We start from the raw sequence: 288,358 nt of genomic DNA, 5'->3' as shown, positions 1-288,358 counted from the left end.
TAAAGGAGTAAAGGAATGGATGGCATTTTCAAGAATGCTGTCAGGCAGGTGAAAAGTTAAAGACGCCATGACTACTGGTGACGATATATACCGTGAACTCTTATTCCACACATCATTAGAGGCTTCCAGCCATTTTCGCAGCCAACATTATATGGCAGCAAAGAACAAGAACAGCTGCATTTTAAACATTCACACTTCTGCTTCTATGATTCCTTTCTCTTGCCCCATCGACCTGGCACGCTGATTGTCAGGAGATGAAGAGCCTTGCGCACAGCAAGACTTGAAGAAAATAACAAAGTCGGTGTGATTTGAAAGTCTAATTCAGCTGCATGTACTCAATGGACACACTATAGTGAGTGAATGGAACTGACTTCTCAAATATGATACTGCACTTATTTCTACAAAGGCTCGGGAAAAGATATTCTTTATCCTTCTCTTACCTTTTCACACAACATCACAAATACTTTTTCTTCCTTTCTTGTTTTTTTTTTTTTTTTTTGAGTGACAGCTTTTTCATACCAACATTCACTGCTAGTTAAAGACTATGTGAACTTCTCATCTGAGATAATTTCCCTTGCATATCAAATTAGAAAAACATGACATTGCGATGAGATAAACAAATCTCAACACTGAAGGCAACAGAAACCAGCTGGGCAACTATGGTGACAGAATTGCTATTTCAGTCTCAGCTCTCAACAAAGTGATTGCTCACATCCATTTCCTCCAAAAGCAAACAAAATAAATGGGATGGCTGACTGGCTGGCCGGTCGGTCGGATAGAAGATGGACTGAGGATGGAACGACGGACAGATGGATGGAAGATGTGGCCAGACTGTTGTATGTACTGGATTAACCACACAGGATGGCTGTGGAAATCGTTGTTGGCAGGCCTGTAAATAGCTGTTTTCCTGCTTGACAAAAGTGTTGGAAAGAAAACACACCTCTACCAAAGCAGATAAGCTGCCTGACAGGGCACGAGTGCTTGTGCGAGGGGCTATCTCTAAGCTATTGAAAGACAACTTAATTGTGACATCTGGGAGAGGGTCTGCTGTCTGTCATATGCACGATGAGTCCAGTGACAAGTCTTGGGTAACCGTTAGCCATTAGACAGTTATCAGTTATCTTTCAGTTATATTCCAAGCTGATCCGTTTTTTTGCCAGTGAGCAATAATGTCAAACTTGCCCATATTTAAGTGTTGATAATAAAAGGAATCATGAAGCTAGAATAAAACATTTTATTTATTTTTTTTAAAGCAGAGGGTCTGTTTATATATATATATAGCCTCACATATAGCCACACACACACATATGTGTGTGTGTGTGTGTACGGCGTTTTCAGATATTCGTACAACAAAATATTCTGGCGGCCATGATATTTTTGTAAAAATGATCAAAAACGCTGGAGGTGGCTGGCCACTTTTTTACAAAACGCTGGTGGGGAAAGAGTTAACAGATCTCCCCCTATATTCATCCTGTACAAAAACACATAAAATTACACTTAATGTCAACATTTACTCTCCTTATACAGTCTGACACAAAGCATGATCAGAACTAGAAACATTCACTTCTCCCCCTCGCAATGACATATCTTCTCTGATGACAAGTGCACTGGCACAATAATCCTCTCAGCAACCCGTCACTCGCATGAAATTGCAGCAATTAAGAACAATGATCCAAAAAGCAAATCAATTCCCAATGGACAAAATCAAGTCCCGTCTAGTCACAAAATGAAAAAGAAAAGATTATCTCAACTTCCGTTTAATGCTAATATTTCTTGAGAACTATTTGATCAAAAACAATGCCGAACTCTTAGAAATAAAGAAGTCAAAATGAATAGAAAGAAGAAAAAAAGAGTACTTCCAAGAAAAGATTAATGAAACAAAAAATGATGGTAAAAAACTATGGAACACTTTAAATCAAATAATGGGCAGGAGTAAGTACAGAGTAAAGATAATGAGTGAGAAGAGCCATTCTGACACTTTCTCATTTAGTCAAGTTGACAGAGGTTCTGTTGAAAAAAATCTTGAAGCTCTTCCTGATGGAAAGTCAACAGGCATGGACCATTTGGACTAAAGGCTTATCAGGGTGGCAGCCAGTGATGCGCGGGTCAATGTATAAACAAACCGCAACCGACCGACGTTTTCAACTACCAAAAAAAAGTAAAAAAATATTGTACCCGACCCGCTTCCTGACCGCATTTTTTTTAAAGTAGTAAATGCTCATCGGAGCGTTATTGGGCCATAGACGTGTAACAACACAGCATCGCAAGAAGACGTAGGCCTACACATAACAAAGGCAAAGCCAGCACTTTGGTCATCATATTTCATTATTTCAGCAAATGTCTCCCACACTTTTACTCTTTCTATTTGTGTATTTGCGGAGCTTCCACTCCCAAGTCTTCACCTTTTCTCTTGCCTTTTCTCTTTCTCCATCTATCTGCAGACTGTAGTGATCAGAGACATGGCCGGTTCGTGAACGAATCGTTCTTTTGAACCGGTTCTTTTTAGTGAACCGGTCGAACCTACACTAAATCGAACTGAATCGTTCGAAACAGTTCGCGTCTTGCGTCAGTGCTGATCCACAAGTTAGTTATTTACTTTCAGACATGCCTGACAGTCGCCTCCGAATCGAAATAAATCAGTATCCTGAATTCTATTTTACTCCAGTAACTCCAACAGTTCACTGAACCGAGACATGTTGGTGCCACTGTTGAGAGAAGTGATGAGCACGAGCAGCTGATACTGCGTACTACCGAACGGTGGCAGCTGAAGCTCTGTCTGTTCCTATTGCTCATTTGGTCAATTTAAGTTTGTTGCGGAGCATATTTCCAGAGAAATGGAAGGAGGCTAAAATCATACCTCTGCCTAAAAATAAAAGAGCCACATTTACAGGACAGAACAGGCGGCCTATCAGTCTATTACCTTTACCCAGCAAAGTTATGGAAAAGATTGCTTTTGAGCAAGTTTATGAATATATTTATTTTAAATGCGCTGATCACCAAGTACCAGCATGCATATCGAAAAGGTCACTCCACATGTACTGCTTTAACTCATATGACCGATAACTGGTTAGAAGAAATCGATGCAAACAGATTAGGAGCAGTGATGTTGGATTTCAGTGCATCAGTGCTCATCTTGTAAACATATTATTGAATAATGTGCTAGAGGGGCATAAAGTGGTTTGCAGCATGGGATTATAATTGTCCCCAAATCCTTGTTAATGTAGTCCTACATAAAGACTCGTGTAAGATTGCATATTTGAACATTAGAAAGAGTGCTAATAATAGTATGTTACAGATTACATATAGGCTATACAGTTCAACAACTAACATCACATTAGAAAATTAAACAAAACAACATGTAATTTACTTGAGGTTCTACTATAAATTAGTCTATTCCATTTATGTATTTATTATTTTAAATTTAAATTATATTAATTATATTAGGCTTAAAAAGATTTTAAAAAATGCCACATGGGTACACTTGAGACAAAAATCACCGTCTTGTTATAAGCTAATTGTGGAAAATATAAACTAGGTATTATTGATTGATAATATCGTCTACGAGCTAATGAAATGCCATGTGGAACTTCACTTTCAGTTTCTATTTTTGTGTGAAAAATCTTAAAAAGTGTCTCAACTGTGCAGCCTACCTTACAATTTAATAACATTGTTTTATTTCCAGAGTTGACAGCTCTGTAAAATAGCCTAGTACGTTCTGTAGTTTTGTGCTAGTAGTGTTACTTAACAGCGATTTTTTTTATAATTCTCTGGTAAATGTTTTATCAACCATATCAATTTAGCCTTATCAGGCAAAACATTGATGTTATATTTTACATGCACTTTTACAAAAAAAAAAAAAAATGCTATTGTAAATCATAGTTGTAATTAAAACAGTACATTTTCTCTCTAACATATAGGCTTTTTTGCTATGCAATCATGTGCAGTAATAGGCAGACACAAAATATGTTTTTGAACTGTTATAATAGCCTAAGAAAATGTTGTATCCTTCAAAAATTTGTCTATTTCTAATTTGTCTCTTTATATTTGTGGTGATATGGTAGTGAGAAGTTAAGTGAATAAAGTTCAGCAGACTTTTTTAGAGAAAATGAAGAAAAATTATGTAGAATATTGTGCTTTTCCGAAATAGCCGTTATAGCATGCCAGGTTTGTCAATATATTTAGCCTCTGCTATATTTAACTTTAATAATACACCACACATAACTTTCTAAATCAGCCATTGCAATAATCAACACAACGTGTTACACGTGTCTTCACATGTAAACAACACGTTGGGAAGGATTTTATGAAAATAATCAATAATTTGTATTTTGGCTCGTTGTTTATACAGTATGTGGCAGACATGAAAATCAACGAGCATCAATTGAGTTTTAATAAAAATAAATTATAATAACAGCATATTTTGATTTGAAGTGTACAAGTTTTTGCATTATTATCATTACAGTCCAACCTGAATACAGAGAAAGCATTTTGTTAACATTAAAATTCAATAAAGCATTTACAAAAATAAACAGCAAATCTTTTATCACACCTTAATCCATCTGGATCTGATCTCATTTCAACCTCTTATTTCAGTCTTCTGACTCAAATATGCAGTGTGGCAATAGCCAGTATATATATATAAGACTATTGAATGTCTGTATATAAGCTAGCCTACAGTATTTCTGCTCTTTGAAATGCTAATCTGCTAATTCCAAGACCCTGACATCATGTCAGATCGTCACGTGGGTCAACCCGCTTGGTAAGACCCTCAAAAGTACAACACGTCCGGATCAGTGATGCGCGGGTCAATGTATAAACAACCCATATCCGACCGACGTTTTCAACTAACCCGCCCGCAACTCGGACCGCAAAAAAAGTACGAAAATATTGTACCCGACCCGCTTGCTGACCGCATTTTTTAAAAGTAGTAAATGCTTATCGTAGCGTCAATGGGCCATAGACGTGTAACAACACAGCATCTCAAGAAGACGTACACATAACTAAGCCAGCACTTTGGTCATCATCTTTCATTTTTTCGGCAAATGTCTCCCACACGTTTACTCTTTCTATTTGTGTATTTCTCCCCAGTCTTCACCTTTTCTCTTGCCGCCTCCATCTCTCTGCAGACTGTAGTGATCATAGACATGGCCGGTTCGTGAACGAATCTTTCTTTTGAACCGGTTCTTTTTAGCGAACCGTTCGAACCAGTAAACTAAATCGAACTGAATCGTTCGAAACAGTTTGCGTCTTGCATCAGTGTTGATCCACAAATTACTTCTGTACGTTACTCACTTTCAGAGACGCCTGACAGTCCCTCCGAATCGAAATAAACCAATATCCCGAATTATATTTGACTTCAGTAAACTGCTGCTGAGAGAAGTGATGAGCACGAGCAGCTGATACTGCGCATCCGCGTACTACCGAACGCACAGGTACAGCGGTTCTCGGATCACCAGTACAGAACCAAGAACTGTTCAGACTGAGCTTGTGTGTCATTTTGTGACAGTTATTCAGCCAATAAAGTGTAGACCTATACATTTCATAGAAAATTGTGTCTAGTACAATATAAATGCAAAGGTTTAATTGGCTTCTTTTTTTTAAACGACCCGACCGACCGCAACCCGAATATCATTACAAATATTTTTGGATGACTCGTAATTGCGGGTAACCGCTCATTTCGGATCAAACCGCGCATCACTGGTCCGGATAGACGTTCGGTTTGTCGGTCATTTGAATGTTTGATTTTGGCACGGAATATGTGCCATACCCCGTGTGATTTGCGTTATGTCTGCATCTTAAGTTATATCCTGCAGGAAATATATCACACTGTGGAAGTGATTTTTGGATATTTCATTACAAAATTCTTACTATTGCACCTTTAATGATGCTTTTATAAAGTTTGGAGGAACACTTTGCCTTACCAATCAGCAAGAGATAAGGTATTTACATAGCCGACTCACCTATGTTCCCCGACAGTTTTCTGCATCCCACCACCATCCCACCTCCTCGCACTCACCTGGTTACTACCCTAAACAGAGATAAGGGGGGAGTACTCTGGGTTTGAATCAAAATTCAGAGCTTGAAGCCCTCCCCTCGGACGGCACGCCAATTATTCATTTGTTTTCTTCAATCTGTGAACTCGTAATTTGGGGGTGGGGGTGGGGAATTGTCACCATCTATATCTATAGTGATTACGGCCCTGGTATACAGAGGAAGTGCTGAGCCAGTGTGTGTCGCCTGCAAGAGCACTAATACATATAGAAGCACTCTACAAACATGCATCCATACTGTGCACCCACACACATACAGTAAAAAACACATATTTTGCAGCCTACACGATGATTAGATTGGATGAATCCATCCACCCACTGTAACTGACGGAAAGCAGACAAGTATAGACAAATGTACACACACACGCGCGCACATACACTGTCTCTCTATCTCTCTCAGCCAGGTAAAGCTTTCTTCACTCCTGGTTGTTTCTTTCCTCTCATTGCAGCAAGTCTCTGCAGGGAAGAAAGTGTGTGGGAGTGCTTTCAACGAGCTCTCCACGCTTTCGCAGTGAAACGAGCACAACCTGCCCTTCTTCTCACTTGCTCAGTTCACCCTCACGCTCTTTTAGAGCCTTCTGTTGTCTCTGCCACACCTACGTTCCCATTCATCGAACCCAGAGCAGGATATCTAAGCTTGACATTTGGCCCTGTCTGACATGTTTCAAGTGACAGGATGGACAGAATGCTGAGAGACTAAAACATCACTGTAACCTCTAACCTACCACTACTCAAAGCACCAGCAGATAAGCTGTTGGCACTGGATCCAGGCTGCCGATGAGCGGAGACAGAAACAGTGAGCTCACTGTGGTTGTGCAATTATCTCTTATTAAACTCTTACATCAAAGAGATGCTGTGGCCCCGTGGTGACTGTCACCCGCTTGTTCGGTAGAATTACATGCATTTTTAGTGCAAAGTGACATATTTCACCCATATGTAGTTTTAACACTTACTTGTACACATACTGGTATGCATGTGAGACCATGTGTATGTGCACATTTCATAGATTTACATTTACATTTATTCATTTAGCTGACGCTTTTATCCAGAGCGACTTACAATATGTCAGAGGTCACACGCCTCTGGAGCAACGAGGGGTAAAGTGTCTTGCTCAGCAGCCCATTCTCACCCCCAAGGCGTCACTTAACTGACGCCTTGGGAAGCATTTGGACATGCTTCAATATCTGACGTTTTAGGCGCCCTTTAGCGTCAGTTAGATGACGCCCTAGGATCGCGTGTACCCTACCCCCACCCCACACCTAAACCTAACCGCGTCCTCTAACTGACGCTTTCCTTTAGCGTCAGTTAGATGACGCCGTAGGATCGCGTCATGTAAGTGACGCTAAAGGGCGCCTGATATTGAAGCATGGTCAAAGTTGACGCCTTGGGGTGAGAATGCACAACGCGTTCTCATCCTTTAACGTCATATAGAACGCTATATGACAAAACGGCGCCTACGCACATGGCAGACGTTATCGTTAATATAACACGCGCTGTGAGGGCTAAGTTTAGGTGTGGGGTAGGGTGTGCGTGTCATATTCACGCTAAAGGATATATGACGTCTTGGGTTTGCGTTGTTATATTAACGATAAAGGGTGCCATGTGCGTAGTATAGCGCCGTTTTTGCATATAGCGTTCTATATGACGTTAAAGGATGAGAACGGGCTGGAATGCATTGTGCTCAGGGATTAGAGTCTCACAGTGAATTCGAACCTGGGTCTCTCACACCAAAGGCATGTGTCTTATCCACTGCGCCATCACGACCCCAGATCATAGATCATACGAACTCCTTGGCAAAAAAAAAAAAAAAAAAAAAAGACTAAACAATAAGCTTTTAATTGTGTTATCAAATTACTGGTCAGGAAATTAGCTAAATTCAAGCAAATGCAGGAGTTGCATAGTGATGCTCCAGAGTGGTGTCTTCAAAAATCTCAAATATATAATTACAAATGCATCTCTATCTCTACTGAAGCATAGAGGAAGAGGTGTCATTGTGTGGGGAACCTTTTTAGCTGCTACTATTGGTGAGCTACTTCACTGTGAAAAGTCATTTGTAGAATATATATTACAAAAATGAAATTTATTTTGGTAGCTAACATGTTTGAAGGTTAAAGTGTTGTGCCCCCTTTTTTGAATAAACATGAAAATGCACAATCTGAAATTAAATGGTTGTAATTCAAGAATGCTTTGGAAAATAGATGTTGGTCTTGTTTTATATGATTGGATGTATAACAAATGTAAAATTTATATAGATGATGTACACATAACTCTCTTGTGTCTCTGTGAGGTTCAGAGTATATGATCACAGGCTAGAGTCCAAGCATGGGGGGAGGCTTCATGCACACAGCTGAAAGTGAGGTAACACTTTATTTCGATGGTCCACTTTAGATATTCTACTAACTATAAGTAACTTTTCAACTACATGTTAACTAATTGTCATTATAGTATTAGTAGACTGCCAGCTTCATATCTCCTAACACTTTATTTTGTTGGTCCCCCAACAGACATTCAACTGACTATAAGTAACTTGTCGACTACAAGTAAACTTATTCTCCTTACCCAATGCCTAACCCCTAACCATAACCTGACAGTCTACTGACAGTCTACTACAAAATACTAATACTCTAATGAGAGTTACTTGACATGTAGTTGAAAAGTTACTTATAATTAGTAGAACGTCTAAAGTGACTATCGAAATAAAGTGTAACCGAAAGGGACCCAGGGGATGGAGGGCCGGGTTATTGGGAGGAACAGAAGGATGAGAGTCCTGCACACGGAATGGATGCCTGACCTTTTAGATGGCAGTCAGATGCATCGCCTGACGAAGGAGAATACAAAGACAGGAAACCAGATCACAGATTAGCACATAGGTGGATCAGATGTTTTTAGGTGCACTGGAGGAAACTGACAGTAAATTAATGCTTGTGAAATAAAATAACACAAAAATGAAGTGTAAATGCAAAATATGCAATTCAGTCATAACATTGCCATTAACAGATGATTGCACTGATTTATATATTTCTCCTCCTCGGGCCTGTAGAGATGACAGATTATTTGTGATTATTTTCCTATTAGGCCTCTGCTCTACTCTGCCACTGCTTGAGAGATAATCAGTCAACAGCAGCAGCGCATGTCAATACAGCTGTAAGTTGATGGACTACAGACAAATATCAATCAATCTGCTGAAGAGTATTTTGGACCTACAGACAGAGTCATTTCTAAAAATATATCAGTGTAGAGTCACTTTGAAAAGCTTTATGGAGTTGGCTGAATGTTTTTAAAACTGCATAACTGTCTGCATGTATTAACAATTTATACAGTATCTCGGGCAAAATTAGAGCAGGATTGGACAAAATTCATAATTTAACAATGGTCTCCCTTTCAGCGCATGGGTGAGAATCTGAACTGAAATGGCGTCACTCCGTAGGAAGTTGAAGTGGAATTTGAATTAGAATAACTGGAAGTGAAATTCAACAGGCACGGCATTTTGTCACATGAAGTGTTCTCCACCAGGCTCATAAATCTGTCATAAAACCATCAAGACCATGCAGTCATTTTCAAACAAGGGTGTCAAGTCAACATTCAAAGTTTGTATTGTTAAAAATTACTCTTATTGAATATTGAATCAACATTAATTTAAACACATTCTGTCTCAAAATCAATTCCAACTCTTCAAAAGCATTCCCAATTCGAATCTTAATGATGCTCAATCCTGAAAGTAACATTAGCGATGGTAGCCAAAAGCATTCAATATACAATTTGTGTATTCTCTATTCAGATTATGAGAACGTTTACAGTTCAAACTGTAAAAAAAAAAAAAAAATGCATCAGTGTTCTTTGAATTTTATATTTTCTATGCAATTTCCTGTTTTAAAGAGCCTACAATTATGAGTTTAAATTAACCAAATACATGTGCCTTATTTATTCGCTTATTCAAATTATTTTGTGTAGATCCATTCTGAGAATTGCAGATTTTAGGAAAAAATAATAATTAAGAAAACAGGACTCAAAACAGCACTCTTTCAGCAGGAAGATTGTCTTTCACAGCTTGATGACTAATCTTGATGATTAAAACTAATAAATTGGAACATACCAAAAGGACGGAGATTCACAGCATCGTAGAGCAGCATCTAAGTCCAAAAAAAAAGGTAAGAGAGAGGTGATGAGAGAGATCATAAGATGCCTGACATTATTAAGCAGGTCTGCTTAAAATCTTAGTCTGCATCAACAACAGCAATAATTTAGTTTTAGATTTGATTTAGGCCATGTCCACACTAATACGTTTTCGTTTGAAAACGTATATTTTTCTATCCGTTTTGGCCTTCCGTCCACACTGAGACGGCGTTTTAAGTCAACAAAAATGTATCGTTTGGAAAACGCTCTCCAAAGTGGATAAATTTGAAAACCCCGTTTTCGCGTTGTAGTGTGGACAGTGAAACCGGAGGTCTTTCAAAACGATGACGTAAGTTTAGTCATGTGATCCATGTATTACCAATAGATATTCACGTTAATCGGTATTGTGCCGGTTGTGTTATTCATTTTTACACTATCGATAAAATATGTTACTTTCTATGTTACTTAATATGTGCTATTCTTCATAGCACAGTACTGCAAAGATGACAGATAATGTACTCACATTTGCTGTTCTGCGGCAAAACAGGAGAGCAGTTGCGTTTTAGACCAAACATATGGTGACTGAATGTGACCTGGACGCAACAGTGATGGTGAGATATTTTGCTAAATAAAATTATCTTGTTATTGTGCAATAACATTATTATTTATTTTCCCATCTGTATCATCTTAGTGAGCTTTTGTGAAGTTTCACGCATGCGCAGTAAAGTGAATTCAGAAACTTCTCATCCACACTGAAACGTCATAAAACGCCTGAAAACGCTAGTGTGGACGGAGAGCGTTTTTAAACGAAAACTCCGTTTTCAAATGTATTCGGATTAATGTGGACGTAGCCTTAGGCCCCGTCCACACTGCATTTTCGTTTAAAAACGGAGAATTAAAACGAATATGATCTCCGTCCACACCAGTGTTTTATCTGCGTGTTAGAAATGATCTCTGTCCACATTAAAACGACTGAAAACATGGATCACGTGACCATTCACCAACACTGGGCATGCGCGTGCCGGTGTAAACAGTGGTTGACGAACCGGGGAAGGGTACGTCTTGACTGATAACACCCATTCATAGAGCAAGAGCGTGAGCCTCTGCGTCAGCATTTTCTGAAGTCCTCCGTTTTGTCTCGTCCACACTAAAACGCCCTCCGCAGATTCAAAACGCAAAACGGAGCTGCAGCGTTTCTAAACTCCTCCGTTTTAGGTCTTCGTTTTTTCTGTTTTAGTCTGGACGGGAGGTGCAAACGTAGCAAAAGGTCTCCGTTTTTAAACGAAAACGCAGTAGTGTGTACGGGGTTCTTTAGTTCTCCTCTCTCTTACCCATTTTTGGCCCATTAATTACCAACACATCTTTAAGTGTTAATATTGTCAGCTCTAACAAATTTGCAGAACAAAACCTTTATTAAAAAAAAGTACTGCATGTACCATAGTGGCAGTACAGTGATGGATTTAGATCGTAAAAGCATTGTTGTATGCACCAAAAAACAGAATTCCTGTACCAAGGTATTCATATAGTACTCCAATCTACTTCATTAGAACACATCCAATTAAACAACATGACTTTTTTCTAGTAAAAAGTTTGAAGTGTAAGTTCTACACAAGCAAGAATGCTGAAGAGTAGATATTAATTGCAGGAGCGTTGAACATTCTTCAAAAATTGTCATTTAGTGTTCCATGAAAAAAATAAAAAATATATAATAACTGATTTGAAACAACATGTGGGTCATTAACAGATCATCCGAGTTTTGGGACAATTTTTGGTATTTAACTTTTTTTTTTCTTGAAACAAAACAGGGAAAATGTATATATATTTTTTGTTTTATTATTTATTTATTTATTTTTGTATAAGACAAAGCCCAATGTCTTTGTAATGAAAGATGTGTTTCTAAGCAAAACTAAGGTTAACTTCAGGCTACACTACAATCACAAATTGTGTTGAACCAACACAGGAGCAGAGAAGCCCAACCAAAGATGTTAGAAACAAGTTAAGCATTTGACAGGTTTCATGCTATTGCGATTAAAGCTAGTCAAGCATGTGCCACCGCTTGCCATCACCTTATTGATTCCATTAGCTCTTTGAAGATGCCATGTTGGCATACTAATGGCTGTATCAGAGTGCCTGTGTGCTTGTAAAACCCGATCACAGCTATGATTATGTACTGAATTGACAGTCGAGGCATGATATATTCCTACTGTCCCATTCCCTAAATGCTCATCAAAATATTATGGCCAAATACACTAGGACTGTTCTAAACAAGTAGATCACAAGCCCCACTAACTTAACACTCTTTCCTTACCTCTATTAGTGGTGGGAGCACAGCTGTGTCACACAATTGGCTTCATGTGCTAATTTTTCCATGTTTATGTGAGACTTCTATATTTAGAGAATCAAGACGAAGGTCAACCAGTTATATATGATTAAATATTGGTCCTATCTGGAGAGGGACTAGGTTTAATAAAAAATAAAAAAAGCATTTTAATCTTTCATAGTTCTTTAAAAAATCTCTCTTCAAAAGAAAAAAAAAAACATCCCTGTATATTCTCAACGCTGATATTCTCCGTAGCCTGAAAGGAGCCATTATTACGTTGTTTTTGAATCTTGAGTAAATGTGGGGGACAGACAGTTGAAAGGAGGAGAACTGAAGAGAGGGAATAAAGGTTTAGATCTGAAATATGCCCTTGTCTGTTCAGACCACTTCAGTTCACAAAAGCATAACCTGATTCTTCTATGAGCTAGAATGTGTACTTAGCTATCATAAAAAGATACTAACTGTTCCCACAGTTCACCTGACAAGTGAATGACTACTCTGATAAGAACAGAAAAGACTTAACAGTACCATCTCATTTAAAGGGATAGCCCCCCCCCCCCCCCCCCAAAAAAAAAAAAAAATCTTTCATGTTTCGTTTATCTTGTTAATCTAAATAATGTTGTGTCCATTTATTGAAAGTTCATGCAACCAAACTTTTTTTTTTTTTTTGCATTAAAAAGTGCAATGAGACATCATGAAGTTTGAATTAAACTGTTTCTGAAAAGACACGATTGCTTTCTATCCTGAACAGAATGTAATCTGTTTAAACATGCACACATTGCATTAAATATGGTATGGGTGGGGGGTTTGAATCTTGTCTTAAATACATAAATATTTCATAACATTTGGTAAACATAGAACCGTACTTGCTTGATGTGTGAGAACAATCCTCACTGGTTGTTGTAGAAGCTCGAACGTGCTTTCATGACATGAGAACAAACCTTATCAGTTCTTGCGTGTCAATCAAGCACAACTGAGCTTCCATTTACCATATTTGACATGTGTGTGTTGCTCAATGTCTGAATAAAAGCCTAAATGAAATCGGTTATCATATAAAACAATCTTGTCTCTTTAGAAGACTTTGATTAAACTCCTCAATTCATATGGATTACCTGTACAATGTCTTTATAACTTTTCAAAGCATTCCATTTTGGTTGCTTTGACTTTCAATGATAAATCTCTCAGGTTCCATTAAAAACATCTTACAGTAATTTGTGTATCAAAGATGAGCAAAACCGACATTGGTGCTGATGCCGGGCTTGTGAGGATGGCATGACGTGGCTTGGAGACAGCCGTAACGTGTTTGCCCTTGGACTAAATGACATCTGCCTGCTGACTGCTACTGTCTGTCACTGCTGACTGAGTCCTCTTGAAATGTGGATCTGGGTATAGTGTGTGTGTGTGTGTGTGTGTGTGTGAGAGAGAGAGAGAGAGAGAGAGAGAGAGAGAGAGAGAGAGAGAGAGAGAGAGAGAGAGAGAGAGAGAGAGAGAGAGAGAGAGAGAGAGAGAGAGAGAGAGAGAGAGAGAGAGAGAGAGAGAGAGAGAGAGAGAATGAATGAATGAATGAATGAATGAAAATGTGGGGAGAAATGCAGGTTGCTGCCCAACTGTGCAAGAATATCCCTTGTTCTATGTGTTGCGGTTGTCTGTGTGTTTGTGTGTGTACGTTGATCTTCATTTGAGCTTGCGTGATGTTATTCCTCACAAGCGGTATAACATATTCACAGACTCTAGATAAACAACTAATGAAATCCCTCTCTACCTCCTAATCTAAATACCAGAGAGCACCTTGGGCACTTCACCAGACGCCTGGCAGGAAACCAACCTGCTGCTCTGCCTTGGCCTACACGGGCAATGCAGAGATCCTCGAAACGTACTCCAAAACAACAGTGTTTTATGGGTGCTGTGCTACACACAGTGACAAATGTAAAATAAGCACCTGAAAAGACTTATGGCCGTTCTTCTGCGGAGGCCGTAAAAAAGCTGTAATTTTTGCCTGAGTGACAGGTAACATGGCTCTAAATCATTCGTTCTCCTTCTCTCTCACTCCAGTTGTCTCGTTTCTCCACCCCTGCAGTCTCCGGTCAAGCCCGAACCCGGTCCTGCTCTCAGAGCACTGGAATTACTATTGGCAAATCGAGCCAGGCAGGATTAATTGTAATTCAAGGTCTATTACTGCAGCACTTGCTTGCTTTTGCTGGATTGCCGGTTGGGCACAGAAAGAATGACTGTTCTGAGAACTGCCCCGCTCTAAGATTGTTGATTAGCCTTTTGATGGAATTGGTAAAGCAGTGGAGCTTGACTCACTGTGCCCTCTCACAAAAGAAGAAGAAAAAAGATTTTAGAAGAGTATAGAGAGAAGATGCAGAAAGAAAAGAAAATAAGAATGAAGTATATCTGTGTGTGGGGGGCGAGAGGATTATCAGATTCCATCAAATGTGGAGATGTGCTGCCCCCCTGAGGAAAGATGAAAATAAAGGGATCGAAGAGAGGGAGACACTCAGACAGAAGGAAGAGCAAAAGAGAGGGGGAGATAGAGAGAGAGAGTAAATATCAGTGTTGTTATTAGGTTTTGCATGCCGGCACTGATTTCCAGCTGTCTCGCAGCCGGGGCTCTTGTGACTCTCTCAGCACTCGTAAATGTCACAGCTCGTACATGCCAGTGTGCTTCAACACAGCCTATATTTACCTCCCATAATGGCAACGTACATCACCACTGCAAAGGCTGACGAACCTTATGAGAAAGGATTTGGACGTTAAGCCTAGTTTTGAAAGAGGAGGACACCATCCCATGTCTCCACCTGCCAAACATTGAAATGCATTATGCAGATCTTGAGGTCACAGGAAGTGTCTCTACAGGAAGGAAACCAGGCTAGAGCTGTTAGTCAAGGCTTTTATACAGAGTATAGGAGAACATTAGAGAGAGGAAAACAAGCATGGTTATGTGGAGTGCATTACTGAGGAACAAAGGAAAGGATTGGTTCAAAGGATTCTTGTATTAAGAAATAAGGAACCGCATCAGGAATCTTTTTCTGCATCAGTTGTATTTACAACAAATAACAAACAAGTATTGCTTTACACTGTACATTTATGTGTTCATGTATTTTGTATGTGCACATCTCATGTCTTGAATGAGTCTTCATAAAAACATAGCCTTAAAATTAAAATTGATTCAATTATTTAAAATTATTTAAAAAGGAATTTAAATTAAAATAGTATAATTTACTATATTATATATTTAAATTATACATAATAAATTATTACATTTGTTTAATAATATGATAAGTTTGTAATGTTAAAATATATTTGGTTATATTATAAACCTATTAAAATCGGGTATATTCAACACATTCTCATCCTTTAACGTCATATAAAACGCTATATGACAAAACGGCGCTATACTACGCACATGGCACCCGTTATCGTTAATATAACACGTGCTGTGAGGGCTAAGTTTAGGTGTGGGGTAGGGTGTGCATGTCATATTCAAGCTAAAGGATTTATAACGTCTTGGGTTCGCGTGTTATATTAACGATAAAGGGTGCCATGTGCGTAGTATAGCGCCATTTTTGCATATAGCGTATATGACGTTAAAGGATGAGAACGGGCTGGTATATTAGGATAATGTACATCTACAAGAATCACAGAAATCTGAAACAAACGGTTAAAAGTAGACAAATGAGGAAAGATTTACAACTAAATCCATCAGAATGATGTGTAAGGATTATTTGAAAAGCAACCTCTGGTCTGTTCATCGGGGGGGGGGGGGGGGGGCCACTGAACATACTTTACCATCTCACAAAACATCCTGGTGTCGTGTCAGGACCATTTGAAAAGAGAATCATGGCCTGTTGGTTGGCTGTCTTTGACAAATATTGAAGCAGATCTCTAGGGAGAAGCGCTTAATCATCTGGCTGGCACATAAAGTCTAATGGCATCTGCACACATCGGCACAGGTGATACAGTAGGTCCACTCCACACACCATCATATATGTGGCGATACAGCCTTGAAGCCTTATGTCTCTCCAGGGAACACAGGCACAACGCTCGTTACACTTGGCTGCACTGACTGTGATTATTTATTTATCTCTCGCTGAATTTATTCCCTGTGCAGCATTCTGCCTATCCACTCCACTCTCTTCGTTCAAGTTCTGGCTTTCTCCTGTCCTTCATCTGGCTCTTTGGTGGAAGCAGAGGGCGCTGTGGTTGAGGGAGCTCAGTGGAACCGACTCAGTCGAGTAGGTAAACAAGTCAGACCTTAATCAGAGAGAAGACTCAGAAAATGGTCCCGCTGTGTGAGTTGGGCCCCAGACTGAGGGCCCTCCCTCTCAGGGACAGCTTGAGCGCAGCAGGGGGCAGCCTTTCAACAGGAACTTTGATAAGTACCGAAGGGACACTTTCATGAGGAGGATCCCACACAGCTTCCACTGGGTCTGCGACAGATATCACACCGTATCAACAACTCATCTGTCAAGATGGGTAGACAACAGGAGGATTCATTAGTGCCCAACTAAATAAAGAGCCATGTGTTTTGGTGCAAAATTAGCATCCAAGCATTGCAACACACAGCACATTATATTAAATTATTGAATGCAGTCTCGTTGCTTTACCAATCTCATCTCATTCGTACAATGAGATGTTTCCTCATTTCTCCTCTGCGTCTAGGGCAGTGTTTTTTATGCAAGGACAACAACATCTCTAATTGAAAAATCAAGCCTTTTTAGGCATAGGCATATCGTTGATTATGAATCGTGTTCAAACATTCTGGTTGATGAGGAAATTGGAAAGGATACATAGTAGAAAAATCTATTTTTTAAAATAATCTTCTCATTGATCTTTCTTTCACAAACCAGATACTGTATTTCATCCCTTTGCATCACCCAAGTGAAGTCTCCATTTTTTCTCCCTCTAGCCTCACAAGTAATTTAATTTTAAATTATTCCAACTTTGAATTGAAATCGATCTACAAATGAAAGGCAATTAAAAACCACCGAGCTTTTTTTAGTAAGCCTCGCTCACATTGTATTATTGATAACTGAGTAAATTTAGACAAATTAGAGAGGTGACTGAGATTTAGACTGGTATGTTGAGGAGGAAACTGCACGTTTGTTTTTCCTGTTGAGGCCCCCTGTGTGTGATGTTGGTTGAACAGAATCTGTTATCACGAAACTCTGGAGGAACAGACATCAGAGCGATCAACAGGAGGCCCGGCTCCTCTCTTCCTCTTTGGACTGTGAAACCTCTGATTATTAGCGAAATCAATAGCTAATGATGCACAATTAAAAGGAATAGTTCACCCAAAAAAAAAAAAATCGTGCCATAATTTAGTAGATGCACAACATCATGTTATGCCGCATACATGAGAACCAATGTTGTTTGGCATCAATGTGCTATTTTTAGTTTGACTTCATTTGAAAAAGAAATAATTACCATTGAACAAATAACTTGTTGGTCTGTTTCCCCACATAAAGTTTTTGGTGCCCTCAGAACATAGAATACAGTACACACGTCATACAGACTATTTTATGAAGGCGCGTTTTGTAGTTTAACAGCTTCAGTCCCCTATCACATGCATTCGATTTAAAAAATAGCCTGGATATTATATCAGGTAAGAAAGAAAAAAAAATAATAAACACTTACTTTATGGTAATAAACTTCTTACAAATCATTTGCAAACTATTAGTTATAGTAAATATATTGTAGTCTCTATATTGTTAATATATTAAACTATAGGGCTATACAAATAGTGAGTTCTTCATTCATTATCACAGTAAAAAACCAAATTATTATTGTTTAAATACCCCATTTTCTGTGTCCGAATTAAATATTTATGTGTGTAGTAAATGGTGTCTATGGGATGCGGAGGTGCACGCGCGACAAAAATGACATGATGGGCTATATGCACACATAAATTCCGCATTTGACGCAAGGATGCTCGTCCAATTCCGGTTGTGGAGATTAAAGCGGAGGAAAACGGGATTATGGCAGAGTCTTCGAAATTTACTGTCCTCCAGTCTTTGAAATGAAACGTACATACGTTTAGATGTAATTTTATATATAGTTATATTTATTTAATATAATTTTAAAAAGAAGCATAAACACAACGAGGGGTGTCTGTTTTATCTGTTTTTGTGACTAACGTTTCTTTAGTATAACCATGGAGTATAAAATTCAATATAAATACTCGGTATTGCATTTGACTCTACGATCGGCGGAAGTTATCGAGCATCCCTAATGCTTCACTGGAAATACCGCCGTGCATAGAGCCCATTGTAACAGCGCGCACACCTCGGACCTTTGGACTCATGCCGACGCGTTGAGTATAAACAAGGCTTTACGCTTTACCCAGCTCAGCCACAGTAACAGCTCATATTAGCCAGCTAAACTATTACTACCCTGCTAGAAAAAAAATATATAGTTTCATGCATAGTTTCATGTGGTTCTTCTCCCTCGCTGTATAATGGGTTTGCTATGTGGGGAGAAAAAGTGCTACTGGTTACGTTTGTGAGACAATCAGCTGATTACTATTATTATATTAAATTATATATTAAAACCCTTGATCCTCACCTGACTATGGCTTTGTAAACTGTATCCATGATGTGGTTTATAATGGACTGTGATACAGAAACAGTGACAATGTTACACACTCTTGGCTTACTCTGGCTATTCTCTGCTGTCTCAGCCAACGAGATGTTTGTCCCGTTTTAGTAACCATAGCTTCTTTGAAAGGGAGGGGTAAGCAGTGGGCTGAGCCCTTAGTGCAAACCTGGTGCAAACTCGCAACCGAACCGCTAGATGTCACTAAAAATCCCCACACTGCACCTTTAATGAGAAAACAAGGTCAAACATTATGATGTAAATGATAACAGAGTTTTCATTTTCAGGTGAACTTTCCCCTTTAAGAAGCTGGAGCTGGTCATCTCTTATGGTGAGTGAAGATTGTCCAAGGTGAAATGTGCTACTTTGAATTTACAAGACCTTGTTCTAGGCTCATCTCCTTGAACGCTGCGTGACACTGTGAGGTCCAGGCCCATTGTGGAGAGCTTAGCTTAATTGTATTTTAATCCAAGTTCTCCTCAACAGGTCATAGTTTCTCGCAATTCACTTCTCCTGGCATAGTCAAATCATTAACCCTCATTAAAATTAAGAGCTGAGGGGGTGGAAAGGCTAACTGTTTTGTTCCAGAGCTCTTAAAAAAAAACAGGCTGCTGATCTTTTGCATTCACACGAAAAGGGTACAATCTAACAATTAAAGGTCATATAATGGTACGTGCACTTTTTTTCAAGTTGATTGTTCTGAAATGTGTGTTGGCAGTGTCAGTAGACAACCATCATATAATGATAAAAATCCATCTAGTGTTTTTTTTTTTTTATCTCCTTACTGTATATGTTTTCCCGTGTCAAATCGAGCTGCTCAACCATGTGACGTCACACAGTTGGACGCCCCTCCAACGATTGTTGATTGACAGCAGCGCTTCAGTACAGCTGTTATCATAGTGCGTCATTGTTGATTCTCTGGAGAAGAATGGCTTCTACGTGATTGTGGTGTTCTGTTCTTGGATGTAAGGATACAGAAGTCATTTTGATGTTCTCAATCTGAACCACTGAACTGATGAGTTTTGTTTTCGAAGGGAGTATTCCCCACGATCAATGTCAATGCTTTCATATTTGCGCAAATCATTTCACCAGACTGCTTTGTAAACGAGGATCAGTATAAAGCTGTTTTGCTAAGAAGCTGCTCCTGAAAAAAGAATCGGTACCAACTTGTCATGCTCCTGCTGCACCTCCAGAAGAAGTGAGTGTATTAAAGTGTCACACATATAACACTGTCCATCAATAAAAGGGTTAAAGAAATACTGACGAGGTCCTGATATTGACGAGGGGGTGGAGAATTCGCATCAGCTGTGTGTGTGCTTGGCCATCAAGTGGTATTTCAGACTGGCCATGCTGCGTTGATAGCTCAGTTCACAATGACAAAACACACAGATCACTTTGGTCTTGTCAATGGGACCATTTGGCAACTTTTTTAATTAAGAATCTTATCTTATTGACATCCATTTCGGCGTCTCGTGCTCATCATCCACTCAAAACGCAAGGTTAACCTACTATTTGGCTGGCTTGCAACAAGTGTATTTCCAACAAGCAACAAGCAACAAGGAGTCGATCAAGAAATTCATCAACCCTTGGCATTGGATATGCATCGAACTTCAAAACAGCATTCACGCTCCGATAATCCACACAGAACCGGACTGAGCCATCGGTTTTAGGCACTAAAACTATCGGGCTCGCCCAGTCACTGTTTGATTCTTCTATTACCCCCATGTCCCGCATAGCCTCTAATTCGTCCTGAACTATTTTCTTTTTATGTTCAGGTAAACTATATGGACGGCTATGCCCGATTCGGTCTCAACGTGGTACTGGATGAGGTTTATCCGACCAGATAGGGGCGAGAACACATCAGCAAACTCTGCTTGTAACTTACGAATATGAACAATCTGGGATCTTGAGAGGTGGTCTCTTCCAATGGCCAGAGAGATTGAGAGATTGAGACTTTAGATTTGCCTCTGGTCCGAGATCCTCCTCGCTCACTACAGTCGCCAGCATCGCTGACTCCGCCTAATTTCATTTTTTAAGGAAATTGAGGTGGTAGATCTGGTGTGCTCCATCCCTATCTGATCGAAGAACCTCATAGTTAAGATCTCCAATTCACAGTGTGACCACAAACGGCCCTGGCCACTTGGCGAGTAATTTAGATCTGGAAGTAGGAAGCAATACAAACCCGTTATCTCTCAGTGCAAATTTGCGTTTTATCTTGCTTTTTCTGGGTGTCTTGGGTCACCCGATACAACTTATCTTTTATAATAGCAAAATAAGGATATGAGAGTTTCGAGATACACGAGATACAAATTCGTTTTTGAGCGTCTCATCTCGGGTCTGTTCCAGAGGAAAATCATCACGCCTAAAGAATTATTCTTTCTGTCATGCTCCGTTCCTCTGAGACAGGCGCCGAGGGTCCCGGCACAGCTTCCCCAACCTGAACAACCGCTCTCTTCCCCTGCTTCCTTTTTGTCCCAGAAGCACCCGATGGATGGATGGAGGTCTCGTTACAACCTGAATCAGGCGGACCTCTCCCGCTACATTTCACTGAACCACACCCCCCTCGCCACAATGACAATTAAAGTAACATCAATCTGTCAATGAATTAACGTATACATCAGTAAACACATATCATTCATATCGCACTACTCTACCCTGTCAGTACAAAGATCAAAGTGACATTACGTTAACCAATCATTCAGAAACATCCTTTTCAAGCCTTAAAGTGTACATATCATGCTTTTAAATCATTCATTTTTACATATAAATAATACCGTTGTGGTCTATATAAAACATAACTGCAATGCTTGGGTCTGAATTCCTCATTATTATAGCTCCACAAGCCCCTTTTCTACCCCTTTTCTGATGTGCGGCCCCTTTAAATAAAAAGGAGATGCGTCATACCCCGCCCACTCTCCAGGTCGATGAGTTCACGGTCAGTTCAACTCCCCCCGTTCGGCCATTATTGTAGTTTGATTAGAGATATACGATTATACACGATACCTTCAAAGAACATTTCTATTCACACGTTAATAAAATGTCAACAACAGAAGACTTGTCCATCAAGCCTTACATATTTGAGCCAGAGCGAGCGAGTTGATAAAGACGACGACGAACCTGCAGAACAACCTCTTCATATGGATGTATTGGTATGCGAGTTAACTGTTTTGTGTTATTAGTGAAAGTCGACTATTTCTCTTGTTAAAACAAGCACACTGACAAGATAAATGACTACGGTCTAATCTTACCACAAACAATCTGTATTGATAATATGATACGTTTAGAAAAGCATCAGAAAAGCAGCTAAATGACCATTGATGAAACTCAAGAACAATAATACTGCAGACGTGTAACGTTACTTCAAAACAAAAACAAAGAAAGACAAAGGTACTGCTAAACCATGACCACCATGTGTTTTAAGAAAGTACTTTATTTTTATTAACAATATTTACAGCTTATCGAAATTCTCTGTTCGTCGTCTCCAAAGATAGAAGGAATTTACCTCTCATTCAGACAAAGTCAATCGGCAAACCCTTCTGTATAACGTTACTGGCGGAGGTTGTTGAAGTGGGGATCCTTGAAGTGCTTCAGGTCACTACATCCAAAAACCGAACATTTTGACTTGCCCTCTCGTAACTTCTGCATCATTGAGCTCGGACTACAAAATCGGAGCGAGAAATAATAATGGTGGATTGCTCAAAGTTTTGGACTGGTAGTCAATGTCCTTATTTGGCAGTTCCACTGCAAATACGGTGACGTTGTAGTTAAATAAAAAACGTCATAGAAAACAGAAAAATCTAAACAGGTTGAAAAATATGACCAAAACAGAATATAAAGATATAAACGAAGCACCTGAAGAGAATAATTTCATCTTTTCTGTACTTATAAACACTCCATTACTTATACTAGTACTTATATAACAAAATGCATTTAACGGCTAAAAAAGTGGATTTTGCATATGTCCCCTTTAATTGTCAAACCTCTTTGCGGCCGTCATATTGTTCCAGGTGCGACTCTGCTTCAAACCAAGGGGGTAATCCATCAGCCGGAAGTTGAAGCCTCGCGGGAGCCGCCATTGTAGCAGAACTTCACCTGCTGTTAGCATTCCATTGATTCCCATTAATTTTGACATCACTTATACGACATGTTATACTTATATGACAGCGAATAACTTTACATCTGAAGTGTCCAAAGACTCAATTATCAATTATACATTTATCAATTATTTATTTCTAAAGAAACGCGACAATGTATCTTACGTTATGACCCCATAGAAGCAGTTTTTTGTAAAAATGGGCAAACGATTGCGTCATAACGAATCGACTCTCTGTCGCACAGAATTCAAATTACCGTATAAACAGGAGGAGAAGTTTGCGGGCAATCGGGGTGACGTGGAGGCACAAAGTCCGATAAAGTTAGAATTAAAATTAGATAGCACTGACAGAGATCATAAACTACTGAAGACGGAGAATGTGAGTGAGTGCTTTTTGATGAGGCACTGACGATCTTTTCTCAGGCTAGTGTTCTCAAAATAAAAAACTGAAGGCCTGTCAAAATAAAAGTCCCACTTTCAACACAATGGCAAAACAGAAAAACTTATCGGCCGTTGAAGAAATTTTAAAAATGCAAAATATCGGCATTGGCGATATATCGGTCGAACACAGTATGTATATATATATATATATATATATATATATATTGTTATTCGCTATCAAGGAGAGCAGCATCTGCATGAAACGCTTCACTATAGATTTCATATCTCTGCAGCTTGGTGTTAGACCGAGGGCCACTTACATTATCCAACAGGCTTTGTCCTCAGTCCAATGCCATTTCATTTTTCAGTTTCACTGGGTAAGTGCCTGTGATCTATCATCTCCCACTGCCTTCCTGATAACAGGAATGGAAACTAAGCACTTTCGCTGTGCCCCTTCCCAGAATCCTTGGCATGGAAGAGGGATATGCAAACAAATGCACTCACTGGAGAAGGAGCCATCTTCATAGATGTCTAAGTAACTTAAGCAATAAATATAAAGCACATGGCTAGATACAGTTAAGTATCGACCAGATTTACCAGAAAACCTATTTTGAAGCTCAAGAAATCATGGTTAGCTTGACAACTTTATTGAGAGGTCTTTGCCAACTGGTCTACCAATTCAAATGAAAGGCTTGTTAAATGAGTTTGGTTTTGGCCTGATACATTTCAAAGTACCACTTAGCCTCAACTCAAAAGGTCTTTTCATTTCATCTGTTATTTTTATCAAGCTTCATTTACTTCATAAAATCAAATTATGATCACAGGAACGATGGTCGCATGGAATAAATCAACAAGCAATAGTCAGTAACTGCTAGTTTTCTTTGACACTGTTAGGACCCTGCGTGAAGCCGGTCTCCAGGGAGCTTGCTCTGTTTTCTCTGTTGCGAGAAAATGCTAACAACCATGTCTCCGTTCTTTTTAGTGAGATTGACAAGTCCAGACTGGATTTATTGATTTTCTCACATCTATTTATTATTTCAATCTAAATGGAGAACATTCTGTTGGTGCAGAATAATTTTCAAAGACCAAGCTTTATGTCACCATTTCTCTGCCATTTCATACCCATTCTGTCCTCTCAGGGCACTGGAATGTCTGAGGTATAGGCACAGCCATCCAAGCAGAAAGTAAATACTGCAGGTTTTAAACGGAGCATATAAATCTTGGTTTTTATATCATGAACACTTTTTCTTTCTGGAATCCTCCGTTCGGTTTTATAAGCATCCACAACAAAACATTGCAAAGGTGAAGCCTGCCACCTTCAGTAAGCCACATGCTGTTGATGAGAGCTCATGCTGACACATGCACCTCCAGCAAACATGCAGTGGCGACCAATTTTCTGAGAGATCTCTATTTATAGCCCTCTGAAGAGCTGCAACATGCTACAAAGGAGAATTAAAATTGCTTAATTGTGCAAATTATGCCTTGAAAATGAATCCCATTGAAAGCACCCTTGTGTGCTACACTCCAACAAACCAACATTTTCCTCTTTACTCTTTTGGCCAATGTTCTGCTTGCACTAATTAGGGCCTAGGTGACACATGGTAAACATTTGCCGCCGATTTGTTCCCGCTTGCTTTCTGTGCATTTAGTTGAGTTTAATGCACCTTGTGCCTGAATGAGAATGCTCAAATGTACTCTTAGTGCAGGGAGAGGCCTTTCATTAGTGCTATTAGAAAGTGGCAGGAATTTAAATTGGTTGCGATAAATTAACAGCCCCACTGGGAGCCCAGGCCTGAGCCAGCTAATATGCAATTATATTAGGCAGCTTTGCATCTCCATCTCTGCTTATCTGGAATAGTGCATGCTGGGAAAGGGGCCCTCCCACCCAGCTCAGGGATGGGAGGCCTGCTGGATTAAACGTTCAAATGGTTAATTGGGAACAGCTTGTATCTGCAGCACTTACTACACGACATCAACACTGCCTGCTTTAAAAGTGCCGGGAATATTATCCTGAACGGATGATCTGTTCGGAGTCTTCACTTCACTTGTGCGACTTCAGAAACAAAGCAACTTAATTTCTAATAAGACATGGTGGACATAGCATGTTAAAAGAATACATCAGCGAGAGCAGCTGAATCATGCTGTTTTCTCATCTAACACCTGTTGGCTTCAGATATTCCTTATTGAAAACCCCTACAGAGAAGACGTAAGCAACCGTGTAGAACACAGAGCGAGGACGTTGTCTGGATTCGCAAATGTTTCGAGTTAAACATTTGTTCGCATTCTAAGGTGTGTTTTGCCATTGCACGTTTTTTACTTTATCTTGACGCTGCTTAAACATGCGCCTGTAAGCCGTGGGACGCCTATTAGCAAATTTGCCCACTATTGTGTTCCGAAAACCACAGCTGTTCTCTTTAATGGAAACATGTAAAAACAGGCTTTGCTCTTTTGATTCAAATTAAATTGAAATTGACTTGTCATGCTGTGTTGTCTACCAACTTACAAATGATCCAAGTAATCAAGGTAGACATGAGAAATTCTGAGGAAAACCTTGACAGGATTCAACATGACGTTCTGAGACTAACAAATTGACGTGCTTTTTTGTCACATGGATGTCATCTTATCTTCGCAAAAGCCATTTTCCACTCAAAGATGTGGTGGATGCAATCCATTTCACTGTGAAGTTCAATATTCTGTACATGTTGATAGATCCGATAATACAGACTGCATCAGGAATCATCAAACAGCCTCTCTTTAGCATTACTTTTTGTGCTCACCACAGATGGTTATCACCATCTCCTTAACGCAAGCGACAGCCTATGTTTCCTTCTTCTGGCCCCTGTTTGTAGATTTACTACAAAGTGCATCTCAGTCAGCTGCACACAGATGGTTTTTCCAGGCTCATGTATTCCTGAGATAAGAAAACACAGCATGCTAAAGACAATCCTTTGGACAATGCACAGCATGGTTAGTGACCATGATTAACCTCTTTCCCATGGTGCTTGTGTTCATGGGAATTTAAAGAGATAATTTATTGTTCTGGGGAAATATCAGCTGGATTCAGATATGCAGTCTGATTGAACGGTAGGCCTCGGAGTAAAGGAAAGACTCTTATTGTAGCATCATGCTATGAGCATCCAACGGATTTGAATTCCCTGTGCTGGTCTGCCTGATAGCCTCCACATGTGTTCCTTAAAATTACTTTAACTTGGGAATTACAGTGGAAATCATATTTGCATTTACAAATTTGTTCAATTATTGATGAGGAAAAGGTAGCGATAGATATGTACGTTGTGACGTACATCTGAGTGCAGCAGATGTAGTGAAAAAAAAAATGAAAAAATATGTACGGTGGGGACTTGATTCTACCCATCGGTTGTTGATTTAGATTTTATATAGGAGCTGCACTCAAAAAAAATATATGAATGCATGATGAGGCAGATGAATGCAAGGTCATAGGGGTGGGGTTTAAAGGGTTAAGTTCACCCAAAAATGAAAATTCTGTCAGTAATCCCTCACCCTCATGTTGTTCCAACCCCGTAAGACCTTTGTTCATCTTTGGAACACAAATTATGATATTTTGATGAAATCTGAGAGCTGGGTCACTCCTGCATACTAGTCCATAGGCTTCTTGAGGAATTGAAACTTACCGTCCTCGAAAAGTTATTAAATACATTGTTAAAATAGTCCAAGTGACTTCAGTGGCTCAATCTTAACTTTATCAAGCGATGAGAATACTTTTTGTGCGCAAAAACAAACAAAAATAACAACTTTATTTCAACTTTTCACTTCCTTCTCTATGGGCCTCTAGTCAGTTAACATAGTGTTATAGCGTAGAGCTACGTCACACGTAGGCTCACTATTGGCCGATGCTGGTCATGTGAAAAAGTGAGGCGCTGGAGAGCACAATTTGTTTGAATGCAAAATACATTTTTACCGCTAGATGGCAGCAATTCCTACACAATGTCCCTTTAAAGGTCCCCTGACACGGGGTTATTTTATTATTTTATAAGATTTCCTGTGTTACCCTTATAATGTTAGTATGTTTTTTTAGATCAAAAATAGACATAATTTAGAAATAAAAGGCATTTTTACTAGCCTGATTTTAGCCTCTAATTTGAACACCCAGTGTAACCGGCCACTGCTGTGATTGGCTGACATGCTTGCATATATAGAAATAGCTATGTGCTGCATGTGCAACTCTCTCAAATACTTTTACCACAGCTATTATATGTTTTTACTATTACAATTGGCGTGACAGGGGAGTTGCTGTCTGCACACGCAAGGTCTCTCACTCGCTTACCTCTCTGCCGTGCGTGGGCGCGTTTTCGAGCACAACATCTGTCTTGCATACTCGCTCTAGATTACGGGATATTTTAACTAATTTGCCTATAATTAGTCAATCACGAGTGGCTCAACAGGTAAATCTATGGATAAACTCATCTTTCAGGCATTTGACAGACCGGATAGACACTTCAGCATGAGAAATCGGGGTTGTGGCAAAAGAGTGTGAGAATTGGGTCAATTGCATGAGTCTCACGCTGAATGCGTGAGAGTTGGCAGCCCTGAACGATTTATTTTCAGACGTTCGTCGAGGCCAGCCCTGTACTGGCTCAAGTTGAGAATACAGTCGTCGGTGAAATGTTTGGACCATACAAAACTTTGGGAAGTTGTGTCGGCGCCCCAGATAACACACGTACGTCTGCAAGATGTCTGTTAAAGATCACTTCATCTGGAAAGCATCTGCTGTTTACTAACATCTGATAGACCTCTTTAAGATGTCAGTTTAACATTCATTCTAAATTATTACATCTTAAACGTCCTTCTAAACGTCAGATTTGACATCTGACAGGAGACCTCCCATAGACGTTTTGCAGATGAACAAACACTCAAAAAATGTGTCTTGCAGATGTAAACACACACTTCAAATAGACATCTCTGTGATGTATTTGTGCTATCAGGGGCGTTTCTAGAGAAAATAAAATTAACCCATTGTTTCTTCAGAGGCTCAGATGAAGGAACAAAAAAATACTTTTGTGTTCATTTGTACATCTGAATACGGATCAACTGCCATGCTTTCCTCATTTGCAAGCCATGATATCTATAGAGGAAAAATACTTCATAGCTCATTTTCACATGGGTGAGCCAGGTTACCTTTCCTCCGTATGACATCATACAGAGGAGATTTACGATCAGCTCGTCTGAGCTTTCATTTTCTCAAAGGCAGAAAAGATAGCCAAAGCTTGGTTTAAACCGATTGAAATTTCTAGCCACTGGGGGACCATATACAGGCTAGGGACTGATATAACTCATATTAATGTTAAAAAATCTCAGAAAGTGAAAATTTCATTTCAGGGGACCTTTAAAGATGTCAGAAATCCCGCCCTCTAGCTGATTTTATTGTTTAAAGTTTAACTAAACCCCTGGTCAGAGCCTGACTCCACCCACTGTTCATATTTGAAAAATGCTGAAAAATTGGGCAGACCCCATAGAAGGGACGAACCGAGGGAGGCGCTGAGCGGGGGGGCGTGCACCTGAGACCCGCAGTGACAGCTGCTGTCAGACTCTAAAATGGAGAGTGACGCAAGTAGCTTTGCAACAGAGCGGTCATTTGAAGTCGAGGACATTTCTCCCCTACCTTCACCTGAAGTGGAGGAGGGTGAATTGTCCAGCCACTGGCTCAAACTGTGGTCTTAACTCCCGCATCGCGATCGGTATCTGATAAGTTTTGTCGAGTTTATGTCTATAGAGCACGCTCTCTGTAGGCATATTCATATTAATATTTTGCCTGCTATGTGAAAAAATCTAGCAAAATGTGCCGGTTCGTTTGTCGACCCCAAAAGAATTAACTTTAGCCTAACCATAAATTGTAATTAAAAAAAATAATAATACATGATCACTCACATAAAGACGCCATTGCAGTGGTGGAGTAACGTTACATGCATGAGGAGGAGTTTGGCACTGCGTCACTTTTCAGCGCAAGCTGTGTGGAGAAGCCTATGTCCACTTCTATTCCGTTACCATCCTGACCCCTGTACTAAATACAGAAAAATCTATGCAAACTTGAAGCTAACTATACTATGCTACTAATTAACTAACTAGCCTACACAAAATGATCTAAATAACTATGTAAATGCTATGATAGGTGCTAAAATACTCTATCCTGATAGTTTTCAATACTCGTAATTCCAACTCTTGACAGTGTTTTTGACGAAACAAGATGGTTTGTATATTGCCCAGAGTGTGGTAGCTCATACCAAGGGCGTGTAGCTAGAATCTGCTGTCAGCTCTCACCGCTTATGTCACGAAGCACAGCAAACATCCAATAGGAAAATTCAACTGCAGTAGCCACCGCTCAAACTGAAGAGGGCAGCACTCAGACGTTTTTACGCCATATGTAGAAGAAAAACACTTTATACACAAATGTTGAAAAAAGTTACTCAAATCAATGATCAGCACTAATAAAGCCCCATTCTTACAGATCATTAACTAAAAAAGTTGGTTTAGGGTTTAGTTACCCTTTAATGTTATGGTGACGTGTGTAGGCAATTAATACTGTGATTGATATGACCAGTAAATGGCTGCAGGGCAGAGTTTGGAAGGAAAAATCACTTGAGTTACCAGACATAAAAAAAAAAAACTGAACTTAGTCTCAAAATTCTGTTTCATGTAACAACTTGTAGTCAGGAACGAGACTGATAACTTTATTCAGCTGCTGAATGTAGCCACAGTGGAAGCAACAAAGGTTGTGTGCTGTGGAAAACAGCCAGGGCCCGGTTCCCCGATAACGCTCACTCTTAGCGCGTTAAGAAGACTCAAAGTTGTATATGTTCCTAAGTGTGTTCCCTGAAGTGTCACTTGAAGCTTCTTAACTTGCTCCTCTTACGTTCGACGTTACAAAGGCGCTGTCCCATGTGAAGGTGCTGAATTAGTTGGCATCGATTGCTCAGGAATCGATTTTCCACTTCACACGAAGGTTTATTACGGCGTTAAGAAAGATAACGTTCTATGCAAATTAAAAATTCCTCAAATTATTCGAGCAACATTTAGTTTAACATTGTTTAAGTTATCAGTAAAATAGAGACTATTAATTAAATTACCAAATTGTGATATGTCAAAATATTTGAAATGACGATCAAAGCAGGATGTTCACAGAAGCGTGAGCCGCACGCGAATCCCAATGTGAAGCTTCACGAGATAGGATGCAAGTGGCAAAACTAAACATCTATCAAAGATCAGCTTCAGGTAGGGGATGTTTACAGGTAAAGATAAAGAGACTAAGAGAAGAAGAACGAGAGAAGGAGATGGAGATAAGAGAGGAGAGGTAAAGCAATAGCCTATTGCATACAGTGCCCCGAATGAGAATAACTTTTTTGCAATGGATTCCTATTTAACACAAATATACAAATCCCAAGTTCTTTGACAATTACTGTGGAAAAATAATATGCCCCCGAACCCAAGATCACTTTTGGGACCTCTGTATTTATATAACCCTGTGTACGGCTTTTGCACTGAATAGAAAATTATATTTTTGCAAAATACAATGAATTACAAGGCTGTACAGTAGAGTACACTAATTGCAGACTTATATACTGAGGTTTTAATTATATTATTTTACTGTAATATAAAATGGGGAACAAAAGTGGGCATGTGGGTACAATGAGTCTCACTCCAGCCCTGAAACCTCTCACTCAAAGTGCAAACCTACACACCAAATCTCCAAAACCATAAGCTATTTCTCAGCCTTTGACTAAAACACAAAACATCTAGTATAGGAATTGACTTGCTTTTCTTTTCCAAACACACTAATCAACATGCTACAATTATTCACCAGGTCACACAAACACTCCTTATACTGTATGTGCAAACTCTAATTGTTTTACTGATCACTAACCAATCACTGCTTTACTGTAGTATAAGCCTATAATAAGTCAAAGGTCAGATTACCTGTTTTGAACAATAGATGCCAACAATGGACAGAGACCCCCACAGACTCAATTGTGTCCTTTACTGTATTACAAAGAATATACTTTTGTTTTACATATGTTTATGGTTTTGTTGTATAATGTATAGAACAGTAATGTTTGGCCTAATGAATATTTTCTGTTTCTAAATTCCATTGGTGAATACTGTCAGTGTACTTGTTACCGATCTCAGAAGACTACTTTCACTGTAGAACATTGTATTCATATAAGCGTATGGAAGACCAAAGAGCTTTAGATTTAGAAAAAAAAAAAAAAACAATGTTTACATGGTGTATCAAAAAATGCACTAATAAGTGTTTGCCATTTGATGGAAATGCTTCATTCTGACATGTGTTTATGGCATTTTGAATGCAGTTACATTTTTGAAGGAGATGTGAGGCACTTTGCATTTTGTGTGTGAAGTTTTGGGAATTGTGTGTAGAGTTTTGAAAAAAGGTGAAATAGTTTTGAAAATGTGTGTACGTTTCTAAAGACTGCTGCACAGTGGCAGCGACTAGTGTCTTGAGCTCAAACAACACTAAGAGAGAGCTTACAAATGGTCCAGACCGACTTTCAGAAGATATACTTAGCGTACGATTGTTTCGGGAACCGTGCCATAAGGTTAAGAGAGAGGTTAAGGAATAGGTTAAGAACTACTTAGAGATAAGAACTTTTTGGGGAACCGGGCCCAGATCGTTTTCTTCATCATCTTATAGATGTCTTATTCTTTCAGACATCTGTTCTACAAACTCGCTTCATTGCATTGCTTGGAAAGATTTTATGAAAGATTATTTCATATGGGTTCCCGTTCAGAGCTTCACTCCAGTCTTCAGTAGCTTGACTGAAGTTGACAGGTTGTTTCTGGTAGCACATCACAGTGGAGTTTCCCAAAGTTTCATTAAGTCATGGCATGGCTTAGAGGTGACTTGTACGTACAGACATGAGTCAGCTCCCGTTGAGCTCAAGTTAACACCTCCCACTAGCTGTCACTGACAGATAACTGCATACATCATGACATCAAAACATCACAGTGTCAAACACAGAGATACATCTCTGACAGAGAGAAAAAGATAAATAACAAAATTTGGTGGGAAACTGAGTTGAATTCATGAGTGCAGACATTTAAAGTCACCATGAAATCACAACTGACAGTTCTCTTTTTATGGAATTATTATTATTATTATTATTATTATATAAATTTTCCATAATCTTTCATCAAAAACATTCACAGCCCCTCACCCTAGCAATGCCATCTGTTCTCTAATGGTGTGGACACTGGCACTTCATAATTAATTAATTTTGCAAAGTGAATAACAACACTATCTTCTACACTCTAAAAATGCTGGGTTTTTGGTCAATATAGCCAACTCAACAGTATTTTTTTTTTTATTAATCAACATTTAGGTTTGTCCATATTTGACCAAAACATGGGTTGAAACAAGTCTATAGAGCTGCTTATGTTGCTGAATTGAGCTTATTTCATAATTGATGAAATTTACACAGTTATTGAACTGAAGTGACTTGAACTGAATAATTACACTTAATGTCTTTTTTTTCTTTTTTAGAGCTGCTTTACAGCTTTGAGACAATTTGTATTGTATAAAGCACTATATAAATAAAGGTAAAGAGGATTGATTGGCACAAGTGCTGGGCAATAAGCAAATAAGCAAACAACAGCAATACAGCAATACAATTCCCAATGGATAATATCAAGTCTTGCCACAATTTGCAATTTCCAGTTCTTTAACTGTTTGTATGCAATATCATAAATTCTTAAAGTAAGTGTACAAAAAAAAAAAAAAAAAAAAAAAAACATTTATACTCAAAATATGCAAGTCGTAGATTAGAAACTGGAGATTAGAAATATCCATGACTTCACTTTCCCTACAGTCACCACATCTGTCTTAAAGACATATCATCGTTAGCAAATGCTTTTTAATTATTTTGTGAGTCATTACCCTAGCAGTTTACATAAATAATGACAAAACAAAAGATAATTAAAGACACAGAATGCTTTTGTGCTTCAAAATGCTGTGAAAAAAAAAAGTTCTATGAGGATTAACGTAACATAACTTTGGTGTTGTTTCTCCCCCATTAGTTCCTATTTATTCATTAGTGATTTTTCTCTACAAAAGCACACATGACAAACATTTTGTATTTTGCTTATTAAATTATTTCACTTACATTAATTCATTAGGTCTTCGTGGGTCCTTTTCAAATGTGAGTCATCCTCTGGCCTTGGTGCTGCCCATGATACAATGTAATGCAATCTCACAAAATAATTCTTTTGTTTAATGATCCAGTGTGTGAAGGCCTCACGAGTCACAACCATAGGGCCCTTTATGAATCTGTCTTGATGAATTATACAGTTGTACCTCACCTTCAGTTGAGATTAACTTTAATATCTTTATGTTTTGGGTCCCAGAGATGTGTAAAAATGAGTAATAGTCATTAAAAAAATAAAAATAATAATGTTGCCTTTAGATTTTCTGAGTACATGTGAAGTTATTAAAAGTAATTTCGAGAGGTGTACGTCCATCTAATCTTCTAAATAATACCAGCCTCTTATCTCTTACTTCATACTTTTTTTTTTATGAATATAAAGTTCAAAAGCATTTATTTGTAATATTTTGTAACCTTATAAATGTGTTTGCTTTCAGTTTTTATCAATTTAATGTGTCCTTTCTGAATAAAAGTATTAATTCATTAATTTCCCCAAACATTTGAATGACAGTGTGAACATAAACAAATAGGTAGTGTGCACACATTGCCATATCTGCATTTAACATCTAAGATGAATTTACAAAAATAATAAAGCATAGATCAAAGCTGCATTGTGTAGAAAGATGGCATACATTACTTTGGAAAAGAATAGTATGTTGTCAGTTAATCTTAAATCATCTGCCTCCTCTGTGTGTGCATCTGATCTGCATGTCTGTGTGATATCCCAGAGCTTGTGCAGATAACTACCTCTGAATGTTATCCAAGTTTGGAATGAGCCACTCCACCACAAGCATACACATCAGTGATAATTACACAGAATAGCTCACCGCCTCTTTAAACATGGCAGCCAATGCCATTTGGAGATGCTCCAACGAGGGCCATGAAAATTAAGCTGACAGAGAAGCCTTGATAGAGACACATAGTCACTTGCAGACTAATCACTGTCTTTCTTGAAAAAGTCTTTGATTATTAGTTTACAAGGACATTACAACGATTACAATTTTCAGCACTCTCCCGTCTCCCCCCTCATCATGTGAGAACATGCTCTTATAGTGGATGCAGAATCGCGTTTGTCCACAAGATGGTGATACAGAGCTAAAAAAAAAAAAAAAAAAAGCTCTCGGGAATCTCACTGACAGACATTCAGCTGTCTGATTCCTTGCTCAACGGTCTGTGAAGAAAGCTATCGGTACTGTAGCCAAGTCGCGTGTATCTATAGAGCTTTGTGCAATACAGATCATTTAAAAGCAGCTTACAAAGTAACGCAAGACAGCATTAATTGTCCCCTCACTCATTCATCATCAAACTTCAATTACTGCTGTGAAAGAACTATGCTGCTACGGTAAACAATAGTGTCGTTATTAGCAGTTGCACGGATGCCACAAGATTAGATGTATGCGATTTGAAACTGGTCGTCAATCAGTGTACATGGCTACTTCGCAATGACCATCATAAGTGGGTAAAGTAACTTTTTGGAAGCAGATGGTGTAATCACTGCCTCTACCAGCAGGGGCTAACATGGCCATGCTAACCAGCCAAATCTTGACACCCTTAATTCCTTGAGTAATCTGTTAGTCATCAGATAAACAAGAAAAAACAGATAAACATCCTCTTTTATGTTGGAGAACACTACAGTTATAACACTGCTTGTCACAAATGTTTAACATGTATGTTGTTGTTGTATATTTTAAATTGTAGGCCAATATAATAATCCAATCCTAAAAGTGGGGAAATGGTCAATTTAGTTGGCCTATATTGTATATCATACTTTATATGTTTTGTTGTTGTTGCAAATTTTGACCCTGCTTTTGATTTTACACAATAATCTAAATAATTATAGTGGGTGGGTGGGGTGGGATAGAACAAAAGTAAGGCTTGACTGGATTTCACGAAGCAGCGGTTTAATCAGATCCTCTGAATGGGATTAGGGCATCTCTTAATCTAGACTAAAAGCTGGTCGCAAGGTGTGTACTGTGCCAAGTGAGGGGAAGTGGCTTTGGTGAAGCAATCAAGAGATGAGAAAGATAAAGGGATTAGATTTTTAACCTTGATAATCTCGCACTTTGCATTACCATGTGAATGCACTTGTTTTTCTGTTCTGATTTGTTTTGACTTCGCCACAATCCCTTTCTCTACAGCAGCGGGGCTTATCATTGTTAAGAAGAGTTAGGAACTTAACTGCACCTAATGTCACACCAGTTGCACCAGCTATGCGTAAGATATAACGTAGCCTAATTTTGAGTTAAATGGGCACGTTAACTAATGCACTAATATGCAATTGAGTTGCACCATTCCACTTAGTTTAACTGTAACTCTATGTAGACTAAATATTTACGGAAGCCTCCGATCAGGAAAAAAATGGTTGGAATAAAATAGATTGACTGAATCAAAAAGCACTTATGATAATTCTGACACTATAATAATTATGACAATGATATTATAATTAATGATAATTTACACTCACTTACATTTTAAGTAAGAGACAAGTATGTGTAGATATACAGTATGGCTCAACACATTCCTCTGTGTGCTTTTCTGTCTGTGTTGTGTATGTCAAATAAAATCAGTCATAATTTTTTTTTACGTTTTTGTATTAGTATTGAGAAAGTGAAGCTTTAAGCTATAGCCGTCATTCGGATGAGACGTTAAACTGAGGTCCTGACTCTCTGGTCATTAAAAATCCCATGGCACTTCTCGTAAAGAGTAGGGTATGTAACCTTGGTGTTCTGGGCACATTCCCTCCATTGGCCCTTGCCAATCATGGCCTCCTATAAATCTGCATCCATTGAATTGTCTCTATCTGTCACTCGCTCTTCTCTCCACCTATAGCTGGTGTCAGGTGAGCGCACTTTCGCCATTGTAAGGCCGGATTCACATATAGCGCCTAAAAACGCGTAGAAAACGCTGGGCGCGCCGCATTCTCTATTTTGCAAAGCGCCAGGGCGGTTGCGCTTCAGTTGGTTCTTGTCACATGACCTATTGTGTGCGTACGGTGCGCTTGCGGTATTCTGAAAAGTTGAGATGTTTTTTATCTCGACGCGGCGCGGACGCGCATGGAAAAAAGGAGCGCGTCGCACCGCGACCGCACCGCTTCCATTATGAGCGCGCATACCGCGCGCCTACATTTGAAATAACGAACTTGAGCGCGCAAAAGACGCGATATGTGAACCGGCCCTAATGTGGCTGCCGTCACATCATCCAAGTGGATGCTACACACTGGTAGTGGTTGAGAGGAGAGACCCCCTGGTTTGATCGTAAAGCACTTTAGGTGTACAGTGCACATGAACGCACTATATGCCTCTTTCATTAAAGCTACATCATGCTGCATTGCATGCTGGAACGGCACCTCCATCTTAAGTGGATCGGCTTCTTTTACGGATACTAAAATTAATACTGATACATGCACCTTTTTTTCATTTGTTTTTGCCTTTAAATATTCACATTTTACATGGTATTGTTTGAAGAGAAGAGAAGCTCTTTTATTGCATGGTCATTTGATGTTTTATTGTCATTGTAGATATTCGCTTTTCAGTGCCACAGAGGGGAATCAGAGATTGAGGGTCATATTCAGTGGACAGAAATAGACACACTGGGGTCTTTTTATATATTTATTTCAACACATGACAACCAAAATCAAAACCCTTGAAGCTTGTGAACAGTTTTGTAGTGTTCTGATAATTCAAAAACCGATAAACTGTGAGACACAAAGGTAAATCTCACCAATGTGATTATTGTATTAATAAATAGCAGTGGGTTTATTCGGTGATATTGATCATATATTTACTATCCGGCGTCTTCTCGTGACCCCCCTCAACCTGTTTCCCTGTATTTTCACTCGTAGAAAAGGCAAAAAAGTATGACATAGTTTCTCCCTGAATGAGGATGTGAATTACAGTGGCAACGAATTTGACAATCAAGTCAGAAAATCAAAACACTGCCTTAAACTCACTAACAGAAAGACAGCATGATCCTCTTAATATGGCATCTAGACAAGATAGTAACCCAAAACTCTTCTGAATGTTATTTACATATAAAAATACATTTTTATGTTATTCATGATTAGGTAGTATCATATTTAATGGAAACTAGACTGCTACCCATATGTATGGCTACTTTCTGCCTTAAAAACAAATGTTTCAACTGAATGAAGTACAGTACATAGTTAGTTATAAACTAAGCCTCTAGTGTGAACTACATTAGTATGTTATTTAAGTAAGAAATGGCTGGTGCAACCTAAGAGGCGCTATTGAGATAATTATAATTTTAAAGGTAGTTTATTTGAGTGACCCATCTATTCATCCATCCAGACAGAGAGCTCATTAAGTCAAGTCACTGTAGAAAAATATTGATTTCTTCATATATATTTTTCAATTGTCATTTTTTTTTTATATCGTGTCTAGCTTTGCTATTTATTATTATTATATGGTTATGTGTTTAACTCCTGACATATTTTCATAACATCATTTTTTTTTTCAGAACCATTTTATCTTCAAGGGCCAGACATTAAAGGCACAGACATGCTGAAAGTGGTTAATTTTATTTCTATGTTTGGTATGCATCATTTATGAGTTTTTGTTTTGCATGGCTGTAACTTCAAGGTGAATGGATAAACTGACTGGAGTGCTGCACCCTCATATCCCCCTCTCTCTTTATCTCTCTTGCAAGACCCGCATTAAAAACAAGGACCAAAATAAACAAAAACAAAATAAAAATATATATGATAGATGAATAATATTAATTATCAATCAAACAATATGCTATCAACAAAAAGTGTGTCATGCTAAACAAGGCTGCATTTATTTGTTTAAAAATACAGGAAAAACAGTATTTTTTTGTGAAATATTATACATTCTTAAAAGTTTATTTCTATTTGAATATATTCTAAAATGTAATTTATTTCTGTGAGCTCATAAAGCTGAATTTTTAGCATCACTTCAGTCTTCAGCGTCACATGATCATTCAGCAATCATTTCGATGTACTGATTTGCTGCTCAAGAAACATTTCCTATTATTATCAATGTTAAAAACAGTTGAGATTCCTAATATTTTTGTGGAAACTGTGATACATTTTTTTTCCAGTATTCTTTGCTGAATAAAAAACCCCAAAAGTATTTATTGTCATTTGCTGAGTAAAGGTATACATTTTTAAATAATAATAATGAAAAAAACTTAAAATTAAATTAGCTAAAATTAAAAAAAACCTTGGTGACCTCAAACTTATAAATAATAGTGTAATTCCATTACAAAATTAAGGAAACAGTCAAATTTTCAGAGGCTAATGCCAAAATTTGCATGGAATCGAAAATACCATTCCTAACTACAATAAATACAAATACAACAAATAACATGATTCCTCCCTATAGCCACTAATAGTCTTTTGATGAGGTCTATTGTTCTCATCAAAGCACAACTGAAATGTTTACACTGTTTTTCAAAAAGACAACTAAACAAATAAGCTAATGACACTCAACTGCAATGCACAGAACCAATGTACTGTAGCTATATTTTGACATAATCCATAATATGTGGGAGTGAACTTCATCCATTAATCATGCTTCAATTAAGACTTAGCCTGCAGTGGTATAACGAACCGTACCTCTTATTTTGGGATAGCATAGTTACAGGAATAGCTATTGTGCCTCTGTTTGCCCACTCATGTCATTTGTATGTGTGACTAAAAGACTTAGTCCTTAAATGGATGTTATAATTAACTCAGTCAGAGGCAATGTTTAGCTAATTTAAATGATCAAATTAAAGTCTTAATTTCCAAAGAAGGCCAAACGCCTGGACCAGCTTACGACAGAAGTTCATGGGAAAATGTTACAATGTGCCTGACAATACCACAAAAGAGAATGCAAATCGCTAAGAAGGTGTGGGAAGGGGGGTGGCTTTCAAATCTCACTAAAAACTCAAAATCTCCCTTATATCATTTAATAGATCCCCCTCTCCCCTCTAATAACAGGCTTAGAAAGTCTTTACTAATGGATATCTGTGAGCTGATCCCATCTATCTCTTATAAGGCAAGGCGCTTCAACGAAATTACGCTCTCTCAGAAAACAATCAGCTGCCAGCAAGTGACTCGGGGTTACAGAGGCTTTCAGAGCAATATTACTGTCTCTCGCTGGATTGCACTGACTCAGTTCTCGGTATAGTGGCAAATGGGGCCCTTCAGCAGACACTTCCTCAAAATGTGGCCTGAGAACATTTTCAAGAAATGTGAAGAGTGTACTTTCAGGTCCCATTTTCAACCGTGTCGTTCACCTTTGAAAATCAAAAATCGCCAATGACTCTGTATAACAAACACTTTTCTTTAAACAAATCTGTAGAGATATTCAGCTGTCTTTGTTATCTCCCTCAGATTTCAGCAGAGGATCTGAGATGACAACTTTGTCGTTTTTAACAAAGAGGAAAGAAAATACAAAGAGTGCAGATTTGCAAGAGGTGTTGTCTAACACCATGACCCCCTGTCACCCATCACCCAGATGGAAGTTTCTGAACACTGCGTTTTTATTGACTGGGCCACTAAATTGGTTCTTAATGCTATAGATTAAACCAGTGAAAGCATAAGAAGATAAGCAGGGCATACAGGGATAAAGAAAGAAGAGAAATAAAGGAAGAGCTTTATTGAATCATTCAATCAAAACTATATTCTGGGTTCAATACGAGTTAAACTCAGCACTTGTGGCATAATGTTGATGACAAAAAAAATGTTCCTTTTCTTTTAAATGAGAGGTTTACAATGAGGCACTTACAATAGTGTCAAAAGAAGTGAATGGGGCCAATCCATAAATCATATCTACTTCACAAACCTAATTGTTTTTCATCATTGTCCCCGATTGTAAAACAATGTGTACTATTTAAGGTGTAAAATTATTCTAGTCATTTTTATGTTGTTGTCATGGCTGTCGAGTTAAAAATGGGATAAAACTTTATACAGAAGAGGTTAGTACAATTTTTCCAATAAATTATGGTAACATATTGTTTTCATATTGTATATATATATATATATATATATATATATATATATATATAACCTTTTTTTGTTTTTTTTGTTTTACACAAGTCGTTTAACCAGACGTTTAACCCTGGACCACAAAATCAGTCACATGGGTAATTTTTTTTTTTTGAAATTGAGATTTATACAACATATGAAAACTGAATAAATAAGCCTTGATGCATGTTTTGTTAGGATTTGGTCGAGAGACAACTATTTGAAAATCTGGAATCTGAGGTTGCCTGCCCATTTATGTTCGCAATTGTGCTGCATTCACTCACTCTTTAAAATATTTATGATAGGAAATTTACAAAATATCTTCATGGAACATGGTCTTTAATAACCTAATGATTTTTGTCATAAAATAAAAATCGATTATTTTGACCCATACAATGTATTGTTGGCTATTGACACAAATACTGTATACCTGTGCTACTTGTGACTGGTCATATACAAAGTATATGTTGATTGAGCTTAGCTTGTATTGAACCAGGAATATTATTTTATTACATAAGGAAAAATCCCTTTATGCATTGTTTAGAGGCAAAGAACAACTCAACATGAAACATATTTAAGTTTGATTCATTCCAACAGCCAGAAACTGAAGTCTCCCCAGTGGCCACTATTGGCTAACATGCCTTTACCTGCTGTTAGCATTCCATTGACTCCCATTCATTTTGGCGTCATTTTGACAGAGAATAACTTTACATCTGAGGCGTTTAAAGACTCCATTTGTCCATTGTTTATTTCTAAAGAAACACAAAAATGTTTAAAATGCTCCATTACCTTGTCGTAATGACGATTGCGTCATAACACGCGACTCTCTGTTGCATAGTTGAGAAATTAACGTATAGACAGGAGGAGAAGCTCGCACACAATCGGGGGGATGTGGAGGCATAAAGTCAAGGAGAAGCCCATAGAGAGTCATAAAGTTGCTCCTGCTGTATTGAATGCTAATACTCACAATCTCCGTCTCTGCAAGATTTGGAAGGGAATGATTCAGATTCCTCTTGTCACGGGAACTAGAAGACATACAACCGTGAGACAGGTTGCTCACGTCACATCTACAACATCAAGCTCAGTTTGAGCCAGCGCAGTGCGCTTGGCAACAGTCAATTAGAAAGTGAGTGCTTCTAATTGACATTATTTTTCTCCGTTGAAGTCTATGGGGTCGCTGTGTCCATTTCTTTTACCATCTATGCTTGGAACCACAATGTAAAAAAGTAAAAATACAGAACCTCTTTCAATCGGATATGTATGGTTGCTTCTGTGAAAAACACTAATCGAAATGAAATCTGCTGACCACAAGGAATTCTGGTGTTAAAAAAAGCCTAGACAGAGCTCAAAGTCCCCAGTAAACTGGAACTGTGTTTCTCTTCAGGCTAAGGAATGTCTCATTCAGCCTCAGGTCAATTCATTTCCTCCTATTGAAACAGTAGCAACATCCCCATTTAAACCCCTAACCTTGAGCTTCCTGTTGACAGAATGGAAATCCCATGGATCCAACACAGCTGGCCAGTTGAGAATGTTTCTTTCTGCTCGTGCTGGGATGATTACACACCGGAGACTTGACAAAAATGAGTCACTGTGAGATGTGTGCTTCAAGTCCAAATAGTATTAGCCCCTCAGCTAAGAAGAAAAAAAAAATCTACTTCACAAACCTAATTGTTTTTCATCATTGTCCCCGATTACCTGCCATGAACACCAAGGTGACCAAAATGTGCTTTCAATTGCGCCACCCCTGCCCTTTCACAGCATGTTTCAGCATGTGTGTGTGTAATCGGTTAGCAAAGCACAAATCTGTGCAGTCATTAAAAGTTCAGGCGTGCTGGTCCAAGCCTCTGCAGCTATGTTTCTGAAGGTTTAAACACAGGACATGAGCCGAAGATTAGTATGGGTCTGGGAGGAAGCCGGGGCTGACGTTACGGAAATTACTGCAGGGCTGGAGCTGCTTGATTAGGACTGAAGTGATGGGATTAACAGGCCTCTCCATTTTGGAAAGGTGTAGGAGGGGAGAAGCTGGAAGCTTTGAAGCTGGCATTACTAATCACGGTGGGTGTGGTACTCTGTATACCATACATGGGTTTGTGATATCAGATATAAAAAATTAAACATGATACATTCCGCATGACTAATTCCGCTAGCATGTCACTGCTGTCGTGCCTAACAGCCTTTCCTATGTGAATCTCACACCCGAACGCAGTCAGTGGAGAATGGAAGCACTCAATATATCAGTTCTTATATTTTGATTCTGATGATACAAAGCACAGTTCATATTTTGTGAAATGCCATGTTGCATTTGAAATCATATTTGGAAATCACACTTTTTTTCTGGCTTCCCGCCATGAGGCAATTACCCACCCTTGAATATGCTTCCCACATTTGTTATTGAAAAAGGTATGAAGGGCAAGTAGGCCCATGATGAAACTCTCTGGCAATTTTGACTCTCTCAAGTCCTTAAACCTGAAGGGAATATGTTCCGGGAATTAATGAATTCAACATGTGAGTGCAAGGAAAGCGACATGAAAGTATCGCCTGGGTCTGTTTTCTCTTACAACTGCGGCTGCATTCTTATTTTGTAGCTCTCTGCTCCGGGTCGTCTCTTCACACATCTTAATATCAAAAATAATGCACTAACTGGCTGTTGGATGTTGCATTGCCAGTGCAGGCTCTGTTTGTCTAGCTGCCTCTTTGAATGTGGTGAGAAAATTAGCATTAATATGCTTCCTAAAAAGAAAATTAGCAAGCGGCTTTGATATGTCTGTGTATTTATTTCTTTGGTATTGCATTAGGCAAAAAGTTTGGAATCTCTAATACTGACAACTTATTACTACAATACTGATTCCATTGTTCCCAAATACAAAGAAATCAAAAGCCATTTTTAAACTTCAGACGCCATCAAAAGCAAAAACATTTTTAACTTGAATGAGTTTTGATGCTATTGTGTTCTTCATGCTGCATAATTTAGCTGAAGTCAAACAGCCGGATACATTCGATGCATACTCCTCGGGCTCTTCTCATTAGCTTTTGAAGGGGTTCTTTGTGTTTCATTATTAAAACAAATTTTCACTGGTATGACCATAACACAATTATTCTGAGACATGTTGCCAAAGCTAAAAATTACAGACTTTTATACTTTCATTGCTTCATCCCCATTGTGGCACCAAATCATTTGGGCTCGGTATGAAAGCCTGATTACTTTAAACTGGTCCATTTTCAGTAAGACTAAAGTGGAAGGAGGGTGATTCCAGCACATGCCTCACCATGCTAAACCATGCCCCAGGGTGAATTTAGGATCCCGTTAAGTGAACATTAATGTCTCATTAAGATCAGTCCAAACGCCTCAAACATTCTGTACATCAGCTTTTGGAGGGCCTCGATGCGCTTGGCTGCTCACCCAGGGCAAATGAGAGATGACAAGAGCCCTGCTATTTTTAAAGCACACACTTCACAAGGCATCGACTGTCTCATGCAGTCTCATGTAAGAATCTCTGCTGGACAGCGGCAGGGTTAAACACCACAGCCGTGCCTGTAGGAGGCATAAGGAAAGGTCTCAGATGATAATGAGGAACATAAAGTTCATTTTAACTTCTGGAATGAGAAATCCACAGCTGAAAAGCTTTAAGTCAGCTTCTTGTACATTTAAATATATATAAATAGATAGACAGTTTCTGGTCTCATTGACTTCCATTGTAGGCTATATATTTATTTTATTTTTATTTTTTTTCCAGAAACTGTCTGGTTACTGATATTCTTCTAAATGTCAGAAAATCGTTTGAATACATTCGAAAACGGTAAAACTCAACTGTTTAACTCTGGGGGAGTTGTAAAATGAGCCTATTTCCAAATAAGGTGGAGTATGCCTTTAATTATTTGTATAGAAAGATATATTTTATATATTTCAGATGACCTCGAAGGTTATTACTAAAACACTTGAATGAGTCATGTTCAACCAACTCTCTACATTTCTTAGAACAACGTCATGGACAACAACTGAGACTGGCAAGAGCAGCTTCTAAATCATCAGTACTCATCTTGCTGGATCTGTCTCCTGCTTTTGACACAGTTAACCACCAGATCCTTCTGTCAACGCTCATGACGAAGGGCATCTCAGGATGTTACCTATTTCAGGGTGTCGTGGAGTCAGGCCCTTTGTAAGTCACGTTGGATAAAAGTGTCTGCTAAATGATTAAATGTAAATAATTTCATAGAGAGTACATTATGATTTTAAATGCCCACAGGTGTGTTATTTTTTCTTAGTCATCTTTTCCTGTGTAGGGTTAATGAGTGGAGCATCCTGGATATGCGGCCATTCCATCACGAAGGTACTTGTTATTATTGAAGTTCATAAAATAATTGCTACATGTAACCTGCGGATATATTTCTTAAAATATGACACCTGAGCAATGTTCTGTATAGCACTGAATGTCTACGGTGACAAAAGCGTAAAGAAAATATCTTCAATTAAAAAAAAAAAAAAATCAAGGTATGTGGGGAGAGTTGACCTTGACCATTTCTGTAAGACATTCAATGAGCATAGAATTCTTGCCTCAGTCTCCAAACAATCATGTAACCTTTTATAGGTCTAACTTTCCACGGTATCATCTGAATTGAACAGGTATCACAGAACGAAGTGTTTCTTTAGTCATGTTAGTAATGTTCCACTTCATGCCATTTTAAATTTTGAAACAGTTTTATTTCCGGACTATGGGGTGAAACTCTTTCTTCTCATTATTATAATCAAAATTGTTGTCATGCTTGTTTGTTACATTAAAATAAAAGCAAGGTCGTCTAGAATTACACTTCAAAGACAGAAAGCAGATTTGAGGTCAATCAAATTTTAACAATTAGTTCTGCAGGGCAGTCTGAGCGAGGACTGAAAAGGATCAAAAGTCAGACAGACTTTTTCACCTGAGGCCTGTCATGGTGAAGTCTGTCAGCCATGTCTTCCAAATTGAAGGCCAATAGACATATTCGAAGAAATAAGAATATCCTCACAAAAGCCAAGGAGCAGACAAACAAACAAAAGCAAATGTCAAGCAGGGCTGCTCTTCAGAAATTGCCTCTCTGTCTAAGCACCCAGGGGTATTTATCTTAGGTCCCCTGTCAAAACGGCTCGGCCATTCCTTGCAACTAATCCCACTAAACTGACTCTCTCCACTTAGATCAATGGGGCACGACGCTAAGCGCTTCTGACAGATACATACATCCGCAGCACGCCCCAGTCCCTAAACTCTACCCTCCTCTGAATGCACGAGTAGACCCCCGGTCCTCCGCCCCTTTCTCACTTACTCGTTTAGACAAGATCACAGATTCAGATATGACAGTCACAGCCTCTGAAAAATGTAATATCACTCTGAGGAAAATCTCTGAGGATTACTATAACTCCATTAACCTGTTTATCATGCTCTTTATTCTATAGGTTTGAATAATGAATCACTTTTGGTTTCCTCTAAGCTCAGTGAGCGAGCTGAAACTTAATGATCTCCCACCTCCGACCCCCTCAGTATCTCTCTCTGCACTCGCTCCCCATCTCTCTTTCTCTCTCTCTCTCTCTCTCTCTCCATCCTTCAGTGGTGTAATGCGCCGCTTGCCTCACAGAGCTACTGGTGGTCAGGGGGCTGCGAATGTTATCTGATTTTCCAGAGAGGGGTTTGGAGCTGGACTAAAGAGCTCAGGGACAATAACAGGAAGCGGCCAGAGGAACGGCTGGGCTGGGCTGATCACTTTTGCCACTGGAGTGGCCTGATTGTCCAGTGAGCAGCTCTGTTGAGCTCAGACAGGTTCACATGCAGCTGGAAACAGATACCGCTGACCTGAAATTGAGGAGGATATAACTTGATTTTCAAATCAAAGGGGATTTTCAAATCAAGAACGACTGTTGAAGGGACCAAGACACCGGTAGGCGTTTTTTTTTTCTTCATGCATATGTTATATATATATATATATGCTTATATATATATATATATATATATATATATATATATATATATATTGTCTTTGTAGTGATATATTTCAAGTCAAAGCCATGAAGTTCATTCAAAATGTTTATATTTTAATGACTGAATAATATTTACTGTATGTGTGCGATTTACTTTAAATTATATTAAGTCAAATTTCTAAAATTTATCTCAATAAAACAAAAACTCTGATTTGAATGATGCTTCCTGGACTAATAGGAAGGAAATTCCCAAGGAACACTGATTGCCCATGGGAAGACGTTGAACTTATCTGGATGTAACATATTACTTAGAGACAGAGAAACCATAATAAATCCTTTCACCATCTGTCCTGCTTTTTCGTGAAACAGCACAGCAGGTTATTCATAATGTCTTATCCCATATGCCCCAGGAATAATGTTCAAGAGATGCAGAAATCAGTTCTGTCTTATCAGACAATGAAAGCCGATGATACAGATTATTAAAGGTCATGTAAAACAGAACAGTTCAGTCTATAAGTAATATAAAACATGCTTGACGCTATGCATATAGTTGTAAATGTAAGGTGTACCAGATGAGTCAGAGGTGGGAACAGGTGTAATGCACACACATCAGACAGTGACACCTTTAGTCTCTGGAACTTGTGACATGGAAGATATGGGATATAATGGAAGGGAGAGTTGTTGTATATCAGGCTGAATTTCCTAGAGGAGAGAGTAGGCAGACCGCAGATTGCTTGAAGCTGCTCCATGATTAAACCTATTTTAATCTAAAGCCCACACATAGACACACACACACACACAAACACAGAGAGAGAGAGAGAGAGAGAGAGAGAGAGAGAGAGAGAGAGAGAGAGAGAGAGAGAGAGAGAGAGAGAGAGAGAGAGAGAGAGAGAGAGAGAGAGAGAGAGAGAGAGAGAGAGAGAGAGAGAGAGAGAGAGAGAGAGAGAGAGAGAGAGAGAGAGGTGGGTGTGCTTTTTAGTAATGTAAAGAATTTTTTTTGTATTAAACACTTCAGTGTCAATGTAATGGGACTATATGAAGAGTTCAGATGCAAAAGCCTCTAAGTGCCATTTGACATTTTCTTCTAGAATGATCATTTTTATCAAGCTTGTGTATTTAAGTTCAGTGATTTCACTTAAATGGCAATGATAATTACCTATTAATTGTTATTAAAGTGAAATTACTGAACTTAAATATACAAGTTTGATAAAAATCATCATTAAAGAAGAAAATTTCAAATGGCATTTAGAGGCTTTTGCATCTGAACTCTTCATATTGAGTCTCAATATAGTCTTGTGTCTCAGCTAGAAAGCTGTTGATAGCACTGCATTAAATAATAATACAAAAATGTTATGCTGAAAGATGTGGGTGGGAATTAGAAGAAAAATATGTGATGGTTAACTTCAGACTTGTTTGACTGGAAATAATCTACTTTGTTTCAGATGAGAAATGTAATGCAAATTGGGGTCTCGAGAGTGTTAAACTAACTGCTGTAAGGCTGTTGTTTTTGGTTTTTAATATTGCACAATATAAAACAACCAGAAGTACTTCTAACTGAATATGAGCCATAGACACCTGTCAAAAGTTTAAACAGACAAGAAGTTAAAATCGAGTTACCAAACTTTTGAAAACAATATGGCTTGTACAATATTTTGTATCAATGAAACAGAAAGAAGCCAAAGCAGAATCAGCATTTGGAATTAAGTATAGCAAACACAGATAAGTGAAGTGGTGCTGTTACATCCAGTGATCTGTTACATCAAATATTAGCACTTATTGACAGCCCATTCTCACCCCCAAGGCGTCACCTAACTGACGCCTTGGGAAGCATTTGGACATGCTTCAATATCTGACGCTTTAGGCGCCCTTTAGCGTCAGTTAGATGACGCCCTAGGATCGCGTGTACCCTACCCCCACCCCACACCTAAACCTAACCGCGTCCTCTAACTGACGCTTTCCTTTAGCGTCAGTTAGATGACGCCGTAGGATCGCGTCATGTAAGTGACGCTAAAGGGCGCCTAAAACGTCAAATATTGAAGCATGGTCAAAGGTGACGCCTTGGGGTGAGAATGCTTTGTTATTGAACACTGCTCATACAATAAAAGTATACTCATTAAAGTTTTAATTTACTTTTTTGAACTCAAACATACTTAAAATATGTTTTTTGAAATAGCCTATTAAACACAAATTAAACAATAAACACATCTTAAATAGCCCATTATACACAAAATTATGTTTTACTTAATTTATACTTATTTCATTTTTAGATTTCTTCTAATAAAGAACTGTTTTGGCATAAAAAGTTCTTCAAAACTGAGTCTAGAGTTTTATATAGAATCTCATTGAACCATTGAGTGTATTGTACTGGGACATTGGCATTTTGACATTTACATTTGCCGAAAATAAGTTATTTATTAAGCTAATGAACAGTATTTCCCTTTTGTCCTTAATTAATTAATTTATTAATTTATTATTATTATTATTATTATAATTATTACTTTATTATTATTATTTTATCAGACATGAATAAACATGAACATCTGAGTAGGAATGAACTCAAATTGTAATAAATTTCTTATGCAATACCCATACATTTCTGAACCTGTTGTTATGAATGATGGTATTTTAAATCTAATGTGAAAGTAATCATTTTGAGTGAAAGAGTCTCAAGCAAAACCCCCAAGATTTAGCAATTTGGGAACACTTAAGAAGCATTAAGATCCACCTCATCTTAATATAATAATCTAAATGAGTCTAACATAAGAATGGTCCATCAAGCTAAAGCGTGTTATCTGGGATGGGAATATCCTCTGAATTTTTCAGGCACATAGTAGTCTGGATAATGTATTAGTATAGGCTTTTACAGTGTCACACAGAGTTTGCAGTTTCCCATGATTTAAAAGCATGCAGTTGAAAGATTGTGCGACAGGAGGAATCCTAATGAGTAAGACAATTAATAATGAAGGGATTTTATAGTCAGAGATAACAAGGGATTTCTTTCTTTTTTTCTTTTTTTCTTTCTTTCTTTCTTTCTTTCTTTCTTTCTTTCTTTCTTTCTTTCTTTCTTTCTTTCTTTCTTTCTTTCTTTCTTTCTTTCATTCTTTCTTATATTAGGTGTAATTAACATCTAAAAAGTTGGTACAATGTACTTGTTAACGCAAAAACACCTGCTATTGATGTGTGATACTGCTTAGGTTAGGGACAGGTTTGGTGCACTGTAAAAAAAAAATTATGAAAATAAGTTATGACAACATCAAAATAACTTAAGCAAACTTTTGTACAAGTTATACAAGATTCAACTCATTTTTTAAAATGTCAGTTAAATGTCATTTAAGTTGAAATAACTGAAACATCCAAGTTGAGTGTACTAAATTAAGGCAGCAACTTTTTTTACTGTGAGGGTGGGTTTAAGGATGGATTAATGTGTAAGGGAAGAGTCAACAGTGTAATTGATGTATGTTGCAGAAATTAATTGATTTTTTTTTTTACATATAAGTAAAATTTATGTACACAATAATTGCACTGTATCAACTGATTCTTTTAAAATGTTAGTATATGATAAGGACTTTCTTTCTTTCTTTTGCATTTCTTTCTATTTAACACATCTTTCTATTTAACACATCTAGTTTTGTGAGGCTAAAGTAACCATGTTTTAAAGATATTAATTAATGTATATATGTGTGATTTGTTGTTCCATTCACATGGTCCATAGATAATGAAACTGTCTGCCTGGAGGCAGATGACTGAGCCTGGATGCTGGGCAGGTATCCTGGTCGTTTTATGTACCCTCAGTATGGGAGCTGATGTCCAGCAAGCTCTGAAAACACCCTCCATGCCGAGCACAGTACTCCAAAGACATAAGAGAGATTGGAAATGGGATAAACTTTATGTGCATGAGGAAGCACCTTCATACAAACTACCTGAAAAAATTGGAAAGGTAAAGGTTCTAAACGTGCTAGTTTGAATATTATGCTAATCAACTACTTTTTAAGATCTACTTCAAAGGTTATTGAAGAGTGTTCTGATGTGTTACTACAGGGGTTGGACAAAAAAACTGAAACACCTGGTTTTACTACACAATAATTTGTTAGAATGGTGAGGGCCTCATTTTGCATTCAAATACAGCACCAATTGACAGATAGAAGTCCTTCACAGTGACCAGAGGGATTATGAGCCGTTCCTCTTCCAGAACAGTGTCCAGGTCACTATATGATGCTGGTGGACTCGCTCCTCCTAAACACCTCAATAATATTCAGATCTGGTGACTGTCAGACCATGGGAGATGTTCAACGTCACTTTCATCTTCATCAAACCCTTCTGTCACATGTCTTGCTGTGTGTGTTGGTGCAGGATCATGCTGATACACGGTTTGAGCATCAGGTGCTCATGATCCTCCAGAAGGGTTTGGTAGTCCTCGGCAGTGTCGTGTCCATCAAATACAATCAGGATTGTCATGATATTGGAGCTCAAACCATCACTGATCCACCCGTGCTTCACTCTGAAGATTGGCCGCCAGGCATATAGATGTGAAACCTCCAACATTGGCCAGTGTTTCAGTTTCATTGTCCAACCCCTGTATATAGAAAGGCCTAATGCACATAATCTTTAATATCATTGTTTGACATTATGCTTTCTTTTTTATACCCCTTTCTCTTTATAGCTGGAGAATACACTTTTCTCTGAGTTCACGAGATATAATCTCTCTGGAGAAGGTGCTAATGGCATTTTTTCTGTAAATGACAATGGGGATATCTTCGTCAATGCAAAACTGGACCGGGAGAAGAAAAGTACCTACAAACTCTCAGCTTCAATAATCAACATTAAAAACAGGAAGTTGATGGACAAAGATGATACGTTTGTTATAGTGGTCATGGATCTTAATGACAATAGCCCTGTTTTTCCACCTGACCTCTCTGGATCTATCAGCGAGTCCTCTATAGCAGGTAAACAGAGAAAGTTCTTTTTTTTTTTTTCCATGGTGGCCAGATGTGTGGACAGACAGATTCACCAAGAAAGACAGATGATGTGATACAACTCGAGCTTGAAATCATGGATTTATGAAATGTGGATGCTGCAATACTCTAAAATAATACAAATAACAGCATTATTTTATATTATGCAAAATAAAAAAGGTTAAAAATCAGTACACTTCTCACATTTATCTATATCGAAACTTATCAAGTTACACTAAGAAAAAGTTCATTGGAACTATGATTTTTTTTTTGTGTGTGTGTGTTTACATTTACATTATGTTTGTAGGATCAATAGTAATGAGAGTAAATGCGACTGATGCTGATGATCCCACCACTCAAAATGGAATGATTGAGTACAGACTGCTAAATGGGACAGACCTCTTCAACATCAACCATGAAGGTGTATATTTGAATTATATTCACACACTCTACCGTTCAAAACATTGGGGCCAGTAGTAAATATTTTATGCTAATCAGGGATAAATTTATTTGATGAAAAATTTATTAAAAACAGTAATTTTGTTAAATATTTGTACAATTTAAACTGTTTAAATGTATTTATTTATTTTGTATTTGAATCTATCAAAATGTAACTTATTCCAATGAGGGCATTTTCTGTATCATTACTCCAGGCTTCAGTGTCACATTATCCTTATAATATCATTCTAATATATTGATTTGCTGCTCAAGAAACATTTATTGTTATTATCAATGGTAAAAAAACAGTTGTCCTGGTTGATGTTTTATTAACTATTATATTGTTATTATCAATGTTAAAAACAGTTGTCCTGGTTGATGTTTTATTAACTATATATATATATATATATATACACAGACAGGCTGGCTGGCTGGCAGACAGACAGACAGACAGACAGACAGATAGATTTTCTTGCAACAGCATTTACTTAGTTTATGAAATAGAATTATTTTTGTAACATTATATATATTTGTTTTGTTTTGTTGTTTTTTTTTTTTGTAGGTGAAATCATTACATTGAGAAGTGACCTAGACCGTGAGAAACAGAGTCAGTACATAATTGCTATACAAGCCAAAGATATGCCAAGTGTTAGTGCTGGGAATTCTGCTACTACCATTGTGACCATCAACATCAATGACATAAATGACAACATTGCCGCCTTCAAGAAAGGTAAGTCAACTTAAAAACTGTAACTGAATATGTTGCAAAGACTCACTGCGTGTTAGACTAAATTACTTTTAGAGTCAGTGCCAACAGAACGTAATTATTTTTTTTTTCCTGCAGGAAAATACCATTTTAATGTAAAAGAAGACAGCGAAATCGGATTTAAAATTGGGATATTAGAGGTGGAGGACAAAGACGAGATACAAAACAAAGATCCTACTTTTAATATACAACATTATGCTGAAATGTTTGAAATCAAACGAAGTAATGAGAAAGATGGAATTCTTAGCCTTAAAGTGGTAAGTATTATAAGCTTTAAAACGTGGAAATTGGTTTCCACAAAAGTTATTAACCAACTTGTTGGTTTTTTTTAGAATGCTGTTTTTTTTCCCTTATTACTCAAAAACATAGTCTAGCACAAAGTATTTTACAACGTGAAAATACTGCCATTTTTAATGTAATCTGCATTTTACAGTTCAAAAAATAACAATACCTGAAATAAATAATAATTAATAACCGAATATTAAAAATAATTCATTTAATTACTTCTACTTTATGACTGGTGCATTGTAATTCTGAACAAGCCTGCAGATTAATATATAATAAGTTTAATAATAAAAAAAAAAAAATCATATTATATAAGAATGTAAAGTAACAAAGGCAATGTCCGAACAGGGTTTTCGCAAAAGTAACCATCAGGAGGAAACCTAATCCTTAAATCCTCTACTCCCCCCCAAAAAAACAAAAAGCATTCTAAAGGGACCTAAAGCATTCTAAAGCACCACATTTCCAAATAGACTCCAGTGCTCTTTCTTTCTAAAGAAGCTATACAAGCTTTTTCCATTGCCATGTTCTATAGTAAATTTAACCAATGTTTGATGTTTAATAAATGTAATTGTTATGTTTTCCAGTTCCAAGAAAAGCTTTCTTGACAAAGCTTTAGAGCAATATAAACTGGTTTTAAGTAATGTGATGAAGTCAATTTCTGAAAGAACAGAGGGAAGGGGATTTGAATATTTAAGACTGTGCAATGCTGTTAATGATTTGAATCAAAGTTTAAATTTAAGCACTTTAATTGTTATTTTCCTATTTTTTTCTTTCCAAACACTCACAGCCTCTTGACTACGAAAAAGTAAAGTCGTACACTTTTAGTGTAAACGTGGACGAGCACACAGTGTCTGCAAAAACAGATAACCAAGGACCAAACCTGCAGAAGAGAGCAGAAGTTTCCATCAATGTAATTGATGTTGACGAACCACCTGTTTTCAGCCAAACTGAATATATGTTCAGCATCTACGAGGGCCCCTTCAAGAACCCCCGCATTGGAGCTGTTTCAGCAAGGGATCCAGATAGTATCGGTTACAAAATACGGTATAAAGTGACCTGCATTTTTATTCATGTATCAAAAAAGATGAAAAGCTTTCTGTGTTCTGCTGTACTGAGTAAACAGATGGAAATAAGACCAAAAATGAATCTAATGATCCCTTTAGGTACTCTATTGAAGACCCAAACTGCCCTGTAGCTGTGGATCCTGTACAAGGACATCTGTCTTTGAAGTGGCAACTGGACAGGGAGCAAGAATCCTTACACACATTCCAGGTTACAGCACATGAGGATAAACCAAATGGTAGGAATTTTTTTTTTTTTTTTTTTTTTTCAGGCAATAAGTTGCACTTTTTATTTTCTTATTAATATTATTAAATGAAATGTTTAATTTGTGGACAAGCACAATTTATATTTGTAAAAATAATTTAAGAATTTTAGTGTAAGCCTTTTTATTAGCATCATATTTACATAATTAATGTACAGTAAGTGTGTCCAAACATTTAGTATTTGTGTTTCCAAAATATAAACTCTTAATAATCTCGGGTTATTGAGATTTCAGTGTTAAGAATATACTGGGGGGGTCAAAAGGTCACTGAATTAGCTCTGGCTAAATGATCTAATCAAGGATTTGTTTCAAGAAATCCAACAAACTGGATGACATCTGGATACTGTTTTGTTAAGCTGTGCTAATTATTGTCATTTTTGTTGTTGTTTGCAACTTTGGCCAGTACTTCGGCTAAATTAAAATGAACGCAGTAGCAAAAATTGGTAGTTAAATTGTTTTTAAATAAGAAGAAAAAAAAACTAGACAAGCAGCAGTAATATTAACTTTTGATTGAGTTCATAGACAAATAGAAGTATGTAATAATAGGTTTGACAAGATTAAATAAAATAGGCATCGCATCATCATCATCATCATTATCATTATCACAGACAATTTGTTAAAAAAAAACTTCTTCTTTTTTTCTTTTATCTTCTCTGATTTCTCAGGCCTAAAGTCCTATGCAATGGTTAAACTAAAGGTTCTTGACATTAACGACAATGAACCAGAACTAATTAATGGGAGCTACGTGTATGTTTGTGAGACTGATACACCTGGAACAGTAAGGAATTACCTAAATACATTTCACATTATTAAATTTAAAATGACTTTCCTTTAGATGTCTATTTCCATAATCTTTATTTTATTACACTTTTGCAGGTCATTGGGACTATTGGTGCCTACGACAAGGATGAAAATTCAGGCAGGTTCCGCTTCGCCCTGGCAAAAAAGAGCTCAAACTTTTCCCTTCAAGATAACCAAGGTAAGAAAAATTATATTCACTACAATTGCATAGAGGGGTGCTAATCCTCTTCAAACAATTTCTCCACCATTATAAATGGGATAATTTTTGTAACATTGAGTTGTATACATTTTCTTCATGATAGACATCAAGATTGTTTTATCCTTAGTCCCTGAACTACTCCAAAGCAAACTAACTGCTGATTATTCTTAGTGTAATCAGGCATAAAAAGAATAGAAATAAACCCACCAAAGTATTCTAAAATTCATTGGGTACACGCTTTCTAAAAGCAGCAGCCCTGCACAATAAATCTATGATCTGACACTCCACGTTCTAAATCTGCCAGACTGAGGAACATTTTCAGAACACTGGTTTCTTTCCTCCCAGCTGTATAATGAAATAAAATGACAGATTCCTAATTTTAAACTGGCAGAAAGGTTGTTAAGCTGCCTTGACTAGAACTAATACACATGTCTTGGAGTTTAATTTGAATAAAAATTATATATCAGCATGTTTAAATGATTTTTAAAGGATCACTGACTGAAGTGACACTGACTGCAGAAAATTCTGCTTTGTCATCACAGTTAATTAACAGTTAAAAAAACAACAAAAAACAAATAAACAAACAAACAAACAAATATATATATAAATATAAATATAAATATATATTGGGAATGAGGAGTTGACGTCATTTTACAGTGCCCCTCCCCTTTCCGCCATGTTGGTAGGATTCCCACGACAAAACAGTATTGATTACGTGTGTTTTTAGCTCGGTAGTAGAGGAGTTTCTCGCAATACCGCACTGTTTTACCATGCCTGGAAGTAACTGCTGCGTTAAAAAACGATAAAAACCCTGGTAACCGATAGCGTCACCTACCATCATGGTCGACCGGCTCAGACCCCGCCCAAATATGACTCCTCATTCTCAATATATATATATATATATATGGTTACACTTTATTTCAATGGTCCAACTACAGGTCAACCAACTTAACTTAAGTTAGGGTTAGTATAAGTAGTTGCAAAATTACTAATAGTCAGTAGAATGTCTGTTGAGGATCATCACAATAAAAGCGTTAGCAGATATTAAGCAGACAGTCTATTATACTATAATGACTTGTAGTAGCAGTAGTAGAATGTCTAAAGTGGACCTTCAAAATTAAACGTTACCAAAAATCCAACGCTATCTCACGTCCAATTCGAACAAATTCATACGAGTTCATATGAGTTTGGTTTGTATAAACCCCAGTGATGGGCAGGTTTAGAGGTGGGGTCAGGGCTAGGTGATTCGTACATATTCACACGAATTGGGCTATACTCATGAAATTTTTACGATTAAGGAAAAATGGGACGAATTCGTCCGAGTGAGTTAGTATAAATTCGTATGAATTAGTCACCTCATAAAATGTTTATTTTGAACAGTAGTGTACATAATTTTAATTATTTATTAATGCAATCTAGATTTTTATTTTATTTTATTTTATTCCTAGCCATGTATTCAGTGACAACAGAATGTTTCTTTATACAGCTGCAACTGGCTTTCCTCAAAATGTGCTGGAATAGCATTTCATTTCATGCCACATGAATGCCAAAGTAAAGATTTACTCTTCCTACTATTGTGTGAAATGGGATATTCTTAAGCCTGGTTGCATTGAACTGTCACAAGAATCTCAGCAACGTTTCCCTCAAAGCATCAACAGAAAACAAAAGCAGAGTTCAATGACAACAATAGCACAGCTGATTAAAATTATTGTGCTTTGCACCTGTGGCAAACATAGCCAGTAATTTCCCTTGAATAAGCGTAAAATGAATGACTGCATCTCTTCAATTATTAATATTCATTGTAGACAACACTTCGAGCATTATACTGAGGCAAGGAGGTTTCAGTACAGAGCACTCAGTGGAACATGTGCTCGAAATCCAAATCACTGATGGAGGCACACCAGAAATGAAGAGCATTAACCTACTCCCGATTAAAGTGTGCAAATGTCAGCCGGAACGACGGATGGAGTACTGTATGGCCTACGCCCAGACCGGAATGAGCGTCAGCGCCCTCTTAGCCATTCTTCTCTGCATCGTCACCATCCTGGGTACGTTTACACACATCTCTTATCTCATTTGATTTTCTTCTTTCTGTTGCAACGATATCCTTGCAAGGCCAACGACACATTCTTTATTCTTCTGTGTTTATTTGTTTAAGGCAAAAAAAGAAAACACATTTTTAAAAACCAAGGGGATCATTTAATTAGGCCCAGCAAAACAGGTTATGAAGGATTCATGACATGACATGAGAGTTATCATATTAATAATACATGCTAACATTTTAAATCCTGTCTTTGAGGAAAGGCTTTTCTCTGTAATTTCCCAAGTGGGGATGGTGTTTGTTTAATTCACAATCTTTGGATCCTTTAAGTGGTGTAATTGTATAAATAACCCAGGGACCGAACAGTCTAAATAAGAGCATGTAAGAGAGGCACTAGCTCAACATTCACTGTCATTGTCATTGTTGGTTAGTTCACTGTATGTGATGAGATGTTGTGCACTCTCAGAATTAAAGAAACAAAAGATGTTACTGGTGGTGCGGTACCTTTTTTTAAAAGTTACACTTTTGTACGTTATTATTAACTCTCAATGGTGCGTATTACTACAGATGCATAGTATTCCTCTGTTGTAAGTCTCTTTGGATAAAAGCATCTGCTAAATGCATAAGTGTAAATGTAAAGTGTACCTAGCAGTATATGGTACTGATAGCAGATGAAGTATGATGAAGACATTTTTATTTGCGTCTGTACACCTTTTCTGAAATAGAAGTGTATGCTTACATTTGCGTATGTGAGAAACAAGAGAGAAGTGATGACAATAATAATAAAAAAAAATCCACGGTAACACTTTAGAATACAGTTCCTTTGTTAATGAATAACTACACAAGAACCATGAGTAACACTATATTAACAATCTAGTAACTATTATTAACTAACAAGAAACTCTGATTAACAAATTAGTAAGTAATAGCTCACAGATGAAAGTGTTACTAGATACTTCTGTGGGAATTACTAATTATTTGGATCCGTATTATAAAGTGAAGATCATTAGAACTAACTAGTAATTACTTAAGTGTTACTACATGATCTAGTCATGATTTGTGCAAACGTTGGAGATTTTTGGTGAACTTTAGCATACTTTTAGAAAATGTCTTTAGTAACACTTGAGTAATTATTAGTTAGTTCCAATGATCTTCACTTTATAATACGAATCCAAATAATTAGTAATTCCCACAGAAGTATCTAGTAACACTTTCATCTGTAAGCTATTACTTACTAATTCATTAATAAGAGTTTATTTTAGTTAATAGTAGTTACTAGATTATTAAGAAACTTTTTCAGTAGTTCTCTGGGAAGTATTAAAAAATAGTAGTTATTGATTACTTAATAGTGAACTACCACTTTCGTCTGTGCGCTATTACTTACTAGTTCGTTAATCAGAGTTTCTTGTTAGTTAATAATAGTTACTAGATTGTTAATATTGTGTTACTCATTGGTTCTTGTGTAGTTATTCATTAACGAAGGAACTGTATTCGAAAGTGTTACCCAATCCACTGATCTGCAGTCACACCATGAGATAGACGAAAAGTGTTGAGGTTCATGTAAACCCGTGATAGTGAGAGACTTTCAATACTACGGCTATTTTGAAATTCTAACAGGTTCCACTTTATGTTTATTTACTTGTGCCGTCAATACAAATTTCATTATGAGTTTAGATTACAGAAATAAACTGGAATATGTTCAAATGATTATTTGTGAATGAATGACAAAAAACAGCGATTATATTGATATTGTGTTATTTCTCTTATATTAGTCATTGTCATCCTCATTGTGTTGCGGAGGCGCTATCAGAATGACGTTTTGGTCACCAAGTCGTCTGGCGAGATCCACGAGCAGCTGGTGAGTTATGACGAAGAAGGCGGTGGAGAGATGGACACAAATGGTTATGACGTCTCCATCCTGACCTCCGCCTGTCACGACAGTAGCTTTCGGCCTGGCGTGGGGCCTTCGATTTATGCTATAGTGAAGAAACCTCCTGCTTGTAAGGGTGACATGGCCATGATGATCGAGGTAAAGAAGGATGAGGCAGACCATGACCGTGATGGGATTCCCTACGATACTTTACACATCTATGGTTATGAGGGATCTGAATCCCTGGCCGGTTCCCTCAGCTCTTTGGACTCGTCCTCCAGTGGATCCAATTTGGACTACGACTTCTTAAATGAGTGGGGACCTCGTTTCAGGACCCTGGCTCAGCTCTATGGAGTAGACGGCTCTGATACCGATAGCTCCTATTGATCCTATATTGAAGCCCATTGTCATCAGGTGACCGTCCCAGGAAGACACATGGAGACTGCTGTCTTCTCTTCAAGGGAATTTTTGTAAGGGTCCCTTTAAGATCGTGATTAAGAAGTGCCAATACTTGTTTCCTTCAAGCATTGTTATGAAATTATGATGAGCACCACTACTGTATTTGTAATTTTCATAGAATAAGTGTGTGTTGGTAGAATAACTTGCCTTGGTATTTTAGACTGGTTTTTGTCTTGGTGGAATTTTATAAAACAGTATTGAACACTGGTTGGACAAACTCACTTTTAGGCTGTATTATCTTTATAGCAGAGTTGAATTTGTTTTAACACAATATACGAGTACTTCCTTGTTCACTATTTTGTGGAGGATTTGTTTTTTCCTCCTAATTGCCTATTGTATTACTCAATCCAATCTCATGGAAAAGCGTAACCATTTTTTTTTTACTTTTTGGCAAATTGATAAAGAATTTATATGAATTCGTATGATAAGATTTGTGTGAAAACATTACCCACCCCTAAACCTAACTGTCAGGGAGTAGTAAATAGACAAATTAATACAAATTTGCATCCAATTTACCAAAACGTGAAAGTTACTAGTCGCAATGTTTCTGTAAAACCCTCATTTTGTGATTATCTTTTTTTTTTCTTTCTATGTATACAAATGTTTTCTGGACTAATAGTCAGAGTAATTGGTAAGCCAGCATTGTTCAGCAGACTCTTCTCATCAGGAAAACTACTGTATTGCCGTGGGAGCAACAGAGGAAGTGGTGATAACAGTACTTTGAAAGAATTAAAGGCTACTCCAAGTTTATTTGACAGGAATCATCAGCACATCGATTGTTATGTATAAACCCCAAATCTCAAAGGTCAACCATAATAAGGCAATTGCAGACGTCTCAGGAAATGTGTAGTGAGTTGTATGCCTGTTGAAATGCGAGAATTGGTTTCAATAACTGTACTACAATGTGAATCATAAGTGTGGCTATTTAACAGCATCAAACGAGAATAATGCAAGGCTGAAATTGCTAAATGTTATTTTGATGATTGTTAAACCAAAACATGTTGCAAGCCAGCCAGTGTCTTGACAATATTGTTCATCCTTCATTCAAGACTAAATGGACAAAAGGATCTCCTTCCATTGAAAAAAAAAAAAAATGTAAACTGTCTTTATACCTTAAACAATTTACCTCTGTGCACAAACCTATTTCCCCCTTTAACCATGGGCACAATATGTGGAAGCCACCTTCTCCCTTTCCTGTAGGGAATTACACGCCAAGAACTGTTCTACCGTCTTGTTTAAAATGACCAGCTTCATCACTAAAATGTCAACTTCCTGTCTGTGTGAGCACAAGGAAACACACTTCCTGTTCCCTTATCTTTCAAGTGTAGGAACAGATTGAAAACTTTTTTCCTGTTTTCTCGTCTTGGAAGGATAAAGAAAGAAAACTTAGGAGAGGAGGGAAATGCTAAAGAACAACATAAATCACACTGTCTTGGTCATAAAGCATTGTCCTTCAAGACAAAAGGTGCTGCTCTTGAATGTTTTTTTTTTTTTTTTTTTTTTCACCATACTATTTAATTGGACTGTACATCTGTTTTCATAATTTTCTTAAATTATTTTAGGGGAATATCGTATTGTTCTAAATGTATCTTTATCATTCTGGTTGTAGAATTAGATGTTCAATCGATATACTGTATAACTGTTGGGCAAATACTATTACTTAAGTGAAAATCATAAACTGCTCATTCTCATAAAGGAAATGATGTTTGGTATTTCTCAAGTAAAACAATGTACAGAAAAAAAAAACTGGAACTGTTTCACTGAAATAAGTTGGGGCCTTCAGTAGACTGTATATGTGATTGTTCCTTATGTATGCTTTGAATTAGCGCTTCTTGACATAATAGCCTGTTTAAAAGTGTAGTGATGTATGAACATTGTTCTAAACAAACAGATTTGATGAGAAGGAGGCCCAGTAGATGTCAGTGTTGAGCAGTCAGACTAAACATTTCAGCGTGTGGTTCTTTTGTATGTGTCAGAGGGTCAAAAATATGTGCCTTTTTTGTATTATTTCTATTGTTAAAATATAATTTTTTTGTTTTCTCTTTTAAAACTGCCAATTTTGTATTTGAATAAACTTCATATTCCATAAAATGCCTTCACTATTCTTAATTTAAAATAAATTGTAGAATACAGTTTAATGAGACAAATGTGTGAAATAAAAAATAAAAATAAATAAAATAAAGGCTCTTTCACCTCTGAACAATAAAGATAGTGTCGCATTAAAGCAATGTTGTCTGGGTAGCAGAATGTGCCTTGAGGTGAAAATTCATAATGTCTGTTGTTTATCGAGCAGACAAACAGATCACACAGATAGCGGCACTTTGGCGGAAATTCCACAGTGATGTCACACCTCAACAAATCTGTGAGACACTCAGCTGGGAATTTCCGAGGCTTCAACTTAGCCATTTATAGTATTCACTGATCAAAGGGCTTTCTTACAATGAACACAGCTATAATGAGGAAAAATGTGTATGATTTATCATTACCATTTTCTTGTACTGTCTTCTAAACGAGTATTATATTCAGTAATAATGTTAAGGAGGTTTAGCAGGTTTAGAACTTACGCCATTGAAGTCAACAGGGTGCTAATTTTAAAAAGAGGATAACATGGTGTAGGCAACAACGATTTTTGTCGGTGCGAAACTCCAAATGTTTTCGTTCAGTTCGAATTACAGTAATTGTCATTAATCGAGAGTTACAATCAAGAAGCCAACATATACAGGTTTTTTTTTTTTTTATCTTATGCCTTTGACCTTATTAAAGTCACTAACAGCACCACACATTCATGAATACAATCTGAGTATTTCTGCATTTTAGTTCCACTTGCTCAATCCACAGAAAAAAAATATAAAAATCCAACCAAAATCAATGGATCTGTGATGATTTCACTACTAGTTGGCGATCAACAGGCTCAGCACTTCAATAGAATTTTAGACGACTCTCAAAATTCTTAAAAACATGCTGGATATTTAGCATCATGGCTCACTTACAAACACACACACACACACACACACACACAAGGTTAGTAATTTTTATGAGTTTGGAACAACCAAACAACTGTTACCAACAAACTTCGAAGCTGTGTGTGTGGTAAGTGTGTGAGGGTGTCTGTTTGTTTGTGTGTGAGAGTGTGTGCTGTGTCACAAATCATAAATTGTTTCTTCAACTTATTGAAACATCTTACTTTACTGCAACTATCTCTTTCTGCTTTATCATAGTGTGTGATTTATAAAATACATTATATCCTAACTTACATCACATACATCATATATTGTGTCTGGTCACTGTATATTTTATACCAGAATATTATATTACTGTTAAGCCTAGGCTACTAGAAATATTAAAATAAGCCAAACCATGTGTCCTGCATCATCGACTGCGCCAACAGCCGTTGATAGGCCGTCTATCTATATGATGATGTCTATGCACTCACGTACCTCTTATAACGAAATTTGCAGCAGTTGGTGAAACCTTCTTCTTTAACACCGCCACCACCAAACAGTCAACCAGATATTGTCTAATGGCAGCGTAAAGGGCAAACTTCTCATTTCGCTCATTTCTTCTGTTGGATTCCATTTTCTTTCGCTGTGAGCAAGTGTCGTAAATCAAAAGTAGCATCGCAAAACAGAATTATCATTTGCGATTCTGAGTTTTCTACTGCGTCTACTGCGCTTGCATAGAACGGATCATGCAGGTGGAACAGATCGTGTACTGACACTTCTTTCAACTTTCTGATTGACACTCAAAACACCCAAAACGCTACGCCGATGGATTTGACGCTCCTTGCAGCTGAGAAAAGCCAGCTTCCATTGAAAATGAATGACTTCCGGCCGCTTTGGAAGCGCAAGTCGCCGGCGGTGTGAACGTACAGTTAGAGCAAGGGAAACAGTGCTGCATTATCTCAAGTTTCATTGCTCTAATAAACTGACCTAACTAATAGGGGCCATCCCGAGAGCCCAGAATTCGAACTGGAAAACGAGTAAGCCCAATTCAGCACTTGTGGGTAGTTCGGTAGAATGAAATGTCCTTATACCTTTATATCCGTGGGGACTCGCGTTGCGTGTGGCGCTGGTATACGTCTTGCAATCGCACCCTGCTTCATACTACAGTCATGTTAAAACATCAATGTATTCACTCATCCATAAAAGATCCATCAGATTGAAGACAAGATCCAGAATTCATTTTAAATGCATATGTCATTAATTAACACCTTTGTTATTGTAAGAGGTTGGCGACCTCTGGTGGTGAAAAATCCTGCATATTGTACCTTTCACACACACAAAAAAAAAAGTACTTACCCCAAACTTTTTAACTGTAGTATAATTTGGAGAAGTACTACATCCAAAGTAGCCAGTTCAAAGTAGTAAATCCCTATTTCCACTCTATATTTCCACCCAGATTTAAAAGTAACAACATCAGAACAATAAATAGACATCCCATTTTTAATGAATAACATTTTTTCATGATCATGAAAAAGAATGTGCTTTTGAAAAAAAAAAAATTAAAAAATGTCCATGCATTATATTGTGGTGACAAATGTAGGCCTACAAATATACTGGACAGGGCAGAAATGAAAAAAAAAAAAAAACAAACAAAAAAAAAAACGTTTTTTGATTAACTGAATGATAAAATTATCTTTTTAGAGCTTCACTGCAATATTGTCAGTAGGGTTGTTTCAGAGTTTGGATTTAACTTTGGTTTGTTTATTTATTTATTTAACTTGACACACTGTCATACACATATTTTGAATTTGTTTCATGTTGTTCAAGTAAAATATTCTTTATATATAAATCGGTAAAAAATTCTGTAAAATCACAATCTCACGTGATAATATTCACACACTCCCCATCCGAGCCCTGTACAGTTTCAAACAGATAGGCACAGAGATATGAAGGAAATATACAGAATATGCATGCAAATCACATTGTCACATTTCATCATTTCTGGATCATTTAATGTTTTATTAAAACCATAAATGAGGATTCAAAATAGAAAATAAAGCTTTCATTCTAAGTGTAGTTTGACAATGTGAACACAAGAGGACAGCACAATATCAACATTTTGGACACCTTGAAAGCCAGACATCCATTTTATTTATGCAGTACGAAAATAATTTATTTTTTACAACAACAAAACTTAAGGAGCAACAGGACTACTTTGTGATTTTCATTTATTTGTTTTTGTTTGTTTGGTTGGTTTGTGATTTATGGGCATACGTTTTTAAACAAAATTATTGAAGGCACAATGTGTAATATTTCTGAGGATCTATTGACAGAAATGCAATATACGATCCATAACTATGTGTTCAGTGGTGTATAAAGACCTTACTCAGTGAACTGTTATGTTTGTATTACCTTAAAATGAGACATTTATATCTACATAACTGTGGGCTCCCCCTTCTATGAAAGTTGACATATTGTGACTTCATGTTTCTACCGTAGCCAACAGAGAACAAACAGCGCTACAGAGCGTATTTTATTCATACTTTGAAAGAGAAGCCGCAGAAAGCTAGAAGCTAGCCATAGACACCATAAGTACTAACTTTTCCCTTGTCAGTGGTGTAAAATATGTAGTTGGATTATGTAATTTAGTTCTTCTCCTTTGCTGTGTTATAGCTTTGACAATCAGCTGATTAGTACTATTTTAAGTCGATCGCGAAGAGTTTTCAAAACCAGAGAAAAAAAAACAACAATTTATATTCATTATTATTTATTAATTTGTGTGTAGTAAATTGTGTTTATGGGATGCGGAGGCGGGGGCGCTTGCTACAATCACGTCATTTTTGCCGCGCACACCTTTGCGCTCATGCGGGTGCGTCAAGTTCAAACAATGCTTTACGCTTTTACCAGCTCAGCCACAGTAATTCATATTAGCCAGCTAAAATTTTACTATCCTGTTAGAAAAAACAAGATGATTACTATATTATTATATTATATATTAAGACCCTTGATCCTCACCTGACTATGGCTTTGTAAACTTTATCAATGATGTGGTTTATAATGGACTGAAACAGTGACAATGTTTCACACTCTTGGCTTACTCTGGTTATTCTCTGCTGTTTAAGACGACAATATGTTTGTCCCGTTTTAGCAAAGTCATAGCTTCTTCGAAAGGGAGGGGGAGCAGTGGGCTCAGCCATTAGTGCAACTCGCAACTGAACTGTTAAAATCTACATTGTACATTATGGGGGTGAGTAAATTATCAGCAAAAGTTTTTTTTAAAAGTGAACTACTCCTTCAATCGATCCGATTTAGCTCGGTCCAAATGAAATTTCAATCCGATTGAAAGGGGTGGTTTATTCCTTTTTTAATCAGATTGAGAGGACATGTAAATACTTGATCAAGTTATAAACTGAAACTGAAAAGACTGCGCATGTGCAATGATATCCCAACTCAAGAGCACATTGAAAACGTAAGTAAAACCAACGCATTCTCATCCCAAAGCGTCATATACTGACGCTTTTGACAATGCATATACATCCAACGCACATGGCACCCTTGAGCATCAATATAACACGCTTCGGTTATGGGTTTAGGTCTGGGGTAGGCTTAGGGTTAGACCACTTGGAGGCACCTTCTTGCCCATCTGCGTCTCATATTGACGCTAAAGTGTGCCATGTGCGTTGGAAGTAGGCCTATATGCTTTGTCAAAAGCGTCAGTGTATGACGCCTTGGGATGAGAACGGGCTGATAAATCATGCTTATCATGACAACACCCAGTTACACTAATTTGAGGTCAATAAAAATACTAACTTTAAATGACTTTAAAACTTAAAAAAAAACCTTTAAATGTGACTGTTTCATCTACCCTTGTCTCTACCATTTGGATTGGGAAAATAAATACATTTAGTTTAATGGCTTCAAGAGTGAAATAATTGAGGAGTGAGGTTCGAGGAGTGAATTGAGGTTAATAAAGGTCATCAAATCCAAGGAATGTTTTAACCTTCTCGTGTTGTCTTCTCTCTCTTGCGTGTATTTTAAGGAACATACGTCTTCTTACAATAATGAAAATTTGGCCACACTAAAGATGATTTTCCTGATAAAAGAATGTTATATAACCTCATACAGAAACACTAGTTCCTGTAAACCTGCTCTAAAACGCACTCACAGTGTTTGGTGTGGTCTTGTGGCTGTCAGAGCAGAAACTAAAACTGATGCCTTTCTGAATGGTTTTCTGTCACCTCTGTAAATTGTGCAAGCTTATTTTGTTCTTTAGATCAAGAAAGCTGAAACAGACCCTCTCCTTGAAGAAATCAGTTCAGAGGTGGTTGAAAGTGGACAAAAGAGATACCAGGTGCAAACCGATATGTGTCTTCCTCGTCTACCTGAGATTTAATCAACCAAAACGCATCTTGGTGTAAACAGGGCCTTCTCGGGGTTCGTTCCAAATTCCGAGTTCGGAGCCCTCTCCTCAAACAGCAAGCATGCCATATACACATAATTTATACTTTATCTGATTACATGTAAGTGTGAACTCATTAAAAGACTATGACTGCATCCAAAATTGCTGATTAGGTACTTATTTTTAACAAGTAATAAATTTGTGACCGCAAAAATATTATATATATATAGTATGAATGTGTGAAGTATGAATGTACTCTGGATGTACCAGATGACTATCGCCATACGTCATTGTCCATCGTATGCACACTTCTGGATCTCTCTGGAAGTAATTAGTCATCCAGGTACACTTTTTGCCTGACCTTTTATGAGTACAGTGAATTGACATACTTGACAGACAGACAATGACAGACATACAAAATGTGCGGTTCTGTGGGTTTGAAATCCAGGACTGAAAGCAGGAACCATTCTGAAAATTTCTGATATGGGGATAACCATAACATCATTTAAAATTGTGTGCAGTTTTCAATAGTGAATTCAGTTGTAGACTATTGTCATTTGTATAAATATCCATCTGTGTGTACAGAACATATTTAGGTGATGAAGTCTGTGTGTCTGTCCAGGGTGACTCAAACACATATACAGCTCTGAAATACAAAGACAAGACTAAGTATGATAATAATAATACGTCTTTTTTATTAAATTATCCAAAGCGAATGATGTATGGCGTGGCACAGCTCATGCCAAAAAAAAAAAAAAAAAAAAAAAAAAAAAATGGGGCTGTTGAGATTTGAAACAAGCAATGGCAATTCATCTAATGGCTTATGCTCATTCTGTTCCCATTTATATCTGCTGAGCTGTTGCATTCTTAAATCCCAGAGGTGTGATCTTGTACTAGTGTAAGAAAGTGATTCACTTGCACTTAGAAAATGCTGACCTGCTGTACTTTACCTCCACTGAGACTTAACAGCTGCAGAAAGACAAGTAAAGTGAATAGGGCTTTCCTGAGTGGCACGTAAACCATAGTAAAGTGATAAAAGACAATGACAGATAAACAGCTACTTTGCATCACACTGTAATGAGGAGTCATCGGACTGAGAATCCATCTGTAGCTTTAATAGATCAGAGTCAAAAACAGGTAGGCTATGTTGAGGGAGGCAGCAAACATACACAGTACAAAATTACATGCAAGAGATTTGGGCAGGTAGCTGACCATCACAATCCAATTGACAGGCAAAGGTCGGGGCAGGCGACAAAGAATCACACATAGAGAAACAGTCCAAGATCAAACACCAAATAATAGTCCACAGTAGAAACACTCAGAAATGAATGATCACCACGGCAAATTAAGACTTTGCAACGGTGGTGTTGGTGTGGAGTATACACACACACACACACACACACACACACACACACACACACACACACACACACACACACACATATATATATGAAGAGTTCAGATGCAAAAGCCTCTAAGTGCCATTTGAAATTTTCTTCTAGAATGATAATTTTTATCAAGCTTGTATATTTAAGTTCAGTAATTTTACTTAAATGGCAATGATAATTACCTATTAATTGTTATTTAAGTGAAATTACTGAACTTAAATATACAAGTTTGATAAAAATCATCATTACTGTAAAGAAGAAAATTTCAAATGGCATTTAGAGGCTTTTGCATCTGAACTCTTCATATATATATATATATATATATATATATATATATATATATATATCAACACAATTCTTTGTCACCAATTAATGTTATGATGTGCCACTTGGAATTGTTCCCAGAACTCTATTCATTTGTGCCATGTTTACAAATTGTACGGTGTTAAAGTAATCTGTTGTTTCAAGAAGCTCAACAGAATATCTGAGAGAAGAGAAAATCAAGCAAGATTATGATTTTCTTTTTTATATATTTCTATTGAGACGTATTATTTACTCTCCAAGTATTCGTCAATCGCGAGTACAGTGCTCGCTCTCGCGTTCTCTCTCTCTCTCTCTCTCTCTCTCTCTCTCTCTCTCTCTCTCTCTCTCTCTCTCTCTCTCTCTCTCTCTCTCTCTCTCTCTCTCTCTCTCTCTCTCTCTCTCTCTCTCTCTCTCTCTCTCTCTCTCTCTCTCTCTCTCTCTCTCTCTCTCTCTCTCTCTCTCTCTAATGGCACAGCATCACCTGCCCTCATTTCTTTATTCAGAAAGCCTTATGAAGTGCCAGGAGATTCAGCCATGAGGCGGCGAGCAGGCGAGGATACACATACAGCAATTGTTAACCGTTATTTTAACAGTCTCTGTAATGATGTGATCAAGTAAGAAATCGTTTTGGAATTTGGATTCGGATTAAAGCGGCGTTTGCGCAGCTCTGTCAGGTGATTTTATGTGAGACACATGCATGCAGTGAACGAGACAATCGAACGCGCGAGATATTTAGACATGTAAAGGAGCTGAATTTGCAGGGATGTGGTAGGTAGGCTGAAACACGTCTGAGGAGGGTAGCAGTTTACAGTTTAACATTCAGCTGCAACTATGAGTCCATAATCCGAGAAACACTGACGCTTAACTTGCATGAGACTATATTTTCTTCTTTGCGAGCGGGTAAGTAGGTTACTTCAAATTATTGTAAGCTAACAATGTTGCAATAAGGTCACTATATGTACCACTCTTAGTTTGTTGAATTATAGCCATGCTCCATAGCTTGTTGCTCTAGTCAGTTGGTCTCCCTTGATTCTGAATGATTGCACCTGCACACACATCTGAGATCCCAAGATCCCACGAGATAATGCTGTCAGAGGCAACTCTGCAAGCAGGGATGCTGAATTAAAATAAAACAATAGTCTACAATAATGAAATTAAAATGTCATCCCTCGTTTTCACTCTCTCTCTGTCTCTCTGCCCCTTTTAATTTCCAGTTTTCCTCCTGCACTGTCCTCTTGTTTTCACTACTTCTGATATAATCAAGACTGGAATTACACCAAAGCATGTGAGTACATTATTGCATGCTTTCTCAAATGCATCCTGTATAATTAGGCATAGATCTTTTAGGTTATCTGGAGGTTACTTTATGTAGCCCATGCCATTCGATTTTCAGCTGTTCCATTTTAAAGATATATACACAAGTTGGCTGCAGTTCAATGGAAAAATCTATACTTTGAAGTGGTTTTCTGTTTGTTATTGCCCAGGGAATCATCCAGAACAAGAAAGTTATGTTTTACATAATTTTTATCATCTGTTTAAATTCCATTTTCATATTATAATTGTGGCACTGTTGTTTTTGAGAAGTATTGAGTGTGATCAAGTGCAAATTGTTAATAAATCATTAGTACTGAATGATATATTGAATCATGAACTGAATCAATCGTAATATAAACTAAATAACCCAGAGTATTCATGAAGACATTAAGTTGTAGATATTGTACTTTGCACTTGAATTAACAATTTCAAAAGCATCTTAGTGCATACAGTATAATCATCTCTTTTTTTGTGCAACTGGAATTGAAAATGCAAGAATAAGTCTTATAATCACCCCACATTTTAATACTGCAAATTTGAAATTGTGCTTGTTTTTGAATTGTATACTAGCTAAAGTGTTTAAGAGATGGTTAGTTGGTTTATCTGTCTGGAAAAATGCCCTCTAAACTGACTTGTGTTTTGGATTTATTTGAATGAAGATGCCCATTGTTGTCATAAATAATATATATGTTCTGTGGTCATATGATTGAAATAGGGTGGGTGGTAGGGTGGGATGTAGCCACATGGGCGTTTAAATATCTGGGTGATCATCGCTTTCATACTTACATTATTTCTATCCTTCTCTCTCTCCCTTTAATCTCTCGTTCCTGCAGATGAGACCATCATCCTTCTTTGAAAAAAGTAGAAGATCAAAATTGGAACTTGTTTGGTCAATCGATTAGGATGTTACTATAAGAAAAACTGTGGCTGGGAGTACATGTTGATGAAACTGATTTGTTCAGGTAAGCAAATCATCCAGTTTTCAATATCTGTAAATATAAAATGTATTCAAAGAGTGTGGATATTTGATATTTTGTGAATATCATCCTCTACTGTCTATTCCAGTCCATTATTCTCACCTACTTAGTTACAGACCACAATTTTAAACAAAACAAAGGCTTCACACTAGGGGTGATAACGATTAATCGATAATAGATAAATTGTCAATAATAATTCATTTTGTCAAATAAGAGAGGTAGTTTTGAGAAGTGCATGGCTCATGTGCAAAACACATTCAGCAGACTCACAAGAATAAATGAAGAGCGCACCATACTTACGTATTATACATATATTAATAGGTGTTTTGGACTTGATATTTATGTATGACATCAAAGTAGAGCAATTAGAAAGCATACGGAACCATTTGCTCTCTAATCGTTCTTGCGATACTTTTATGTCATACACTGATCAGTCTGCACAGCAAGTCCAAAACACCTAATGTCTTCAAGCCATGCAATTGATTAGTTTGGCTAGTAGTTTATTTAGAAACATAATTAACTGTAAGCCCGTCTAAATCTGTCCAATGACGGTAGCCAGTGAAGGTCTCTGCTGTCTTTCCTTTCAAGCAACACAACAAGATTAAATAAATGAAATATATTTTCTCATAGACCTTGTTATTACATCTATTTTACCCGTTCATATTAGGAAGCTATGTTGCTCTTAGGTCCTCACGCCTTCTGCTTAGCGCGGGTCTCACGATCACAAGCTCATCAGTTTTGGTCACCAAACAGAGGTAATTGGCTATATACCTGAGATTGGTCACATGGATGCTTACACAATCAAAGATACTTAGCCCCCGTGGATTACATACACTTGAAATTAAAGTAACGTTTACTTCAGGCAGAGGTATGACCACTATGGCGTACACTTACAGAGGTAAGACAAACCCAAATTAAACGAAATTCACTTCTTGTCTTTGCGGACTACGTACACTTGAATTACTGCCAAATATTTGTTGTCACTAATCTGACGCAAAACTTGCAGTAACATATGAATCCATTTAATCTATTGGGGAAACAATTTCACAGTCAGTCGAAATAAAATCAAGTGTAACAATTTGTTATGTAAGGTAAATGTATCTTGCCAATTTCATAATCAGAGAGAGAAGAGAGAAGATGTGAACTTGACATTATAAAATACATGATGCTGAGTGTCTTTCATACACTCCACATCATGTTGCATTTATTTATATAGACAGAAACATCTTTCACATGGAAACATTTGCTAACAATGGGAATTAGCATTCAGACTGTATACCTTTTGGGAGTAGAATGCCATTTGCCTGGAAGACACATCCTCTGTGTGCAAGTTCTCTAAACTCTTAAAAACGTTATTACCTTTTGGTTTACTTCTTTGGGAATGAGGCATTTGTACCAGTCACACAGAGACATTTCAAATGATACCAAACATGAATAATACTCTATGATAATTATTCACATTAAACCATATAGATTTTTGGGTGAATATATGGTGATGTGTGAGTGTGTGAGAGAGACATCATGGGGGAGGTGATTGACTCAGGGATGCTATAGTTTCTCAAGAGAGAGTCAAATGTTCATTTCGAGAAAGGGTCTTTTGTCTTCTTGGGGAGTGGTCGTTCCTCAACCAGACTGCCCGGAATGTTCTAATTTCTCAATTCAGTTCATAAACAAGGGTCCATAAAAAAACAAAAAAACAACAAACAATCGATTTTACTAAACAAACCAATCTGAGCGCTCTCCATCTGTAAAACAGTGTCTGTTTGGTCTCTACAAATAGTCCCTGCCCTCTATATTCACCCACCATACCCAAGGTCCAGTTTCCATTGATTGAACTTTCAAAAACTAGAACATTTAAAAGCACTTGTTAAGGTCTTATTCCTTATATTCACTAACGCCGATCTTCTAAACTTTAAAGCGATACCTAACTTAGTAGTTAGGTATTTAAGAAGTTAAGGATAACGATTAATTGATCGTTAATTTAAATAACAATTGATTATGGGATTTTATGTAAATTGACATACCATACTTCACACAGTTGTAATGTTGATACCAGTTTTATCCTGAGGAATAAACAAACAAACCAAACTGTTGGCAGCTAGCTGGGGGTCGAGACAGAAACCATGGCAACGTGGCTCCAAGTTGTGATTCAACTGGGCTATCTTGACATTGAATTGATTAAGCAGGGTTGTTTTAAAGGGAGTACTTTTCTCCTCAGTTTGTCTGGCAGCTTGAAAGAGCTCAGAGTTACAGAGCACCATAGGCGGAAATCGCGGGGGGGTCGGGGGGGTCAGGACCCCCCCTATCTGAAGGTTGTCCCCCCCAAAAAAAACATTAAAATATGTGTATTGTAAATAATGTAATGATATATTCTTAAAATAATTAAGAAATAAAATAACACAAATGCAAACAGGGCAATAACGAAAAAAGCGTTCTAAACATTTTGAGACCCCCCTCCCTTGCCTCACAGTGCGTTGGTCCACCGCCTTCGTCCCTTTTACCTCAGACACACACATTCCGGTAGCGGGAGAGAAAAACATAGTTTTTGAATAGTTGTGGAACTCCAGTAAAGGGGGTCGCACACCGGACGAGAAGCGGCGCGTCGCGCAGCGCCACGTCTTTAAAATTCGAACACATTATAGAGTGTACACACACCGGCGGCACCGTTCGGCGTCTGTCCGCGGCGCCCAGCGACGGCTCAGGACCGTGTTCAAAACCCTGCTGCGCCACAGAGTTTTATATACAATTTACATAGTTTTATATAGTTTTGTATACAATTTAAATTATCTTTGGCTCAAATCAGTGCTGATGGATCCTGACTTCGCCCTATGCTGCAATATACATTTAGTTTTGCATTCATTTACAGAAATCAGCTGCTTGAATGACAATTGCTGATGTTATTGGATTTTTCAGGTGAGATTCTCAATTCATTCAGTGAACGGATGATCTGAGGTAAAGTTTTCAGACCACAGACTCAGCAACGATTGTATTTAATTGTACATAACAATACTAACAGACACTATCTTCATGTCATTAAACATTACAATATTGCTGGCCATACACTGATGAGAAAGTCCAGGTGCGCTGTGCATTTAGATTCTAACGCTTTCACTGTGATTTAGTTGGTTTATATCATTTAATATAGTAGAATATAAGTAAAGTATATAAAGAATTAGTCAATGAATGAAATGAAATCGCTGCGCTGCGTGAGGAGAGTATGTAAACAGATTCGCCGCTGGCTTAAACCAGAAAGAAATTTTAAGAAGTATAATGAAATGGTATCCATGCTACACTAATAGTAGTAAGGCTTTCCTCTGTATTTTTTTTTTTTTTTGCCTGTATTATTGGTGTCCCCTTCAAAATTTGCTCTTGAGAATTGTTATGTTTATTGTCCCCCCCAACATTTTGATGAAATTTTCGCCCCTGCAGAGCACCAAAATATAAAGCATGTAAACTAATACTCAGAGTGCCAGAAATCTAAGAGAATTTAAATGTTTTCATATATAAACTGAGAGCGATACATCATCTCATTTTCGAATTACGTAAAGGCAGGTTGTCAGCCATTGGGGATCATTGTCAAACCTGGGCAAAGAAATCCAATAAAAAAATTGTTTTGCTAGTTGATTCAATATTAGGAAAATGGTTCTTGAATGTTAATGCATGCTCAAGGGACTGCAGTTACATCTTTTCCTTCTTTTACATCTTTTAATCAGAATTAGCCTAGTCCCAGACTAACATGCATGTTTGAGCTGTTTTAACTGAAAGCAACTTGCACTGGTATATCGTAAAAGTTGTCATTGCCATCTCAAGATGCACACCAGTTGGCATTAACCATGTTTTTCTAAGGCACGTTTATAAAAGCTAATTATATGTCCCAATTGAACTGAGGCCTAATCCTGGCTTAATATAAGCCCTGTCTGTGAAACCAAGACATTATCTTGTTATTATGCTAAGTGGCCACCACCTTTAGCCATAGCGCGTTTAGGGCATCTACTAATTCGGACTGACCTTTAGCTAAACTGTTTACCGACACAGGAAATTGTATCTAATTACACTGATGATGTCACAAGGCTTTCAACATGTAGCAAAAGAACACAATGTTGTTTTTATGTTTATCTAATAAAAAAAAAAGAACACAACATTGTATTTTGTTTATCCTTACCTTAATTATGTATTGAAAGGGATAAGGAATGATGTTCTGTGACAAATGTAATGTAGTGGATGAGACAGCCTGAAATATTATATTGAAATATAATCAGTTTCTATTGTAATGTTTAACCCCATATTTTCCTGAGGCAGTGAAGACAACTTGTGGTACTGTACCTTAGAGTTAGATCACTTAAAATAGTGAAATGTAACGGATGTGCCTTGCTGCTTTCCCAAATGTTATAATTTCATGTACAATGCAGAAGTCTGCAGGTCACAGGACCCGCCCATATTATTACATATTAAATATATATTATTTTACCTGGTACTGTATTTACTTACTGGCCAATTAGAGTTAGTATTGATCAGCAGGTTGCCTGCTGTGTTGCCATTTCCTCTGTTCCTGATGTGACCTTCAGTCAGGCAGTGTCTCTGCTGGTTAGATCTGTGTGTCGTAGTCAGGTTGTGATGCTGGCTCTAGCCCACTGGGGATGCCCCTGCTGTGTGTGTGTGTGGAACAGCACACCCATCATACCTCTCCCTGCATCATTGGCACAGACAACATCCACCATTATTGCTACTACAGCCCACTCATAAACACTCGCCCTCCTACAGTCATCCCGGAGGGAGGCTAAAAGAAGCGGCAAAGAAGACAAGAAGAAAGCAAGATTCGAAGTGATGAAATTTTTTGCCGTTGTCGTTGCATCAGTCCTTTAGATTCAGGTGTGGTTGCTTCTATTCTTGTCAGACGGCTTTGCATGGCGTTGTATGCTGGCTAAATGATCTGTCTTCAAACTTGGTGCCCTAAACCTGGTGACTTTCATGGCTACTGTTAAGTTCATGCACATCCCAGTTGTAGAAAGGCTTTGTCTTGTTTGTTTAGAGTGTATTTGGATTTTATTCTAGAGAGAGAATGAAGGTCTCTCCTGCTGTTGCTCACATAAACACTTTCAATTAGATGAGCAATGGGTGGGTCTGAGTTTTGGGTTATCAAAATAAACTTTTATTGCAGCCTTTCCTGAGGAAGAGTACCCACAATGTCATACATACTTCCTTGTGTTGGCCGTGCTTTTGCACTGTTGTCAATGTCAGTGGTCCACATTAAAACATTATTAAGGTCCTTGCACACTTAGTCTGAAATTCTAACACAGTCTCATCCCAAATCGTCATATAACTGACGTTTTGGGACGTATTTTGACCATACGTCAATATCCGCCTTTTTAGGGCCCCCTTAAACGTCGGTAGATTGCGATCCCGGGCCGTCATACAACTGACGCTTTACCTTTAACGTCAGTTAGGTTTAGGGTTAGGTTTAGGGTTAAGTTTAGGTATGGGGTAGAGTTAGGATCCCATAACCTCATCTACCGACGTTTAAGGGGGCCCTAAAAAGGCGAATATTGACGTATGGTCAAAAGACGTCCCAAAACGTCAGTTATATGACGATTTGGGATGAGACCGGGTTGGAAATTCATGTCCGAAATTTTTGCAAGTTAAAAAATAAATACAACCTCATGTTTCTCAATCACGGGTGCACACACAATTTTCTGCGTTTTTCACAGAGTGTGCAAGGACCTTTAGTCCATTACAGCTCTCATTTCTACTGATAATAATGTATCAAGTTAACTCACTTGTGATCCTTGAGACATCTGATAAAGCCAATGTGGTTATAACCGTATATTTTACAGTTTCATATCACAAACTATGAGTTCTGTTGCTATTAAACATAATCTTGCTCTGACTGAGATATTATCTTTTCCCTGTGGAGACTGCTATTCCTACAAAATGTGAAACATTAGACAAATAGCACTTGGCATGGAAAATGAGTCTGGCTCTGTTTTAAATGCTCGTGTGATCTGCTCATATTTTAGTGCAAAGAATATTTTATCAAACTATGTCCACCAACTCCAACCATCAGACAAAATTGGACCATTTTCTGCCTGAATTTGGAAAAATTGATGCAAGATTGCATCCTTATGCGAGCATGACTAACAATTTCACTCTTGGAAAGAAGCAACCTTGCAAGAGCTATGAATCTATATGCATATGAGCTCTATACAAGAGTGAGAAGAGAGACGTCAGAGTTTGCATGATAGTAATGATTATGAGTTTTTCACAATTGCTGCTGGATTGTTATTGCTGTAAAGTCCTTCTACTGCTTTGGGACTAAATCACTTCTTCTTTCATAAAGTAAGTTTGAATGGAACTATGAATTTGGAAACGCACCAGTATAAGAAATTGACTAATTTCCAATAATTATTTTCATGGTCAATAATTGATGTGATGGTCAATAAGTTTTGAACTGTAGTGTACTGTATATTGACAAAATTGACATTTTGTGTTCCACAGAAGAAAGAAAGTTTATTATAATATTTCACAAAATCTCCAATTTTATATTAAACTCCAATCAAGCATTAACTTTATTAGATATAGTAGAAATGACAATGTAAAATATTTCACACCAAAATATGTGGATATTGTCTTGTTATGTTTGTAATTTGAAATTATAGATTGTCATTTATATAGTGTATCAGACCATAGTAGAAGGGGTAAATATAAAATAAGATTTCCCATTTTTATTTTTGCTCTATGACTATACAGCATTTCAGTAACAGCTGCAGTTCCAGCATTCAGCTTTACTCAACAGCAGCAAAATGATTCCAGCCTGCAGCGCTTTCCATCTGTGCCTGGCAGTCCGTATTATCCCAAAGTGATAATCTTTGTCAATGTTTTTAGGTGATCTATATTTGGGTTTGAAAAGGGAGATGGGTGGATTCATTTTGATTGAGTGAGACTTACCGAAGTGGTTCATGGGTGCCACTTAAACTAGATTAAGCCACAGGGCCAATGCCTTATCCCATGGGCTCAGCCTGCCAGCCATAACGGCGAGAGTGGGATCAAATCTGGAAAATCCGGCAGAAATGGGTCTTACTATTGCATCCCCTGACCGGCTGAAACCCTAGAGTTCTAGATAATGCGGATCTCTGGCGTTAATCCCCCCTTAGCTTAACTTGCTTGGGATATGTGGTATCCAAAGCACCCAGGTTTATCGCCACTGTGCCCTTTAATCTGGGTTAAATGACATGGGAATGGTGTCTTTAAATGACTGCCCATCCATGACAGGAATCTGTCTTCGAGGTGAGAATAGGAGCTACTTTTTTTTCAACCACAGTGAGTTCTTTGGGGGCTCTCTTTTTGTCAACATGAATGCTCTTGGCCCTGCACAGCTCAGTGTCTACTGTGTTCCCTGTGCTCCCACCTCCTCTTCCAAAAATAGCCAGTTCATCTGCCCCACCTCCGCTTGTTCCCTTGAGCCCCTCGACTTCTCTCTATGTGGATCTGCCTTGGGTCTTCAGGTCTCCAGGCTCACCCAGTCAGGAAGATACCCGGCTCCGCCTCCAGCCGCTGTTCTTGTCCCTCGGGCCGTCGCCGCGAGTCCTCTGCCTTGCGTCCACCCTCCCACGGCACCACTTCTGACCATCTGACGTATGGCTCCACTGTCTGCTTTGATCCTTCAGCTATACTTCCATCAGAGATCCCGTCACCTCGCCTGCACCAGGGTCTCTACCCCGTCTCTCAGCCCCTACAGCTCCATCTAGCTCTGCCCTCCCTTAGGCTCCACCTTGGCCCTCAGTGACTCCGGTTCCACCTCAGCCCTTCAGGATCCTGGTTCCACACTCTTGGGGTCATCGCAACGGATCCGTTGCAGCCTCCAAAGCTTGTGGTGTCATGCTGGTCCATCTTCATTGCCACTTAAATGGCAATGAAGATTAATTGCCATTTAAGTGAAATTACTGAACTTAAATATACAAGCTTGATAAAAATGACCATTCTAGAAGAAAATTTCAAATGGCATTTAGAGGCTTTTGCATCTGAACTCTTCATATATATATATATATATATATATATATATATATATATAGTGTATTGCAGTGTTTATTATAAATAATCATTATTTTATTTTTTTTAATTCGTGTGGTGTGACCTTGTCATCTTTAATTAAAATAACTTACCCTCCCTCTTGCAATGACATCTTTTCTCTTCTCTGATGACATGTTTATCTGTGTGAGGGCGGGATGACCTGTAATTGCAACTATAGGAAACTACAATAATTTAATCAATTCCCAATGAAAAAAATCAAGTACCGCCCTATGTTTTATTTTTTTCTTGTTTAAGAAGCATCGCTCAGATATATGTTAAAATATTAACGCAACTTCAGTTTCATGCTGAATTTAGGTCTGATTATGGCAGGACATGGTTCATTTTGCCTTAAAGATTGTTTTGCTGCTGTTGTCACTTTCATTGTTTTATCCATATTTGAAATACATCTCTCCAGAGGATATATTACAACCTCATTCTGTCCTGCTTATCAGAGTTCCCTGTTAACCAAGGGAACTTTCTTACCAACAGTTGCAACAATCTATGGTTTTCCCCCCAATGACTAAGTGTGTTAGGCACAGAAAAGGAGACCTGAGTTGGGTGGCACCCTATTGTTCCAAACCTGTATGAATTTTTTTTTTTTTTTGTCCATACAATGGAAGTCATTGGTCACCAAAACTGTTACGAACATTCTTCAAAATATCTACTTCCGTGTCCGCAGAAAAAAGAAGATCATACAGGTTTAGAAAACATGATGATGAGTAAATGATGACAGACTTTTTTTAATGCAAATCTTCAGCACTTATCCAGCATCAGATTGGGAAAAAAACAAAAAAAAAAAAAACTAGGGAGTAGCCAGTAGATAATAGCTATTCCCTTTGATTTAACTCATCACTGCACAGTTGAGCTTTGTTGTCTGGCTAAATAATGAGATTGTGATTTGTGAATATGGAGCGTCATAGGCAGAATTGTAATCTTTCTCTCCCCTATGGGCTTTATTAATAGGTGAGCCAGAATGAGAGAAGGCTTAAGCCTCTGTACGATTCCTAATGGCCTAGATATGTGGCATTTCTCTGACCCACATCCAATTTACTACAGGCTCCACTGTGTACTGTACAGCAGGCTCTTTCTCTTCCATTATACCAGGAATTAATGGTTCTGAATCTCCATTAGAAAAACTCACTGTGGCATGTTGCATTCTTACACCTCCTTTGGACTATAGACGTGCAAACCAAAAACAATGATTTAGTCTTTTGATAGTATGGAGGAATTGCTTGGCATGATCTTGACACGATAATTGACAACATATTTAAGAACTCTGCATTTACTCTTCCATGTCTTGCAAGTTTTTTTTTTTTTTTTTTGGCGGGGGGTGGGGGGGTAATACTTTATATCAGCTTGGTGTAATGATACTTATTGATGAAAAGTCATGTCATTAGTGTAAAGTACATATCAACTTTGCTCCATGGGGTCACCTGCCATTTGATGCATATTTCATGTAAGACTATATAAAAAAGATGCGCTGTTAATTGAAATAAATCTTGCCAGGTATATGTAGCCGGTTTATAAAAGCAATAAGCCCAGTGAATCCGGGGTTTACAGTGATTTTAGAACAGCTAATGGTTGGGCTGGGCGATATGGCCAAAAACATTATCAGTCGATATCGATAATTATCACGATAAATGTCAAATCTTTATTTCTTTCAAGTTTAAAGGAAGATTTTTGATAACTATCTTTATCGTTTTATCGCCCTAGCTAATGGTGTTGTTAGTCATGATACAGAACAGTGTTCTTTGGGGCTTTGTTAAATTCCGCACAAACACAACTAAGGCTAAGCTAAATGTTGCAGCTACCCCCTCCTGTTGCAGATCTCCTACTACTTATTTTTTACCCTATAATGTTTGCCTGCATTGTGTCAGTGTGATTCATCTTTTGCGGTATCTTCTATATGTGTTTGCCTGCTGCCCCAATGCTTTATAGTTCCCTATCGTAGTCACTTCGAGTTACGTCAGAAGTGACGGAGATTGGGGGTTTCGCATAGAAAGCCAATCCTCTTCGAGTATTAAAACACGAGCCAATGGCATGCAATGCCTTGGGGCTGCGGAAATTTGCATAGCGTACTCCGCCCTACTCCGTGAGTATAAAAGGAGGAAGTGAACGCAACCGCAGTATGTTTTCGCTTCGGAGCCAAGAGAACCTCTTCACTCCTGAAAGCACTGTTCAAGACTCTTCGAGACGAGCGTCCTCTTCAGTGTTGGTGTGACGGCGGTACCCAGCGAGATTCTGCATCGCCTGCGATCTGAGCAGTGGTCTGCCAGACTTTGCGCTTCTCCCTGGTCGCTTCAGCGCTGAAAGAGTGAATTTCCTCCTCTCATTGAAAGAGCTGCACGCGCACGTCTTTTTAAAGACGGTTCGCCCGTGCTCTTCTGGGTGTGATTGATTTCTGTCGTCATCTGATGGTCACGATCGCTGCTTTGTATGCCTGGGCATTTCAGCATGCAGCAGCAGCGTTCGTGGATGACTCATTTTCCTTCTGTGGGAACATGACCATCTCTACACTGAGGTCGAGACTCAATGATCTCACTTGAGTGAGAGTCCCGGTCCCCCCCGCTCGATCGGTTTTCTCCATAGGGGGCCCGTCGACCCGGGGACCTGGTGATTTACGGTGATGGTGTGGGATAAGCCCCGACGATTCCTCGGGCCACACCTCCCGCCTCAGTGCGAGAGCCAGCGAGCGTTAGTTCGATTCAGTCGGTTGCTTCTTCGGTGGCACCGGCTGCTTCGGGCAGCGCTCCAGATGATGATGCGATGTCGATCACAGCATCACTAGGCGGGCTTGACTCCTCGGGAAGTGAGGATGCGGCCGCGTTGCCTCCCTCGGGAGCGTCAGCGCCGCCGTGTCTGATCCCGCGATGATGGCCGTGCTATCTCGGGCGTCCGTGAGCATCGGGTGGGGGTGGAACTCCGCCCCTCCCCGATCTCTCGCGGCTGAATAATTGGTTTTTGGGTAACGCTGCCGCCTTACGGCCACGGCCAACCCCAATTTCCTTTTTTCCCCGAGTTGCATGCGGAACTGACACGCACTAAAAAATAAATAAAAAAAAAATAAATAAATTAAAAAAAAAAAAAAAGCGTGCTTAGTTCCCCGCCCTTCCTCCCCTCGGCGATGCGGCTGTCTGTGGGTACGCTGGGGCTCCCCCGGTCAACCGGCGGTTGCTCTCAGATGCCCCTCCAAAGCCTATGGGTTCTCGTCGTCTATGGCGGCGCGATTCTGTAGAGCGGCGGGACAGGCAGCCTCCGCCCTGCATATGATGAGCACCTACAAAGCTAGCTGCTCAGGAATGTGCACGAGGAGGTGACGGACCAAGCGAGCTGCGAGCCTGTCGCCTACCTTGTCCTTAAACGGGTCACGGAGGCGGTCGCTCGCTCCCTTGGTCAGGTGATGCCCACCGCTGTGGTCCAGGAGCATCATAATGTTCGGCGGTGCGGTCCAGGACTTTGCCCAGCACTTCTCGACCGCCTAGGAGCAGACGAAGGCGGTTTCTCTGCCCCGACGGCCAGCTGCTGCCTCCAACCAGCCGTCGGCTCGGACGCCTCCGCCAGCTCGCCGCCGAGGACGCCCCCCTGCGGCTCCCTTCCCTCCCACGCGGCCCCAGCAGCAGCCTTCAGCCGGTTCGCGTCGCGGAGGAGGCCACAGGTAAGCGTCCCAAGAAAAGAGCCCCCCCTCAGGCCGCGTGCCCCGCTAGATGCCAGGCGAAGCGATGTTCCTGAGGCGGGCCGCTCAGTGATAGTGTCATGGTTTTTCTCAGGAGGCGGTGGCAGGGCCCCTCCTTCCCCGGTGGAGGGCCGGTGGAGAATCTTTTGTTCTAGCTAGCTCCCTGAGCTGGTTGAGGAAAAGCTGACACTGTCATTGAGCACACAGACTGGAATGAGCGCGCACGACGTCCAGTGCGTCGCCCCGTTCATTCCTCTCTGTCTCGGAGGGCGCGGAAGGGTGCGTGTGTCGTCCCCGGGCTACGCCAATCCCTTCCCCCTCTGTCGCCAGACCCCCGGCAGAACAGACCCCCGTGGAACGCTCTGCCTTCCCTGGTCTCTTCTGTCGGGGAGCGGGTTTCGACGGTGCATCCGGACGGGGTAACTCCTGCACGCATGCCGGTCGACCCGCCTCGCTGCCCCTCCGGGGGGACGTCTGTGGTTCGCATGACCCCGTTGGCTCACTTCCTGGAAGCCTGGCTAGCGCTTCCCGGGGTTCCCGCTGGGTCATCAGAACGATCGGATTCGGCTACGCGATTCAGTTCGCACGGTCTCTTCCCCGCTTCAGGGGAGTTCGCTCCACGATGGTTGGTGGCAATGCCCCAGTCTTGAGAGCGGAGATTGCGACCCTGCTGGCGAAGGGTGCAATCGAGACGGTCCCTCCAGCCGAGGTGAGGTCCGGGCTTTACAGCCCCTACTTCATTGTCCCCAAGAAAGACCGGTGGGTTACGACCGATCCTGGACCTGCGCATTTTGAACCGTTCTCTCCATCGACTACCGTTCAAAATGCTCACGGCCAAACGCATTTTCGAATGTGTTCGGTATCAGGATTGGTTTGCAGCGATCGACCTGAAGGACGCGTACTTCCATGGCTCCATTCTCCCTCGACACAGACCGTTTCTTCGGTTTGCCTTCGAGGGCCAGGCATACCAGTACGCCGTTCTCCCATTCGGGTTAGCTCTGTCCCCTCGCGTCTTCACGAAGATCGTCGAGGCAGCCCTTGTTCCCCTTCGCGAACACGGGGTTCGCATCCTGAACTATCTCGACGACTGGCTGTTACTAGCACACTCTCGAGCTCAGGTTTGCGAACACAGAGACCTGGTGCTACGGCACCTAGCCCGTCTGGGCCTTCGGGTCAACCGGGAAAAGAGCAAACTTTGCCCCGTGCAGAGGATCTCTTTTCTCGGCATGGAGATAGACTCGGTCGCCATGTCCGCGCAGCTCACGAACGAGCGCGCGCACTCACTGCTGGCTTGTCTTCGACAGTTCGAGGGCAAGAGTGCGGTTCCACTGAAACTATTTCAGAGGCTCCTGGGGCATATGGCATCCGCGGCCGCGGCAACGCCGCTCGGTTTGCTTCATATGAGACCGCTTCAGCTGTGGCTTCGCGATCGAGTCCCGAGGTGGGCATGGCATCGCGGCTCGCTCCGAGTTCCAGTGACTCCGACGTGCCGCCGATCCTTCTTCCCGTGGTCGAACCTCAGCTTTTTACGGACAGGGTCCCTATTCAGCGAGTTTCCAGGCATCTCGTTGTCTCCACGGATGCGTCTACCACGGGTTGGGGTGCCATGTGCAATGGGCATGCAGCCGCCGGTTCCTGGACAGGAGCCCAGCGCCTCATGCACGTCAATTGCCTCGAGCTGTTGGCAGTACGGCTCGCCCGGCACCGCTTCCGAGCGTGCTCTAGGGCCAGCATGTGCTTGTCCGCTCAGACAACACTACGGCAGTAGCGTACATCAACCACCAGGGGGGGTCTACGCTCGCGCCGGTTGTCGCAGCTCGCCCGCCACCTCTTGATATGGAGTCAGAAGCACCTGAGGTCCCTTCGTGCAGTTACATTCCTGGAGACCGGAACCGGGCAGCCGCGAGCTGTCCCGGGCCCGTCCCATCTCCGGCGAATGGCGACTCCATCCCCAGTCGGTCCAGCTGATTTGGGACCAGTTCGGGGAGGCACAGTTAGACCTGTTCGCCTCTCGGGACTCGTCCCACTGCGCCCAGTTATTCTCTGACCCGCGGCTCTCTCGGCTCGGATGCGCTGGCGCACAGCTGGCCACGGGGCCCACGCAAGTGTGCGTTCCCCCAGTGAGCCTCCTTGCACGGGTGTTGTGCAAGATCAAGGAGGACGAGGAGCAGGTCTTGCTGGTAGCCCCCTACTGGCCCACCAAGACGTGGTTCTCCGAACTCTTGCTCCTCGCGACAGCACCTCCTTGGCCTATTCCTCTGAGACCGGACCTACTCTCTCAGAGACGGGGCACTCTGTGGCACCCTCGTCCCGATCTTGGAGGCTGCACGTGTGGCTCCAGGACGGGACGAGGCAGGTTTGAGTTCGCTGCCACCTGCGGTGGCGGCAACCATCACTTCCGCAAGAGCGTCGTCCACGTGACACCTTTATGCGTTGAAGTGAAACCTCTTCGTCAATTGGTGTTCTTCTCGCTGAGAAGACCCCCGGAGATGTTCGATCGGAGTCATGCTTCCTTCCTGCAAGAGGGGTTGGAGCGCAGGCTGTCGCCCTCCACCCTTTGGATTATGTCGCGGCCATTGCCGCGTCTCATGATGCAGTGAAAGGTAAGTCTATGGGAAGCATGACCTGGTCATCAGGTTCCTGAGGGGAGTGAGGGGGCTAAATCTGCCTCCCTCCCCTCCTGCCCTCTGGGGACCTCTCAGTAGACCTGGGTGCTCTGCAGAGGCCTCCCCTGGAGCCTTTGCAGTCGGTAGAGTTTTTGCCCTGTCCTATGTGACAGCACTCCTGATTGCATTGGTATCCATCAGGAGAGTAAGGGACCTGCACGCACTCTCTGTTGACGAAGTGTGCCTGGAGTTCGGGCCGGCTTACTCTCACGTATTCCTGAGACCCCGGCCTGGATATATGCCCAAGGTTCCTACCACTCCCCTCCGGGACCTGGTGGTGAACCTGCAAGCGCTGCCCCTGGAGGAGGCAGACCCAGCCTTGGCACTGCTCTGTCCGGTACGTGCTCTCCGCACCTATGTCGACAGAACGCAGTGTTTCAGGACCTCAGACCAGCTCTTTGTCTGTCATGGGGGGAGCCAGAAGGGAAGGGCTCTCTCAAAGCAACGGCTGTCCCACTGGATAGTGGATGCCATTGCTTTGTCTTACCAGCAGCAAGGCCTTCCGTGCCCCCTTGGTGTGACGGCCCATTCCACTCGGAGTGTAGCCTCCTCTTGGGCTTTAGCGCACGGCGCCTCGCTAACAGACATCTGCAGAGCTGCAGGCTGGGCGACACCCAACACCTTCGCCAGATTCTATAATCTGCGAATTGAGCCGGTATCCTCTCACGTACTCGTTTCGGCCAGTTCTGGATCCGCTCAGGTGTCTTCGCTTGCTCGCCACTCCACTCCCCGGACTGGATAAGTGCGATATTTCCTCAGTTCTTCCATTGAAGTCTTGAGTCCTCCAGCACCGACGATGCGGGCACCACTGCGTTGCTCTGGATGCTAGCTAGGTGCCCCCATGCGCACGGTTCCCCATGGTAACCGTCTCATGTGTATTATCCACTGTAAGCCTCTCTGAGCATGTGTCTTCCCTTGGCAAGCCATCTGCCACCCCTGGAGTTTAAATCAGTAGCCACCTGCGGTTGGTACTCCAGTGTTCCATATGCGTTCCTATGTGGCCATATGTGTATCCTTAAGTCCTCCCTTCGGTAGGCAGCTGGTAGCATGTCCCCTTCGGGATATGTTTCCCAGTGTACCTTGGTAATCCTGTGTCAAAGTCGGATCCCCAAAAAAAAAAAAAAAAAAAAAAGAGGTAAGGCTCGGGGGTTCAGTCTTTCGCAGGGCACTGGAAGACAGCTTGAAGATGGCGTGATGGCACAGACCCCCAATCTCCGTCACTTCTGACGTAACTCGAAGTGACTACGATAGGGAACGTCTCGGTTACGTATGTAACCCTCGTTCCCTGAGTAGGGAACGGAGACGTTACGTCTCCCTGCCACTTCTGCTGTATCGCTGGGTAGAGGCCGAGTTCAGTCTTGGCTCCTCAGCGAAGACATACTGCGGTTGCGTTCACTTCCTCCTTTTATACTCACGGAGTAGGGCGGAGTACGCTATGCAAATTTCCGCAGCCCCAAGGCATTGCATGCCATTGGCTCGTGTTTTAATACTCGAAGAGGATTGGCTTTCTATGCGAAACCCCCAATCTCCGTCACTTCTGACGTAACGTCTCCGTTCCCTACTCAGGGAACGAGGGTTACATACGTAACCGAGACGTTTCTTGCTCTCCGGTCAACAGCTGTTGTCCAGTCCGAGTCAGATTGCGCTGGGTACAGACTGACCTTGAGCTGCTGAATCCCGAAGTTCTGTTCTGTCGATTTGGGGTGGTTAGAATGAGCCCAGCGTGCTGACACTGCCCAGTAACAAACCTCATCAAACAAGGCCAGACAGTGACACTGTGTTCCCAGAGACCGCCTTCAGCACAGTCAGCGGACGGGAGCAAACATCATTGCCACAATCAGATCCATTATCCCCCATCCGTCACAGAGCAAACAGCCAGCATCCGTTACAGGCCCGCAGGATCACCGCTGACTCTTCTGTGTATCCGCGCACTCACATTAAAGACCCTGCAGGGGAAATATTATGAATGCATTACGCCAGCTGTGAACAGCTCATCCAAACTGTTGTGTGGGTGTGCATCGTCGTGTGTGTCTGTGTGTGCACACGGTTTAGAGGAAATACACCAGTGTAATGAACATAGATCAGAAGATTATGAAATTTTAATGTCAGTTAAATCCGGTTTTGCCATGTTTTGTTTGCGTATGAACACACATTTTGAGGTACCAATACAGTGTACAAACAGTATTAAGGACCTGCGCCTGGACACGACGACAACACAGTCCTGAAGTGTCAACTAGTCTCCCCACTATGAAGGCCTCCTTCCCTTTACCCCTGTACAGATAAAACGCTGTCAAAATAATTCCAGTTCACAGGAGGGTCATGTCGTTTTATTCTTTGCTGAGGGGAGGGTCATCCAACCTTTGTATTCATGAAAACCTCAACATTTCAAAGTGGCTTGTTTGGTGCATATTTTTCCATGTAGCTCTCTCAGTATCGACCCCCCATCACTAGCGGATTGGTCTGACTTCAAACACCAAACGCGAAAGGTAAAGTCCAGTTTGGAGCTGTTTGACAGTGCGTGCATAATTAAATGAAACGACAATGAAATGTTTACCCGGCAAAGCTTTAAAGTACGAGCAAATAATAAACTTTTGTGATTGCGAATAGGTGCAGTGTCCTGTGAGTGTAAATCTACCCCTGCATTAACATGTGATGCGAATGTACGTCAAGTTTTACCGTGGGCTTTTTTTTATAAAACATGGACCATAATTAAAAGGGCTTATGTCTGCTATTGTAGGCTCATTTTGTAAATTTAGCTAACTAGCTAGATGCACAAACTGGGTGCTGGTGTGATGGGATGTATGCTATATGCTGACCAGATTCGGCTCGAAGTCGTGCATCTTCGGATTCGGAGTCGCGCATGCAGTAACAAAATCTGCCGTGCACACCGCCAAGCAAAATGGGCCCTGTGCACCTTTGTGCTTGTGCGGATGCGGCGAGTATAAACCAAGCTTGAAGCGCCAGAACGGCAGCTGCTAAAATGTGCGCTGTTGCATATTTCTTCAAAACCAGAACATGGTGTAGAGTCTTTCTGGTCGATTTGGGGAATATGTATTCAATAATTAATAATAATTCATATGGCTTTGAACCAGATAGACTTTACATTATTACATCTCCCAAAAAGGGATATTATGTTCTCTTCATCTGCTTTCATATGTATCATGAAGGAGTTACATAATGAAGTGCCCGAAAAAGGAAGAGAGAGAAATAATCTTGATGATCAGTGATTTTAAAGCGTGAAGATGTCACAGGTGTGTAAGCCAATGGGAAAATGCCCCTTTGGAGGGAGTTTAATGACTTGCATTGTCAAGGCTCGTTCATTTGCATGTTTTATGACAAGGGTGGTCAGAATCATGACGCACATCATTTCTACGCTGAAGAATGGAAAGTATAGTGTAATACGTTGTATCATAACCTAAGATACATTTTTGACTGGAGGAGGCCACAAGGATTCCAATGATACCACGCAAGGTGTGCAAACAAGAAAAGAAAGTAAGTTTACATTCATATGCATGAATATAGGCATTCAGAGTGTGTCTAAAACATCTAGAGAAGTCATGATTAGACTAAAATGACAATAAAACACATGAGTATGCGGGAATATATCTTATTCTTTTCAGAATTACTCAAGTTACAGATTTCCATGAAGGAATGTCTGTTTATGTGTGTGCGTTTTCTGGAGTGAGCTTTTCTAGCCACCTGGCCTGTCTCTGAGGAGATAGTGATCTCTTTGAGGCTTGAACCCCTGGCTCTGTGTGTTTGTGTGTGTGTGTGTGTTGTGTGTGTGTGTATGTGGTGTATACAACGTTCCTTCTTGCTGGAAGGGGGGAAGGTTTTTAGATGATAATGTCTGTGTGAAGCTTTCTAATCGCTGGTTTTATGGGTGTTTTTGCTTTAACTTACAATCGCTCTGAAAGTGTCAATGAATGCCATTAGGAACAGACTTTCTAGCGCTTCCTGGTGATTTACTAGACGCAAGTCAAATGTTAAAAGCTTTTCACCTTGTAGAATTTAATGAGTCACAACTGACACAGTCCAGATACCCTACAGTGTAGACATTAAATCATCCACGATCAAAAATCGTAATATTGCAAAAGCACAAATATAAAACAACTGTTATCATCTCTGAAAACAAACACAAGTAAAAGAGTTTGCAATGCATGCTACAGTGGTTGGCCTACATTTATTCATCGCAGAGACCAATCTTTTCGTAGTTATATGTTGCACTATATAGCCCTTTATAGGACCCTTTTTAATGAACATTTGGTGTAGGTCTACTAGGCATAGATATCTGAACATCTTTGCCAAGCAAAACCAGCACAGAAGTAATCAATAAATTACCAGGGAGGGTCATGCCTTTTTTCAAAATCATTTTGGAGGGTCATAGAAAAATGTATTGCTGACGAAGGGAGGGTCAAGTCTATTTTGACTGTAGATCTCAAAAGTCCTACGGTAGCCCCTTAAATAAAAAAAAACGAACAGTCCCTTATACATTTTTAAGGCTAGACAAGTAATTTGTTGAGGTCAGTTTGTAGTGAAAGACTACATCCTGCACACATATAGATTCAAACGTGCATACCTATAGACTAAACAAGTAATATGCGTGTGCATGCCGTCAGCTTTTTCACAGGTTTGCGTTTTTGACGTTTGTGCAGAGAAAACTTTTTTTCAAGGCTTGCACCTTGGAACCTATTTCAAGGTTTGCGCACTTGAGCCACCAGGCACTGTTGTTGTGCATTAAGGGTTTTCTGTTATAATGATGTCGTGCTAGCGGCCCCTAATAACTAATGATATTTGCAATGGAAGTGAATCAATCAAAACTAACTTTAGCTGGACAATAACTGTATTCTAGAGCTGCTGTAAAGCCAAAAAAATCTCTGTTACTTTAAGTTCCTATTATCACTGTAAAACTATTGTAAAAGTTAAAACAATATTGTTAAAAGCGCTATATAAATTAAGGTGACTTGGCTTAAAGCATGAATGTTTTGTGTAGATTCAAAATGTCTTATTGCATTTATAACAACATGATTCATACAAGTATAACGCTGGTTTGCTCAGTGTTAAAGCTATAATTCATTGACAGGAATGTTTTTATAGGGACAAAAAATATATATCACAATGTGCATTGGATTTATTTGTGTTCAGGTGTTAGTAAAGAGAAACAAAATCACTCTCTAGAACATTCTCATTTACGGTTCCATGCTGGTGGACTGATCTGCCCATCATCATCCGAAATGCAGAATCCCTGACAGCATTCATAAGACAACTGAAAACTCATCTCTTCCGTGAGCACATGATATAAAAAAAATAATAAATAATAATAATAAAAATAATAATAATTCGTTACATTTATATAGCGCTTTTCTGGACACTCAAAGCGCTTCACATAGAAGGGGGGGATCTCCTCAACCACCACCAATGTGCAGCATCCACCTGGATGATGCGACGGCAGCCATATTGCGCCAGAACGCTCACCACACACCAGCTTACTGGTGGAGAGGAGACATAATAATTAAATCCTTGCTTGTCTGGTTTATACTACTCTGAGCAATGTTTGAACATTGTATTTTGAGCACTTCTTGTGTTGTTATTCCCTCTTCACAATGACTTGTTTGATTTAGTCCTCAGATGTAAGTCACTTTGGATAAAAGCGTCTGCTAAATGACTAAATGTAAATGTAAATATTTAAGAGATAGTTCACCGAATAATTAACAGTCTGTCATTTTATGACCCTAAAGCCATTTCAAATATGAATGCTGTTATTTTTATGCATGCAAAAGAAGAATTTGTGGGGGGAAAAAATTACACATTTTTGTTAATGAACATGTCCATCAAGCTTAAAGGCACCATTCACCCAAAATGAATATTATTGTCATGATTTACTCAACTTATGTTATTCCAATCCTGTATGACTAATTTTCTTCTGCTGTGGAACATATGAGATTAAATTGGAAGAAAATTGACTTGCATTATAGGCACAAATGAGACGGAATATAAGTCAGGTTTGGAATGACATGAAGGTGAATAACTGGCGTATCTTTCATTTTTAGATGATCTATTTAGTAAGCAAAAAAAAAAAAATATATATATTTTTTTTAAGTTGGGATGAACCACATGACTCATGCACTAGGTTTTTACTAAGTCTTCTGAAGATATATGATGGCTTTATGAGAGGAGCATTCCCTTCACTGAATCTCACACATCAGCCTCATTCTTGGCGCCAGTATTACAATTATTAATGCCAAATCTCACTGGTTTATATCTGTTGTTTCTCAGCATATGGTGCCATTTTGAATAATAGCCTTTGAAAACATTCAGAGAGGGATGTCTTACCCCTTTATTAGTGAAAAGCTATCGTATGACTCCAGTAGACTTAGAATCAACTGTTTGGACTTTTATAATAGTTTTCATTTTGTGATGAACTCTTCCTCATAAGTCTTTGTTATAGGAAGGTGTATGCCCAGACTTGCCCTTGGCAAGAGGGAACAGCAGGTTCTTTTTGTGTTAATGGCTTTTCATGCTTCCCCTCGCTCAGTAGCTCATTTGACATGACTGCCTAATGCTTTCCACAGTGCTGATCTTGGATCAGAGTTGACGTTTGCTCAATACTCGGAAGCTGCACTGATGCTGTTAAATCCTGAACTGAACAGTGCCAGTTTAGCACTGCTGCAAACGTGTCCCCATAAAGGCCTCTGAATAGTTGAGGTTACTGGTTTGGCTTCCTCTGAGGGAGATAAACTGTTGTTAATGAGATTTATTCAGATATTTATGAGAGCTGAAAAAACAATAATATGCACAATTAATGTGCACAAGAGACTATAGCAGTAATAACCCAGCCGTTGCAATAATTTGCCTCAGTTTATTTGTTTCTAATATTAGCTTCTGTATTTCATTATGATATAATTGGGTACAATTTTGCAGTCTTATTAGTTTTTTTATTACTGTTTTTCTTCTGTTGTTTATATAAGCCTTGTGATAATTTTCATTCCAAATATTAATTATAGCAGTATTATCCACATTTAGAGTAAATAATCTTTATTATTTTAAGTCCAAGTGCTTGTCTGATTTTAAAGCTGCAGTCCGGCGTTTTTCATCTTTGTTTGAAATCTGCAATTGCATTGATTTGCGGAATTATCAACTTTACGTGAGTTGTACTTCATTACCCTCGACACGACACAGCGCAGATGAACACAATGTTGTGTTTGAGGAGAGTGTGTTGTGTAGCTGTCAGTCACCATGCCGATGTGGATATTGGCATTCAGAATCTCAGATTATTCTTTTTGGAAGTATGACCAACATAAGAATTTTCACCGGAAAATGTCATCTGAACTATTAAGAAAACATCCACTTTTGTTCTGTTTGACATTTCAGTAAATCGCGCTGAGTAGATAATGATGTGATTGCTACCAAATGAGTCAAAGACTTATCAGCCTGCACCATATAGAGTTTAATGCCAGAGCTAGGTATTTTAAGCAATTTTTAGCTTTTACACAAGATTCAACAAATGTTTTAATCAGTTTAATACAATTTAAGTTAAATTGACTTAAACATCCAAGTTGATTATATTTAAAAATTTAAGGCAGCGACTTTTTTTTACAGTGTTGTCATTTTCAGGTCGCTGTAGAAAGCACATGACGAAGGAGCTGGTGTTAGATACGATGTTTCAGGAAGATAATGTCATCTGAACTAGTAAGAAAACATCCACTTTTTTCTGGTTCTGACATTGCAGTAAATCACGCTGATTGAATCTAACAATCACTTATAAGTTCTCATATCACGCAAAACCGTGCAAATTCTACTTTGTTCTCAAATTGTTAATGTTAACAACGTAAGCAAGCATTGCGTGACTACATGTAATGTCCTTCCGATATGCATCCTTGTTTTTACATGGGTCCGGTTGCAGTCTCTTTTTTTGTAGCCACTCTGAAGTCTGGATGAAGTCTTTTGCATTTTACAGCTGGTGAGTCTGTTGTTGTCACTGGTGATTGTCGTTTGAAATTCATGGATCTGCCATCAAATTGATGTTTAATTATATCAAGTGCTGTAAGAAAAATATCTCGGTAACATATGGTAACCCTCGTTCCCTGAGGGAGGGACGGCTGACCAATAGCCAATAGGAATCTTGGTAGAGAGGCCAATCTACTTTGATTGAAACTAAAACAAGCCTCACAAACAATCATTTGCATCAGCTGCACAGCCTTGTTAGCACGGGTATATAACAAGCAGCTAGCGTTCCCTATCAGTCATTCACTACAACGTAGGTCATGACTAACCAATAGGAATCCCTTCCAAAGCGTCAAAGAGGTGCTGCACCCCATCCAGCGCCCCATGCAAGCCTCTGCACCTTCTTGCCTGAAGGACGATATGAGGATGCTCACACGGGGAGTGTCTGATACTGTTGTTCCGTGAAAACCCACACAGTGAGACCTTGGATAACACTGGGAAAGCATGCCCTTTTCTGTGGAAGCCACTTTCTTCAGAAAGTAATGTGGAAATACATATGGACTAACCCAAAGCCTGTACTGCATATGAAATAATGGGTGACTTAGCCCATGGGAAAGACACAGGCTTCCGTCTTAGGAGCAACCGTGGAACATACACACATATGGGATCCCCAAATTGTCGCACATGGAACCCAGCCCGGGTATGGCTCTCAAGGATTCAACAGACAGAGGCTTGGCTCCGGACGCTCCGCCATGTCCAGGCCGAGGGGCTTTTGGAGGACTCGACAGGTTTTTCACTCTGGAGAATAGGGATGCACAGTAGGGTGCACCAAGCCGACAGAGCCGGGCCTCTCAGTGCTTCTATCCATTTAGGGTGAGAACACGGGAGGAGACCGGCGCTACACGTAGGCTATATGATCTAGCGAACGTGTTAGGTGTCATCCAGACCGCAGCTCTATAGATATCTGTTAGCAAGGCGCCACGACCCAGCGCCCAGGAGGATGACACCTCTCGTGGAGTGTGCATGCAACCTGAGTGGGCAGGGCACACCTTGAGCTTGGTAAGCCAAGGCAATGGCCTCCACAATCCAGTGGTTCATCCTCTGCTTGGAGACAGCCTTTCCCTTCTGCTGGCCTCCGTAACAGACAAAGAGCTGGTCTGAGGTCCTGATGCTTTGAGTTCTGTCCACGTACAGAGCACGAATGGGTCAGAGCAAAGCCAGGGCTGGGTCTGCCTCCTCCAAGGGCAGCGGTTGCAAGTTCATTACCTGGTCTCTGAAGGGAGTGGTAGGAAACTTGGGCACATAGCCAGGCCGGGGTCTTAATAACACATGGTTGTCACCCGGCACAAACTGTAGGCACGATTCGTTGACCGAAAATGCGTGCAGGTCTTTTACCCTCTTGATGGAGGCCAATGCAACCACTACCAAAGTCTTCATGGAAAGAAGCTTTTAAGTCTACTGATTGCAGAGGCTCAAAGGGAACATCCTGAAGTGCTCGGAGCACCAGGGAAAGATCCCAAGAGGGTATGGAGGGGGGTCGAGGAGGATTTAATCGTTCCTCGTCCCTCCCCCATCCAGCAAGGGTTGGAGACTTCGCTCCAACCCTTGCTGGAAGAAGGAAAGCACAGACCCCATCGAACATCTTCAGGGGTTCTCCTGGCCAGAACACCATTTGACGAACAGGTTCCACTTCAGGGTGTAGACATGTCTCGTGGACAGCGCCTGTGCTGAAGTGATGGTGTTAAGTAGCCTGGCATGCCAGACCTACATCAAGATGTTTGGTCTGGGAACTCTTCATTTACAGGGTTCAATCCGAGGGGCGGAATGAATGGTTGTCTTTCAAATTCTCTCTGCACAAAATTGGATAGTGCTACAACCAATCAGAGCAACGAAGAATAGGGATGGGAATCGAAAACCGGTTCCACTCGAGAACCGGTTCTAAGTTTTACGATCCATCGATATTGTATGCCCTCGACGTTAACGAGTCCTCTTATCGATGCTCTTGCTCTGAGTCAACCATAGTATGTAGGCTACAACTGTGCCTTTTGTATTTTTTTCATTTCTGTAGTGATGAACCGCTGTGCTTGTGACAGTGCGCATGTTAAACTGAACGAGCAGGGAGAGAGAGTGCCCCTTTCGTGCGCGCGCACTCTCTCTCAGGCTTCACCGTCTCAAAATTAAGCGCTGTCTTGCTCTCTCTCTCTCTCTCTCTCCCTCGCACATATCAAAATAATCGGCACAATGGTAATGTCAGGAGACTAAAGTTTCATGTGGAGCATTCGGGATGCTTCGGGAGCATTCAGGATGCAAAGACATGCTTGAATCTCCCTCGGAAACCCACCAGTACCACTGGAATTAAAAACATTATTACAAGATTACCGCTTTGATTCAAGCTAAGGCAAGCAGAGAGTTTTGAACACTGGCTGGTTGTGTATTTTCTCAAATATATATTTTGGATAATTTTTAACCCAAAAAAAGCTAAAGACTGCAGCTTTAAATGGGTTGGCCTCAAAAAGCATGAAAATCCTCTCTTGATTTAAAAGGAAACAAAACACTAAAGCCTGCCTGGATCAATAGCTGTTCCTTGAAGCGGCCCTCTCCAGCTTTATGAGAATGGATTGTGTATTCTTTACAACATGTCTGTCCATCCTGTGACCTTGTCACTATCTTGCTCTTCCCTCTGTCTTATCTCAGTCCTTTGCCTGCTGTGCATCACAGATTTGAAAACATAAGATCTGTGATGTTAGACATTTTGCACTCCTCCCATGTCATTTCTTTCCTAAAAAGCTTGTTTAATCTAATTATAAACCATTTATACTCCGTAACAAATTATATGACCAATAAGTCATAACAACATGTTTTTTTTTTTACATTGCTTTAACTCATAAAAATAAGTTCTGTCATGACAACTCTTGGGAGATTGGCATGGTTATGATTAAGGCAATGTTAATGTATTTAGTCTTGGTGGAATAGATCTGCTACGCTGCTTCTGCTGCAGAGCAACTGATACTTGCTATTGCCAATCACAGACATTGCTGTGAGCATGTAAGATGTAAGAGCATGCATGTCCTCATAACATAGATGATTTAACCACCGTAGCAGATCTATAGTGGAGCTGGAGAGTTTCTTAAAGTGCGCTGCAGACTGCTAACAGCAACACTACCGGTATTTGTTTGAATGTTGAGCCGCAGCTCATCGGACACTGATGCAACAGCAACCAATCAGCTGTGCCATTTAGATAATTATGTGATTTCTACCAAATGAGTCAAAGACTTATCAGCCTGCACCGTGTATAGTTTAATGACAGAACTAGGTATTTTAAGCAATTCTGAGCTTTTAAACAAGATTCAACACATTAAAAAAAAAAAAAAAATCAGTTTAATACAATTTAAGTTAAAATGACTTAAAAAATCTAAGTTGATTGTATTTACAAATTTAAGGCAGCGACTTTTTTTTACAGTGTTGTAATGGTCAGGTGGCTGTAGATAGCACAGAACCAAAGAGATGGTGTTAGATAGTCTTTAATAACAAACTCAGGAAGATAATGACCACCTTAACACAAACAATAACTGAAAATGGACAGAAAATAAAAGGTTGTATAAATACACAGTACACAGTAAACTATTTAGAATAGTGACTACCGAGAACTAATACAGACAAGACAGAAACTGAACTAAACTGAACATAATTGTGACAAGTGTATACTAAAATTTCCCTAAATGTGACTAATATGACAATATTAAATAGGCTTTTTTTGACAATTTTAGAAGCCTGGCAGACTTTTTCATCATATTCTGTGTTATCTGGGTCAGCTGGAGAGATTGAAGGATGTGTCAAGGCTTGCACTATCTGTCATGCCCTTCCTAGCTGGATCTCTTAGGACCCCGAAGTGGAAATGAGTAAAAGGTTATGTCAACTTTTAACGACTCTGGCAGATGGCATTTCTCATGAGGCTCAAGAGAAGCTTGTATGAGGCAAGTTTGTCTTGTACTGTAGGTGTGAAGCACATTTACAAGTGTACTTATGAGGTACTTGTCCATATATACAACATTTCATGGGGTTAGCTGCCTCCGAATTGGCATGATGTAAGAGTAAAAGCTTTATTTGATCAGTAATTTATTTCTCAAAAAAAAATTTTTTTTAAATATATCTCCATTTAAAAGTTTGTGGTTGGTAAGATTTTTTTTTAAGTTTTTGAAAGAAGTTAAGTGCTCACCAAGGCTGCTTTTATTTGTTCAAAAACAGTAATGTTGTGAAATGATATTACAATATAAATCTTGCTGTTGTTTCAGTTTCAAAACTAAGAGCTTCACACATTGATTATCACCCTGCTCTGTTTCAGATGGTACTAAAACACCCAGACACCCCATAATAAGATAAGATTCTATATTTCCTTCTGCTTACCATTTTTTGCTCAGGTCACTTACATAAAATTTTTCTCTCTTGTTATTTTTAGCCTCTAACACCCCTGCCACTTCACGTCATTGCAGAGTGTGGCAACCCAACAAGCCATATTAAGACTAAGTTACATACTCTTAGAGGGCCAAATGATCACGACAATGATATTTACAGATTTTTTTGACAAAAACATCCTGACGGGTTCTCCTGCTGTGTTTACATGCTTTCAGTGTCTCTTTACAGTCCAGAACAATGGTTCTTTTACGAGAGGTTATCTCTTGTTGCGTAAGTTAGCTTACGCTATGGTAAGAATTAATCTTTTTGAGATATTGATCTGCTAATATCTCTACTGCTAAAATGGCTTACTATCACAACAGACTCTCGCATGTTTTTCAAAATCTTCTCCTCTCTTCTTAACCCTCCTCCTCATCCTCCTTCATCAACCCTAACAGGTGACGATTTTGCCACATTCTTCATAGAGAAAAAAAAACACCATCAGCAGCCAATTTACCAATCCACAAACTGACACAAACATTTTACCAACAAACGACCACATTCTACCCTCTAAACTCCTCCTTTCCAATCGCCCTACTACATGTCTGCTTGATCCTATCCTCACTAAACTACTTCAAGTCATTTATTCCCTAGTTGTACCCACACACATGCACATCATAAACACGTCTCTTCACACTGGTACCTTTCCCACAGCTTTTAAGCAGGCTTGAGTAACCCCACTGCTTAAGAAACCCAACCTAAATCCAGCACATCTAGAAAGTTACAGACCGGTATGTCTTCTTCCATTTGTTGCGAAAACACTTGAAATACTTGTATTTCTTGAAATACTTAAATACAGACTGGCAGCACCACTCTGTATTCCCTATGAGTGCTTACAGTATGTACTTGTGCTGGCCCGCGTTGCTGGGATTCCCTGGGACTCATGAGTGGATGTTTGGCGAGCATGGCGTTGACAAAGGGCTCTCGTAACGTAAGCTAACTTACACAATATGAGAGAACCTCTCGTAAGAGAACGTATCGGTTACTTAACGTAAATTCAGTTCTCTCTAGAAGAGGGAACAAGTATTGCATAACCTGTCGTGCTCGCGCTACGAGTGACTTTCTCTTCAGTTGATGAAAACCTACGATGACAGCCTACGAGCCCCGCTTATATACGCTAAGCCAAGCCCACTCTGGCTGGCTAAGACGCAATGAGGGCGCGAACACCCCTTCATTGGACGTGACGTCACGCCAGATTCAGTGGTAGGCTGCTGCAGTTGCCGCAGGACAGCCAATGAGCACACTAGACAGCCTGCTAGGTATGCTAGCTGGTGCAATTCGTTGACAATTAATACAAAATTAAGGATAATTTTTTGGCTTCAATATCTCGAAAAGATTAATCTTTCCTGTAGCATAAGCTAACTTATGCAATACTCGTTCCCTCTTCTAGAGAGAACCGAGGTTATGCAGTTAGCCACATTAGTATTCTTTCTCCGAGATGTTATGCTTTATTTAGGGGTGTTATACAGAATATCATTTAGAAATATTTGCATTAGTTGTACTAACAATGGGAAGAGTCTGACAATTATTTCATACAACATTTTAATTACAAACTATTTTACCAGAATTACTAGTTGAATTGAGGGGGGGAAATGACATGGATTTCAGAATGTCTTATTTGGTTTTTATAGAGAGAGAGAGAGAGTTAGATTAGACTTTTTAACCCCCAGTGTATGTACTGCATTTTTTCTTACTCTAATATTGAGCTATGGTTGGACTAAACATTTGTTTAGATTCATCACATGTGATTTTAGAACTGTTTGTGCTCTCCTTGTTATTTAAATTATATTCAGTGAGACAAACCAGGGCTTGTGTTTATTAGATCAGCTTTCTAGAGAATTGTACGTATTTGTTCCTGTGTGTGTCGTGTGTGCGGCTGGATATGTGGGTAGGAGTGACCTTCTCTTCACACACTTTTCTTCCTGGTTTCTGAAAGATCTAAATTAAGTCCTTATGTCTCTGTAAATGGTGCTGTGAGTATTTATTTATGTGTTCAGTAATCACATTGAGAAGTGCTCAGATAAAATCTCACTCAAAGGTTTCACTCTCCCTAATATACCGGGAACCCTTACAAAAACTTGGACATTGTTTGCTGTTGTCCTGTTATTTATTTTATTTTTAACTTTTATAAAATAAACTTTATTATTTGTCCAAAAATAATCAAAGTAAATTTATAAAATATATCTTGTTTTAAGAAAGCCTATATGTATTTTATTTTTATTTTTACTACAAAAGGACAATAAAGAAGACAATTTTAAAGAAATTTTTTTTTTTTTAGTGTAGAACTGAAAATATGAGTGTGAGGATGTTCAACACAAAATGAGGGCTGCAGTTTTGGAAATATGTGGCACAAAATTGGATTGTTCCCAGTGGGAAGCATGACAAGAGCAAGAAGAGAAGAAGTGTGTGTGTGTGTGTGTGTGTGTGTGTGTGTGCGTGCAAAAAAAAAAGAGTCTAAAGAGAGGCATAAAAAGCATACGTTGTTGTGATTATGCAATATAGACCTTATGCACCAGAGAAACGTGAGCGCCGTCATCTTTAGAATATTGTCTTTGAACTTCCAGTTTCACGGTCGCTCTGTATATTTCTATGGCATCGCCGTCGAGGAGTAATTAGCTGGTGAAGTGGATTTACTTATTGTAGTTTATCATAAGCACTGTAAAGCAGATGTCTTAACAAATGTTGTCGACAAGGAAATTTTTTTACGAGCAGTTCATTCATACCTATACAAGATCGCTGTCAAAATATAAACCGGAAGTCAAAGGACAATGATCGCAGCACTGAAAAGGGGCGGGGCTACATAAGGTCTATAGTTTGTATACAGTCTGCTGCGACCTTCTGCATAAAGTAACACAGTCTCATCCCAAAAAGTCATATAACTGACGTCTTGGGACGTCTTTTGACCATACGTCAATATCCGCCTTTTTAGGGCCCCCTTAAACGTCGGTAGATGGCGATCCCGGGCCGTCATACAACTGACGCTTTACCTTTAACGTCAGTTAGGTTTAGGGTTAGGTTTAGGTCTGGGGTAGATTTAGGATCCCATAACCTCATCTACCGACGTTTAAGGGGGCCCTAAAAAGGCGAATATTGACGTATGGTCAAAAGACGTCCCAAAACGTCAGTTATATGACGTCTTGGGATGAGACCGGGTTGCATAAAGCGATGAGTTTTTTTTTTATCTTAGACAGGACAAGGATGCAAGGGCTAGAGGGAAGGACAGCAGAAGGACATGCCGACTTACGTAAGCCACACTCTTTGACTGAATCCAGTCAGTGAACTGATCTCCCAAATGCAATCTCAGTCAGATTCACCACATAATAGCACACATATTGAGGAAGAGGACACAGCAGACATGTTAGCATACACCATCTGGATGCCTGGAGGTTACCATGCAGCTGTAGCCCTGGAGATGCAACCATGTGGTCTTTAGAGACCTCACTGTCAAGCAGCACTGACAACCCATGGATTAGCACACAGCAATGCTAATAAATCAGATCTGAACACTTAGATGAATGAGTTGAATGCAAAGTAGTGAAGTTTAACCACTTGCTAATTACCCAGGAGAAAAGAAAACTAAATTCACACACTAAATTAGTTACATTTTCACTTCTCCTAAAAAATTATAGGGTTGGAATTAGTGTAGATGTAATGCAATGATTCAAGGAAGATGAAGAAGATCAGGTATTAGTGCAGTGTTTATAGGCTACGTCCACATTAATCCGGATACATTTGAAAACGGGGTTTTCGTTTAAAAATGCTCTTCATCCACACTAGCATTTTCCGACGTTTCAGTGTGGATGAGAAACTTCTAAATTCACTTTACAGCGCATGTGTGAAACTTCACAAAAGCTCACTGAGATGATACAGATGGGAAAATAAATAATAATGTTATCGCACAATAACAAGATAATTTTATTTAGCAAAATATCTCACCATCACTGATCCATCGTCCAGGTCGCATTCAGTCACCATATGTTTGGTCTAAAACGCAACTGCTCTCCTGTTTTGCCACAGGACAGCAAATGTGAGGAGTACATTATCTGTCATCTTTGCAGTACTGTGCTATGAAGAATGGCACACATTAAGTAACATAGAAAGTAACATATTTTAGCAACAGTGTAAAAATGAATAACACATAACAGGAACGATACCGATAAACATGAATATCTATTGGTACTACATGGATCACATGACTAAACTTACATCATCGTTTTCAAATACCTCCAGTTTCACTGTCCACACTACAACGCGAAAACGGCGTTTTCAAATTTATCCACTTTGGAGAGTGTTTTCCAAAAGATACGTTTTAAAACAGACTTAAAACAGTGTCTCTGTGTGGATGGATGGCTAAAACGGAGAGAAAAATATACGTTTTCAAACAAAAACGTATTAGTGTGGACATGGCCTTAAGCAACACAGAGCAAGATACTTAACCTGTGAGACAGTGTGCTGTGCACAAACGTTACCAAACAACTAAACAGAACACAGACAGCAACTTAAATACAGTGATGATTAACTACATGTGATGAATGTAGTTATTGGCCATGGTGGCTGACAATTGGCTGGGAAACTAGAACGAAGGGAACACATGTCAAGAATGAAAACAAAACAGACTGAACATGACTGTGACAGTAGCAAATATATTCATTCATACCATTCAAAAGTTTGTTGGTTTGGTAATTTTTTTTACGTAAATCTGTTTACCATTCACCAATGCTGAATTAATTTGATAAAAAATACAGTAATATTGGAATATATATTACAATTTAAAATAACTGTGTTATAATAACTGAATTTTCAGTATCATCCTGTCTTCAGTGTCATGTGATCCTTCAGAAATCAGTCTAATGATGATTTGGTGCTCAATAAACAAATGTTTAAAACAGTGCTACATTTTTCTTATATATTCTTGCAGGATTATTTTATAAATAGAAAGTTGAAAAGATATATAAATGTTTTGACTGTTTTTTAAAAGAAATGAATGACCCCAAAATTTTTAACAGTAGTGTCTTTGAAAGAATGACTATATAGCACTACTTAATTTACTTAATTTGTTTAAATAATTGTAAAGGTTTGTGAATACTCCGAACTTATAATTTTAAACTTATAATTAACCGAGTCTGATACACAACCGTGTTTTCACAGCTCGTTTCTAAAGACTCTCGTGAGCATTGAGGTGTGAACAACACTGCTGTATTGCACCTTCCCAAAGTTGAATAAGAAGAGGCCGACATTTAGCATCTCAGGTTCTACTGTATGTACTGTACACAAGTACTGTAATTAAGTACTGTAAATACTGTATATATGAAATTTTCTTCTAGAATGATCATTTTTATCAAGCTTATATATTCAAGTTCAGTAATTTCACTTAAATGACAATTAATAGGTTATCTTCATTCCAATTTAAGTGAAATTACTGAAATTTAACATACAAGCTTGATAAAAATGATCATTCTAGAAGAAAAATTCAAATGGCACTTAGAGGCTTTTGCATCTGAACTCTTCATATATATATATATATATATATATATAAACATTTTAAAAAAGTACTGTATGTAGTATACACAAGTACTGTAATTAAGTACTGTAAATACTGTATGTATATATATATATATAAACTTTTTTTAAATGTTTATATATATATATATATATATATATATATATATATATTAAACCCATATTACACATTAAAAAGATTCAGGACCTTTATAAAGTTTAAATATATTCAGAAAAAAATATGTTATAATTTTTAACAGCACTGACTGAAGTTCAAAATAGCAAATATGCAGCTGACCTCAACACCCTTTGTGTTGCTCCTTGTGTAGGAAAGCACATGTGATGGTAAAAGTGTTAAATTATTGATGTCTGTCTTTTGATTGACTGTGTATTTTGAACTACATGTGGCCTTGTTTGGTATCAGTAAGGTGTGGTGTTTTGCTCAATCATTCCAGGCAGATTTGTTATATTTTTTTTCAAATGTGATAAATTAAGTCAATATATAGTAGGGCTGGGTATTGACACAAATTTCACAATTCGATTCGATTTCGATTCACAAGCTTGCAGTTCGATTCGATTTCGATTCCTATTCGATTCGATTCAATATTGATTATTTTGGATATCCGTTACAATAAATTGCAAATTTTCTCAAGGAAATCAAATCTCTTAACTAATGCTGTAAACTATGGGAGTCTAGTTGTAGCCTACTAGGCTTCATTAGCCTGTTTTGTAGCTATACAAACACTTTAATTACACTTTTATTTATTTTATAATAAGAAGATTATGTGAAATATAAACATTTAAATGGGGACTGTCAAAAAAACTTGCCAGATTTATTCAAATATGCTTATTGAAAAACATTAAGATTATAATGCATATGTAATATGGTTTATATATTTAGCAAAATGCTCCTCTCTGGAGTTATTTTTTTCAAGCTGACTAACGAGTTGATGTGGGTTTTCTGAGGTAAATATGACGATACATTGATTACAAGCTGTTTAACTGACGTCTTTCCACGGTTGAAACGCTGATTGAGTGAATCAATGTGACATAATACGGATTTCGATAAGTTGTACTCTATCTTTTAACACACTTTCAGATGCTCATTCATGTTTATTTGGCGCTGTGACTGGTATTATTAAGCCGGAAGAGAGATCAGCGCTGCTGCTTCTCTTGAGCTGCGCCAGAGCGATCTCACGCCACAGCGCCAAAACGCTATTTTGAATTTCTAAAGAAAATGGACGTAATTTAAAAATTGAGACTTTGTTTCATATCAATAGTAACAAAGGACACAGATTATTGCGATTTTTTGGATGCGCGCAGCTGCGATACAGTGATCCATTCATTCAAATGAAACAGGATGACTAATCGATTCTTGAGATTTAGGAATCGAAATCGGTTCGTAAAAATGAGAATTGATTAATATCGAGAAATCGATATTACCCAGCCCTAATATATAGCTCAACCAGTAAAATTATGCTTTTTTGATCATTACATTTATGTAATGGAGCTGTTTGTGAATCTAAAAGGTCTGCAAAGTTTTAAAGATCAAAGTGCATGTAAAATAAAGTTGCTGTCTCCTAAACGAAAGAATCAATTCTAAACTGACGAAACAAGTCATCAGCAATTTCTGTCATACTCGCGTAACAATGTGATATATGTGCATAATTCCAGCCTATGGGCTTCATTGACTTTCCTTGAACAGTGTCTGCTTTGACACGCCCTCAAACACTAGTTATAGTTTAGGCAAGGAAGAGTTTGGTTCTTGTTGCTTCAGATTCACTTTACATGCTCTTCAAAAGGATGAGGATTTGTGCTGGAACTGATACGGAAAATTCCTGTTCGCATCACTGTGTATACAAGTGCAGATGAAGCCTCTGGAGCTGAAATTCAGATATTGAAATGGCCGTTTCATTTTCAACATTTTCAACGCACTGTAAGCAGTAGACCAGGTGACACAGCCTGCCTTGGGCATGTGACCAATAGAGTAGCTCTGGGAAAGGAGGGGCTTAGAGAGACTAAATCTTCGTACAAACTTTCAGATTCTTTGAGAAATTGGGTGATGTGCAGTGTATTGAGAAAATTGAAGTGTTTTTTTGCTTTTGTTTTTTATCTTGGGCAACTAAACACTTCCAAATGGTTCCTTTGTCCTTAGAATAAATATGGTTACCATTCAAGCACTGCTGGCCCCACAGATTCAGTGATTTGATTGCAGTCTTGTTTATCTCCGGAAGGGCTGGAGGCCTCAAGCCCACAGAGTGTTAATATCATCATCTTTCCCAATAGGCTTTATTGAATCCGACTGTATCTCTTTAGTGTGTGCGTGTGTGTGTGTGTGTGTGTGTGTGTGCAGGGCTTATTTTGGTTTCCCTCTGGTCTGAATGGAAAGGGTGTAGGAAGACAGAGGGGAGCTAATGGCTGAAGTTGGGCTTCTTGTGAGTTGAGAATGAAAGTCGCATATTTAAAAATTAAAACGGGTCAGGATTAAAAATTTAACGCAGCAGACTTGAGAATCTAATCCACTGAGGGATGAAAGTCTGGGGAGCGTTCCTGATCTGCAGTACACAGAGAGGTAGGTAGGTGTGTGAGTGTGTTTGTGTGTCTCAAAGAAGGGTTATTATATGGAAAATGACATAATCCCACACCATTATGATCTGTGTGGGAAAGAAGAAATTGTGTCTTTTGTGTTTTATGTAACACTTGCTACTGTAAATTATTGAAACTGCTATAAAAACTGACCATCCGTCTCATCTTTCTTTCTTTCTTTCTTTCTTTCTTTCTTTCTTTCTTTCTTTCTTTCTTTCTTTCTTTCTTTCTTTCTTTCTTTCTTTTCTTTCTTTCTTATTTCCCTCAATCTTTTGAACCTCTGCACAATCCCGTGTCTGGTTCTACCATGTACTCCATTCAGCGAGCTCAAACCAGAGCAGTCATGCTCATGAGTACCCAGACTGCCAAGAAGGGGGTAATGAAGCCAGCCTGCTGGTGTCCCCTCTGGTGGTGGCTGGCATCGTCATCGGTCTGGTGCTCTTCCTCTCCTGTGTCACCATCATTGTGGGCAGTCTGCGCAAAGACAGCCGACTGCGCAACCCCCACCTGCGTGCCAGCTACGGTCAGTAACCTAACTACATGGGCTCCATAACATATCAAAAACACAAAGGCCTGGTTTCACAGACAGGGTTTAGAGGATTAGGCTGTAGTTCAATTAGGAAATTTAAGTAGCTTTTATAAACATGCACTATAGAAAAGAACATTATTGGTGTGCATCTTGAGACAAAACAATGGCTCTGAGATATTTTAATATTTGTAAGTGTGCAAGTTATTTTCAGTTAAAACAGCTCAAACATGCATTGTAGTCTGGGACTAGATTTAAAGGATTAGTTCACTTTAAAAAAAAAAAAAAAACTTTTGCTGATAATTTACTCAACCCCATGTCATCCAAGATGTCCATGTCATTCTTTCTTCATGCAGTCGAAAAGAAATTAAGGTTTTTGATGAAAACATTCCAGCATTTTTCTCCATATAATGCACTTTACTGGTAACCAAATGGTTCAAGGTTCAAAAGACAGTTTCAATGCAAACTGCAAACTGTTCAAAGGGCTTTAAACAATTCCAGATGAATGAATTAGGGTCTTATCAAGCGAAACGATCGCTCATTTAAAAATTAAATAACAAAGTTTAAGTTTTATAAGCTCAAATGGTCGGCTTGCTCTGTTCTGTGATGAGCATTCGTGACTCTCCTGTTCAAAATCGTTTATCAAAATGAACAAATCTTTTCCTGAGTTAGTTCGTTCATTTGTTCGTTGAATAAACCAAATGACACGAAAAAAGATTCATTAATTTTGATACACCATTTGGTTACCAGCAAAGTGCATTATATTATGGAGGAAAATCCTGGAATGTTTTCATCAAAAATTTATTTTCGACTGAAGAAAGAATGACATGGACATCTTGGATGACATGGGGGTGAGTAAATTATCAGCAAAAGTTTTTTAAGTGAACTACTCCTTCAAGCCTTGTCTGTGAAACTACTGTGTAAGTTGTGGCATTATTTGTGTGACATGCATGGTAAGTTGGTTTGTCACATTGTTTTGTTAATGTTATTCTGAAAATTTGAAACTTAAGCATCCCTTCAATGCATTTTTTGTATTTATTTATTTATTTATTTTATTTTATTTTTTTCGGGGAATCATGCCAATAATGCTATTATGTAGCTGTATGTTTTATGCAGAGGTGTACATTTTTTAACTCATGTCATTCCAAACCCATAAGACCTTCATTCATCTTCAGAGCGCATATGAAGATCTTTTCGATTAAATCTGAGAACTTTCGACTTTATTCGACAATTTCTTCTCTTCCATGCCAGTCTATGACATTACTAATGTTGTTGTAAACACAGTGCAGCACTTCCGGGTTTTATGTCAGAACACCGGCTCAGTATTGGCTGACTTTTATGTCAGCACAGAACCACACACATGCATCACGGTGCTCACATGAATAGCGAGAGACTCCCATAGAAATACATGAGGGTGAGTAATTAATGACAGAATATTCACTTTTGGATGAACTAACACTTTAAAGAAAATGGTTTTATGTCATAACAACAAGCATAGTACATTGTCACTGGTAGTGCAATGCTTTAAAGGGGTTAGTTCACCCAAAAATGGAAATTCTGTCATCATTTAATCGCCTTCATGCCGCCCATAAACACAAATGAAGATGTTATAAATTAAATCTGAGATATTTCTGTACCTCCATTGAAAGTCTTCACAACTAAGACGTTGATTGTTTAAAAAGTGCATAAAGAGATAGCGGTTTAATCCCAGTATTCTGAAGAGACAAGATCCCTTTATATGATAAACAGATTTAATTTAGGAATTAAAAATGGAAGCTTGAATGTGCTTGTGATGTGCGAACCTATCTCTTTTGTTCATAAGCATCAATCAACTGTTTGAGCTTCCACTATAGTTGATGTGAATGTATGTGTGTTGATCAATATAAATGTGAATAAAAGCTAAAAATTGAATCTATTTATCACATAAAGTGAGAATTTTCTCGTGAGCACGTGAAAGTCAGTATATTTTTATTTTTGCAGGTCACTTTTTTTAGGGGCTCCGTACTACCGTATATTGGTCTTGGCAATAAATAACGTACAAAAAAATTTGCAATGTATGAAAGTCTAACTAAAATTCTCAAACTTATAATATAAGAAACAGAAATGTTAACAGTCGTGTTGAATGAATAGAAATGTTTTGTTATTGTTGTTGTTTCTACAGCTCCAGATGGCCTCTCATATGGTGGCTCCATTGGAGAGCTGAGATCCACTTGTGTTGAGGACTTTCCCCCTGCTTTTGACTTTGACTCCTATGTGGAGACACTGTCTCAAGTCAACGCCATGTACCCAGATTCCCCACCTCAGTGAGTAACATTTTACCTCTGGATTGATAGGGTTCTACATAAAGACTCTACGGGGTAAAAGTGGGATCGCTTTGGGATCTCTATCTCTTTCGATACTTTGAGAATATTTACTTTAGTTGTAATAATTCTTTAGAACTAAATAGTTGTGTATTTAGTTATGTATTTTTAATATATATATATATATATATATATATATATATATAAACATAGTTTAATGACATTATGTTTACTGAACAAAAAAAATGTCATTTTATTTATTTATTTAGAAGAAACGGAAAATTTTGATAAATAAAACAGCTAAAGTGATTGTTTTGAACTTATTTAAAACATATTAAGTATCTAAGCCGGTATTGTATAAATAATGTGTGCCTTTTTTTACTTTGTGTGTGTGGTAAAAGGCCCACCTTGCCACTCCATACACTTATACAATTTTTAAACAAAATAAACCACTTTTATGATTTATTTACACACAAAATCTGTTTTTGTTCTCAATTTTTTTCTGCAATCATAGACTATGAGAATAGTGAAAAGCTAATTTTTCTTAAGGTGTGCCTTTAGCCTCATTGTACCCTATATATATTGTATATACAGTGGAAAGTAGGGGAGGAAGCGTGTGCGTGTGTAATCAGTATTGAGATCACAAGGCACACTGCCTCTTTAATGATTTCAATTCCGCTGTCCTTTCTACAGTCTTCAAAGGCTTTAGCATGGGCTGATAACTAAGCTAAAAGCCAGTTTGAGAAGATGAAAATAGAAATAGTCCACCATAATGTGCCATATTTCATCTTACTTGAAGTGTAAAGCCTGGGACACACCAAGCCGACTTCAAAGAACTAGAGTTGACAAAATCCGTCTTTTGTTGCCTCTCGTAGGCTGCGTCTGGACCAGAAAGCTGCGCCTGAACACACAGCACAGACTACAACCAACTGCAAACTAGCACATGTGTTCTGTGCCTATAATACAATATCAGCAGGTATCAATACTCTATATTCGTCATTGAAAAGGAGAAACCGAAACAAGGATATACAAGATATCTGAAACGTAAACAAAGCCGCATTACCATTTTGCTTACCATTTTGAATATCAGTTATGTTGATAACTGTCTTCATTTTAAGCGACTCATGTTGTCATGAAAATATTCACATTTTGTAATGCTCGGGTAGAATAACATGACATTAGATCAGCCTTCTGTCTGTGTCATCTTGACTTACTTGCTCTTGCTTAATTCGACTCATTCGCTAAACTGAACACCCAATCAGAGTTCCCCTCTCACTGACAGCCCTGAAGCCGATTCAACATGCTGAATTGGGCAAACTGCCATGACTTGATCCCAAGAGTTGCTCTGTGTTGACACAAACCCTCCTCTTCACGGACATGTGTTGGCTAAAACTAGAGTCTGTGTTATTTTTTTGTATTGTATGAAAGTTTAGGGATTAAAGAGAAATGGTCAAAAAAGGAAAAAGAGTTTGCAATAACCAGATGGGTGGTATTCACTCTTCTCAGTTCTCAGTCCATTTCCTTTCTCTATAGAGAAGGTTCTCTCATCCTGTTAGGAAGGTTGGACACCTTCAACTTTTAGCCTTCAGCCTGTTCTCCTAACAAGCAGGGATTGCTGATAAATGCCATGGCTTTGCACTGAAAAAGGCTTGGTGTGTTTGATCTAAATGGCAGCTTGTCTAATTGGCATCTTCAAAGAATTTGTCAGTTCCCTTCCTTGCCATTTAGCCTGCCTGCCTTCACACAGCGACCCATAGAATACTCTTCTGAGGTAGGGGAGCCCATCACAGAGGGATGATTCAGAGTGAGAAAGGTTTTATTGTTTATCAGATCATTTCAATACAATGACTATAGGTTGGATGCAAAAAAAAAAAACAGATTCTAACAAAAACAAAAATTGAGTAGCTCCAATGAGTTGTGACATTGGCTGTTTTTAGCATTGGTTTCTCTTAAGAGCTCCTCGAGAGCCTAAAGAAACCTCACTAATACATTACAAAAACCAATGCTAAAACATTATCCGTGGTGATGCATTTCAAAATGATTATGACCTCAGTGGAATCTATACATCCTGAAATCATTAGAACTATACACTGTGTCATGTCACTATAATCTATGAGTCTATAAATATTATTTTATTTTAAGAATCTATAGAATCCAACTTGGACTTGTCTAATATATAGACTTGTAACTTTTTGGGGATTGGATATACAGTACATTCTGGTGTCTTTGTGATGTCATAACAGTTCAATTCAAAATTATGTTGAACATATTGGGACTATAATTTAGACTATAATTTATTACTATAGCAGTTTTAGTATCTGGTGTTTCAGTTTTGTTATTTTTTTTATATATTTCGTGGCAAAAGGCACCTTTATCTTTACGCCACATTAGGAAAGAAAAAAAACTACAGGTGTCTGACCCATGTGTATATCCACTGACCTACAAAATGATTGGACCGAGAGACTCCTAGATATGAAATGAATGAGAGTGTGCTTTTTTTTTTTTTTTTTTAAGAGAGCACACACTGCACACTGGCAGTTTTTAGTAGATAGGAAATCAAGAAATGTGCATTGCTACACCCACATGCATCTAACATGCCAAAACAAACCTTTCATTTGAGTTTGTTTTTTTTTCTGGAAAGTGCAATGTGTTTGTCATTCATGTATGCACTTGACATGAGAAAAAAGAATAATTGCTTTCAGATGTCAGGAGAGGGGAATTCAAGTCTACTTTTCAGTTTATATGAGCTATAGACCCAATTTACAGATTAACATGACTTAAACACCTCATCAATATAGTACAGTTAAGTTTGTGTGAAAATAGCTGAGCAAATGTAAAGGTGATCTGAAATTACATCTCAATTTCATGACAGCGTGGAACATTCTTCAAGAACATGGAATTTGAATATATTTGAACTGGATATTTATGAAGTGAACCAAGGTGAAGACTTAGCTCATAAATATTAAGTTATATGGCTGGGCAGTCTAGGAAAATTACCTGGCAATGTCAGTATGAGCTAATTATAATTCATGAACTTGATGATGTCATAACCAGCCCATCTTTCCCTTTAATCCCCATTTAAATGCATTGCAGCGGCAATATTTTAAACCTTATCGAATTGATTGTGCATGTGTAAATGTTTTCCTGCTCTTAAATATAAACCGTGGTGTGCTGCTGTCAAAGATGTTGACTCAACCTGAAGTGAAGTTTGACTTGTGACTTCATGCAGAACAATCACTTATGATTGACCTGACTGTTGAGTCAGTTAATCTACTCTCAAAGTGACTTTGTCTAGTTAGGTTATTTATCACTCCTGTTGTTATTCTTTCTCAGTGCTGAAGTGCTTTCTTGGTTGCATCAGATGCCTAAGCATGTGGGTGTCTGTTTGTGCTTGTGTGCGTGTATCAGAGAGTAAAAGGTTCAGTTAGGGTCATGCTTGTGCTTAACTTGCCTGCCCTTCATGGCTTGTTTCACAAAGTGCCAATGGTATTTACATCTCTAGGACAGTTCCATTAGGCTGGCAGAGCCCTCTGGTAAAGCTCTGTGAAGGGGCGTTTTAACGGGGTGAAATTACCTCTCCACATTGCAAGAGCTACCTGAAAGAGCAGGGTCTCCCATTAAAAAGTAAATTATGACTGATATGGAATATTAGTGCTGGCCTGGAGGCCTATTAAGAATTACTGAATGGTGTGTAATTCTATTTGGGAGAGATATCCGACCCTCGGTCCAGATACTAAATTTAATTAGAGACAGGCAGTCCATACCCACACACCTCTGTTGAGATGATGTGGCAAGATGATGAAAGATTACCACACACTCTTGACCACATTTTATCCTACAGTGAAAGGTCTGCATCTAATGCAGTTATTTTTATGGAAAGAAATGAATCGGTTACCTAACGTAACCTCGGTTCCCTCTATATGAGGGAACGAGTATTGCGTAAGCTAGCTTACGCTACGGGAAAGATTCATCTTTTCCGACTTCTCGGAAAAGATGAATCTTTCCCGTAGCGTAAGCTAGCTTACGCGATACGAGAGAACCTCTCGTAAGAGAACCATACTTAGAGAATACACAAATGACCCATAAGGAATGCATATGGAGAACACTGGGGTGTCCAGCCGAAGGTGGAATATTGAGCCCGTTCTCATCCCAAGGCGTCATAAACGACGCTTTTGCCAAAGCATAGACATCCAACGCACATGGCACCCTTTAGCATCAAATGAGAAGCAGATATAAATGGGGCAGAAGGCGCCTCCTAGTGGTCTAACCCTAACCCATACCTAAACCTACCATAACCGAAGCATCTAATTTGATGCTAAAGGGTGCCATGTGCGTTGGATGTCTACGCTTTGGCAAAAGAGTCGTATATGACGCCTTGGGATGAGAATGCATTGGAATATTTCAACCCCAGGGGTGGTTGAACAAGTTCGGAGAACCAGGTCCGGGTGGGCCAGTACGGCGCAACCAGAATGACCTGCTCCTTGTCCTCCCTGACCTTGCGCAGGGTCTGGGTCAGGGTCTTCGCAAGGCAGCTCACTGGGGGAACACATATTTGTGGCCCCACTGCCAGCTGAGTGGCAGTGCATCCATGCCGAGCGTGCCCTCTGTCAGGGAATAATACAGGGCGCAATGGGTTGAGTCGTGAGAAGCAAACACATCTATCTGTGCATCCCTGAAGTTGTCCCAAATCAGCTGAACCGACTGGGGATGGAGTCGCCATTCTCCAGGGAGGGGCTGAAGCCGTGAGAGCTCACCGGCTGCACTTGCGACATACGGTAGGAGCGTAGACCACCTTGACAGTTGATGTGCGCTATAGTGGCGGTATTGTCTGATCGGACTAGTATGTGTTGATTCTTGAGGACAGCCCGGAAGCGGGAAGCTTGTTCCAGGGGCACACGGCTCGTAGAAAACTGAGGTTCGACCACGGGGTGAAGGTCTGACAGCAGATCAGAGTAATCCCATGTTGGGACTTGGTCTCAAAGCCAAAGCTGAAGTGGTCTCATATGAAGCAATCTTAGCGGTGTTGCCATGGCTGCAGATGCCATATGTCTCAGGAGCCTTTGAAAAAGTTTCAGTGGAATCGCACTCTTGCCCTCGAACTGTCTCAGGCAAGTCAGCAGTGACTGCGCGCGCTCGCTCGTAAGCTGTGCGGACATGGCCACTGAGTCGATGTCCATACCAAGAAAAAAAGAGATCCTCTGCACGGGGCAAAGTTTGCTCTTTTGCCAGTTGACCCGAAGAGTCAGCGCCCACACCCAAAAACCAATCGTCCAGCAGCGAGCACTCAGGACAGGGTGAAAGGTTCCACTCTAGTCCGATGCTTGCAGTGGCCTGGGGAAGCATGGCCGCCATTTCAGGATTTGACTCGACAAATGCCATAAGCACACCCAAGAGTGGAAGCACTGTCGAATCTTCACTTCTAGCCTGCCCTGTGATGCTGTGATGGAGAACAGATCCTATTCTGGAGTGTCAAGGGAAACCACTGGGGCATCCGAAAATAGACCCGGGGGAATCCCCTGAACAATCACGGGTTGCGTCACTGAAAAGGGGAGCGTGGTCCACGGACAAACAGTTGGCGGTTTGTTCCACACTCACAGGTCACCCTGGCCACCAGACGAAGTAGCATCTCACATGGAGAGTGTTAGATCGGGGTGTGCGTGAGGGCACTCTCTCTCTAAAGAGGTCATTGAGTCTCAACCGTAATGACACGATGGTCACGTTCCCGTGGGGAGAACGTGAGTCATCCACAAAGCTGCTCTAGCGTGATCAAGCACAAGCACGCAGAGCAGAGAATGTGCCCATCAAAAACGGAAATAAGACGACCGGAAAGTCGACCGCAACCAGTGTTTTCCGGAATGCGGAAAATGAAGTATACCTAGGTCTTAGTCATAGGGATTTTTCACTGACTCTTTCTGCAGACTACATCCATATGCCAGTAGGTGGCAATGTGTGACCGTTCGAGACAATCATTGAAACATTCATTCAGCCGATTCTTTCAACAACCCTGAGGACCCTATGCACCCTTGCACCCGGCGCAAATGACTTTGTACACTGACGCATTTATCATTCCTATTTTTCACCCGCGCAAAGCGGGCTTTTCCTTCCACAGACACGTGTCGGTAAACTAGGGAATGAACTTGCGCTCCCTGGGCGGGTTGGCGCAAAAAGGAGGCGTGTTTCGGCGCAAACAATCCCTTGTGCTATTTTACAGTTCCAGAAAACAATTGTGCCAATGACCTGAAAAAAAAAAACTAGTCTAAAGTCGCGTTGTGCGTACATTGTGCGTACACGTTGTGCGTACATTTAGATGCTATTTTAAGTGCTCATGCTTGGCATTAATACAGAGTGTGAACAACGTGCATACACTGTAGATGATTCTATCATCTACTGTTCACAGATGCATTTGACTTTTTATAAATTATACATTATTATAAGGAAAAATATATAAACATGAGGGAAATCATTGTTGTGTCCATGACAATGGGAAAAATTGGCATAAAGCTTACATGTACCCAAATTATTATATGCATGTTTAACCAAAGCTAATTTGGGTTGGTTTGTCCCATCCCCAATGTCACTTCTCTTTCTTTTACGGCCCTGATGAGAACATCAATCTCCTCGGCTGTGAACCGATTGTGAAGCGTGCCTGGTAAATGCGCCGTTATAACAGAATTGAGCCATGGAACAAGCGCACCTTCATCACCATCATGCTCTGAAAGGGAATGTGATACAGTATGATGCTCTTATTGGTTTGTTCCCCGTTACGCCCAAACCACACCTATGAATAATGAAGCTACTTCAGACCAACCCCTTTTAAACTTGCGTTGGGCGCAAGAGTCATTTATCCCGCCGTTAAAATAGCAACAGCGCCCAAGACCCGCCCACAAAGTTACTTGCGCTTTGTGCTCGATACTTGCGTTTCAGATCGTTAAAATATAGCCCAGAGGGTGCTTCTCAAATTGGAAGGCTGTGTCCAAGAGTATCCTTCGCATCCTTCAATCACCCACAATCCCTTGCACACGTTACAATTCATGAAAAAGAACTGACGGAAAACGAATCCTCACTGAGCTGGTTTGAGTTCATTATGAAATGTAAGACAAAGTAGTTTTTTTGGAGATTAATGCATACATGTTATCTTTTGTTTTGTTGTAAATTATTAAATGAACACTAAACTGCCTATAATGGGAGAAAAAATGGGAGACCTCAGACAGTGTTCGTTCACTATATTTACCGGCTTTTTATTAATTCAATACAAAGCTTTCAATACAAAGTATTTTTTATAAAATTAAGTTTTAATAGTATTTTCGTACAATGACCGTGGGGGCAGAAACACGTGTGATGGTCCATGCACACTTACTAGACCGTCTCATTCTAGCGTCCAATGCTGAGGAGGAGTCTATCCTAAGAAGCCTATAAGAGAATTATTCAGGAACAAAAAAAGTCACCTTTTATTAGTGAGTGTTTGGATCATTCATTCAATGGATTATTTCAACAGCATTAATTAATTTAGGATTGGAACAAGTCATCATTTGGAACTATTTTAGTTGATGGAGCAAAAATAGACAAAGGAACCAGCTTGTGTCTAAAATGTAATTTACAATTTAAGTAATTTAAAATGTAGTTTACTTAACATACTTATTGATAATCGTGCTTTTGGCCTGATGTGTCTGATAGCATGAATGTGTTATTGCATGATATTGCATTACTTAAAAATATGATTTTGCTACTTTTTATTAGGTGTTCAAGCAGAAAGTGCTGAAACCCTATTGCAATTTGTATTTATTTTTGCTTCTTCCATTGTAAAACCTCAATTCCAGGGTTCTATGTTTTACTGTTATACTTCTATATAGTGTCATGGAGTCTGTGAATTTAAAGCATTTAAGAGGAGAGGTCTTACAGATGCTAAGGCATCGAAGCCGAACGGAGCTCTCCATCACTGCCTGCCTCTGTACTAGCCTTCATTCATCTGCGCCAAAAATGAGTGGGTGCAGAATCACTCTTCAGATCAAAGGAGATAAGCCTCCATTCACATCATAATGTGCATTTATCACCAGTGACACATTGCAGCCTGCCCTTTCTGCCACTGTCACAAACTCAGGCCTCTCTGTCTTCACAGTTAAAGCAAAATGGCTACAAAAAAAACGTGCTTAAAGGAAGAAAAATCGTTATTTTCATGTGTGTATGTGGATTGGCAAAGGACTGTGTTGGAACTGGGCTACCCAGGCATTTCGCATGCCATGCTTGGTACCATGCCAGGTCATTCTACATGCACATATGTGGACTCTAACATGGAGTCCACCGCTATGCTGTTCTTTGATGTCTTCAGGACTTTGGAAAGAGGAGCTATTAGCACAGTGGCAGTGGGGCTGACAGGGAGGGGCTGTGGCATGTGACTCACGCCAGGGCTGCCATGGCCACAGATGGCACCTGGGAACTTAGTGCTCAGGGCATGTATATGAGCTTCTCACCTGTGGAGCCTGTGAAGTGCCACTTCCGCAGAGCAGAAGAAAACTAGGCAGATTCCAGAAACACACACGCACTCTGCCATGTTCATGATTCTATACACACAATTCATGAACTACTACTACTGCTCAAAAATATCCACCAGAAATGTGTGCGTGTATATTTTTTAGCAATGGATAGTGCATGAAGTGTGTGTTTATAATAATACGAAATATGTATATTTAATTACACATACAAATTGATTTATATTGAATTATAAATGTTAATAAATATTTAGAGGGGTTATTTGTAGAATTCATATACCCTTGTTATTAGCAACACTGGTGGCTGTTAAGTGAACTGCAGCCAGTTCTCACACCCATTTACACACATAATGTACAAGAGACTGAACATCATGCAATGCCCCGATATACTAACCGCGACGCTCTTTTTTGTTTTTCGCTTAGAAGTAAAAAGAAGTTGGAAATACCATTAAAGTGATATGCTAACGGACATCCAGACGCCGTCCATGCTGCTGAGAGTGATGTTTAGATGAATATGTAATTATGTGCTGTGCGCTTTCCTCTCAATAACAAATTAACACACAACAAAGATGACAGTGTGACAAAGCGGCAGTTAAGAAAACATCTGATCATAGCGATGTGGATAGGTTTGCACAAGCTCTTCAATTCAATGTCGACAAATGAAATTTAAAATTGCACTGTTATGATAGTTTGGTTATAAAGTAGCCTGTATTTGAGTCTATAGACTATATAGATCTGACTATGTGAGACTAAAGTTTGAATTAATCAATTTTCTTTGCCTGACACATTTACATGAATGTGTACAGAATGGCTCTTTCGACATTATCCTGAACATTATATAAACATTCATTTAATGTGTCAAGGAAGAGAGACTCTCGGGAGCGCACGTAAACGTCACATCCTTTTGATTTTCCCGGCCAGAGTCCTTAAACCACAAAGTCTGTTGGCATAAGTCACATCTTGGTTCATGTTTCATGTCTTGTCTTGTGCTTCCCTAGTCTTTTGTGTGTCAAGTAGTCATTGCTTAATTGTCTAAAATCATCTCCACAGGTGTGTCACGTTAGTAGTCTGTATTTAATGGTGCGTTCATGTGCTATGGTAAATACCAAAAGCCGACGTGGAAAATGCACATGATGAACACCCTCTCATGTGGTATTTTCCACTGGGCAACTCGTAGAATATTTTGATGCACGAGTTGCCGAGATGAGATCATTTTTGACCTTTTCAAAATGGCGGAGAGTCGTGAATGGTAAAAAATGTATACTATTCATGAGAAAATATACAGCATATTATTTACCTTTTGAGTTTTGATAAATCATTTTCTTGCTGTTGCAGATGCCTTAAGCAATCTAAAATAGTTTTAGATAAAAACAGATCTTCATCTCCATCTTTTTACCACATTACGACAACAAAAGCACTTGAACGCAACACACAGGTTCACAAGTGAAAAATATCATAGCATGCATAGCATTTTCCATAGCATGTGAACGCACCATAAGCCCTCATGTTTCCCACGTGTCTTTGTCTAAGAATTGTTTCCCTGTAACCATGGTTGGTAAGCGCCATGTCCACGTTTTGAGTGCCGTGCCGTGCCTTTGTTTGATGCTTGATGCCTGATGCCATACCTTTGTTTTATGTTTGATCTTGTTTTGTGTGAATAAACTGCACTTCTACAACTTGCCTCTATTGGATCACCTGTGGGGTATTGATATTTAAGTTTTGTTACATGCTGTTCACTCATTGGCAATAAAAAAAGAAATTAATACATGACATTTTTTTTACATACAGCCCATTTACAGACCATTTATTTATCTAAGTTGTATTGTAAAATTTTATATATTTTTATATACAAAATTATTTCAAATTTGGTTGTGGAATGATACTATATTAAAGACCTCTGCATGTGTTTTCATCATGTTCTCTGGGGAAGGGTGAACTGTCTTCATTAGACCAAGGTGGAAAAACAACTGATGCTCATGTTCCTGAGAAGAACAATAGTGTGTTTAAAAAACACATTAAAGAAAAAACAACTGTTTGTTATATTAGGAAATGGATAGATGAGATGAGATGAGACATACAGTCATTGCTGGGCTGACATTTGCATAGCCTGATTAAAAAATTATTGTCAGTTGAGGTTGCACCTCAGCATGTGTGTGTGTGGAGGAGTCCCTGAGGAGCCGGGTTCCTTAACAGGGGAAGAAGGGTGTGGTGCAAAACATTTCTCGCCCTGTTGGCCTTTTCTGAAGAGAGCGAACAGATTTATGTAACACGGAACGAAACAGATAACCCAGAAAGACCCCTGAGCTATATCTCATTAACATACAGAAAAAGGCCAAATTAGTTTTCCTGTGATTCATCGCAGTGCAGGCTTTGACATTTGGAATGTGCCTTTATCTTGATAGCACCTCACACACACACCTGTACATGGCAGATATTACTTATGGATGAGGACTCGGAGTAGGGGAACACACCGCTGAGGGTAACCAGGGTAACAACAGATGTCTTATTCATATTGATTATAGGTTACACAGCAGGCGTTGTGAACCTTTAAATGAGCGCAACTGTATCAGGCTATAGAGTAGAGGTCTACGTGGAAATTAAAGTTAAAGCCTGAACCTGGTCCATAAATGAACATTCTGACCTGACCAGACATTACCTGTAAGAATCAATCTGTCTTTCTAATTTTTAAAATTCACCCTGTCTGTTTTCTAAATGTTTGTTTATGATCTTGAACAATAAGTTTCAGCTTTTGGACCTCGTAATTTTTGAATAGAATGCATAGAACCATGTCCCTGCCTTCTGTTTCACTCAGATGTACAGTATGTCTGTCTCTTCTTTTGCTACAGCAGTATCAAACACAGGTGCATGGATACTTGCAGATGTAGTTTTACTGTGCTGTGATTTGACTCAAAGATGAAATAGTGAATAGACACAAACAAAGTAGAAGTGATATGTTTTAAATTTTTAAATGCTTATTAAATAATAAAATAATAATAATAATTATATTTTTATTACAATCTGAGCTAAGTAACAAACACATCCTATTTGGCATAAGGTTATAAAAAAATACAATCTGATGAACAGATTATTTAATGGTCAGTCTGCTTGTTCCTGGAGTTGAATGACAAAGGTTAAACAATAATGCTCTCTTTAGTTTCGTTTTCCCTGTGTTCTGTTTGCATGAGTTCTCATTGCTTGTTTGTTGACATGGTTGCTAATTTAGTAACACCTGTTCCATGTTACGTTGATTGCGTATCTACCTGTATAAGCCCTCAGTTCTTTGGGCCTTTCCAAATACCCACACTTGTCAGCCTTGACCCTTGGCCAGTTGAGAGAGCGTGCACAAGACTCTGGTCTTGGTCTCAACCCCAACTCTTCAAAGTATTGGCCTGGTCTCATGTAGTTGCTTCATTGATTCTCTGTGATCAAGTTTAAGTTGTTAAATTATCTTGTATGTTATTCCTGCAGGGTCTCGCTCTTCATTGGATTACAGTTTTTCTCGATTGTTTACACACATTTTCTGAAAGAATGCCTCATATTCTCAGAACTCTACACACAAATCTAAAAACACTCACACAATTGGCAAAACCCCTCAATTCTCCTGCAAAATGAAACTTTACATTCAAAACAATGTTATTTCTTCTCAAAATGGTATTTTGTTTTCAAATGACACACACAAACCATCATATGAATAGACATTTAAAAGAACCAGTTGAACACTGATGTGCTCAATGTAAAACACTACGATCAATGGAAAACACTTCTTCTCCATTCATCATAATGACTTAGGCCTTTTTTGTTCAGTGTTGCACTTACTACAGACATTACATACATAACTGTGTTGTAAAATATTTGAGAATATTGTTTTTTATACCCAGAACACACAAATACACGGTAACAAATATATTTTATTTTTCCCACAAAATCAATGGGAGATAGATCCCACATTTTGTACACCCCAACCAACACAAAGTTGCACATACAGTGGTCTACATACAAAACAACAGAATTTTTTATGCTGTTACAGTAAATAAAGAAATAAAAAAAATCTATGCTGCATCTTCTCTTTGGTTTTGGTATTTTATGCTAAAGCTCTGATTGCTAATTGTAAAACTGTGTGAAATGTGTTTGCCCATGTGACGAGTCAGTGTGAATATCTGAATGGCAGTGTGTTCCTAATGAAAACAAGAGATTTTCTGCATGAAAATTATGCCAAATGCAGAAAATTGTGTGTAGTGTTTTGAAAAACGTGTGTTTTAGAACTGCAATTTGAGTGTAAAGCAGGAATTGTGCTTGTAGTTCAGCAGAATTGGTTCAGGGGGTTGGTGAATGAGTTACATGTTGTGGTCATTGTGTCTCAAGTACCAGAAAATGTGTGTAAACAATCGAGAAAAACTGTAATATACACAGTGCTATGTGAATAAATGCTGAATCTGGAAAAGATTTTTTTTTTTTTAAATGGATATTGCAGCACTGTGAGAATCTTCCTTAATCCGAATATTCCGCCTGCATGGTTCTGTTTGTTGGCTGTTTTTATTTATTTATTTTTTTGGATTGGAGCGAATTAAGGCCTGCTTGATGTGGCCAATCCTACACGCCTGCCTCTCGTCCACCAATGGAACCCCCTTCCTCCCTATTCTGTTGGTTTGTAGAGTTACGCTTTAACTAAGTTTAATGATGCAACGCAAAAGAATTTAGTAGTGCGTAAGTTGTAACTTACCCATTTACTTCAAAACTAGGCTAAATTGTAACTTGCGCATAGCTGGTGCAACCAGCCCCTATTCCATCTATTTGTTCTTTAGGCGTCATCAGTGTTTAAAGTGTGGTTGATTATCTGTGTTCCTTAAAGTCTTGTTCTTCCTGCGTCTCACTCTTCATTGGTTACACAACAGAATGCAGAATTGGGTGAATAACACGTTACACAGTGGCCTCATTTATCTAAGTATATATTAATGTGGACTGAATTGTACTCCGAATGCCGAAGTTGCTGTTTGACTTTGTGTATGTCTACAAATCAATCACATAATCTAATGCAAGGTACAACCTAATGAAAAGACTGCATAACGCATTTGTGTACAATCCAAGGACTGCAGTCATTGGCCATCAGTGCCAAGTTCAGTAGCGGTGTCTGCTGAAGTGTGTAATTCTTAGACACGGCGACGCCACAGTATAGCTGTGTGCAGTATTCTCAGAGACGTGTGCCAGAACGTTGCGGGGCTATGAGCATTCAGTCAAGCTGTCAATATTGTTTGACCTGCTTATTTTGGCAGTGTAAAGTGTCAGGCATGGAGTCATGTTAGCTGTGGTCCCCACCTGCAAAATGTGCTGACCTCTGGATTGGTATACTGAGTTGATGTGCGTATGTTAATGCACTGTTATGTAAGTTATCTTGTATTGTCACAGGGTTTTCGGGGGCTGGGGGGGGGATAATTCTTATAAAAACATGGCTAATTCTAATTTAAATGTCAGCTGTTGTTTTAAAGTTAATTTATTTACACATTCTCATCCCAAGATGTCATCTAACTGACACTTTTGACCATACGTCAGCATCCAACGTTTAGGGTACCCTTTAGCATCAGTTAGATTACGTGGGTAGGTTTAGGTCTGGGGTAGGGTTAGGATTAGATAGCGTCATCTAAGTGACGTCGGATGTTGACGTATGGTCAAAAGCGTCAGTTATATGACGTCTTGGGATGAGAATGGGCTGTCATATCAGACCCTTTAGGTAGAAAAAAATATATTTATGACAAAACTAATTGTGTAAAAAGTGTAACAAAGTCAAATAAAAATGTTGACTTGCATACATGATTATAATTGTAGATTATAATTCTAAAACAGTGAACTAAAGCAAAACTGTACTTGCAGATGAAGCCTAAAGAAAATGACTTGAACAGAGAATGAAAAAATTGTAGGACTGAAAGGGAGTTGGTAGAAGAAGAGGAGGAGACTTGGATGTGAGTGCACAAGTCATTTGTAGTTCAATTAGGTTTTTGTCCATTTTGGAGCTTCACAGCTTGACAAAAAAAAAAGGTAGTGCTTTTATTTTACAGACCTGTTCCCCACGTACGTATTATGTACTTATTATAGAACTTGCAATAACTGGGTAATAACTATAGATACTAACCCTGAACCTACACCCAAACCTAACCTTAACCTGTAGTTACTTTGGATTACCCAGTTTCGTGAGTACACTGTTAGTACTGTAAAATAAATTGCAGCCAAAAAAAATAAATTACACATTCACTATTAGGGCCATTTTAGACCATGTTTTGTAGTCTTGAAGTTTAAAAACTGAACAAATATCATTTTAAAACCTATGTGCTGAAACATTTTCAATTGTAATATAGTATGTCTACAAAGATATTTTATGGCTGTTCATTTGCAAATATGAAATTAGTTTTATTTACAGAAATCTTGTGGATTTCTCATGGAACCATCAGTTGAATTAAGCTGCCATTGGTGGAAATGAATCATTTCTGATGATTTTACAACTGTTGATCATATATCTAAAATCAGCAGTAGCAGCTGTATTAAGGGGTCCCCCATATACTCTGAGATCTACTCCCTCTCATCCTTCGTCAAGCTTCATTAAGTTGATGAGGGCTAATTAACACACCACCTGCTCAACTGGAAGAGGTAATGATACCAGGGAAAAATGGCTAAGCATGACTGGGACCTATTAAAGGAGCAAGTAAAAAGAGTTTATTTTGAAGAGGTTCTCTCAGAGGTTCTTTGTCTTTTGAGTTTCTTGTAAGGGTTTTACTGTCAAAGACCCAGAACCAGATATGAAGAATGAAGACCTGGAGTCAGAATTATAAAAAAAAAATTAAAGAAAAGTTTTACTGAATATAGTTTGCAGTTTCATCAGCAGAAGTCAGCTTCAAGACTCTCAAAAAAGTTTGTAGGCCGCCTTCTTACAGTTACAAAGATCACAGCAGTTATACCATTTCCAAGGTCTAAGCCACGTCATTGCTTACAGCTTGAATTGATTGTCATTGTCTAAGAAATAGAGAAACATAGTAATTTTCCACACATATACAGATAGACAGAAGCATATCTCCATCGATTATGCATCTGACACTCAGAGGCACGTCATGACCTTCCGGGTCGCAGATTTGGGTTGCTGCGCACCAGTTTGTCCAGAACAGCAACTCAGTCAATCTCCAATAATGGCAGTGGTTCCTTAACCTGCAACCAAGAAGACTAACACACACACCGACACACTCCTTTTCCAAGGTTGGATTTGACCAGGCTCTAACTATAAACAGGAGAGTCGTCTCAAAACATCAAGCTAATGCCTTCTTTCACTCAAGGATAGCTAAACTTTTGTGTAACTGAAGTAAGACTTTAACAAAGAAATGGTCTCTTAAACTATTGGCTTCAATGACCCCTTTATGTTTTAACACTTTGGAGACCTTTCGCAAACACAAAACAAATCCCTATTGAGATATCAAATAGAGACATTAGAAAATAAATGAACATTTTAGTAATCACACTAGTAACTTCTATACAAAGTAAAATCTCAAACGCCTAGAGAAGTAATTCAACTCATTTGATATTTAAAAAGAAAAATATCGATTAATACCTTTATTATAATTACTCATCATTACGTATACATTGAAGCAGCAGCAGATTCCAGAATCCACCCCCTTAATTGGGCAATTCTACAGTTTCAGTCCACAAGGGGTGTAATGAGCTATATAGATTGAATAATACCCAGGTGTTGTCATTTTTTTTTAAATTTTAGTTCATAATTTTGTTAAAGATAGATGTTAGAAATAATAAACTTACTTTTATCCCACTAAACCTTGGCATTGTTGTGTAATGAGACTTTATTTTATCTCCGTCCCCAGGAATTGCAGATGTCAGGGTGGGACATGAAGTGCATCTGGATTTTTTCATAGTCATTTCTTTAATTTGCTTTAATAAAATCCTGAATTTTGGCACATAACATTTATTTTGGCGTGTCTTCTACAAAATACTTCTTCTAACACTGAAAGTATTTTCTCTCCTCTTGTCAGGATTGTAATCAAACCACAAAACGCTTCTACATGAACTCTGAAAAACATCTGTCATGCTGGAAGGTCATTCTTGAGTTTTGCCACTGCATCTCTGGTTGGCTGAGATCAAAAAACCCAGAGATGCATCAAACAGTTTAAGTTATCAACAAAAACAAATAATAAAATATATCAAAACAAATATAACAAATCAATAAGGCCACTGTTTAATGTTGTATCACAAAATTTTGCATTATTGGTCTTGCCTTCTGTTTGGATTCACTGCATTTTGTAATATCTTAATTTAATACTACTAATAATAATTCCCAGAAACCTATTGTTATGAACTGCTCCGAGACGTGGAGATGAAGATCCAAATGCAGCTTTATTTTAGAATAGTTGTACAGGGTCAAGAATTTGCAGACAGGACAATGCAGAATAAACAAAGGGAATCCAAGTAACAGGCAGAGGTCAGGGCAGGCAGCAATAATCAGAGTCCAAGAACAATCCAAAGTCAAAAACAGAAAAACAAACACGGGAAACCGCTCAGAAATGCAGACACACAGTACAACAAGACTTCGCAATAAGTGGATGTGAAAACCAGGTATTTATGGTGTGAACTAAACAAGATAATGAGAAACAGGTGAATGAGATGAGTGCTGATGAGTCCGGGCAGTGAGTTATGGGAAACGTAGTTTGTGAGTGAAATTATAATTGTCGTTACTCTCATTTTTGATCAATTGTATGCATCTTAGCTGAATAACTATTAATTTCTTTTTTTAAAATGCACATCTTTTGTGTAGACAAAAGATGCATCAATGAGAGATCTTTGTGCCTACCACAATGCCTACCCTTTCGTAAGCCTGGGGTGGCAGCCTAAAAACCAATTCTAGCATCCCATTTCCGCTCTCTCGGACAGACTGATATGGTTAACCATGCCGAGATCCAATTACCCTGCTGCTAACTCTTTCTCTTTCTAACAAGCAGTCATCGGCTCTTGCTGAGGTCAGAGGCAGATGACTGCATTACTTCCACTGGAAGTGCCCATGACCCTGGTTAATGTAGCTCACATCACACACACACACAGCTCAAGCAAGCAAGTAGGCCATTTCACTCTCTTCTTTATCTTTTTGTTTGCTTTTCTCCTGGATGGAAACATCGGGCTTTGAATCTGATATGCTTCACTTGAGCTTTGTTTGCTGTGTAGCAGGGTATTGCAAAGAGAAAGTAAAATTAGTAAAATTTGAGCTCTCTATGTAAAAATCTGTCATAAATCTGACATGTGGTGAAGCATAAAATGTCTCAGCTACACTTTCATTTTTTCTCAACTTAAACTACACTTTAATTTTTTTTATTCATGTATTATTATATATTACTTTTATTATGTGAATTTGTATTATATTAATTTTGTTAAATACATTATATAAATTTTAAGTTTATGTTATTTTTTAAACAGGCCTAGAGTCACAAGACGCTGGAAGGGAGTGATCTGGGGTTTTTAGAAAATATTGTACTAGAGCGTTTATAGATTATGTGTTAAATATTAAATTCGCCCAGCGAAATAATTCTTAATTGTTTAAATGCATGAATGTTTCTCCAATCATTATTAAATATTCAGGTCTTTAGCGACCCAGATCTATATCTGTATGAATCTCTACTTGTTAAGATATTATAAAAATCCTGATATTAGAGTAACAATTACAGAAGAATAAAATAAAGTATTTTTATTTACCTTTTGGATCTTGGACGGTGTTCAGTTTGAGCAGATGTTTCTACGCTATCTCACGACCAATTCGTACGAATTCGACAAATGATTAAAAAGTGTCTAATTCGTAATAATTTGTACGACCTCACTTGTACGATTTGTCTAAACCCACGTGATGGGTAGGTTTAGGGGCGAGGTAAGGGGTAGGTCATTCGTACGAATTCATACGAATTGGCCAATTCGTAAAATATGTCCGATTTAGCAAAATCGTACTAATTCGTACGAGTGAGGTTTTTAATCATTCGTCGAATTCATATGATTTGGTCGTGACTGAGATCGGGTTAGATGTTTTACCATCATCACTGTCCTCATCAGAGCTCATTTCCCAGTACATTCAATATCTGACTCATATTCACAATCTCAAACATATTCTCAAAATTATCATTTTCAACATCTTTGAAACCAGTATTTTCATCGCTGACCGCTTCTTCACCACAAAGTGACAGTGACACTAATATTTGATTGTGTACTTGCTCTGCAGTAAATCACTGAGTTATTTCAAGGTTTGCTGATGATACTTCCTATTCTTTTGTTTTCTGTCTGTGAGTTAAACGTATCTTCATCATTGTGTATCAGAAATAGTCCCTTGTGTAAACTGCACTTATTCAGTTATCAAAGATTCAATTAATGTTGTGCAGAAAAAATATACTTACACTGTTACACATCTCAGTTATTAGTGACTATATAAATTTTTTTTTTTTTACAAAAATTAATGTGGAAAAAGATAATTGTATTTTTTCTTGTTTTATTGTTTAAATGAATTGATTGAAGAACAAAAAAAGAAGGAAGGGTAGTAAATGACGTCCCGGCTCACTAAAGAACCGTGGTATGCATTTAAGGGTTAATTTATCATTTTAGTTTCATGTCATTGTTTGAATATGTTATTTGTGTGTCATCAATAATAAAAAATCCTGACCTATCATGAGAAATCATGAGATTAATCACAATATTTTTGTTCTGTTGACAGCCCTAATTAACAATATTTTTGAAAGATTTCTTACATTTACCTGCATTTGAAATGTATATTTAATATTTTTCATATAATACTTTAAGTATGTTTGTGTGTTTATGATTGAAAAATGACGCCATTTTTTTTTTAATTCTGGAGACAACATGTTGTCTTTATAATATCACACTATATATTTCCCCATACAGATTATATGTATTATATATTAGCAAGGGGATCAACATATTGAGGGCTTCTTGGCAAAACAGTTTTTGAACATCCCTGGGCCAATACATGTCCTGCCCTCTAGTGGTTAGAATTTCTACCAAGTTTACAGTACATATTTGGTGGTTCCCTAAAGAAACAGTGTGCAACAGTTTTAACACTTTCCTATATTTCTATATTTAACAAACTTTGATATTATATTGATAGAAATGTTGTCGAAAGGTTTTGAAATCAGATGTGTATATAACCATGTTTAATTAAAATGGTCTTTTTCTTTCAGTTACGATGAATGTGTGGGACAAGGGACGCAAATATACGTTCCTACGGACGATCCACCCCCCTACTCCCTCACAGACCCGTGTCGTGCACACTGTCACAGAGAGACGGAGGATCTGCCCGCTGGTGCTTCATGGGTGTCTGCGAGCAGCTCTTCCCAATACCCAACCAGACTACAGGACTTCAGACACCAGCCAATCGCCTCCATCTCTTTGTCAGCCTTACCTTTTGAAGAAGCGCCCCCATACGAAGTAGTAGTGTGTGAACAAAACCAGCCCCTTCCACTGATGCCCCTGGATCTGCTCAAACACACTACAGCGGACAGCAGTCCTCAGGACGGCGTTTCCCACAGGATCCTGTAATCCTGACCTCTCTAGCACACTCATGCGTCACCTGTACCAAACCAGCTTCGAGAGGGACTCTTTTGTGTGGCTGAGGAAACCGACACCTGCAGAAGCCCACAATTACCTCTCACTTCACCTGACGCAGACACTGCACCTCCTGTTTTATCTGACAAAGCGGGGGCCGCCATGAGAGCACAGGGCTATCGACCACTTTTTTTGTGCGTCACCTCACCTTTTGCTTATGGTGTAATTATATGTCAACGTGCGTCTTCTCTTACTGACAGACTTATAGATGATTTCAACTTCACAAACACCACAGCTAATTTTGGATGGCCTGACTTTAAAAAGAGCAGAACGCCTCCTAATAAACATCACCTGGAGAAATTTACGTGGGAATAGAAATGTACCTTTCTTTTTAGTGTGACAATTTGAGCGTGTTTCTGCATGAGTGACTATTTCCACATGACTCTCTTACAACCTTTTTTCTTCTTTTTGTTTTTTCCAATTTAGGGTTGGTTTTAACTATTTACGTTTCGTAATCTGTAAAGTTTTTTTTTAAGATAACATTTTGTACATTTCATAGAATAACTAGCAAATATGAGAAATACCTTTAAAGCAATCTGAATGTCATCAGAAGATTGATATGCTTTTTATCCATACTTTTCTACACCCAATTTATTTGCTATATCAGTGGTTCTCAACCTGAAAGTCCTAAAATTATTTATATTAAAATTTTATTAATTACAGAAAAAAAACTGATATACAACGTTAAACTGACATTATATATATATATATATTTTTTAAAGTCACCATGAAATCAAAATTGACAATTCATTTTTTATGTAATATTTCTCTATTAATTACAAGTGATTTATCCATGCACATCATTATTATAATTGATTTTCTTTTATTTTGTGTGCCCCCTTAATCTTTAATCAAAATAACTTCCCATCCCTCTTGCAGCAACATCTCTTCTCTGATGACGAGAGCGGGACAATCTGTCTCTTAGTACACAACGATCCAATCCATTCCCTTCCCAATGGACAAAAATCAAGTTCTGCCCTTTTTTCTTGTTCAAGAGGCCATTTCCCTCAGATATATATCACAGTAAGGAAGAAAAAACTTCCGCAACTTCCATTTCATGCCATATTAAGAATTATTGTCGTGGACAAAGAAGGGTCTTGCAGTCAAAAAGGTTGAGAACTACTGCTTTCCAGCTAGTCAATAGATCACTGTGATTTCTTTATATTTCCTTATTTTTGCAGAGACTATGGTTTTCCTAAAGTCTCCTCCTCCTGTTAGTTTTCAAATGCATCTGAAGATCTTATTAAGCAAATAGATAGGTATGATGTCAATGCATATGACAAATACAAACTATAGTTAGAAAGGGCTGTAGGGGACACTTTGCCAAAGGGTGTAAAACTATTTTACATTGTTCTCCTAAACTGCATTGATGCTGTGTGCATTATAACAGAAGAGCTGAGACTGGTAACTAAGTAGCTCATTAGCAAAGCCATTGTAGCATTGATGTCAATATGAAATGAAACATAAGATAGTTCCTGCTGGACACACTCTGTGCTTCCAAAATAATTATGTATCAGATTTGTTCCTGTTTTTGTTGCCCATTGCCCACTTCATTTACTGTAACACAATGGCTTCCCCGCACATGCATGTTATATACAATGTGCCTATTAATCACCATGACTGTTAGATTAACATGCTAAAGTGAAGAAACTTTTCCACTCACTTTTTTTTTGTCTTACCTTCACACACACACACACACACGTGCAAAAGTTGTGTAAAAGTTGCCCATAAAATGACTGCATGATATACCTCACCTCTAATTCCCCTCACTCTCCCCTCACCGCACGAAAGTATATTCTTATAGAAAAGAGCGTCTGTAGGGATTTATTCAATTGAATTTGGTGCATGAATACATTTTGTGTGTCGTGAAAAGCAGCTCCAAACAGAAATGAATATTAAATGGCCCAATATTATTTATTTATTGTAGTTTGAACTTTGACTGCCGAGCTTGTCTCTTTAGGGTCATATAGCTCTGTAAAGGCATGAGCTGTATTGGTCAACACCTTACATTAAAAATTGCTCCAGATGTTATATGATGTAATGAGTAGAGGTGTATTAGCTGTTGGCACCACACTGTAAAACTAATACTGTATCTGTAAACTCTCGAGTTTAAGTCACACTTGTTAGCACGAGACTGTAGCAATTCTGTGTGCATAAAGATAAAATCAACACAAGTCCGATTAAAAGGTAAATTGCCAAATTATTATTAATGAAGATCTACTTCCCATTCGTTGCATATTTTCTGTCTGTTTTAGGGGGTTGTGCATTTTAGTTGCAACTATTTAGTTGATGTTCCAGAAAAACACGTTTAAATGGCTTATGTTTGTGTACTAAACTTTTTCACCAGTTTCATTAGACCACATGGATATTGATTCTTACACCAGAATAGCAGCCTAGCATTAAAGCCCATTGTAAATGTTGACTTACATTTAATGAATCTACATCTCAAGTGTGTTATTTCTCTGTCATAATGTTTTTTGTCAGTTGTCCAAAGTGATAATGCTGTTGCATAGAGCTGCAGATGTCGATGTATGTTTTGAGTCTTTATTCCTTTACCACTGTATCCTCTGAATAAATAAAAACACCAGACTTCTATGTATCGAGACGTTCATCTCTGAATGCTTTCTGAGGGAATTTTGAAATTGTCAATTTTGTAAATATATACAAAAACTTACACAAACTTAAAGATACACTATGTAACTTTTGCCTCTCTAGTGGTTAAAAAATAAAACGGAATGAATTTGTGGAAGGAAATTGTTTTAGTTATGTATCAGCCAGGGGCGTAGCCAGAATTTTATAAATTTTGTGGGGGGGGGGCGTCTTTAATTGAGGGGGCAACATTATTTATATATATATATCAAGTTGATCTTTCCGTGCTTTTTAAAAAAAGTGTAATATTGTACTTTGAGTTTGAGCGCCTGCCATTGTCACGGCATATTAACTCTCACGCAAAGATGAAAATGACAGCGTACGTTACGCGCAACACGTTATATAAACAAATCAAGTTTGAAAATAAGCCGCATTTTACCGCGCAGCATTTTGATTGGTCAATCTATCAATCCTAATAAAACAACTTTTTTTTTTTTTTTAAGCAATCAGAAATCTGAGGGGACCGGACATGTAAATGAGGGGGCCTAGGCCCACCCAGGCCCCCTCGTGGCTACGCCACTGCTATCAGCTCTGCGTGAAGATTATCCAACTACTCATAAAATATTCACTATAGGCTTAAAGGGACAGCTTGCCCAAAAATGCTGATTTTTTTTTTCATTAACCACTCACCCTCATATTATTCCAAACCCATAAGACCTTTATTCATCTTCAGAACACAAGTGTAGCTATCTTTGATGAAATCTGAGAGCTTTCTGATCCCTCTGTAGACAGTAACTTCATTACAACTTTCAACTGACATTGCAACTGGCCCAGCAAGGTATTTGTTCTGGATCGGGGCCACTTTAAACCAGCGTATAGACCTCCCAGACACCACCTGACTAGACTGGAGAACGACCATCATCCGGTGTCTGGAGAGTGTCGGGCCTCGATCCGGGACACAGCCAGCCCTTACAGATCGTTACGTCATGCCTGATCACCATGCCATGCCGGATCTTCTTGGTAGTCTTGACCTTGCCCTCCACAATTTGCTGAGCCCTTGTTGCCAACCAAGATTGCAGAGCCTTCACCGCTGGTCCGGTCCATCACAGGGCCTTCACCGCTGGTCCCGTCCAGCCCTGCCGAGCCTTCACAACTGGTCCCGTCCAGCCCTGCCGAACCTTCACAACTGGTCCCGTCCAGCGCTGCCGAGCCTTCACCGCTGGTCCCGCCCCAGCTCAGAGCCTTCACCTCTGCTGAGCTCCACTCCACGTCTGACTCCCTGAACATCCTTCCATCGGCCACCACTCTACTCCTCTGCTTCTGCCTGTCAGTCCCTTAGTCCCTCATCTAATCTCCTTCAGCAAGGTGAAGTCACTATGGGTTTGCCAGCCAGCTCGGTGGATCCCCAGTCTTCACCTCCAACCTCCATGAACAGTACTCCGCCTCAGCCCATCAGTCTATTCACGATCCCCGTGGACCTTACCTCCTTCTGCTCCACCGTGGCCCATCAGTGCACCAGTTCCGCCAGGCTCCCTCATCCCCCCAGATTCACTTTGGTCACTCATCCACCTTCCCTCAACTCTGGACTGCACTCCTCTGGCTTCACCTCGTCCTTTTGTCCCCCCGGCTCAGTTGGACACCTCATTGCCTTTAGTTCCCCTTTGGTCCTCACTCCCTCTGTCTCTACCATGCCCTTCTGTGTCCCTGCCTGCACTTCAGTCACCAGAGCCTGCGGCGTCGCCATGTCCCTTCAGTCCCTCAGCATCGCCATTTCTAGTCGGCTCTTCAGCTCCACCCTGGTCTCCTAAACTACCTGCTTCGCCCACGTCTAGGCCTACCTCCACCATGGCTCCTCCCTCCGTCTGATCCACCCTGGCCGTCTGCACTGCCTGCTCCCATAGACATATACACTAGACGTCACCTTGGCTACGGCAGTTCATTGGAACGAATGCGTCAATAGAGCCGCCATCTTGAAACAGGGGAACCCCTCCACTTTAATGCATCAGCGTCAATGTAGTAGACACAGGTCTAACGGAAATAAAATCACCATAAATCATCATGAATGCGATTTTTCTTGTTTTTTTTTTTTGGTTTGTTCCAACGGTCAGACATGTATTTATCATTAATTCCAGAAAGAAAAAAAATATATATTTTTTTTTCAAAAACATTCTTCCTAGTTCAGATATCATCCGTGAACATCATACACTGCACAAAAGTCCGCCACCATCAATGAATTCGACGTAAAGGCAGAGATAGCAGCATTACCTAGCTACTTCCTATGACAAGACCCCTGTTCCAAGATGGTGGCGGTTTTGACGCATGCTTAGAACCCCAAGGTGAGGTCTAGTGTATATGTCTATGGCCTGCTCCACCTTGGTTTCTCTTGTTAATCATCTGTTTCACCTGTCTTCACTAATCAATGTCCATCAGTCTCTGTATTTAGTTCATTTCAGTTCAGTTAGTCCTTGTCGGTTGTTATATGCGTTTAGCTGTATTCAACGTATGTGTTATCCTGCCTGCCTGTTTGAACCTGTGATTTATATTAGGAAAACTGTCTGATTGGGAGCCTTTTGACTTTGAGTCTTCTTCTGCCCCCTACACACCCGTTACAATAAGTAAAAATGAATAACATTCTGTAAAAAAAAAAAAAAACCTAAACAAAATGGTATAGTTTCTTCAATCTCAAATAATTTGACTGAAACTCAAAACATATATTTTAAAAAATAGTATTTGTTATTCAAATGCTAATTTTCTTTGGTTAAAAAAAATAAATAATTGATTACCATTAGGACAAAATTAACTTGGATTTTTGAGCAATTTTTATTTTTTATTTTTTTGGTATTTCCAGCTCAAACAATCGGAGATTTTATTAATGTAACTTATTATTGTGATTTATAGAGCCATTGAATTATTTTTAGGGTGTAGTAAATTCAGTTTAGACAGCAATGTAAGATTTTGTTGTGCACAGTTACCGCTGGCAAGTTTCAGAGAAGAATGTGCAGATTAAACTAAAGGCTTCCAGATGGACAGAATGTTTCCTGAACCATTTTGCTCATTGACTACTGTCATTCATAATGCATTACCTCTTGCTAGCACTGATGTATTCATCTCTCTCTCCTGCCTGTTTGCATGGTGGGCTCACAGAAAGCGCCCTGAACAGATGGCCTGTGCCATTGCTCTCACCTTAATTAGCCTATTGTCCCAGAGCTCCTCTTCTTTTAAACTATACCAGAAAATGCTAATTTCTTCCATGCAAAGCCACACAACTCTATCACACTGTCAAACACACATCTGAAACATTTTATTCAAGTGATTTTAAACATGCACTGTTCTATGTAATTAATGTGTAGTATTTTACCACCTAATGATTGTTTGGTTAAAAGGTGAAGTTACAGTGTAAGTACAAGAGGTATAATAATTAACTATATGCACTTACGGTATAGGGTTGGGGATAAGGTTTGGTTTAGGTTATTTGCAACTTGCAAGTGATTAACTAGCATTTGCTGTTACATTACAATTATTTCTATGGTAAGCAGATGTGACTTGTGTGTTGCAAATTATGTCATTTTAAAATAAAGTGTTACTGAATATTTTTAGGTCAGATAAGTGAGATTATGCAAGTAGCTTCTTCCCCCTTTAGTTCCTGTTGTTGTTATTATTATTATTATTTTTCCTTTTAATTATTCTCCAGCACCAATAACTCTTTATGTAGTGACATGCTTTCGGTGCACAGCTTGAAGCTTGATAATCAATGGATTTTCCTGCAGAACAGCCATCCTAAAGTATCCATCTAGATCTACTTAAGTTTGGTTCAGGGATCAGTCGTAGCCTATAATGTTTTTAAGGCCTGTACAGTTTTCAAAATGACATCTCATTGAAAATAGTTGGTGTGATTTGAAGAAAGCGTGGTAATGTGAAAACCAAAGATTATCAGTGATCTGGAAACTTTTTCAAGCGAGAAATGGGCCAAGATTACAGTAAAGATCATGTGACAGAAGCTTCTAAGCACTTACAGGCGGTGTTTATTTGGAGGTTATAAAGAATAAAAGATTCTGCACAAATTTTACTTTTGGGGGTTGAATAATTTTACATTCTCCGTCAATTTTACATTCTCAGAAACACTCAAATGTGTATTAATATATTTATATAAATGATGGCTTTGTAGAATTGTTTTCATAAAATGTTGTTCTCAGCAAAAAAAAAAAAAAAAAAAAAGACTCAAGGGAGGTCAAGGGAGTATGCAACTGTATATTTATGTTGTTCATTTTACAAACAAATTCATTTATTATCCGAAAGTTTGGGGTCGGTAAGATTTTTAAATGTTTTTGAAAGGCTCTATTTATTTGATTAAAATACCTACAGTAAAAAGTAAAATATATAATTTTATGTATATAATTTAATTTTAAATATGTAATTTAAAATAACGGGTTTCAACTTATATTTCAATATACAGTATAATATAATATAATATAAAATTAATTATATAATCACAATATACTATCAATTATATATCATTTAAAACTTATCTCCCCATGTAGGCTAGATTAGTCATGGAAACAGGATCTCCTGCTTTATTTCTTGCTCATGTCCCATACTCATTGTCTGTATTTCCATTACATTGTCTGTATTACCTTTATTGCTGCTTACAATACGGTCGCCATCATCAGGTGGCAATACCATAGCAGGTCAGGCCTTATATTGTCAATCTTATATTGTACTGAATGTTTACCACACACCAAGAGTGTTTTTTTTTTTTTTTTTTTTTTTACACAAGAGTACTTAAAATGTTCCATATCGTTTAAAGCTGGATTTTCCCCAGATATACCAAGGTATTTTGTGACGTATGCCTGAAAAAGTGTTTTTGACTTGAATAAGCGTCAACTGTATGATTACATCGCCGTCTTCTGGCCATTCTTACACAAAAGTCATGATGATAATTACTTATTTTCTGCACTAGATGTCAGTAATGTTTCCCACATTCTAAAGAATAACAATAATGGTGACATGTAGGTACCGTGTATCATCAACCGTTTTTCGGTCAAAACATAGGAAAATGCAGTTGGTATAATTGAGTTTATGTTTAATATATTATACGTGTCTGTTAAGGCTGAGATGAACACAAAAAATAGGACGAACACGCTATGCCTGCGATACAGTACCCCGTTTCGCTTATTGGTCATGGACATTGTGGCTATTAAAGTATCCCGGACCGTGATTAAACTAGAATCAGAAAATATAGGTTAAGTTCTTCCGTATTTGCGTCGTTGTAGATACCTGCATGCATCATCATCGCTCCTTATTTGCATACTACTTTCGCTTCCTCATCGGGAGACAACTTGATCAACTTGATCACAGACATGACCAACAGCGTTGACGATCAAACGCAGGTTTCGCGGAAAGATGTGTTCGTTAAGTATTTACAGTACTACGACAAAGTTAGTTGTGAAGGTGATGTGAAAGTGTGTTCAGAGACACAGGTGACAGATGAAGCCAGGCGCGTGCTTCTGTTACCGGAGGAAGAGCCGCGGAAGAGATTCAACACCATGCTGGACTTCTACGAGACTCTGTATGAGTACGCACAATACAGAGACTGCCAGAGACACGTCCACGACTTTAGAAAAGCCGCCGAGTTACTGGAGATGTTCTGTGTCAACCTGTTTTTGTTTCCGTGGAAGAAAGAGATTAAAACATTAAAGGTAAATAAAAGTTTTATCGATGGGTCTGTTTTCTCTCTCTTCCAGCTGATGGCAATAACAGACAGCCACAAATGGTTTGCAGTTCTTCTCTGGTCGCCTAGCCTTGTCAGTCTGTTTTCTGGTTTTAGAAGGATTGGGGGTAGCTACAGCCTACTTTTCCTTTGGTAAGGAAAGCTATGAGTTGCTTGCAGTTAAAACAGCTCATAGGCCTACATGCATGTTAGTCTGGGGCTTAAGCCTTGTCTGTGAAACGAAACCAAGGGAATTGTACCAAATGTTGCCATAGCCAATATTCTGAGAGTTGATTATGATAAAAACATCTTAAACCAGTCTCAGGTGGTTTGCTGTTCTTTAATAATTTCCTAACCTGCTGGCTGATTTTAGAGGGGCGATTAGATGGTTTTGCTGTCTCCCAGGCTGGTCTGTTGACTGGCAGACCTGCTAACCCAAACTGATGAATACACCTTAAATGTTCTAAAATGAAACCTTGAGACATTTTATGCTATAATTGTATTATTGTATAATTAGGGCCCGAGCACCGATGGTGTGAGGATCCCTTTTTTGATATTATTATATCTTTCTATATATAATTTACAATTGATAACATATCTCAACAGTTCTCTATTATTTAATTCTCTGTGTATAAAAATGAAGAAAACATTCAGTTTTTCACATTTCAAATCCCAAATTTCTTAGACTGGTATACACGCTCTCAGTCTCAAAAGAACATGAGTTTAATTCATTTATCACAAAGTCAGGACAAAAGGTTGAATTATCTTAGAAGTGAAAAGAGGCCTAAACATGTTATAAATTCTATATTCCTATATTTTCCCAATTCCATTAATTGGTTCTGTTTTTCCCTGTTCTTTCAGAAATTTACAGGAAACTTTGTCTATTACATCAAGCCAGTATTGCCTTTTGCCAGGAGTATTCTTCAGAGTATCGGATACTGTGTGGAAACAGACACAGAGTATATACTGTCTGATCATTTTGACCCTGAAAAGGCCAAGAGTACGGGATTCGACCTTTTCCTTGCCAAGTTAGAGTGCGAGTATCTTCTCGAACTCATGAACCAGAGATCACATTTAGAATGTCTGGACATCCTCCGATCGAGAGCTTCTCCTTTGACCTTCAGTGCTGGGGAAGAGGTTTCAGAACCTATCAATGACATCTGTAATCTAAATGAGGATGTTTTTAAGGATGATGGACATGTTGAAGGCGGCTCACTGGTAAACCCTGGGGAACAACAGCAACAAGAGTCACTTAAAAGTCATGAACCTCATAATCAGGAAGTCAACAAGTCTCTTAACAGTACTATATCTGATGTAGAAAGACCACCCAGCTCATTCATGACTGATGATAAGTCTATCCTGGAGATGCGGGAGAGCTACCCAGACCTGGCTATCCGACAAAAGCCTATTTTCCCAAAGTCTCAAAGAATGATGCAGCCTCTCAAGGCCCAGGAGAAGGCTGGATGCAGGGGTCACAATGCAGCCCTGTTCCATGAGGTCAGTACTGACATGAGTGGACCCCAGTCTATAGCCATACACAATGAGGCCACCCCAGGTCATAGAAAGCAACACATCCCAAATCCACTTGTAGAAGCCCAGGCCTTAGACGACAACTTCAAGTCAACTTCAAGACAGCTTCAGGTCGAGACACTGCTGCAAGGACGCAACCGTGAAGGCTCAACAGAAGACTGCTTACTTGACCTCACTGAGCAAATGGGGAAAATGCACATGAAGGACCTCACTGCAGATGAACCCCTTAAATACCCCATAGAGGAGACCGCACAGACCCAGCCATCTAGTGGACATAAAGATGTCATCACAACCCCACCAACAAAACACTCAGATGGCCTGAGCCTGCCCATCTTGTGCAGCCCATCCCAGGAGCCTGTCTGCAACATTGCAGGTTGCGGGAGCTGTGCTGGATCTGATGCCGTTCTTACACAGGATGGCACTATTAAAGAGCCTCCTCAGTCAATCTACATCCCTAGCGCACTGAATGAATGTACAACAGTGTTTGGACCACCAACTGACCACAGTCAGACTGCCAATGAGGGCGCAGGCGCACTCAAGAGTCCCATATCTCAACAACCAGAAGACGAGCTAGACCAAACATATGTGATGGTTTAGAGACACAAAGTATTCATGGTTTTTTTTCTCATCCATACCAGATATTTTGAAGTATGCTAGCAGTGACTAAAATAATACCTTTGTGCTAGTAATGATGTATGAAGCATTTTTATTGAAACCAATTTTCTCGTTAATGAAGCCATAATTTCAGATTAGCTTTGGTATCTTACAATTTCCAAAGGTAACAGGAAGAATGTCTGTGCCATACCTTTTATCTTAGCTTTTTAAAATGAAGGAAGGTTTCTTGCTGCTATCATTTTCATGAACCCAGCTAACATTTCATGGTTTGTCCATGTTGGCCCTACCTGAATTAACCTATACTGGTGCCATTTCAGATAGGAAAGAATAGGAAGTCACAGACAAACCCATATCACGCCTACATTGGCCCCATCATGAAATGTTGCCTGGGAGCTTGCTTGGGTCAAAATGATTCTTAGAGCTTGATTTATACTGTGCCTTACTAAATGTAAAGAAACCGCTAAATGTGCACCTACATGTCTTAATGGAAGAACACTTGTTCTGCAGGACTGTTTAACATTGGATTCATGTAGGTTAATATAAATGTAAAAAATATGGTGTTCTGGTTACTCTTATACTGCATTTTGTGTATTAATCTTACAGTACTACTGAGGCTTCAGTGGAACATGCCATACAATTATGTGACTAGATTTGAAATGTAATAATATTTTCAAAATGATGTTTCATGTTGTTTATTTAAAACAATGTCTTGTGCAGTTTAAAATACATTGGTCTCCGTAACACCTTAAGTAACATACAATTACCATCAGGATCTGACTGTACTTGTTTAGTGATGGTATCTGCAGATGGCAGAATGAACATGAAAATAAAAGAAATGGATCTTTCATTAGACCTGAGTATGATGATGTAAATGTAAAATGCAGAACCAAATCACATAGAATACAAGTAACATGCCCTTGAATTGCCATTCTGAATTTAAAATGTCTACTGACGTAACAAAAGAACCAATGAAAATGTTTACAAGTGCAGTAGTTTCAGATCATATGGAATGATTCTATAAAATTAAACAATTGAATGACTTTATATTCAGTTAAATGCTTAAACCAGGTTTACAAGGACTACAAATGCAAATACTCTGAATAACCATAAAAAGAGCAGTATTCAAATAAAACACCAATATAAATTAATTTACAAACCCTACTGTGATCTCCTAAATCAACTTCCATTGCAGGATGAATGTTTTCACAAAGTGCCGGCTTCATCTGTCTCTTAGAGAGCTGAAGAAATTTGTAAACTAATAAAACCATCATTCTATGAGATCCTTTACTCAAGATCAATGCACCATTAGTATCTTCTCTCTGTTCTCCTCATACTTATGCAGCATCTTCTTAAGATCATGATCTGCTGGGATCACCTGCCCACCAATGTGAAAAGAAAATATATATACATATTCACTTCAATACATATTGCATGGAACATTATTCATGACTTCAGCTCGTCAACAGGTGATTATACAGTATGTCACAATGTAAGTAAAGCTTTTTAACCAACACATATTGACAGAAACTCACAAGAACTGGAGCAGGAACTTCAAATGACTTCTGATGAATCAACCAGTCTTCGTACAGGTTATGGATGGATTCTAGGTATTCCTAAAGTGTGCAAATCAATGAAAGTATCTCTCAAAATATATGATAAAATGTGTAATATTAGTAATCTATCCTTCTGAAAACATGAAACGTGAAGTCATTCATTTTCAGTAGTAGATGAGACTCAACTTTGCTTTTTGTTTCAGATTGCATGCACACAATATTTGAATTACAGCTGAACAACCACTCACCAGGGGAATAACCTTTTCTTCCTCTCTGCACCTCTGCTTTAGTCTCTCGTAGCAGGTCTGTGGAGAGGTCTGCAGGTAAACTGAGTAAAAATATGTGTCAACACACATGCATTAGTAACATATACAAAATAACAATTTTAAAATAATAATAATTTATCCACATCTAACAAGCAACATGCAGTGCAATACAGACATTTTTCCATACCAATAAGGTCCACAGGAATAGCAATGTTCTTTATGATCCACTCAAACCATTCACTTAAAACAGCAAAGTCCACCTCAGGCATCTTTCCACTGTCAACCAAACAATGCGGTTTTATTTAACGATAACAGCTACACATTTAATGTTGATAATACATAGTTGACATAATGTTATTTCAGATTCCTGATCAAATCTACCTTTTAAAAAGATTTTCCACAAAAATGTACTTAGCGCTGTAAATAGATCTTTCCAGCATTCTGATTGGCAGTGACTGTGATGATAGAAAGAAAAACAACAGGTCATGAATGATTAGCATTCCATTTCCTCTATTCACACAGAAGGGGGTGATTCATTTCGGTATTGCAGAACAGAAACAGCTACATGTAAAGCAACTGAACAAAACTGACTGTAGGGATGTGAAAGAGGACTTATACATGCCATTGGTTTCACATGGCGATCTAGCATTGTGAGTTGCACATATGTCTGAAGGGTGAGCCCCCATCTGGTTGGGTCCTGGTACATCAATCCCTGTGACAGAATACAATACATTTATAATGCCAAATTTACACAGCAAAACTTTAATAAAACAGCCTCCAAGACATTTAAATGTCTTTACAAAGACTGTTTTAATGCTGGAATTGTATCCATATACCTTTAAACCAGGGTCTGAGGTGGGTCAGAGCAAGCATAATTTTGTCTGGCTTTTATGTGGCAATGGAATTCAAAGCAGGCACAGAGTAGCCTTAACTCATTTGTGAAAAAATGCATTAAAATAATTAAGTCTAATAATAACACATTTACACTGCAAAGCTGGTGCAGTGGCACTTCTGAGGTGGCATTTAAGTACAGACTGTTTAATGCTGTCCATGGGTGTCATTTACACATCACTTACAAATGTATGATTTGATACTAGGGGCTGAGGAGGATCAGATGTGGGGCGGCTGTGAGGTGGAATGGTATGCATAGTATCTTTACACAGAATTTTGAGCATGCACAAAGCAGGTTTAACTTCACTGTAAACATGCCTTAATGCAATAAAATAGGTTATAGCCTACAATTGTGCCAAATTTATAGTGCAAAGGTGGCACAGAAGTGTCTCTGAAGTGACAATTACGCTGCTCAGAGGTGGCATAAATGCATTTACACAACAATTTTACCTGCATATTGGTATAGAAGGGGCTTAGGTGGGTTGGAGCAGGCATAATTTTTATGCTGCATTGCATCGTTACACCTTTTCTTTACATCTTTTGAGCAGGCTTAACTCAGCTGTGTAAAGATAGGGAGAACAACAAAGGTCATTACACCCACAGTAAAGTGCTACTGGATCCCTACCAATGGATTGCAACCCTGCACATTTCTCCATTTAGACACAGGCTCTGTCAGCACCTGAAACAGAAGACTTTTTTAAAAATTTCTATTAAATAAATTAATATCAAGAATAGAGGGAGAGAGATTACAGGTTCTGTGAGAAGTGTTATACATTTACTGTATTACCTCAACGTCACTGGTTTTGCTGAAGTACTCCAAACATGTTGTCTTTCCACTCGCAATATTTCCCTCTAACCAAATCTGAAAAAAAGTGGATGCAAATTTCAAAACAACTTACCAATCTTTAGCGATATTATGTTCACTGTGTTAATCAGCCGTGTAAGTGACCCTCTTTCAGAGAAGAGGATCTATTGATCAGTCGTAACTTACCACTGATTTCCTCTTCTCTCCGTTTCTTGACAGTTTTCCTTCAGAAAAAGACAACATAATGAATGTCTTCTCGGATTCAGGGTTAGATCAATATCATGGCATCAGTCAAAGGTTCGAGGGGTGTAAGCTACAAGGCAACAAGCTTAAGCTTATGTCAGTAGCCTAATGTTAATGCAAAGCTGCTTGTGCATAATGTAGCTCGGCTAGTAAAGATTTGAATAAAATATGAACAGAACTAAAAATGTTACGAAAACAGATAAGAATGAGAGTTGTGGTCGCCGTTATATTGCGTAGAACGGAAGTTGGCGCAGGACTTACTGTCACTGAGAGACGTGCTGCTGTTGCGCGGATGTCCGAGGAAATGCTTTCCCAGAACAGGTGTTTGGCGGATAAGTACATTTGTCGACAGAGATTTGTGTGAGCACAAAGGTAAGACAACACGGCAAAACGTTTTTAACGAGTTAACAATCATCTCGGTAGTTTAATCGACGTTTAGTAGTTACATAGCCAAATAAGCAAGTGTGATGAGATGATGCGCAAAACTTGCAGTGTTACGTGCAACATTAATGAGCAACCAAAACATGTCAAAATAAAAGTCTCAGTTGTAAAACTTTCACAAATTATGTCATTATTACAAAATAAGCCTTTTTTATTAATACAAATAATATTATATACTTTAATTGCCTACAGACTGTAGTTGAAATGTTGAGATAGAGCTTATACTGTAAGAAACCTTTCTCTTGCCTTTGTTATAGTTAGTTCACTCCAGGAAGCCTGTTTATTACCTTGTTCCTTATCAGAACATGCTGCTATCTCAGAAATCCAAATTACAAAACTAATTTGAAACCAAATTATTATTATTATTTGTGCTGCAGTGATATTTTTGTAGGCCAACCCAGAAGTTAGTATCAAACTGGTTACCTCGACAAAAACCCAATATGATTTGTCCACAGGCTTTTGAATTATTGCAAAAATAAGCTTTGTGATCAACAAAAGTTTGATACTTTCATGTTTTGTCCACCGAGATAACTTTCACAAATGAACAACTTTTATGAATTTTGAAGCCTATACAACCTCCAGAAATAAAAAGCTAACCTCGGGTGATAAACTGACTACACCCTGGTTAGTCTGCAATAGTTTTCTTGCAGGTTTTGGCCTAGAAAAATAAGCCATCCCCGCAGCACTTGGATTTAGTAGTGCACAGTAGCATATTGAAACGTATTGAAGCGTTTGCTTCATATTGTTTGTCTGTCACAATATAATTGAATTGAAATTGTCTGTAAAATAATGTGTGGCTGCTTAAATAAAAGAGTAAAACAAGTTGACAGTTGTATTTTGATTCACATTAATATGTCACCAAGTATATAGATATCAGCCAGAATCACTGACCAGTAGAATCACAATGATGTCTAAGTGAAACCCCTAAGGGTTTTTCTTTTTTTAAATCTGAAGAGTTCAGATGCAAAAGCCTCTAAATGCCATTTGAAATTTTCTTCTTTAATGACGATTTTTATCAAACTTGTATATTTAAGTTCAGTAATTTCACTTAAATGGCAATGATAATTACCTATTAATTGTTAATTAAGTGAAATTACTGAACTTAAATATACAAGTTTGATAAAAATCATCATTAAAGAAGAAAATTTCAAATGGCATTTAGAGGCTTTTGCATCTGAACTCTTCATATATATATATATACATTTAAATACACTTACTTTGTTTTTGTTTACTCCATGTAGTTCTTCTGAGAGCTGAGGTGCATATTTTGATTTTCTCAGACGCATCAATCTCTCTCTCTCTCTCTCTCTCTCTCTCTCTCTCTCTCTCTCTCTCTCTCTCTCTCTCACACACACACACACACACACACACACACACACTTGAATATGCTACAGGCCTATCTAAAGGGTTAATGGTGCCACCTGGTTATCAACAGTAAAACAGTATCAACTTCCCAACAGGGAAAGCCCACCAACAATCAAAAATGCATGATTATTTGGTGTCATGGTTTTGCAATGAAACAATGTGGTTATAATGGCAGTCAACGGGGTAAAAACAGCCACAAACAGTAAATGAGGGAGAAAAAGTTAAAATCTGATGCTAAAACTAACAATGCATAAAAACCAATGTTGTTTCTAATCTTTGACATGTCCAAGACTGATAAAAGATTAGGCGTAAAAAAAAAAATTGTTTGTTTCCGGTTTCCGACCGACCCTGTCAATTTATGTGCGACCCAAAATTATTTTATGAGCTTTGGGAAGAAATAATAAAAATTAAATAAATACACAAATAAAAAACTCTGAGGCGAACTATTAATTTACGTTTTTGTACAGCTCCGTCTTTTTATAGCACGCGATGTAAGATGCATCTTGTCCTAAGATGCATCTTGTCATCTATTAACAAACGAGGCAGATATCGTTCGTCAAACTGAACTATAATACATTATACAAGTCTTTTTTTGTAATTTAGGATATTTTTATTCATATTCGCACACATATAAATACATGCATTCATAGGCATGCACACACCGCATACTAATACCTCCATCCGCCTAGTTTTATTAAAAAATCATCCTATCATGATCCAATCATGATCCCAATCCCATCTTCTGCTGTCTAGCACTTCTTTCGCCATATATTTGTTCGTTTCTTTTATTATTTTATGCAATCCAAAACACTCTAACCTGCCGCGGTTCGTATCTCTAGAGCCCGTCTAACTTGTCCGCTTTTCCGGGACAAATGGAAAGTAAAAAGAGAATTTTACTCGCCCCAACGGACAAGTAGCCTGATTAGAACATCAATAACAAACAAAAAAAATAACTAGGGAATCACTAAACCGAGAGAATGATTCTTATTTTATTACATTTATTGCAAGTTGCGATCGATTGTGGATAATAAATGTAGCAGGCCTACTGTATTACTGATGGTAAGGTTGCGCTGTTGACGCTCGCGCAGAGAAATCTACACACATGAGCGGAGCACACACACACAGTTAACAACATATTCTGCCTATAAAAAATCTAAATGTGGAGTTTTTATATTTTAACATATGTTAAGCACTAAGCAGCCTCAATTATTTTTCCTGAATACCATCACGATTGAAAAAGTGACATTGATTTCCCAAAACAGTTCAATAAACAGTTAAGATTATAAGTCACTTACTGTTTATAAGCAATATTGGGTGTTTTGGTTCCATTTCAGCAGCGAAAATAGTTCCAAAGAAAAGTCACAGCAGAACCACGACGCATCTCACAGGAACTCATCCTGTTTTCATTACTGAATGATTCAGCATTTTGAACGAATCGGTTGAGTCAAGGATTCAATGACCCATTCATAAACATCAACATCCGTCTCAATCTTGAATGAATCAACCGTTTGAACGAATCGTTTGAATTAATGAATCAATAACTCACTCATTTATACGGCCGCCTGCCGCCACCTATTGGCAGTTTAGTGTTATGTTTATAAGTAGCCTAATTCTTTCCAATATTTCTTATTTGCACATTTAAATCAATTTCATAACATTATTTAATGAAATTGTAATTTTTCAGTGTAAATGATTTAATTTCATCAGCCCTACCTAGGGTAACAGTATGCTTCATCTTTCATTTTAAATTCCTAAATTTGATCAATAAATTCAATTATTTAGAACATGGGTCACCAAACTAAGGCCCGCGGGCCGAATCAGGCCCGCCACACCCCTTTGACTGGCCCCCCAACCCCTCTGCCCCCCACTACTTGAACCGGCAATCCCCAAAAGTCGTCATGGCCTATTTTTTTAAATTGCTTTTTGGAAAATAATAACATGTCTGCATTTGGTATTTTGTTGTTTATTGAGCATGCTCACCTGGATAGGCATAAGAGCTGACTAGTTCTATTACTCATGTTGTTGTTATAATTTCAATGTTTATTTATTTATTTTATAGGCCTATTTATTTGACCTTTATTAAGTGCTGTACACAATTATTATAAATAGTAACAGGCCTACCTATAATTTATAATTTTTCATTCATCCTTACCAGTGCCACTCACCTCAACTAGGCAGATGTTTCTTACCTTGACAGGTTTGATGTTATTTGTATTCGAAAATAAATAAATGGAAAATCTGTGGTATTTCAAATTAAAACAAAGTGTGAAGACTCGATTACTACTTTTGCAAACAACTATTAATGATAAACAAATATGGCTGTGCCAGGCTAGTAATCTCTACTATGAGGCCTGCTGGTGGTCAGTTTGGTCTTGGTCACACAATTCTATTTTATATAGCCCGGCCCCCCATCACAGTCAGGAACAATAATGTGGCCCCCAGAGAAAAAAGTTTGGTGACCCCTGATTTAGAATAAAAAGACACTATAGGGCATTTAATAATATTGGTGGAGGGGATGCCCTTACAGGTGCAGATATTACAATTTGCCTTTTAAAATATCAAAGCTGATTGAACACTGATGAGAATATTGCTTCAGAATAAAAAATAAATACATTTTAAAAATCCGGACAAGCAACTTTTTTACTCGGACAAGTGATTGACAGATTTACTTACTTGTCCGGAGGACAAGCACGTGAAAATGCTTAAGGGGATAGTTCACTTTGAAATTAATTTTTGATATGTTTTAGCTTAACTCAAGATGTAGGTGTCTTTGTTTCCACAGTAGTTTCAATTTTGATATTTTTAGGTTTGACTATCCCTTTAATGTCGAGCCCTGAATAATTTCCTACCCATCCCTTGCTGCCACTGAAAAAAAAAAAAAAAAAAAAAAAATCCCTACCGACCCATGACCTCAACTGACAACCAACCGGAACCAAACTTTTTTTTTTTTTAGGCCTTAAAAAAAATCCAGTCCACAATCATATTTTATATTGAAAATAAGTCATTTTGTGTGTGCTTTTCCCTAAATCAGTGACATCAATTATGAATTTGGAAATTAAAATATGTTTTTTAAACATTTAGAAATTTTGATCAGGACTGAGATATAACATCTGATACGTTTTTACAGCATTTTAAAGTAGTGGCTGTTTTCAGCCACAAACATAACGAAAGTAGTAGTGAATTTGAACAATGGTCAAGGGTTAAATAATTCTACAATTTGAAGTAAACATATACATGGTTAAGTTTGTTAAAATAATGGTTTATAGATTTCAGCCTATATGCAGCCAGTGAGTACAGCATCTAGTAAAATAAATATTAAATATAAAATAAACATATTTTACTATAAAATACTGTACATTTAGAGATAAATAAAATCAAAAATATCCCAAAAATCACAAAAAAGTGCATAAATTGTTTTTATTTGATCAAAGATAATGTCATGACATGACACACCTGAGAGAAATTGAAGGACCAATTAAGGGCTACTATACGAAGGACGCTTGAGGGCTAGAGGCTGGATCATAGACCAGCTGCAATATAAATGCTGAAGAGTGTTTATCACTTTTAGCATTCACTTTACATGATTTTCAATGCATCCAGGAATATTATCACCACACAGAAAGATCTGATAAGATCTGAACAAGTCTAAATTCAGAGAATCCGTTATACTGATGGAAAACAGTTGAGTGCATTTAAAAGGAAAGATGTGAAATTAGTCATTTCCTGAAACTAAGAGGAAGCATTCAATCAGGAAGTAATGATAGCGTTATAAGTCTGTCAAGTGTCAAGCTGTGTTTTGAGAACAACTCAACGAAATAAAACATACAAACAAAGATGGAAGCCACAATGGAAGTTGATTTGGCCTTTTTGAAGTCCACAAAAGGTCTTCTGAAAATAGCAGAAATGGTGAGACATTTGTGAAAATTTAACATGGTAGTTTACTACACACTTTTTAAAATACTTCTTGGGAAGGGCAAATGCTCAGACAATCACTGACTTGTTTATAGTACAAGGAACAGACTTGATACTTTGAATTCAACAGGGAAACAATGTAAACCTGCTTAAAACAACAACAAAAAACAAGGTTCGCACAGATGATTTGACACAATGTAAAAACATTATTCACAAAATCACATTACATTCCAATAATACAACATATATAGTCTGAAACCATTTTACTTACCATCTAAATGTCTTGTTGAAATTCCTCGAACCACTCTTGAGTATTACTGTCTTGGCAGGTGTGTGTTTTTGTGGCTTTTGTGTGTTATGCAGTGGCTTCTAGGCCGCCCTACATTGCAGCAACATGCATGGAGTTTATCATCACATTTGGATTTCTTCTGCTCTACCTACTGAAACTCAACAAGATGTTCACTTTCTTCTTCTGGCCCCTTATTGTAAGAGCATGCATGCACTCGATTGAATTAATGTGAATATATCTGCAACTGCAGTTGTTAAACACAATTATTGGTAATGCACTTTTGCTCCACAGGATGTGTTCAACTCATTCTTTGCAGCTACACTGATGTGTATTCTTAGCCTGGTAGCAGTTTCTACGTACACAGTGAAGGGCACACTGAGCGGAGGGGTGAGAATTCACACATCCTCACTTCATGGAACTCTCTCTTTATATTTTCAGTGATAGTGTAGGCTTTATTAAATCTAACTGACATTTTATTTTCACATGTATGCATCTCTACTCATTGTGAATGACCCAACAAGTTTCTCACTACAAAGTCTTTTGGTTGACAGATTGTGGGCTTTGTGGCTGCAGCCTTTTTGTCGGTGGATGGCTGTATACTTTTAAAAAAAATCACATTCAACAAGCCAAGAACCACCACAGAGGCCCAAACAGGGGGAAATTAAAGCTCTGCATGACCAGCTCTCTCATTTTGTGAATGGACCATTTCCACCAAAATAAGATTGTAAAATACTTGATGTTATGATGTTAAACCTAAGGGAAACCTACTGTATCACCACTCAAATAAATGTGGATCATATTGAGGATCGTGTTATTGTTTCAAATAACCCTGATTGATTTAAGTTCCTTATTCCACAAGTAAAATTTTACTTTTTTTTTTTTTTGAAAGTTTGTTAACCAGAATTATTATGCAAATATAGGGTGATCTAGAACTATCTCTTCAAACCATGTTCAATTTAAAAACAGGTAGCCTATGTTGTATATAAAACATAGCCTACATTATATATTTAACCATGTTGGTATGTTAAAAAAATAGGTTAATTACATTCAGTGGTTGCATTGATTTATGACTTATAACACATTACCTCAAATACATTTTTCATTAAAGACTTCTTAAAACATTCTGAAAACTTTATTATCTGTAATTTTCATTATTACTTTATTATCTGTAATTTTCTGTATTTGTAGAGCGTTTCACAATAGACCTACATTGTTTCAAAACAGCTTTAGCCTACAGAAAATGCATGTCTACAATTTAGAGTTATCAGATGGTCGACAACGTGTTAGTCAGTTTAGAAGTATCAAATGTATCAAATGCTTTTACTAGCTGCGGGCTACTATTGGATGTTAACTGTTCAGTCTGAAATGTGCAGCTGTTGCACATAATATCTTTAGAGTTGCAACTTGGAGACTCCTGTGATGTGAGAGAGATGTTTCGCCCATTTTATGTTCCCTTATTAACGGTCTCCAGTCCAGATTTCGGGAATGCAGATGCTGCTCTTTCGTGTGTTCGTTTCCGCAGTCATTATTTCCGTTTCCACTCTGTGGAAAGTTATGCCGATTTGCGAAGAGTCTCATAGCAGATAGTGGGACGCATCACTACTGTGAACTTTATTCGGGAACAGAAGAGTTTCGTCAGCGTGATGGGGGACATCGAGGCGTCGGATAGTAACCGGTCACGACAGACCGTAATTCATTCTCTTCTCCCCAGTAAAGAATTCATCTCCTCCCGAAAAGGACTACTGCTGCTCGGTGAAGTGGTACGCTTTTAGACCTTTCGTTATCCACCCATGATAGTGTAGCCTAAATCATAATTGCATTGTTTTGTGGATTTCTATTAGCGGTTATATGTTATTGTCTGTTTGTTTGTTTGTTTGTTTGTTTGTTTTGTTTTTCAGCTGGATGCAGACACTCACTTCTCCTACATAAATCTTTTATTCTTCTGATTTGAGTTTATTTTTATTATCGATCCGTTTTTCAATGATTATTCTTCAATTTCAGGCCTAGCTATTGTCTTCACTAGTCTTTTAATATGTTTGTTCTGAAAAGTTTATGATTCTTTGTTGAATTAAGTAAATGAGAATGAGCAAATTTTCAAATTTTCGCTTTCAAACGTTACTCGTTCATCTGACGGGGGAGTTTTATGCAGATGGGAGTCTAGTAGCTTTCTTTTCATAGAGCTAATCTCCTTAATATTGTATGCAAAATATTTAAACAAACACGTTGGCTAATATTGTGTTATAATAAAATAATACAATAAATAAAAAAAATAGGTTGTCATGAAATAAAAATGTTATGGAAATTTATTTTTTACAAAGTTTCAACACAAAGAAAAAAAAAAAAACTTAGCCTAGGCTAATGACCACAAAAGTTGCAAAAGACACCACAGCTCCAAAAAATAAATAAATATGTTCTCACCACAGATAACAATTTGAAGCCTAAAAACAAAAAGTTGTTAGGCTCGAAATGTCATCTGTGGTTAGAACATAAATTAGCCTAATATGTTTAGAGCTGTGGTGTGCCAGCTTTTCTCCTTTTTTATGGAAATGTATTTTTCAAAATCATGTTATAAATCCTATTGTGAACGTCCAAGCATTTTTTTTTATTTTTTTTTTTTTGTAATTTTACCCATCAGAATGTCATAACTTGATCTTCTGGTGAAAACAACAGACCTTTCTATGGTGAAGTATGACAGACTTCTTCAATCATGCTTAAACCCAAACTCAGGTTCATCTGTCTCCATTTTGAGTGCACCGCCAACATCTCAAAATCCAAACAATAACCAGTGGATAGAACCAAGTCACCGCCCTGCATTTTGTATTTTTTTTCAATAAGCCGTTACCAGAGTTGCTAATTCCACTTAAAACACGACTTTAGGCTTCTTTTTTGGTAAGTCACACTTCTTTGGGCTTATTTAAAAAAAAAAATATGGTTCAGGAAAATCTGACAAGTAACTTAATTTCTTTAAATTTATATTTGCTGTTTTCTTTGATACATTGATGGACACTGTCTGCTCATCGGTGCTAGCGTAATTCGTCCCCCTACATCCTGTCCCCTGCTCACCCTCATTGGATAAAAACACGTTCAGCATTAGTAGACATGAATGTACATTTTCACAAACAATTCCACCAAAAGAGATGTACAGAGATGGAGATGAAACCTGGAAGATAATGGATGGTGCAGGGGAGGAGATTATCATACAGGGTATAATAAAAATAATCATTACAGGGTAATAAAAAGTATACTAATACTAACAGATATGGTTTTAATTTTGCTATATCATTTTCCATCTCCAAATCCATTCTCCTCAGAGGTGATCGGACGATAGTGCATGCTCTCCCACTTTGTTGCAATGTGATGATTTTTGTAAAATAACTTCTGTTTTTTGCAAACTCTAATTGCTTTCAGCAGGCTAAGGAATCGAAACTTGCCGGCCCAGAAAGCCATCGAAGAAAATGTTTAAATATTCCATGTGACTACAGTGGCTCGACTATAATTTTTTATATGCGCAAGAACATGCGCAAGAACTGCATTCTTATTCTACTAATTCTTGCGCAGTTCTCGCGCATGCGTCGTGGAAATCTCTTGAACTCTCGTCTCAGGCCCAGAAGGAAGAAAAGGAATAGTTGAAAAAAAGTCGTTATTTTTGTTTTTATTTCTGCACAAAAAGTATTCTCGTTGCTTGATAAACTTATAGAGCCACTGTAGTCACATGGAATATAACTTTTCTGGGCCGGCAAGTTTCAATCCCTTAGAAGCCTATGGAGGTAGTTATCCAACTCTCAGATTTAATAAAAAAATATCTTAATCTTAGTGTTCAGAAGATAAACGAAAGTCTTTAAAAAATTATATTTATATTTGGCTTCTCAGGCTTTTTGATTGAGGTTGATATACTGTAATTTATTTTAGTAGGCTGTACAATAAATGCCCGTCTACACTAAGGACAATAATTAGGGCCCAAGCCCTGAAAGGGCGAAGGCCCTATTGTTTTCCTAAGGATTATTAGGGCCCAAGCCCTGAAAGGGCGAAGGCCCTATTGTTTTCCTTGGGATTATTTTTCTTCACTATTATTATTATAATAATTATTATTTTACTACCTTTTGGGCACTTTTGGGGCCCTTAACGTGCTCGAAAACTCTTGAAACTTTGCACACGGGTCAGAACCCGCGGCCATCAGAGCCGGGCTGAAGATGGTACCCGGGCGTGGCAGGGCAGCTCGTCAGCGCCCCCTGGAACAGGGTCCGAACACTTGGTCCATAACTCAAACACGCTTGTATGTAATAATATGAAACTCGGTACACACGTTGATCTCATCGTTTCATCTATACCTCGCGCTCTTACTTTTTACCCCAGCCCAACAGGAATTTGGCTATTGAGGTTTGTTTGTAAAACGCTCGCAATGGAATGTCAAATACTCCTCCTAGAGCTTTGATCCACATTCGACGAAACTCGGTCAGCGTGAAGTCAAGACATTGAGGATGAAAGTTTGCGAGGGGATTTTTTATATCTCGAACGGTTTGTCCGTGGCGAGGAAACGAAATCATGGCGAGAAACGTGAAACAGGAAGTGTGTTATAACTTCAGCATACATTAACTGATCTTGATGAAACTTCAGCAGTGTGTTCGCTGTAAGAGGACGATCACATGGATGTGACTATTGTGAGTCAAAGTTATAGCGCCACCAACTGGCAGCAGGAAGTGTGTCACTTTCAAAATGCTTAGATATCACCCTTTTATTTTTACCCGATTTGCTTCAAACTTCATATGTATAATGTAAACATACGGCAGATGTAGACCTGTGAATGGATTCTTGATATCTTTGAAACTGTTGCCGTGGCGACGCATCAAACTTTACCCTTCTTTTAGGATGCTTTTAGGATGCTTTTGAGACCCTTAGCATGCTTCAAATTGCATGAAACTCGACAGACACATCACATTTATTAGCCAGTAGACATGTGCAAAGTTGCAGAAACGGGCGTGGTGAGGGCTCAGTAGCGCCACCTTTTGACAAAAGTGGGGTGGTTAGTTTTAACTAGAGTTACAAAAATTGGTATGTATATTGTACTCCTCGAGCCGGACAACTTTCTAATTGACACTTATTAGCTAGGACCCACAGAAACTCAGATATTTTTGTTTGAATATGGCCACTCTGAGCCTTTGGCTGGCTGGCTGGCTGTCTGTGTGTGTGTGTGTGTGTGTGTGTGCAGGGGGAGGGGGCTTAACCATTTCACTGCTGTGTGTATGACCTGCATAAAGAAAATACATTTCTCAAGCCTGGTATTTTTTAAATAAGTTTTTATTTTTATTTTTTATAAGTAAAGGCATATAACTAGTTTAATTGTAGTGAATTGACAATAGTTTTATATAATTAGTTTATTAATCAGATTAACTTGGTCAATAAACTTGGTCTGAAAATTTGGTCCATAAATCAAACACACTTGCATGTAATAATATGAAACTTGGTACACATATAGATCTCATCGTTTCATATATACTTCACACTCTTACTTTTTACCCCAGCCCAACAGGAAGTTGGCTATTTAGGGTTGTGTTTAAAACACATGCAATGTAATTTAAATTATTGCTCCTAGAGCACTGAACCAAATTCGACGAAACTCGATCAGCGTGAAGTCAAGACATTAAGGATGAAAAAGTGCCACGGGATTTTTGATATCTCGAACGGTTTGGCCGTGGCGAGGAAACGAAATTATGGCGAGAAACATGGAACAGGATGTGTGTTATAACTTCAGCATACATTAACTGATCTTGATGAAACTTCAGCAGTGTTTTCGCTGTAAGAGACCGATCACATGGATGTGACTATTGTGAGTCAAAGTTATAGCGCCACCAACTGGCAGCAGGAAGTGTGTCACTTTCAAAATGCCGTGGCAACGAAACAAACTTTAACATTATTTTTTGATGCTTTTGGGACTCTTAGCTTGCTTGAAATTGCTTGAAACTCAACAGATACATCACATTTATTAGCCAATAGACATGTGCAACTATGGCAAAAGATTAAAGTAATGTCAAAAAAGTAAACACTAAAAGCCTCATATCTTCTAAAAATGTAATTATACATCATTTGTTTCTAAATTAAATTATACAAATATTATAACTTCCCCAATTTTTCCTTTTTTTTCATTTAAGAATTGTGTTTACGTTCAAAAACAGCCAGAATTGTTGTAAAATTCATAAAAAAATAATAATCTGAGTCATACGTAGTGCTATACTGCCCTCTTGTGTTCAATATCAGGTAGGCCTATTGTGTATATTCCCACCGGTTAATCAACGTGTGACTCCGCTGGGACTTGGGAGCTTTTAAATCGCTTACTTAAAACCGAAAGTCAAAATACGGATGTCCGCACAAGACATTAATGGTGTGGAGTAGAGCGAGCATTTTAAATAAATTCCTATTAAGTAGGATTGAACTAAACAGAAAGAATGTTCACTCTGTTCTGCTGGTTCCTCGCTGGTGGATCATATGATTACTTTGTCATAATCTATGACAAAAATGCTATTATAAACCATATTAATAATAGATAATACACATTGCTCTTATTTTTGAAAAATACATTCATGAAAAACAAGATAACAAAAATCATTAAAAAAAAATATAGCCATGGCTGCTATAAAGCAACATATAATTGAAAGGCAATTAATAATCTGTCATTACGTCACTGCATTATGATATTACGGCTCCAATACGGTGCAGCACAAAGCACTTATGTGCATCCCGAGCGGAGAATGATGTGCTTGAAGCCACATGAAGTTACAGCGCATTGAGTCCGTATTGAAAAGTTCAAAGCACAAAGGAAATACATATTTATGAACAGTGTATTATACATTATCTATCTATGCAATAGTTTATTGAGCCTTTTCTTTTAAAGGTTTTAAATTTCAGTTACTGTGTGCGTGAAGAACAATTATAGTGCTCTGACTCTAGTGTTGTGATCTAACCGACAGCGTCCGACACCCGGTAGAAAGTAACACGATTAAGTTACAGCAATAAAGTCCAGCAAGAAAAAGTTTCTTCATTCGAAAATATAGACCTTTAGACCTTTATCTTAAAGATCCAGTATAATAGGATTAACATTGAATCATTGAAGATCGTTTCATCATTGACTGTAACCGAATGTGACGTGCTGTTTGAATGCTGAATGGAGAATGACTGACAGGCGCAGAGAGGGAAAAGTTTGTGTTCTTGAATTTAATGACTTAAATATTAATTTCTATATCACATAATAGCTTCAGAACACTAATAATACAGTACACAAAAACTTTATGGTACTTTAGAAAGTTTTTGTGCCTTTGTGCCTAACAGAATAGTATATGCACAATATAGAATTTGAATCAGCCTCGTCAAAGATGGCAGTGTCAGAGCCGATACCGATCCTGAGTATCTAATCGGCGCACTTCTTTTCAACAGTCAAATTGAAATTGAAATTGCTTGAAACTCAACAGATACATCACATTTATTAGCCAGTAGACGTGCAAAGTTTCAGAAACGGGCAATGTGCAAGGACTAAATAGCGCCACCTTTTGACAAAAGTGGGGTTGTTAGTTTTATCTACAGTTACAAAAATCGGTATATACATTGTACTCCTCAAGCCGGACAACTTTCTAATACATAGTCATTAGCTCGGACCAAGAGGAAGTCAGATATTTTGGTTTGAATATGGTGAGCCTCTCTCTGAGCCTACGTCCCTGTATGGCAAGCCCTTTTAACATTTAAAAGCTAAGTTTGCCTGTCCGGAATTAACATTGTAGATATCAACAACGTCTTTCTGTCTATTCGTAATTACATTTTGGATAGTTTGTATTATCATTTAAGACATCTGTAACATAATTGTGACTAGTCGAAATGACAGAGTATGGCAAGCCGTTTTAACATTTAATCATAAAAGGGCCAAAGCCTTCGGCACCGCTACCCGGGTGCCTTTAGGTAACTAAAGGAACCGGGGTTGCGGTGCCACCGGCTTGGGCCCGCCATCGCTGCTCGCAGCTATATTTTATTATTATTATTTTGTAACCTTTTGGGCATTTTTGGGGCCCTTAACGTGCTCGAAAACTCTTGAAACTTTGCACATGGGTCAGAACCCGCGGCCATCAGAGCCGGCCTGAAGCTTGTACCCGGGCGTGGCAGGGCGGCTCGTCAGCGCCCCCTGGAACGGGGTACGAACACTTGGTCCATAACTCAAACACGTTTGTATGTAATAATATGAAACTCTGTGCACATGTTGATCTCATAGTTTCATCTATACCTCGCGCTTTTACTTTTTACCCCAGCCCAACAGGAAGTCGGCTATTGAGGTTTGTTTGTAAAACGCTCGCAATGGAATGTTAAATACTCCTCCTAGAGCTTTGATCCAAATTCGACAAAACTCGGTCAGCATGAAGTCAAGACATTGAGGATGAAAGTTTGCGAGGGGATTTTTGATATCTCGAACGGTTTGGCCGTGGCGAGGAAACGAAATCATGGCGAGAAACGTGAACCAGGAAGTGTGTTATAACTTCAGCATACATTAACTGATCTTGATGAAACTTCAGCAGTGTGTTCGCTGTAAGAGGACGATCACATGGATGTGACTATTGTGAGTCAAAGTTATAGCGCCACCAACTGGCAGCAGGAAGTGTGTCACTTTCAAAATGCTTTGATATCACCCTTTTATTTTTACCCGATTTGCTTCAAACGTCATCTGTATAATGTAAACATACGGCAGATGTAGACCTGTGAATGGATTCTTGATATCTTTGAAACTGTTGCCGTGGCGACGCATCAAACGTTACCATTCTTTTAGGATGCTTTTGAGACCCTTAGCATGCTTGAAATTGCATGAAACTCGACAGACACATCACATTTATTAGCCAGTAGACACGTGCAAAGTTTCAGAAACGGGCGTGGTGAGGGCTCAGTAGCGCCACCTTTTGACAAAAGTGGGGTTGTTAGTTTTATCTACAGTTACAAAAATCGGTATGTATATTGTACTCCTCGAGCCGGACAACTTTCTAATTGACACTCATTAGCTAGGACCCACAGAAAGTCAGATATGTTTGTTTGAATGTGGTCTTGCTCAATCTGAGCCTGCTGTCTTTGCCTGTCTGTGAATGTGTGTGTGTTTGTAGGGGGAGGGGTATTAACCATTTCACTCCTGTGTGTATGGCCTGCATAAAAAATAAATGCCTTAAGCCTGGTATTTTTAGGGCCCAAGCCCTGAAAGGGCGAAGGCCCTATTGTTTTCCTAAGGATTATTTATTATTATTATTTTGTAACCTTTTGGGCATTTTTGGGGCCCTTAACGTGCTCGAAAACTCTTGAAACTTTGCACATGGGTCAGAACCCGCGGCCATCAGAGCCGGCCTGAAGCTTGTACCCGGGCGTGGCAGGGCGGCTCGTCAGCGCCCCCTGGAACGGGGTACGAACACTTGGTCCATAACTCAAACACGTTTGTATGTAATAATATGAAACTCTGTGCACATGTTGATCTCATAGTTTCATCTATACCTCGCGCTTTTACTTTTTACCCCAGCCCAACAGGAAGTCGGCTATTGAGGTTTGTTTGTAAAACGCTCGCAATGGAATGTTAAATACTCCTCCTAGAGCTTTGATCCAAATTCGACAAAACTCGGTCAGCATGAAGTCAAGACATTGAGGATGAAAGTTTGCGAGGGGATTTTTGATATCTCGAACGGTTTGGCCGTGGCGAGGAAACGAAATCATGGCGAGAAACGTGAACCAGGAAGTGTGTTATAACTTCAGCATACATTAACTGATCTTGATGAAACTTCAGCAGTGTGTTCGCTGTAAGAGGACGATCACATGGATGTGACTATTGTGAGTCAAAGTTATAGCGCCACCAACTGGCAGCAGGAAGTGTGTCACTTTCAAAATGCTTTGATATCACCCTTTTATTTTTACCCGATTTGCTTCAAACGTCATCTGTATAATGTAAACATACGGCAGATGTAGACCTGTGAATGGATTCTTGATATCTTTGAAACTGTTGCCGTGGCGACGCATCAAACGTTACCATTCTTTTAGGATGCTTTTGAGACCCTTAGCATGCTTGAAATTGCATGAAACTCGACAGACACATCACATTTATTAGCCAGTAGACACGTGCAAAGTTTCAGAAACGGGCGTGGTGAGGGCTCAGTAGCGCCACCTTTTGACAAAAGTGGGGTTGTTAGTTTTATCTACAGTTACAAAAATCGGTATGTATATTGTACTCCTCGAGCCGGACAACTTTCTAATTGACACTCATTAGCTAGGACCCACAGAAAGTCAGATATGTTTGTTTGAATGTGGTCTTGCTCAATCTGAGCCTGCTGTCTTTGCCTGTCTGTGAATGTGTGTGTGTTTGTAGGGGGAGGGGTATTAACCATTTCACTCCTGTGTGTATGGCCTGCATAAAAAATAAATGCCTTAAGCCTGGTATTTTTTTAAATAAGTTTTTTATTTTTTTATAAGTAAAGGCATATAACCAGTTTAATTGTAGTGCATTAATAGTTTTATATAATTAGTTTATTAATTAAATTAACTTGGTCCATAAACTTGATCTAAAAATTTGGTCCATAAATCAAACACACTTGCATGTAATAATATGACTTGAGTGTTAATCACATCATGTTTTCAGTTTGAATATAAAATATATAAATTATGTAAAAAAAAATAAAGTTGATCCAGCTGGAGCGCAGGCTGAGAATAGCGCTGTCATGACTGGATCAGAGATCATCAGTCATGCCTTCTCATACCTTACGCGCACACCACGCCCACTTACATCAGATCACATCAACATGTCAGCCGGAGGGATAACGAGGGTCGTCGTCGCTTTTGGATTCAAGAATTTCTTACAACAAGATGGCAAAAGAACAGCGCTTTGCAAGACATGCAACGTTAAGATCGCGGACAGTCAGATGACAACCTCCAATTTCGTTCGTCATTTGAAGAGCCATATTCTGCCCAGTAAGTGCTTGTCAATTTGTTAATGTTATCTGGTTAGCTCGTTCGTAGTTAGCTAGCTAATGTAAGTTAAAGGAGAACTCCGGCGCAAAATTACACATTGTTACCTAGTCAACCGTTATCTGAGATTTGTTTTCATGACTGCCGAATGTAAATAGCCTAGTTTTATCTATAAAAACAGTTTAGCCTATAAGTGACGTCCGACATTCTGCATATTGTGTTATTTTGTTAAGCCCCACTAAAGGCATAAAAAACTGTAAAGCACAATCAAGTTTTCACACTATATTCCAAGACTTCTAAAGTCATTCAATAGCTTAATGTGTGGTAAAATTAATATTTTAGTCTCTAAGTTAAAGTTAACGGAAAGTCATCTCGCCTCAGTCATTCTCCATGCATCAGCATTAGCGCGTCGCGTTCGGTTGCGACAGTAACACGACGACACTCTCTTCAAGATCAATGTTCCCAATATTATACTTTATTTGTAGATAAGGCATAAAGGTCTATGATTTGCATAAAATGACTATCTTGCTGGAGTGGAGTTTATTGCCCTTTAGAATACACTAAGCATTAGTGCTGCACGATTAATTATATCGCAGTCGTAATAGCGATCTCAAACCTATGCAATTATATAACGCAAAATGCCGCGATTTTAAATGAAATAAACAAAGTAGGGCTATTAGCGCAGCATCTCTTCTTTTTTGTCATCCTTTGACTAGTGTTACAAGATCCCCCTCTTATTGGTTCAAATGCCTTTTCGCATTTTGCACGACAAGAAGTGAAAAGCTGCCTGTGAGTGCCCTAGATTAGAATAGATGAGACTCGCATAATGCGCATGCACTGACCGTGTGCCAGCCCAGAATAAACAGTTCTCTTTCGAGCTTGAACGAACAATAGCACACACAATTATGCCAAAATGTGAGAGTTGTGAGTTGTGCTATGAGGCGCGTGTGAGATCCGCGTCTCGGCAACGGGTGCTCTTAAAGGGCCAGCAGCGAATAAAGCGTTCTTTCAGTAAAGTTAAAAGAACAAAGGGAAATTAGAAAATTACTCACTGATCTTGAGTAAAGAACTTTTGTAGCTTTAATAAGGATTATTATATATATAATTTATGATTCAGGCAGCGCAGACTGTTTGATAACTTTATTCAATTTCTGTACCTGTTAAGACAGGAAGGGCACAGGTAAATATGTTTTTTATTATGGGTTTATGTGGGGATTGTTTGAAGTTCACTTAATTTAAAAGCTGTTATATATTTTTTTTAAGCCTAATAATTTTTTAAAAAGTTGATGGCTTTCAATTGATGGAATCACTGTAATGTTGGTTTGGTTGATGGTTTATTGATCATTATAGGTGTTATCAATCATTTATTGTTGTTGTTGTTGTTTTTAGTTTGAGTTGAGAAATAAACATTAATCTGTGTGTGCATTTTACTTTAGAACCAAGCAAGTTGGACTCATGAAACCATTTTATTATATCGGAGTCGCAAATCGCAATTGCAATATTGGCTCAATAATGGCAATATAACATTTTCCCAAATCGTGCAGCCCTACTAAGCATAGATTATAGATACCATCCCTTCGCTATGTTCTTTTCAATGTGAAGCGTTGCGTGCTGTGACTTGGTGTTGCTTCAAGTGCATCATTCTGCACACGGGATGCGCATGATTGCTTATAATACTTTGGGGAGACAAGGGGGCGTGGCCTAAGGGAATATCACTCGTGATGTTAAGTGATGTTACCCCGCCATCGCTGATACAACCTTTAGCAGTCATGTTTTTGCTTCTTGAGAGAGAGAGAAAGTGTGTGTGTGCGTGTGTGTGAGCAGTGGCGGTTCTAGGCGGGGGCCTGGGGGGGCCAGTGCCCCTGCGACAACAAGCTTGGACCCCCTTGTGGCCCCCCTAAATGTGGAGTCAGTGTGAAATATTTTTTTTATAGTGTGTCACGCATTGAGCATGACAGTCACTCGTTTCAGTCTTTTGTCTCACACTCCCGTCACACATTGTATTTCTCATGCGGAAAAACTATTAATAATATATTTAATATACGCAATTTCTCTGGCCGCGCCGCTCTCACGTGAGAATCAAGCGCGTCTCGCCTGGAGTTCAGCAGTCGACCCTGCTACGCATCAGCCAATCAAAAAAAGAGAAGTGCTACTTAATAGCCAATCAGAAAAGGGCACTATTGTATCTGGGTAAAATTTAACGCAACAACCAATGAAAAAAAGCATATCCTGGAATTGTTCATATGATTCTGTTACAACATCTTCCGAAAGTTTCTTCACCCGTCCCACAGATGAAACTAATCACTGGAGCTCCGAACATCACTTGGAGCACGGAGTAAGTCATGATCTCCTGTTTTAATGTTACAACAAATTCACAACTTGTTTGACAAAAACTATGACAACTTGACTGATGTAAGATGAATCTTTCCCGTAGCGTAAGCTAGCTTACGCAATGCTCGTTCCCTCATCTAGAGAGAACCGAGGTTACGTTAGGTAATCGATTCGTTTCCCATTTAATTAGTATCAGTCTGTAACTTAGACAACAGTTTTACAGCCTGTTCACTGACAACACCTGCTCAGAACAAGTAGTCTAGGCCTAGTCATCTTATTACACGAATCACGATGACTGACATATTGTCACATTATAAACATCTCTCTCTCCAAATAGGCTTAATAATTTTATTAGCACTAGATAAATTAAAGTGTATTGCATAGTCGATATTATAGGTCACTTTTAAAATCATGTCATATTTTATAATTATATCCTGGCCAAGGATGCATTAATTATTGCTTCTGTCTTTCAAAGATGTCAGGAAAAAAACAATTATAAAAAAGCTCATTCACCCTGAGAGGAAAGCCCCCTAAAAAGGCCAGTTTAGAGGATAATTTGCTGATCTTTTTGCAAAAAAAAAAAAAAAACCCACAAAAATCGTAGATTAATTTGTAAAAATTATATATATATATATATATATATATATATATATATATATACATACTGTATATTCAATGTAAAAAAATAAAATGGAAATTCAAATACAGACTGATATATGTAATGCAAATGTAAAAATATAATGCAAATGCAAATTGTTGGATAATTATAAACATGGTATTTTGCTTATTTATGCATTCAGTGCAGTGCAGAAAATGATAAGGTCTAAATGTAACTGGCCCCTCTAACAGTACAACTGGCCCCAGCTTGGCCCCCCCAGTTGAAATGGTCTAGAACCGCCACTGTGTGTGTGTGTGTGAGAGAGAGAGAGAGAGAGAGAGAGAGAGAGAGAGAGAGAGAGAGAGAGAGAGAGAGAGAGAGAGAGAGGAGAAATGTAACAAAGTTTAATATTGTTTGTAAACTGTGTTTGAGAGAGAGGAAGGTGTTCAGAGAGTCTGTAGGATGTTAAGCTGTTATTTGTTTTATGGACTCAATGTTGAAAATTTAAAACATTTCAAACACACTGTTGGCAGAAGTGAAAAATAAATAATTTTATGAAGTTACAATTTTGTTTGATTCCATGGTGTATTTTACTGAACATGAGTATTTACAATGCAAATTATTGTAATTTACTGGCAAATACTTATCTTGTCTTTTCATTTTATTAAGATCAGATTCTGCATGTAAAATTAAAATAATAAGGTGACTTGACTTGCACTTGACTTAACCTACTACAAGACTTGACTTGACTTGACATAGCCTGTGACTTGACTTGACTTGCCCCCCCCCCCCCCCCCTTTTAAATGTATAGTTTGCTTTAAATAAAAGTAAGATAAATTGGTAAATTACAAATTGGTAATTGAAGCTGAATGAATTTAAAATTAATGTGCTATATTTCAATACATTTGCTTTCCTTAATATTGTAAAACACTAACCTCATTTATATGTGTGTGTGTGTGTGTGTTTGTATGTATATATATTTTGCAAAGCCCTCACTGATGCAAGCTCTTCTGCACACTTCTCTTCGACAGTCAATGCGGAGGTTAAGTTTTTGCACGTCGTGCAGAATAACCCTCTTTATATATATATATATATATATATATATATATATATATATATATATATATATATACTTAAAAAAGCGGGGGTTAAGTTTTTGCACGTCGTGCAGAATAACACTAAAGGCACCATATATATACTTAAAAGTGGGGTTGTTAGTTTTATCTACAGTTACAAAAATCGCTATATACATTGTACTCCTCAAGCCGTACAACTTTCTAATACATAGTCATTAGCTCGGACCAAGAGGAAGTCAGATATTTTGGTCTGAATATGGTGAGCCTCTCTCTGAGCCTACGTCCCTGTATGGCAAGCCCTTTTAACATTTAAAAGCTAAGTTTGCCTGTCCGGAATTAACATTGTAGATATCAACAAAGTCTTTCTGTCTAGTCGTTACACTTTGGATAGTTTGTATTATCATTTAAGATATCTGTAACATAATTGTGACTAGTCGAAATGACAGAGTATGGCAAGCCGTTTTAACATTTAATCATGAAAGGGCCAAAGCCTTCGGCACCGCCACCCGGGTGCCTTTAGGTAACTAAAGGAACCGGGGTTGCGGTACCTCCGGCTTGGGCCCGCCATCGCTGCTCGCAGCTATATTTTTAAATAAGTTTTTTATTTTTTTATAAGTAAAGGCATATAACCAGTTTAATTGTAGTGCATTAATAGTTTTATATAATTAGTTTATTAATTAAATTAACTTGGTCCATAAACTTGATCTAAAAATTTGGTCCATAAATCAAACACACTTGCATGTAATAATATGACTTGAGTGTTAATCACATCATGTTTTCAGTTTGAATATAAAATATATAAATTATGTAAAAAAAAATAAAGTTGATCCAGCTGGAGCGCAGGCTGAGAATAGCGCTGTCATGACTGGATCAGAGATCATCAGTCATGCCTTCTCATACCTTACGCGCACACCACGCCCACTTACATCAGATCACATCAACATGTCAGCCGGAGGGATAACGAGGGTCGTCGTCGCTTTTGGATTCAAGAATTTCTTACAACAAGATGGCAAAAGAACAGCGCTTTGCAAGACATGCAACGTTAAGATCGCGGACAGTCAGATGACAACCTCCAATTTCGTTCGTCATTTGAAGAGCCATATTCTGCCCAGTAAGTGCTTGTCAATTTGTTAATGTTATCTGGTTAGCTCGTTCGTAGTTAGCTAGCTAATGTAAGTTAAAGGAGAACTCCGGCGCAAAATTACACATTGTTACCTAGTCAACCGTTATCTGAGATTTGTTTTCATGACTGCCGAATGTAAATAGCCTAGTTTTATCTATAAAAACAGTTTAGCCTATAAGTGACGTCCGACATTCTGCATATTGTGTTATTTTGTTAAGCCCCACTAAAGGCATAAAAAACTGTAAAGCACAATCAAGTTTTCACACTATATTCCAAGACTTCTAAAGTCATTCAATAGCTTAATGTGTGGTAAAATTAATATTTTAGTCTCTAAGTTAAAGTTAACGGAAAGTCATCTCGCCTCAGTCATTCTCCATGCATCAGCATTAGCGCGTCGCGTTCGGTTGCGACAGTAACACGACGACACTCTCTTCAAGATCAATGTTCCCAATATTATACTTTATTTGTAGATAAGGCATAAAGGTCTATGATTTGCATAAAATGACTATCTTGCTGGAGTGGAGTTTATTGCCCTTTAGAATACACTAAGCATTAGTGCTGCACGATTAATTATATCGCAGTCGTAATAGCGATCTCAAACCTATGCAATTATATAACGCAAAATGCCGCGATTTTAAATGAAATAAACAAAGTAGGGCTATTAGCGCAGCATCTCTTCTTTTTTGTCATCCTTTGACTAGTGTTACAAGATCCCCCTCTTATTGGTTCAAATGCCTTTTCGCATTTTGCACGACAAGAAGTGAAAAGCTGCCTGTGAGTGCCCTAGATTAGAATAGATGAGACTCGCATAATGCGCATGCACTGACCGTGTGCCAGCCCAGAATAAACAGTTCTCTTTCGAGCTTGAACGAACAATAGCACACACAATTATGCCAAAATGTGAGAGTTGTGAGTTGTGCTGCGCGTGTGAGATCCGCGTCTCGGCAACGGGTGCTCTTAAAGGGCCAGCAGCGAATAAAGCGTTCTTTCAGTAAAGTTAAAAGAACAAAGGGAAATTAGAAAATTACTCACTGATCTTGAGTAAAGAACTTTTGTAGCTTTAATAAGGATTATTATATATATAATTTATGATTCAGGCAGCGCAGACTGTTTGATAACTTTATTCAATTTCTGTACCTGTTAAGACAGGAAGGGCACAGGTAAATATGTTTTTTATTATGGGTTTATGTGGGGATTGTTTGAAGTTCACTTAATTTAAAAGCTGTTATATATTTTTTTTAAGCCTAATAATTTTTTAAAAAGTTGATGGCTTTCAATTGATGGAATCACTGTAATGTTGGTTTGGTTGATGGTTTATTGATCATTATAGGTGTTATCAATCATTTATTGTTGTTGTTGTTGTTTTTAGTTTGAGTTGAGAAATAAACATTAATCTGTGTGTGCATTTTACTTTAGAACCAAGCAAGTTGGACTCATGAAACCATTTTATTATATCGGAGTCGCAAATCGCAATTGCAATATTGGCTCAATAATGGCAATATAACATTTTCCCAAATCGTGCAGCCCTACTAAGCATAGATTATAGATACCATCCCTTCGCTATGTTCTTTTCAATGTGAAGCGTTGCGTGCTGTGACTTGGTGTTGCTTCAAGTGCATCATTCTGCACACGGGATGCGCATGATTGCTTATAATACTTTGGGGAGACAAGGGGGCGTGGCCTAAGGGAATATCACTCGTGATGTTAAGTGATGTTACCCCGCCATCGCTGATACAACCTTTAGCAGTCATGTTTTTGCTTCTTGAGAGAGAGAGAAAGTGTGTGTGTGCGTGTGTGTGAGCAGTGGCGGTTCTAGGCGGGGGCCTGGGGGGGCCAGTGCCCCTGCGACAACAAGCTTGGACCCCCTTGTGGCCCCCCTAAATGTGGAGTCAGTGTGAAATATTTTTTTTATAGTGTGTCACGCATTGAGCATGACAGTCACTCGTTTCAGTCTTTTGTCTCACACTCCCGTCACACATTGTATTTCTCATGCGGAAAAACTATTAATAATATATTTAATATACGCAATTTCTCTGGCCGCGCCGCTCTCACGTGAGAATCAAGCGCGTCTCGCCTGGAGTTCAGCAGTCGACCCTGCTACGCATCAGCCAATCAAAAAAAGAGAAGTGCTACTTAATAGCCAATCAGAAAAGGGCACTATTGTATCTGGGTAAAATTTAACGCAACAACCAATGAAAAAAAGCATATCCTGGAATTGTTCATATGATTCTGTTACAACATCTTCCGAAAGTTTCTTCACCCGTCCCACAGATGAAACTAATCACTGGAGCTCCGAACATCACTTGGAGCACGGAGTAAGTCATGATCTCCTGTTTTAATGTTACAACAAATTCACAACTTGTTTGACAAAAACTATGACAACTTGACTGATGTAAGATGAATCTTTCCCGTAGCGTAAGCTAGCTTACGCAATGCTCGTTCCCTCATCTAGAGAGAACCGAGGTTACGTTAGGTAATCGATTCGTTTCCCATTTAATTAGTATCAGTCTGTAACTTAGACAACAGTTTTACAGCCTGTTCACTGACAACACCTGCTCAGAACAAGTAGTCTAGGCCTAGTCATCTTATTACACGAATCACGATGACTGACATATTGTCACATTATAAACATCTCTCTCTCCAAATAGGCTTAATAATTTTATTAGCACTAGATAAATTAAAGTGTATTGCATAGTCGATATTATAGGTCACTTTTAAAATCATGTCATATTTTATAATTATATCCTGGCCAAGGATGCATTAATTATTGCTTCTGTCTTTCAAAGATGTCAGGAAAAAAACAATTATAAAAAAGCTCATTCACCCTGAGAGGAAAGCCCCCTAAAAAGGCCAGTTTAGAGGATAATTTGCTGATCTTTTTGCAAAAAAAAAAAAAAAACCCACAAAAATCGTAGATTAATTTGTAAAAATTATATATATATATATATATATATATATATATATATATATATATATATATATATATATATATATATATATATATATATATACATACTGTATATTCAATGTAAAAAAATAAAATGGAAATTCAAATACAGACTGATATATGTAATGCAAATGTAAAAATATAATGCAAATGCAAATTGTTGGATAATTATAAACATGGTATTTTGCTTATTTATGCATTCAGTGCAGTGCAGAAAATGATAAGGTCTAAATGTAACTGGCCCCTCTAACAGTACAACTGGCCCCAGCTTGGCCCCCCCAGTTGAAATGGTCTAGAACCGCCACTGTGTGTGTGTGTGTGAGAGAGAGAGAGAGAGAGAGAGAGAGAGAGAGAGAGAGAGAGAGAGAGAGAGAGAGAGAGAGAGAGAGAGAGAGAGAGAGGAGAAATGTAACAAAGTTTAATATTGTTTGTAAACTGTGTTTGAGAGAGAGGAAGGTGTTCAGAGAGTCTGTAGGATGTTAAGCTGTTATTTGTTTTATGGACTCAATGTTGAAAATTTAAAACATTTCAAACACACTGTTGGCAGAAGTGAAAAATAAATAATTTTATGAAGTTACAATTTTGTTTGATTCCATGGTGTATTTTACTGAACATGAGTATTTACAATGCAAATTATTGTAATTTACTGGCAAATACTTATCTTGTCTTTTCATTTTATTAAGATCAGATTCTGCATGTAAAATTAAAATAATAAGGTGACTTGACTTGCACTTGACTTAACCTACTACAAGACTTGACTTGACTTGACATAGCCTGTGACTTGACTTGACTTGCCCCCCCCCCCCCCCTTTTAAATGTATAGTTTGCTTTAAATAAAAGTAAGATAAATTGGTAAACTACAAATTGGTAATTGAAGCTGAATGAATTTAAAATTAATGTGCTATATTTCAATACATTTGCTTTCCTTAATATTGTAAAACACTAACCTCATTTATATGTGTGTGTGTGTGTGTGTTTGTATGTATATATATTTTGCAAAGCCCTCACTGATGCAAGCTCTTCTGCACACTTCTCTTCGACAGTCAATGCGGAGGTTAAGTTTTTGCACGTCGTGCAGAATAACCCTCTTTATATATATATATATATATATATATATATATACTTAAAAAAGCGGGGGTTAAGTTTTTGCACGTCGTGCAGAATAACACTAAAGGCACCATATATATACTTAAAAGTGGGGTTGTTAGTTTTATCTACAGTTACAAAAATCGCTATATACATTGTACTCCTCAAGCCGTACAACTTTCTAATACATAGTCATTAGCTCGGACCAAGAGGAAGTCAGATATTTTGGTCTGAATATGGTGAGCCTCTCTCTGAGCCTACGTCCCTGTATGGCAAGCCCTTTTAACATTTAAAAGCTAAGTTTGCCTGTCCGGAATTAACATTGTAGATATCAACAAAGTCTTTCTGTCTAGTCGTTACACTTTGGATAGTTTGTATTATCATTTAAGATATCTGTAACATAATTGTGACTAGTCGAAATGACAGAGTATGGCAAGCCGTTTTAACATTTAATCATGAAAGGGCCAAAGCCTTCGGCACCGCCACCCGGGTGCCTTTAGGTAACTAAAGGAACCGGGGTTGCGGTGCCTCCGGCTTGGGCCCGCCATCGCTGCTCGCAGCTATATTTATATATTTTATTTTATTCTTTGAGAATAGGAAAGTCCACACCACAACTATGATGATAATGACACAGAAACACATTATAATTGGAATCACTTTCAGAATGATTGTGATTGATTTTACAGCTATTGAATGATAAAAATAAAAATAAAAAAAAAACAACAAAAAAAAAACATTGACAGGCATTATGTCAAGTGGCAAAAGCAGCTTCCAGACATTGATATTGGCAGATATTGATCAGACTGATGTTTTGGTCTTATAGGTCAAGTAGTTCCCTCACCCTGTCACAAATAAACAAACTAATAAGGATTAGGAACAATATTTAAATAAAAATGCATCCTCATGTTTCCTGTCTCCTCAGGTGCTGTCGTTCATCAGCTTTGTGTGCTTTGCTGCTTCAACAGCAGCGGCCTTCGTCACCGCTCCCTTCATTGAGTTCTTGGCGGCCCTCTTCCTGCTGTTTGCTTATTCTACAAAGTTCAATGAGAGATTTAAGGGCTTTCACTGGCCCCTCATGGTAAGTTTACTGACCTACAAAATGACTGTACTGGATCAAATTATACAACCAAAATTCCTCCTTTCCAAATCTCTATGTCTGTTGTTTCACCAAGGACTTTCTGCGCTGTGTCAGTGCCTCCATTATCTTTTTCATCATCTCTATAATGTCTGTGTCCAAATATCCGGATGGAGCCTCAAAGGCTGCTGGGGTAAGCTCACATCAATCCAGTCAAATTGTCTTTATCGGCACCATCAGTGACCACATTGTTTATCTACTGTTTATAGTTGCTACATGTGACTCAGTTGTGTTATGTTTAGACTTGTCTCATGCGTCTTTCTCTTTCACTTCATAGGTCTTTGGCTTTGTTGCCACAATAATCTTCGCCCTGGACTTTTATTTCATCTTTAATGAACTGGCCAATTTCCTCAAGGAAGGTGACTCCAGTGAGGAACCACCAAACACACGAGGTATTTATACAGAGCTCCTATTTTATACTACCTTTCAAACATTTGGGATCAATAGTAAGAAGCTGAGCGTAAGAAACAGCTTTTTTAAAAATAATAATAATAATTAAAAAAAAACAGTAAAAAAGAAATGATTACCTAAAGTTGTCTTTTCTCTGCTGAAGTCTCATTCACAGGAAAGATTGCTTGCATAAATCTTTCCACATCGTAATAAAGCATTAAGACAATTAGTGAGACCAGTTGCAGGAAGTGGAAAGGTTTCTTATCAAACATGGTTTCATAACTTTATAAATAATCATCCACAGTGTAGCCTTTACTCTAGCTATGTGACTAGGCAGGCTGAACTCCTTCAGTATCATATATGAATTAATCCTTGCTACAAGCAATCTTTGCATTAAACTTACAGTCCAGTTTTTTTTTTTCACTGGGAATTCCCCATCTATTTTTTTTTTCTTTTTCCTGTTGTTATTCAGAGGTTGTCCCTCATTTCTCTTCCAAAATAACATATTCTTCTTCCTCACAGATGATGACTCAGACTCTGACTCTGACTAAAGCTGTGTTTGTGTGCAAAATCCTGGCGTTTGTGACCACTACAGTGCCTGACAATAACCAAAACATCTCTTATCTCTTTGATATAACTTTTTTATTGTTTTATTGTTCTGAAATTCTTTACATTTTTTTTTACTTTTTGTGACTAGATTGAAACAACGTATTTCAAATGTTACATCACAGAATAGAATCTTTATCTCTGGTTTCACAGACAAGGCTGAAGCCTAGTCCCAAACTAAAATGCATGTTTGAGCGGTTTTAACTGAAAGCAATTTGCAATGACATATATTGAAATATGTCAGTGTCATTTGTTTGTCTTAATATGCATGTTTTTTTTTTCCTAAGGCACGTTTATAAAAGCTACTTAAATATTCTAATTGGACTAATGCGTGATTTTGGCTTTATCTAATCCTTGTATGTGAAACCGGTGCTTTAGAGTTTTGTATAGTCTTTGTACAGTACTGTATACATCTATACAATCGAAGTCCCTCTCATTTGATTTCCCAAAAACTGTGAATTATTTCAGTGAAATAGTTTCACATCAATCAAGCTTATTGACTTTTTGGAAGAAAGGGCAGTATTGTACCATTTATCATGTTTATATACTGCCTCCAACAGCTTTCAGTTTTTACAGTATGTACGAGCCTTTTTTTATTTCTTTATTTGGGAGCTGTGTGTGTTTACTAATTTTAACTATTTTGGGAGAATATTTTCTCAAAATATGTTGTTTTAAATTGTTTTGTTTTTTTTAAACAATTATCCATGACATGGTGATGAAGCCCTGGATTTGGAATAATAATGATTTGTAGCAATATAATAAGTTTACATCATACATGAAATTGGCAGGTGGTTGGCTGGCCACAGTCACCTGTCTCATTTCCACACGTCTACACATTGGTATTAGTCCTGCCAAAGCACTGCAAAAAAGGCAAGATTTGTCTCCTCGTGCTCACTTAGCAATGTACTTTTCTTACAGTGGCACTGCTCGGCTATTGAAACTGTATTATAAACGTGAGCTGCTTCTGCAGTGTATGGGAGTGTCTCCTGGTTTACTATAGTATTTTAAAGCATGTTGCATGCATCCACATTCCACCTTCTAGTGTTTCTGTGAAGAGTGGATGCTTTAATAACATGCACTGTCAGATTATCACACCAATAAATATTTTTTGTGCAATTTTTGTAGTATTGTTTGTTTTTTGAGCAAATAATTTTGCCAATCAGTTTGAATGTTAGAAGGAAAATGTGATCTAGAGTTTGTTAGTGGTAAAATGCAACTACAGCTCGCTGCATCCTGCGGTGGATATCCAACCCGGCCCACATCCAAGTGTGACGTCAAAAGCCACGCCCATCCACGTGTGACGTCAGAATGAGACTTAAACCTGAGTGCAAAAATGGAGGCTCTAGACCCTTCCAGAGCTGAGATATCGAAACTCAAAATTTCGACCCGAAAAAAAAACGACAGTGGTACGCCTTTCGTTTTTTTTTTTTCGGGCGAAAAATAAAGTTTCTCCAATCTTCTCAAAACTCTGGATTCTAATAGAGGGCCATGAGACTTAAACCTGAGTGCAAAAATGGAGGCTCTAGACCCTTCCAGAGCTAAGATATTGAAACTCAAAATTTCAACTACAGCTCGCTGCATCCTGCGGTGGATATCCAACCCGGCCCACATCCAAGTGTGACGTCAGAAGCCACGCCCATCCACGTGTGACGTCAGAAGCCACGCCCATCCATGTGTGACGTCGGAAGCCTCGCCCATGTCCAAAGACGGCACGTGACTCAATTTGATGTGATTCGTGACGTGTACACATGCTCAAAATGCCGCTGCTTCCTGTCGGAATATGTTTATGGTTGTTATCATAGTAGTTATTAATTTATAATAAAGATGAGGTTATTTGTGTAGAGATGTGGCACTACAGATTATTGGTGCAGTTAAATTGTGACGCTTTGGCAGGCTTGGAATCGTCTAAATCACAAGCACTCCCTTAACAGCTGTATTAGACAATACGTTTGCATTGCTCACTGGTTTTGTAAGTTAATGACAAGTAAACAATGTACCTTAAAACGATATTTTTGTATTTCTCTTGTATTTCTGTTACAAATGGTAATCAATAATCATGGTTTTGCTATAATAAACATATAAGGGAGCATCTATACTTAAACTAAAATGAGTTTTTATCTCTTTCTTAATTATATGGGATCCAAACTGCACTTATAGTTATCCCTTCTAAAAAATAATTAAAAAAAACGTTTTTAAACATTTCTTTCTATGTGGTTATAGAAATATTGCATTTTTACAAATTAAGAATTCACCTGTTAATGCCTGTTATAGCAAATTACTTTGAAATGGCAGAATGGAATTTATGTAAACCTTAAATCATATACTAATATATAATCTACTCATTAGTCATTATAAGCAAAGTGAGATATTTCATGCCTTTATGTGTTATAAATTTGATGATTACGGCATATAGCTATGTTGAATTACCGAAATAAATGAACTTTTGCACAATATTCTAATACATAAAAAAACAGTTAATCTCTCGCTTCCTCTTCTGTACAGGTTTTATGAGTTTAACATATCAAAATATCATCATAGTTCAAAATATCTTGTTCACAAATGATTTTTTTAATGTAATATTTTGTGTTAATACATCAAGTTTACACATATGGTTAAAAAATGACCCATTTATGCAAGTGTGATAACTTTTTGTTAAAATAACCAATGTCAGTTGTTCAGAGCAAATCCCTGCACAATCGGAGGCTGCAGCTTTAGGACCCCGGTTACAGGACCCTTGTTTTAGTTTGTACGTACATAGTTCGAAAGACATTTAATCTCAGGAGTATTTTTATAAAATGTGTTTTTTTATTCAAAATGCATCAGAGACATTTACAAAAATGTAAATTTATACAAAACAAATTAAAAATGTATATCAATCTTATTCAACTGAAAAGTGGTGTGAGCCCTAGTTTCTTGAATTATGCTGTATATTGATTAACCTACTCAAGTTTAACTAATTTGCTCATTATCAGATAAAATAACGATGGAATCAGCATATGCAGTCACTAAATGATATGGCCAGAATATCAGAAGGCAAAACTCGAGAAATCAAGTTTCTCCAATCTTCTCAAAACTCTGGATTATGATAGAGGGCCGCGAGACTTTGACCTGAGCGCAAAAATGGAGGCTCTAGACCCTTCCAGAGCTGAGATATCGAAACTCAAAATTTCGACCCGAAAAAAAAAAACGACAGTGTTACCCCTTACGTTTTTTTCAGTTTTCGGGCGAAAAATCAAGTTTCTCCAATCTTCTCAAAACTCTGGATTATGATAGAGGGCCGCGAGACTTTGACCTGAGCGCAAAAATGGAGGCTCTAGACCCTTCCAAAGCTGAGATATCGAAACTTAAAATTTCGACCCGAAAAAAAAACGACAGTGTTACCCCTTACGTTTTTTTCAGTTTTCGGGCGAAAAATCAAGTTTCTCCAATCTTCTCAAAACTCTGGATTATGATAGAGGGCCGCGAGACTTTGACCTGAGTGCAAAAATGGAGGCTCTAGACCCTTCCAGAGCTGAGATATCGAAACTCAAAATTTCGACCCGAAAAAAAAAACGACAGTGTTACCCCTTACGTTTTTTTCAGTTTTCGGGCGAAAAATCAAGTTTCTCCAATCTTCTCAAAACTCTGGATTATGATAGAGGGCCGCGAGACTTTGACCTGAGCGCAAAAATGGAGGCTCTAGACCCTTCCAAAGCTGAGATATCGAAACTTAAAATTTCGACCCGAAAAAAAACGACAGTGTTACCCCTTACGTTTTTTTCAGTTTTCGGGCGAAAAATCAAGTTTCTCCAATCTTCTCAAAACTCTGGATTATGATAGAGGGCCGCGAGACTTTGACCTGAGCGCAAAAATGGAGGCTCTAGACCCTTCCAGAGCTGAGATATCGAAACTCAAAATTTCGACCCGAAAAAAAAAACGACAGTGTTACCCCTTACGTTTTTTTCAGTTTTCGGGCGAAAAATCAAGTTTCTCCAATCTTCTCAAAACTCTGGATTATGATAGAGGGCCGCGAGACTTTGACCTGAGCGCAAAAATGGAGGCTCTAGACCCTTCCAGAGCTGAGATATTGAAACTCAAAATTTAGACTCCGAAAAAAAAAACGACAGTGTTACCCCTTACGTTTTTTTCAGTTTTCGGGCGAAAAATCAAGTTTCTCCAATCTTCTCAAAACTCTGGATTATGATAGAGGGCCGCGAGACTTTGACCTGAGCGCAAAAATGGAGGCTCTAGACCCTTCCAGAGCTGAGATATTGAAACTCAAAATTTCGACCCGGAAAAAAAAACGACAGTGTTACCCCTTACGTTTTTTTCAGTTTTCGGGCGAAAAATCAAGTTTCTCCAATCTTCTCAAAACTCTGGATTATGATAGAGGGCCGCGAGACTTTGACCTGAGCGCAAAAATGGAGGCTCTAGACCCTTCCAGAGCTGAGATACCGAAACTCAAAATTTCGACCCGAAAAAAAAAACGACAGTGTTACCCCTTACGTTTTTTTCAGTTTTCGGGCGAAAAATCAAGTTTCTCCAATCTTCTCAAAACTCTGGATTATGATACAGGGCCGCGAGACTTTGACCTGAGCGCAAAAATGGAGGCTCTAGACCCTTCCAGAGCTGAGATATCGAAACTCAAAATTTCGACCCGAAAAAAAAACGACAGTGTTACCCCTTTACGTTTTTTTCAGTTTTCGGGCGAAAAATCAAGTTTCTCCAATCTTCTCAAAACTCTGGATTATGATAGAGGGCCGCGAGACTTTGACCTGAGCGCAAAAATGGAGGCTCTAGACCCTTCCAGAGCTGAGATATCGAAACTCAAAATTTCGACCCGAAAAAAAAAACGACAGTGTTACCCCTTACGTTTTTTTCAGTTTTCGGGCGAAAAATCAAGTTTCTCCAATCTTCTCAAAACTCTGGATTATGATAGAGGGCCGCGAGACTTTGACCTGAGCGCAAAAATGGAGGCTCTAGACCCTTCCAGAGCTGAGATATCGAAACTCAAAATTTCGACCCGAAAAAAAAACGACAGTGTTACCCCTTACGTTTTTTTCAGTTTTCGGGCGAAAAATCAAGTTTCTCCAATCTTCTCAAAACTCTATATTATGATAGAGGGCCATGAGACTTAAACCTGAGTGCAAAAATGGAGGCTCTAGACCCTTCCAGAGCTGAGATATTGAAACTCAAAATTTCGACCCGAAAAAAAAATGACAGTGTTACCCCTTACGTTTTTTTCAGTTTTCGGGCGAAAAATCAAGTTTTTCCAATCTTATCAAAACTCTGTATTATGATAGAGGGCCATGAGACTTAAACCTGAGTGCAAAAATGGAGGCTCTAGACCCTTCCAGAGCTGAGATATCGAAACTCAAAATTTCGACCCGAAAAAAAACGACAGTGTTACCCCTTACGTTTTTTTTTCAGTTTTTGGGTGAAAAATCAAGTTTCTCCAATCTTCTCAAAACTCTGGATTATGATAGAGGGCCGCGAGACTTTGACCTGAGCGCAAAAATGGAGGCTCTAGACCCTTCCAGAGCTGAGATATCGAAACTCAAAATTTCGACCCGAAAAAAAAACGACAGTGTTACCCCTTACGTTTTTTTCAGTTTTCGGGCGAAAAATCAAGTTTCTCCAATCTTCTCAAAACTCTATATTATGATAGAGGGCCATGAGACTTAAACCTGAGTGCAAAAATGGAGGCTCTAGACCCTTCCAGAGCTGAGATATCGAAACTCAAAATTTCGACCCGAAAAAAAAACGACAGTGTTACCCCTTACGTTTTTTTCAGTTTTCGGGCGAAAAATCAAGTCTCTCCAATCTTCTCAAAACTCTGGATTATGATAGAGGGCCGCGAGACTTTGACCTGAGCGCAAAAATGGAGGCTCTAGACCCTTCCAGAGCTGAGATATTGAAACTCAAAATTTCGACCCGAAAAAAAAAAACGACAGTGTTACCCCTTACGTTTTTTTCAGTTTCCGGGCGAAAAATCAAGTTTCTCCAATCTTCTCAAAACTCTGGATTATGATAGAGGGCCGCGAGACTTTGACCTGAGCGCAAAAATGGAGGCTCTAGACCCTTCCAAAGCTGAGATATCGAAACTTAAAATTTCGACCCGAAAAAAAACGACAGTGTTACCCCTTACGTTTTTTTCAGTTTTCGGGCGAAAAATCAAGTTTCTCCAATCTTCTCAAAACTCTGGATTATGATAGAGGGCCGCGAGACTTTGACCTGAGCGCAAAAATGGAGGGTCTAGACCCTTCCAGAGCTGAGATATTGAAACTCAAAATTTCGAACCGAAAAAAAAACGACAGTGTTACCCCTTACGTTTTTTTCAGTTTTCGGGCGAAAAATCAAGTTTCTCCAATCTTCTCAAAACTCTGGATTATGATAGAGGGCCGCAAGACTTTGACCTGAGCGCAAAAATGGAGGCTGTAGACCCTTCCAGAGCTGAGATATTGAAACTCAAAATTTCGACCCGAAAAAAAAACGACAGTGTTACCCCTTACGTTTTTTTCAGTTTTCGAGCGAAAAATCAAGTTTCTCCAATCTTCTCAAAACTCTGGATTATGATAGAGGGCCGCGAGACTTTGACCTGAGCGCAAAAATGGAGGCTCTAGACCCTTCCAGAGCTGAGATATTGAAACTCAAAATTTCGACCCGAAAAAAAACGACAGTGTTACCCCTTACGTTTTTTTCAGTTTTCGAGCGAAAAATCAAGTTTCTCCAATCTTCTCAAAACTCTGGATTATGATAGAGGGCCGCGAGACTTTGACCTGAGCGCAAAAATGGAGGCTCTAGACCCTTCCAGAGCTGAGATATCGAAACTCAAAATTTCGACCCGAAAAAAAAAACGACAGTGTTACCCCTTACGTTTTTTTACAGTTTTCGGGCGAAAAATCAAGTTTCTCCAATCTTCTCAAAACTCTGGATTATGATAGAGGGCCGCGAGACTTTGACCTGAGCGCAAAAATGGAGGCTCTAGACCCTTCCAGAGCTGAGATATCGAAACTCAAAATTTCGACCCGAAAAAAAAAAACGACAGTGTTACCCCTTACGTTTTTTTCAGTTTTCGGGCGAAAAATCAAGTTTCTCCAATCTTCTCAAAACTCTGGATTATGATAGAGGGCCGCGAGACTTTGACCTGAGCGCAAAAATGGAGGCTCTAGACCCTTCCAGAGCTGAGATATCGAAACTCAAAATTTCGACCCGAAAAAAAAAAACGACAGTGTTACCCCTTACGTTTTTTTCAGTTTTCGGGCGAAAAATCAAGTTTCTCCAATCTTCTCAAAACTCTGGATTATGATAGAGGGCCGCGAGACTTTGACCTGAGCGCAAAAATGGAGGCTCTAGACCCTTCCAAAGCTGAGATATCGAAACTTAAAATTTCGACCCGAAAAAAAAACGACAGTGTTACCCCTTACGTTTTTTTCAGTTTTCGGGCGAAAAATCAAGTTTCTCCAATCTTCTCAAAACTCTGGATTATGATAGAGGGCCGCGAGACTTTGACCTGAGCGCAAAAATGGAGGCTCTAGACCCTTCCAGAGCTGAGATATTGAAACTCAAAATTTCGACCCGAAAAAAAACCGACAGTGTTACCCCTTACGTTTTTTTCAGTTTTCGGGCGAAAAATCAAGTTTCTCCAATCTTCTCAAAACTCTGGATTATGATAGAGGGCCGCGAGACTTTGACCTGAGCGCAAAAATGGAGGCTCTAGACCCTTCCAGAGCTGAGATATTGAAACTCAAAATTTCGACCCGGAAGAAAAAACGACAGTGTTACCCCTTACGTTTTTTTCAGTTTTCGGGCGAAAAATCAAGTTTCTCCAATCTTCTCAAAACTCTGGATTATGATAGAGGGCCGCGAGACTTTGACCTGAGCGCAAAAATGGAGGCTCTAGACCCTTCCAGAGCTGAGATATCGAAACTCAAAATTTCGACCCGAAAAAAAAAACGACAGTGTTACCCCTTACGTTTTTTTCAGTTTTCGGGCGAAAAATCAAGTTTCTCCAATCTTCTCAAAACTCTGGATTATGATAGAGGGCCGCGAGACTTTGACCTGAGCGCAAAAATGGAGGCTCTAGACCCTTCCAGAGCTGAGATATCGAAACTCAAAATTTCGACCCGAAAAAAAAACGACAGTGTTACCCCTTACGTTTTTTTCAGTTTTCGGGCGAAAAATCAAGTTTCTCCAATCTTCTCAAAACTCTGGATTATGATAGAGGGCCGCGAGACTTTGACCTGAGCGCAAAAATGGAGGCTCTAGACCCTTCCAGAGCTGAGATATCGAAACTCAAAATTTCGACCCGAAAAAAAAACGACAGTGTTACCCCTTACGTTTTTTTCAGTTTTCGGGCGAAAAATCAAGTTTCTCCAATCTTCTCAAAACTCTATATTATGATAGAGGGCCATGAGACTTAAACCTGAGTGCAAAAATGGAGGCTCTAGACCCTTCCAGAGCTGAGATATTGAAACTCAAAATTTCGACCCGAAAAAAAAACGACAGTGTTACCCCTTACGTTTTTTTCAGTTTTCGGGCGAAAAATCAAGTTTCTCCAATCTTCTCAAAACTCTATATTATGATAGAGGGCCATGAGACTTAAACCTGAGTGCAAAAATGGAGGCTCTAGACCCTTCCAGAGCTGAGATATTGAAACTCAAAATTTCGACCCGAAAAAAAAACGACAGTGTTACCCCTTACGTTTTTTTCAGTTTTCGGGCGAAAAATCAAGTTTCTCCAATCTTCTCAAAACTCTATATTATGATAGAGGGCCATGAGACTTAAACCTGAGTGCAAAAATGGAGGCTCTAGACCCTTCCAGAGCTGAGATATCGAAACTCAAAATTTCGACCCGAAAAAAAAAACGACAGTGTTACCCCTTACGTTTTTTTCAGTTTTCGGGCGAAAAATCAAGTTTCTCCAATCTTCTCAAAACTCTGGATTATGATAGAGGGCCGCGAGACTTTGACCTGAGCGCAAAAATGGAGGCTCTAGACCCTTCCAGAGCTGAGATATCGAAACTCAAAATTTCGACCCGAAAAAAAAACGACAGTGTTACCCCTTACGTTTTTTTCAGTTTTCGGGCGAAAAATCAAGTTTCTCCAATCTTCTCAAAACTCTGGATTATGATAGAGGGCCGCGAGACTTTGACCTGAGCGCAAAAATGGAGGCTCTAGACCCTTCCAGAGCTGAGATATCGAAACTCAAAATTTCGACCCGAAAAAAAAAAACGACAGTGTTACCCCTTACGTTTTTTTCAGTTTTCGGGCGAAAAATCAAGTTTCTCCAATCTTCTCAAAACTCTGGATTATGATAGAGGGCCGCGAGACTTTGACCTGAGCGCAAAAATGGAGGCTCTAGACCCTTCCAGAGCTGAGATATCGAAACTCAAAATTTCGACCCGAAAAAAAAACGACAGTGTTACCCCTTACGTTTTTTTCAGTTTTCGGGCGAAAAATCAAGTTTCTCCAATCTTCTCAAAACTCTATATTATGATAGAGGGCCATGAGACTTAAACCTGAGTGCAAAAATGGAGGCTCTAGACCCTTCCAGAGCTGAGATATTGAAACTCAAAATTTCGACCCGAAAAAAAAACGACAGTGTTACCCCTTACGTTTTTTTCAGTTTTCGGGCGAAAAATCAAGTTTCTCCAATCTTCTCAAAACTCTATATTATGATAGAGGGCCATGAGACTTAAACCTGAGTGCAAAAATGGAGGCTCTAGACCCTTCCAGAGCTGAGATATCGAAACTCAAAATTTCGACCCGAAAAAAAACGACAGTGTTACCCCTTACGTTTTTTTCAGTTTTTGGGTGAAAAATCAAGTTTCTCCAATCTTCTCAAAACTCTGGATTATGATAGAGGGCCGCGAGACTTTGACCTGAGCGCAAAAATGGAGGCTCTAGACCCTTCCAGAGCTGAGATATTGAAACTCAAAATTTCGACCCGAAAAAAAACGACAGTGTTACCCCTTACGTTTTTTTCAGTTTTCGAGCGAAAAATCAAGTTTCTCCAATCTTCTCAAAACTCTGGATTATGATAGAGGGCCGCGAGACTTTGACCTGAGCGCAAAAATGGAGGCTCTAGACCCTTCCAGAGCTGAGATATCGAAACTCAAAATTTCGACCCGAAAAAAAAAACGACAGTGTTACCCCTTACGTTTTTTTACAGTTTTCGGGCGAAAAATCAAGTTTCTCCAATCTTCTCAAAACTCTGGATTATGATAGAGGGCCGCGAGACTTTGACCTGAGCGCAAAAATGGAGGCTCTAGACCCTTCCAGAGCTGAGATATCGAAACTCAAAATTTCGACCCGAAAAAAAAAATGACAGTGGTACCCCTTTCGTTTTTTTTTTTTAGGCGAAAAATGAAGTTTCTCCAATCTTCTCAAAACTCTGGATTATGATAGAGGGCCACGAGACTTTGACCTGAGCGCAAAAATGGAGGCTCTAGACCCTTCCAGAGCTGAGATATCGAAACTCAAAATTTCGACCCGAAAAAAAAAACGACAGTGTTACCCCTTACGTTTTTTTCAGTTTTCGGGCAAAAAATCAAGTTTCTCCAATCTTCTCAAAACTCTGGATTATGATAGAGGGCCGCGAGACTTTGACCTGAGGGCAAAAATGGAGGCTCTAGACCCTTCCAGAGCTGAGATATTGAAACTCAAAATTTCGACCCGAATAAAAAAATGACAGTGGTACCCCTTTCGTTTTTTTTTTAGGCGAAAAATGAAGTTTCTCCAATCTTCTCAAAACTCTGGATTCTGATAGAGGGCCATGAGACTTAAACCTGAGTGCAAAAATGGAGGCTCTAGACCCTTCCAGAGCTGAGATATCGAAACTCAAAATTTCAACTACAGCTCGCTGCATCCTGTGGTGGATATCCAACCCGGCCCACATCCAAGTGTGACGTCAGAAGCCACGCCCATCCACGTGTGACGTCAGAAGCCACGCCCATCCATGTGTGACGTCGGAAGCCTCGCCCATGTCCAAAGACGGCACGTGACTCAATTTGATGTGATTCGTGACGTGTACACATGCTCAAAATGCCGCTGCTTCCTGTCGGAATATGTTATGGTTTTTATCATAGTACACTGTTAAAAGTGATTTGGGCTTTTAGTCAGAGGGACTATTTTTGTCAAGCTGAGAGAACTCATTGCCCATTGCAACAAAGCAAGAAGAGTTACAACAACTTCAACTTGAAAAAAGCGCGGAAACTCGTTTATAACTCACAATAATAATTTCAGTTAACTTTAGAAAATAGGTCAAGGTGGCCATTTCAACCAACACGCATGCGCCTGGAGTGACGTGCACGTGCAATGTTGAACTCTGAAAATCTGAGCTGACCGCCATCTTTTTTCCTCGGAGCCGAGCCAAGTAAGTACATTTAAAATTGTTTTAACTTAGTTGAAGTTCATCTGTTGGTAATGTACATTCCTCACCTAATCTCTTTCCGTCTCAAATGATCCGTAAACATAACCTGTGAATTATATAACTTCGTAGGTTTCTGGAAATACTTTAGCAGGTAGCTTAGCTCAGCGCCTGAGTGTCACACCAATTATTTAATGTAGGGTTGAGCCTCATATTCGACATTTACAAGTATTCGGCACGATAATATACTCTTTTACAAGTGAAACGGTGCGAGGCCTGTCCACATTATTATGGAAAAATGTGTGAACATTAAACCCGGGTCAACCCGCCAATCATGTACGTAACATCGCGACTCCTACAAGATGCTCGCACTCCATCAACCTGGCACAGGATTAACGTAACAGACAGTGAGATAACATTGCAACTCATGGTCCGTGTGGAAGAGGGGTCCAAACCCGCCGTAGTGTATGGACTATATTTTTAATGTTGAGTTAGATGCGTTATATGAAGTGAAAGGTGTTTTTATTTTTAATGTGCGTAGTAATATGTGCCGTTACGCGCAGCAGTGGGGGTCGCCAGCTGGAGATCAGACGTGGGTTTTTTGCAAGCGGGGAAGTAAAGTTTGAAGAGTTACAACAACTTCAACTTAGATAAAAAGCGCGGAAACTAATTAAAAACTCACAATAATCCTTTCAGTTCACTTTAGAAAATAGGTCGTGGCCATTTCAACCAACACGCATGCGCTTTGAGTGACGTCACACGCAGTTTTGAAATCTGAAAATCTGAGCCGACCGCTATAATTTTTCCGTCCAAGTAAGTACATTTAAAATTGTTTTAACTTAGTTCATCTGTTGGTAATGTGCATTTGTCGTCTAATGTTTCTCTGTCTCAAATGATCCGTAAACATAATCTGTGATGAATATTTCATGTTCGTTAGTTATTTGAAAATACGTTAGCATGTAAGTTAGCGCCGGAGTGCTACAGCAAGTATTTAATGTAGTGTTGAGCCTCAAATTCGACATTAATAAGTATTCGGCACCTATTATGTACTGTTATACAAGTGAAACGGTGCGAGACCTGTCCTCATTATGGAAAAATGTGGGAACATTATACCCGGGTCAACCCGCCAATTTACATGACGTCGCGACTCGTAAAAGAAGCATTGCTCGCACTCGATCATCCTAGCACAGCATGAACAGTGAGATAACAGAGCAACTCGGTCCGTGCGTAAGAGGGGTGCAGCAAACAAAACTATATATTTTATGTTGAGTAAGATGCGGTATCAATACGAAGTGAAAGGTGTTTTTTTTTTCATGTGTGCCGTTACGCTCTGTATCAATGTCAACGCGCAGCAGTGGGGATGTAACTTAACGGTCGCGCAGCCCGGAGATCTTTAGACGTGTTTTTTTTTTTTTTTTTTTGCAAGGAGGAATGTTAAGTATGAGAACTATAGAAACTCACATTAATCCATTTAGTTTAGCCGTCCAAGTAAGTACATTTAAAACAGCCTCTCTTCAACTCGCACCTCCTATGACACCATTTTGAAAAAATTATGTCATACTACATGAAAAATATTTATGCAATCAACCCAATTTTGCTGATAACTATTGTATATGTTTTTATTTCTTTCTTTGTATTTTTTTCTGTACAGGGTTACTTCACTTCAGTCTAGCGCTTCACTTCAGCACAGCTCTGTTTGGGGCAACTGCCCTTCAATGAGGTGGTCCTGCAAGTGTTGCAATTTCTCCTCGCCGAACCAACGCACACTAATTGTCCATTATAAGCTGAAGCACTGTCATCAGGCAAGGAACTATCCTCTTCCCTGTGTCTATGCAGACTGTGTGTGCTCCTTTAGGACAGAATCATCTCTGAAAAAACATTTAACCAGAGACCATAGTCAAGCCCGTTCAAAGCAGGTGACTGCAAAGTAAAATTGTGAACTGTGCAATTTTTCAGAGACTTGTAGTGATACACAGTATTTTACACATTTGAAAATACACCTACACAATAAGGAAACTGTAAAATGTCCCTTTAAAGACTGTAGTTTTCAGTCGAGCGTATACAGTACTTTTCGTGCACATAAGAGTAAGAAACATAACCTCTGTACCGTTGACAATTTTCGAGAAAACCTGTATCAAACTTGTATTCAAGGCACTTTAAACTCTGAAAGTACAGACTTTGAGACACATTCAGACAATTTAGACTTAACAGATGATTTATTAGAGGATCAAGATCTGCATGATTTACTTGAACACAAAATTGCAACTCTATTACTGCGCATGCAAACAAATTTGCATGTGTCCAAAACAACAACTCAGGAAATAATAAATGAGCTTTGTAGTATTAGCTCATTTGTAGAAGAGTGCACACCAAAAGTAATTGAAAGTGTACTGATCAAGCATAACTGTGCAGTAAACAGTGCAGTCACTGCTGCTATAACCGAGATAGTTAAAGAAGTAAACCCCCTAAGTTTCTTGTCAAAAGATGGGCCTTTTGGCTCTGAATACAAAAGAGAAACTTTTTACAAGAAAAATTTTAAAGTCATTGAGCCGATTGAATATGTTTTAGATGCATCTTCAAGACGGAAATTTGTTTATATTCCGGTTTTGAAAGTCCTGACAGAGCTGTTAAGTCGTAATGATGTGTTAGATAAAGTCTTGGAGACAGGACATGTTGAAACAATTGAACACTTGACCCAGTACAAAACATACAGAGATGGTCTATATTACAAAGACAATAATTTGCTCTCTTCAGAAGATCTAATGCTTGAACTGATATGAATTACATATTTTTATTTAACTACTTAAATCATAGTAGTACATACTGATTTGTTAAACTCATAGCCTTATTACTTCACATGTATGAATTATCATGAGAACTTAGCAAAGCCATGACAAATCAGTCTGATGTAAACATTAAAAAAACTTAACCTGTCAGCCAATCTTCCAGTCTGAGGACACAGTTAATATTAATGAAATATGCACCTTGAGACAGGTCTCCACTATACGTCACATGTCTGACAACATGTCGGTTTGGTTGTAGTGCTGAAATGTGAACATTTAGGTGACTTAACTTGAACTAAAACTGTAATGTTACTTCTCCACATAGATCGCCAAGGAATTCACCAGGCTCACATCAATGGACATCAATAAGTTCTATGAGGGTCTGGACAGCCATCTGCATAAACTGCTTCAGTTATTCCGGTTGAAGCGCTTCGAGGAAGTTCAAGAAATGACTTCCTTAATGGAGAGTCTCGATAAGGATGTAAGTGCATATTTGTTGTAGTTGTGGTCCACAGTAATTGTACAACCCCACTGAGCAGAGGGACCAGGATGTAGATTATGATAGACGGTAAACCTACTCTTATTAAAGGACAACTCCGGCGCAAAATGAACCTTTGGTCTAATTTAGGGATGGGGCCGATCCGATCCAGTATCGGGACCGATACCAGCGTAATTCACGTATCGGATTTTTCCGATCCAACTTGCGGAGAAATCCAATATTTATTATGATCCCTGTCTGCGCTTTAACGTTGTCTGCTGAAATGACTCCAAAAGTGATTCCCGCCGGGCCTGCTAGTCTGCTAGCTGGCTGCAAACTGGAATGGATATCCTGAACGGAGGTGCAGCTCAATCATAGACTGTAAAAAATAGGGCTCAATGAGACACACAGACCCCGCTCAGGAAATCCATTCCGCAGTTTGCAGCCAGCTAGCAGGATAGCATTGAGCTACCAACATGTTCGCTTTGTGGAAATCCTATGGTGGAAATACTTCACACTGGAAACACCGCAGCAGAGCAAAACAACAAAATGCAATGTTTGCAAAGCCGTATTAATTAAACTATTTGTCTGTGATGTATGTTTGTAATTCGCAGTCCAGAAGAGAAAGAGAGAGAGATCTCTCACGCGGTGCCAAAGCACGCACAACACGACAGCCCTGCTTAATGAGTGACGACAGAGGACACAACTAAACATTCAAACGTTGCCTGGTTACACTTTAGATCTGTGATATTAGTCTGATTTCCAAAGATTAAAGAATATATTGAGGTAAAAAAAAACATTAAAAACAATAGCCGCATTCTGTCTAGCCAACTTTCTTCCCATTGCGGCGGTGCACTGTCATTTCTCCTTAAAACTAAAACTTTAAGACAGAATCAGCACGATCAGTGATTGTTGTAAAATACAGTCTCTGCTGTTGCTAAATTGCGGGATGCTTTTAATAATAAAAAGAGCTAACAAAAGCACAAAATTTGCGCAAGAGATGCTGTTCCCAGTGTGGCGCGCACAACGAGACAAGCAAATTATACTCAGGCTTCATATGCGCGTCTAAACCATAGGTCTAAACGATCAAATGTAGCCTGCACAAAAATGTCAAAACGACCGGCTTGGAGATTAAAGGCCAATTTATACTTCTGCGTCGAGGGTACGCCGTAGTGTACGGCGTTGGCTTCGCACGTAGGCGACGCCGTCGTGAGCATTTATACTTCTGCGTTCAGGTGTTGGTTGCTCTGCAGTATTGCTCCGAAACGCTAGTTGGCGGCGGAGGGTTTTAATGTTCCACTGTGTTTAGATTCCTCGCGGCTAGGTTACTACAAGCAATAGCGACTGAAAGAGAGTGGATCATGTTGGAGTTGGAGCTTATTGGGGTGGAAAAACAGTTCATTTTAGTGAAATTACTAAAACTGAAAGGCAGAAATGACAGAAGACGTCGGAGGAGATGGTACGTGTGGAAATGCGTGAGAAGGTACGTGCGGAAATGCGTAGGAGGAAATACGACGCTACCAAGCCGACCAATCACCGATCTTGCGGTCCGCGTCGTCGCGACGTGTACGCGGTATGGGACGCGTCTGTGCGTATGCTACGCCGTACCTACTGCGCGCACCCTACGCAGAAGTATAAATTGGCCTTAACACTTAAACCGTTTATGTCTAAAATGAACATAGTTATGGAAATAGTTGGGAGAAAATATGGTGCATCAGTTATCTGCACTCGTTCTTAAAGGGGCAACAGTATAAACGTGACGATTGCGACATTACTGAGAATCAAACAAAAGGCAAAGAGAAAATCACTCACAGCTCTTGAATGAATAACTTCAGCTTTAATAAGCATAAATCTATCTATGATAAACTTTGCAGTGCTATTTTACTTTTGATTACTTTATTATAATTCTTTTTAGACCATACCTGAATAATGTTAGTAGACCTTCCTGAAATCAAAAGCACTGTGTAGGCCTGCATAATGTGTATCTTTGTTTAATTGTCTATCTATTGTTTAATAAATATATATATATATATATATATATATATAGACATACATACGTACATATTATCCTTGCCTGGATAATATGTACGTATGTTTATTTCATATAAAGTTTATTTCAGCATCATATAAAATCAACAAAAATGATAAATAATGTTAAAGCAAACACAGATCTGGTATCGGAAAAGTATCAGTATATCAGCCAATATCCAAAGTCAGGTATCGGGATCGGATCGGAAGTGAAAAAATGTGGATCGGTGCATCCCTAGTCTAATTACATATTGCGACCTAGTCAACCGTTATCTGAGATTTGTTTTCATGATTGCTGAATGTAAATAGTTGTATCTCTAAAAACAGTTTAGCCTATAACTGTGACGATCTGCGGCTGGAGTGCCCGTTTGAGCCTCTGGGGGGCACTCCTTCCTAGTTTATCGTTTCATTCATGTTTTACCTCGACTGATTATGGTTTATTTCATGCACCTGTGTTTTATTATCTTGTTTAGTGCACCTGTCTTAAGCCTGAGTTTGCCCTTTGTTCGGGGCTCAGTATTGTGTGTAGTGTCTGACTGCTTCGAGTGTTTTCCTAGTATTTCCTAGTTTCCTTAGTATTTCCTAGTTTCACGGTTCCTGGACTCCCTGCCTGTATCTGGTCTTCCCGTTTGCCTTATCACTGCATTGTTTGATTGCTGATCTGGACTGCTTACCTGGCTTTGACCCCTGCCTGTTTCCTTGTACCTGTCTCTGGATTCCCCTCATAATAAAGCCTGCGTTTGGATCACCTCTGTCCCTGTTCCACGTGCAGTTTCATGACAATAACGCTAGTATAACGCTAGTATATAGGGCATAGAGTAAAGACAAATAAAAATTGCTTGTTATTACTACTAACAAGGCTCAAAATAACCCCACACTAAGACGACAGCATAATAAGGGTCCCTATGCTGTCGTGTTACTGTGGTGCTATTTTGAGCCTTGTTAGTGGTAATAAGCAATTTTTATTTGTCATTACTCTATGCCCTATTGCATTATACTGGTGTTATAGGCTAAACTGTTTTTAGAGATAAAACTATTTACATTCGATAATCATGAAAACAAGTCTCAGATAACGGTTGACTAGGTAACAATGCGTAATTAGACAAAAGGTTCATTTTGTGCCGGAGTTGTCCTTTAATGTACTTGGAAAGGCACTTTGATACAGACAGAATAAATAAGAAAATGGCTCTGTAAGATGGAGTAGATGGAGAGAAGGCCAGAGTTCAAGTTTACCTCTTTGAACTGAAAGCTCTTTTTCTGTCATTTGATGGTTGACAAAAATCAGTTCTGATATTACGTATTGTTTTGCAGGCATCAAACCAAAGGAAGAGAGCAGCTGCTTTGCAGGGACTGCCATGGTACATGAAGGAAAATCCTTCTACATTGCTGAAGAGATGTGAGGTAAGCAGGAAAATATTGTTTAATGATACAAAACTAGTTCACAATGGGTATGGTTACACATAATTTTTTCAGGAATCCTCTGTGTGGATACACTATATAGCAAAACATGTCTAAAGCACAGGCACCTTTTTGTTTTTGTTTGTTTTCGCATGAAGCCAACAGATCCTGAAGAGGACTTCATCAAGGGAATGGTAATTGGAATCCTTTTGGTTGTTGAAGATGTGAAGGAGCCCCTTCCAGTTTCCTACAATGATGTTGCCATTGTCATTGAGGAAAAGATTGTCTTGCGTCATCTTGCTGATGTACCCAACGCTGTTGTGAACCTGATGGGCCTGCTGTACATGCTGAACCTTGACTACCCAAAAGAGATGAAATATACTTTTGAGGTGATTCAACGCCTGTTCATGGGAATCGGGTCTGAGGCGTGCACTCCCAGGGTATATTCTCTAAAGAATAAACTGCTCAGTTAGATGGATGGCTCAGGAGGATGTTTCTGTATTTGGCCATTTACTATTAATTTACAATTTAATATCCACAAAAATGGACTGAATTTAATTCTGAGTTATTGTTTTTCCCCAAAGGAAGACTGCATTTATTTTAATTTATTATGTGTGGAACAGTATAATTTCAGTTTGTGTGCAGCCCCAAGCAAAAGTGTGTTAGAGGGTATACAGGCAAAAATTTGAATATGTCCCAAGGAAAGTCTCAACATCCATTGTCACTTATTGTAAAGCAAGGCTGGTTGAGGTTGGACTCGTTGGTGTTTTAATAAAGGTCCTTATTGAATTGTCTTTTCATCTAGTTTTTTCATGTGTTAATATTTAAGTTTGACTGGCCAATTCTCATGTAGATTTTTTGTGGATATTTGCTTAATTTTTTTAAATCTAGCAGTTTCTGTAAACTCAAGTAACTTTTCAAAAGAGCATGAGAAAAAATAATAATGTTGCTCTAACTTAATAAAATAAGTTAAACCAACATATTTTAGTTCTCTCAAGTAATGTTTTCCAGTCCACATTATTTGATCCAGAAAGTTGAGTCAACAAATCGCGAGTTGTATCAATTATGTATTCCATGTTGAGCCAACTTGATTCAGGAAGTTGAAACAACAGACGGCATGTTGAATCAACTCGTGTTTTGAAGTGTAAGAAATTTGACATTATAAGTTGACTCAACTTAACTCAGTCAAAGCAACAAGATGACTTGACTTAGTTAAGTTGAGTCAACTAATCGTTTTTTACAGTGTAGTTATTGATTTATAATAAAGATGAGGTTATTTGTGTAGAGATGTGGCACTACAGATTATTGGTGCAGTTAAATTGTGACGCTTTGGCAGGCTTGGAATCGTCTAAATCACAAGCACTCCCTTAACAGCTGTATTAGACAATACGTTTGCATTGCTCACTGGTTTTGTAAGTTAATGACAAGTAAACAATGTACCTTAAAACGATATTTTTGTATTTCTCTTGTATTTCTGTTACAAATGCTAATCAATAATCATGCTTTTGCTATAATAAACATATAAGGGAGCATCTATACTTAAACTAAAATGAGTTTTTATCTCTTTCTTAATTATATGGGATCCAAACTGCACTTATAGTTAACCCTTCTAAAAAATAATTAAAAAAAACTTTTTTAAACATTTCTTTCTATGTGGTTATAGAAATATTGCATTTTTACAAATTAAGAATTCACCTATTAATGCCTGTTATAGCAAATTACTTTGAAATGGCAGAATGGAATTTATGTAAACCTTAAATCATATACTAATATATAATCTACTCATTAGTCATTCTAAGCAAAGTGAGATATTTCATGCCTTTATGTGTTATAAATTTGATGATTACGGCATATAGCTATGTTGAATTACCGAAATAAATGAACTTTTGCACAATATTCTAATACATAAAAAAACAGTTAATCTCTCGCTTCCTCTTCTGTACAGGTTTTATGAGTTTAACATATCAAAATATCATCATAGTTCAAAATATCTTGTTCACAAATGATTTTTTTAATGTAATATTTTGTGTTAATACATCAAGTTTACACATATGGTTAAAAAATGACCCATTTATGCAAGTGTGATAACTTTTTGTTAAAATAACCAATGTCAGTTGTTCAGAGCAAATCCCTGCACAATCGGAGGCTGCAGCTTTAGGACCCCGGTTACAGGACCCTTGTTTTAGTTTGTACGTACATAGTTCGAAAGACATTTAATCTCAGGAGTATTTTTATAAAATGTGTTTTTTTATTCAAAATGCATCAGAGACATTTACAAAAATGTAAATTTATACAAAACAAATTAAAAATGTATATCAATCTTATTCAACTGAAAAGTGGTGTGAGCCCTAGTTTCTTGAATTATGCTGTATATTGATTAACCTACTCAAGTTTAACTAATTTGCTCATTATCAGATAAAATAACGATGGAATCAGCATATGCAGTCACTAAATGATATGGCCAGAATATCAGAAGGCAAAACTCGAGAAATCAAGTTTCTCCAATCTTCTCAAAACTCTGGATTATGATAGAGGGCCGCGAGACTTTGACCTGAGCGCAAAAATGGAGGCTCTAGACCCTTCCAGAGCTGAGATATCGAAACTCAAAATTTCGACCCGAAAAAAAAAACGACAGTGTTACCCCTTACGTTTTTTTCAGTTTTCGGGCGAAAAATCAAGTTTCTCCAATCTTCTCAAAACTCTATATTATGATAGAGGGCCATGAGACTTAAACCTGAGTGCAAAATAGGAGGCTCTAGACCCTTCCAGAGCTGAGATATTGAAACTCAAAATTTCGACCCGAAAAAAAAACGACAGTGTTACCCCTTACGTTTTTTTCAGTTTTCGGGCGAAAAATCAAGTTTCTCCAATCTTCTCAAAACTCTGGATTATGATAGAGGGCCGCGAGACTTTGACCTGAGCGCAAAAATGGAGGCTCTAGACCCTTCCAGAGCTGAGATATTGAAACTCAAAATTTCGACCCGAAAAAAAAACGACAGTGTTACCCCTTACGTTTTTTTCAGTTTTCGGGCGAAAAATCAAGTTTCTCCAATCTTCTCAAAACTCTGGATTATGATAGAGGGCCGCGAGACTTTGACCTGAGCGCAAAAATGGAGGCTCTAGACCCTTCCAGAGCTGAGATATTGAAACTCAAAATTTCGACCCGGAAGAAAAAACGACAGTGTTACCCCTTACGTTTTTTTCAGTTTTCGGGCGAAAAATCAAGTTTCTCCAATCTTCTCAAAACTCTGGATTATGATAGAGGGCCGCGAGACTTTGACCTGAGCGCAAAAATGGAGGCTCTAGACCCTTCCAGAGCTGAGATATCGAAACTCAAAATTTCGACCCGAAAAAAAAAACGACAGTGTTACCCCTTACGTTTTTTTCAGTTTTCGGGCGAAAAATCAAATTTCTCCAATCTTCTCAAAACTCTGGATTATGATAGAGGGCCGCGAGACTTTGACCTGAGCGCAAAAATGGAGGCTCTAGACCCTTCCAGAGCTGAGATATCGAAACTCAAAATTTCGACCCGAAAAAAAAACGACAGTGTTACCCCTTACGTTTTTTTCAGTTTTCGGGCGAAAAATCAAGTTTCTCCAATCTTCTCAAAACTCTGGATTATGATAGAGGGCCGCGAGACTTTGACCTGAGCGCAAAAATGGAGGCTCTAGACCCTTCCAGAGCTGAGATATCGAAACTCAAAATTTCGACCCGAAAAAAAAACGACAGTGTTACCCCTTACGTTTTTTTCAGTTTTCGGGCGAAAAATCAAGTTTCTCCAATCTTCTCAAAACTCTGGATTATGATAGAGGGCCGCGAGACTTTGACCTGAGCGCAAAAATGGAGGCTCTAGACCCTTCCAGAGCTGAGATATCGAAACTCAAAATTTCGACCCGAAAAAAAAAACGACAGTGTTACCCCTTACGTTTTTTTCAGTTTTCGGGCGAAAAATCAAGTTTCTCCAATCTTCTCAAAACTCTGGATTATGATAGAGGGCCGCGAGACTTTGACCTGAGCGCAAAAATGGAGGCTCTAGACCCTTCCAGAGCTGAGATATCGAAACTCAAAATTTCGACCCGAAAAAAAAACGACAGTGTTACCCCTTACGTTTTTTTCAGTTTTCGGGCGAAAAATCAAGTTTCTCCAATCTTCTCAAAACTCTATATTATGATAGAGGGCCATGAGACTTAAACCTGAGTGCAAAAATGGAGGCTCTAGACCCTTCCAGAGCTGAGATATCGAAACTCAAAATTTCGACCCGAAAAAAAACGACAGTGTTACCCCTTACGTTTTTTTCAGTTTTTGGGTGAAAAATCAAGTTTCTCCAATCTTCTCAAAACTCTGGATTATGATAGAGGGCCGCGAGACTTTGACCTGAGCGCAAAAATGGAGGCTCTAGACCCTTCCAGAGCTGAGATATCGAAACTCAAAATTTCGACCCGAAAAAAAACGACAGTGTTACCCCTTACGATTTTTTTCAGTTTTCGAGCGAAAAATCAAGTTTCTCCAATCTTCTCAAAACTCTGGATTATGATAGAGGGCCGCGAGACTTTGACCTGAGCGCAAAAATGGAGGCTCTAGACCCTTCCAGAGCTGAGATATCGAAACTCAAAATTTCGACCCGAAAAAAAAACGACAGTGTTACCCCTTACGTTTTTTTCAGTTTTCGGGCGAAAAATCAAGTTTCTCCAATCTTCTCAAAACTCTGGATTATGATAGAGGGCCGCGAGACTTTGACCTGAGCGCAAAAATGGAGGCTCTAGACCCTTCCAGAGCTGAGATATCGAAACTCAAAATTTCGACCCGAAAAAAAAACGACAGTGTTACCCCTTACGTTTTTTTCAGTTTTCGGGCGAAAAATCAAGTTTCTCCAATCTTCTCAAAACTCTGGATTATGATAGAAGGCCGCGAGACTTTGACCTGAGCGCAAAAATGGAGGCTCTAGACCCTTCCAGAGCTGAGATATCGAAACTCAAAATTTCGACCCGAAAAAAAAAACGACAGTGTTACCCCTTACGTTTTTTTCAGTTTTCGGGCGAAAAATCAAGTTTCTCCAATCTTCTCAAAACTCTGGATTATGATAGAGGGCCGCGAGACTTTGACCCGAGCGCAAAAATGGAGGCTCTAGACCCTTCCAGAGCTGAGATATCGAAACTCAAAATTTCGACCCGAAAAAAAAACGACAGTGTTACCCCTTACGTTTTTTTCAGTTTTCGGGCGAAAAATCAAGTTTCTCCAATCTTCTCAAAACTCTATATTATGATAGAGGGCCATGAGACTTAAACCTGAGTGCAAAAATGGAGGCTCTAGACCCTTCCAGAGCTGAGATATTGAAACTCAAAATTTCGACCCGAAAAAAAAACGACAGTGTTACCCCTTACGTTTTTTTCAGTTTTCGGGCGAAAAATCAAGTTTCTCCAATCTTCTCAAAACTCTATATTATGATAGAGGGCCATGAGACTTAAACCTGAGTGCAAAAATGGAGGCTCTAGACCCTTCCAGAGCTGAGATATCGAAACTCAAAATTTCGACCCGAAAAAAAACGACAGTGTTACCCCTTACGTTTTTTTCAGTTTTTGGGTGAAAAATCAAGTTTCTCCAATCTTCTCAAAACTCTGGATTATGATAGAGGGCCGCGAGACTTTGACCTGAGCGCAAAAATGGAGGCTCTAGACCCTTCCAGAGCTGAGATATTGAAACTCAAAATTTCGACCCGAAAAAAAACGACAGTGTTACCCCTTACGTTTTTTTCAGTTTTCGAGCGAAAAATCAAGTTTCTCCAATCTTCTCAAAACTCTGGATTATGATAGAGGGCCGCGAGACTTTGACCTGAGCGCAAAAATGGAGGCTCTAGACCCTTCCAGAGCTGAGATATCGAAACTCAAAATTTCGACCCGAAAAAAAAAACGACAGTGTTACCCCTTACGTTTTTTTACAGTTTTCGGGCGAAAAATCAAGTTTCTCCAATCTTCTCAAAACTCTGGATTATGATAGAGGGCCGCGAGACTTTGACCTGAGCGCAAAAATGGAGGCTCTAGACCCTTCCAGAGCTGAGATATCGAAACTCAAAATTTCGACCCGAAAAAAAAAAAACAGTGTTACCCCTTACGTTTTTTTCAGTTTTCGGGCGAAAAATCAAGTTTCTCCAATCTTCTCAAAACTCTATATTATGATAGAGGGCCATGAGACTTTGACCTGAGCGCAAAAATGGAGGCTCTAGACCCTTCCAGAGCTGAGATATCGAAACTCAAAATTTCGACCCGAAAAAAAAAATGACAGTGGTACCCCTTTCGTTTTTTTTTTTAGGCGAAAAATGAAGTTTCTCCAATCTTCTCAAAACTCTGGATTATGATAGAGGGCCACGAGACTTTGACCTGAGCGCAAAAATGGAGGCTCTAGACCCTTCCAGAGCTGAGATATCGAAACTCAAAATTTCGACCCGAAAAAAAAAACGACAGTGTTACCCCTTACGTTTTTTTCAGTTTTCGGGCGAAAAATCAAGTTTCTCCAATCTTCTCAAAACTCTGGATTATGATAGAGGGCCGCGAGACTTTGACCTGAGGGCAAAAATGGAGGCTCTAGACCCTTCCAGAGCTGAGATATTGAAACTCAAAATTTCGACCCGAAAAAAAAACGACAGTGTTACCCCTTACGTTTTTTTCAGTTTTCGGGCGAAAAATCAAGTTTCTCCAATCTTCTCAAAACTCTATATTATGATAGAGGGCCATGAGACTTAAACCTGAGTGCAAAAATGGAGGCTCTAGACCCTTCCAGAGCTGAGATATCGAAACTCAAAATTTCGACCCGAAAAAAAACGACAGTGTTACCCCTTACGTTTTTTTCAGTTTTTGGGTGAAAAATCAAGTTTCTCCAATATTCTCAAAACTCTGGATTATGATAGAGGGCCGCGAGACTTTGACCTGAGCGCAAAAATGGAGGCTCTAGACCCTTCCAGAGCTGAGATATTGAAACTCAAAATTTCGACCCGAAAAAAAACGACAGTGTTACCCCTTACGTTTTTTTCAGTTTTCGAGCGAAAAATCAAGTTTCTCCAATCTTCTCAAAACTCTGGATTATGATAGAGGGCCGCGAGACTTTGACCTGAGCGCAAAAATGGAGGCTCTAGACCCTTCCAGAGCTGAGATATCGAAACTCAAAATTTCGACCCGAAAAAAAAAACGACAGTGTTACCCCTTACGTTTTTTTACAGTTTTCGGGCGAAAAATCAAGTTTCTCCAATCTTCTCAAAACTCTGGATTATGATAGAGGGCCGCGAGACTTTGACCTGAGCGCAAAAATGGAGGCTCTAGACCCTTCCAGAGCTGAGATATCGAAACTCAAAATTTCGACCCGAAAAAAAAAAACAGTGTTACCCCTTACGTTTTTTTCAGTTTTCGGGCGAAAAATCAAGTTTCTCCAATCTTCTCAAAACTCTGGATTATGATAGAGGGCCGCGAGACTTTGACCTGAGCGCAAAAATGGAGGCTCTAGACCCTTCCAGAGCTGAGATATCGAAACTCAAAATTTCGACCCGAAAAAAAAAAATGACAGTGGTACCCCTTTCGTTTTTTTTTTTTAGGCGAAAAATGAAGTTTCTCCAATCTTCTCAAAACTCTGGATTATGATAGAGGGCCACGAGACTTTGACCTGAGCGCAAAAATGGAGGCTCTAGACCCTTCCAGAGCTGAGATATCGAAACTCAAAATTTCGACCCGAAAAAAAAAACGACAGTGTTACCCCTTACGTTTTTTTCAGTTTTCGGGCAAAAAATCAAGTTTCTCCAATCTTCTCAAAACTCTGGATTATGATAGAGGGCCGCGAGACTTTGACCTGAGGGCAAAAATGGAGGCTCTAGACCCTTCCAGAGCTGAGATATTGAAACTCAAAATTTCGACCCGAAAAAAAAAATGACAGTGTTACCCCTTTCGTTTTTTTTTTAGGCGAAAAATGAAGTTTCTCCAATCTTCTCAAAACTCTGGATTCTGATAGAGGGCCATGAGACTTAAAGTCCCCATGAAATAAAAATCGACCATACTTACTTTGTTTGCCTAAATTGATCGTTTTGTGGTGAACAATTCATATGCAAGTCAATCCACACACAAAAAAAATTTTGGCTTTGTAAACTTTAATCAAATTTTGAAAATGCCCCTCCCTTCTGCATTGGAGGACCTTGCCCGATGACGTAGGCTTTGCGGTTTGGGTGTCTCCCTAACGTCCATAACCACGCCCCTCCAACTGACAGCTGCTGTGTGTTTGCGAGCGCCCAGCGAGCATTGATTGACAGCGTGTGTAAACTTGCGTCATCCTCCATTTCAGAATGAAACACCCATTTTTCTAGATCCAATCAGGTGCTGGTTGGAAAAAAAAACTATTTTGCCTCATTTAGTATTCTATTTCTCTCGGAAATACGTCACAACACTGAAGAAAAGTCGTTTGCAACTTCCGGTTCACGGGGACTTTAAACCTGAGTGCAAAAATGGAGGCTCTAGACCCTTCCAGAGCTGAGATATCGAAACTCAAAATTTCAACTACAGCTCGCTGCATCCTGCGGTGGATATCCAACCCGGCCCACATCCAAGTGTGACGTCAGAAGCCACGCCCATCCACGTGTGACGTCAGAAGCCACGCCCATCCATGTGTGACGTCGGAAGCCTCGCCCATGTCCAAAGACGGCACGTGACTCAATTTGATGTGATTCGTGACGTGTACACATGCTCAAAATGCCGCTGCTTCCTGTCGGAATATGTTTATGGTTGTTATCATAGTAGTTATTGATTTATAATAAAGATGAGGTTATTTGTGTAGAGATGTGGCACTACAGATTATTGGTGCAGTTAAATTGTGACGCTTTGGCAGGCTTGGAATCGTCTAAATCACAAGCACTCCCTTAACAGCTGTATTAGACAATACGTTTGCATTGCTCACTGGTTTTGTAAGTTAATGACAAGTAAACAATGTACCTTAAAACGATATTTTTGTATTTCTCTTGTATTTCTGTTACAAATGGTAATCAATAATCATGGTTTTGCTATAATAAACATATAAGGGAGCATCTATACTTAAACTAAAACGAGTTTTTATCTCTTTCTTAATTATATGGGATCCAAACTGCACTTATAGTTATCCCTTCTAAAAAATAATTAAAAAAAACTTTTTTAAACATTTCTTTCTATGTGGTTATAGAAATATTGCATTTTTACAAATTAAGAATTCACCTGTTAATGCCTGTTATAGCAAATTACTTTGAAATGGCAGAATGGAATTTATGTAAACCTTAAATCATATACTAATATATAATCTACTCATTAGTCATTATAAGCAAAGTGAGATATTTCATGCCTTTATGTGTTATAAATTTGATGATTACGGCATATAGCTATGTTGAATTACCGAAAAAAATGAACTTTTGCACAATATTCTAATACATAAAAAAACAGTTAATCTCTCGCTTCCTCTTCTGTACAGGTTTTATGAGTTTAACATATCAAAATATCATCATAGTTCAAAATATCTTGTTCACAAATGATTTTTTTAATGTAATATTTTGTGTTAATACATCAAGTTTACACATATGGTTAAAAAATGACCCATTTATGCAAGTGTGATAACTTTTTGTTAAAATAACCAATGTCAGTTGTTCAGAGCAAATCCCTGCACAATCGGAGGCTGCAGCTTTAGGACCCCGGTTACAGGACCCTTGTTTTAGTTTGTACGTACATAGTTCGAAAGACATTTAATCTCAGGAGTATTTTTATAAAATGTGTTTTTTTATTCAAAATGCATCAGAGACATTTACAAAAATGTAAATTTATACAAAACAAATTAAAAATGTATATCAATCTTATTCAACTGAAAAGTGGTGTGAGCCCTAGTTTCTTGAATTATGCTGTATATTGATTAACCTACTCAAGTTTAACTAATTTGCTCATTATCAGATAAAATAACGATGGAATCAGCATATGCAGTCACTAAATGATATGGCCAGAATATCAGAAGGCAAAACTCGAGAAATCAAGTTTCTCCAATCTTCTCAAAACTCTGGATTATGATAGAGGGCCGCGAGACTTTGACCTGAGCGCAAAAATGGAGGCTCTAGACCCTTCCAGAGCTGAGATATCGAAACTCAAAATTTCGACCCGAAAAAAAAAAACGACAGTGTTACCCCTTACGTTTTTTTCAGTTTTCGGGCGAAAAATCAAGTTTCTCCAATCTTCTCAAAACTCTGGATTATGATAGAGGGCCGCGAGACTTTGACCTGAGCGCAAAAATGGAGGCTCTAGACCCTTCCAAAGCTGAGATATCGAAACTTAAAATTTCGACCCGAAAAAAAAACGACAGTGTTACCCCTTACGTTTTTTTCAGTTTTCGGGCGAAAAATCAAGTTTCTCCAATCTTCTCAAAACTCTGGATTATGATAGAGGGCCGCGAGACTTTGACCTGAGCGCAAAAATGGAGGCTCTAGACCCTTCCAGAGCTGAGATATTGAAACTCAAAATTTCGACACGAAAAAAAAACGACAGTGTTACCCCTTACGTTTTTTTCAGTTTTCGGGCGAAAAATCAAGTTTCTCCAATCTTCTCAAAACTCTGGATTATGATAGAGGGCCGCGAGACTTTGACCTGAGCGCAAAAATGGAGGCTCTAGACCCTTCCAGAGCTGAGATATTGAAACTCAAAATTTCGACCCGGAAGAAAAAACGACAGTGTTACCCCTTACGTTTTTTTCAGTTTTCGGGCGAAAAATCAAGTTTCTCCAATCTTCTCAAAACTCTGGATTATGATAGAGGGCCGCGAGACTTTGACCTGAGCGCAAAAATGGAGGCTCTAGACCCTTCCAGAGCTGAGATATCGAAACTCAAAATTTCGACCCGAAAAAAAAAACGACAGTGTTACCCCTTACGTTTTTTTCAGTTTTCGGGCGAAAAATCAAATTTCTCCAATCTTCTCAAAACTCTGGATTATGATAGAGGGCCGCGAGACTTTGACCTGAGCGCAAAAATGGAGGCTCTAGACCCTTCCAGAGCTGAGATATCGAAACTCAAAATTTCGACCCGAAAAAAAAACGACAGTGTTACCCCTTACGTTTTTTTCAGTTTTCGGGCGAAAAATCAAGTTTCTCCAATCTTCTCAAAACTCTGGATTATGATAGAGGGCCGCGAGACTTTGACCTGAGCGCAAAAATGGAGGCTCTAGACCCTTCCAGAGCTGAGATATCGAAACTCAAAATTTCGACCCGAAAAAAAAACGACAGTGTTACCCCTTACGTTTTTTTCAGTTTTCGGGCGAAAAATCAAGTTTCTCCAATCTTCTCAAAACTCTGGATTATGATAGAGGGCCGCGAGACTTTGACCTGAGCGCAAAAATGGAGGCTCTAGACCCTTCCAGAGCTGAGATATCGAAACTCAAAATTTCGACCCGAAAAAAAAAACGACAGTGTTACCCCTTACGTTTTTTTCAGTTTTCGGGCGAAAAATCAAGTTTCTCCAATCTTCTCAAAACTCTGGATTATGATAGAGGGCCGCGAGACTTTGACCTGAGCGCAAAAATGGAGGCTCTAGACCCTTCCAGAGCTGAGATATCGAAACTCAAAATTTCGACCCGAAAAAAAAACGACAGTGTTACCCCTTACGTTTTTTTCAGTTTTCGGGCGAAAAATCAAGTTTCTCCAATCTTCTCAAAACTCTATATTATGATAGAGGGCCATGAGACTTAAACCTGAGTGCAAAAATGGAGGCTCTAGACCCTTCCAGAGCTGAGATATCGAAACTCAAAATTTCGACCCGAAAAAAAAACGACAGTGTTACCCCTTACGTTTTTTTCAGTTTTCGGGCGAAAAATCAAGTTTCTCCAATCTTCTCAAAACTCTGGATTATGATAGAGGGCCGCGAGACTTTGACCTGAGCGCAAAAATGGAGGCTCTAGACCCTTCCAGAGCTGAGATATCGAAACTCAAAATTTCGACCCGAAAAAAAAACGACAGTGTTACCCCTTACGTTTTTTTCAGTTTTCGGGCGAAAAATCAAGTTTCTCCAATCTTCTCAAAACTCTGGATTATGATAGAAGGCCGCGAGACTTTGACCTGAGCGCAAAAATGGAGGCTCTAGACCCTTCCAGAGCTGAGATATCGAAACTCAAAATTTCGACCCGAAAAAAAAAACGACAGTGTTACCCCTTACGTTTTTTTCAGTTTTCGGGCGAAAAATCAAGTTTCTCCAATCTTCTCAAAACTCTGGATTATGATAGAGGGCCGCGAGACTTTGACCCGAGCGCAAAAATGGAGGCTCTAGACCCTTCCAGAGCTGAGATATCGAAACTCAAAATTTCGACCCGAAAAAAAAACGACAGTGTTACCCCTTACGTTTTTTTCAGTTTTCGGGCGAAAAATCAAGTTTCTCCAATCTTCTCAAAACTCTATATTATGATAGAGGGCCATGAGACTTAAACCTGAGTGCAAAAATGGAGGCTCTAGACCCTTCCAGAGCTGAGATATTGAAACTCAAAATTTCGACCCGAAAAAAAAACGACAGTGTTACCCCTTACGTTTTTTTCAGTTTTCGGGCGAAAAATCAAGTTTCTCCAATCTTCTCAAAACTCTATATTATGATAGAGGGCCATGAGACTTAAACCTGAGTGCAAAAATGGAGGCTCTAGACCCTTCCAGAGCTGAGATATCGAAACTCAAAATTTCGACCCGAAAAAAAACGACAGTGTTACCCCTTACGTTTTTTTCAGTTTTTGGGTGAAAAATCAAGTTTCTCCAATCTTCTCAAAACTCTGGATTATGATAGAGGGCCGCGAGACTTTGACCTGAGCGCAAAAATGGAGGCTCTAGACCCTTCCAGAGCTGAGATATTGAAACTCAAAATTTCGACCCGAAAAAAAACGACAGTGTTACCCCTTACGTTTTTTTCAGTTTTCGAGCGAAAAATCAAGTTTCTCCAATCTTCTCAAAACTCTGGATTATGATAGAGGGCCGCGAGACTTTGACCTGAGCGCAAAAATGGAGGCTCTAGACCCTTCCAGAGCTGAGATATCGAAACTCAAAATTTCGACCCGAAAAAAAAAACGACAGTGTTACCCCTTACGTTTTTTTACAGTTTTCGGGCGAAAAATCAAGTTTCTCCAATCTTCTCAAAACTCTGGATTATGATAGAGGGCCGCGAGACTTTGACCTGAGCGCAAAAATGGAGGCTCTAGACCCTTCCAGAGCTGAGATATCGAAACTCAAAATTTCGACCCGAAAAAAAAAAAACAGTGTTACCCCTTACGTTTTTTTCAGTTTTCGGGCGAAAAATCAAGTTTCTCCAATCTTCTCAAAACTCTATATTATGATAGAGGGCCATGAGACTTTGACCTGAGCGCAAAAATGGAGGCTCTAGACCCTTCCAGAGCTGAGATATCGAAACTCAAAATTTCGACCCGAAAAAAAAAATGACAGTGGTACCCCTTTCGTTTTTTTTTTTTAGGCGAAAAATGAAGTTTCTCCAATCTTCTCAAAACTCTGGATTATGATAGAGGGCCACGAGACTTTGACCTGAGCGCAAAAATGGAGGCTCTAGACCCTTCCAGAGCTGAGATATCGAAACTCAAAATTTCGACCCGAAAAAAAAAACGACAGTGTTACCCCTTACGTTTTTTTCAGTTTTCGGGCGAAAAATCAAGTTTCTCCAATCTTCTCAAAACTCTGGATTATGATAGAGGGCCGCGAGACTTTGACCTGAGGGCAAAAATGGAGGCTCTAGACCCTTCCAGAGCTGAGATATTGAAACTCAAAATTTCGACCCGAAAAAAAAACGACAGTGTTACCCCTTACGTTTTTTTCAGTTTTCGGGCGAAAAATCAAGTTTCTCCAATCTTCTCAAAACTCTATATTATGATAGAGGGCCATGAGACTTAAACCTGAGTGCAAAAATGGAGGCTCTAGACCCTTCCAGAGCTGAGATATCGAAACTCAAAATTTCGACCCGAAAAAAAACGACAGTGTTACCCCTTACGTTTTTTTCAGTTTTTGGGTGAAAAATCAAGTTTCTCCAATCTTCTCAAAACTCTGGATTATGATAGAGGGCCGCGAGACTTTGACCTGAGCGCAAAAATGGAGGCTCTAGACCCTTCCAGAGCTGAGATATTGAAACTCAAAATTTCGACCCGAAAAAAAACGACAGTGTTACCCCTTACGTTTTTTTCAGTTTTCGAGCGAAAAATCAAGTTTCTCCAATCTTCTCAAAACTCTGGATTATGATAGAGGGCCGCGAGACTTTGACCTGAGCGCAAAAATGGAGGCTCTAGACCCTTCCAGAGCTGAGATATCGAAACTCAAAATTTCGACCCGAAAAAAAAAACGACAGTGTTACCCCTTACGTTTTTTTACAGTTTTCGGGCGAAAAATCAAGTTTCTCCAATCTTCTCAAAACTCTGGATTATGATAGAGGGCCGCGAGACTTTGACCTGAGCGCAAAAATGGAGGCTCTAGACCCTTCCAGAGCTGAGATATCGAAACTCAAAATTTCGACCCGAAAAAAAAAAACAGTGTTACCCCTTACGTTTTTTTCAGTTTTCGGGCGAAAAATCAAGTTTCTCCAATCTTCTCAAAACTCTGGATTATGATAGAGGGCCGCGAGACTTTGACCTGAGCGCAAAAATGGAGGCTCTAGACCCTTCCAGAGCTGAGATATCGAAACTCAAAATTTCGACCCGAAAAAAAAAAATGACAGTGGTACCCCTTTCGTTTTTTTTTTTTAGGCGAAAAATGAAGTTTCTCCAATCTTCTCAAAACTCTGGATTATGATAGAGGGCCACGAGACTTTGACCTGAGCGCAAAAATGGAGGCTCTAGACCCTTCCAGAGCTGAGATATCGAAACTCAAAATTTCGACCCGAAAAAAAAAACGACAGTGTTACCCCTTACGTTTTTTTCAGTTTTCGGGCAAAAAATCAAGTTTCTCCAATCTTCTCAAAACTCTGGATTATGATAGAGGGCCGCGAGACTTTGACCTGAGGGCAAAAATGGAGGCTCTAGACCCTTCCAGAGCTGAGATATTGAAACTCAAAATTTCGACCCGAAAAAAAAAATGACAGTGTTACCCCTTTCGTTTTTTTTTTAGGCGAAAAATGAAGTTTCTCCAATCTTCTCAAAACTCTGGATTCTGATAGAGGGCCATGAGACTTAAAGTCCCCATGAAATAAAAATCGACCATACTTACTTTGTTTGCCTAAATTGATCGTTTTGTGGTGAACAATTCATATGCAAGTCAATCCACACACAAAAAAAATTTTGGCTTTGTAAACTTTAATCAAATTTTGAAAATGCCCCTCCCTTCTGCATTGGAGGACCTTGCCCGATGACGTAGGCTTTGCGGTTTGGGTGTCTCCCTAACGTCCATAACCACGCCCCTCCAACTGACAGCTGCTGTGTGTTTGCGAGCGCCCAGCGAGCATTGATTGACAGCGTGTGTAAACTTGCGTCATCCTCCATTTCAGAATGAAACACCCATTTTTCTAGATCCAATCAGGTGCTGGTTGGAAAAAAAAACTATTTTGCCTCATTTAGTATTCTATTTCTCTCGGAAATACGTCACAACACTGAAGAAAAGTCGTTTGCAACTTCCGGTTCACGGGGACTTTAAACCTGAGTGCAAAAATGGAGGCTCTAGACCCTTCCAGAGCTGAGATATCGAAACTCAAAATTTCAACTACAGCTCGCTGCATCCTGCGGTGGATATCCAACCCGGCCCACATCCAAGTGTGACGTCAGAAGCCACGCCCATCCACGTGTGACGTCAGAAGCCACGCCCATCCATGTGTGACGTCGGAAGCCTCGCCCATGTCCAAAGACGGCACGTGACTCAATTTGATGTGATTCGTGACGTGTACACATGCTCAAAATGCCGCTGCTTCCTGTCGGAATATGTTTATGGTTGTTATCATAGTAGTTATTGATTTATAATAAAGATGAGGTTATTTGTGTAGAGATGTGGCACTACAGATTATTGGTGCAGTTAAATTGTGACGCTTTGGCAGGCTTGGAATCGTCTAAATCACAAGCACTCCCTTAACAGCTGTATTAGACAATACGTTTGCATTGCTCACTGGTTTTGTAAGTTAATGACAAGTAAACAATGTACCTTAAAACGATATTTTTGTATTTCTCTTGTATTTCTGTTACAAATGGTAATCAATAATCATGGTTTTGCTATAATAAACATATAAGGGAGCATCTATACTTAAACTAAAACGAGTTTTTATCTCTTTCTTAATTATATGGGATCCAAACTGCACTTATAGTTATCCCTTCTAAAAAATAATTAAAAAAAACTTTTTTAAACATTTCTTTCTATGTGGTTATAGAAATATTGCATTTTTACAAATTAAGAATTCACCTGTTAATGCCTGTTATAGCAAATTACTTTGAAATGGCAGAATGGAATTTATGTAAACCTTAAATCATATACTAATATATAATCTACTCATTAGTCATTATAAGCAAAGTGAGATATTTCATGCCTTTATGTGTTATAAATTTGATGATTACGGCATATAGCTATGTTGAATTACCGAAATAAATGAACTTTTGCACAATATTCTAATACATAAAAAAACAGTTAATCTCTCGCTTCCTCTTCTGTACAGGTTTTATGAGTTTAACATATCAAAATATCATCATAGTTCAAAATATCTTGTTCACAAATGATTTTTTTAATGTAATATTTTGTGTTAATACATCAAGTTTACACATATGGTTAAAAAATGACCCATTTATGCAAGTGTGATAACTTTTTGTTAAAATAACCAATGTCAGTTGTTCAGAGCAAATCCCTGCACAATCGGAGGCTGCAGCTTTAGGACCCCGGTTACAGGACCCTTGTTTTAGTTTGTACGTACATAGTTCGAAAGACATTTAATCTCAGGAGTATTTTTATAAAATGTGTTTTTTTATTAAAAATGCATCAGAGACATTTACAAAAATGTAAATTTATACAAAACAAATTAAAAATGTATATCAATCTTATTCAACTGAAAAGTGGTGTGAGCCCTAGTTTCTTGAATTATGCTGTATATTGATTAACCTACTCAAGTTTAACTAATTTGCTCATTATCAGATAAAATAACGATGGAATCAGCATATGCAGTCACTAAATGATATGGCCAGAATATCAGAAGGCAAAACTCGAGAAATCAAGTTTCTCCAATCTTCTCAAAACTCTGGATTATGATAGAGGGCCGCGAGACTTTGACCTGAGCGCAAAAATGGAGGCTCTAGACCCTTCCAGAGCTGAGATATCGAAACTCAAAATTTCGACCCGAAAAAAAAAAACGACAGTGTTACCCCTTACGTTTTTTTCAGTTTTCGGGCGAAAAATCAAGTTTCTCCAATCTTCTCAAAACTCTGGATTATGATAGAGGGCCGCGAGACTTTGACCTGAGCGCAAAAATGGAGGCTCTAGACCCTTCCAAAGCTGAGATATCGAAACTTAAAATTTCGACCCGAAAAAAAAACGACAGTGTTACCCCTTACGTTTTTTTCAGTTTTCGGGCGAAAAATCAAGTTTCTCCAATCTTCTCAAAACTCTGGATTATGATAGAGGGCCGCGAGACTTTGACCTGAGCGCAAAAATGGAGGCTCTAGACCCTTCCAGAGCTGAGATATTGAAACTCAAAATTTCGACACGAAAAAAAAACGACAGTGTTACCCCTTACGTTTTTTTCAGTTTTCGGGCGAAAAATCAAGTTTCTCCAATCTTCTCAAAACTCTGGATTATGATAGAGGGCCGCGAGACTTTGACCTGAGCGCAAAAATGGAGGCTCTAGACCCTTCCAGAGCTGAGATATTGAAACTCAAAATTTCGACCCGGAAGAAAAAACGACAGTGTTACCCCTTACGTTTTTTTCAGTTTTCGGGCGAAAAATCAAGTTTCTCCAATCTTCTCAAAACTCTGGATTATGATAGAGGGCCGCGAGACTTTGACCTGAGCGCAAAAATGGAGGCTCTAGACCCTTCCAGAGCTGAGATATCGAAACTCAAAATTTCGACCCGAAAAAAAAAACGACAGTGTTACCCCTTACGTTTTTTTCAGTTTTCGGGCGAAAAATCAAATTTCTCCAATCTTCTCAAAACTCTGGATTATGATAGAGGGCCGCGAGACTTTGACCTGAGCGCAAAAATGGAGGCTCTAGACCCTTCCAGAGCTGAGATATCGAAACTCAAAATTTCGACCCGAAAAAAAAACGACAGTGTTACCCCTTACGTTTTTTTCAGTTTTCGGGCGAAAAATCAAGTTTCTCCAATCTTCTCAAAACTCTGGATTATGATAGAGGGCCGCGAGACTTTGACCTGAGCGCAAAAATGGAGGCTCTAGACCCTTCCAGAGCTGAGATATCGAAACTCAAAATTTCGACCCGAAAAAAAAACGACAGTGTTACCCCTTACGTTTTTTTCAGTTTTCGGGCGAAAAATCAAGTTTCTCCAATCTTCTCAAAACTCTGGATTATGATAGAGGGCCGCGAGACTTTGACCTGAGCGCAAAAATGGAGGCTCTAGACCCTTCCAGAGCTGAGATATCGAAACTCAAAATTTCGACCCGAAAAAAAAAACGACAGTGTTACCCCTTACGTTTTTTTCAGTTTTCGGGCGAAAAATCAAGTTTCTCCAATCTTCTCAAAACTCTGGATTATGATAGAGGGCCGCGAGACTTTGACCTGAGCGCAAAAATGGAGGCTCTAGACCCTTCCAGAGCTGAGATATCGAAACTCAAAATTTCGACCCGAAAAAAAAACGACAGTGTTACCCCTTACGTTTTTTTCAGTTTTCGGGCGAAAAATCAAGTTTCTCCAATCTTCTCAAAACTCTATATTATGATAGAGGGCCATGAGACTTAAACCTGAGTGCAAAAATGGAGGCTCTAGACCCTTCCAGAGCTGAGATATCGAAACTCAAAATTTCGACCCGAAAAAAAACGACAGTGTTACCCCTTACGTTTTTTTCAGTTTTTGGGTGAAAAATCAAGTTTCTCCAATCTTCTCAAAACTCTGGATTATGATAGAGGGCCGCGAGACTTTGACCTGAGCGCAAAAATGGAGGCTCTAGACCCTTCCAGAGCTGAGATATCGAAACTCAAAATTTCGACCCGAAAAAAAACGACAGTGTTACCCCTTACGTTTTTTTTCAGTTTTCGAGCGAAAAATCAAGTTTCTCCAATCTTCTCAAAACTCTGGATTATGATAGAGGGCCGCGAGACTTTGACCTGAGCGCAAAAATGGAGGCTCTAGACCCTTCCAGAGCTGAGATATCGAAACTCAAAATTTCGACCCGAAAAAAAAACGACAGTGTTACCCCTTACGTTTTTTTCAGTTTTCGGGCGAAAAATCAAGTTTCTCCAATCTTCTCAAAACTCTGGATTATGATAGAGGGCCGCGAGACTTTGACCTGAGCGCAAAAATGGAGGCTCTAGACCCTTCCAGAGCTGAGATATCGAAACTCAAAATTTCGACCCGAAAAAAAAACGACAGTGTTACCCCTTACGTTTTTTTCAGTTTTCGGGCGAAAAATCAAGTTTCTCCAATCTTCTCAAAACTCTGGATTATGATAGAGGGCCGCGAGACTTTGACCTGAGCGCAAAAATGGAGGCTCTAGACCCTTCCAGAGCTGAGATATCGAAACTCAAAATTTCGACCCGAAAAAAAAAACGACAGTGTTACCCCTTACGTTTTTTTCAGTTTTCGGGCGAAAAATCAAGTTTCTCCAATCTTCTCAAAACTCTGGATTATGATAGAGGGCCGCGAGACTTTGACCTGAGCGCAAAAATGGAGGCTCTAGACCCTTCCAGAGCTGAGATATCGAAACTCAAAATTTCGACCCGAAAAAAAAACGACAGTGTTACCCCTTACGTTTTTTTCAGTTTTCGGGCGAAAAATCAAGTTTCTCCAATCTTCTCAAAACTCTATATTATGATAGAGGGCCATGAGACTTAAACCTGAGTGCAAAAATGGAGGCTCTAGACCCTTCCAGAGCTGAGATATCGAAACTCAAAATTTCGACCCGAAAAAAAAACGACAGTGTTACCCCTTACGTTTTTTTCAGTTTTCGGGCGAAAAATCAAGTTTCTCCAATCTTCTCAAAACTCTGGATTATGATAGAGGGCCGCGAGACTTTGACCTGAGCGCAAAAATGGAGGCTCTAGACCCTTCCAGAGCTGAGATATCGAAACTCAAAATTTCGACCCGAAAAAAAAACGACAGTGTTACCCCTTACGTTTTTTTCAGTTTTCGGGCGAAAAATCAAGTTTCTCCAATCTTCTCAAAACTCTGGATTATGATAGAAGGCCGCGAGACTTTGACCTGAGCGCAAAAATGGAGGCTCTAGACCCTTCCAGAGCTGAGATATCGAAACTCAAAATTTCGACCCGAAAAAAAAAACGACAGTGTTACCCCTTACGTTTTTTTCAGTTTTCGGGCGAAAAATCAAGTTTCTCCAATCTTCTCAAAACTCTGGATTATGATAGAGGGCCGCGAGACTTTGACCCGAGCGCAAAAATGGAGGCTCTAGACCCTTCCAGAGCTGAGATATCGAAACTCAAAATTTCGACCCGAAAAAAAAACGACAGTGTTACCCCTTACGTTTTTTTCAGTTTTCGGGCGAAAAATCAAGTTTCTCCAATCTTCTCAAAACTCTATATTATGATAGAGGGCCATGAGACTTAAACCTGAGTGCAAAAATGGAGGCTCTAGACCCTTCCAGAGCTGAGATATTGAAACTCAAAATTTCGACCCGAAAAAAAAACGACAGTGTTACCCCTTACGTTTTTTTCAGTTTTCGGGCGAAAAATCAAGTTTCTCCAATCTTCTCAAAACTCTATATTATGATAGAGGGCCATGAGACTTAAACCTGAGTGCAAAAATGGAGGCTCTAGACCCTTCCAGAGCTGAGATATCGAAACTCAAAATTTCGACCCGAAAAAAAACGACAGTGTTACCCCTTACGTTTTTTTCAGTTTTTGGGTGAAAAATCAAGTTTCTCCAATCTTCTCAAAACTCTGGATTATGATAGAGGGCCGCGAGACTTTGACCTGAGCGCAAAAATGGAGGCTCTAGACCCTTCCAGAGCTGAGATATTGAAACTCAAAATTTCGACCCGAAAAAAAACGACAGTGTTACCCCTTACGTTTTTTTCAGTTTTCGAGCGAAAAATCAAGTTTCTCCAATCTTCTCAAAACTCTGGATTATGATAGAGGGCCGCGAGACTTTGACCTGAGCGCAAAAATGGAGGCTCTAGACCCTTCCAGAGCTGAGATATCGAAACTCAAAATTTCGACCCGAAAAAAAAAACGACAGTGTTACCCCTTACGTTTTTTTACAGTTTTCGGGCGAAAAATCAAGTTTCTCCAATCTTCTCAAAACTCTGGATTATGATAGAGGGCCGCGAGACTTTGACCTGAGCGCAAAAATGGAGGCTCTAGACCCTTCCAGAGCTGAGATATCGAAACTCAAAATTTCGACCCGAAAAAAAAAAAACAGTGTTACCCCTTACGTTTTTTTCAGTTTTCGGGCGAAAAATCAAGTTTCTCCAATCTTCTCAAAACTCTATATTATGATAGAGGGCCATGAGACTTTGACCTGAGCGCAAAAATGGAGGCTCTAGACCCTTCCAGAGCTGAGATATCGAAACTCAAAATTTCGACCCGAAAAAAAAAATGACAGTGGTACCCCTTTCGTTTTTTTTTTTTAGGCGAAAAATGAAGTTTCTCCAATCTTCTCAAAACTCTGGATTATGATAGAGGGCCACGAGACTTTGACCTGAGCGCAAAAATGGAGGCTCTAGACCCTTCCAGAGCTGAGATATCGAAACTCAAAATTTCGACCCGAAAAAAAAAACGACAGTGTTACCCCTTACGTTTTTTTCAGTTTTCGGGCGAAAAATCAAGTTTCTCCAATCTTCTCAAAACTCTGGATTATGATAGAGGGCCGCGAGACTTTGACCTGAGGGCAAAAATGGAGGCTCTAGACCCTTCCAGAGCTGAGATATTGAAACTCAAAATTTCGACCCGAAAAAAAAACGACAGTGTTACCCCTTACGTTTTTTTCAGTTTTCGGGCGAAAAATCAAGTTTCTCCAATCTTCTCAAAACTCTATATTATGATAGAGGGCCATGAGACTTAAACCTGAGTGCAAAAATGGAGGCTCTAGACCCTTCCAGAGCTGAGATATCGAAACTCAAAATTTCGACCCGAAAAAAAACGACAGTGTTACCCCTTACGTTTTTTTCAGTTTTTGGGTGAAAAATCAAGTTTCTCCAATCTTCTCAAAACTCTGGATTATGATAGAGGGCCGCGAGACTTTGACCTGAGCGCAAAAATGGAGGCTCTAGACCCTTCCAGAGCTGAGATATTGAAACTCAAAATTTCGACCCGAAAAAAAACGACAGTGTTACCCCTTACGTTTTTTTCAGTTTTCGAGCGAAAAATCAAGTTTCTCCAATCTTCTCAAAACTCTGGATTATGATAGAGGGCCGCGAGACTTTGACCTGAGCGCAAAAATGGAGGCTCTAGACCCTTCCAGAGCTGAGATATCGAAACTCAAAATTTCGACCCGAAAAAAAAAACGACAGTGTTACCCCTTACGTTTTTTTACAGTTTTCGGGCGAAAAATCAAGTTTCTCCAATCTTCTCAAAACTCTGGATTATGATAGAGGGCCGCGAGACTTTGACCTGAGCGCAAAAATGGAGGCTCTAGACCCTTCCAGAGCTGAGATATCGAAACTCAAAATTTCGACCCGAAAAAAAAAAACAGTGTTACCCCTTACGTTTTTTTCAGTTTTCGGGCGAAAAATCAAGTTTCTCCAATCTTCTCAAAACTCTGGATTATGATAGAGGGCCGCGAGACTTTGACCTGAGCGCAAAAATGGAGGCTCTAGACCCTTCCAGAGCTGAGATATCGAAACTCAAAATTTCGACCCGAAAAAAAAAAATGACAGTGGTACCCCTTTCGTTTTTTTTTTTTAGGCGAAAAATGAAGTTTCTCCAATCTTCTCAAAACTCTGGATTATGATAGAGGGCCACGAGACTTTGACCTGAGCGCAAAAATGGAGGCTCTAGACCCTTCCAGAGCTGAGATATCGAAACTCAAAATTTCGACCCGAAAAAAAAAACGACAGTGTTACCCCTTACGTTTTTTTCAGTTTTCGGGCAAAAAATCAAGTTTCTCCAATCTTCTCAAAACTCTGGATTATGATAGAGGGCCGCGAGACTTTGACCTGAGGGCAAAAATGGAGGCTCTAGACCCTTCCAGAGCTGAGATATTGAAACTCAAAATTTCGACCCGAAAAAAAAAATGACAGTGTTACCCCTTTCGTTTTTTTTTTAGGCGAAAAATGAAGTTTCTCCAATCTTCTCAAAACTCTGGATTCTGATAGAGGGCCATGAGACTTAAAGTCCCCATGAAATAAAAATCGACCATACTTACTTTGTTTGCCTAAATTGATCGTTTTGTGGTGAACAATTCATATGCAAGTCAATCCACACACAAAAAAAATTTTGGCTTTGTAAACTTTAATCAAATTTTGAAAATGCCCCTCCCTTCTGCATTGGAGGACCTTGCCCGATGACGTAGGCTTTGCGGTTTGGGTGTCTCCCTAACGTCCATAACCACGCCCCTCCAACTGACAGCTGCTGTGTGTTTGCGAGCGCCCAGCGAGCATTGATTGACAGCGTGTGTAAACTTGCGTCATCCTCCATTTCAGAATGAAACACCCATTTTTCTAGATCCAATCAGGTGCTGGTTGGAAAAAAAAACTATTTTGCCTCATTTAGTATTCTATTTCTCTCGGAAATACGTCACAACACTGAAGAAAAGTCGTTTGCAACTTCCGGTTCACGGGGACTTTAAACCTGAGTGCAAAAATGGAGGCTCTAGACCCTTCCAGAGCTGAGATATCGAAACTCAAAATTTCAACTACAGCTCGCTGCATCCTGCGGTGGATATCCAACCCGGCCCACATCCAAGTGTGACGTCAGAAGCCACGCCCATCCACGTGTGACGTCAGAAGCCACGCCCATCCATGTGTGACGTCGGAAGCCTCGCCCATGTCCAAAGACGGCACGTGACTCAATTTGATGTGATTCGTGACGTGTACACATGCTCAAAATGCCGCTGCTTCCTGTCGGAATATGTTTATGGTTGTTATCATAGTAGTTATTGATTTATAATAAAGATGAGGTTATTTGTGTAGAGATGTGGCACTACAGATTATTGGTGCAGTTAAATTGTGACGCTTTGGCAGGCTTGGAATCGTCTAAATCACAAGCACTCCCTTAACAGCTGTATTAGACAATACGTTTGCATTGCTCACTGGTTTTGTAAGTTAATGACAAGTAAACAATGTACCTTAAAACGATATTTTTGTATTTCTCTTGTATTTCTGTTACAAATGGTAATCAATAATCATGGTTTTGCTATAATAAACATATAAGGGAGCATCTATACTTAAACTAAAACGAGTTTTTATCTCTTTCTTAATTATATGGGATCCAAACTGCACTTATAGTTATCCCTTCTAAAAAATAATTAAAAAAAACTTTTTTAAACATTTCTTTCTATGTGGTTATAGAAATATTGCATTTTTACAAATTAAGAATTCACCTGTTAATGCCTGTTATAGCAAATTACTTTGAAATGGCAGAATGGAATTTATGTAAACCTTAAATCATATACTAATATATAATCTACTCATTAGTCATTATAAGCAAAGTGAGATATTTCATGCCTTTATGTGTTATAAATTTGATGATTACGGCATATAGCTATGTTGAATTACCGAAATAAATGAACTTTTGCACAATATTCTAATACATAAAAAAACAGTTAATCTCTCGCTTCCTCTTCTGTACAGGTTTTATGAGTTTAACATATCAAAATATCATCATAGTTCAAAATATCTTGTTCACAAATGATTTTTTTAATGTAATATTTTGTGTTAATACATCAAGTTTACACATATGGTTAAAAAATGACCCATTTATGCAAGTGTGATAACTTTTTGTTAAAATAACCAATGTCAGTTGTTCAGAGCAAATCCCTGCACAATCGGAGGCTGCAGCTTTAGGACCCCGGTTACAGGACCCTTGTTTTAGTTTGTACGTACATAGTTCGAAAGACATTTAATCTCAGGAGTATTTTTATAAAATGTGTTTTTTTATTCAAAATGCATCAGAGACATTTACAAAAATGTAAATTTATACAAAACAAATTAAAAATGTATATCAATCTTATTCAACTGAAAAGTGGTGTGAGCCCTAGTTTCTTGAATTATGCTGTATATTGATTAACCTACTCAAGTTTAACTAATTTGCTCATTATCAGATAAAATAACGATGGAATCAGCATATGCAGTCACTAAATGATATGGCCAGAATATCAGAAGGCAAAACTCGAGAAATCAAGTTTCTCCAATCTTCTCAAAACTCTGGATTATGATAGAGGGCCGCGAGACTTTGACCTGAGCGCAAAAATGGAGGCTCTAGACCCTTCCAGAGCTGAGATATCGAAACTCAAAATTTCGACCCGAAAAAAAAAAACGACAGTGTTACCCCTTACGTTTTTTTCAGTTTTCGGGCGAAAAATCAAGTTTCTCCAATCTTCTCAAAACTCTGGATTATGATAGAGGGCCGCGAGACTTTGACCTGAGCGCAAAAATGGAGGCTCTAGACCCTTCCAAAGCTGAGATATCGAAACTTAAAATTTCGACCCGAAAAAAAAACGACAGTGTTACCCCTTACGTTTTTTTCAGTTTTCGGGCGAAAAATCAAGTTTCTCCAATCTTCTCAAAACTCTGGATTATGATAGAGGGCCGCGAGACTTTGACCTGAGCGCAAAAATGGAGGCTCTAGACCCTTCCAGAGCTGAGATATTGAAACTCAAAATTTCGACACGAAAAAAAAACGACAGTGTTACCCCTTACGTTTTTTTCAGTTTTCGGGCGAAAAATCAAGTTTCTCCAATCTTCTCAAAACTCTGGATTATGATAGAGGGCCGCGAGACTTTGACCTGAGCGCAAAAATGGAGGCTCTAGACCCTTCCAGAGCTGAGATATTGAAACTCAAAATTTCGACCCGGAAGAAAAAACGACAGTGTTACCCCTTACGTTTTTTTCAGTTTTCGGGCGAAAAATCAAGTTTCTCCAATCTTCTCAAAACTCTGGATTATGATAGAGGGCCGCGAGACTTTGACCTGAGCGCAAAAATGGAGGCTCTAGACCCTTCCAGAGCTGAGATATCGAAACTCAAAATTTCGACCCGAAAAAAAAAACGACAGTGTTACCCCTTACGTTTTTTTCAGTTTTCGGGCGAAAAATCAAATTTCTCCAATCTTCTCAAAACTCTGGATTATGATAGAGGGCCGCGAGACTTTGACCTGAGCGCAAAAATGGAGGCTCTAGACCCTTCCAGAGCTGAGATATCGAAACTCAAAATTTCGACCCGAAAAAAAAACGACAGTGTTACCCCTTACGTTTTTTTCAGTTTTCGGGCGAAAAATCAAGTTTCTCCAATCTTCTCAAAACTCTGGATTATGATAGAGGGCCGCGAGACTTTGACCTGAGCGCAAAAATGGAGGCTCTAGACCCTTCCAGAGCTGAGATATCGAAACTCAAAATTTCGACCCGAAAAAAAAACGACAGTGTTACCCCTTACGTTTTTTTCAGTTTTCGGGCGAAAAATCAAGTTTCTCCAATCTTCTCAAAACTCTGGATTATGATAGAGGGCCGCGAGACTTTGACCTGAGCGCAAAAATGGAGGCTCTAGACCCTTCCAGAGCTGAGATATCGAAACTCAAAATTTCGACCCGAAAAAAAAAACGACAGTGTTACCCCTTACGTTTTTTTCAGTTTTCGGGCGAAAAATCAAGTTTCTCCAATCTTCTCAAAACTCTGGATTATGATAGAGGGCCGCGAGACTTTGACCTGAGCGCAAAAATGGAGGCTCTAGACCCTTCCAGAGCTGAGATATCGAAACTCAAAATTTCGACCCGAAAAAAAAACGACAGTGTTACCCCTTACGTTTTTTTCAGTTTTCGGGCGAAAAATCAAGTTTCTCCAATCTTCTCAAAACTCTATATTATGATAGAGGGCCATGAGACTTAAACCTGAGTGCAAAAATGGAGGCTCTAGACCCTTCCAGAGCTGAGATATCGAAACTCAAAATTTCGACCCGAAAAAAAACGACAGTGTTACCCCTTACGTTTTTTTCAGTTTTTGGGTGAAAAATCAAGTTTCTCCAATCTTCTCAAAACTCTGGATTATGATAGAGGGCCGCGAGACTTTGACCTGAGCGCAAAAATGGAGGCTCTAGACCCTTCCAGAGCTGAGATATCGAAACTCAAAATTTCGACCCGAAAAAAAACGACAGTGTTACCCCTTACGTTTTTTTTCAGTTTTCGAGCGAAAAATCAAGTTTCTCCAATCTTCTCAAAACTCTGGATTATGATAGAGGGCCGCGAGACTTTGACCTGAGCGCAAAAATGGAGGCTCTAGACCCTTCCAGAGCTGAGATATCGAAACTCAAAATTTCGACCCGAAAAAAAAACGACAGTGTTACCCCTTACGTTTTTTTCAGTTTTCGGGCGAAAAATCAAGTTTCTCCAATCTTCTCAAAACTCTGGATTATGATAGAGGGCCGCGAGACTTTGACCTGAGCGCAAAAATGGAGGCTCTAGACCCTTCCAGAGCTGAGATATCGAAACTCAAAATTTCGACCCGAAAAAAAAACGACAGTGTTACCCCTTACGTTTTTTTCAGTTTTCGGGCGAAAAATCAAGTTTCTCCAATCTTCTCAAAACTCTGGATTATGATAGAAGGCCGCGAGACTTTGACCTGAGCGCAAACATGGAGGCTCTAGACCCTTCCAGAGCTGAGATATCGAAACTCAAAATTTCGACCCGAAAAAAAAAACGACAGTGTTACCCCTTACGTTTTTTTCAGTTTTCGGGCGAAAAATCAAGTTTCTCCAATCTTCTCAAAACTCTATATTATGATAGAGGGCCATGAGACTTAAACCTGAGTGCAAAAATGGAGGCTCTAGACCCTTCCAGAGCTGAGATATCGAAACTCAAAATTTCGACCCGAAAAAAAACGACAGTGTTACCCCTTACGTTTTTTTCAGTTTTCGAGCGAAAAATCAAGTTTCTCCAATCTTCTCAAAACTCTGGATTATGATAGAGGGCCGCGAGACTTTGACCTGAGCGCAAAAATGGAGGCTCTAGACCCTTCCAGAGCTGAGATATCGAAACTCAAAATTTCGACCCGAAAAAAAAAAACGACAGTGTTACCCCTTACGTTTTTTTCAGTTTTCGGGCGAAAAATCAAGTTTCTCCAATCTTCTCAAAACTCTGGATTATGATAGAGGGCCGCGAGACTTTGACCTGAGCGCAAAAATGGAGGCTCTAGACCCTTCCAGAGCTGAGATATCGAAACTCAAAATTTCGACCCGAAAAAAAAAACGACAGTGTTACCCCTTACGTTTTTTTCAGTTTTCGGGCGAAAAATCAAGTTTCTCCAATCTTCTCAAAACTCTGGATTATGATAGAGGGCCGCGAGACTTTGACCTGAGCGCAAAAATGGAGGCTCTAGACCCTTCCAGAGCTGAGATATCGAAACTCAAAATTTCGACCCGAAAAAAAAACGACAGTGTTACCCCTTACGTTTTTTTCAGTTTTCGGGCGAAAAATCAAGTTTCTCCAATCTTCTCAAAACTCTATATTATGATAGAGGGCCATGAGACTTAAACCTGAGTGCAAAAATGGAGGCTCTAGACCCTTCCAGAGCTGAGATATCGAAACTCAAAGTTTCGACCCGAAAAAAAACGACAGTGTTACCCCTTACGTTTTTTTCAGTTTTTGGGTGAAAAATCAAGTTTCTCCAATCTTCTCAAAACTCTGGATTATGATAGAGGGCCGCGAGACTTTGACCTGAGCGCAAAAATGGAGGCTCTAGACCCTTCCAGAGCTGAGATATCGAAACTCAAAATTTCGACCCGAAAAAAAACGACAGTGTTACCCCTTACGTTTTTTTTCAGTTTTCGAGCGAAAAATCAAGTTTCTCCAATCTTCTCAAAACTCTGGATTATGATAGAGGGCCGCGAGACTTTGACCTGAGCGCAAAAATGGAGGCTCTAGACCCTTCCAGAGCTGAGATATCGAAACTCAAAATTTCGACCCGAAAAAAAAACGACAGTGTTACCCCTTACGTTTTTTTCAGTTTTCGGGCGAAAAATCAAGTTTCTCCAATCTTCTCAAAACTCTGGATTATGATAGAGGGCCGCGAGACTTTGACCTGAGCGCAAAAATGGAGGCTCTAGACCCTTCCAGAGCTGAGATATCGAAACTCAAAATTTCGACCCGAAAAAAAAACGACAGTGTTACCCCTTACGTTTTTTTCAGTTTTCGGGCGAAAAATCAAGTTTCTCCAATCTTCTCAAAACTCTGGATTATGATAGAAGGCCGCGAGACTTTGACCTGAGCGCAAAAATGGAGGCTCTAGACCCTTCCAGAGCTGAGATATCGAAACTCAAAATTTCGACCCGAAAAAAAAAACGACAGTGTTACCCCTTACGTTTTTTTCAGTTTTCGGGCGAAAAATCAAGTTTCTCCAATCTTCTCAAAACTCTGGATTATGATAGAGGGCCGCGAGACTTTGACCCGAGCGCAAAAATGGAGGCTCTAGACCCTTCCAGAGCTGAGATATCGAAACTCAAAATTTCGACCCGAAAAAAAAACGACAGTGTTACCCCTTACGTTTTTTTCAGTTTTCGGGCGAAAAATCAAGTTTCTCCAATCTTCTCAAAACTCTATATTATGATAGAGGGCCATGAGACTTAAACCTGAGTGCAAAAATGGAGGCTCTAGACCCTTCCAGAGCTGAGATATTGAAACTCAAAATTTCGACCCGAAAAAAAACGACAGTGTTACCCCTTACGTTTTTTTTCAGTTTTCGAGCGAAAAATCAAGTTTCTCCAATCTTCTCAAAACTCTGGATTATGATAGAGGGCCGCGAGACTTTGACCTGAGCGCAAAAATGGAGGCTCTAGACCCTTCCAGAGCTGAGATATCGAAACTCAAAATTTCGACCCGAAAAAAAAACGACAGTGTTACCCCTTACGTTTTTTTCAGTTTTCGGGCGAAAAATCAAGTTTCTCCAATCTTCTCAAAACTCTGGATTATGATAGAGGGCCGCGAGACTTTGACCTGAGCGCAAAAATGGAGGCTCTAGACCCTTCCAGAGCTGAGATATCGAAACTCAAAATTTCGACCCGAAAAAAAAACGACAGTGTTACCCCTTACGTTTTTTTCAGTTTTCGGGCGAAAAATCAAGTTTCTCCAATCTTCTCAAAACTCTGGATTATGATAGAAGGCCGCGAGACTTTGACCTGAGCGCAAAAATGGAGGCTCTAGACCCTTCCAGAGCTGAGATATCGAAACTCAAAATTTCGACCCGAAAAAAAAAACGACAGTGTTACCCCTTACGTTTTTTTCAGTTTTCGGGCGAAAAATCAAGTTTCTCCAATCTTCTCAAAACTCTGGATTATGATAGAGGGCCGCGAGACTTTGACCCGAGCGCAAAAATGGAGGCTCTAGACCCTTCCAGAGCTGAGATATCGAAACTCAAAATTTCGACCCGAAAAAAAAACGACAGTGTTACCCCTTACGTTTTTTTCAGTTTTCGGGCGAAAAATCAAGTTTCTCCAATCTTCTCAAAACTCTATATTATGATAGAGGGCCATGAGACTTAAACCTGAGTGCAAAAATGGAGGCTCTAGACCCTTCCAGAGCTGAGATATTGAAACTCAAAATTTCGACCCGAAAAAAAAACGACAGTGTTACCCCTTACGTTTTTTTCAGTTTTCGGGCGAAAAATCAAGTTTCTCCAATCTTCTCAAAACTCTATATTATGATAGAGGGCCATGAGACTTAAACCTGAGTGCAAAAATGGAGGCTCTAGACCCTTCCAGAGCTGAGATATCGAAACTCAAAATTTCGACCCGAAAAAAAACGACAGTGTTACCCCTTACGTTTTTTTCAGTTTTTGGGTGAAAAATCAAGTTTCTCCAATCTTCTCAAAACTCTGGATTATGATAGAGGGCCGCGAGACTTTGACCTGAGCGCAAAAATGGAGGCTCTAGACCCTTCCAGAGCTGAGATATCGAAACTCAAAATTTCGACCCGAAAAAAAAAACGACAGTGTTACCCCTTACGTTTTTTTACAGTTTTCGGGCGAAAAATCAAGTTTCTCCAATCTTCTCAAAACTCTGGATTATGATAGAGGGCCGCGAGACTTTGACCTGAGCGCAAAAATGGAGGCTCTAGACCCTTCCAGAGCTGAGATATCGAAACTCAAAATTTCGACCCGAAAAAAAAAAACAGTGTTACCCCTTACGTTTTTTTCAGTTTTCGGGCGAAAAATCAAGTTTCTCCAATCTTCTCAAAACTCTATATTATGATAGAGGGCCATGAGACTTTGACCTGAGCGCAAAAATGGAGGCTCTAGACCCTTCCAGAGCTGAGATATCGAAACTCAAAATTTCGACCCGAAAAAAAAAATGACAGTGGTACCCCTTTCGTTTTTTTTTTTTAGGCGAAAAATGAAGTTTCTCCAATCTTCTCAAAACTCTGGATTATGATAGAGGGCCACGAGACTTTGACCTGAGCGCAAAAATGGAGGCTCTAGACCCTTCCAGAGCTGAGATATCGAAACTCAAAATTTCGACCCGAAAAAAAAAACGACAGTGTTACCCCTTACGTTTTTTTCAGTTTTCGGGCGAAAAATCAAGTTTCTCCAATCTTCTCAAAACTCTGGATTATGATAGAGGGCCGCGAGACTTTGACCTGAGGGCAAAAATGGAGGCTCTAGACCCTTCCAGAGCTGAGATATTGAAACTCAAAATTTCGACCCGAAAAAAAAACGACAGTGTTACCCCTTACGTTTTTTTCAGTTTTCGGGCGAAAAATCAAGTTTCTCCAATCTTCTCAAAACTCTATATTATGATAGAGGGCCATGAGACTTAAACCTGAGTGCAAAAATGGAGGCTCTAGACCCTTCCAGAGCTGAGATATCGAAACTCAAAATTTCGACCCGAAAAAAAACGACAGTGTTACCCCTTACGTTTTTTTCAGTTTTTGGGTGAAAAATCAAGTTTCTCCAATCTTCTCAAAACTCTGGATTATGATAGAGGGCCGCGAGACTTTGACCTGAGCGCAAAAATGGAGGCTCTAGACCCTTCCAGAGCTGAGATATTGAAACTCAAAATTTCGACCCGAAAAAAAACGACAGTGTTACCCCTTACGTTTTTTTCAGTTTTCGAGCGAAAAATCAAGTTTCTCCAATCTTCTCAAAACTCTGGATTATGATAGAGGGCCGCGAGACTTTGACCTGAGCGCAAAAATGGAGGCTCTAGACCCTTCCAGAGCTGAGATATCGAAACTCAAAATTTCGACCCGAAAAAAAAAACGACAGTGTTACCCCTTACGTTTTTTTACAGTTTTCGGGCGAAAAATCAAGTTTCTCCAATCTTCTCAAAACTCTGGATTATGATAGAGGGCCGCGAGACTTTGACCTGAGCGCAAAAATGGAGGCTCTAGACCCTTCCAGAGCTGAGATATCGAAACTCAAAATTTCGACCCGAAAAAAAAAAACAGTGTTACCCCTTACGTTTTTTTCAGTTTTCGGGCGAAAAATCAAGTTTCTCCAATCTTCTCAAAACTCTATATTATGATAGAGGGCCATGAGACTTTGACCTGAGCGCAAAAATGGAGGCTCTAGACCCTTCCAGAGCTGAGATATCGAAACTCAAAATTTCGACCCGAAAAAAAAAATGACAGTGGTACCCCTTTCGTTTTTTTTTTTTAGGCGAAAAATGAAGTTTCTCCAATCTTCTCAAAACTCTGGATTATGATAGAGGGCCACGAGACTTTGACCTGAGCGCAAAAATGGAGGCTCTAGACCCTTCCAGAGCTGAGATATCGAAACTCAAAATTTCGACCCGAAAAAAAAAACGACAGTGTTACCCCTTACGTTTTTTTCAGTTTTCGGGCGAAAAATCAAGTTTCTCCAATCTTCTCAAAACTCTGGATTATGATAGAGGGCCGCAAGACTTTGACCTGAGGGCAAAAATGGAGGCTCTAGACCCTTCCAGAGCTGAGATATTGAAACTCAAAATTTCGACCCGAAAAAAAAAATGACAGTGGTACCCCTTTCGGGTTTTTTTTAGGCGAAAAATGAAGTTTCTCCAATCTTCTCAAAACTCTGGATTCTGATAGAGGGCCATGAGACTTAAACCTGAGTGCAAAAATGGAGGCTCTAGACCCTTCCAGAGCTGAGATATCGAAACTCAAAATTTCAACTACAGCTCGCTGCATCCTGCGGTGGATATCCAACCCGGCCCACATCCAAGTGTGACGTCAGAAGCCACGCCCATCCACGTGTGACGTCAGAAGCCACGCCCATCCATGTGTGACGTCGGAAGCCTCGCCCATGTCCAAAGACGGCACGTGACTCAATTTGATGTGATTCGTGACGTGTACACATGCTCAAAATGCCGCTGCTTCCTGTCGGAATATGTTTATGGTTGTTATCATAGTAGTTATTGATTTATAATAAAGATGAGGTTATTTGTGTAGAGATGTGGCACTACAGATTATTGGTGCAGTTAAATTGTGACGCTTTGGCAGGCTTGGAATCGTCTAAATCACAAGCACTCCCTTAACAGCTGTATTAGACAATACGTTTGCATTGCTCACTGGTTTTGTAAGTTAATGACAAGTAAACAATGTACCTTAAAACGATATTTTTGTATTTCTCTTGTATTTCTGTTACAAATGGTAATCAATAATCATGGTTTTGCTATAATAAACATATAAGGGAGCATCTATACTTAAACTAAAACGAGTTTTTATCTCTTTCTTAATTATATGGGATCCAAACTGCACTTATAGTTATCCCTTCTAAAAAATAATTAAAAAAAACTTTTTTAAACATTTCTTTCTATGTGGTTATAGAAATATTGCATTTTTACAAATTAAGAATTCACCTGTTAATGCCTGTTATAGCAAATTACTTTGAAATGGCAGAATGGAATTTATGTAAACCTTAAATCATATACTAATATATAATCTACTCATTAGTCATTATAAGCAAAGTGAGATATTTCATGCCTTTATGTGTTATAAATTTGATGATTACGGCATATAGCTATGTTGAATTACCGAAATAAATGAACTTTTGCACAATATTCTAATACATAAAAAAACAGTTAATCTCTCGCTTCCTCTTCTGTACAGGTTTTATGAGTTTAACATATCAAAATATCATCATAGTTCAAAATATCTTGTTCACAAATGATTTTTTTAATGTAATATTTTGTGTTAATACATCAAGTTTACACATATGGTTAAAAAATGACCCATTTATGCAAGTGTGATAACTTTTTGTTAAAATAACCAATGTCAGTTGTTCAGAGCAAATCCCTGCACAATCGGAGGCTGCAGCTTTAGGACCCCGGTTACAGGACCCTTGTTTTAGTTTGTACGTACATAGTTCGAAAGACATTTAATCTCAGGAGTATTTTTATAAAATGTGTTTTTTTATTCAAAATGCATCAGAGACATTTACAAAAATGTAAATTTATACAAAACAAATTAAAAATGTATATCAATCTTATTCAACTGAAAAGTGGTGTGAGCCCTAGTTTCTTGAATTATGCTGTATATTGATTAACCTACTCAAGTTTAACTAATTTGCTCATTATCAGATAAAATAACGATGGAATCAGCATATGCAGTCACTAAATGATATGGCCAGAATATCAGAAGGCAAAACTCGAGAAATCAAGTTTCTCCAATCTTCTCAAAACTCTGGATTATGATAGAGGGCCGCGAGACTTTGACCTGAGCGCAAAAATGGAGGCTCTAGACCCTTCCAGAGCTGAGATATCGAAACTCAAAATTTCGACCCGAAAAAAAAACGACAGTGTTACCCCTTACGTTTTTTTCAGTTTTCGGGCGAAAAATCAAGTTTCTCCAATCTTCTCAAAACTCTGGATTATGATAGAGGGCCGCGAGACTTTGACCTGAGCGCAAAAATGGAGGCTCTAGACCCTTCCAGAGCTGAGATATCGAAACTCAAAATTTCGACCCGAAAAAAAAACGACAGTGTTACCCCTTACGTTTTTTTCAGTTTTCGGGCGAAAAATCAAGTTTCTCCAATCTTCTCAAAACTCTGGATTATGATAGAGGGCCGCAAGACTTTGACCTGAGCGCAAAAATGGAGGCTCTAGACCCTTCCAGAGCTGAGAAATCGAAACTCAAAATTTCGACCCGAAAAAAAAACGACAGTGTTACCCCTTACGTTTTTTTCAGTTTTCGGGCGAAAAATCAAGTTTCTCCAATCTTCTCAAAACTCTGGATTATGATAGAGGGCCGCGAGACTTTGACCTGAGCGCAAAAATGGAGGCTCTAGACCCTTCCAGAGCTGAGATATCGAAACTCAAAATTTCGACCCGAAAAAAAAAACGACAGTGTTACCCCTTACGTTTTTTTTCAGTTTTCGGGCGAAAAATCAAGTTTCTCCAATCTTCTCAAAACTCTGGATTATGATAGAGGGCCGCGAGACTTTGACCTGAGCGCAAAAATGGAGGCTCTAGACCCTTCCAGAGCTGAGATATCGAAACTCAAAATTTCGACCCGAAAAAAAAACGACAGTGTTACCCCTTACGTTTTTTTTTCAGTTTTCTGGCGAAAAATCAAGTTTCTCCAATCTTCTCAAAACTCTATATTATGATAGAGGGCCATGAGACTTTGACCTGAGCGCAAAAATGGAGGCTCTAGACCCTTCCAGAGCTGAGATATCGAAACTCAAAATTTCGACCCGAAAAAAAAAAATGACAGTGGTACCCCTTTCGTTTTTTTTTTTAGGCGAAAAATGAAGTTTCTCCAATCTTCTCAAAACTCTGGATTATGATAGAGGGCCGCGAGACTTTGACCTGAGCGCAAAAATGGAGGCTCTAGACCCTTCCAGAGCTGAGATATCGAAACTCAAAATTTCGACCCGAAAAAAAAAACCACAGTGTTACCCCTTACGTTTTTTTCAGTTTTCGGTCGAAAAATCAAGTTTCTCCAATCTTCTCAAAACTCTGGATTATGATAGAGGGCCGCGAGACTTTGACCTGAGCGCAAAAATGGAGGCTCTAGACCCTTCCAGAGCTGAGATATCGAAACTCAAAATTTCGACCCGAAAAAAAAAACGACAGTGTTACCCCTTACGTTTTTTTCAGTTTTCGGGCGAAAAATCAAGTTTCTCCAATCTTCTCAAAACTCTATATTATGATAGAGGGCCATGAGACTTAAACCTGAGTGCAAAAATGGAGGCTCTAGACCCTTCCAGAGCTGAGATATTGAAACTCAAAATTTCGACCCGAAAAAAAACCGACAGTGTTACCCCTTACATTTTTTTCAGTTTTCGGGCGAAAAATCAAGTTTCTCCAATCTTCTCAAAACTCTATATTATGATAGAGGGCCATGAGACTTAAACCTGAGTGCAAAAATGGAGGCTCTAGACCCTTCCAGAGCTGAGATATCGAAACTCAAAATTTCGACCCGAAAAAAAGGCAGTGTTACCCCTTACGTTTTTTTCAGTTTTTGGGTGAAAAATCAAGTTTCTCCAATCTTCTCAAAACTCTGGATTATGATAGAGGGCCGCGAGACTTTGACCTGAGCGCAAAAATTGAGGCTCTAGACCCTTCCAGAGCTGAGATATTGAAACTCAAAATTTCGACCCGAAAAAAAAACGACAGTGTTACCCCTTACGTTTTTTTCAGTTTTCGAGCGAAAAATCAAGTTTCTCCAATCTTCTCAAAACTCTGGATTATGATAGAGGGCCGCGAGACTTTGACCTGAGCGCAAAAATGGAGGCTCTAGACCCTTCCAGAGCTGAGATATCGAAACTCAAAATTTCGACCCGAAAAAAAAAACCACAGTGTTACCCCTTACGTTTTTTTCAGTTTTCGGGCGAAAAATCAAGTTTCTCCAATCTTCTCAAAACTCTGGATTATGATAGAGGGCCGCGAGACTTTGACCTGAGCGCAAAAATGGAGGCTCTAGACCCTTCCAGAGCTGAGATATCGAAACTCAAAATTTCGACCCGAAAAAAAAAACGACAGTGTTACCCCTTACGTTTTTTTCAGTTTTCGGGCGAAAAATCAAGTTTCTCCAATCTTCTCAAAACTCTGGATTATGATAGAGGGCCGCGAGACTTTGACCTGAGCGCAAAAATGGAGGCTCTAGACCCTTCCAGAGCTGAGATATTGAAACTCAAAATTTCGACCCGAAAAAAAAAAAACGACAGTGTTACCCCTTACGTTTTTTTCAGTTTTCGGGCGAAAAATCAAGTTTCTCCAATCTTCTCAAAACTCTGGATTATTATACTGCCCTACAAAGCAAAAAGGCAGTAACTACGCAGAGTGCAGAACTGAGAAAAATGACTTTTGCTAGGGTTTTTTGCACTTACTGTACAAACGACTACCATTATTCTCTAAAACGACACGCATTTAAGATAAGATGTTTTGTCATATAACAAAGGATGCCTTGAATGTCATGAAAATTGTAATTATTAATGCTTTACCAAAACTGCAGTTACTGCCTTTTTGCTTTGTAGGGCAGTATAGAGGGCCGCGAGACTTTGACCTGAGCGCAAAAATGGAGGCTCTAGACCCTTCCAGAGCTGAGATATCGAAACTCAAAATTTCGACCCGAAAAAAACCCCCACAGTGTTACCCCTTACGTTTTTTTCAGTTTTCGGGCGAAAAATCAAGTTTCTCCAATCTTCTCAAAACTCTGGATTATGATAGAGGGCCGCGAGACTTTGACCTGAGCGCAAAAATGGAGGCTCTAGACCCTTCCAGAGCTGAGATATCGAAACTCAAAATTTCGACCCGAAAAAAAAACGACAGTGTTACCCCTTACGTTTTTTTCAGTTTTCGGGCGAAAAATCAAGTTTCTCCAATCTTCTCAAAACTCTATATTATGATAGAGGGCCATGAGACTTAAACCTGAGTGCAAAAATGGAGGCTCTAGACCCTTCCAGAGCTGAGATATTGAAACTCAAAATTTCGACCCGAAAAAAAAAAACGACAGTGTTACCCCTTACGTTTTTTTCAGTTTTCGGGCGAAAAATCAAGTTTCTCCAATCTTCTCAAAACTCTATATTATGATAGAGGGCCTTGAGACTTAAACCTGAGTGCAAAAATGGAGGCTCTAGACCCTTCCAGAGCTGAGATATCGAAACTCAAAATTTCGACCCGAAAAAAAACGACAGTGTTACCCCTTACGTTTTTTTCAGTTTTTGGGTGAAAAATCAAGTTTCTCCAATCTTCTCAAAACTCTGGATTATGATAGAGGGCCGCGAGACTTTGACCTGAGCGCAAAAATGGAGGCTCTAGACCCTTCCAGAGCTGAGATATTGAAACTCAAAATTTCGACCCGAAAAAAAAACGACAGTGTTACCCCTTACGTTTTTTTCAGTTTTCGAGCGAAAAATCAAGTTTCTCCAATCTTCTCAAAACTCTGGATTATGATAGAGGGCCGCGAGACTTTGACCTGAGCGCAAAAATGGAGGCTCTAGACCCTTCCAGAGCTGAGATATCGAAACTCAAAATTTCGACCCGAAAAAAAAACCCGACAGTGTTACCCCTTACGTTTTTTTCAGTTTTCGGGCGAAAAATCAAGTTTCTCCAATCTTCTCAAAACTCTGGATTATGATAGAGGGCCGCGAGACTTTGACCTGAGCGCAAAAATGGAGGCTCTAGACCCTTCCAGAGCTGAGATATCGAAACTCAAAATTTCGACCCGAAAAAAAAACGACAGTGTTACCCCTTACGTTTTTTTCAGTTTTCGGGCGAAAAATCAAGTTTCTCCAATCTTCTCAAAACTCTATATTATGATAGAGGGCCATGAGACTTTGACCTGAGCGCAAAAATGGAGGCTCTAGACCCTTCCAGAGCTGAGATATCGAAACCCAAAATTTCGACCCGAAAAAAAAAATGACAGTGGTACCCCTTTCGTTTTTTTTTTAGGCGAAAAATTAAGTTTCTCCAAACTTCTCAAAACTCTGGATTATGATAGAGGGCCGCGAGACTTTGACCTGAGCGCAAAAATGGAGGCTCTAGACCCTTCCAGAGCTGAGATATCGAAACTCAAAATTTCGACCCGAAAAAAAAAAAATGACAGTGGTACCCCTTTCGTTTTTTTTTTTAGGCGAAAAATGAAGTTTCTCCAATCTTCTCAAAACTCTGGATTATGATAGAGGGCCGCGAGACTTTGACCTGAGCGTAAAAATGGAGGCTCTAGACCCTTCCAGAGCTGAGATATCGAAACTTAAAATTTCGACCCGAAAAAAAACGACAGTGTTACCCCTTACGTTTTTTTCAGTTTTCGGGCGAAAAATCAAGTTTCTCCAATCTTCTCAAAACTCTGGATTATGATAGAGGGCCGCGAGACTTTGACCTGAGCGCAAAAATGGAGGCTCTAGACCCTTCCAGAGCTGAGATATTGAAACTAAAAATTTCGACCCGAAAAAAAAAACGACAGTGTTACCCCTTACGTTTTTTTCAGTTTTCGGGTGAAAAATCAAGTTTCTCCAATCTTCTCAAAACTCTGGATTATGATAGAGGGCCGCGAGACTTTGACCTAAGCGCAAAAATGGAGGCTCTAGACCCTTCCAGAGCTGAGATATTGAAACTCAAAATTTCGACCTGAAAAAAAAACGACAGTGTTACCCCTTACGTTTTTTTCAGTTTTCGGGCGAAAAATTAAGTTTCTCCAATCTTCTCAAAACTCTGGATTATGATAGAGGGCCGCGAGACTTTGACCTGAGCGCAAAAATGGAGGCTCTAGACCCGTCCAGAGCTGAGATTTTGAAACTCAAAATTTCGACCCGAAAAAAAAAAACGACAGTGTTACCCCTTACGTTTTTTTCAGTTTTCGGGCGAAAAATCAAGTTTCTCCAATCTTCTCAAAACTCTGGATTATGATAGAGGGCCGCGAGACTTTGACCTGAGGGCAAAAATGGAGGCTCTAGACCCTTCCAGAGCTGAGATATCGAAACTCAAAATTTCGACCCAAAAAAAAAAAAAACGACAGTGGTACCCCATTCGTTTTTTTTTTTTTTCGGGCGAAAAATAAAGTTGACTGCAAAAATTGAGGCTCTAGACCCTTCCAGAGCTGAGATATCTAAACTCAAAATTTCGACCCGAAAAAAAAAAGGCAGTGGTACCACTTTCGTTTTTTTTTTTCGGGCGAAAAATAAAGTTTCTCCAATCCTCTCAAAACTCTGGATTCTAATAGAGGGCCATGAGACTTAAACCTGAGTGCAAAAATGGGGGCTCTAGACCCTTCCAGAGCTGAGATATCGAAACTCAAAATTTCGACCCAAAAAAAAAAAACGACAGTGGTAGCCCTTTCGTTTTTTTCAGGAGAAAAAAGATGTTTCTCCAATCTTCTCATAGAGGGCCATGAGACTTAAACCTGACTGCAAAAATTGAGGCTCTAGACCCTTCCAGAGCTGAGATATCGAAACTCAAAATTTCGACCCCAAAAAAACGACAGTGGTACCCCTTTCATTTTTTTTTCGGGAGAAAAATGATGTTTCTCCAATCTTCTCAAAACTCTGGATTCTGATAGAGGGCCATGAGACTTAAACCTGACTGCAAAAATTGAGGCTCTAGACCCTTCCAGAGCTGAGATATCGAAACTCAAAATTTCGACCCGAAAAAAAAAACGACAGTGGTACCCCTTTCGTTTTTTTTTTCAGGCGAAAAATCAAGTTTCTCCAATCTTCTCAAAACTCTGGATTCTAATAGAGGGCCATGAGACTTAAACCTGAGTGCAAAAATGGAGGCTCTAGACCCTTCCAGAGCTGAGATATCGAAACTCAAAATTTCGACCCGAAAAAAAAAAGGCAGTGGTACCCCTTTCGTTTTTTTTTTTCGGGCGAAAAATAAAGTTTCTCCAATCTTCTCAAAACTCTGGATTCTAATAGAGGGCCATGAGACTTAAACCTGAGTGCAAAAATGGAGGCTCTAGACCCTTCCAGAGCTGAGATATCGAAACTCAAAATTTCGACCCGAAAAAAAAAAGGCAGTGGTACCCCTTTCGTTTTTTTTTTTCGGGCGAAAAATAAAGTTTCTCCAATCTTCTCAAAACTCTGGATTCTAATAGAGGGCCATGAGACTTAAACCTGAGTGCAAAAATGGAGGCTCTAGACCCTTCCAGAGCTGAGATATCGAAACTCAAAATTTCGACCCGAAAAAAAAAAACGACAGTGGTACCCCTTTCGTTTTTTTTTTTCAGGCGAATAATGAAGTTTCTCCAATCCTCTCAAAACTCTGGATTATGATAGAGGGCCATGAGACTTAAACCTGAGTGCAAAAATGGAGGCTCTAGACCCTTCCAGAGCTAAGATATCGAAACTCAAAATTTCGACCCGAAAAAAAACGACAGTGGTACCCCTTTCGTTTTTTTTTTTTTTTCGGGCGAAAAATAAAGTTTCTCCAATCTTCTCAAAACTCTGGATTCTAATAGAGGGCCATGAGACTTAAACCTGAGTGCAAAAATGGAGGCTCTAGACCCTTTCAGAGCTGAGATATCGAAACTCAAAATTTCGACCCGAAAAAAAAACGACAGTGGTACCCCTTTCGTTTTTTTTTCAGGCGAAAAATTAAGTTTCTCCAATCCTCTCAAAACTCTGGATTCTAATAGAGGGCCATGAGACTTAAACCTGAGTGCAAAAATGGAGGCTCTAGACCCTTCCAGAGCTGAGATATCGAAACTCAAAATTTCGACCCGAAAAAAAACGACAGTGGTACCCCTTTCGTTTTTTTTTTTCAGGCGAAAAATGAAGTTTCTCCAATCCTCTCAAAACTCTGGATTCTGATAGAGGGCCATGAGACTTAAACCTGAGTGCAAAAATGGGGGCTCTAGACCCTTCCAGAGCTGAGATATCGAAACTCAAAATTTCGACCCAAAAAAAAAACGACAGTGGTACCCCTTTCGTTTTTTTCTTTGGGCGAAAAATAAAGTTTCTCCAATCTTCTCAAAACTCTGGATTCTAATAGAGGGCCATGAGACTTAAACCTGAGTGCAAAAATGGAGGCTCTAGACCCTTCCAGAGCTGAGATATCGAAACTCAAAATTTCGACCCGAAAAAAAACGACAGTGGTACCCCTTTCGTTTTTTTTTTTCAGGCGAAAAATGAAGTTTCTCCAATCCTCTCAAAACTCTGGATTCTGATAGAGGGCCATGAGACTTAAACCTGAGTGCAAAAATGGGGGCTCTAGACCCTTCCAGAGCTGAGATATCGAAACTCAAAATTTCGACCCAAAAAAAAAACGACAGTGGTACCCCTTTCGTTTTTTTCTTTGGGCGAAAAATAAAGTTTCTCCAATCTTCTCAAAACTCTGGATTCTAATAGAGGGCCATGAGACTTAAACCTGAGTGCAAAAATGGAGGCTCTAGACCCTTCCAGAGCTGAGATATCGAAACTCAAAATTTCGACCCCAAAAAAACGACAGTGGTACCCCTTTCATTTTTTTTTTTTCGGGCGAAAAATGATGTTTCTCCAATCTTCTCAAAACTCTGGATTCTGATAGAGGGCCATGAGACTTAAACCTGACAGCACCTTACCTTCGTCTTCTAGTCTTCTCTTCTCGATAGTTCTTCCTGTTTTTAAATGTTAACGAGAATGTGTCCAATTTGGGCATGGGCGTGGTAGCTTCTGACGTCACACTTGGATGGGGCCGGGTTGGATCTCCACCGCAGGATGCAGCGAGAGGCTTCTCGTAAAATGTGGTGTATTTCAGCAGATCTGATTTAAAGTGTCCCTGTAGTAAATAATAGGCTCTTTGCACTATCACTTCCGGGTTTGTCTCAGCACGCCCAGTTACATCTGGTGCTGCGTCAGAAGCCGGTTTTGTTAGGTGGAGATAGTGCTAAATTACACTCGCTGTTTTCAAAAACTTTCTGTGGTTAACGTGAATGATGTTAGTTATATTGAAGTTATTTAAATTATATATTTCGAGCTACATCAACAACTTTGAGGGTGAGTATTCTCTCATATCGTGCGAAATCTGACTAGCGAATCAGTTTTTAAAATCGTCGTCTCCATTTCTGAGAAGTTTTGCCGCTATATACTTTGCCTGCAGAAAGCGCTTGGGGAAATAAAGAAGCTGACTGAGGTTCTTTCGGACATACGTCAGCAGGATTCGAGCATAGAGCGCATTGTATCCCGTAAAGGGCACCTATTATGGAAAACTCACTTTTACATGGTGTTTGAACATAAATGTGTGTTGGCAGTGTGTGAGTAAAACCACCCTAGAATGATAAAAATCCACCCAGTGTTTTTTTTTACAATCTCAATAAATCATCTGCCCTGTCTCAGAACGAGCTGTTCTAATATTCAGCGCTTTGTGATGTAGAATTGAGCAAGGGGTTTGATTGACAGTGTGGTTGTGGCCTAGACCCCGCCCTCGGTGATCTGTACACACATCCTCCATTGTTTCAACGACAGCCGGTAATGTCTCTTGGAAACATAAATGTTCTGTCATGGGTTGATCCTGTTGTTGTGGCAAGTGTGGATTGTCGTCTACTGTTTGCGATCCACCGACACCTCCAGTAATAGTAAGTGTATTTTATGATTTTTTAAAATTTGCTAAAATTAGCTAATTAGTCTTTTCAGTCGATGTCAGCCAATTCAACAACATGCGTCTAAAGTTATTGCCGTCATAGGATGTCTGTGTATATAATTTAAAACCTTGTTTGTATAGTGTGTAACCACACGTTTATAAATATATATATATATTTTAAAGATATTGTACTAAAAACTGCATATATGTTGGTGTTCTGTAAGTTAGACATCTTCTCACATTTGCCACAGAAGCGTATGACAAGCTAAACATGACGCCACAGGTCCCTTGCATTAATGTAATTTCGCTTGTATGTAGCAAACTTTATCACAGAATGTAGTTTTAAAAAAATTGCGCCAGCGCTAGTGTTTGTGTGTGTCTGTGTGTGTGTGTGTGTTGGACATCCATCATTTCAAATGGGACACAATTACAACGCTATAAGTACATAAATGTATCAAATAACCATACCGAGACGTACTGGTCCATTCTCATTTGTTTATTCTGCCAGAGTCTCTTCATACTATTTATGCAGTATTGAGTTACGCCCTCATCCAAAGGCAGGGCGGGGATATGCAGCTCATTTGCATTTAAGGTGGCATAGCCCCAAAACAGCTCATTTTGAAAACAGGCCCCAAAATGACATTTTCAAATGGTTATAATAAATTAACTATGGGGTATTTTGAGCTGAAACTTCACAAATACATTCTGGGGACACCTGAGACCAATATTACATCTTGTAAAAAGGGGCATAAGTGCCCTTTAAAACTAATTTTTGATCACCAAAAATGGCATATTTAAAAAAAAAAAAAAATCCTGTGAAATCCTTCTTCATGCTTTTTAAATAGTGTGAATGTCACTTTACGCCCTTGCTTTAATTAGTAAGTGGATCTATGAATATGCAAAGTTGCCCCGTCTCCACTCACTTGCACCAGCTCAGAGATTCACCCAGTTAGCTTTTACTTAAGTTACTGGATTAAATGCTGCACAATTGTATCACTCTTTACATCGTCAGACACAAACCTGTTATTAATATGATTAGCCTTTTGCTTGACTACATTATCAAACAGCAAATTATGTGTAGCTAAAGTTACATAAATCATATTCCCGTTCGCCATCTCAGTCTACCTTCTGAAAATCAACATCTTTAGAAACGCTTCGAACATCATAGAACGTCAGTAGAGAAAGGTATATAGTTCATCATAACATAGTCATACACACAATTCACCCGCTATATTGCTAAATATACCCGATTTTCCTATCAAGAGAAATATATATATAGACCATTTCAAAAGATGTAAACAACACTGGTCCAGAAACACTTCCTGTTTCAGTTTGTAACTGTTTTCTTTATTTCACATGTAAAGAAAACATCTTAAAGATGTTTGTTTAACTTTTTGATTCAATTTTAAATGTTCTGTTGGTTGTATTTTATCCCAGCTTTTAAGTAGTGTTAAAAAACTGAAACAGGAAGTGCTTCTGGACCAGTGTTGTTTACATCTTTTGAAATGGTCTATATATATATATATATATATATATATATATATATCATCATTAATCTCTTGAGACTTTTTTGCACTTTGACCTGATTGGTTACAAGGTATCTGTGATGTAAGAAACACTGGCGATTTTAAACCTAGTTTTTTTAAGACTATCTTTGGTTCACTCCAATTTTAGGAGATGTAAAATGCAGATCAACAGTCCATCCAAATCCATTTATTTGAGGAAAGATTGCCATCACAAATATTTTCAAACAATTAGCATTTTGTAAGTCTATGCACAACTCTATAAATACAAAAATACAAATTTATAGCACTGTTACATGATTAAAACATTGCTTTCTTGAATACAGGAAATGTCACCAAGAAACAGTACAATCATTTTCAAAATTTGAGTCCCTCAAAATGTCAACATAGTTTCTTTTGGAATTCTTCAATGATTAATGAGTTGAAAATACAGTCCAAACCATATGGTCAAAATCAGGAGTTATTTAGATGCTAAAATCTTCCAATAAGAAGTTTAGCATAGTCAAAGCACATTAAACGCTTTTACACATTATTAAAGCATAAGCACAAAGACAGTATTGTTTTCAAAATAGGAAAAAATGTGACTTTAGCACTTTAATGCAGAGTCCATTAAGACGTAAATCATTATTGTGATTGTCTTTCAACATTTTCAAGTCCACAGTGTTGTTCTCTATATCTCTATAATGTGAGCCTACAGTACACCTCGAAATTACTTCATTTCAACATTGTCTTATTCCAAAACATATAAGTGACTTCACTGAAGAACTTCAGATAGTAAGACTTAAGTATGACTATAAATGAATACTACGAACGATCGTTTTCTAGGGGCAAGAAAATCATAAAATTGCACTACACCTTAAAATCTGTGGTAAAACATACATTTCATTCCCCCCACAATGTCGTTCCATGACACTCCTTATAAAAAAGACCCATTAGAGGATCAATAAAGCACTAGAAAAACAGATCTTCATACCAATGATCAGTTCATCAAATTTCACATCCACTTAAGCTGTTATTCTGCTAATGTTGTCATAACATTAGTGTCCAGGAGTTTGAGTGTTTTGACTAAGTCAAGCCTCTACGATTAAGGCACACAGAACACAGTTTAGCAAATGCATTCATATGTAGTACACTTGTTCCTTCAAATACAGTCTGTTGGTTTCAGTCATAAGAATGCATACAAACAGGAACCCTTCATGTCATATCATACACACAGATACATAATATATACAACTTCTTCAAAACCTCTACCCTTGCTTAAATCGATATATACAGATAACTAGACAGGGTTGAGTGCACAGTGGAGTACAGAAACAACCACAAAGAACAAAAACAATAGATTATGCACACAAGATTTACTATCTAAAAATCGGAAGTATCTGAAAAGTTTCACCGCCTTCACCCACACACACAATTTGAAAGCTGTTGTTGTCTGTTTTAACGCAGGGTCACATTCACAAGGTGAAACACTACATTTGGTACAATGTGGCTACCAAAGCTGTGGTATTATAAAAATATTTTACATTAAAATAAATACTGGTGCTCCTAACATCTAACCTCGTCTCTACAGACAAACGGCCTGATCCAACTGCAGTTTTCTCAGATGTATTTGGATACAGGAAAACAATAGCAGAGAGAAAAAGCCATCTCTTTTGTTCATAAACCCTCTCACAAATTCCCAGTCCACTTAGACTCCAGATCACTTAAATCAGTTGATCTTTGATAAGACACATTTTAGAAACAGTTGCAATCCTTTCATATTAGCCGACTGGGAATGGAGCTGAATAGAAGGGGGTTCAAGTGGTTTATTGCAGGCATTATTAAAACCTTTCAGGTTATCTGCTGGGAGAAGTTTAGGAGCACAGTGAAGTGAGTTTCTGTCAATATTCATCCAGATCATGGTAAGGTAAAGCCCTTAATTAGTGGAAAGATTGAAGTATACAGTCAAATGACGACGCCCTGAGGCATGGTAATAATGATGATGCCAGAAGTTTGTTCCACTTCAGACAGACTGTTCACACAACTATTGGTTTGTAAGCGCTCATCTTAACTGCCCGCCGTCACGAGGATACACAGAAGAACACACTGTGGCAGGAATGCAGACGGGGCTTTGCTTGTCTCAGTCTCTATTGGTCCGTCTGTGTGGTTTACTGTAGTTCAGGCCGTGACTCCACCTCTCCCCGCGAGGCTGTGCGTGCACGGATGTACTCGCTGGTCTGCAGGGGTCCGTCTCGTGAGTCCCCGAGACGCCATCTCCGTACTGCCAGATACGTGTTCACACCATATACTCCCATCACCAGAAACCCAAAAACCTGGAGAAAACACACAAAATGACTGTAAGAAGGCTGGAGGTGGATGATTTCAGCTTTAAACTATGAGCTTTAAAGGGATAGTTCACCCAAAAATAATATGTGTGTCATCCTTTCCTGACCCTCATGTCGTTCAACGCTCTTAAAGGGGGGGTTGGGGTTGATTGTGATTTCACTTTTTTTCATTTTAAATAGTGTGTAATGTTGCTGTTGGTGCATGAACAGTATCTGCAAAGTTGCAGCGCTGAAAGTTCAATGTAATCAGAGATATCATCTTTTAAAAATCAGGAAGTATATTGCCTACAAAAACGACTTGATTGGGACAACAGCTGGGTTTTAGACGTCACTAACCCATACATTTACATCAACCCTTAAACTTAAATTACATTAAACTGACTTTAAAAAAAATTAGTTAGGACTTTAGTTAGGAAAATTAGTTAAGGTAAGCGTTTAACCTTTGACTTCCATACTACTAATTCACCAGTTAGCGCCAGGAAGTCTGTTCCTAATGGCGTTCATTGACACTTTCATAATGAACTGAGTTAAAACCAAGCCTTCCCCCTTTCTGGCAAGAAACTCTCTCTCTCTCTCTCTCTCTCTCTCTCTCTCTCTCTCTCTCTCTCTCTCTCTCTCTTTTCTTTGTTTAAGTTTTTTTTTTTTTACCTTTGTTCATTTCCCCAGACGGGTAAATAAACTTAGTCTGAATTGTTTCTTTGGTAATTTACGTCCGAGACCTTTAAATCTTCGTTGAAAGCGTTTTCCGGACCATCTGCTGACCATGTGATGCTCCAACGACACACACAGTCGTTTGTTTTTGCACACAAAAAGTATTCCCGTCGCTTGATAAAGTTAAGATTGAGCCACTGAAGTCACTTGGACTATTTTAACGATGTCTTTAATAACTTTTCGAGGCCGGCAAGTTTCAATTCCTCATGAAGCCTATGGACTAGTATGCAGGAGTGATCCCACTCTCAGATTTCATCAAAAATATCTTTATTTGTGTTCCGAAGATGAACGAAGGTCTTACGGGGTTGGAACAACATGAGGGTGAGGGATTACTGACAGAATTTTCATTTTTGGGTGAACTAACCCTTTAATTCAGTCACAGTTGCTCTTCTATCAGCTTGAATCAGTCGGCCCATTCTCCTCTGACCTCTAGCATCAACAAGGCATTTTCACCCACAGGACTGCCGCATACTGGATGTTTTTCCCTTTTCACACCATTCTTTGTAAACCCTAGAAATGGTTGTGCATGAAAATCCCAGTAACTGAGCAGATTGTGAAACACTCAGACTGGCCTGCTTCAAATGCATTGAAGCAACTGCCATGTGATCGGTTGTTTAGATAATTTCATTAATGTGAAATTGAACAGGTGTTCCTAATAATCCGTTAGGTGAGGGCATACTTCTTCCAAAATATTTTAAATTCTCTCTCTCTCTCAAGCTGTGAGAGCCAAAGGAATTTGCCATGCCCTGGTTCAGCAAAATCCCCGGGTGTTAAAGTGGTTTCCTGGTGAGAACATCTGTATCATAAAACACTCAGCACAAAAACCCAGCCTTTGACTCCTAGGGTGTTGGTGGATATTGTGCTGAGCTCAGGTCATACATGAAGTGTGTACAACCATAAAGGTCAGGATCTAAGTAAAAGAACCTGATCCTGGTCAGCAGCCTCGACCAAAAGACAAACTAACTTTTGTTAGCTTGTCAGCTTCAGTTCTAAGATAATGTAACATGCAAACCCTGATAGATATTTTTTTTTAGCATTTTCTTTGGGGATTTTGTAGGAAAATTAATAAATTCTCATGGAAGTCTTTTTCTGCCATAAAGTACAAAAGAAAAGAAAAAGGTAACAGTGACTTTATATTTCACAATGTGACTTTTTTTTCTTATTTTAAACTTTATCTCACAGCTATCTTTTTTCTCTCTCTCTCTCTCTCTCTCTGACCTCAGGAAAAGGTCTTGCATAAATTCTGTGGAATTGACTTAAACATAGCTGAGAGTGCTTCACTTTTACTGACAGCTAAAAACAATCAAATTAGCTCAGATATTTTATAAGCAAAAGCTTCGTGTCTAAACTGTGCTACTGTCAATGTGATGCTGTCAAAACATGACACAATCTAAATTCTGAGATAGAAACAACATGCGAGAAGAACAAAACTGTGAGTGGAAAGAAAAGTGGAATGGAGAAACAGGAAAGGAGGAAACAGAGAGGTTTTCGGTGTTAAAAATCAAAGAACCAAATCAAACAATGTGAATCATTCAGATGGATCATGATGACTATGACTTCTGAAAACTTCCCACTGTCTGCCTGTCCAGGGACTCTTTCCAGGAACGACCATATGTGCTCCATTTCAGCCACACGAGGGCAGCAGAGCACTGGCAGATTAGGACCCACTTAAAATACTTGAGAAATGACTAAACATTAGAATTCAACCACAACCACAGGGACAGGATTCATTAAATAAAGAGCTGAGTAAGCTTGATAGGTACCACAGCTGCAATCTCTGCTCCAGATTGATGGTTGAAGGCTGCCAAAACCACTGAAGCCAGAAAGAAGAACAAGGTGCTGGTGGCAGTGTTGATTAGATCCTGCAAGAGAGAAAAACACAATTTGCTTTTTATTCCCTGTTGTGTCATATATATATCCAGGTGAAATGGCTTCTCGAACAAGAACAAAATTGTAGGCTGGGTCTTGGCTGATTTTTGTCCATCAGGAAGTGATTGGATCATTGTGGTTTGCTATTGCTGTGATCTTATGTGAGTGACAGGATTCAAATCAGTATATTAAATTGATTTATAAAGGATAATTTGATACTACAGACTGGAATATTATCTGTTGAAAAACAAGCAAATGTCCACTTCTCAGATTCAAAATAATGTGATCTGATCTAGAACACAGGCAAAGTTTTAGGATAACTACCACATTGAAATGTGGGAGAGTGAAATCAACAAATAATATAAGACATAAACTTCCATTGCTGTGATCCAGGAGAAAAGAGACATCTCATACAAATAATACATTCTTTGTGAAGAGAAAAGGAAAACTATATTTATCTGCAGTGTTTATGTGGCCATGGATGAAAGTTAAGCATTTTTTTTTAAATGGGTCATATCAACATTTACACAATCACAAGTTTGGATTTATATGGTACTCGAGAAAAAACATTATATGACCAAAAAGTGAAAAGAGAGGAGCTGGCAGTGAGGCGTGGTCATGCTGACTGCAATGATGCAGTTTGACAGGCAGAGGGAGCCAAAAGTACCAACAATTAACCAACTATTCAGATTTCATCAAAAAGATCATCATTTTGTGTTCCGAAGATGAACGAAAGTCGAGTTTGGAACGACATGAGAGCAAGCAATTAATGACAGAATTTTTCATTTTGGTGTGAACTAACCCTTTAGGGCAATCCTTCAGAAACCAGTTCAGGTCTATCAAGATTAACCTGTTATTTGCATAACTAAACACATAACTCAAAACCCCTGGTACTACCACACGCAAAAACTTGTGTACATATAGCTGTGTGCAACCTATTTGCTATCTGCACAATTATGTTAATCACAAAAACACATGAGTACCTTTTATTTGGGCCATAAAGTCACAGTCATGAACGGTGACGGATGGCCATTGGAAGAGGTATGCCAGTCCCCATGTTGTTTATTACTGTTACAGTTTTCCCTCAATTAATCCAATCACCACTTTCCAACAATAACGCCACATTTCAATTTTAATACTTTCACAAATTAGAGTCAAAGTTTTCAGGAGAGAGTGAGAACGAGAGGAACCATTTGGAGGTTTCTGAGAAGAAGCCAAATCCTACTTTATTGACTCTGCCGAGTGTTTAGAGTCTGGAATAGACGTGGGTTTTTTTTCTGAGCCTTGGCTCTGTGGGGGTTGAAATGTAACAAGCCCTTCAAAGGACATCACAAACTGAACCTCACTGGCCAGCACCTCAAATTTCACATCCCAGGCCGATGCACCATGAACCACTGGCTTTGATGTCTTCAACTGAACACAGACGGTCTTCTCCAGTTGTACATGCAGTAAGACGCTTGTGTCCAGTGAATCTGCTGGATGAGGAAGGGGATGCACTATGTGATCACTGACTAGGGATCTACTTCTCAATGTGAAAGAATGTTATAACTGTGCTGCGTTCAAAACATTTGTCTTGCGTTTGTTGATCGTGTGCATGTTTTTATACCTTAGGAAAATTAAACATTTGGTTGTCTGTGATGTACTGAATACTGTTGTTGCGAAATAAACTTAGATAAGGTAAATTGCAAAAGTTATTTATGATAATCTTTGATGCATCATTAGTTGAAAATATAAATGTTTCACATACTATAAAAAATGTAAACATTTTGTTTAAAAATGATTATATTAATATATTATATTTAATATACAATTGATTCTATTTAACGTCCCACTTTAGATTAGGTGTATTTAACTACTACGTACTAACATTTAAAGTAATCATTTGATACAATGCACTTATTATGTACATGTTTTTATATTGTACTTATATTATTATAATTATCTGAATGTAATTACATCTGCCATTCATTTCTGTAATTACAGCTATACTTACACTGTTGAGCTTTCCCAACCCTTTTGACCCACCCTTAAACCTACCCATACCACTAAACCTATCCTAACCTTACCCGTATCCCACCTCAGTAGCAGCAAAAATGTTGTGCAATACAACGTAAACACAATAAGTACATTGTACACTTACATCAAAAATAATAATAATAAGTACATGGTAGCTAAAGATACCTATTATAAAATGTGACCATGTACGTATATTGATAGTAAATATAAGCACTACTGATTCGACTGGGCTAGCAGGAAAAAAAGTTGAGCTTTGAAGCAATATCCAGATTTCCCACACTACAGAACATTAAAGTCTCATTTTCTCTCTTTTTATCCTTAAAGGGTTAGTTAACCCCAAAATGAAAATTCTGTCAGTATTTACTCACCCTCATGTTGTTCCAAACCTCTATGTGTTTATTTGTTCTGCTGAACACAAAGGAAGATATTTGGAAGAGCGTTTTAATCAAACAGATCTCATTCCCCACTGACTACCATTGCATGTATTTTTTTCCTATTATGGTAGTCAATGGGGAATGAGATCTGTTTGATTCAGACATTCTTCCAAATATCTTCCTTTGTGTTCAGCAGAACAAATAAACACATAGAGGTTTGGAACAACATGAGGGTGAGTAAATACTGACAGAATTTTCATTTTTGGGTGAACTAACCCTTTAAAATCTGCATTATACACACTTTGAGAGGAGCGGGGTGGTTTGTCTGTCTGCAGCCAATAAGCACTGCAGCGTGACTTAAGCATGACCACCCATGTGACAATGGCATGATGGGAGACCAGGAGTCTCACATGATTCTCTCTCATCCACACACACTCAAGCGAAACCATACCCATCTCACACGCAATATAGTAACCTAACAATATCCCAAAACCATGATACGTCTCAATCATTCAAACACATGCCAAACCACCCTTTGCCTTCACACATACTTCAACAGATGGATCAAATGCAAGCCAAACCAAACTCTGAAACACACATAAAGTAAAAAACTGCTGACGTGTTTAAAAAATTCGAAGAACACAACGCATATGTCTGAGGTTAAACTGAAGTACTAAGTCCACACAGAATTACTTACAGCACAATAGCATCATAAATATAATAATGGAGATTTACATGTAAAGTTGGTAACACTTTACAATAAGGTTCATTATTTACTAACGTATTAACTAACATGAACTAACCATGAGCAATACATCTGTTACAGTATTTGTTAATCTTCGTTGATGTTAGTTAAAGGTTCTATAAGCGATGCTGGGCCAAAACATTTTTTGTCACATACATCAAACGTCTCCTCACTATCGGCTAGCTGCCTGTCCCCTAAACACACTGTAAAAAAACGCGGTCTCTGTAGACACCACAGGCTCCACAAACGGCAACAAAAACAATCATGTCTTACCCGGACCACGAAACCTAACAAACAGTGTTCCAGCCAATCACTGGCAAGAAGTATTTGAGGGTGGGTCTGGGGGGTTAGTGCGCGTGCACATGAAGGGTGTGTGTGTGTGAAGGAGAGCAGCGAAGCATCAGAGGGAAGTTTGAAAAATTACCGACACACGACCAAAGAGACGTCGTTCTGAGGAACAAATTAATAAGAAGAAGGAGTCGGATAAAGAATGTGCGAAGTTCAGAATTTACATCGGTAGCAAAGCTTTTGAACGATGCCGAGAACTCCAGCGGCAGAAGGGCTTACAGTCCGACATTCAGGTTGCTCTGTTTTTGCTTGACAGGTGGGTAACGTTAAATTGGTTTTTTTTCTTCTAAATTGACGCTTATGTTCGCCAAACCCACACAAGGATATAATTAGCTAGAACTATGCACGTTCACAATTATTTCAGGAAGCACGGAAGGGAGGGGGAGGAGATGAGATGCGGAGGAGGGAGGGTCTAGCTCCGATTTGTTTGAAAATATTCGAACGTCAACACCCAGGATCGCTTTGAGAACCTTTAATGATAATAAAGCTGTTCATTGTTTGTTCATGTTAGTTCACAGCGCATTAAAGGGTTAGTTCACCCAAAAATGAAAATTAAGTCATTAATTACTCACCCCCATGCTGTACCAACCCCGTAAGACCTTCGTTCGTCTTCGGAACACAAATGAAGATATTTTTTATTAAATTTGAGAGCTGTATAACTACCACATTGGCTCCTAAGGGACTGCCTCTTGACGGCCCAAAAAGTCAATGAAGAAAATGTTTAAATATCCCAAGTGACTACCGTGGCTCCACTATATGTTTATCAAGCGACGCGAATACTTTTTGTGCGAAAAAACAAACAAAAATAACGAGTTTATTCGACTATTTTTTTCTTCCTTGTAGGCCAGAACGAGACTTCCTTATAGATTTCCACGACGCATGCGCGAGAATTGCGATCTGAAGTGGTGTAAGCTGGTGTACGCAGATCGCAAATCTCGCGCATGCGTCGTGGAAATCTATAAGGAAGTCTCGTTCTGGCCTACAAGGAAGAAAAAAATAGTCGAATAAACTCGTTATTTTTGTTTGTTTTTTCGCACAAAAAGTATTCGCGTCGCTTGATAAACATATAGTTGAGCCACGGTAGTCACTTGGGATATTTAAACATTTTCTTCATTGACTTTCTGGGCCGTCAAGAGGCAGTCCCTTAGGAGCCAATGTGGTAGTTATACAGCTCTCAAATTTAATCAAAAATATCTTCATTTGTGTTCCGAAGACGAACGAAGGTCTTACGGGGTTGGTACAGCATGGGGGTGAGTAATTAATGACTTAATTTTCATTTTTGGGTGAACTAACCCTTTAACTAATGTTAACAAGATTTTAATAAAGTATTAGTAAATATTGAAATTAACGTTTACAAAGATTAATAAATGCTGTATAAGTGCTGTTCATTATTAGTTCATGCTAACTAATGTAGTTAACTAATGTTAACTAATGAACCTTATTGTAAAGTGTTACCGTAAAGTTCAAGTTAATGCAGGTAATATGAAATTGTACACAAACAAAAGCAGTCATAAGTGCCCTTGAAATGCACAGTGTGTATGTGTGTGTACTGACGGACTGCATGTAGAGAAGGCAAACTGGCCTCAGGAGGGGTCTAAAACTGAGAAAAGTAGTGTTCACACTGGGTTCACATGTCTGATGTATTTAACAGCCACTGCGGCCCTCCAAGTTGTTAACAAAGGAAGAAATAATTACTTTTGAGCTAGGATGCGTAAGTAGTGTACACTTGGGCAGCATCACCTTCAAAAAAAGACTTCAAATGTTCTATACTCATAAGAGAGTGTTAATGGGGGACAGAGCATTCAGCAAACTGTTGCCAAAACAGTTATTTATGCAAAATAGCCATATCCAAGCAGAGAATCAAAGTGAAAACATGCATGTGTGCAAAGAAACAGAGAATTAGGCGGGGTCTTAGCTGAGCTTCTGCGCCGTTTATGGTCTGTGCCAAATATTCTCAGTGGTGCATTAATACTGAGTTACACACTGCTTTAGGTGGCCAATAGATCTTGGAAATGTGAAAAAAAAAATCCAATCCAAGTTTGCAGGGCAATATAACCTTAATCGTAAAGTTTCAGTCATATCTCTTCATCTGCCTCGGTGGTGAGATTTAAGCTTTAAAATTAAGCTGCTAAAAGTTTTTCCTGTAACTTCCTTTGGTGTGCTGGGCCTCGCTGGCCCTGTTTACAAATGCATTTTGGTCGATCAGATCACACGTGGATGATGCTAAAAACAGGCGTAAACAGGGTCTAAAACATTTTGAGCTTGTCCAACCATAGACTGCAAAAAATATGGACAAAGCGTCTGTGACGTCACAAACCAGACTTTCTGAAGAACAGTTTTGAGGCTGTTTTTAGGTGGGGTATGGGCGGCGCCATATTAGAAAATCTAGAGAAATACAAAATACAAATGTTCAATAATGATACAGAGGTGGAATGATGCGTTGTGTCAGATCATGGCCGAGATGTCAAATTCCACTTGGCGCAGCCCTTTATCAGCAGTCAATCAAAGTTAACCGCCCTTATCTGTCATACATTTTATATCTTTATATACGATCTATTCTAAAGAGTTAGAAAAAAATTCACCCCCCTCAGAGTTGTCAGGCACTCGGAACCTATCGAAAAATAAAATAAAAGTCCATGGGACCAACCTGTAAAAGCATGAATTTATGCCGTGAAAACGGACATTTTAACATGGGATCTATGGATATTTGCTCCCTTTTGGGACCTCCCTCTAGCGGATTTTAGATGTATTGCAGTTTTTCGCACTTCCGGGTAGGCTTAATTTTTCAGATTAGAATGTTGCCGCTTGTCGAAAACGCATTCGACCGGATTGCTTTCGTAGTTTGAACAGCCGAAAAAATACCCCATGCTCTCCTCCTACTGACCTAATGTGTAAATATTACAGATTCCAGATTCAAACTTAGTTGGCTGGAGATCCAAGTTTGATTTGAAAACAAACGACTTACCAAGCACAATGTTCTCTCACCATTCCGGATTTCTAACAAACACGCATAGTTTGGCGTGGTCTGTTTATCCGTCATCTCCAGGCCCGTTCATATCAAGCTTATTTCGCTGATTAGATTGAAAGATCTGAAAAAGCCCATACATTTACCCACCCATAGACCCTCCCCTCAAAGAAATCAGGACAGAGGTGATTGTAAGGGAACAAAAGAGATAGATTAAAAGAGGAATGTGTCTGCCTCGTCTAGCCTACTTGTGGAAAGTGGAAAAAGTTGGTCAAAAATATACATTTACACATAAGCTGACCAACAACAGAACCTTTCAGATGCCAGTTTTATTTTTTTAGCCGAACTGTTACTGAATCTAATGTACCAGATAGTGTGATATCATAGGCAGTGATGGATACATCTATGCTGCCTTCTAAAATCGATCAGATGACGGTATCTCAGTAGACAGGATGTGACACGATGGGATTATTTCGGACGTGCCATGTTGCCTCCCTACCTTCCATGTGCTGCCTGCGGAGGCATCCTTTTTCAGCTTTCGAGTGCAGCCATAGTTTGTTGAATAATAATTTACGATGATCTTAATTTGTCAGATTTCCAAATTGCACATCTTTAATGCATCTTTACCCTCTCCCAATCGGCCTGTAGCTCATATTCAGTAATGGCACATAATCATAGGTTTGCTGCAATGCGTCTCAAGTCTCAGAGGCCATTCCATTAAAGCACACAATGTAAAACCAATCATTATCCTGTCACCTCACAAAGTCAAATCTCTCCTCCTCTCCTGTTAAAATACACCATCTATTTCTAGTTGTGTTTAATGAATACTGACTGTGCATGTATGTATGTGTGCGTTTAGAGAGGTCTGTGAATTGGTACAATTGTGCAAGCGTACCACCACGAGCTGAATGCACTCATTCTACTGGCCTATCACTTTCAATAATGTCAGTCACCATGCCAGCCCCCTTTGAGCCTGGCACGGAATCACACCAAAGCACTCAGTGGGAGAAGGGGTGCCGTACAATAGACGGACCGTCCCACACAACCGCCCCTCTGGAACCAACTGCCACAAGAAACTACTAGCTAGCTTTGTGTGTGTAAACTAAACCAACGTTAGTCGAGACGAACAGATTTAGCGCTGAAAGACTTTAAGACCTAAAACGTCCACCACAGTTCTGCTCTTTATAGGGAGACGTTTAATTGCTCCTGGGTTTGGAAGAGTTTTATCTTAAAATGAAAAATAAAACTCTTCTGAGACCACAATTACAGGACCGAAAAGTACCGTTTACTTTTAGCGCTGTGTTATGTGAAAGTTCCTGAAGCACAGCAGTGGTGAAGTTACGAAAGCCAGAGATACAAACATGAAGGAGTGCAAGAGAGCAAGGCTGTTGCTGAACAAACCCCTGTCCCAAGTGCATCCATTCCAGAACAAATGAGAGTCCTGGGCCCATGGGGTTTGCCTGGCAGGATCATGCTCAGTCCAAAACCTCCAAAGCTCCACCACAGCTGAAATGGTCATAAAGATCACAGTTCTTCCAATGAGCCATGGTAATACCAAGAAAACCCCAACTCATCAGTATTCAAAATAAGCAAGAGCGTACACTCGCATGCATCGACAGGACATTGTGAAAACCCTGTTTAATATCTCCCCCACGACCAACAAAAATCCAGCTCTCAACATTTCCTGATCTCATTCCATCTTTTATCCCCCACCTTTTCCTCATATTTCTCCACTGTAAATAAAACAAAAAAGTGCCAAAACAAGCAACATGTCAAAGAATTAAGACAGAGAAAAGGTTTTGTCATAAATCAAAATGGAATGCTCTAAGCTTTTTTGTATACATGCATGTATAGACAAGTTTACGAGCCGTTTCCGCTCTACATCCTAAACTCCTCCTGTCGATGCAACCTATTTCCGTTCAGGCGGGCTGGGTTTGTTTTGCTAGCTAGCTCCGTTGTGCCGATAAAGCGCTGATATACCGCAGTGACAAAGAGGATATCAATTACAACATGAAGAAAGGTGGTTCGAGAACGATGTGTGCGGTAGTTAGTTGCAAACACTCGTCAAACAATTAATCGCAATTAATCGCATCCAAAATAAAAGTTTGTATTTACATAATATATGTGGGTGTACTGTGTATAATTATTTTATATATATAAATACACACACATGCTTGTATATATTTAAGAAATATTTTCATGTATATACTGTATATAGATTTATATATAATTTATATTATATATAAATATAAATATTTTATTTATAAATAATATTTTTTTTTCTTAAATATACAGGCATGTGTGTGCATTTATAGATTTACATATAATTAAACACAGTGCACCCACATATATTATGTAAACACCAACTTTTATTTTGGATGCGATTAATCGTTTGACAGCCCTAATTCATAGTAATTAAATATAATTAAAAAAATATGTGAATATGTTTCTATCAAAACAAGAAAAAGACTTTGTTTTGCAGTACAAAGTTTGTGTAAATGCATCTATTCAGCACCCATAATCACAAACAATATAGTCAAGATTTTCATTTCATAATTTGAGCAGAATATCACAATGGAGATCACTAAAATATATCCATTTCAGAGCTTTAAATTCTGATTTGGGGATTTAAACTCTAGACATTTGGCAACCCCAAGCATGAAAGCTTGTGCAGACTTGTTACCAGTGCAAGATAAAAGAAATGTCAAATGAAAAAAAAGTAAGATAAATAAACAGTGGGGGCAATATCGCAGATGATGCTTATTACCTTGAGAGAAGCAAAATCACTAGCCTATGTTAAAAGCATAAAGGACTTTTTGAAACCAGTTTGCAAACAAGGGTTCAACTTTCTCCATCTACTTTACGTCTGGGGGCAAATGAAATAATGAAATATTAAAGAAAACAGAAATTTGAACTTAAATTGGTAAAGGTACTTTCTTCTTGTCTGTGTGAGGTTAAGCGCATATACCATAATGCAATGAGATAGTTATGGTTGGATGTGAGTTGCTGTTACTTTTCTTACATGCACAGCTCTGGAAATAAAACTCTACAGCCTTTTCCATCAAAAGCTCTGTAATAGATCTACAGCACTGAGGTCCAATTATGCTGAGCTTTGTGTGTGAGTGTGTGTGTGTATAGGCAGGGGGACAAAGGGAACCATGCCTTATTAATCTTTCAGTGAATCAGTAAATTCATCTCCCAAGAGCAGCAATTCATGTTTGCTAGAAGCGGGTTTAATGAGAGCTGTGAGCACACAAGCTCCCATTCTGAGCAATTCGAACCCCGTGTGTATGGTCTCCTCCTCAGCAGCACGGGATACAAGAGAGCAGCTTTTTTTTTTCTAGTATGTCAGAAAACCCGTTTTATTTATGCCACAAATAATGAACGCTTTGTCATTATCTATTATCACATGCACTTCTTAATATTATGCATTGTAGGCTGTCCAATCCTGCTCCTAGTGGCCCTCCAGAAGTTAATATCTGTAGGACGTTGGCCCTCTAGGAGCACGAATGGACACTCTTTATATTATGGCATTAACAAAATGGGTTGAAAACAGTTGCACAAGTAAAAAAAAAAAAGTGTTTTTTTTTTTTTATAGCAAATTGTCCACATCAGAAAATGACAGAAACACATTTAAATAGCGACTTAAAATTATTAAAAAAATTAGCCTAGGCTAAAACTAGGCTATGCAAAATCAGTTTTGGAACAAAATGAGGGTGAATAAATGATTACAGAATTTTCATTCATTTTTAGGATGAACTATCTCTTTAAAAGTCTAATGTTGTGAAGGATTTTGAAGTTTTGTGTGGAAATCAAATCAATGAGGTAATAAGAAAGACATACTGTTAGACTCCAGTTGACATGCGGCACTTTGGTGTGCAGGTTCAGGCTGAAGATGAGGAGCAAGACGCCTGTGACGACGAAGGCACTGCAGCTGACAAACTCAAAGAGGTAGACGCCGGCACAAGGCGAGCACATCATTACGGTCTCAATAAAGATGAAAGAGATGAGAGCCAGGACCTGCAACAGAGAGGAGACAACCGATTCTTTTCAAATAACACAACAAGCATTTGTCCCAGCAATAAACAACTCGCTTCATTTTATCGAGCAGAAAATCAAAGCCAGCATCTGACGTTGACTTAAACGATACAACTATACCGATTTATCTCTGATTTAAGGCCACAATATAATACAATGTAGTCCTTTGTGAAGAACCACAAGAAAGTCTTTTTTTCTCGAAAGGCTTTTTCAAGGCATAAATGACTCATCTACATTCAGCGCTTACTTTGTAATGCGTTTTCCACATGCTCATAACAGGGCCTTGTAGAGTGTGTTGAACCCTAGAGAAGTCGCAGAGGGTTCACCAATGTTTTCCTGCCGCATTTGTCAGTAGACCACAGCACGGGAAGAATTCTGAGGTTAAAATGCTATTTAGGTGTTATGCAGCCTTGACTCTCCAGCATAAAACCTCAGACAGATTACAGGTTGGCTCGCTCCAACAGGGGAGACAGAACCACTGCCACAAAACATTCCAACATCCAGACGGGGGCCATTTCCAGCTGCCGGATGCTGTCATACGGCAGAAGATGCACATGGAAGTACGACGTGGAAACCTCCCTATGAAATTCTGAAATTCTGTGATGAATAAAGAACTGGATGTTGACTTGCTATTAGAACAACAGTGAGAGTCAGACAACAATTTTAGCCTCTCCTGATGCTGAGAAATAAAAGCAAAACCATCCACTGGACCATGACACTGTAAGGCATTCAACTGGATTCAACTTGATGGCTGGGTCTGCTATTCAACAGTTTATGCATAAAGGCTAATTCACACCACACAGACAAACACGTTTGTTGACAGTTGTCACATGACAGTTATTTTTTTCATAAAATTTGAAATCCAACTACCAACTTGTTTGTAGGTGTTTTTCTGTGCGCTGTAAATTGGCTTTTAGATAAGCACAGTGTGGGACCTTTGGAAAACTGCAAAGGGCCACATTTGAGTGGGACCAAGAAAATAGCTTTTAATATTGTAGGATAAAATAGTGAAACTATTTTCAGGGGTGTGGGGTTTCACCATAGTTCATGTTGTGCATTTGAAATGCAAATGGAGTCAAGCATCAGCCAGCATGACTGCATTACAGTATGAGACCTGAACAGATCAGTCACCTGATCTACAATGCAAAGAGTGTCCTCTTTTCTTTACACACATATCAAAAATAAAACATTTAATAAGGTATAGCACATGTTATACAAATGCAATGTTCAAGTATCTATGAGCACAAATGCTAAATACACTGAATTAGCATAGTTTTGTGAAGACAAGTAATTTCTTATAGACCATTTCACAAGATGTAAACAACACTGGTCCAGAAGCACTTCTTGTTTCAGTTTGTAACTGTTTTCTTTATTTCACATGTAAAGAAAACATCTTAAAGATGTTTGTTTAACTTTTTGATTCAGTTTCAAATGTTCTGTTGGTTGTATTTTATCCCAGCTTTTATATAGTGTTAAAAAACTGAAACAGAAAGTCCTTCTGGACCAGTGTTCATCTTGTGAAATGGTCTATAGCTTTAACATTGGTATAAATAATTATATAAATAAATATAATTTAAAAAATAAAATATGATGTGTTTATGTTTTATGTGTATCAAATTTCGATTTGCATTTTCTTCCTAGTTCTCTCCCCTTCCAATTGGTTGGTTTGTTCTGACTGAAACGTTTATTCAAAGCAACCAAGATTAAATCTCAAGGTGGGTTAGGTGCCGTGTTAAAGGCACAGTTTACCTAAAAATAAAAATTAAGAGTTGGTAACCAAACAGGTTTGGTGAACATCGACATCCATTGCATGGACAACAAATTACATTTCTCAAAATATCTACTCTTATGTTCCACAGAAGTAAGAGCGTCATTTTATATAACTTTAAGAGTTTACATCATAATGCGCACTCAGTTAAAATAGCTACCAGCATAGATTTCTTCAAAAAATTCAATGTAATTAAATATTCTACAGAATTTCATAGGAAGGCTGAATGTTATTACAAACTGCTACAGACCACTTCCCCCTATTCTCACACAAACCCTTCTTCATCTCATCCGGCTTTTTTGCACTGATCACATTAGTGTGTACCAAAGATTCCTGTCACAGTGCCAGCAGATTCAGCATCACACATCGTCAAAAAGACAGGCTAAATATATGTGTATTTGGAGATGAGGTCATTGATCCTGATAAACGCAGGCTGTGTCCCACGAGGCAGCAGGTGTCACTCCCCACCCTCCTCCTCCTTCTTCTGCTGTCATTCAGAGCCCACCCCCCCCCCCCCCCCCCCACACACACACACACACTTTAGGCAATCAGCAAGTTCCTTGTAGCAATGACCACATGGAGTCAAATCCCCAGTTTGTACACACGCCATCTGTTGTGCCCAGAAAATGAATTTTGGGAGGGGTGGTCTGACAGCTTGCATTGTGTTCCAAGAGCTCCTTAAACGGAAATGACCCTTCCAGCTCCCACCCAACAGTCTTTTCCTCGCCTAAAGTGAATTGCTCCTTGCACAAAATTTAAACCACTATTCCAAAGCTTCTTAACCTTGGAGATGTTCGCAGAAAACCAAACACATTACATAAGTTTCACAAGAGCGAGGGGAGAAGTACACAGACACAAAGCATCTGGTGAGTCCATCAACTCGCTACATTACAGAGAGCTCTTTCATTATATGTAAATGTTCCTTATCAAAATGGAAAAACTCCTTTGAGGTAAAATGACACATTTATGATGCTACTTGACAGCTCCAAAAACATCTATAATTTTACTCATGTCATGTCAGGATGACATAAGGTGAAAACACCTGCCTAGGGCCAGTTGCATTTAAACATAGCCAATATGTTAAGACAGTGTCTAAAGCTTAGTATGACCCACTAGGGGCATTCAGTCTTACTTTTTTTTGGTATCAAACTAGGCCAGTTTACATTTTTATGAAAAATGTTAAAAACATGGAAAGGTCAACAGTTTTGCCCTTCAGGGCTGAAACTATACTGTCTAAATCGACAGGGTCCATCCTGGTCAAACTGAAAGGAAGCCATATAAAAACAAAAGGACATTTAAAAGAATTTAATATAGGGATGACTGGTAGCAACTGACTAATTGATTAGTGAGGTCAACTAGTTTATCTAGATTTTTTCTTTTAAACTAACATTCAAAAGTTTAGGGCCAGTTCAAAAAAATATTAACAAATTAAATACTTTTATTTATTAAAGGTGTGACAGAAAATAAATGTTTTTTTTCTTTTTATAGCAACAATTATAACAATTTCTATTTCAGATAAATGCTTTTCTTGTGTATTTTTAATTCATAAAATAATCCTGAAAAAAGTACCCATGTTCCTACAAAAGTATTAAGCAGCACAATTGTTTTCAACCTTGATAATAATATTAATGTTTTTATTATTGCAGTTGTTTTCCACTCCAATAATAATGTTTTACTGTATTATTGGTTAAATAATTGGTAAGAATTAGATTAGAGGCTTTCAAAAGTCTTAAATTAAAAAACCTTACTGACCAAGATTATGCTTATTTAATTGTATATTTTCAAAAAAATGCCCATTAAGGACTGTGTTTTTGTAGAAGCCAAATGATATATATATATATATATATATATATATATATACACTAGATATTAGCCAAAAAAATAAATTAAAAAAACACATCTGCTGATGGACAAAACCTTTCACAAAGATTAAACAGACAAAAAAGTCTCCTCCTTACCCTTATCCCACAGGGGCCTTAGGTAAATCATTTGCCACTACATTGAGAAACAGCCATGGTTGAATATTCTTGGCAAGCCAGCATGCAGCCATGTGAAAAACCCTGTGCTACAGCTCAATCTGCTCCTTTTAACCCCACCAAAAGCAATCCAAATCGCACTCAGATTGTTAGCAGGACAGATTGAGGACATATCCAAGGCCCAGAGGAGTCACACACAAAAACATACAAATGTGACAAAAGCAAGAGCACAATAAAACTAAGGTCTAAAGTGGAGCTCGATACGGCTTCTCTCATACGCAATGGGTGATATATTAAATCTCTATTTTGAGGAATGATTGATCACATATTCAAACAAGTCTGTGATATTATGTCTCAAAACACCCCAAGGGATATCACTGGAATGTTGCAATTTAAAAGTTTTGTGGGAACTTTCTGAATCATATCCTGTTTAGCTTTTAGTTCAGTCTTTTATTTTAATTCATTCCCTTTCACTAAGCTGTCCATTACTGCAGTACGAAACGTCCCATACCATATTGTCTACCTGAGCAAAGAAACAGCTTACAGGACGCATCCTTCACTGAGCATTACCGTACAAAACAAACATCTCAGGATGTCTGTTAAACAAACTACTAGAGGAAGTTCCTAGATCGAGCATTTGCACTGAAAAAAATAATATGCTTTATCTAATCAAAAAAATTGTGGCAACATTACAAGCAATATTATTAATTAAATTGTACAAATTAGAATTAATTAGAATGTCAATTTGATTAACTATTACTCAATTCTAATTTGTTCAATTTAATAAATAATATTGCTTGTAATCTGTTGCCACAATTTTATTGATTAGATAAAGAATATTAATTTTTACAGTGTGGTCAATATTTTTGCTAATATCTGATCAGTTGCAGTCTTTCTCATAAGAGTCAAAACAGATTGAAGAAGCTGTTTTTAAGTCAGCAATAACCAGAGCTTTACTAAACAACTCGTGCCTGTCTGCAATTTGACTCCACAGGCAATGTTGAAACATAAAACAGCATAGATAGAAAGCCACTCATTGTGTTTATGAAGTACTCCACATGCCCACTATGTCAGCTAGTATGTGTGCTTCCAAGTATTATCACTTAATCCAATTAAAATCTGTCTGTGGAGTCATTTAAGCCTTGAGACGCACAAAAAGGCAGAAAATTTGATTCATTAAGCAGACAGTACTATCTTCTGTACTTGCACACCAGTTGTTTCCTTTGGCTGAGGACTCAAGCCCTTGTTTCACCTAATGACTTCCTTAGTTTCACTCTGTTTTCCCCCCTGCATGCAGTTTCTTAACTGTGCATCTCCATGAGGGCCAGCAGATCTGAGATGCTTTGCTTTTGCTGAGCCAGCAGAACAGAGAGTCACTCCACTCCTTTTTCAACATCTGGCAGAGGTTCACGGGCAGAAAGCTCTTATGCGAGTTTCTATTTTGTCTGACCACGATGACTATAGGTTTTTGGGTGTTTTGCCAATCAAGTGAACCAAAAGTGCAATCTGAAAGTTAATTCATTCAGACTCCAGGCATCATTCCCCTCCGTCAGCGATGCATTCCAGAGCTTTTGATGCCTGTCGGCATGTCTCCAACAGGAAATATTTGTATTTTAAATCCCCAAAAAGAGGAAATCTGCTCTCCTCACACTAATCCAATATGAAAAGAATGTTATCAGGAGTAAATTGAAATATGTGGAGAGTAAAGGGATTATATCAGATATATCCTAATGACTTTTTGGATGATACACATCTGTTTTGCCTTAAATATTTTACCTTGAATGAAATCCAACAGATGGGAAAATTGTCTTTCTTAAAGTCTAACACGACAATAATGTAATTAGAGAGGAACTATTCAAAAAATGGTATCTGAAAGAAAGAAAGAAAGAAAGAAAGAAAGAAAGAAAGAAAGAAAGAAAGAAAGAAAGAAAGAAAGAAAGAAAGAAAGAAAGAAAGAAAGAAAGAAAGAAAGAAAGAAAGAAAGAAAGAAAGAAAGAAAGAAAGAAAGAAAGAAAGAAAGATCAATAAACGATGGCTCTGTTGATGAAGTCATTGCTCACGGGAAGTCACTGACTGACTCAGTTGCAATGCACCTTGCTGAAGTTCAGCAATGAAACCCTTTCTAGGCTCATAAGTTTTTCATGGAAAAGAGAAACCCCGAGACTACTCGAACTTACCACTTCGATAACTTTTAAAATACCGAAATGGGATCTGAGATAGTCCAGGTCACACCTGATGTCCCTGAACACGTTTCTGGAGAGCACGGGCTCGGTGGTCGGCTGATACGGACTATTGGCTCCTGAAATCATCGAGGTGTTGGAGGCCTCGCCATCAAAGCCCTCTGCATCCTCGTTATTCCTCATGCTGAACTCTGTTGTCTCCACGTCCCTCCCAGATACAAGAGCAGATTTGGGTCTGATTTTGGCAACAGTGTTCCGCTGGTCCTCTGAAAACTACCAGGCAGAAAACAATGTCTCAACAAAGACCAACCCTCGTTACAAAACGGTCACCGTAAACTCCAGCCGTTTGTATGACCTAGATCCAGAGCCCAACCACTACATCCACCTCTCCAGTCCCATTCCTGCCTTTGTGTTGTGCTCTGATCCTGCAATGAATAGAGCTGAACGAGCTCGAATGATCACGACTGTTCTCATGGCAGTGTCCATATTTCACAGTTTCTGGATGCAGAATGTAATGTTACTGCGAGTCTCCGCCCCCAAACTACAGTCCTGCATGGAAAGACGCTTTCAAGTAAAGTCTTACGGCTGATGTCAGAGAAACAAAGCTCAAAACAGCTGTTCTCATAACGTCGTCAAGCTTTGAGTTAGTCTTCTCTTATGCGGGTGAAGATCGCAATGAATATAAGATTCAAATGCGAGACGACACAGTAGGCTAGATTAATCTGTAACTATGGCAAGCCATTTAAACATGTATTCCGTACCTTTTTCTGAGCCCGTTCTATTTCCCATGATTCATAGCGGTTCAAACGACTAATCGGTTGTCTACTTCCAGTTAAAGTATATCGAATGCTGCTAGCACTCTAGTCCAATCATTAGAAAAATCAGTCTACACATGAGTTTTATATTTAAAGGGGTGTTGAACTGAGAAATCAAATTTTCCTTGAGCTTTTGACATCTAAGAGGTCATAATATTATAAGAATAGCCTGTAAGTTTCAGAACTGAAAACGTCCTTGTTAGTCCAATAAAAGCTTATTGACACCAGCCTCTGAAAACGACTCGTTTTTATAAGTGGGGAACTATGACGTCGAAGGGGTTAAAACACCATGCACCCCCGCAGAAGAAGATCAACACCTACTTCAACATGGCCGGTTTAGTCCCGCCCACCGATTCGCGCATTACACGCATAGCTAGCCTAACATATGCCTACCTCGTGATGACAAACCGGATCGAGCTACCGAGCAATACAGAATATTGTAATACAAATAACACAACAAATCTTTAACTTTTAGGTGGCAAAATATTTTTTTATTAATTCTATGAATTACACCCCAGATAGCACAAGCGTATTTTATGTAATATTTACATCTGGAAGACGTATTTTTAAGAGTGTTTGCTCCTCTGCAATACGTCTATAGGACGTCTCCTGTCAGATGTCAAATAGACTTTCAGAAGATGTCTTTAAAGACATCTTATAAACGTCTATTAACTTAGGTTGTACCCCTCTTCCCCTGCTTATAGCCGAAAATAAATTGAAAAAGGCAGTCTTCGTTACAGGATTACATTCAGCTAATAATAATAATAATAATACAAAAATAAATAAATAAAAGGCACACCTTTAACAACTAAAAAACTAGCTAGTTAAGAAAATGTTAAACCAGCTTGCCACATTGTGTCTGTTCTTTAAACCCCAGTGTGCAGTCTTTATAGACAGTGATGTTGGTAATTTTTCTGAAGTTAAAAATACTTTCTACCAGCTTGTAAAGACCAGTAAGTTTTTTATAGATTGATTTAACCAAAAAAAAAGTGAAAATGCTAACAGTAACCGCATAGGCACACAGAGAGAGTTAAAAAATATAAATCCATGTAACACTTCATATTACATTTAAAAGTTTTTTTTTTTTTAATAGGCTATGACTTTATAAACTTTTACATAGAATGTGTTTAGCCTTAAGATTATATTTAGGAAATTTTGCTTGTGCACATTTTCATCAAACATCTGACACCAAACAAAAGATAGAAATTGGGAGAACAGCACTGCCCCCTACTGGGTTGGTTCCCAAATCATCCAATAACTGACGTCTCTAAAACAGTTTCAAATGATCAGTCTCAATAGACGTCACGTATGGCAAACAAAACATTAAATATTTGTAGGTCTTAATCAGTACTGTAATACTGTGCATCTTATGAAATGAATTGACATGACAAACAAAAAACTATCACAATATAGTTGTAGTCTGGATTTGTATTTTATTTAAGCCAGGACTGAAAAAAAAGACATTTCCTTATCTTGTTTGAATTAAAAGCAAGATTTCACATGGCCACATACTGCATCAAGTTAAAGCCATACAATCAGACTCACTTTACGGTATAGCACACAAACAGTCATTTGTGTGAATAGAAAGGTCTTTCAATTCCTGTATAGAAAATTTTGGAAGCCAGAATATTTTCTCAACATTTTCTTACTTACAGGGCTAAGTGCATATTAGAAGGATTATACAGAACAAAGCAGTCAACCTCCATCCTAGTCCTAATGAAATACATACAAAATGTGCTGTTCATTATATAATTGCAATCATCCCCAAACAAGGGAAATAAATCAATGAAGCTGAAGCCAAGTAAACTTGTTTCTTTTGGTGGCCACCCTTAGATCTTTTATCCATTGTGTGTCTCCTTTAGGAAAACAGATGGGTTCTGAGTTAGGAAGCTTTTTCAAGTACTTTAGGCACCTCAGGAGCAGCTTGTTAGTTCTTCAATTTCTTAGTCCTTTAGGTTTTTGCTTATATTTGCACCAAGCTACTATTAGAATCAGTAACCAGCTAAATTTGTGTAGGAAAAACAATGAAATGTTCAAATGCTAACAATGTGTTGCTTTAAAAAAAAAAATTAACTAAGACGAATGAATAACAGTTCTTCGCTTCCGGTAAAACGGTTACAACGTCACGTCTTTCGGTGGAAAAAAAAAGGAGCCATGTTCACAGGAATGTGTCAGTGATACTTCAGTACACACAGTGAGATTTCAGTCACACAGCCTATGCAGAATGCAATGGAATACTTAAGTGCATCTAAGTGCATTTAAGGTTATGAGCGCTTTTAAAAGCAAGTAGAATGTTATATGTGACCGAAGGCTTCATTAGGGACAGCCCAAGAAATTCTCACATAGTCCATATAGATGAAAAACCTTAACCACTAAAACAAGAGGTATAGAGTCCAGACTTAATGTTGTGCTTGAATATCAGCAAATGCTTACAGCTCTGCCCATCATAAATGGAAACCGTTAAGCAATATTATGCAGAATAAATGTAAATTTCATTCGAGTTCCTTATCTCTAGTTTGGTATAAGATTATTCTTTTCATATTTCTATAACACAAGTTCATGCAAAACAACAGTAAACTCGACATGTCTTGTGGTCTATTCCCTTGAAGAGCTTAAAAAGAAAGGACAAAGACCTTCGGACAAAATTCGGACATTGAACACAGACCACCGCAGTAAACAGAGGATCCGTTTTGGAATGATGGCTTCTCCAGGCTCGGCCAAGATCGGCCACCTGGGAGAAATTCAGGGCAGCTACTCGACATAAACATAACATGTGGATTCTACATCTTTGGTTCCAGATTCCAATTCTCTGCGTTTTCCTTTTTCATCTGAAAATGTAATGATCATTTAAAAGCCACTTTAGCTGCTCCATTTACAGTTTGTCCACAAGAGCAAGGTTAAAAACCAGAAGAAAAGCATTACATCATGCCTGTGGATGATTTGTCAAGCTAAACCAACTAAACTTGCTACATGTTCAATGACCAAAAAAGAAAAACCAAAAACAGTTTGCTTGAAGGAATTCAATAAAATACAGCATCAGTAGTGGAAGAAAATGTTGAGAAATTGACTATGAAGACGGACGAGGCTGTCATATGGACTCAAACCTACCCTGAGTGAAGAGACAGAGCATGTGGAGTGACAACAGTGAATGCAACACTGAAGGCAAAGTCGTCACTTCCAGTGGGCACTCAGGCAGGGCACACAAAACAAACATGCGTCGATCGCTTACAGAGACACCTACAATGCGCAGAACCTGGGAATGTTTAACATGAATCAGTCCTCAAGTTAAATATATAAATATATATATATAAAAAAAACTGCTAACAAACAAATCTGATCTCATTTGTCAGGACTGACAGAAGACACGACGTACAGTCGGTCGCTTGGCCACATGTGAATGGTGCTAGTGGTTTAAGCCACGATTTTAAACTTGAGGGTGGGACGAAATGTCCCGTCAATATGCTAAACAGGTTTTATATTGACAGTGACATTCACGAAAAGAAAGGCAAGTTCCCTATGGCAGCAAAAAAAAAAAAAAAAAAAACTAGGCCACTAAAGTAGGCAAAATGTGTAATTTTAGCAAAAAAAAAAAAAAAAAAGCAATGACCACAGACAAACAAAAATAAATTACATGAAGCTGGACCAAAAAAAAAAAAAGAGAGAGAGAGAGAAAATAACCATTGACTGTTGATGCTACAGTGCAATTCCTCTTTTGCAGACAAGCACCTCCACTAAGACACAGGCACTTGGGAGTTATACTAGGAAAGATGCTGCCCTGCCCCTCTCCTCCAAAAACAACCATAGCCAAAAGAAAAATCTCAGCCTGATACTCATCAATGCTCGTTTCATCTGAAATAGTCCTCCATAAATTGTTAAAATAACTCAATTTAATACAAAAATCAAATCAAAGCTTGTGTAGCAAATATTTAGCACATATTTACATAATTCAGAGGCGGTGTGGCAATGTCTGCCATTCCTGTATGCTGAAGGCCAATGGGTATTTGTCATTAGTGTCATGACATCAGTGATGTTAACCGTGTTAAGTGAAGCTTAACGTCTCACTGATAAAACACAGAGAGAAAATAACAGCTTGATTCGCTTGCTTCTTCATAAATACATCAGCATAAATGCAATTATGTTTGTACACGCTACTATATACTTTTTGCAAGTACTTGTTTTCGATGAATATGTTTAGGCTTTTAGCAGTAGTTGCAGCAGATTTCAATACTGGAAGCGACTGCTCGGAAGCAGCAGTGCGCATCTGCTCGTCAGGAGGAGGGGTATGGGTGCGGTTAAAAGTGTCCCAAGCTAAGCGAGGCCCCACACTTCAGAGGTTCGACTGCCTCCTTAAGGAGAGAGCACCCATTACCTGACCTGCCATGCCACACCAAAAATTAATCACCACAAATAAACAAACAAACATAGAAAGGGGTCTGGAAATGAAAACAAAGAAAAGCAGTTGCATCTTTTCAAATATCTACCTCTTTTTCCCCCACAACATCAGAGCCTATACATCTGATAGCATCCCAACACGTTCGGTCTGTTTGCTGATTTACACACAAGGTGGGGGGAATTTTGGTCATGAATAGCGTTTTTTTTTTTCTCCTTTATGTCATTACATGTTGATTTCCAGAGTGGACAATGCTGTTGACGCGCTCATGCCTCGTTCTCTGTCGCTGGGGTGTTGTTGGCCGTTAACATTGAGTCGGGGTTTCGAGTCAATCGGTCCAGTTCCGCCTGGACGTCAGTCAAACCCGGCTTCTGCCCTTGGAAAAACAGAGAGAGACAGAGAAAAAAAACAGAGTAATCTCCTGTAGTTTCTGTGTTGAATATAAAAATAACATAGGTTGGTTATGTGGGAATCATTTCGGTGGATGAGTGCTGCATGCTGGTATGTATTCAAAAAGGAGCATGCTGTGCAACTTACTAAGACAGACATGAAAAGGAAAAGAAAACAAAACCGCATGGGGTTCTTTATCAAAGCACAATTTAATTTACATGCCTGGGCCATAACAGCAGGTAAAGAACAGAAAAGTGTTAATATATATATATTAGAACTTCATGTAAACCACTGTAACAAGAGGTCGATCGATTTATCGGTTTTGCCGATTGCTGGAACAATTCGTTATCGGCAACAAATACAAACAAATAGTTTTTTTCTGCATTGTGTCCATTGCTGGGGCGGGGGGCTGAGAAGAGTTTGCTGTCGTTACACACTACGAGAGCGGCCTCTAGAGGTGACATAAAAACTATCACTGACGCTTCCTGGAGTTTGTTTTGACACGTGAGGTTGTGCGCTCACAGCGAGGCAAACAACAAATGCGGATTTAAAACGGACTACGAAATGGTATGTATACAGTATACGTTTTCATCTCATAAAGTACTTAATTTGTTGATTAGATGCTGCATTAGTAGAGAACACGAACACTAATTAATTTTTTTATTGTCACTGTTTAACATATTTTGCTATTTTTATTAGATAATCAAATGTTCTAAAATAGAGGCAAATAAAGTGAGAGTATATATACAATATACATATGAGTTTAATTTCAATGCTATAGCGTTTGAGTAGATATTTAAAGATGGCCACCTAAGCATGACTGTTTGGGTTTATATGAATTAGTAACAATAAGATTCCACTTAAAAGTATCGCTCATTGTTAATTTCAACATTTACTAATATATGTTTACATTTTAAAATCTCTTAACATTAGTTAATGCACTATTTAAATGTAAAAAGTACAGTGCATTTTCATGGTTCAGTACTGGATTTCAAATTTTGTAATAACGTTCAGAGCTATTTTATGTGTCATGTTTATTTTCATCCAGTATCCATTTTAAAAAGCTCAATTGATTAATCAGTTACTGGCCAGCGCAGGCCAACCTAGTTATTGTTATCGGTAAAAATCCACTATCGGTCGACCTCTAACTGTATCATAAAAGAAAAGTGCAGTTGGTATGAATTTGACATCATTCTAAATGTGAAAACCAGAGAGTATTGGATATCACCATCCATGGTGGCGTCACTCACACAGGCTTTTCAGCCCATTCCTTCTGGTTACTCTCTCTGACTCTAAGGGTAAAACTCCAAAAAAAACAGCATTGTCCAGAGGAAACAAAAGAACATTATGACAGAAGATGGCCAGGTGAACCTCATGAAGAATTGTACAAGTCATTAGTCAACCCAAAATCAAAAGAGGAACAAAAAACATATTCAGAATGTCCTCCTGTTATCCATGTTTACCACATTTTTGAGGCTTGCAACATTGCATTTAAAATATTTGGTGCATTTGGTTTAATGCAATGTTTATGCAATTTTAGGTAAAAAATAAATATCATTATTTTACACATACTGTACATGTTGCTCCTCTATGGCCCGCCCTTCTGAAACGTGTAGATTTTTACAAAGCTCATCGTCCTGAAAAGTGCAGTGTGCTCTGATTGGCCACTGATCCAGTGAATTGTGAATGGCACGAATACATTAAGCGTGTGACAGAAATGTTACGCCCCTTACTATACTTGGAAAATCAGATCTATGCAACACTAAATAAACATAAACCCATGTCTGCATTTCTGATCGTAGAAACAACAAAGAAGCGCTACTCTATACTGCTCAAAACTCACGTTTGAATAGTCAGTAATAGGCAAATTCTTAAAATAGACAGAGACTTAGAGTTTCATGAGTCAGAAGTGCCAAAATGTAAATGCAAAGATGGAATTGCCCCATTTTTTAGAATCAGCCTTTCTGCACAGCCAACCGTGTACTCTCCCAGGTTCTGGAAACACTCCTTCGAAAAATGCCCAGCACACAGTCGAATATTTTGGCTGTACTGTTCTAGAACAGTGTTGTTAATAAAACTTAAAAACTTTCCTAATTGTGTCCTTTTTTTTGGGAAAGCCAAACAAAGTAGTTTTGCTTTCGCAACAAAAAACATACCGTCTCCACGACATGTCGGCAACAACAATACAGTGAGAATAAAAGTTACGCCTTCTTTCTTTGTGTATACATTTGCGCGGTGTTATGAGACTCTTTTATGAAACACGCCCCCCCAAAAGGAAGGCGTGGCTGAGCCTTTTACGAATATCTCTTTGGGTTTGAGACTGAGCTTTGTAACTCTGCAGATATTATACATCCACAAACAGCTAAACAACACAAACACACAAAAAAGAAAACAAGAAATCGAATCATGTGGCCCCTTTAATTTTGATCACTTTTGTCAGGAGTATCTTGGGATGGTGCACACCCCATTTCATGAAATTCAGACAAATGGCTTGGGACGACTTGTGTTTTGCAATACAGTAATGTTGTTATAAAAATCAAGACTTTGGGCTAAGATATGACCCATACATAGCAGTATTTTGTGAGATTCACCTGTTCCTATACTTGAGGCTGGAAAAGGAAGAATTTACCTGTTTTCTTGGCAGACCCTTGTACAGCCGCTCCTGCTCCTGTCCCTGGTGAGCCAGGACTGCCCGGCGCACCGGTCTTTTTACTTAGCAGACTGTTGAAGAAGTTGGCCAGCACTCCCTCATTTGCTGCTGCTCCTACAAACGCACATAAATTAAGTATCATGACCTCAAGTGACAATGGGGAGATCAAGCTGATAATTCATTTACACTGCACTACTGAAAAGCACATACAGAACTACAATTACCACCATTATAACACCGAAAGGGGAGGGCTATGGTTCCTTGGTTTCAATGGTACTAACTACAATGCTCACAGGCAGGCTATTAACTGAAAAATAAAAAAAGTGCAATATAATACCTGATACCCTACAGGGCAGTAAGTTTTAAGAATAAATAAAAGTTTATTTCATTAAAGCAACTGAATCTATTCCTGCTGGTATGTGATATGCTTTCCACCTAAGCTTAATGGTGTGAACATTTCATTTTTTCCCACACCAACAGGAACCAGCAGAAATAGAATGTTTAGGGAATTATCCAATGGTCTCCTCAGGAGGGCAGTGTTTTAAAGAGGTTAGGAGGACACTGCAAGACAGAGGCAGAGGGATGATCCAGCAAAATGAGATGAGTGTGGGAGAGAGAGAGAGAGAAATAAAGAAAGAAAGAGAAAAAGTACTCATATTTAGACTCAAGAAAACACTGTTCTGACTGCACAATCATGTGTTATTTGTGCCGCACTGATGAACAGAGAGCCATGAGAACACAAAGCTTCATTTAGGTTCTGCATCAAGATATTACCTTTCATGTTGGGGTCTGGTTTCTTCACTGCAGTCATGGGTGAGACACTAGCCACGTTTGTAGGCCCTGTTCGGCCTGTTGGCCGGGGTGAACCAGATGAAGTCCGGACAGGAGACTCCTACACACACACACACACACACACACACACACAAACAAACAAACAAACAGGTGTCAGGAAAATGCAAAAGCAATTCAGGAGATTTAGATTTTTCAATACGTAAATCACTAAAGAGGAAATCTAAAATGCAATTTAAACCTACAAAAGAGTTCGGTGGCTTTTGTAAAACTCTAAAGCATAAGTGTCAAAATATTATCTCACCAAATCCTCAAAGCAACATAACAGTGTCACACTTAAGTGTATGAGGAGAGTGTGAGGTCTGAAGTCACACTTACTGTTCCTCTTGTGGGTGTGGCCGGCTGCTTAGATAACAATGACTGTAATAAAGTAAGATGTACATTTTTAATAAAAAGCTTTAATCATTATTTTGAAATGCATATGCTACCGTTCATACATTTGGGGTCAGTAAGATTTTTTTTTTTTTTTTTTTTTTAAAGAAATTTACTGTCTCCAGCGAGTATGGTAAATTGATCAAAAAAACAAAGAAATAAATATGCTTTAGTATAATAAATATAGACTTTTCTTACTGATGCCAAACTTTTGAATGGTAGACTATTTTTGACTAAAAGTCCTTAAGTTTGTATTATACAACGGCAGTTATATAGCTAATACACAACACTTTGTTTGTCTTCCATGTCACAGAGAGTGATCTTTTCATTTCAAAGACAAAGAAATGAATGTACTTGGTGAAATCAAAAGGAGCCGCTTAACAGCGGTGACTGTGTTTACATGCAGCTTAATATTATTAACCCTTAAACGTATACCTCTGGTCTTTAGTGACTCGGGACATCATACACTACCCTCCTCATTTACTTTTCAAAGTTAGACAACAACCTTCTTAGTTCAATCAATTCATTAAAAACAATACATCAAGAAAAGTAAAAAAAAAAAAATAATAATAAAAGAATGCCTGTTTTCCCATTCATTTTTTAAAAAAATTTTATATGCGTCACTAACTGACGTGTGTAACAGTGTAAGTATATTTTTTTCTGCACAACAATAATTGAATCTTTGATAACTGAATAAGTGCAGTTTACACAAGGGACTATTTCTGATACAAAACGATATAAGTGACGTTTCACTCGCAGGCAGAAAATAAAAGAATAGGAAGTATCATCAGCAAACTTTGAAATAGCTATGTGATTTACTGAAGAGCAAGCACACAAATATTAGTGTCACTGTCACTTGATGGTGAAGAAGCAGTCAGCGATCAAAATATTGATTTCAAAGATGTGGAAAATGATAATTTTGAGCACATTTGAGATTGTGAATATGAGCCAGATGCTGAATGTACTGGGAAATGAGCTCTGAAAACATCTGCTCAAACTGAACCCCATCCAAGATCCAAAAGGTATACAAATTTATTCTTCTCTAATTGTTACTCTAATATCAGGACTTTCATGCTATCGCGACAGGCAGAGATCCATTCATGTTAGATATAGATCCGGGTCACTAAATGCGTAATAATGATTGGTGAAACATTCATGCATTTAAAGATCATTCTCAATAAAAAACCCTCACATAAACACTGTTCACAATTGATTAAACCACGCAGAGCTGTTCAGGATATTTGACAAGACCCACAGTGAACATCCAGAGAATGTGCCAATATGTGAGAAGGTCCATTAGAAATGAATTAATGTTTTAAAATGACCAAATATTGTGTAATTAAACAGCTGACACCGGGTCAGCCAATGAAAACACAGAGGAGTCAAATGAGTTTCACTGCATCTAATCAAACTAATGAGAGACCGCAGAAGGGCACAGTGAGAAATGCGTGTTGATGTTAGTAGAGATCACTTGCTTGGTAGAGGTATGTTCTGCCTGCGTTTCTAATATTTAACTTCAGCACTGAATGAAGGAAACCGGATCTTAAAACTTAAAAAAAAAAAAGTTTGTTCTCCTACCTGCTGTTTCATGAGAAAGACCTGCTCCTCCTCTGCACTAATTTCCTTGTCATGCACCAACTTTAGAGACAAAAAAGGAGATAAAAAGGCAAATGTTTAACAAACAGAAAAATCCAAGGGGAAATTCTCATTCCTAGGTTTTCTCTCCTCACCTTTCGTACAGGAGGTTTCGTTATAAAGTCCTCAAAGGGATCTTCAGGTCGAACTGTTGTGAAGTTTTCATGCAGGATGGCAATTTTCTTGTCATTGTCCCATCCAGATGGACTACGCAGAGATTAAAATAGTTTTAATTGAAACCAGTTTGACGGACTTTCACCAAACTGAATTAGACATGGTTTTCTTGCAGAAATAGATAAATAAGATAATAAAATGATAAATGCAATGTTTTAGGGGATTTCAGAGATCTCACATGAACACAGTGTCCTTCTCAACCACTAAGGCAGGCGTTGTAAACTGGAAGTCGTATATTTTGTGCACCATGTATTTGTAGAGGAGGTCTATGTTCTTCTCCTCTTTGACCGAAGTGTAAATCAAGCCAGCTCCATCTTTGAGACTTGATTAAGGATAAGTACACCTTTTTATTTATTTATTTTTTTACAGGAATTCAAATTACTCTAAACATGCTATGGTAAGTTCACCTCACCATGTATGGTAAAAAACTAAATCGCCAAATATTGTATTACATATAAAAAAAATAAAATAAAAAAAAAACGAATTCAGATTTTCTGCAAGTAAAAACAATAAAATGCTATATAATTTACAATGAAAAACTGAAAGAACATTCCCAGAAGTACCTGCATTATACACATATTTTGTTTTTTGTAAATAATTTGGTTTCTTCTCATTGTTATCAATAAAGAACATAAGGGCACTATTGGGTTACATATTCTGTTTTTGAGTTTATGTCTATAAACGAGCAGTGACCACATTTTACGGACAGGTCACATTTAAAAAAAAAAAAAAACATTTTTCACTCATCATCATGTAGCTTTCCGTTTTACCACCTGTATCATTATGGTGGTTATCAATACATTTTAAAGTAAAGAGCAGATTTTGGTAGGTCTGGGCGATATGGCCAAAAAAATAAATAAAAAAAATCATATCTTATATATTATTTGGCTGAATGGTATACGATAGATGTCTAGATGTCTTCTACTTTTTTCTATTTGGATAAAAAAAAAAAAAAATGTACTAACAGTATTTCAAACAAAATGTTATTTCACATACTGTCCAATGTCCTATAAATAATGTTCATACTGATGGCTATGAAGTAAACGTGTAGGCTAACCCAACCTACATGTGCAAAAAAGGGTTAATATTACATTACATTATTACATTTTTAAAATATAATGATTTGTGAAAGAAACTCATACAGGTATGGAACAAATTGAGGGTGAGTAAATGATAGAATCTTTTTTTTGTAAACTACCACTTTAACTAAATCTTACGAGTTGTTTTAAAAGACCTTAAACTAAAGTGTCTCATGTTCAAGACAAATATCTGTGTCTCTCTATTTATATGAACATTATTGCATCCTTCAATATCTTTATAAAAACATATCAATATATCGTACAAACTTGATATACCGCCCACGGCACCTAGACATAGTCTTTGGTACTTCAAGTAGATTGGTATACCAACATTAAATAACTTGATGAAATATACTATTAGAAGTTGGAAAATGTACAGGACCAATATGCCACATAGTAATACTGCAAATATTACGATGAATTTCTGGCAACCACATCTGCCTGTTTTTTGGGGGGGTTTTTTTCTGTAAATTTACATAAATTTTTTATTTATTTTTTTTTGCTGTAAATTTACATACATTTTTTACAGTTTACTGTATAGGATTATGAAAGCAAATATATTGAGACTGCTTTTGTATAGGATACACTGTAGACAGAACCGCCGTATGTGAGACTGAATGAAGTCAAAATGCTCCTCCTTGTAGTCGTGCTCCTTCTCCAGTACACTGACAGCATCACACTAAGAGATAGAGACAGAGATAAATCACTTGAGAGGGTGTCTTAGGTGCAGAGTCTTAAAACATTATACTTGAACAGAACAAAAATAGTGAACCATCCCTTTATAAATGTATTGAAGCTCTAAGATAGTGTTTGTTTTTAAAAAGACAGACTGTGAGGACCTGTGTCTTTAATGGGGTTTTCCCCAGGGTTGAACGGATTATTTCACCCTCCCATATAATTACGTCGGTGACACCTGACGCCAACTTCCATTTTCACCTCTAAAAGAAGCAAGATGGATGGTAGATGTGCACGACCTATTTGATTAGATTGCTTTTAATATTTGTTTGGTTGTTTCTTTTTTGCACATTACATACTCATGCATTCATCTACCATAACACTACTGATGCCTGACTACTACATTACACAGATTTTTTTTTTATTTTTTATTTTGTTAATAAATAACTTGCTTTAACAGTTAGGCTTTCTCAGGTGTCCCATTTTTTGTTTCGTCCCTTTTGAGACATGGGGCATATCACAGACAACCCATCCTAAAAATAGCAGAGAAGCACACACATGCGCAATGGGACTCATTACGATGCAGCAGCCACATTTATGAATGACTCAGGTTGCCACCGATTGCCAGCAATTATTACATTGGCAGGAAAAGGAGGTGCCGAGTAGGCTGCTTAAACTCAGGAGGCTTCCATGAGCATCACTGGAAATGCAAACACATTTCTGCATGTCAGACACCACTGACCATCTACTGAACCACAATACATACTCTCTCACTCAATAATAAAACATATCCTGTCTGTAATACTTGTGAAAGTTGTGACGAAGCAATGCAATTTATAAATTGGGAAACTAAACCTTAGTTGACATCTTGAAAAGGATCATTTTAAAAACTTTTTTCTCCAAACAATGGACATCAATGGCATCCAATGTTGTTTGGACATCAGCATTCTTCAAAATACCATTTGTGTTCAAAGAAGAAAGTAAGTCATACAGGTTTGAAACAACACGAGAGTTGAGTAAATGACAATTTTCATTTTTGGGTGAACGATCCTCTAATACTGTAGGTGTTGCAGATGGCCAGTGAAATGCTGCCATTTCCGCAGATCTGTAACGATGATGCTAATGCATTTTGATTAGAAAGAACTTTGTGTTTTCAAGTAAATTGGAAAGAACTGCAATTCTGAAATTTAATCAGGCTCTATTCTAGGGTGAGGGAGTTTGATCACTTCGCCTCTTGACATTGAAGAGAACAAAGAGCGAACATTTTACTCTCGGACCTAAACCCCCTCATTTAAAAACAGGTTGTCTTGCATGCACACAGGGCTGGAGGGAGGCTAACAATAGTAGAGAACATTGAGCATGTTCTGATCTAAGAGAGCATGTGAGGGGAGCATGGTCAGTCTGCAGCTCTGGACCTGCAGGCTACTGAGACTCCATAAAGGGAGCTTTTCATCTGGAAAAACACACTTGATACATCAGAGCAAAATCCCCTTAACACTGAGCAAAACAACTCAAAACACCCACTCAAATAACAGTATACCTACAAATTCATATTTATACACAGGACGTACATTATCGTTTTGGGTCAGTAAGCCTTTTTTTTGAAAGAAACTATCTTGACTTTTTTTCAGCAAGTATTTATTACATGTATTATACTGATATGCAACGATCACTAAACCCAATGTGACAGGCCAAATGATTTGATCACTTTCACCTACCTTTGTGCAAACTATGAGCACTGGAATGCCCAGGTTGTGTGTGAGGATGTTGTCTCCCAGGGGCAGCAGCACACTCTCGTCGTCTCCCGCAGCTGCTGGCCCTCGTCTCTGGGGCGAGCTTGGCGTGGCTTCCTCTGGTTCTACATATTCCTGGAAGGCCTTAACCACTGCAGAGAGGAGAGTAACACACAAGTAGGGTCAAACCTTTACACATTTATTTACAGTAAACAGTGTCAGTAGGTACATCATAAAGTCAAAAATAAGCATCACATTACAACTTACATCACATTGCAATTTAAAACACTATTGCTACAACAAATCCATGACATGACAACATTTAAGTAAGCAAAGGCAACAGATTTTGCAGAGATAAATTTCTAGCAAGACGACAATAGGGTTTAACGGAGCATTGCGTAAGTTCTAAAATTTCTAACCCTTACTGACACCAATGGCCGTTAGAGAGACTGCAGCCAGTCTCATGATCGTTCTCGGTGCGCAAGCTCGTATGAGCATGACCACAGCAACCAGAGCAATCGAGATTCACCAGCATGTTTAGAGGTAAGAAAAGTTACAGGACTGTAAGGTTATTGTTTGACAGCACGGGGTCTGATTTTATAACAAGCTTCCCTCAAAGAATCAAACGCCACTCCGATGTTGACTCGTCTTTGCCCGACGCCGGTCACTCTCTATTTTGGATGCGCTAGATAAGGCTTTTTTTTTTTTACTTACGAGGAGTTTCCGTGGGTGTCTGGATTGTGCTGGAGGCTGGTCGCTTCTTTCCATCTGCAGAGTCTATTTGCTAGCGATTGCCGCTGCAACTAATGGCTGACATACGTATGTAAGCCCAAGAAGGTGAGAAAGCGCATGACACGCCAATTGGGACCTGACTCCTCCACACACAGAATTGAGCCTACAGGCTGATTAAGGGCAACAGTGGTGGACAGTTAAGGTGTCATTCTTTCTATCACATTATGGTTGGCTCATAAATGTACAAATGGAAACTCTTTTAACCCCTTTCTATTCAACCCCAATTTTGGCAAGTGATGCATTCATGACATACCCAAAATAAAAAGGTTTCTGCTCATAAGTCATTATGAATAGACACAACATGCATATATTTGTGTTGTGAAAGTCAACCAATTGAGAGCTTCCAATTCAAAACTCAAAATTTAACAGACTCAATTCAATTAAATTTTTATTTATATAGCGCCATTAAAACACCCAGAAAGGTGCACAAAGCGCTTTCCAAAAAACACATAAAAAGACAACAGTACATAAAAATTGCAAGTTAAAGCTAATCTAAGCAGTTACAACACAATAACATAACGACTAAAAAAAAAACTAAAAAAAAACAAACAAATGATTACGTGTTGAAAGCCTTCCTGAAAAGAAATGTTTTCAACTGTGATTTAAAAACACTAAACAAAGTAATGTTACGCAGGGGAGTAAGGCATTCCACAAAGTAGGACCGTGGATGGCAAAAGACCGGCCTCAAAACTTTTTGCATCTAAACTTGGGGATAATCATCAAAGAGGTGGTCTGAGCGGAGGGTTCTGGCTGAATGGTATACAGTGACCAGCTCAGAGAGGTACGCCGGGGCCAGACCATTAATCAGACTGATCTCGGGTATTGGTAAGGAGTGGTCAAATTTCAAAGCAGGAGTCTTTAATCTTGCTGAGATTGTCCAGATCAAGTAGTGTGTGATGTTTAAATGAGCAATAAAGGTAGAACAGCGATAATCTGGGGTCACCGGAGCTGTTTGACGAGTAAGGGGATAAAGATTTTTAGAAGTAAAAACCTACAGATAGCCCCTTTAAACAATAGCTATATTAGATTGATGATGACGACAAAATGTATCAATCCATCATCAACCTCCATCAAGTTTGACTGTTTCTTTAAATGGCACAACAATGCTAGTTGGCATAACAAATTTCTAGTGGACCTGTAAAAGTTATTATATAAGGCCCTGTTCACTAAAATTTGTTTTGGTCGATTGGATTCGGATCACAAGTAGACGACGCTATATAAATAAAGGTGTAAATGTGGTCTAAAACATGTTGAGCTTCTCCACTTTCGACTACTTCCAGTGGTAATTGAAAACACATTCGACCGCAAAAGAAAATAAAGAAAGCGCAGACTGGATTTAAACTTTTTACCATGATTTGATACCTTTGTATATTGTGTTTGGAAATTGATTGGGTTTATTCAATGGATTTTAAAAAACATGAGGGTTAGTAGTAAATGAACAGAAATTTCACTTTTGGGTGAACTATCACTTTAAGTATTAAATAGCCTCGACCAATAAAAAGCCATACAAATATAGAGAACATCCACATATTTAGGACATCCCGGTCAGGTTACATAAGACCCAAACAGACAGTCTGTCCAAAAAAAAAGATTACATTTAAAAAAAGAAAAAAATACATAAATAAATCTTAGCATTGGCAAGGATTTGTAGCATGTTGTTTTGCCCAAACAGGTCATTATCTGGGCAACTCAAACTGCCTGAAATCATGACTTGTTATGGACACATTTGAGCGTCCGATGCCTGTAGAAGAGCAGCTCAAGAGAACAGAGCTGACAGCACATTCTCAAGACTCTTCCTGTGTTCTGTAATGTAGAGCTCAGACACAGCAACTCAAAACAATGTTAAATACACAGGAGTATATGAAGAGGGCATGGTGTTGATGTGCGGAAGAATGTGGCTGGAATGGTCTATTATTGGTGGTAGATTGAGGAGGTGGTGAGTGAGGGAAAGGGGGGAGGAACTTCCTCAGGAACCTTAAGAATGCAGCTCCAGATGACCCAGAAACCAGGCAAGCTGCACAACTTCCTTTAGCGTACTGTTAATGGAAAAACATGCTGCTGGAATAACAGACATGCCAGTCCTAAAAGCAGATTTAACATATACTACCGTTTAAAAGTTTGGGGTCACTACAATTTTTTTTTTTTACAGATTAATGGCTGCTGAAAATTTCGCTTTGCAATCACAGGAATAAAACAATTTGCAATATATTAAAATAGAAAATGGTTACTTTAAAATGTAATAGTATGATGACACAATATTACTGTATTTTTGATTAAATAAATGCAGCCTTACCGACACCAAACTTTTGAATGGTAGTGGTGTATAAACTGGATTCAATCTCTTTATTTACTAATTATATCACACTCAGTTACCAACACTCACCCAGCGATGTGAAGTGTGTATGTTTCCACAGAAGCCAGAGATCAAGATAATCTGTTGCAAACCAATAAACTACTGTGTTCTTTTTGGACAAAGAGTCCATCTTAATTATTTCCAGAAGGCAAGCCAATGTTAACGTCTGCATCTAGTGATTCTTTTTTAAATGATAATAGCCAATAAGGCAAGAGCTCAATATCACATGGCACCGTCTGCAGACATTTTTATATAAAACCCTTGATTCTACTACCTCACGTAATCTCCACAGTTCTCTAAACAAACTCAGGCTGAAAAACATAGTGAACATATTTTTTTAATTAACTTTATCAGACTGTTTTCACCAGACAATCAACATTGAAGTTGTGGTAAAAAAAATAATCTGCAACTTTCTTAATCAATATGACTTAATGCAATAGTCTCAATCAAAAGAAGCACCAGTTTACAATCACTTTCTACTGTCGACTTTGACCAGCTACCACAAACAAGGGTGGGGACAGTCAACAGACTACACACGTCCAGTGTGCATTTGCAGGCATGAAGGCATCAGAGCGCTAACAAGTGCATCTAAAAACATGATAGAAAACAAAAAAGTAAATACCGATTAAGTAGTGTTTTTATTTTAAAAAAAAAAAAAAATATATATATATATATATATATATATATATATATATATGTTTATAAAAAAAAGTAGTTACAAGGCCACATCTGAACAATACTTGAACAAGTATTTCCAAAGTACATCCTGATGTCTCTCTCTAAATTAAAAAAAAAAAAAAAAAATGTTCGGTCAATGTGTTAGCTGACTAAGAGTTGTGAGACAGTATGTTTTAGCACAGTGGTTTGAGTTGTGCTTGGGTGTTGCTCTCATGCCATGCTAAAAACAATGAGTTGAATATCAGGAACGTCTGAGTGAGCAGACCATGATGCAACGCCTTGTAAGAGAGGCTGAACTGCCCTTCCCACTAGAGTGCTGCTGACGTCACTGAATCCGGTCAGATGTGAGGAGGAGTGAGCAGAGGCTGCTTGTGCTTCCTTAAGGAAGCAATGGCCCTTTTTCAGGGTGGGTCAGTTTCCATGAAACATTTTAAATCACATGTTTTAACTGTTAAAGTAAAACACTGAAAATCATCAAAGAAAGCATGTTCTCTGTAAAAAAAATATTAGAAGGATGAACATCACACAACAAGATGATCATACGGTCTAGAGATTCAAAAACTGCCATTCAAATGTGTTGTAAAACCACTGGGTTTTGTATTTCATATGGAAACTAAAAAACAATACCATTGCCAAGCCACTTCCCCATTCTGCTGTCACAGCCCTGTTTATAGGGCACACGCAGAAACAGTCATCCTCAGAAATAACCTCTCACTTCATGTCTGAGGACTCTGCCTCTCTCTTCACAATCACACTTCTCAAACACTAATGGGCTTAAAGTCTTCATAAAGCAAAACACCTCAAGCCATCAAATGTATGGTCAGTCAAATGTTTTAGAAATCCAAAATATTCACTTCAAGCCCTGATTGACATTACCATTTAGAAGACAGACACATGCAGTTCTGTTTATTAACCACTAAAGTGCCAAAAGTTAAGGACTGCAGATTTAAAATAGAAAACAGTTAAACAAATTGGAATAATATTTAACAAATTACATTTTTAACTGTAATGTTTAACTGTTTTGGCAAGAGAATGAAAAAACAAAACAAATCTTACTGACCCCATCAATTTTTTAAACTGCAGTGCATCATCTAATTTCCAAGGTTTTTAAAAAACAAAAACAAACAAAAAAAACATGATGATTATCAGCAAATGTTTAATTTCAACTAGGTAACACTTCCTTGTGAGGCAGTATTCGTGACCATTTTGACTAACAGCAAGAGTCTGACAACATGGGTCATGCAAATTTAAAGCACAAAGACTGCTTCATATCTAGACTGTCATTAAACCATCGTACAGTGCAGGCATTCCTGCTCTCATAACCCTCATAATAAAACTAGATTAGGACTACTTCACATAACTTCCTATATTATCTACTGAATTCTCAAAAAGAAACCAAAATCAACCTCTGCACCTGCTATGTTATGAGGGATTTATTAGTGCATTTATTACTGCACCGCAACTTTCTGCACAATCTGTCACTGACTGTACTGTCAATATGTAAATGTAGCAACCAATACAAGACAAGAAACTATTCTCACCAGAGAAGGAACATTTGAAAACGGAGACATAAATGTTCAGCTGCTGTATCTTATTCCCACCGGCCTGATATATACGGTGCTGCACAAAAGTTCCTCTAGTTGAACAGATATCCTGCAGCTATTCATGAATAAGACAATATGCATATGCTATAATCACCCATAATATCCCTTGAATCTGAATGACCCCTACAAACAAACAGCAAGGGGCCAGCATCACAAAGATAGACTTTGACTATGGCATAGTTAGATATAGTAGTAGATATTCAGACTTCAGATCTAAATCAGACCGAAAAAAAAAAAAAAATGTTTGTTCTAAATTAAGTCAGTCTTTATTTTTGTGAAACAGTCTAACTTGCATTAGACTAGTTTATGAGCAAATTTTAGACTTGTCTAACACCATAGACAGGTCTAAGATAGCTTTGTGAAACCGGCCCAAGGTGTTAATACTACAGCCCAGTAGTAAAAGCAAAACGGCACTTACTCCTCTTCTCCATCTCTCTCATTTCCTCAGGTGGGATCTTCAGTTTGTCCACGTGTTCACGCAGCACACTCGCCCACTTCTGCAACGACTCCATGATGGTCCAAGGCCGTGACATGTCCACCACAAACACAACTAGACTGTCCTTCAACGACTCAGTGGTCACTGCAAACTTCAGCAAGCCTTTGTGGTACAGGTCTCCATCCAGGATCCAAACGCTGCAGCGAGTTAAATCTGGAAAAGTTTATTGTAAATATATGTTTGTTTGTTTTTTAAAACCTGAATAAACTGCATTTTCTTCTACATAGGGAGTATGCTCCCAAAATAAAATAAAATTCCGGTATTTATCATTCATATTTTTTGGCATTCAACACTATTTGTTTGCAAAACAATTCAATTTCATAGTGCAGCCTTTTAACACAAAAAAGGCAATTAAAACAGCAAAAGCTTCATAATCCTTAAATAATATTTTGTTAATCATTTTATCACCTTCTTTGACCCAGTTTCAATCACTTACCCTCTCTGTCTTCATCCTGGACGTTCAAGTACAAGTATTCCAGCCCTCTACCTTTCTTACTGTGCTCGGCTCCTTGAAGTTTTGCCATGAGTGTCGTCTTTCCTGAACCATCCTCCCCTAAAACACCAGAAATCATATCACTCATAAATCATGACACAATCTTACGTGTTAAGACAATGAAGATTATTTCAGCTTTATACCTTGGACAAACTTAAAACTATAGTTCACCAAAAACTAAAATAAAAACAAAATAAAATAGTGATTATTCATACACTCTTGTCATTCCTTTCACTCTTGTCATAACTTTCTTTCTTATGTAGAACACATTAAAATAGATTTAGTTTGTTTTGTTCCATACCATGGAATTCAATAACCAAAACAGTTTGATTAATACCAACATTCTTTAAAATATCTTAATTTGTCTTCAACAGAAAAACATTAAGCCATACATGATTGGAACAACGTTTGCTGAAGGTTGCACATTCAAATGAAGCAGCGTACGTCGATATTGTAGGCAAAACATACATGCGCATTTAATAAGCTATGAATTTTGATTGAAAAAAATATTCAAGAAAACAACAAATGTCACATACCGAAAAGCACTATATTTTTCCCAGAAGGCAGTTTAGAGCTTGAGCGTGTGGAAACTTCGCTGAGGATTGAAGACCTGAAACACAAAACAAATGACCACCGATCACTTGCCATTCATGACATTAGCAGACAGGGACTTTAAATTGTAGAAAGTAGTTGGATGTTTAGTTTCGTCTGCAGATACCAGCAACTAGGTAACTTAATATATTATTACCAAAACATCCACAAACAGGCCGTTACAAGAATGAACCTCTCACACAAGAGATGGATTTCAATCAACCGTTAGAAAGCAAATCAGCAGTTTCCTGACAATAATCATCACCCGCATTTCAATTTAATTAACGTTAGCAGCTAGACAAGCAAAGCTTCAGGAGAAACGACTTGAACACCACAAATATGAAAACCGTTGAGTTTAAATGCTAGCCAAAATAGCACACAACATCCACCAGTGAGCAATGACATGGCCATATAACTTAAACCGAGACAATCTGCGTCCTAGCGTCCCAAATACTTTCTTTATTATTCAGCCCAATGTAAAGGTCTAATCTACCCTAATCCAGACTTTGTTTGCAGTAAGTTTATGTGCAGTGTTTTGGGCTCATCCAGGACCGGCGTCTGAACAGGGCAGCACCCGGCTGGTGACAAAGCAACACTTCACACTGTCAGATAAACGGACTCCTTGCACAAACCGCTGCACTTCTGGACACTTTGAGGGTACGAGCGTACCAGAGGTTTTGTCCTTCATCATCCTCGTTACTGTTTTCCATAGTGTCGCCTGTCCCAGCTGCGCCCAAAAGCTTCTTCTCTAAAACGGGAGCCATCTTGAGTGTAGAGGCACAAAGGGAGGCACACACTGAACGCCTGAGGACCTCACATGAGAAGCTCCGCGAACTGCCTATCCTACTACGGCGAAGGACTAGCTCATGAATATTAACCACGTACCTTGTCGTCCTTCCAGTAAAAGCTGACGTTTGTAAGTTGATTCATGAATATTAATTAGGCACATGACCGGTTCGGGTTGTATTTTTTACAGCAAAGACAGCGTGACCAAATTAATATTCATGAAGAACGACTTCGCCGTAGTGAGAGATATCGCACAGTGCTCTTAGAAATATACAAACAGACACACAACTTAACAAAAATCACCGAATGGTTCCTCAGAACTCATACTTTTTTCTTTGCTTGTTTAAAATACTATGTAGGACACATTAAATCATAAAATACTTTTTGCCCTGATGTTTGTAATTATGATCAGGCATTTGACAAGGCAAGCACTATCCGCGTTGGCTTGAATGATGTCATTTCAGACTTTGCCGCGCGCGTAAATGTGATTAGCGCGCTGATCTGAGGTCGGTTGTGCGGTTTGCTTTTTCATGGTGAAGACCTAAATATGTAGGAGAGGAAACTGGTCCACGCATATAGAGTGAACTAGACTAAATGCACATTTTATTACAATATAGATAGGCCTGTTACGTGTTATAACCTTTTTTGCAGTCTATGGTTATTATAACCTTTTTTTTTTACGTAAAAATAAATAAATAAATAAATAACATAACGTAACTTAGCCTACGATCTAAACCCCCCGTCTAGATTTTGGACCTGTCTTCAAAGAAGGGGTAACTTAACGAAGACCTAAATCGCTTTGAGTATTACCAGATGTAAACAGAAACAATAACTGTTTAATAAAAGTGATCTTTAGAGGTCACATTTGACCACTTATTTATAGTAGGCCTAGACCTAAAATGTCATTGTTTGCAGATTTTAAGCTTTTGTTTTGTTTTACTATATCGATTCATTTTACCCTTTGTAATTGTAACTCTTTAGAAGTAGGTTATATCTTAAATCCACTTAAATATAATGTAACAAATTGAATAATTCATAAATACCTACTGCGTTTTTAACCAAATAAAACATTCTTCTCAAGAACTGAGTTTAATCGTTAGTGTAGGTTATTGTAAAAAAAATTATTTTTATTTATTTATTTGCGAGAAAGGGTTCGATAAAGTGCAGTGACGACATCTGCCGGTGGAATAATCACATGACAAGAAAACGTGAGACCCATCATTTTTCCAACAGAGAATTATGATTAATCTCACCTCGTTTTTTTAACTTAAAAACAAACTTTCGCAAATAATTCATATAATGTAAAAGTAGTAAATAAATTATGGACAAAGAAAAGAAGTTGTTAATTTTTTTTTTTTGTCTCAAGACAAAAGTGCATTTGCAGATAGCTACTTGAACACACAAGATGTGCGTCACACCATTAAATAAATTATCAAATTATGACCTAAACAGGTATATATATATATATATATATATATATATATATATATATATATATATATAGGTATATATATATATATATATATATATATATATATATATATATATATATATATGTTGGTACAAAGAGGAAACTAGTAAAATAAAACTACAATAGGCAAATATGGAAAGAATAGAAAATAAAGACCACACCTAATGTATGTGTGCTTATAGGTGCTGAGATAATAAAGGTCCACATCATTCAGGCCCGAAATGAAGTGTTGGGGTGAAGGGATGACAGCTGAGGCACTGCCACAATTACATCTAGAGGCGATTCCCTCAGGCTGCTCCATATGGCCCTGCAAACTGAAACTGTGCTTCACTGGCAAGAGCGGAAGGGTAAGACTGGGGTCTCCTGGGACAATTAGCATGCCAAAACCCTGACTCATATACAGGCCTGTAACTTGATCTTGCTTTTATTCTTTTGCCATTAACACCCTGCTGTCAAGAAAAAGTTATTTTACTGACTTGAGTCAAAGCACCAAGCCCTCTGTTAACATCACATTTGAATTAATTATTGTACATGCCTTTTTTTTTCTTGCGTTTTTGTCATTTTATTAGTTGTTATTGTCTATATAGTTAACTGCAGTGAGTCTTAAACTCAAGACTCATCTTTTTTATCTAGCTTTCATAAGCCTTCCACTTGAAAAATTACTTCTTATTTTGAAATGTTATACCTGTCATTCTGTCTCTCATCAATATTCGCATCCTCATGTTCACAGGCTTTGAGATCTGGCCATTACTTCTGATGCACCATCATTCTTCAGACACTAGAGGCTGCTGTCTTCTTTCCCCCCCAAAAGAAAGCTGCATCACAAGCTAACATTTTTGTTGTTGTTTCTTTGACATGAGACTTATGATTAATCACAGATATGTAATGCTTGCCAAACATTCTATAGGGCATGAAGCTCACAGATCATAAACCTTTCAACGCTTCACAGAGTCTGTGGGAACACTGCAACCTTGAACTCTCTGCCTGGAATAGTTGGGCATTTTAACAAATTACCAACAAACCAGCTGTGTGACCGAAATCAAAACACTGTGCAGTTTTTAGACATGAATGTAGATAATTGAAACTGTCAAGAAACAAAACAAAACATTTACACTTTTCACTTCTCACCACAAGCTCATATTTAGTATCTGACAGTAAAATCCTGTGTCGGATTGTTGAATTTCTAATCTTGACAAAAAAATGCAAGCTGTACTGTAAAACACGCAGAACTACAGAGGGGAAACTGGTTTCCCACGACCATGTTTCATAGCATTCCATGTGTCTACAGTGATGAAAGGGCGGCGCTGGTTCATTCCTCCCCTCAGTGGGATTTAATCATGAGCCTGGGATGAGAAAAAAAACTATATCAAATATATAGAATTGGCTTGTCTACATAAGGATTGATTATTATTGTCACAGACAGGTGCAAAGCAGGTCCAATTCATAATTTAGCATTTTTCTGTTTTTGCGATACAGTTAGGTCTACATAATTCATTGCTCTTCAAAATGAAGATTTTAAGTTTGTTGTATTGTTAAAAATCACAAAAATGGTTGGTTGGAGGGCACATAAGATATTAGAGCTCATATCATTTAGAATAGATGCTTGTTGAATCTAGTCTAAAGCTTATTATAAAAGTTTGTATGTACTCAGCATTTTATTTAGGGTACACATGAACGGGCCTAGAATTTCATTGCGCTTCTGACTTTACTATTGACACAGAGCAGCGAAATTACACAAGAGTGCCATGTATTAGACCGCTTAAAGTGGAATGTATAATTAGGGATGACCTCATGATCTCTTACACTTTTCTTGACTTCTCTGCCTTGTGACATAAATGTCAATCAGAAAACAATAATCTGGTGGTTTACAGACACGAAGAGTATTTGACTCATCCGGTGTTATCAAGATAACTGAAATGCCTTTTGCTGTTTAAGCAATGGTTACCTTAAGTTTTGCTTCCTTTTACAGAATAACTGCTTAGGACAGGATCAGTGGACGTCTGTATCCGAAGGCCCTGCTTACAATTCACTTCATTCTCCTCTCCTTCAGCCATGGGGGTGGAGAATTGCTGTAACCCCCTACTTTCCACACATAGAGAGAGAGAGACACAGAGAGAGAGAGAGAGAGAGAGAGAGAGAGAGAGAGAGAGAGAGAGAGAGAGAGAGAGAGATATGCTAAAACCAATCAAGCAGGTGGAAAAAAGGCAGCAACTTCAAGTCAAAGGAATACGGTTGCTATAGTGATCACTTCAAAAAGTGAAAGAAAAGGGGGCATTATTCCCAAAACCCATTATAATGCCCATCTAATCTTGCTAAAATATGCACCCAACGTGAGGGGGAAGGGAAGGGAAGGGAGGAGGAGAAGGAGGGTATATGGATTGTGGGCAGTGGGCAGGAGAGGCTGTGATAACGACAGATGTCTCACAAACCGGGGGTTGAACAGGAGGGGTGAAAGAAGAAAAAACGCCCAGTCGCATATTGGACCTCAGGGAGAGAGTAGGACTGGCTCTGACTGAATCACATTCACTACTACAGGAGAAAAGAAAGTACATTCAACACGCTCTTTCAAGCGGATTTCAACAGAAACTGAGAGACAGGTTAGTAAAATGTTAGTCTCGATTTTATAGTCTCTTTAAATAACGGGAAAATCACTTATAAAACGTTTATAAAAGCGTTTTATTGGTGCAGGAGATAGTATTTGAACAATGCAGACTGCACGAGCCGTTCTTTGTTCTCGCAATTCTGATTTGTCACTTATGAAAACTAAAAATGCTCAATAGGTTACCATAATTAGATTATTAAGTAGCCTATAGTAGGCTACGTGATTTTTTCTTTATTATTTCCTTTAGATATCTGAATGCCACTTTACAAATGTCACATTTAATATTTCTAAATTATCATGGGAATGTGTGACTGGTTTCCTAAATGTAGGCTATACAGAGAGATCAACATATGAGTTAAAGTAAGCTTTTATTTTATTTATGGAGCTGTGGGTTACAGGTAGCTCTCTTACAGTTTAACCCCTTGTATTTCGATTTCCCTTAATTTCGTCTTGCTATGGAAAGCAATGTTTTAAGGAAATGGCGTTTATTTGCACTAATAAAAAATCTTATTCAGACGTAAGGAGGAGCTGATCGATATGAATGGGGATGGGGGGGGGGGGGGTGCTAGCGTGGGGGTGGGCGGTAGTGTGTCTTACTTAAAAATATAGGCTAAATAAATAGCCAATCAAAATATACATTTTTCCTCTTTCGTGTTATGCTTTCCATTTTTAGGACTGATCATTACACATTGATGATTAATTGTTATAACCCGCAGCAATGGATATGCCAATTTGACTCGGTGTATTTCACCACGACTTCAAGGACATAACTTTCATACCGTCATTAAGGAGATTTATTTGCATCATATTAATGAGTAACTTCATCTAGATTTGCTGGAATTGGCTAATGGAGGCTGTGAACTGAAGCATTCTGGCACAGAGCGCTGTGAGAGGCTCTAATAAAAGCTGTCTTCAGTGAGCGCTGACTAGGCACTACAGCACTCAGCAGCTGGACTCATTTGCAGGTTGGACTGGGGCATGACTGCGTATCCGGTCTTTGTTTGCCCCAGTGCAGTGCAGTACTACGGACAGCTCCTATTGTAACCCCACCATGCTGCAGTTTAAGTGATATTTAATTTAGTCAACTGAGTTGCAATAACTGCAGCTTTTTAAAAGGTTGCAATTGGTACCATAATATGTTGCAAATAAATACTAAATAAATAAATAATAATAATCTACCTCACACTTTCATAATTCCAATAGGGCTGTCTATTTAACAAGTTAATTTAATTAATTAGCTATGGGAAAATAATGCTTTTAAATGATCACCGCCCCGCCCCAGAAAAGTCTTACATTTCATACAGTTGATTGGTGATGAACATGATGCAGGCCAGTGTAGCCTATAGAATGCAGCTAGAATGCCCCTTAAAATCAAGATCTCTGGGCAAAATATTACACACAGCAGTGTTTTGTTGCTAAAAGAATCAACGTTTTGAGCGAATCAATTGGTTGAACCAAGGCCCATTCATAATAGGTGTGTATGACTTGAAGCGGCGCTGCACAGACTGATCGGTGTATGACAATACAGTAGCCTAAAGCGAGAGCGTTTCAAAGCACACCGCTTATGTCAACACACCTATTTACTTAATTCTTGAATAAATCAAACCATTGAAGAATCAAATAAATTAATGACTCAAGAACTTAGTCATTTAGACATTTACTGCCACCTGGAAGTTTAGTTTGTTATTAAGAGCATAATTTCATAAAAAATAATAATAATATAATTTCATATTTTGGGAATAGTTTTCCTAATAAAAATGAAAGAATCATTTATTTAATCAGCATCATGTTGTTTCAAACCTGTACTACTTTTACTTTCCGTATATAAGACTGGGTATGTGTGTGTGTGTGTGTGTGTGTGTGAGTGAGAGAGAGTAATATATATATATATATATATATATATATATATCCTTTCTAATTTAACACAATAATGACTTTAAAACATCTTTTGGGATACATTTCTCAGCCAAATTTGATGTGTGATTAATTTGTGATTGATTCGATTAATTAATCTGCACATCATGTAATTATGTGACGCTTGACAGCCCTAATTTAAACATATCAACTTTCTACAATTTAATTAGATTACTTGCCAGTTACAATAAAAAAATATTGTTGTATGATGAAAGCTTTCATTTGGATTTTCAAAAGAACAAATTAAGTAGCATCAGTAGCACTGACAAATGTGGCCTATATTATGTGATCTATAGTCAGCCTTTTCCCTGAATCTTATCTTTTCATCTCCCCAAACCAAGCAGCAATAGCTATTTTTTGAGTATATACTAACCAAACCAGACATGAAACATAAGAGAAGTGAATGATTTTTATATGAAATGATAGTGTTTTTTTTTTTTTTTTTAATGTTGTAAACTAATGTTGTATACAAACTGATAGAATTAAAAATTAAGAATAAGATATTATAAAGTACACGGACCTGTTGGTTTTGAACTTAGCGATAAGATAGGGCAAGGATTGAGACATTTAAAGTGCTATATTCCAGATCCTTCTACCCCATTATATATACAATAATCACATGCTGCCATAACACTGTAAGACTGGGTATTTGGATAATATTAAGTGATTATTATTCAATAATAAATGATACTATTCAATATTCAATAGTATTATTGAACTAAGTGACATTCCCATCCAGTCGCTGTTGGTCCGCTACATTCTCCTTCTTAACATAGCTGGACTGCATTCAAAGTCCTTGACAGAGGTTGCATTTGCTTGAAATGAATGAGTGAGGGATTTTTAAATGAAGAAATGGGCTGGGTCATGTTGGCAGTTTTACATTTTACAATTTCATATCCATAATGAGCTTCTAAGAAGGTTGGTTATTTAACCACTGGAGTTTTAGACCAAATGTATTCACTGAATGAATGCAATGGATATTGCTTTGGATAAAGGTATCTGCCAAATACATGTGCAGATATTGAAACGCAGTGACATAGCTTACATAAGATGTTCTTCTGCTCCCACAGGACATCATGGGAGGCAAGTTAAGCAAACGGAAGAAGGGATACGATGTCAGTGACCCTAAAGAGAAGAAAGAGGAGAGTGCTGTGGCAGCAGTTGAACCATCAGAGAAGGCAGAGAGCCCTGTGACTGAGGCGGAGGCTGCACCACAGGAGGCTGCAGCAGTAAATGCAGTTGCACCAGTGCTGGAGTCTGAAGCACCAGCTGAGAAAACCGCATCTTCCTCAACAGCACAAGCAGAGGAGAAGAAGGATGATGTTGCACCAGAAAAACCACTGGCTACAACAGAGGCATCTACTGCTGCCCCTAAGGAACCAGCAAGTGCTCCAGAGGAAGCGGCAGCTGTAAAGCCAGCAGCTGTGTCAGAGTCACAAGCTACAGAGGTACCAGCCTCTGCATTAACAGCGACAGCAGTCGAGACAACAGCTGCTATACAAAAGGCACCGGCAGCAGAGGTACCAGCAGCTGCAGTAGAAACACCATCAGCTGCTCCAGAGACTTCAGCTGCACCTAAAGAACCAGCAGCTGAGGAACCGACAGCTGCACCAGAGGCAGCAGCAGCTGAGAAGACTTCAGCTGCACCTAAGGAACCAGCAGCCGAGGAACCTCAGACTTCTGCTCCAGAGCAACTAGTAACAAAAGAACCTCTAGCTGCACCTGAGGAACCAACAACCGCACCAGCAGTAGAGAAATCTGCAGCTACACTTCAGGAACCGGCTGCTGTACCAGAGACACCAGTGACCGAGAACCCTGTGACTGCAGAAGAACCAGTGAAGACACCAGTGAAAGAAGACCCTCCTACAACACATGAAGAACTTGAGAATGTGCCAGAGGCAACAGTGGCAGAGGAACCGATAACACTATTTGAGAAACCAACAGCTGTGGCCGAGACACATGCAGCTGCACCTGAGGAACATGCAACTGTCCCCGAAGCTGAGGAATCTGCAGCTGAACCTGAGGATCCTGCCCCTGTGCCAGAGGAGCCAGTATCATCACCTCAACTTGCAGCTTTGCCAGTAGAACCTATCATAGAGGAGGCAGTAGAGAAGGTGGTTGAGGTGGCTGCAAATGTCAGTGAAACCACAGAGGTCACGCCAGAACAAGAGGCAGTCACTGAGGCAGTAGCTCCAGAGTCAGTCGTTGAGTCTACCCCAGCGCCTGAACCTGTTTCCGAGGCATTGAGTGTGGCAGAGGTCGAAAAAGCTGTGCCTTCCCCTGAAGAAACCCCAACAGTCACAGAGCCTGAGTCTGAAACTGCTGCTCTTCCTGAGGTCACACTAACAAAAGCAGATCCCTTGCCACCCGCAGAGCCAACACAACCCGAACCTACGACAGAGCAAAAGATTGCAGAGGAGTCTATTCCCACAATTGTCATCTTGGAATCAACCTCGACCAATGAGCTCTGCCTTGAGGAAACTGCCCCGACTGTCATAGAAGAGAAGCTGAATAATGGGGACTGTGAGAGTTCTGGCTCAGCAGAGGAATCTGTGTCAGCTCTCCCTGAGGTAAATGGGGAGTGCCATGAGCAGGCACCAGACATAGGCTCTTTGGATGTCCTTGGGTCCCCGGTTGAGGCATGTGTAAATGGTGTGAAGGACAAAGAACCCCCTCAAGTGCTGAATGACTGTGAAATGAAAAAGGACTTGAGTTTGGATGCTGACTTTCAGGTTCCAACTATGATTGGCGACATGGTAGAGGTGCCACAGTGAGTCGATTTTAATCTGAGGAACAAACCTTAAATGTGAATCCCATATTGATGCAAACAAACAAATGAAACAATCGTCTGACAACACAGGCTTTCTGAAAATAAATGTGAAAAATGCCTGTTGTGTTCTCTCAGGCAAAGGAATTTCTGGTTAACCAAAAAGAAAAACAACCACCCACGAGCTAAGTGTGTGAAACAAAATAAGAATGAAACAGTGAGGATGAAAGCATAAAAGGAAACGAGAGAGAGAGAGAGAGAGAGAGAGAGAGAGAGAGAGAGAGAGAGAGAGAGAGAGAGAGAGCGGTTGGTCTTTGAAGTCTTTGTGGCCGGTGTCCTGCTGTCATTGCTGAGGGTGAGCTTGCAGGCCTAGCTGAATATGTAAACCAGAGAGATGATGATTACATTTGAACAGAAAATAAAATAAATAAAAAAACAAGATGGCAGAACAGAAATGCACGACAGTAACAATGGTAAAATGATTTGAATGAACAAAATCATCTTTTGTGTTTGAGCCTGATGCATATTAAAATGGTTTATTGGATTAGCATTTAATAGTATATAATCCAATTTAGACCACATTTCTTTCACCATGTAATACGGAGATTTGAGGATGAAGCATTTTAAAATTTTCATGTTGGGAGAATCAGTGGGTAATGTTCATTTTAACTTAATGGCTTGGCTTAGAAAATAAAACACTCTGTTATACCTTAAAAAACTGTTTTTCTTTTTTGCACTTCTGTGAATGTTGTGCTGAATGGGTGGAACTTGTTATACAATACAAAAATAGATTTCAATTAAATGTATGATGCAATCTAATGCATAGAGCAAACACATTTTGTTTCAATAGCATGTGCTCAGCATGTGCAGCGTTGACTCTAAATTGATACAAAAGTGGTGTTCTGTAGAGAGCTGCCACTGTTACGTTCAAGGCCTGTTTACCGCCATTTTGTGTGATAGTAGAGATCTGACTGGCAAGTCACCATTTCAACAATGTCCCAAGAGTCATTGACTTTGTAAATTTGTTCTGTGGGGCTGGGCCTCAGACACG

The 288,358-nt window shown here is 38.7% G+C and overlaps 9 protein-coding genes across 12 annotated transcripts; 6 read left to right on the top strand and 3 right to left on the bottom strand.

The window, feature by feature from the left end:
- Positions 1-46,326: 46,326 nt before the first annotated feature.
- Positions 46,327-61,904, top strand: cdh5 (cadherin 5). Its single transcript, XM_039674469.2, has 12 exons — positions 46,327-46,636; positions 50,389-50,613; positions 51,337-51,619; positions 51,936-52,049; positions 52,629-52,796; positions 52,911-53,089; positions 53,905-54,161; positions 54,281-54,417; positions 55,107-55,219; positions 55,318-55,420; positions 57,247-57,489; positions 59,255-61,904. The coding sequence occupies exons 2-12, from the start codon at positions 50,392-50,394 to the stop codon at positions 59,737-59,739; spliced, it is 2,304 nt and encodes a 767-aa protein (XP_039530403.2). The 5' UTR covers positions 46,327-46,636; positions 50,389-50,391; the 3' UTR covers positions 59,740-61,904.
- A 7,406-nt stretch (positions 61,905-69,310) lies between these two features.
- Positions 69,311-131,564, top strand: bean1 (brain expressed, associated with NEDD4, 1). 3 transcript variants are annotated; one of them, XM_039674472.2, is made up of 6 exons: positions 69,311-69,517; positions 70,058-70,128; positions 70,991-71,119; positions 106,341-106,541; positions 108,706-108,847; positions 128,544-131,564. In XM_039674472.2, exons 3-6 carry the CDS (start codon positions 71,095-71,097, stop codon positions 128,899-128,901), a joined length of 726 nt encoding a protein of 241 aa, XP_039530406.2. In that variant the 5' UTR covers positions 69,311-69,517; positions 70,058-70,128; positions 70,991-71,094; the 3' UTR covers positions 128,902-131,564. The 3 variants fall into 3 exon arrangements, with proteins under 3 accessions (XP_039530406.2, XP_039530405.2, XP_039530404.2); XM_039674471.2 differs by having other exon boundaries at positions 69,311-69,743; XM_039674470.2 differs by lacking the exons at positions 69,311-69,517; positions 70,058-70,128; positions 70,991-71,119 and adding an exon at positions 103,774-106,004.
- A 4,975-nt stretch (positions 131,565-136,539) lies between these two features.
- Positions 136,540-140,258, top strand: LOC120481043 (uncharacterized). The gene is made up of 2 exons (XM_039674463.2): positions 136,540-137,252; positions 138,125-140,258. The coding sequence occupies exons 1-2, from the start codon at positions 136,914-136,916 to the stop codon at positions 139,388-139,390; spliced, it is 1,605 nt and encodes a 534-aa protein (XP_039530397.2). The 5' UTR covers positions 136,540-136,913; the 3' UTR covers positions 139,391-140,258.
- tk2 (thymidine kinase 2) lies at positions 140,085-143,694 on the bottom strand. The gene is made up of 10 exons (XM_039674465.2): positions 143,428-143,694; positions 143,110-143,147; positions 142,906-142,980; positions 142,744-142,797; positions 141,850-141,939; positions 141,609-141,682; positions 141,415-141,503; positions 141,210-141,289; positions 140,941-141,021; positions 140,085-140,783 (listed from the first exon to the last, which is right to left on the bottom strand). The coding sequence occupies exons 1-10, from the start codon at positions 143,579-143,581 to the stop codon at positions 140,703-140,705; spliced, it is 816 nt and encodes a 271-aa protein (XP_039530399.2). The 5' UTR covers positions 143,582-143,694; the 3' UTR covers positions 140,085-140,702.
- Positions 143,695-147,962: 4,268 nt separating this feature from the next.
- Positions 147,963-149,977, top strand: LOC120481046 (chemokine-like factor). The gene is made up of 4 exons (XM_039674468.2): positions 147,963-148,878; positions 149,214-149,369; positions 149,465-149,560; positions 149,725-149,977. Exons 1-4 carry the CDS (start codon positions 148,807-148,809, stop codon positions 149,836-149,838), a joined length of 438 nt encoding a protein of 145 aa, XP_039530402.2. The 5' UTR covers positions 147,963-148,806; the 3' UTR covers positions 149,839-149,977.
- Positions 149,978-150,532: 555 nt separating this feature from the next.
- cmtm3 (CKLF like MARVEL transmembrane domain containing 3) lies at positions 150,533-172,540 on the top strand. Its single transcript, XM_039674467.2, has 5 exons — positions 150,533-150,933; positions 170,216-170,371; positions 170,466-170,561; positions 170,706-170,820; positions 171,341-172,540. Exons 1-5 carry the CDS (start codon positions 150,817-150,819, stop codon positions 171,367-171,369), a joined length of 513 nt encoding a protein of 170 aa, XP_039530401.2. The 5' UTR covers positions 150,533-150,816; the 3' UTR covers positions 171,370-172,540.
- A 62,314-nt stretch (positions 172,541-234,854) lies between these two features.
- Positions 234,855-256,712, bottom strand: cmtm4 (CKLF like MARVEL transmembrane domain containing 4). The gene is made up of 4 exons (XM_039674394.2): positions 255,996-256,712; positions 249,880-250,056; positions 239,483-239,581; positions 234,855-236,996 (listed from the first exon to the last, which is right to left on the bottom strand). The coding sequence occupies exons 1-4, from the start codon at positions 256,179-256,181 to the stop codon at positions 236,832-236,834; spliced, it is 627 nt and encodes a 208-aa protein (XP_039530328.2). The 5' UTR covers positions 256,182-256,712; the 3' UTR covers positions 234,855-236,831.
- Positions 256,713-261,323: 4,611 nt separating this feature from the next.
- dync1li2 (dynein, cytoplasmic 1, light intermediate chain 2) lies at positions 261,324-278,592 on the bottom strand. Of its 2 annotated transcripts, none has more exons than XM_039674390.2 (13): positions 278,437-278,592; positions 277,713-277,786; positions 277,120-277,236; positions 276,606-276,836; positions 270,746-270,912; positions 268,938-269,031; positions 267,452-267,587; positions 267,195-267,306; positions 267,043-267,102; positions 265,411-265,452; positions 265,018-265,135; positions 264,223-264,357; positions 261,324-261,579 (listed from the first exon to the last, which is right to left on the bottom strand). In XM_039674390.2, the coding sequence occupies exons 1-13, from the start codon at positions 278,529-278,531 to the stop codon at positions 261,470-261,472; spliced, it is 1,491 nt and encodes a 496-aa protein (XP_039530324.1). In that variant the 5' UTR covers positions 278,532-278,592; the 3' UTR covers positions 261,324-261,469. The 2 variants fall into 2 exon arrangements, with proteins under 2 accessions (XP_039530324.1, XP_039530325.1); XM_039674391.2 differs by having other exon boundaries at positions 261,424-261,574.
- A 3,889-nt stretch (positions 278,593-282,481) lies between these two features.
- On the top strand, positions 282,482-287,746 carry LOC120480980 (uncharacterized). The gene is made up of 2 exons (XM_039674392.2): positions 282,482-282,621; positions 285,611-287,746. The coding sequence occupies exon 2, from the start codon at positions 285,617-285,619 to the stop codon at positions 287,312-287,314; it is 1,698 nt and encodes a 565-aa protein (XP_039530326.2). The 5' UTR covers positions 282,482-282,621; positions 285,611-285,616; the 3' UTR covers positions 287,315-287,746.
- The last annotated feature ends 612 nt before the right edge of the window (positions 287,747-288,358 follow it).

Source organism: Pimephales promelas, chromosome 1 (genome assembly GCF_988280905.1).
Source record: "Pimephales promelas chromosome 1, fPimPro1.hap1.1, whole genome shotgun sequence".
In the NCBI taxonomy this organism is placed as follows: Eukaryota; Metazoa; Chordata; class Actinopteri; order Cypriniformes; family Leuciscidae; genus Pimephales; species Pimephales promelas.
The sequence above is the reverse complement of the archived record's forward strand: the minus strand, read 5'-3'. Positions and strand labels throughout refer to the sequence as shown.

Coding starts and splice junctions, on each gene's coding strand:
- cdh5 (XM_039674469.2), top strand. CDS start 50,392: ATGAAACTGTCTGCCTGGAGGCAGATGACTGAGCCTGGATGCTGGGCA. Junction 50,614..51,336: donor TACCTGAAAAAATTGGAAAG/GTAAAGGTTCTA, acceptor TTCTCTTTATAG/CTGGAGAATACACTTTTCTC. Junction 52,050..52,628: donor CTTCAACATCAACCATGAAG/GTGTATATTTGA, acceptor TTTTTTTTGTAG/GTGAAATCATTACATTGAGA.
- bean1 (XM_039674470.2), top strand. CDS start 105,962: ATGAAAGTCTGGGGAGCGTTCCTGATCTGCAGTACACAGAGAG. Junction 106,005..106,340: donor GATCTGCAGTACACAGAGAG/GTAGGTAGGTGT, acceptor TACTCCATTCAG/CGAGCTCAAACCAGAGCAGT. Junction 106,542..108,705: donor CCACCTGCGTGCCAGCTACG/GTCAGTAACCTA, acceptor TTGTTTCTACAG/CTCCAGATGGCCTCTCATAT.
- LOC120481043 (XM_039674463.2), top strand. CDS start 136,914: ATGACCAACAGCGTTGACGATCAAACGCAGGTTTCGCGGAAAGATGTG. Junction 137,253..138,124: donor AAGAGATTAAAACATTAAAG/GTAAATAAAAGT, acceptor CTGTTCTTTCAG/AAATTTACAGGAAACTTTGT.
- tk2 (XM_039674465.2), bottom strand. CDS start 143,581: ATGATTGTTAACTCGTTAAAAACGTTTTGCCGTGTTGTCTTACCTTTG. Junction 142,981..143,109: donor GAGAGAAGAGGAAATCAGTG/GTAAGTTACGAC, acceptor ACTTTTTTTCAG/ATTTGGTTAGAGGGAAATAT. Junction 141,504..141,608: donor GTGGAAAATCTTTTTAAAAG/GTAGATTTGATC, acceptor TTTGGTTGACAG/TGGAAAGATGCCTGAGGTGG.
- LOC120481046 (XM_039674468.2), top strand. CDS start 148,807: ATGGAAGCCACAATGGAAGTTGATTTGGCCTTTTTGAAGTCCACAAAA. Junction 149,370..149,464: donor TCTTCTTCTGGCCCCTTATT/GTAAGAGCATGC, acceptor TTTGCTCCACAG/GATGTGTTCAACTCATTCTT. Junction 149,561..149,724: donor AGGGCACACTGAGCGGAGGG/GTGAGAATTCAC, acceptor TTTGGTTGACAG/ATTGTGGGCTTTGTGGCTGC.
- cmtm3 (XM_039674467.2), top strand. CDS start 150,817: ATGGGGGACATCGAGGCGTCGGATAGTAACCGGTCACGACAGACCGTA. Junction 150,934..170,215: donor TACTGCTGCTCGGTGAAGTG/GTACGCTTTTAG, acceptor CTGTCTCCTCAG/GTGCTGTCGTTCATCAGCTT. Junction 170,372..170,465: donor GCTTTCACTGGCCCCTCATG/GTAAGTTTACTG, acceptor TGTTTCACCAAG/GACTTTCTGCGCTGTGTCAG.
- cmtm4 (XM_039674394.2), bottom strand. CDS start 256,181: ATGAGGAATAACGAGGATGCAGAGGGCTTTGATGGCGAGGCCTCCAAC. Junction 250,057..255,995: donor TTTTAAAAGTTATCGAAGTG/GTAAGTTCGAGT, acceptor TCTCTGTTGCAG/GTCCTGGCTCTCATCTCTTT. Junction 239,582..249,879: donor ATGTCAACTGGAGTCTAACA/GTATGTCTTTCT, acceptor TCTCTCTTGCAG/GATCTAATCAACACTGCCAC.
- dync1li2 (XM_039674390.2), bottom strand. CDS start 278,531: ATGGCTCCCGTTTTAGAGAAGAAGCTTTTGGGCGCAGCTGGGACAGGC. Junction 277,787..278,436: donor GATGAAGGACAAAACCTCTG/GTACGCTCGTAC, acceptor TTTGTGTTTCAG/GTCTTCAATCCTCAGCGAAG. Junction 267,103..267,194: donor CGAAACCTCCTGTACGAAAG/GTGAGGAGAGAA, acceptor TTGTCTCTAAAG/TTGGTGCATGACAAGGAAAT.
- LOC120480980 (XM_039674392.2), top strand. CDS start 285,617: ATGGGAGGCAAGTTAAGCAAACGGAAGAAGGGATACGATGTCAGTGAC.